Source organism: Balaenoptera borealis (genome assembly GCF_965194805.1).
Source record: "Balaenoptera borealis genome assembly, chromosome: 14".
NCBI classification, from domain to species: Eukaryota; Metazoa; Chordata; class Mammalia; order Artiodactyla; family Balaenopteridae; genus Balaenoptera; species Balaenoptera borealis.
Window position 1 is genome coordinate 73,825,420 of NC_138875.1, and position 288,358 is coordinate 74,113,777.

The 288,358-nt window shown below is 45.9% G+C and overlaps 3 protein-coding genes and 1 long non-coding RNA gene across 18 annotated transcripts in view; 3 read left to right on the top strand and 1 right to left on the bottom strand.

The window, feature by feature from the left end:
- Positions 1-13,392: 13,392 nt before the first annotated feature.
- On the top strand, positions 13,393-28,221 carry LOC309610956. Its single transcript, XR_014234259.1, has 2 exons — positions 13,393-14,854; positions 16,410-28,221. It is a non-coding gene; the product is annotated as an uncharacterized lncRNA (long non-coding RNA).
- A 12,153-nt stretch (positions 28,222-40,374) lies between these two features.
- On the top strand, positions 40,375-216,370 carry SGSM1 (small G protein signaling modulator 1). 7 transcript variants are annotated; one of them, XM_082354436.1, is made up of 31 exons: positions 40,376-40,624; positions 66,209-66,364; positions 83,620-83,679; positions 88,002-88,430; positions 119,937-120,044; positions 125,508-125,680; positions 134,573-134,616; positions 158,661-158,736; positions 161,681-161,843; positions 163,953-164,105; positions 167,365-167,432; positions 167,709-167,854; positions 167,987-168,118; positions 171,133-171,257; positions 175,900-175,967; positions 177,082-177,245; positions 177,433-177,565; positions 182,190-182,354; positions 184,225-184,363; positions 186,823-186,887; positions 188,767-188,912; positions 192,341-192,469; positions 197,431-197,613; positions 198,869-198,937; positions 200,254-200,844; positions 202,422-202,546; positions 204,775-204,857; positions 208,159-208,268; positions 209,585-209,681; positions 210,773-210,940; positions 214,214-216,370. In XM_082354436.1, exons 4-31 carry the CDS (start codon positions 88,402-88,404, stop codon positions 214,300-214,302), a joined length of 3,741 nt encoding a protein of 1,246 aa, XP_082210562.1. In that variant the 5' UTR covers positions 40,376-40,624; positions 66,209-66,364; positions 83,620-83,679; positions 88,002-88,401; the 3' UTR covers positions 214,303-216,370. The 7 variants fall into 7 exon arrangements, with proteins under 7 accessions (XP_082210561.1, XP_082210562.1, XP_082210563.1 ...); XM_082354435.1 differs by lacking the exon at positions 134,573-134,616 and having other exon boundaries at positions 40,375-40,624; positions 125,508-125,684; positions 158,606-158,736; XM_082354438.1 differs by lacking the exon at positions 182,190-182,354 and having other exon boundaries at positions 40,380-40,624.
- Positions 216,371-220,791: 4,421 nt separating this feature from the next.
- LHFPL7 (LHFPL tetraspan subfamily member 7) lies at positions 220,792-234,976 on the bottom strand. Its single transcript, XM_082354558.1, has 3 exons — positions 225,339-234,976; positions 224,416-224,554; positions 220,792-222,340 (listed from the first exon to the last, which is right to left on the bottom strand). The coding sequence occupies exons 1-3, from the start codon at positions 225,537-225,539 to the stop codon at positions 222,078-222,080; spliced, it is 603 nt and encodes a 200-aa protein (XP_082210684.1). The 5' UTR covers positions 225,540-234,976; the 3' UTR covers positions 220,792-222,077.
- Positions 234,977-235,401: 425 nt separating this feature from the next.
- Positions 235,402-288,358, top strand: part of KIAA1671 — a 198,233-nt gene continuing 145,276 nt past the window's right edge. For 5 of the 9 annotated variants that reach the window (XR_014234226.1, XR_014234227.1, XM_082354432.1 and 2 more), the window contains exons 1-2: positions 235,402-235,520; positions 288,343-288,358. The exon at positions 288,343-288,358 is cut by the window's right edge and continues 136 nt beyond it. The gene's annotated coding sequence lies outside the window, so the exon portion shown is untranslated. The remainder of the gene's footprint in view (positions 235,521-288,342) is intronic. The other 4 variants (XM_082354430.1, XM_082354431.1, XM_082354429.1 and 1 more) reach the window with 2 other exon arrangements.

Sequence of the window (288,358 nt, forward strand, 5' to 3'; positions counted from 1 at the left end):
GCATTTTTACTCAACATTTTAAATGAATTGCACTTGCATTAATTAATTACAATTCATTAATATTACTTCACATATATTTGTAAATATGTCATGCTTAATCTGTAAACCACACAATGGTAGGTAAAATTCTCATTTACTCTGACTCATACATTTTTAAGATTAAAACATTCAGCTTTGCTAATTAATATTGACCCTTCACTAATACCTGATGTAAATTCTCAACTTCAGCTAAACTATTTAGAATATGTGGGTCCAGTTTGATGGACACACAACCTATTTTCCAGGGAATCACGTGGTACCAAGGGAAGGTGAGATGGGATTTGGCCGTGCTTAATTCCCATCCTATGAGATAGATTCTTCGTCTTGATTTTATTGTCAGTCAATGACTAGAAAGAAGATATTGCAAATTGCCACCTTGTTTTACTGTGCATTAAAATGTAAGAGTGAAGATGTAGCAAAAATCATGAAGCTGATTTGAAATAGTTTTGAGATTCAAAATATGAGGTCATAATGGCAGTTCATAAATTGTACATATTTTAAATACCCATATTACTGAACACTCAATGAAGTTTGAGAATTTGTTGTTGTTTTTAGACACTTCCCCACATATTTTGACCTTCTTTCTTCATATATAAAAAACATGGACAGGTTTTAGTTCTTGAGTGACAGTTGCAGACATAATTTAACATTTGATTAATGAAGTAATCATAAAAGGCTCCAGCCATCTCACAGCTACCCGCTAGGTGGCGCTATGTCAAAGTCTATGAAAGGATTTGGCTCTTCCCTGTTCTGATCCAGGTTTCCTGCCTCCTAGATTCTACTTTCTGAAATGCTCACCAGAAAGCAAGGACCCATCTGATCCTGTGATGGCTCAGTTTTGTAAAAACCCCTGCCTCTTGACAACTAGCTATCCTAACTACATGGTCCTCACAAGACTATGAAAATTGATAGCAGTTTAAATTCTGCTATGGGCTGAATGGTGTCCCCCCTGCCCGCCCCACCAAATTCATATGTTCGAAGCCCTAACCCCCGGTATCTCAGGATGAAACTGTATTTGGAGAGGAGGCCTTTAAAGAGGGGATTCAGTTCAAATGAGGCCATTAGGTGAGCCCTAATTCAATCTGACTAGTGTCCTTATGGGAAGAGGAGATTAAGAGATACAGAGAGAAACCAAATGTGCACAAGTCCAGAGGAAAGACCATGTGAGGACACAGAAGACAGCCGTCTGCAAGCCAAGGAGGAAGGCTTCCAAAAAAATTTCTTTTTTTAAATTTTCTCAAGTTCTAAAAAGGGTGGCTAGAATTTAGACATTGATAACTAAACCATTACTGAGTACCAACTCTACACCTGGCAATATGTATGCAACTTTGTCACCTGCCCAATATGCTAGTGACTGGCTCCGTGTGACTACTGAGCCCTACCAATGTGGCCACATTTGTAAAAATTCCAACATTTTAGATACATTAAGTTAAAAATATATGATTTACGTTTATTTCACCATTTTTGTTTTCTTTTTTCCAATATATTTTTTATTTATTTTTTGGCTGCATTGGGTCTTTGTTGCTGCGCGTGGGCTTTCTCTAGTTGTGGAGAGCAGGGGCTACTCTTCGTTGCGGTGCGCGGGCTTCTCATTGGGGTGGCTTCTCTTGTTGCAGAGCACGGGGTCTAGGTGCATGGGCTTCAGTAGTTGTGGCACATGGGCTCAGTAGTTGTGGCTCGCGGGCTTTAGAGCGCAGGCTCAGTAGTTGTGGTGCACAGGCTTAGTTGCTCCGCGGCACGTGGGATCTTCCCGGCCCAGGGATCGAACCCATGTCCCCTGCATTGGCAGGCAGATTCTTAACCACTGCACCACCAGGGAAGTCCCTTCAACATGTTTTTTTTTTGTTTGTTTGTTTTTGTTTTGTTTTGTTTTGTTTTTTTTAATATTTTGGGGATTGATTTTACTTTCTTTTTTTTAAAATTTTTACTTATTTTTTATTTATTTATTTATTTTTGGCTGTGTTGGGTCCTCGTTTCTGTGCGAGGGCTTTCTCTAGTTGTGGCATGCAGGGGCCACTCTTCATTGTGGTGCGCGGGCCTCTCACTATCGCGGCCTCTCTTGTTGCGGAGCACAGGCTCCAGACGCGCAGGCAGACACGCAGGCTCAGTAGTTGCGGCTCACGGGCTTAGCTGCTCTGCGGCATGTGGGATCTTCCCAGACCAGGGCTCGAACCCGTGTCCCCTGCATTGGCAGGCAGATTCTCAACCACTGCGCCACCAGGGAAGCCCCCAATATGTTTTTTAAGGAGATTCAAGATGTGTGTAATTTTCTGATCTGGAAGATGGGAGATTGTAGCCCCTCCCCCCAACTCCTTAAACTTCTCAGCCCTGCTCTGGGTTAATGTCTCAGCCAAAGAGGACTTGTAGGGTAGCTGGAGGTGAGTCTGGACATATCTTCCACCTCAGCCTAATGATGGACAACCCACGAATGGAAAAAAAACATTGCAAAGCATATATCTGAAAAGGGGTTAATATCCAGAATAGATAGAGAACTCCCACAACTCAACAACAAACAAACAACCTGACTTTAAAAATGCGTAAAAGACTGGAATAGGCATTTCTCCAATGAAGATACACGAATGGCCGATAAGTGCCTGAAAAAATGCTCCGCATCAGTAATCATGAGGAAGATACAAATCAGAACCACAATGAGATACCATCACACATATATTGGGATATTAAATATTAAAATACAGAAGAGTGTTGGCAAAATTGGGGAGAAATTAGAACCCTTGTGCACTGTTGAAGGGAATGTAAAATGGTGCAGCCATTACAGGAAACAGGATGGCAGTTTCTCAAAAAATTAAAAATAGAATTATCATGTGATCCAGCAATTCCACTTCTGGGTATCTACCCAAAAGAATTCAAGGTAGGGTCTTGAAGAGATATTTGTCCACCCGTGTTCATAACAGCATTATTTTCGATAGCTAAAAGGTAGAAGCAACCCAAGTGTCCACTGACAGAGGAATGGATACGCAAAATGGGTCTATCCGTACAATGAGATATTATTATTCAGCTTTAAAAAGGAAGGAAATCCTGACATATGCTACAATACGGATGAACCTTGAGGACCTTATGCTAAGCGAAAGAAGTCAGTCACAAAAGGACAAGTACTGTATGATTCCACTTACATGAGGTAGATACCTAGTCAGATATCTAGTCAGGTTCAGAGACAAAGTAGAATGGTGCTGTTTAGGATATCCCAGGATACCCCTCCAGGCAGCCACCATGGCTGAACACTTTGAAGAAACAAGCACATGTCCCGTGTGCCTGGACTTCATTGAGAAACCCGTGTACTTGAAATGTCCCTCCTGATGGCCGTCATGGAGCAGTGGACCGCACGTATGCCAGTGGGGCTGGCCGGGTGCCATATGACCACACAGGTAAGCAACACGAGGAGGTTCAGTGCACACGCAGACCAGGGAGAGGTTCTCCTAATAAGGAAGAAGAACGTAGGGCGAAGCGACACAGGGGGGACTGTTCCAGTCCCAGCGCACCAAGCCCGCAATCCCAGAGAGGCTGTGGGTCTTTCCGTGGTGCTTTCCCAACAGTCCCTACAGGTGCGTCTTACTCAGGCTTGGGCATCATCGTTAGTGCGAAAAGCACGCAGAGGGTCCACATGCTTGTGGTCAGCTCATAGATGCTGAGCACGGAAGGCAGAACCTAGGACAGCTGGGTCACCTTCTGCCAGGTCTGGGTCATCACTCCTTAGAAGCCGGCCCAACGCAGATAAGTTTAGTGCATGTGGCAGCATTATGGCCGGGAGCCCTAGAAATCCTGAAATCCTTGAGCTATGCACCCTGGGGACAGTGACAAATAAGAACTCAAGGTGCCTGGTGCCCATCCCCCTTGCCACAACTCTCTAGCGCAGCCATGTTGGAGAGCATTGCTGCTCACCCCCATCTCCCCTCCAGAGTGCACTAGCCCACCTCCGGACTGCTACCTGAGCAAGGATAGCCACCTCTCTCAATGAATACACACATGTGACAAAGAAAAGGAAGACTGGAGGTAAAAATAACATATGGCTATTAAGGGTTATTTTTATTTTTATTTTTAAAAAATATTTATTTATTTATTTGGTTGCACCAGGTCTTAGTTGCGGCAGGCAGGCTCCTTAGTTGCAGCTCGCGGGCTCCTTAGTTGTGACATGTGAACTCTTAGTTGCGACATGCATGTGGGATCTAGTTACCTGACCAGGGATCAAACCCGGGTCCCCCTGCATTGGGAGCGCAGAGTCTTAACCACTGCGCCACCAGGGAAGTCCCATGGGTTATTTTTAAGTGGCAATATGTCAGTGTTCTCATATCTTCTGAATTTGAGTGTCTTCATGGCAGAGGATTCTCAAGAACAGTAGAATGCACTGCCTACAATTAAATGTCTCCCACCAAGAAAAGTCTTTTAAACAAGTGTGAGATCCCATGCCACAGATGGCCGATGTCGTTGCACCATCGTTGCATCGTGGAGACTGAAATGGTCTTGGAAGAGGTGAGGAAGACAGTGGTGATCGAGATGAGCTTCAGAACGGGCAGGAGGGGCGAAGGGGACCAGCCATTGAATCACAGCCTGCAGGTCAGGACCACACGTAGACTGATTCATTCGCATTGCTTTAGGTCACCTTGAGCAACAAAGCCAAACCAAGGGCTCTGTTTCTCATTTCTTTCACGTTCCTCTCCTTTGACTTCCTTCAATTCACCAAGAAGAATGGCCCAGCAGCACCTTGGTCCATACTTGTTAATCAACCATATCCACAACCCCCCACCCCGGGTCCACATCAAGCAAAGCCCCCTGAGTAATTTCTGAGAGGCACCACCAATGTCCCGATGGTCACTGTGGGTTCTCTTAGACCCCCCCGACCCCATGCAGGACCTGTTAGAGGATCTTCCCAGTGACAGAGCAGAGGAAGAGGCCCCGTCTAGAGCCAAGGTAAGCTCGCCTCTCTTTGAGATAAAAACGCTGCTTTCTTGGTTTCTTTCCTTTTCAATAAAATTTGAAAGCTGACCAGGTACATTAGGGATGATATATACCATTTCCATGGTGGGCGGGGAAGGGGAGTATTGAATGAGAGTCTTTTACCGACTGATACCTGATCCAAGAGGGCATTTACAATGACAGCATCAGTCATAAACTACACTGTGGGGGAACTTTCGCTTGGCAGCAATATTCCTCCTTGGATGAAGAACTTTGGCATCACCGACCAAACTGGACTCGAGAGACACATCCTTCAGGAAAGCTTGTGCCTTTCCCAAAGGTGCCCTCTACCCTTGCTTTTGGGACCTTTGACCTGACCACAGCTTCCCATCTGGTTTCCTAAAGTCACCAAGAGAACAGAACGAAGACCTGTGTGAACAGGTCCTCATTGTGTTTTCTTTGCAATTGCAGGTGGTGTCAGGAACAAGGGAAAGTGTGACATAGTCTGGAAGCACTCACTTGCTGAGGAAAAAAAACATGCTGGCTTTCGTGGGCAGAGCTGGCCTCATCCAGGTTCCAGCTGGGATTGGCCAGGAGATGAGTCCACAGGGATGGGTCAGAATACAGGGTCGGGCCAGAGACGTGGAATTCCCCAGGCCTCTTCCGCCTGGGGCCAGGAAGGACAAGTCTCTAGTTTTCACCTGTTTCTGGAAGTTGCCTGACAACCAGACCTTGTCTCCAAATTGTTTGCCAAGTGTTGTCTGGCTCAGAAACACATTTAAACTGAAGAGCCTTCACACTGCGTGGCCAGGGCAGCTGTAGAACATTCTAGTTGCAAAGGAGATGAGACAGGCATGGGCCCCAATGGAGTTCAGGAAAGAGATGGGGGCTGATCCCAGAGTCGAGGTGGTCCTTCCTACTCTTCTCTATGACCAAGAGGCATCAATCTGAGAGTTTCTTCAAAATTGTCTTGGAATTCTTAGGCCCAAATTCTGTGTCCTCCCACTCGTGGGGACAGGAACCTTGGACGTAGGTGACCACTGCAAGGGCACTGCCTGTATCTTCCTCATCAGTTCTCACCCCAGTGCTCAGCCCTGGACAACCCGTCTCAGGCCCCCAAAATGTCTAATGTACATCCCCCCACCCCGGACTGGGATCCAGTTCAGGGGTGGAAAGGGTCCCTCCTCAGCTTGTCCAGGCCTGCTGGGTCCACACCAAGCCAGGGGCCTGCCCAGGCTCTAATCCAGATCAGGAATGAGACGGGTGGGCTCCTGAAGCATCCCTCCCTCACCCCTGACCCTGCTGTTCTGATTACATCTAGCACAGGTGTGCCCGGCCTTGCTCTTCATCTCTGCCGACAGGTGGGCCCCCTGCTGGGAATCCTCTAGAACCTGGGTGTTGACCTTACTGTCTTTGTCCCCAGGGCCTCACTTAAGGCCTGGCACATGTGCCTGAGTCCAGGAAGAACCTACAAATGCGTTGTCAGATAAGACCAGCAAACTATACTTAGAATGAACGAGGCGGAGCGAGGGAGACTATGTCTTCCTCATCTTTGGATTCTATAGCTGTGACATCCAGTGTGGTGTTCCCTTGCCAGATTTGCCTGTTTATAACTAACTAATTAATTAATTATAAATAAAATGAACATTCAGTCCATCCATCACACCAACCACGTTTCAAGTGCCTTATAGAGTTATGTGCTAGCGGCCACTATATTCAACAAGGTAGAGAGGATATTTCCATCCTCACAGGACACTGTCTTGTGCAGCTGACCTGATCTGGGCACAGGTCTGTTGGCTGAACTCATCTAATTCAAAGTGTTTCCATCACAGGTGGAATTTCAGGTTGATAAATTTGCAGGTGAGAGTGGTACTTATCTGGTGGGAATTGGGGTAGTGAGAAGTTGAAGAGGGATCCTCTCATTAGAAGATTTGCAGCTATGATCTTGGGGAAGGGCTCTGGCTCCAGGGAGCCCAGGGAAGGCTGAGAACCCAGAGGAAAGAGCCGGGTGATGCTGAGTGAGCCAGCATGGCCTCCACTGGAGTAGAAGGAAGGAGTGAGCCACTCTCTCTAACAACTTTATTGCTCAAGTTTCTGTTTCTAAAGAATGGCTTGAGGAGAGCATAAATGACTCAAGCAGCGAGGATGAAGACTCTCCAGGTAGGGAACAAGGCTCAGCTGCTTTAGTCGGCTGAGGAAGAAAGGTGTAAAATCAGAAGGAAGAGGAAACGTGGAGGCTTGTTTTGTGTTTTCCGTATTTTTTTTAATTAATTAATTAATTAATTAATTAACTTTTGGCTGCGTTTTATTTTTGGCTGCCATTGGGTCTTCATTGCTGTGTGCGGGCTTTCTCTAGTTTCAGCAAGCGGGGGCTACTCTTTGTTGCGGTGTGCAGGCTTCTCATTGCAGTGGCTTCTCTTGTTGCAGAGCATGGGCTCTGGGTGCGCGGGCTTCAGTAGTTGTGGCTCGCGGGCTCTAGAGCGGAGGCTCAGTCGTTGTGGCGCACGGACTTAGTTGCTCTGCGGCACGTGGGTTCTTCCCTGACCAGGGCTCGAACCCGTGTCCCCTGCATTGGCAGGCTGATTCTTAACCACTGCGTCACCAGGGGAGTCCCATGTTTTCTGTATTTTAACGACCTAATAGGAAGAGGTATTACCTCTGTGGGCTTTGAGGGTGCTGTGTTTGTAATCACCTTTTCTTGCTTTGTTATTTAAGATAATCATTTCCAGGAGACCAGTTCTTGCTGCCTTTGCCACTGCCAAACACCAGAACCTTTGCTTACGTTTGGGTGGCATCTCTTGGGAATAAAGCACGAGTGTTATTGGGTTGGGGTTTGGGGGTTGAGCTGGGATGAGGCCATCTGGTGGGACACGACTCTCTCACGAACACTTGAACCTGGAGACACCGTTCTTCGTGTGTGATCCCGGTGCTGGGTGAGAAGCAGACGCTCTCCCTTTGCACATTCAGGTCTTGTGGCGGCACCTTCATGTCCTGCCCTCAGGTTTACTCCTGGTTTAAGGGCGCTCCCAGGGGTGGGGAGGTTAGAGATGACGTCCTCCCAGCTTCCTGCACGGGCTCCTGGGTCCTCCTGGAGAGGTGATGGGGGAGCACACCCTGGAGCCCATTTCTCGCCTGCGCTCCTCACCCACAACCCAAATCCTGGGACCAGGAATAAGGCCCATGTTCAGCTGCCCCTCGAGCCCCTCCATGGCTGGCAGGAATTCTCGAGGATGCTGTGAAGGGTTGCCGGGCTGGCTCCACACACTTGCCCTCAGAGCTCTGCTGACCTGGTCCTCTGGGATTGACCTGCCCCAGGACAGAGCGTCTGGGAGGCAGGGCCAGGGGGTCGCTTCTCCTCTCAGAACCCACCGCTGCAGCCCGGCAGCGCTGCCCCTGCTCCCCCATACCCCAGCCATGCCCACCCTGTGCCCTTCTCCCCAGTCCTTCCAGGACTCCGGGAGAATCTAGCAGGTACTGTTTACTCATGTGGGCATATATCCTCCTGCTGGAGAACTCTTGTTGCATCACTTGCAGACCAAGAGAATTTGGACAAGTTACTTTACCTTTAATCTTGTGTTCATCCCCTCTAAGGAGCTAGAAAACTTACAGGGTTGTTGTGAGGACTAAGTATCTAGCAAGTAACTAAGGTCATCGCCTCAGGCACAGGACAGATAAATTGTATGTGGAATTGGCTGCCATTCTCTCCCAGGAGGCCCATCGAAACCTTGGGTCCATGACAGGTGCTTCCTGCATTTGGTTGGATTGGTTCATTGATCCACTGATTGATTAGGGAGAGTGGCAGGACACCCACAATTGTTCCTGCAATGTTCCCATATGTTGGAGAACAATATGGTTGGTGGAGGTTGTCAAGGAGAAGGGATTTTAAGCCGACAAGGCAGGGAAGAAGGAAGGAAGAGGAGGGAGCTGGGAGGAGGGCAGTGTTAAGCACAGAAAGCCGTGGAGATGTGACTGGCTGTCGGAGGCACAGGAGGACACAGGCATGGCGTCCTGGTCATAGTTACAGAATTCGAGGGCTGGAAAAGGGGCCCTAGAGATCCTAGACCCTCTCCCTCATTGCAGAGGTGAAGCCATCAAGGCCCTGGGAGAGATGGGGACAGAAGGGGCCCCGAGTCCTGACCTTGACTCTGATTCTCAGCTCTCCTTTCGCATGCCCCCACCCCCAGCATCATTGCTGTCCTTGGGCACTAAAACACTCCTTTGCTGACAGTGAAGACTCTGAACGGGAGGGCAACAATCTGCATGTAACTTACTTACTCTTTCATCTCCTTTACATTTTCTCTCTTTTTCTAATCCATAAGCTCCTCTATGTAGCTCTTCCCCGTCCCCTCCTTCCTTCTTTTTAATGATTCTCATCCAGAAGGACCTGTTCTCATCCAGGCACTTGAGGTCCTGGGATCTTCTATAAAATCTGTACAAACCCTCTGCAGCCGTCCTCCTCCACTTTCTTAGCATTGCCCTGGCTCCAGAGTCCCCGCCCACCACCCTGTCTGTGTCACTGAATCGTGTTGAGCAACCCTGAGTGCCCCCCTCCCTGGGGCAGGAGGCAGGTCAGAGTCAGAAGGACTGGGCCCACCCTGCTGGAGCCACCCCAGCCCCACCTGTGAAGTCTGGCTCTGCCCTGCCCCCTCCCACCACTACCACCAATGGGTGTAGTCCTGCCCTGGGCGCCTCTGACATGTGCCATTGTTTTCTCTCCAGCTGTCAAGAAATTCTCTCCTACTCTATTAGAATGAAGGAAGGAGATAAAGTGGAAGAATAAGAGGAAATGGGAGTATGAAACAAGTAAACTGCGGAGGGGAGGGGAGGCAAATAAGGGCAGGTGGGTTCCATTGCTTCCTAACTTTCTTTCTGGCACTTTGGTAGAACCAGCAAAACTGAGGAGCACACTGGGGTGACCAGTATTGCATGCAAGGGAGACAAGAGGATGGTAAAAACCCATGCAGACAAATGAAGGGTGCCCTGAGAACATCTTTCCTGGAAGCGATAACCCACTCCACATAAACTTTTAAGGTTGCTGGGCCAAAGCCTCCAGTGGCTCCTCCATTTGGAGGAGAGGGCTGTAGGTTACTGTAAGGCCACCTGTGCCTGACTCCAGGCTGCGTTGTTCACATCATACACGTTTGTAAGAGTCTTCCAGGATTTATTTAATATCCTGGTAGTGCGGGACCCAGCTCTGCTCCACCAACCCCCTTAACATCAGCAAGGGGGCATCCCCCACTCAGCGGCTGAATGCTAGATCCGCTAACATTGGATATGATGAGATAGCATGGCGTGACCCTGACCCTTCCCCTCCTTCAGGCCTCCTGGGAAAAGGGTGAGAAGGACAGAGGCACCTGGGACTCCTTCTCCTGCAATCAGGACAGCTCACCTGGGCCAGCTTTGAGCCCTGTCTGCCCGTAGTAGTCTCAGCATCAAGTAGGGGACTCTGCAGGATCCACACCCAGCTGGGAGGGAGCCAACCCCTGGGGGCCCCTCAGCCTCTACAGAGCCCTGCGGAGGGCCTGAGTCACCTCATGGCAACGTTTCTCAGGCTGAGGTTCTGTAGATTGGTCACATGTATGTAAAAACAAAACACACACACAAAAATGGAAGGAAACTCAATGCCATACTCATTTGGGATAGGGTAAGGGGGAAGAATTATAAATTGCTTATGTTTCTTTAATTTCCAAATTTGTAAATAAGTAAAAAAAATTATATATTTGATTATATTTCATTTTTTATTTATTTTTTAAATATTTATTTATTTGGCTGCATCAGGTCTTGGTTGTGGCATGTGGGATCTTTAGTTGCAGCACTCAGGATCTTTAGTTGTGACATGTGGACTCCTAGTTGCGGCATACAAGCTCTTAGTTGGGGCATGTGGGATCTAGTTCCCTGACCAGGGATCGAACCTGGGCCCCCTGCATTGGGAGCACGGAGTCTTAGCCACTGGCCCACCAGGGAAGTCCCTATTTCATTATATTTTATTTTATTTTATTATTGTTATTTTTAAAATAAATTTTATTTATTTATTTATTTACTGGCTGCGTTGGGTCTTCGTTGCTGCGCGCGGGCTTTCTCTAGTTGTGGTGAGCGGGGGCTACTCTTCGTTGCGGTGCGCGGGCTTCTCATTGCGGTGGCTTCTCTTGTTGTGGAGCTCGGGCTCTAGGCGCACAGGCTTCAGTAGTTGTGGCACATGGGCTTGGTAGTTGTGGCTCGCAGGCTCTAGAGCGCAGGCTCAGTACTTGTGGCACATGGGCATAGTTGCTCCGCGGCATGTGGGATCTTCCCAGACCAGGGCTCGAACCCGTGTCCCCTGCATTGGCAGGCAGACTCTTAACCACTGCACCACGAGGGAAGCCCTCATTATATTTTACAAAGCAGTGTTTCCTATAACCTTTTCACATTGGAGTACTTAGACCATAAGCCTTATTTTTTTATTACCACTGAATAATCTATCTCAGAACTGAATGAAGCAAGCAAGGCTTGGTGGGGATGTTAGGAAAAAAATTATTGGGGGTAAAATGTGACTTAACAATTGTTCATTTCCACTGTGCAGGTCTCCTGATGGGTCGGGTTGAGTAGGGCTGGAGGGACGGGGTCACTACTCCCACCTGTGTCATCAGACCTCCCACTCCTCACAGTGCCCAGGTGGGAGGAACCCACACTTTTCACCCTGGAGCCCCAGAGCCTCCCCTTTCCTCTGCATCACTTTCACTGTTCAGGGGACCAGTCACTTGAACGCCGCCCGGCCAAATGCCCAGGTTAAATCGCCCCTGTAGGACATGTCTCTCTGCTACCAGAGCACACTTGGCAAAGTGCAGCAAATAGGCCCCACCCAGTGCCCTGGGGATGTGACCCCTGGGGATGTCAGGGCCCAAAGTCACTTCCAGGGTCTGAGTAGCCCCCTGGGTCCCACACACTGACCCGAGGGAGCCCACCTCCCCACTGACTCCACTCCCTGCCTTTCTGCGGCAGGTTCTGGTCTGACACCTGTGAAGACCGTGACCTGGAGGCCTCAGCCTGAGACTCAGAGGGGATGGAGCTTGTACAGTGTCTGGAAGCTTAAATGAGACACGAGGCCAAGGAAGGAGGGCCAAGGAGGGCCGCCTCTCTACTCCTCCTCTCCTGAGTCAGCTATTTAGTGCCGGTTATCGCCTGTCTGAACTGTACAGATTCAGCATAATTTTAGATATACGTTTTATTTTTAACACTGGAGGCTTTTACATCAAGCAAAATTGATCTCCTACTTGGTTTAATTTTTAAACATTTCTATGTAAAATAACACACAAGTATAGGAAAGCACCCTCAGCAAAGGGAGGGCTCAGTGAATTACAATGGGCGCTCCACTCTGGGAAGCAGTAGTTTTTCCCTCTGTAAAAGCCCAGATGCTTCTGAGAAGCTCCTCTCAGCTTCCTTACTCTGGCCCCAGACCTCCACAGCGGAAATCCCAAAGGGACTGGATTCTCCCAGCCCTCCAGCGCCCTCCACTACTTTCTGAGTGTGCTGCCACACTAATTTTGAGTTATCTGTGTGTAAATCATTGCACTTGGAATATACACGGAGTAACTGATTTCATGCTTATAACCGAATAAGTTAGCACTTATTCTTCTCCCCTTCTACAGGGGCTGCCAGGGTGCTGGGGACGGCCTGTATATTGAACTGAGTGTTAGTAATAGATGTGTTTATATTTACAAGAAACCATAAAGCTCTACGCTTAAGATCTGTGCCCTGTACAATACACCAAGTAAACTTCAATTAGAAAGAGATGCAAAAAAAATTTTCCCACAAAACAAACTTCAGGCCCAGGTGGCTTCCTCTGATTTCTACCAAACATTTAAGACACAAATGATGCCCGTCTGCTACACACTCTTCCAGAGAACAGATACAGAGGGAACACACCCACACTGCTTTCATCGGACCAGGAGAATACTGATGTCATACCAGCAGCAGATAGTACAGGACAGGAGAAATTACAGGCTAAACACTTCTGAATGTTGATGTCAAAATCCAAAAGCAAATATTAGCCGTCTAAATCTAGAGGTTTTTAGAAAGGGAGGAAGCTGGGATTTCATGGCGGTATTTCCGGTGGCTGATGTGGACAGGATCACTGGGTGTTTGGGTGCTGCCTGGGAACGTGGAGAGAAGGGGCAATGCCATCGGGTTAGTGGAATGAACGTCTGGTGGCAGAGATTAGGAGGGCCTGAGTCCTCAGAGACAGTCCTGGGATGGGGTCTCTAGGCTGTGGCTATGGAGGGGTCCCTCCAGGAGGACATGGGCCTCTCTCCTGTGCCGCTGCAGGGTCTACGGATGGATGAGGAGTTTGTAGGGGCTGGATTTTGATGAGGAAGGATGAGCAGGGAAGGTGCGCCCTCAGAGCCAGTGCAGCCACGGCCCCTCCCCAGCCAGGCCGTAGCCCAGGCTACTCTGACAGCTGCTCACATCAATGGTCAGGTGACAGTGGGGCACGCCAGCTTCACCCACTAAACCACCAAGCACGGCCCAGCAGGCCACTGTCCTCACTAATCAGCAGTAACTGTGCATCCAGGGCTGGTTGTTGAAGACCAAGCTAATTTGTTAGAGACGTGCCACGTGGGCAGCTGGCTTGGAGAGACCGGGGCTCTGAGCCACGTGGAGACAAGCCGACCACTGGTCAGACCACCAGGAGGCTCACCCGGTGTGTGACGATGCTGAGAGAGGAGGGACGTAGATGGGACCCCCTGATCCTTCAAGGGACCTTCTTTCAGGGATATTTAACAGCTGTGGGGTCAGGGATCAACATGTAAGGGAGGCAGCTGGGTCAGGCATGGGCCCTCCTGTTGGCTCAGACCCCTCCTGTCCTTGGAGCAACCATGGGGCAGGCAGGAGGATTGGGGGGATAGAGGGAGGGGAGCCCTGGGCTCAGGAGTCCAGGGCACCATCTAGAGGATTCAGGGGTTCAGGGATTTCCGTCCCAGGGAACCAACTACATTCCTGTCCCACATCCATCTGTCATCAGCTTTGCGACTCCGGGAAAGTCACTTAAAATCTCAACATTTTAGTGCCATGTACCATAAAATATGGATCACAGCACCTGCCGTGAGTTCCCTACGGGGCTGATGTGGGGACCACAGGAGATGATAACAGATATTCTTCACAAGCTCTAAAGCATCACACCCATAACCTTCCCCGCTCCCCTGCCCTGTGGCATCCAGGTCCCCTCTCTGGAGGCAGCACTACCACATTTCTTGCTTAATTCTTACAGACATGTAATATTTGAACATTTAGGTAGCACTTATGAAGTACCCATCATTTTTCGTCAGGGTCTACCTGATTTGTTGTATTAAGCTTCATCATGTAATACTAATAAGTGGGCCCTATTAACCTTTCCATTATCACAGAACAAGGAACTGAGGACAGAGGGTCTGCATAACTTTCCCAGGTTCATGTGGCTTCTGGTATGATTTGAATCCAGACCATCAGGCACCAGCCCCCACTCTCTCGCTCACTGTGCTGTGCTCCCTTTCTATATTATCTCACTAAATAAAGTCATGTCCCCGTGCAGTCAGCCCGCTGGCTATTTTAAGTGCACACCACATTGCAACACCCTCTTCCCAAGGCCAGCTTTGATTCACTTGACTCCCCTAGACTCCCCTAGGAGGCTGGTGAACAAAGAGGACAGACGTGTGACCTGGGAATGAATTGACACCTCCGCATGGTCTTCTCCCAGCGACATATCAATAGTTCTCTCAATTTTTGTTGTGTTTTCCAGGATCATGACTCGGGTACCAAGAAGAAAAGGAAGATTATAAAGGAATCAAACACAGGATGCACAGGAATATCATATCAGATGCGATCAAGATAATCTGCTGGCCACCCGCAGCGGTGGTTCAGACACATCAGAATCAGCATCTGGCCAAACAACAGGGTAAGGACACAAATATCACCCCCACTAACCACTCCATTGAAGATACTGTGGAAGTAATACCAGTAAGTAGATTCAGGAGTAATGGCTATAGTTTGTGCAGCAGAGCCTGGATCTGGCTGAGGGAGGGTTGGGCAGGGAAGGTGCCCACTCAGAGCCCGTGCAGCCACTGCCCGCTCTTAGCCAGGCCTTAGTCCAAGCTGCTCAGCTGGTCAGTTTCTAGCCAGTGAGACCCTGGGGGCCTGTAAGCTTCATCTGTTAAGCCACCAGAACACCAGCCCAGTAGACCCTGTTCCCAGCTAATGAATATTAACTGCTCATCATCCAGGTTTGGTCAGTTGAAGATGATGCTGATTCTCTGTGCAACTGTCATGTGGGCAGTTGGTTTGGAATGTCCTGGGTTCTGAGTCAGTTAGGGAGTCAAGAAGACTACTGGTCATTCAGGGTGGTTACCTGACCACCAGGAAGTGTCACTGCAAATCAGCTGCTAGACTCAAGTGCTGAGGGGGAAGGGAGGGGAGATGCACACATATTTGGATACCCCGGTCCATTAGGGGGTCTTCATTTGGGGGAAAGGCATTGTATTTGGGGTCAGGGATTGAAACGTAGAGCCAGGAGTTGGGTCCAGATTTGAGCCATTCTCTTGGGCCAGGCACTTCCTCTGAGTACCAGCTGTCTCCCTGCAGCATCCTTGGGGCAGGAGGATGTGGGAAAGGGAGTGAGGAGAGCTCTTGGTTTGTGTATCCAGGGCATGATCTCATGTCCATGTGTTCAGGAATCTCTATCCCCAGGAAATCAACTCCCTCCCCTGCCTCAGACCCATCACTCATCAGTGTTGTGACTCTGGGCAAGTTATTCAATCCCTCTAAATTTCAGTGCCCTGAACCATAAAATATGGGCCACAGCCCCTACTCTGCCCACCCCACAGTGCATCACAAGAAATAATATTCTTTCCATGAGCTCTAAAACTTCTTACTCATGTCATCAATGTGAAAAAGTAGGCTCTATCCTCCTGTTTGTAGCCTCCTAGGTTCCCTTTCTGGAGACAACCTGCTTATTCTTCCAGGCATTTAATACTTGAATATTTATGTAGGTAGCACTTATGAAGTACCCATCATTTTTCTTCAGGCTTTGTATTTACTAATTTTTAGCCTCAGAACATAATACAAATAAGCAGGTCCTATTAAAGTTTCCATATCACTGGCCAGGGAACTGAGAAACAGAAGGGCTAAGTAACTAACCTTCCCAGGGACAAGTGGCTTTCAAATAGGATTTAATTTCAGGCCATCAGGCACCAGCACCCATACTCTCCCTCACTGTGTTGTGCTGACTTTGTACTTGTCTCATGTAAATAAAGTTATTTTCCCCATGCGATCAGCCTGTTGCGTATTTTAAGGGCACGCTAAAATGCAAGGTCCATCTTCGTAAGCTCTACTTTGATTCAGGGGGCTCCCCGGGCAGCTAGTAATAAGGAGATCTGAAGTTTGACCTGTGAATAAGTTAAGACTTTTGCCAGGAAGATGTCAACCCCTCTCGCTATTGTGAATGTATTTCCTAGGAACTTGCTTCAGGAATATGAAGAAAAAAAGACAAGGATTCAAACCAAGGATACATATGGGGATTGATCCTCAGTGAAGAAAATATACTGGCTGGCCCTCACTGTCATTCAACAGGTCAAGATGAGCATCTGGTCCCAAAGGGTTGAGCCTCAAATATCATCCCATACAAGCCACTCCATTGAAGTCACTGTGGGAATTCCATCATGAAACTCATCAAGAGTAATGACTATAGGGACTTCCCTGGTGGTGCAGCGGTTGAGAATCTGCCTGCCAACGCAGGGGACATGGGTTCGAGCCCTGGTCTGGAAGGATCCCACATGCCGCGGAGCAACTAAGCCCGTGAGCCACAACTACTGAGCCTGCGTGTCTGGAGCCTGTGCTCCACAACAAGAGAGGCCGCGATAGTGAGAGGCCCGCGCACCGCGATGAGGAGTGGCCCCCGCTCGCCGCAACTAGAGAAAGCCCTCGCACAGAAACGAAGACCCAACACAGCCAAAAATAAATAAATAAATATATTAAAAAAAAAAAGAGTAATGACTATAAAAATGTTAAGTCATATTATCTTTTTATTGAGATATAATTCACATTCCATCAATTCACATTTTTTTTGAACTGTGTGATTTGGCGGCTTTTAGTATACTCAGGTTTTGCAATCAACATCTCTAATTCCAGTACATTTTCATCATCCCCAAGAGAAATCTCATACCTAGTATCAGTCATTCTCATTCTCTCCTCCCCTTTCACCCCAGCCCTGGGTCTTTCTGTCTCTATTGATTTTCCTATGCTGGACATTTCATATGAATAGAACCACACAATGTGTGGACTTTTGTGTCTGACTTTTGCAGTAAGCAAAATGTACTCAAGATGCATCCAGGTTGTAGCATGTATCTGTCCTTCACCCTTTTTATGGCTGAATAATATTCATTGTATGGATATAAAACATTTTATTTTTCCATTCATCAGTTGACGAATAGTTGGGTTGTTTCCACTTTTTGGCTATTATGAGTAATGATACGACAATATAACACTCATGTACAAGTTTTTGTGTGAACATATGTTTTTTATTTCTCCTGGACATATACCAGGGAGTGGAGTTCCTGGGCCATATTGTATGTCTGTGTTTAACTTTTTGAGGAACTGCCAAACTATTTTCTTTTTCATATTTGCACCAGCAATGCTTGAAAGTGCCAATTTCCCCACATCATTGCCAACCCTTGTTTTTTAAAAAATTATATGCATACTAGTGGGTGTGAAGTGATATCTCACTGTGGTTTCAGTTTGCATAATTTTGACTAATAATTTTGGCCATGTTTTCATGTGTTTATTGGCAATTTGTGTCTCTTCTTTGGAGCAGTATCTATGCAAATTCTTTTTCTCATTTTTAAAATTTGGTTATTTGACATTTTATTGTTGAGTTGCCAGTGTTCTTTACATATTCTGAATACTAGGCTTTATCAGATATATGATTTGCAAACATTTTCCTTCATTCTGAAGGTTGTATTATGTCTTTCTTTTTTTTTTTTAATCAGTCATCAATTTTATACACATCACTTTATACATGTCAATCCCAATCACCCAATTCAGCACACCACCACCCCCACCCCACCGCAGTTTTCCCCCCTTGGTGTCCATACGTTTGTTCTCTACATCAGTGTCTCAACTTCTGCCCTGCAACCCGGTTCATCTGTACCATTTTTCTAGGTTCCACATACATGCGTTAATATACGATATTTGTTTTTCTCTTTCTGACTTACTTCACTCCGTATGACAGTCTCTAGATCCATCCACGTCTCAACAAATGACTCAATTTCGTTCCTTTTTATGGCTAATATTCCATTGTATATATGTACCACAACTTCTTTATCCATTCGTCTGTTGATGGGCATATAGGTTGCTTCCATGACCTGGCTATTGTAAATAGTGCTGCAATGAACATTCAGGTGCATGTGTCTTTTTGAATTACGGTTTTCTCTGGGTATATGCCCAGTAGTGGGATTGCTGGGTCATATGGTAATTCTATTTTTAGTTTTTTAAGGAACCTCCATATTGTTCTCCATAGTAGCTGTATCAATTTACATTCCCACCAACAGTGCAAGAGGGTTCCCTTTTCTCCACACCCTCTCCAGCATTTGTTGTTTGTAGATTTTCTGATGATGCCCATTCTAACTGGTGTGAGGTGATACCTCATTGTAGTTTTGATTTGCATTTCTCTAACAATTAGTGATGTTGAGCATCTTTTCATGTGCTTCGTGGCCATCTGTATGTCTTCTTTGGAATAATGTCTATTTAGGTCTTCTGCCCATTTTTGGATTGGGGTGTTTGTTTCTTTAATATTGAGCTGAATGAGCTGTTTATATATTTTGGAGATTAATCCTTTGTCCGTTGATTCGTTTGTAAATATTTTCTCCCATTCTGAGGGTTGTCTTTTTGTCTTGTTTATGGTTTCCTTTGCTGTGCAAAAGCTTTGAAGTTTCATTAGGTTCCATTTGTTTATTTTTGTTTTTATTTCCATTACTCTAGGAGGTGGATCAAAAGAGATCTTGCTGTGATTTATGTCAAAGAGTGTTCTTCCTATGTTTTCCTCTAAGAGTTTTATAGTGTCCAGTCTTACATTTAGGTCTCTAATCCATTTTGAGTTTATTTTTGTGTATGGTGTTAGGGAGTATTCTAATTTCATTCTTTTACATGTAGCTGTCCAGTTTTCCCAGCACCACTTATTGAAGAGACTGTCTTTTCTCCATTGTATATCTTTGCCTCCTTTGTCATAGATTAGTTGACCATAGGTGTGTGGGTTTATCTCTGGGCTTTCTATCTTGTTCCATTGATCTATGTTTCTGTTTTTGTGCCAGTACCATATTGTCTTGATTACTGTAGCTTTGTAGTATAGTCTGAAGTCAGGGAGTCTGATTCCTCCAGCTCCGTTTTTTTCCCTGAAGACTGCTTTGGCTATTCGGGGTCTTTTGTGTCTCCATACAAATTTTAAGATGATTTGTTCTAGTTCCGTAAAAAATGCCATTGGTAATTTGATAGGGATTGCATTGAATTTGTAGATTGCTTTTGGTAGTATAGTCATTTTCACAATGTTGATTCTTCCAATCCAAGAACATGGTATATCTCTCCATCTGTTGGTATCATCTTTAATTTCTTTCATCAGTGTCTTATAGTTTTCTGCATACAGGTCTTTTGTCTCCCTAGGTAGGTTTATTCCTAGGTATTTTATTCTTTTTGTTGCAATGGTAAATGGGAGTGTTTCCATAATTACTCTTTCAGAGTTTTCATCATTAGTGTATAGGAATGCAAGAGATTTCTGTGCATTAATTTTGTATCCTGCAACTTTACCAAATTCATTAATTAGCTCTAGCAGTTTTCTGGTGGCAGTTTTAGGATTCTCTATGTATAGTATCATGTCATCTGCAAACAGTGACAGTTTTACTTCTTCTTTTCCAATTTGGATTCCTTTTATTTCTTTTTCTTCTCTGATTGCCGTGGCTAGGACTTCCAAAACTATGTTGAATAATAGTGGTGAGAGTGGACATCCTTGTCTTGTTCCTGATCTTAGAGGAAATGCTTTCAGTTTTTCACTGTTGAGAATGATGTTTGCTGTGGGTTTGTCATATATGGCCTTTATTATGTTGAGGTAGGTTCCCTCTATGCCCACTTTCTGGAGAGTTTTTATCATAAATGGGTGTTGAATTTTGTCAAAAGCTTTTTCTGCATCTATTGAGATGATCATATGGTTTTTATTCTCCAATTTGTTAATATGGTGTATCACATTGATTGATTTGCGTATATTGAAGAATCCTTGCATCCCTGGGATAAATCCCACTTGATCGTGGTGTATGATCCTTTTAATGTGTTGTTGGATTCTGTTTGCTAGTATTTTGTTGAGGATTTTTGCATCTATATTCATCAGTGATATTGATCTGTAATTTTCTTTTTTTGTAGTGTCTTTGTCTGGTTTTGGTATCAGGGTGATGGTGGCCTCATAGAATGAGTTTGGGAGTGTTCCTTCCTCTGCAATTTTTTGGAAGAGTTTGAGAAGGATGGGTGTTAGCTCTTCTCTAAATGTTTGATAGAATTCACCTGTGAAGCCATCTGGTCCTGGACTTTTGTTTGTTGGAAGATTTTTAATCACAGTTTCAATTTCATTACTTGTGATTGGTCTGTTCATATTTTCTGTTTCTTCCTGGTTCAGTCTTGGAAGTTATACCTTTCTAAGAATTTGTCCATTTCTTCCAGGTTGTCCATTTTATTGGCATAGAGTTGCTTGTAGTAGTCTCTTAGAATGCTTTGTATTTCTGTGGTGTCTGTTGTAACTTCTCCTTTTTCATTTCTGATTTTATTGATTTGAGTCCTCTCCCTCTTTTTCTTGATGAGTCTGGCTAATGGCTTATCAATTTTGTTTATCTTCTCAAAGAACCAGCTTTTAGTTTTATTGATATTTGTTATTGTTTTCTTTGTTTGTATTTCATTTATTTCTGCTCTGATCTTTATGATTTCTTTCCTTCTGCTAACTTTGGGTTTTGTTTGTTCTTCTTTCTCTAGTTTCTTTAGGTGTAAGGTAAGATTGTTTACTTGAGATTTTTCTTGTTTCTTTAGGTAGGCTTGTATAGCTATAAACTTCCCTCTTAGAACTGCTTTTGCTGCATCCCATAGGTTTTGGGTCATGGTGTTTTCATTGTCATTTGTCTCTAGGTATTTTTTGATTTCCTCTTTGATTTCTTCAGTGATCTCTTGGTTATTTAGTAATGTATTGTTTAGCCTCCATGTGTTTGTGTTTTTTACGTTTTTTTCCCTGTAATTCATTTCTAATCTCATAGCGTTGTGGTCAGAAAAGATGCTTGATATGATTTCAATTTTCTTAAATTTACTGAGGCTTGATTTGTGACCCAAGATGTGATCTATCCTGGAGAATGTTCCGTGCGCACTTGAGAAGAACATGTAATCTGCTGTTTTAGGATGGAATGTCCTATAAATATCAATTAAATCTATCTGGTCTATTGTGTCATTTAAAGCTTCTGTTTCCTTATTTATTTTCATTTTGGATGCTCTGTCCATTGGTGTAAGTGAGGTGTTAAAGTCTCCCACTATTATTGTGTTACTGTTGATTTCCTCTTTTATAGCTGTTAGCATTTGCCTCATGTATTGAGGTGCTCCTGTGTTGGGTGCATATATATTTATAATTGTTATATCTTCTTCTTGGATTGATCCCTTGATCATTATGTAATGTCCTTCCTTGTCTCTTGTAACATTCTTTATTTTAAAGTCTATTTTATCTGATATGAGTATAGCTACTCCAGCTTTCTTTTGATTTCCATTTGCATGGAATATCTTTTTCCACCCCCTCACTTTGTCTGTATGTGTCCCTAGGTCTAAAGTGGGTCTCTTGTAGACAGCATATATATGGGTCTTGTTTTTGTATCCATTCAGCAAGCCTGTGTCTTTTGGTTGGAGCATTTAATCCATTCACGTTTAAGGTAATTATCAATATGTATGTTCCTATGACCATTTTCTTAATTGTTTTGGGTTTGTTTTTGTAGGTCCTTTTCTTCTCTTGTGTTTCCCACTTAGAGAAGTTCCTTTAGCATTTGTTGTAGAGCTGGTTTGGTGATGCTGAATTCTCTTAGCTTTTGCTTGTCTGTAAAGCTCTTGATTTCTCCATCAAATCTAAATGAGATCCTTGCCAGGTAGAGTAATCTTGGTTGTAGGTTCTTCCCTTTCATCACTTTAAGTATATCATGCCACTCCCTTCTGGCTTGTAGAGTTTCTGCTGAGAAATCAGCTGTTAACCTTATGGGAGTTCCCTTGTATGTTATTTGTCTTTTTTCCCTTGCTGCTTTCAATAATTTTTCTTTGTCTTTAATTTTTGCCACTTTGATTACTCTGTGTCTCGGCGTGTTTCTCCTTGGGTTTATCCTGTATGGGACTCTCTGCGCTTCCTGGACTTGGGTGACTATTTCCCCTCCCATGTTAGGGAAGTTTTCGACTATAATCTCTTCAAATATTTTCTCTGGTCCTTTCTCTCTCTCTTCTCCTTCTGGGACCCCTATAATGCGAATGTTGTTGCATTTAATGTTGTCCCAGAGGTCTCTTAGGCTGTCTTCATTTCTTTTCATTCTTTTTTCTTTAGTCTGTTCTGCAGCAGTGAATTCCACCATTCTGTCTTCCAGGTCACTTATCCGTTCTTCTGCCTCAGTTATTCTGCTATTGACTCCTCCTAGTGTAGTTTTCATTTCAGTTATTGTGTTGGTCATCTCTGTTTGTTTGTTCTTTAATTCTTCTAGGTCTTTGTTAATCATTTCTTGCATCTTCTCAGTCTTTGCCTCCAGTCTTATTCTGAGGTCCTGGATCATCTTCACTATCATTATTCTGAATTTTTTCTGGAAGGTTGCCTATCTCCACTTCATTTAGTTGTTTTTCTGGGTTTTTTTCTTGTTCCTTCATCTGGTATATAGCCCTCTGCCTTTTCATCTTGTCTATCTTTCTGTAAATGTGGTTTTTGTTCCACAGGCTGCAGGATTGTAGTTTTTCTTGCTTCTGCTGTCTGCCCTCTGGTGGTTGAGGCTATCTCTATTATGTCGTGTTCTTTGAAACACAAAGGATTTTAATTTTGATAAAGTACTATTTCTTTTTCCTTTTGTTGCTTGTGCTTTTGCCATCATATTTAAGAGTTCGTTGCCAAATCCAAGACTGTGAAGATTTATCCCTTTTTTTCTTCAGAAATTTGTATAGCTCTTATATTTAAGTCTTTGATCCATTTTAAATTCAAAGTCTATTTTGTCTGATATTGGTATAGACACTCCTGCTCTCTTTTGGTTACTATTTGAGTTTTCTCACTGAGTTTGGAATTCCTTTTTCTATCCTTTCAACCTGTTTGAGTCTTTTGATCTCAAGTGAGTCTCTTGTAGACAGCATATAGTTGGATCATATGTTTTTACCTATTCCGCCAATCTCTGTATTTTGATTGGGGAGTTTAATCCATTTACATTTAAAGTAATTACTGATTAAAAAAAAGACTTATTTCTGCTATTGTGCTATTTGTTTTCCATATGCTCAAAGCTTTTTTGCCCCTCATTTCCTGCATTCCTATCTTTGTGTGTGTTTAGCTGATTTCTTACAGTAAAATATTTAAATTACTTTCTCACTTCCTTTTGGGTATATTCTATAGCTATTTTCTTTGTGTTTACCATGGGGATTACCTTTAACATCCTAAAATTAAAACACTCTAACTTGAATTTATACCAGGTTAATCTCAACAACATCCAGGTTCTTGAAGCTAAAAGAGTGTCCTACTATCTCAATGCAAAAGACCTTCTCCAAGACACATTATAATGAAATTGTCAAAAATCAAGGGATAAAGAATTGTAAAAGCAGTCAGGGGAAAAAAGATTTTAACTTACAAAGGAACCCCCATTACACTATCAGCAGATTTCTCAGCAGAAACCCGACAGGCCAGGAGAGAGTGGAATGACATATTCAACATGTTGAAAGAAAAAAAAAAAAGCCAACCAAAAATACTCTATCCATCAAAGTTATCCTTCAGATATGAAGGAGAAATAAAGATTTTTCTAGGCAGACAAAAGCTGAGGGAGTTCATCACCATTAGACCTGCCTTGAAAGAAATGCTGAAAAGAATTCTTCAAGCCGAAATGAAAAGACAGTAATCAGCAACATGAAAACGTATAAAAGTATACAACACATTGGTAAAGGTAAATATACAATCAGAAAACTCTAAATCTGTAAGAGGAAGGTGTGTTAGCCACTTAATTATAAAGGTCAAAGGAAAAGAGTATTTAAAATAATTATAGCTACTGTAATGTACTAACAAACACACAATATAAAAAGACGTAAATAACGACATCAAAAACAAGAGTGGGGAGTAAAAAGGTAAAGTTTTTGTAGGCAATTGAAGTTAAGACGCTGTCAGCTTAAAATGGACGATTTTAATCTATGAGATGTCTTACGTAAGCTTCATGGTAACCACAAAGCAAAACCTAGAGCAGATGAACCAAAGATAAAGAAAGGGGAAACAGCACACCACCATAGAAAATAACCAATTTACAAAGGTAGGCAGAAACAGAGGGGAAAAGAAACAACAGGAATACAAAACAACCAGAAAACAGTAAGATGGCATTAGTAAGTTCTCAATAATTCTAAATTCAATGGATTGAATTCACCAATCCAAAGGCATATGGATAGATTTTAAAAAAAGATGCAACTGTATGCTGCCTACAGTAGAATCGCTTCAGCTTTAAGGACACATATAGGCTCAAAGTGAAGGGATGGAAAAAGATAGTCAATGCAAGTGGAAAGCAAAAGTGGGAACAGCTGCAATGATATCAGAGAAAATAAACTTTAAATTGACAAGAACAGATACTACACTTGATCTTAGCCAAAAGGCTGAGACGAAATAGACAAAATAAACTTTAAGCTAAAATTACTGTCAAGTATAAATTTTACTAATATAGTAATTCCAAAGGACCAAGGAGCAGGGCAGTGGCTTTATTGAGAACCCAGGATTTCTGAGTGTCCACCGTGCCCAGTTACTTTTAAATCATCACCACAGCCCTATAATTCACAGATTTAGGTGAAGTGACTTGCCCAGGGTCACACAGCTAAGTGAGAGTCTTCTGGGACCAACAGTAACTTTTGTAAAGACATCTCTTGCTATACTTAATCACTGCCACCATCTGACACTCACATTCTTTCTTTTTATACTATTCTGTTTCCTTGGGTCAAAGAATCCGACCCCTGAATTAAGGTTAAATAGGAATTAGTGGCGGATCCAAAGCCAAAATCGCTTCAAGATATTCTTTTAATTCCCCCAAGTAATGTCTTTAGTCACAAAAATATAGAACAATATAGAAAATTACAAATCAAGTGACCTTAGTGTTCACAGGCAAGCACTAATACATTTTAATGTACCATGATCATATTAAAATAGAAATAACTATGAAACATTTTCTTTCACATGCATTTATAAAAACATCTTTTTTTCAGAGTGCACATGGAGAGACATACTTATTCTTCCATTGTCAAACAATCTTAATTTTTATTTCTTGGAAATTACCTCATTATCGAGTTTGATATTTAGCATATTACTGCTTTAGTTATATATTCCAAGCATTCTGTGATAACCAGAAATTGCCTAACATTTTTTATTGTGGTAAGAACACTTGAGATCTCCCCTCTTAAATATTTAAATGCACAAACGATATTGTTAGATGTTGTACAGCAGATCTCTAGAACGTATTCCTTTGCAGAACTGAAATTTTATGGCTGTTTAACAACAACTCCCCATTTTCCCCTCCTGCCAGCTCCTGGCAATCACCATTCTACTCTCTGTATGAGTTTGACATTTTTTTCTTTTTTGGGAGGAAGGGGTCCTTTTTTTCAGCTTTATTGGAGCATAATTGACAAACACAGTTGTGAGTTACTTACAACGTGGTTGAAAAAGCATGTAAAACATTAAACTGGTTAAACTGGTTTTGCCTCCTTAAAGAGACTGCTGAATAATCAAACTGAAACAATACCAGCTTAAACTGGTTTTGCCTCCTTATATAGGTTGACTAATCAAACCTTGAGTTATTTTACAGAGACAGCACTGTGCACGTAGAAGATGGGAACCCATGTCTCCAGCATGACCCAGAATCTTCAGTCTACAGAACTTAAAGAATAGAAATGTTGCCACCAGAGCCCTTTACAAAGCGAGGAGTCCTTCAGTAAGGAAAAGCTGGCTTCCAGGTGCAGGAGTAGCTGTTTCTATGGACTGATTCAACACTAGCCGATCAGCTTCCAAGTTTGAAGTTCCCCTGACTCCTTAAATTTCACCCCAAACCCTAGATCAAGGAGACAGATTTGAGAGCCTTGCCTCCTGTCTCCTTGTCAATTGACCTCACAATAAAGCTCTCTCCTCAAAACCCAGTGCCATAGTATTGGCTTCTTTGCACATCAGGCAGCTAGCCCTTGTTCAGTGACCCGATGATTTGATACATTGTGAAAGGATTTCCCCCATCAAGTTAATGGGGTGGGGGTGAAAACATTTAAGTTCTACTCTCTCAGCAAATATCTGTTATACAATTCAGTGTTATCAACTGGAGTGAGTTTGACTATTTTAGATACTTAATAAAAGTGGAACCACGCAATATTTGTCCTTCTGTTACTGGCTTATTTCACGTAGCATGATCGAGCCATCCCACTCCTGGGTCTATATCCAAAAGAATCGAAATTAGGATCTCAAAAGAGACATCTGCACTCCCATTTTTATGGCAGCATTAGCCACAATAGCCAAGGTATGGAAACAACTTAATGTCCATAAACAGATGAATGGATAAAGAAAATGTGGCATACGCACAATGGAACACTATTCAGCCTGAAAAGAGGAGGCTATCTTGCTATATGCGACAACCTAAATATATTTATTTTTAAAGTAACGGTAGACTTCTGGTTGGGCCAAGACGGAGAAAGCCCCATACAACCTCTCTCACGCAGATTACAAATGAAACTCAAGATAGAGGACAAAAAGCATGCACTTGAAACTCTAAGAAGTGAACACTAACAGGCAGATGGGGCCTGGAAGTCCAAAGTTGAATAACAGCCCGTAATAGGGTGATTATGTTGGTTTTTTTCCTGCCTCTGTCTCCCAGCTTACGCAAGGCGTGCAAAGTCCAGCAGCAGCTGAAAGTTAGAACTGTGGGATCAACCCTTTATTTCTAGGCAGACAAGTGAGAAAGTGGGGGGCTTGCATGTTGAGGAGTGAGGGGGTCATCCCCATTTGATTTTTTCTCCCCAGTTACCACATCTCCCCTGCAACCTCAGTGATGGCAGAGACCTTCACTGAGAAATGACCTGTGTCTCTGGACAAAGGAACAGGTAAAGAGGCTCCTATTGTCTGAAGAGTGTGGGGGAATGTCTGTTATTTTCCTTTCTTTTCTCTTGCTATTTCACCTGAAAGGTCAACCTGGCCATATGGAACTGCATGACAGCATGGAGGCTGAAACACTTTGAGGAACATGTAGGAGGGGTCCCTGAAGCCTGAGAATGTGGGTAGAAGCCCAAAGAGGAGAGAGCTAGAGGAGGAGACTATTTAGGTCTGTGTATGAGCCAACATAAGTCCTGGGATCCCCCTGAGCCTCATGCACAGACAGACCCAATGAGGCAGAGTAGAGGCTTGCAGAAGTGAACTACAGTATAAACTGCCACTCAATTCCCAGATTAACCCCTGAGTGGTACGTGCACCACGTGGACACAAACAGCACAGCAGTGTCCTGAAAACTGCACCAAGACTGGAACAACTCAGAAGACAAGGCACAATACGTGTTTGACCATAGGTTCATGAATTGCTTCATAAAAACAACAGAAAAAGAAAAAGTAACAATCTCTGGAGGATTTTAATAGGAACCAGAGTCTCGAAACATAATAAGCAAACTTCCCAGGATACCAACCAAAATCACACAACAGAGCATACAAAGAACTAGGAAAATGTGACCAATTCTCAAGAGAAAAAGGCAATCAACAGACCCAGCCCTGAAATAACCCACATGAAGGAATTAGCAGACAAAGCATCCATTACAACCATGCTCAATGAGGTAAAGGTAAATCCTCTTGAAATTAATGGAGAGAAGTTCTTCACAGAGAAGTAAAAACTATGAAAAAGAAGCAAATGGAAATTTTAGAACTTAACATGCAATATCCAAAAGCAAACATTCACTGGATGGGCTGAATAACAGAACAGAGAAGACAGAGGAAAGATTCAGAAAAATAATGGATCAATAGAAATGGCACAATCTGAAAAACAAAGAGGAAAAATGACTGAACAAAAATTAAGTCTCAGAGACATGTGAAACAATATTGCAAGTTCTACCTTTTGTGCCGTTGGAGGGTCTGAAGGAAAGGTGCAGAAGAAAATATATGAGGAAAAGAATGGTTGAAAACATCACTGATTTAGAGACACAGATCTAAGCTCAGAAAGCCTCACCCTGACACACAATCTGATAAAAACGCAAAGGTGAAGAATAATCTTGAAAGCAGTCAAGGAAAACGACCTGTTATACATCACAGAATGTCAACTTGAAGGACTGTGATTTCTCATCAGAAAACATAGAGACCAGGAAAGAATGGAATAACATCTTTAAAGCATTAAAGGAAAAGACCAAACCAGGATATTATATCCTTAAAGCAAAGATATCCTTAAAGATTGAAAGCCAAACAAAACCCAAAATGAAGGCTGATGGAGATGAGAGAAAACTAAGAGAATTCATCACCAGACAATTTGCTATAAAAATATTACATGAAAGGAACTTCTTCAGGCTGAAGTAAAATGACACAAGAAAGAAGTAAGCTTGCAACTTCAGAAACAAAAGAAGGGCAACAAAAATGTCAAGTATCTGGAAAAATTATCCTCTTACATTATTTTATATATGTATGACTTTTTTTTTTTTTTTTGGCCGCGCCTGCATGGCTTGCGGGATCTTAGTTCCCCTACCAGGGGTTGAACCTGGGGCCCCAGCAGTGAAAGTGCTGAGTCCTAACCACTGGACTGCCAGGGAATTCCCTGTATGTGTATGAAAAAAGGATACCACAGTCTCAGAGGGTGGGGTTCAAGTCATATAAAGGTGACACATATGACAACTATAACAAAGAGTGGAAGGTAAAAGAATCTATATGGATGTAAGGCTTCTGAATTTTATTTAATTGGTAAAATATTAACTCTAGACTGTGAAACAATATGTATACATAGTGTTATTCCAAGAACAATTAAAAAATGACAAACTCAAGAAAACTGGGTAACCTCAATAGTCCTATATTTAGGAATTGTGGACAAGATAGCTAAAACGTTCACATACGTGTTTTGTGAAAAGTTTTTCTCTTGGTTAATTGCCTAGGAGTGGGTTTTGGGGTCATATGGTAAGTATGGCCCTCTCAGCCAGCCCTGGCCACCACTTCAGGTGTCATCCCAGCAGGATCTGGGTGGTGTGGGCACTTCTGTTCTTAGCGGCTCTCCCCTCCGGTGCCGCCAGGGGAAAGGGCAGGGGGACGCAGAGGCGCTGCTGCCAAAGCTGCCGCCTCTTGTGCGAGCTGCACAGCCAGCAACCTTGCTCCACTTTGCTGGGCAGGGACCCCGTCCAGTACAGTTAGTTCCCCCGACAGCACTGCGGCCCGGCCAGGGGAGAAGGGCCAGCTGTCCTGCCAAGAAGCTCATCACCCTCAAGACAAACACCTCCAACCCTCAGACCCCGGGGGCTTCAGAAGCGCTAGACGGTCCAGGGACGCATCCTCACCTGTGCGCCCCAGGGCCTCACATGTCCTCTGCGCATGCGCCACCCCTCCCTAACCTTTTGCGCCCTGCGATCGCGCGCCCGTTCTTCACTCACAGGTTCCAGAGCTGCGTCCCAGCAACAGGCCAAACAGTGCGCACTTCGCCTTTGGCCGAGTTGGCAGCTGAAGGAGAGCGCTCGGAGCCCAGCTCTCTGTCCAAGGACCGACCTCACCCAAGTTCTCTAGGGGCAGTTACCTAGGCAGGCCCTGCCCCTCACCCCCGCCCAGGGCACTGGGGGACCAGCACCTCCCAGGAGGGCTCGGCCGCCCCCAGCCTGCTCCCCGCGCCCACTGACTTCCCGTGGCCGGCCCGGGTCACCCAGCTGTCCATGGCCCGCTATCCACTCGCAGACCAGCCCACAAGTGTGCAGTGACTCTGCATCTGCGCTTTGCCACAGAGTCTCTGAGACCACATTGCAGCATCCCGCAGACCCTGCGCTCCTTTCTGGGGGTCCTTATCGCCATCTGCAGGCGAGGCCATCGGAAGAAGGTGGTGATGGGTGCTCACACCTCCACGATGTCCCGCAGCTCAGTGTCTCCAGTGGACACAGTCCCTGTCAGTGTGGCGCGGGGGCAGCCAGTGCCGCCCACGACACCCAGGTGTGTTCCGAACAGTAGTCGGTGCACAGAGAAGACGGCATTGAGGGTCCTGGGAGAGAGCGGGAAAGGGATGGCCAAGCAGGAGGAAGTCCCCACAGTCACCGGGAGGAATGACGACCGGAGAAGCGGCCCCGATGGCACCGGGGGCACACGATCTGCATTTAGGCCCCTGGGGGTCTCTTTCTTCGTGCCCAGGCCTGGACCTCTGCAGATACACCTCGACGCCAAGAGCACAGAAGACAGGTACAAGAGGAAACTCCAGACCTCTTTTATGAGCTCCTGCCACCAAAGAAACGCCATCACGAGCTCATATAGCTCCACCCGAGGTTTCCCGCCAGTGCAGAGAAGGAGGGGTCCCGCCATACCGCAAGGGCTGCCCCAGAAGTCCTCAAAGAAAGGGAGCGGGGAGGGCCGTCCATCGCCCTCTGCAGCTCCGGTGGTTTCCCAGAGCAAAAGCCAGCCTGACAAGGATGCAGAGGCAACAAGAGGGCAGAAACAGACCTGGAGGAACTGCTCACCCACATCTGACAGTCCCAGGCCCCGAAAACGCAGGATTCCTCTGCTGCCGCACAGGCGAGGGGAGCCTCTGAGGCTGCCCTCACCCCCTGAGCTGGGTTTCCGGGTCACCGCTGAACACCTAGACGCGGAGAAGGAAGCAGCGCTCCGGCGCATCAACAGTGCGCTGAGGTGAGACCCAGGCCATCGGGGGCCTCGGCGCCACGCAGCCTTCCTGTCCCTTCCCCCTGCCTGCCGCAGGGGCTGCTTCTCCGCCAGCCGTCCCTCCAGACCCCAGCAGGGATCCACCGCTGGAGAGATGCGGTAGGAAGCAGGACTCCCCAGCCCCAGTGGACATCCCGGCATCCGCTGGAGGGGCCTCCTCTGTGCATCCCTTGTCTGGGAGGCAGCACAGCTCACCCGGCCGCCTCTTCTCCCTGCCGCAGCCTCTTCCAGGCACCTCTTCACACTCACGGCCCTCAGCCCCTCTCACTTTGCTGACCCCCGCTTCCCCCCCCAGTATCAGGCAGGGCTGGCCTGTGTGCTAGGCCCCCAGACCCCTCCGCCCCTACTCCCTCCCCCGTGCCAGGCATGGCCGGTGCGATCAGAAGCCTGGCTCCTGACCGGCCCGCTCCTCGGCTGCTGCGGCTTCCCTTCCCTGCTTCAAGTTGAAGCTCATCTCGGGGCCTCCTACGAATGGGGCAGGAGGAGGCCGTTTACAGCCCAAGGCATCCGTGATGCCAGACCTGCCTTCCCTGCAGCTCCCAGCACCTCCCGAATGGAGTCCCACACACCCGTGTGCGTGGGGTCTCCTGTCTTCACCCCACAGAGCCTCCCTCCCGTCACCAACCCTACTGCCCCCCCCCCCAGCCTGCCCATTATGTGTACTGTCAGTTCCAGACCCTCAACCAGCACATCTGCAGGCCTGGCTCCCCAGGCCGCTTCTGACCCTGAGGTCACCCCCATGGACACCCCTCCACCCTCCCAGCCTCTCCTCTTGGGGTCCGCCCCTGGCTCCAATGGGAACCTCTTCTTGTCTTCCCAGGCCCTGCAGACGCCCCCCCAGTGACAGCACATCCTCAGTCACAGTCACCAGCGGCCTGCCTGCACTCAGGTTCTGCGGCCCCGCCCAGACTCTGAGGTTTCCTCTTCAGCCTGGAGCCACTACCCAGCCCATCTCTGGGGCCCCTGATGGGCAGCAGCGGGGAACCACCGCCTGTGGCAGCTCTCCCCACCGTAGAAAACGACAGCTCCAGCCTTAGCCTCTGCTCCGGGACCCCCAGCTTCGGGCAGCCCCACACAAGCATCTTCTGGGAGTTCATCATCCACAAATTCCACCGTGGGCACCCATGCCAGCACCCAGCTGGGTTTTGGGAGTGGAGCGGCTGCCCTAGATCTGAGCTGCATCTTTGCAGCTCTCAGCATCACAGCAGGAACCAGGGGGCCCCCGAGCACCACACACAGCAATGGGGAAAGCGTGGGCCTGAACTCCTGGGGCCCTCCTCACCAGAGCACCCCCATGGTGACCATGGGACCCAGCACTAAGAATAAGCCTGGGTTTGGAGGCACTACTGCCCCCATCTTAAGTCACATCTCTGGGGGCGCACCCAGGCAGGACTCCCCTACTTCCAGCGGAGGGCCCAGCCCATGCCAGCCAAGGCTGCCTTTAGGGGCATGTCGGTTCCGGCCTCTACACCTAGTAGCCCCGCCTCCACGATGGGCCCAGCAAGGTGCAGCCTTCTTGTTAGGGCCCCCTCATCACCTGCCCAGGGGACATAAAACCATTGGGCCATCGACCAAGTCATTCTCCTCCAGGTCGGGATTCATTACCTTGGGGTGTAAAAGGAGAAAGTTGGCCTGAGCCAATAATTTTGGGGAGAAGCCATCAGTGTCCACCTCCTCCCAGGCTGGGCCTTGTGTGGACCCTGTTTCCATGTGAAACGGACATCTTAGCCCTAACCTCTGTAATCCTGGAGCAAACTGGGCACCCAGAGATACAGCATTCCGTTCCCACCCCCGGCCTGCAGTCTTCCCCCCGAAGGTGGGTGGTTTGAGTCTCTTGTCCCATCCCAGCGGTCAGAGTCCTCAGGACAGTAGACAGAGGCCCTAGCCTCGTCTCCTTCAGTCCTGGAACAAGGGGATGCCCCCTGTTGCCTGGAGCTGAGTCCTCCCCTCTCCCTGTTTTCCTTCCAGAACCCTTGTGTTGTGTTCATAATTTATAATAAAGCTTTGTTCTTGTTTTTTTGCATAATCCTCACCTGTCTGTGATCTGTAGATCAAGTGTGGAAAAGCACTGGCTTGTATGAGTGGTGACACGGAAAGCCAGACCTGTTTCCAGTTTCCTGTGGACCCATTCATAGGGTGTGGAGAATAGCACAATGTGATGGCTACAAGGACTGACCCCTGAATATTAAAAGTGTGTTTTGAGTTTAAGTGATGCAGCCCAGGATAAAATGAGCCCAAGGTAGGGATAAATAGGGAGGATCATCCTTGTCTGTTGGAATTGCTACTTCTCACCCACCTCTCTGACTTGGAGGGGGCTAGATCATCCCGAGTGTACAACAGGAGCCCACACTCTACACACTAGTCTTTTCTAATGCAGCAAATCTCTTTTTTATTTTCTACTTTTTTACTTTTAGAGTCCTAGGCAAATCACCTACATACATATCTCCCCTAAAGAGTATGGGCTTGGCATCAAAGCTTCTGGAATGGGGTCAACAAGGAAAGCTTTAATTCTAGGATGTGACATCTCCTGGAGCAATCTGTGACACTCTGCTTTAAAAAAAGCAGAAGGACTCCATGAATACATCTCTTCCCTTTTCCAACAAATAAAGATGAAAGGGAACTATTTGCAGAGGAAAGAAGCAAACATTAATTTTAATTATAAAAGATTAAGACTTCCAGTTTGTGGTCCCATATGTTTGGAGCTTAGAGATCATCGTTCCTGTCATCACAATAAGAGAAAAGCTGAACAAACTGAAAATCAACAGTTCTTAAATCCTTCAGAGAACTGAGATCACATGGCAAGTTACCACCACAAGAACTAGATAAGTGAATACAGAGAATCACACCTTCACAAAGCACAGGACTCTGCTAGAGCCTAGATCTGGGTAACAAAACTTAAACTGCAATTGATGAATTTCTGGAGGCTCATTGTGGACATGCTTAAAAACTCCAGGGGAGGGGGCAGTCTTACGGGGCCTCCACCCTTTCATGGATTATGCCACCAGGAGTCCCACCACGTTCTCAGGGTGAAGATCATAGAAAAGTCCTTCATACTTCTGGCAGGGAGAGAAGAAGAGCAACAGCCCACCGCAGTCTGTTCTCCGTAAGAAAGCCTTCCCTCAAGGGAAACTGTTTTACCAGAGCACCCACCCTAGTTTCTATCAGATCATAACTAGCCTGGAGAAAGGAAGTCCCCAAATCTAGTCCTCTTGAGCTTTCCATGTGGAGGAAAGGAAATACTCAACTCCAGCTCCCTCTAGCATTCTCTTACCTAATGGGAAAAATAATTTGAAAAGCACCTGTAAAGGTTAAATCCCAGGGACACAGGCTGAGATCTAATGACAGAACTGTAGACACTTCCCCTTCCCCTACATTCCCCTTCCACTGCATTAATAGGGCTCCTGTATCAAAATGGGATTTCAACGGAAAGAACTTCAAGTCTCAGATCTTAATGAAGAAGTCTCAAGGAAAACCCAAAGAGAACAGGGAACACAAAATAAACTGAAAAAAAGAAACCCCTGAAAAAAACAAAGGACCCCAGAAGAAACGATAGCTTCTGGCACCTATGACTAGCAACAAATGGTAAACAATTTAATCCCTAGAACATAAAAACTCACATTAAAGACCTATTTACCTCAGTTGTTTTTACCCAGTACATTATGTCTAGCTTTCAACCAAAAATCAGAAGCCATACTCAAAGGCAAAAAAAGAGAAAAAAAGTTTGAAGAGCGAGCATCAGAACCAGACTGGGATATGACAGAGATTTTGGAATTACTAGACTGGGAATTTAAAATAAGTAAAATTAATATGATAAGGGCTCCAATGGAAGAACTGGACAGTATGTAAGAACGGATGGGCAGTGCGAGCAGAGAGAGAGAAATTCTAAGAAAAAATCAAAGGGAATGGTAGAAGTTGAAAACACTGTAACAGAAATGGAGAATGCTTTTTATGAGCTCCTGAGTAGACTGGATATGACTGAGGAAAGAATCAGTGAGCCTGAAGATAGGGCAACAGAAATTTCTCAAACTAAAAAACAAGAGAAAAAAAGACTGAGGAAAATAGAAAAGAATATCAAGGAACTGCGGAACAATTATAACAGGTGTAACATTTGTGTAAAGGGACTACCAAAAGAAGAAAGAGAAAGAAAGAAAGGAGAGAGAGAGAGAGAGAGAGAGAGAGAGAGAGAGGGAGGGAGGGAGGGAGGGAGGAAGGAAGGAAGGAAGAAAGAAGGAAAGAAAGGAAGGAAGAAAGGAAGAAAGAAAGAAATGTTAAAAGAAGTTCTTCAGAGAAGGAAAAGGAAAATAATGGGACTTCCCTGGTGGCACAGTAGTTAAGAATCTGCCTGCCAATGCAGGGGACATGGGTTCAAGCCCTGGTCTGGGAAGATCCCACATGCCATGGAGCAACTAAGCCTGTGCACCACAACTACTGAGCCCGTGCGCCACAACTACTGAAGCAAGCCCGCGTGCCTAGAGCCCATGCTCCGCAACAAGAGAAGCCACGGCATTGAGAAGCCTGCGCACCACAATGAAGAGTAGCCTCCCCTCACCGCAACTAGAGAAAGCCCGCACGCAGCAACGAAGACCCAACACAGCCAAAAATAAATAAATAAATAAATTTTTAAAAATTGCAAGGAGAAAGAGACATGTCCACTATCATATTGGATAGACATAGAAATAGACAAATCTACTATTGTAGCACTAAACACTGCTCTTTCAGTAACGAGTAGATGCAGGAGGCAGAAAATCAGTAAGGATGAACAGAACAGCATCATCAATCCACTAGATCTAATTAACATTAATAAAATACTACGTCCAACAACAACAGAATACAGTCTTCTCAAGCTGATATGAAACATTCACCAGATAGGCCACATTCTGGGTAAAAAAAAACTCACACCTCAAAAAACTTAAAACAATATGAATTATACAAAATATGTTCTCAAACCCAAAAACAAAAAACAAAAAACAAAAAAACACACAACTTTAAAGTAGAAAACAAAAACAGAAAAATACCTGCAAAATGCCCCAATATTTGGAGATTAAATGACACATGGATCAAAAAAAAAAGTCTCCAGAGAAATTTTACATATTTTTCACTAAATGAAAATGAATATAAACATACAACTTATCAAAATTTATGAAATGCAGTAAAAGCAGCACTTAGAGGGACATTTATAGCATTAAATGCATATATTAGAAAAAACAAAGATCTGAAACAATGCTTAGAGGAAGAAGAACAACGTTAAGCCCAAAGCAAAAAAGAAGAAATAATACAAATTACAGCAGAAATTAATGAAATTGAAAAAATGGGAAATCAATAGAGAAATCATTAAAACCAAAACTAGTTCTTTGAAAAGATTTTTAAAAATTGATAAACTAGCTAGGCAAACTTTTAAAAAAAATAGAGAGAAGGCACAAATTACTAATATCAGAAGTGAGAGAGGGACTATTATTACTAATCACATGGACATTAAAAGGATAATCAAGAAATATTTGAACAGGGTACCATATGATATCACTTATATGTGGAATCTAAAATACAACGCAAATGAACATATCTACGAAACAAAAACAGACTCACAAATACAGAGAAAAGACTTACGGTTGACAAGGGGAGGGTGAGGGAGGGAAGGATTGGGAGTTTGGGATTAGAAGGTGCAAACTATTATATATAGGATGGATAAAAAACAAGGTCCTACTGTATAGCACAGGGAACTATATTCAATATCCTGTGATAAACCATAATGGAAAATAATATGAAAAAGACTATACATGTGTATAACTGAGTCACTTTGCTGTACAGCAGAAATTAAACACAACATTGTAAATAAGAAAAAAAAAAAAAAAGAAATATTTGAACAGGGGAATGACATGTCCCTGATGAGTTCTTTAGCATCTATAGCAAATTTTGAAATGAACTAATTCAAATCTTTCCCTAACCCTTTCACATTTAGCTTTTAATTTATATAACCAAAATACTGATGAGGATGTGATTTAATGTCTAAATAATTCCCAGCCAGTAAGACTCCCTTATGCATAAATGACACATCACTAAAATGTAAAACTGTTGTGATTCAAAGGACACCATTAAGAAAGTGAAAAGACAACCCCCAATATAAAGAAAAAATTGCAACTCATATGCCTGATAAAACAAATCTAGAATATTTAAGAACTATTACAACTCAGTTATAAAAGACATATAACCTGATTTTTTAAATGGGAAAATGAGTTGAACAGACATTTCTCCAAAGAAGATAGACAAATGGCCCTTAAGCACATGAAAGGATGTAATACAACATTAGCCATCAGAGAAATACAAATCAATACCACAATGAGATATCATTTCACACCCATAGGATGGCTATAATCAAAAAGACAGATGATAAGTATTGGTGAGGATGTGGAGAAATTGGAACCCTCACATACTGCTGGCAGGAATGTAAAATGGTGCAGTCACTTTGGAAAAAAGTCTTGCAGGTATTCAAACAGTGAAACGGAGATTTACCATATGGCCCAGCAATTTCACTACTGGGTATACACTCAAAAGCAATAAAAGCGTATGTTCACGCAACACCCTGTACATGAATGTTCACAGCAGCATTCCTCATAATAGCCAAAAAGTATAAACAACCCAAACGTCCATCAACTGAGGAATGGATAAGTAAACTGTGCTCTATCTATACAACGGAATATTATTCAGCAATAGAGAATAAATCAAGCACTGATACACACTACAATATGGATGGATCTTGAAAACATTACACTAAGCCAAGAAGCCTGACACAAGAGGTCATACATTGCGTTATTCCATATATATGAAATATTCAAAATAAGTAAATCCACAGAAATAGAGAGTAAATTAGTGTTTGCCTAGGCCTTAGGGGTTAGGAGAAATAGGGATTGTCTGCTAATGAGTAAGGTATTTCTTTGGGGGGAATTATGTAAAGCTTCTAAAATTGATTGTGGTGATATTGCAGCATTCTGTAAGTATTCTAAAAAATGACGTATTTCACACCTTAAAGTGTGACTTGTATTGTAAGTGAACTGTATCTCAATAAAGCTGTTACAATGATTAAAAGACTGCATTATGTATTGCCAACATATAAAGTAAGCCCCCAGAAGAGAGTACAGAATCTTGTTCACTCAGTTTAAAGGACCAAAACGAGGGCAATGAAACCCCAGAGGAATTCTTTTAGTTAATGTTCAATGCACTATGACATACTGAAATACTCATGAGGATTTCCATGTTTTAATGTACCAAAAAAAAAAAAGTCACCTAAAGTTTAATAAAACATATTCAAAAGTGTCAGAAAAGAATTATCATAACTCAGGGAGAGGGTAACACAGGGAAGTTATCAAATTGAAAATAAGTGGAAAAGTTTCGATTACATGAACCTACACCCTGAATATGAAATTGGACCCAAATTCACTACTGCTATCCAAATTATTACTGACGTCAAAATGATGTCAAATTAAAACAGCTCAATTAACATCTCTTTCGAAAGCACCAGTTTTCGAAAAACCAAAATATCAAGAAATAAATGTTTTGCAATCATGAAGAACTGAATCATGCAAATTTGTAGTTTTAAAAACTCAGATTCCATTTCATAGGCATTGGAATGCCTCTCTTCCTCCTGGTTGGAGTGGATTCCAGGAAGTGACAGATGCTTAAGAATAAAACTCAGAAGAATCAAAAGTGTGTTAAAAAGGCTACTGTATTTGTTGACCCTGAATCTAATTCTAAACCATGTATAAAATAACAGACATAAATGCGGATCAGTGCAACCAGCAGGCAAACTAACCAATAATCATGAAAAATTCAACACTGCATGCAGTGATATTTCATGGCCATGTATCTATTAAAATTCATCAGGCTTGGAAAGATGCATGCACCTGGGTGTTCACAGCAGCACTGTTCACAGCTGCCAGGACATGGGGGCAGCCTAAGTGTCTGTCTACAGATGAACGGATAAAGATGACGTGGTATGTACGTGCAGGAATACTGGAATACTACTCAGCCATAAAAAAGAAAGAACCGTTTGCAACAACATGGATGGACTTGGAGGGTATTGCGCTGGATGAAGTAAGTCAGGCAGAGAAAGACAAATATATGATATCACTTAAATATGGAATCTAAAAAATACAACAAACTAGTGAATATAACAAAAAAAGAAACAGAATCACAGATATAGAGAACAAATTGATGGTTACCAGTGGGAAAGGGGGGAGCATCAAGATAGAAGTAGGGGAATAAGAGGTACAAACTATTATGTATAAAATAAGCTACAAGGATACATTGCACAATACAGGAAATATAGGCAATATTCTAGAATAACTATAAATGTAGTATAACCTTTAAAAGTTGTGAATCACTATATTGTACACCTGTAACTTATATAGTATTTATTATACATCAACTGTACTTCAATAAAAAAGTTTTTTAAAAATTTAGAAAAGTAAAATTATCAGGCTTTAATGTAGAACGTTCCACGGGCATTCAAAAACAAAGGCATTTCGCATTTGTCAAAAGGTGTGTACCTGTCCTTTATACCGGTTTTTGTTCAACCCTCAGTTCACAGGACTATCATTCACCACAATACACTCCCCTCAGCGCTTTCCGTTCACCAGGGCCAAGATGCCTGAGGCGTCGTCTGTGAAGCCTCAGCTACTTTATTTTTTTGTCAGGAGATTTTCTTTTTTTAAACATCTTTATTGGAGTATAAGTGCTTTACAATGGCGTGTTAGTTTCTGCTGTATAACAAAGTGAATCAGCTCTACTTATACATACATCCCCATATCCCCTCCCTCTTGCGTCTCCCTCCCACCGTCCCTATCCCACCCCTCTAGGTGGTCACAAAGCCCCGAGCTGATCTCCCTGTGCTATGCGGCTGCTTCCCACTAGCTAGCTATTTTACATTTGGTAGTGTATATATGTCCATGCCACTCTCTCACTTCGTCCCAGCTTACCCTTCCCCCTCCCCATGTCCTCAAGTCCATTCTCTCCGTCTGCGTCTTTATTCCTGTCCTGCCCCTAGGCTCTTCAGAACCTTTTTTTTTTCTTTTTTAGATTCCATATATATGTGTTAGCATACCGTATTTGTTTTTCTCTTTCTGACTTACTTCACTCTGTATGACGGACTCTAGGTGGGCTACTTTAAAGCGGTACCTCTGCCTCCTCCCTGCTGAGGGCCTGGACGAAAAAGCGCGAGCAATGCAGACCACGCCCTGCGCTGAGGCCCCGCCCCTTCAACACCGTGTCCAACCAGGGCCTCCTGACTGGGGCTGGACTGGGGCGTCCCCGCCCCCGCCCCACCCCGCCCCGGCCGCATCCCGGAGAGAAGGCCAATTCCTCCGCCAAGACCCGCGCCATTTTGCGCCGCCTCTTGTCTGTCTGAGGGAGGCAGGTGTGCCAAGGAGGAAGGTTGGGCCCAAATGGAGTCCCAGCAGGCTTTCCCCAGCTAGACTTTGCCCTTTATGACTAACATTAAGCTCTACTTATATGTGCCAGATGCTACGCTGAGTACTTTATTTGCGTAATCACCTGAAATCTCCTCAACAGTCCTGGACCCTGGAAGGTGAGTCAATTAGTCCTTTGGATGCATTAACGAATAATAATATGAAATAAATGAGAGACTAGAAGCCCGTAGAGTAATTTGAGTAGGCAGGACGCCTCACTGAGTGATAGACGTGGACAAAGCTTGGAGAATATTAAAATTAATCCTACTTTAATAATCTTGGAGTCTCACGGCAATGGGGGTGCTTCCTTCTGGAAAACAGGGGGCTGGAAAAGTACCGAATGATCCCGCTGCGAATGAGATGCCTCACTTTTTTGTAATCAAAGTTTTTATTTTGAGATCACTGTCGATTCACACGCAGTTGTGAGAAATAATACAAAGAGATCCCACGGATCTTTGACCCAGTTTCCCCTAATGGTAACATCTTGCAAAACAATAGTACAATGTCACAACCTGGATATTGACATTGGTCCAGTCAGGATACAGAATTGATCCATCACTACAAGGGTCCCTCATATCCCTTTAATTCCCACATCCCCTTCCCTTCTCCATGCAGCCTCTCCTTAACCCCTGGATTCCACTACTTTTTTTTCTCTGTAGTTGCAAGAATGTTGTGTAAATACACCATACAGTCCTTTTGAGATTGGCTTTTTTCACTCACGTAATTCTCTGAAGGTTCATCCAAGATGTTAGGTAAATAAATAGTCTCTTCCTCTTTATGGCTAACTAGTATTTGGTAGTATGGACGTTCTACAGTTAGTTTAGCCTTTCACCCACTGAAGGACATGTGGGTTCTTTCTAGTTTTTAGCTATTATGAATATAGCTGCTATAAACATCCATGTACAAGGTTTCTGTGTAAACATAAGTCTTCATGTCTCTGGGAAAAAAAGAGATGCGCAATTGCTGGGGCATGTTTAGTTTACTGGTTAAAACTGCCCAAATGTTTCCTGGAATGGCTGTACCATTTTACATTCTACCAGCAATCTATGAATGATCCAGATCCTCTCCAACCTCAGCAAAATTTGGTGTTCTCACTATTTTTTATTTTAGCCATTCTGATAGATATATAGTGGTATCTCATTGTGGTTTTCATCCCTGATGGCTAATGAATGTCAAAAATTATTTTTTCTCTGTAAATTCCTCTTTGGTGAAATGACTCTTCGTGTCTTTTACCAATTTTAAAATTGGGGTGTTTGTTTTTTATTGTTGATATTTGAGAGTTATTTTATACACAGACAATGTGTTTGTATGATGCTGAGTCTTTGGAATCTACTGAGACTTTCCTTATGACCTAAAACATTATAAGATTTTTTAATTAGAAACATCTATGCTTTAAAAGAATCTGTACTTGTCAGTTCTTCAGTGTAATGTCTGATATGTCTGGAGTTCTTTACATATTTAGACAATACTGCTTTTTTGGATGTTTGTTGCTAATATTTTCTCTTAATCTACAGTTTATTTCCTCCTCTTAACAAGGTCACAGAGCAAAATATTTTAATTTTGATGAAGTCCAGTTTATCAGTTTTTCCTTTTAAGGTTTTTGCTTTGGGTGTGTCAGTTCTAAGCCTCTGCCTAGCCTCACATCTTAAAGATTTTCTTACAGAAGTTTTTCCAAAAAGTTTTATAGTTTTACATTTATATCTGTGATCCATTTTGGTTACTTTTTGTATATCATGTGACACTTAGGTTGTAGTTTTTTTTTTTTTCTTTTTTTTTGGATGTCCAATTGCTCCAGCATCATTTCTGGAAAAGGAACATCTTTCATCCATTAATTGCTTTTGGCCCTTTGTCAAAACTCAGTTGGGAATATTGCTATGGGTCTATTTCTGAGTTATCTATCATTTTGCATTGATCTATGCACCTGTTCTTCTGTCAATACCACAAAGTTTTGATAACTGTACCTATAAATTAAGTTGTGAAATCAGGTGACTGATTCCTCCCATTTTCTTCTTTAAAAAAAATTTTGTTTTAGCTATTCTAGTTCCTTTGCTTTTCCATATAAATATTGTAATAATCTCATCTATAATGATAAAAATCTTGCTGGTATTTCAATAGGAATTACATTAAACCTGTAAATCGTCCATAGGCAATTGATATGTTTACTAGGTTGACTCTTTCGATTCATGACCATGGTATGCAGCTTCCTTTGTCTACATCTTCTTTGATTTCTTTCACAGTGTTGTGTGGTTTTCAGCATGCAAGTCCTGTGTATGTTTTATTAGAAATACACCTAAGAATTTCTCTTTTTTTCAGCTGTTGTAAATGTTAATTGTATCAATATTTTAAAATTTTGTCCGTGTGTTCATTGCTGATGTTAAAATTAAATACAAAATGGAGACTGGACTTGAAAATTCTCTTGAGTAGACAAAACCTGTTAAGCCACATAAGTGATACTTAGTTTAGCTTATCCTGCTGTGTAACCAAAACTCACCTTGGGTTGTTTCTTGTAAATGCCTCTGAAAATCATAAATGAAACAAACTGTTTTCCAAAATTGGAATAAGATAACCGCTTTTAACTAATCCCCTGTCATTAGGAAAAACCCCAATGCTATAAACAACCTTTGTAAAGAATAAACAGCTTCTGCATTTTCACTGTATAAGCAGTTCTATAGCAATGTAACTCTGAGCTTCATTCCACTGTGGGTCTGAATGCTTCCAGCTCACAGACTGTTCTTATGTGCAGGATAAACTGATCACCTCCTCCTAATTACTATTTTATTGATACAGTGATTTTATTTTTGTTATTTCTGGATTTTTGATAGTAGTTTATTGAAATGTAATTGATTTTAATTAATCTTTATGTAAGTTTATGTCTATCTTGCAAACCGCTGAAGTCACTTATTTATTCTAGAGTTTTGTTGTTCTCTGGGTTGTTGTGGTTTTTTTGTTTGTTTTGTGTTGTTTTTTCTTTTTTGGTAGATTCCTTGGGATTTTTCTCTATAGACAATCAAGTCATCTGCAAATAAAGCACTTTTATTCTTCCTTTCCTTCATCTGAGAATGTTTTCATTTCCCATACATTCCTAAGGGACATTTTCACTAGATCTAGGATTCTAGGTTGACAGTTCTTATTTTTCAGTACTCAAGAAATAGTGTGCCACTTTCTTCTGGCTCGCATGATTTTTGATGAGAAATTCGCCATCACTTAGTTTTTCACTGATAAATAGTGTGTCATTTCTCTTTCACTGCTTTCCAGACTGTTTTCTCTGTCATTGGTTCTCAGAAATCTGACTACGATGTGTCTTGGTGTGCATTTCTTTGGGTTTGTTCAGCTTGAAGTTCACGCAGCTTCTTGAATCTATAGGTTTATGTCTTTTGTCAAATTTGAGAACTTTTCAGCCATTATTTTTTCAAGTACTTATTCACCCCGCCTTCTTTTTCTTCTTCCGGGACTCTGATGATGTGAATATAACATGTCCCTGAGACTATGTTCATTGTTGTTCAGTTGGGGTAATTTCTGGGGGTATAGCTCAGTGGTAGAGCATTTGACTGCAGACGGGGTAATTTCTATTGCTGTGTCTTCAAGGTCATTGATATTTCCCTGTGTCTCCATTATCCTAATCTTAAACCAACCCATTAATTTCTTTTAATTTTTCATTATTGTATTTTTCAGTTCTAAACTTTTAGTTTGGTTCTTCATTGTATCTTCTCTTTCTTTGCCGAGAGTTTCTATTTTTTCATTGATTTCAAGTATATTCTTAATGGCTTATTTGAGGATTTTTACGATGGCTGCTTTAAAATCCTTGTCAGATACTTCAACACCCCTGTCACATCAGTGTGGGCATCTACTGATTGTCTTTGTTCAGTCCGTTTGAAATCTTCCTAGTTCTTGGTGTGATGAGTAATTATCTGTTGAAACCTGGACATTATGAGTATGATGAGACTCTGGATCTTATTTAAATGTTCTGTTTTAGCTGGATTTTCTGACCCTGCTCAAGGGGAAGAGGGTCTTGCCTCATTACTGCCAGTTGAGTGTGGAATCCAGGTCTCCCAGTTGGCCTCCATTAACCCTCGAGGGCTGAGGTTCTCCTTACTGCTGGTCAGGATGGGACAGGAGAGTGGAGTTCCAGCTCCCCACTAGGGCTCCAGTGATACATCGGTGGGAGGGAGGGGTATGAGTGCCTCATTAGTGCTCCCCATGTGACCTCACTGACATCAAGGGTAGGGAGAGTGGCCTCAGTAACACTGAGTGGTGGTAAAAGCCTCCTCTGACATCACCCCAGTGGGGAGAGGGAGGCCACCTCTTTATGTCTGGGTGTTGTTGGAAGTCCAGGCTCTCTCCAAAATCCACTGACACTGAGGAGTGGAGGACTTCCTCATCATCTGGCAGGGATGAAAGTCCTGACTCCATACTCAGCCTTCTCTGGCACCACCATACCCCTGTCCCGCCAGAAGGGGGTTGGAGTGCCTCATTACAGCCTGGAGAGAGTGGAAGTCGAGTTTATTTACTCAGTCTTTGCAGGTATGGGTGGGTGACTTATTCAGACTAATTACCCCTGGTTTCTACTTTGTGCCTGGATCAACTGCCCTTGACCCTGGGATATAGATGAGAAGCAGACCAGTCAACTGGCTTCTTTGAAATGTGGCCAGACATTCTCATTGTCTGAGAACAATGAGGGAGAGGGTCAGAAGGGAGAAACAGGGCTTGCAACCCAGAATAAGTACTGTAAATGATTAATCCCTATTAATGTTGGAACTGAATAACACACTCTGGCACAGCTGCAGAGGATAGCAGCCGTGAACATGAGCTTGGGAATCAGATAGCCCTGGGTGCAAATTCCAGCTCTTCCACTAATTAGCTGTGTGACCCTGGGTAAGTTATTCAACTTCTCTGATCCTCATCTGTAAAATGAGAATTGTTAATGTAACACGTTTTGAGTTCCTACTATGAACAAATAATTGCTATTATTTTTATTGCTACTTAGGACCCCATCACTACACTTTGGGATGGTTTGTTACACGGCACTAGAAAACTGATACAGAAACCTTATCTTCCCATTTTACAGACTGAAGAAAGTGAGGTTTGCTTGAAACCGTGGAGCCACAGTTCAGTCTCTTTCCACTACATCATCAGGGTGAGGCCCCTTCTGACATCCCCAGCCCCATGAAGCAGGGCCAGTTACTGATAAGACAGGGGGTGGGAGACTCCAGTTTCCATTTCCGAAACTCTCATCCACTCACTCGTGACTCTCAGTTTTCACATAAAATGGGGTCACAGCACCTCCTGGGAGGCTCACTGTGAATATCTTTTCAGGTGGGGGATTCTGCTTTCTTCCTATGAGACTTTGGGACTGGCCTTCCCACTTGGGGAATCAGAGGCTGAGACACCTCCCTGTGTCTCCTTGAGGGTGCACTGCAAACAGTGCACCTGGAGGCCTGCAGGCACATGGGGCCCACAGCCAGGACCCTCCTCCTGGAGGCTGGAGGGCTGTAGGAGACTGGGGGGTGGGGGGAGGTGCCAGGCTTGGAGGAGACAACATATACAGTGGGACCAGGTGCTAAGACTCCAGGTCCATGGCTGGAGCTGGAGCAGTCCTGGGGAGAAAGACTGATGGGCCTCTGAACGTTGCCTGGTTGCACAGAGCAGACGTTGGTTGGACAGGTGCCGTGTGGGTGTGGCCCCCTGCAGTTCTAAACGCTGCCCTGCTGCTGCTCCTTGGGGCTGTGCTTGCGCAGGGGAGGCTTCTGCCAACTAGAGGTGGGCATGGGGAGTGGGGTGAGGTTAGGGCTGTCCTCTTCTGGAGCTCTGAGAGCTTCAAAAGAGCCAGAAGCCCAGAAGATGCTGGCATTGTAGCCCTTCACCATTTCAGGGTTGGGGGAGGCAGGCTGAACTCCCCTAAACCAAGAATTCACTGTATGTCCCCGGATCATCCACTGTCTCTTCCTTCATTCAACAAATAGATCTGGGGCTGGGGTTAAGTAAGACCCTTCTTCCCACCACTGTGTGATTTGAGCAAGTGACTTCACCTCTCTGAGCCTCAATTTCCTCATCTGTAAAATGAAGATGACAGTAACACCGCTTTCATAGCTTTTTGAGGATTTAATGAGAATACAAGTAAGGCCCTCAGCAAGGCGGTATTACTGTTGATGCTCTCCTCCACGCCACACCCTCCCCACTCCCTCAGCCCAGGAGACCCCTGCCTGGTCTACCCAGAGGCCCAGCCCTGCTGGTTGTTTGGGGTTGCGCAGGGAGAATGGCTAAGGCCAGAGCTGGAACCAGCAAGGTATAGGCTCAGCGACATTGGACAAGACACTGGCCCTCTTTGGATCTCAGTTTCTCCATCTGTGGAAGACAAGAGCTGTACTGTAAAAAATGAGAGACAGCAGTGCCTGGTGCATTTATGGAGTGCCAACGGTATGCTCCACACTTCACCACCTTCCCCACAATCCTAAGGGGCTGCCAGTGTCATCAACAGCCCCATTGTACAGGAAGGGAGGCTCAGAGAGGTGAGGTGACATGTCCACAGTCACACAGCTAGGAGTAGGGGTGCTGGGCTTGAAGCCTCACTCTCCTGTCTGAGGACCTTGGGCCCCTGGGAAAGCAGGGCTAACTCTGGAGGGACTTCCTCTCCCCCTCCCTCCTCCCTCCTTGCCAGCCTCCACTGGGAGGTGTGCCCTGGAGGAGCAGCTGCCACCCCACCTCCACCAGCCTCAGCCCAGAGGCAGGGGCGGGGCTGGTGCTCTGTCTCCACCTCATGGGAAATGGGATGGAAAAACACAGGAGAGTTGGCCTGGAGGGGAGAGCGCTCAGGAGCTGGCGCTGGCTCTCTGGGGCTGCAGCACAAAGAACTGAAACAAGATTCATTTCCTTCGGGCATCTGAGCACCTACTGTGTGCCTGGCACTGAGTGGGGCCCGAGGGGCGGGTGGGAGAGTAGGAGCCATCCCTGCCCCCAAAGAGCTCATTCTCCATTACACAAGCCGTCCGTTACTCCACTTACTATAGGGGACTCACTGTGTCCTTTCATTCACCACCACCAAGCTATGGGTGCTGTTATCCCCAAGGGTTGTATCTGGAAAATGAAGCCCAGATAAGGAAAGTGATTTGTCCAAGCTAGTTGGTGTTGGAGTTGAGAATTACGATTCTTTTTTTTGAATCACACAATTTATTATTATGTATTGACCTTCTAAAGACAAAACAGTGCTTTTGGTCTCCAACCATATTTAGTTTGCTATTTATTCATGTAGCTTCAATAATCTTTCTCTTTCGCCAGTGTTTGCCTAGTATAACTTCCCAACATTTTAATCAAAAGTATGTATGTGTACTTATATGTAGTCATGTCTTGTATGGTTTATCTAATCTGGATACAGGCTTTTTAACTCTCATGTTAAGCCCATTTAAATTTAGTATAAGTGAATATTTTTATAATCGTATTTATTTCTATTATAATTTTGATATATTTGTATTTATTTCTACTATGTTTTTTGCTATTTGTCCTGATGGTTTGATGCTTCCTTTCTCCTTTTCTTTTTTCTTTTGGATTGACCAACTGTAATTTTTACCATAGTACTATTGTGTATTTAAAGTTACTCTTAAAAGTTTAACATGCAGAATTAGCTTACAATGCAAAGTAATCTTTGTGCCTACCTCACTCTGAACAAAATGAGAACTCTTCAAATCTGATTGCCATCCTTCTCACCCTACATGTTACTTTTGTCTAGTAGTTTGCTTCTTTTTTTTTTTTTAATTTAATTTTATTTATTTATTTATGGCTGGGTCTTCGTTTCTGTGTGAGGGCTTTCTCTAGTTGTGGCAAGTGGGGGCCACTCTTCATCGCGGTGCGCGGGCCTCTCACTATTGCGGCCTCTCCTGTTGCAGAGCACAGGCTCCAGAAGCGCAGGCTCAGTAATTGTGGCTCACGGGCCCAGTTGCTCCGTGGCATGTGGGATCCTCCCAGACCAGGGCTCGAACCCGTGTCCCCTGCATTGGCAGGCAGATTCTCAACCACTGCGCCACCAGGGAAGCCCCCTTTTTTTTTTAACTCCCAGTTTGGAAAATACTATTATTTCATTTGGTGAGTACTTCATTTCTGCTCACCAATCTTCACTAAACATCCCAACATCTCAAACTTTCATTCTGAGATCATTGTCCCTTTAATTACCTCAGTTTGTCTCTGAAAAATCATCTTTACTGTTTCTTTTCACTGTGATTTGAATACAAGTAAAAGTCTATAATTCTACACTGATCTTCTTTTGAATCTTAACATATGAAAGTGTTATTTCAGTTCCTTTTGTTTGTACTTCTGCTGGTTGTTCTTACAGGATAAGAATAGCCCTTTCTGGTCGCTCCATTTGTTTTTCTTGAGATGCACCGCAATATAGCTCTACGTGGATTTTTTATTGATTCACGTGCTAGGGTTTTCATCCTGCTTTCTGAAGGTGAGAATTCACATATTTTTATCAAATCTAGGAAATGCTCGGCCGTGATTACTTCCAGTGTTTTCTTTCTCCCATTCTCTTCATTTTCTCCTTGGAATAAAGTTGGAAGATGATCAGAGCTTCTCATTCTGTGTTTCATATTGTTTTACCTCTTTATTTGAACATTCCATTTCTTTGTATACTGAATTGGGAAAATACGTCAGACCTAATGTCCATTTCTATGTTTCTTTCTTCACCTATCTCTAATCTTCTGCTATAGCTCATTAAATGAGTTTTTAATTTTAATTTCTGTATTTTTCACTTCTAGTAGTTCAGTTGTTTCCTTTAATAATCTGTCTGGACATTTCTGATCGTCTGTGATTCCTTTCCATGTTTTTAGTTCTACATTTAATTTTTAAAATATTTAAAAGATCTTTATGATTCTGACAATTATAGAATCTCAAGCCCTTAGATATCTAGTCAAACAGGAGGATATAGGTGAATTTTCTAGGTAAAGAACTTTGGCCGTGTTTCTGCAAGCCATTGTAATCCCTTTAGATGGTACAGGTTTGTGTCCTAGGGGGTGGGGTGTGTCTGTATGTGAGTTTGTGCGGTGCAGTTTTGTGTGTGTGTGCGTGTGTGTGTCTTTCCCCTATATTCCTTTTACACAGCAAAATTGCAGGTGTCAACGTTCTCGGTAAAATATCCCATTGCCATTGCCTCACGGATATATGTGTTAGGTGCACTGCAATGTCATTCTGACGCTAACCACCAAGAGTTACTATCAGATCCCACAAGTTAAGGACAAAGTCCTCCATATGACTGCCGTTTCTTCAGATACCAGCCACATTTTGTGGGTTCCCAGGCTACCCAAACTTCCAAAAGACTGGCTGTAAATTCAGGGGTTCCCATGACCCCCTCAGGTTTGATAATTCGCTATAAATGACTCAAAAAACTCAAGAAAGTGCTATACTTGTTATTACAGTTTTATTATAAAGGATACACATAGGGCGAGGCCTGGGAGGGTCCTGGAAGCAGAGCTCCCATCCCCTCCCCCTGTGGAGTCAGGCACGTCACCGTCCCAGCACATCTGTCTGTTCCCCAAACAAAAAACTCCACCGCGCTTCGGTGTCCGTAATTTTTATTGGGGTTTCACTCTGCAGGCATAATTGATTTAAACACTGGCCCATTGATTGAAGCCAATCTCTGTCTGCCCTCCCCTCTCCTAGTCTTTGACCATGGTTACCTTATAGCAAAATGATCATACCTGTCTGAGCATCTACATTTGGAATAGCATTTACATAATAGATACAGCAATAGTACTGATGTGAATATAGCTCATGTTTGGAGGAGCAAGTGTAGGGTACAGATAGTAGGTTTTTAACTCAAATGTATTTCCCAATACATTTAACTATCAGTATCAGTATTATAATCTTGCCAACAATGCCAGTGTTAGACCGCATCTCAATATTATAGATGTAACCTGAAAAATGCGTTCCTTTTAGTTATGAATAAATAGTCCAGCCCGTCATCATATTACATGACCAAATGTCTCCTGGGCCAGGGCCACACAGGTTTGCAGGCTTCTGTTTGAGATTGTCAGGTTCCAAAAGAAGGAGTGGTCTCAGCTCTATGTGGCTTCAGCCTTTTAGGCATCTGGCATAATTGAGCTAAGGGCCTTTTTAGAAGAATATTGGATTTCCCTCTCTGCATAACCCATGTATTCATTCCTTTACCTTTGGCTATTATTTCTGCTTCTCTCCATTTGTACAGAATGAATGGGCTATTTCTACCACTGGGCAATATAAGCGCATTCACCATTAACCCCATTTTGGCTTGAGGGAGTGAAAGCAGGACTCACTCAATCAGGCCCTTAGGAAAATTGACATAAACGTGTAAAAGTAGAGTTACAGTTTCTTGCCTAGGACCCATGCCTGCTTCTGATTGTAGTTGCAGCCCAGTCCTGTGACTACTGTTTACATCAGGTAGGGGAAGAAAGTTGAGGTGATGGCTGAGGAAAAGAAAAATATATAATTATACCATCATCTTCCCCCAATGGGGAGAACTGCATAGTCAAAGCAGCATCCTCTCCCACGCCCTCTCCCTCAGATCCACCAAAAAAGCAGAAGGATCTATCTAATGGGGAAATGCCTTTGGCGCCTGTCACAGTGAGTGTGAGCAAACACTTGTGAGGGCACATAAGCAAGTCTGTTAATGCCTCTATCTCCCCCTGTTTTAGACAAATCAATGCTTTAGCTGCCTATTCCAGTTCTCTACCAAACCATTCCTCTGAGGATGAGCATTGTGTTGCTCAGTGCAGGACCTTCTGTTCTGACTCTTTTGTTGTAGTGTGAGCATTGGCATGTACCACCTGATAACATCACTCCAGTCCATAGTCAGTATCTATTCCTGTCAGGACTTAGGTATAGCCCACTGGGGCCCCAGCATTAGTCCAGTGTAATCCACTTGCCAGCTTTCCCCCTGGGGAATCCACTCCACGGCCATCAGCAGTCTGTGTCTCTCTTGTCGACAGACAGAACAGTTCTTCTTGGCATTTTGTGTCTCAGAGGGCACAAGAGGAATGCATGCAGACTCAGTCCATTACTACAGTCCGTGGACCGAGGAGGCCACCTCAGGCAAGCACATTAGTATATCCAAACTCATCGATTCCAGTCATCTTACAAATCTGAAGATTGGTTTTTCTGATGGGCATTGACATATCCTACTTTAATTCAGTCTTCAAATTTCCATAGTGATTTCCATAGGGCCATGCCCCATCTGGGCATCCTTCTGATAGGCCAGTTTTCCATTGCCTTTTGGCCTGACCATATGGCCAAGCTATTGGTCACCACCCATGCGTCCGTAAAAACCCAAACGGCATGCAATATAGGGGCATGGAGCTAGTTTATTTTTACCTTCTTTGATCAGAGTGATGGTCTTCCAAACAGGAAACTATCTCTTCATCTTGGAACTGTCATCTAAAAGCTAAGCCGCTCTTTATTGGTCAGTCAAGAGCTGTTTATAGGGCCCTGTCCCAAGTGGCAGTGGAATCAGTAGCTCCTCATGTGATTCCAAAGTCAGTCCTAGAGAAAATGAGTGTACTTGCCCACGAATACACTGAACAAGTCTTTGCAATCCCCTCACAGCATGCTCCTGTGCAAACCATTTCCATTTTATTATGGAACTCATCTGGGCTTTCCCCTCCCTATTAGAATGTCCCTCTACTGTCACCCAAGATATTATGGGTATTTCAGGTTTCAAGATTATTTTATGTCCTTCAGTTGTAGGGCAGAGTCAGTTAATGTCCGATAGCAAGATAATAATTGCTCCTCATATGGAAATTCTCTAGTCCGTTATCCCAGCAGTGGTCACTGGGAGGGGATCACAGGGTTTTGCCATAAACCCCAGTCTACACTCTACATGGGTCTACTGTAGCGAGAATTTGTCTGTACCAACACTTAAGCTTCTATTTTATACTCTGTAGGTTCTGACATTTTTACTGCTTCCCATTTAGCAATTAGTATTGCTTGAAGGGTGGACTTACGTACCTTCTGTTTTATGCCAGGCAAGGGAAACATTCCTCAGTCAGACCCAATATCCATCCCCATAATATGTTCAGGTAAAACAGACACAGCCACTTCACACAGAGCCTGCATAAACATTCCAGTTTTCATCCAAACTTTCCACCTTAATCTGATTAACTCATGCATTTTTGTTATTTTCTCAGTTTAATTGTAGGCTCTTTGAGGTCCTGTCTCACCCACAGATTTGGGTGCTACACAGTTCATGAAGTTCTTTTGTCAAGGAGCCCAGGAAACTTCCCTTCCTCCCTCCCCAATCATTCCACCCACTCATGTGCATAAGGCTTTGGGTCCCCCAGCAGAGCCTTGAGCCAAGATACACTGGCCCCTTTGTCAGTCTTTATCTAGGTGAGTCTGCTTGACTGTCATCCCAAGTGACTCCCAGTTGGGTTTCTCACTGTAGTCTTTGCCTCCTGACTTTTAAAATTGCTCCAAACTGGGTTAAATAGAGTGGAAAGACATGTTTGAGGACCCACGTCCAATTGGTCCACTCATCCTTTGATGGTGCTCCATTAAGACTTTTGTTTCAATGCCATTAAGGTCAGCTTTATTCATCCCATTCCTCAGAACCATGCAAAGATTTCCATTCTGCTGGAATGAGTCCCTTGACTCTCCCTTCTGCCTTTTGCCACTGTTTAAAGTTAGTCTATTTTTTTTTAAAATTTATTTATTATTTTTGGCTGCGTTGGGTCCCCGTTGCTGCACGCGGGCCTTCTCCAGTTGCGGAGAGGGGGGGCCACTCCCCGTCGCGTGCGCGGGCCTCTCTTGTTGCCGAGCACAGGCTCCAGAGTGCGCGGGCTTCAGTAGATGTGTTGCGCGGGCTCAGTAGTTGTGGCGCACGGGCCCAGCTGCTCCGCGGCATGCGGGATCCTCCCGGGCCAGGGCTCGAACCCGTGTCCCCTGCATCGGCAGGCAGACTCTCAACCACTGTGCCACCAGGGAAGCCCATAAAGTTAGTCTATTTTTTAATTAGCATCTATAAGACCCGTAAGGGGAAACTGAGACAGAAAAATCTCATAAATCATTTTGGGGCGCTGTTTGATTTGGCAGCAGTTAGGTTACATGGCGTGTCCATGCAAAAGAGGCCCTTTAATCACAGCACTTACCATGTCTTGGGTAAGGGGCATACTCTGTGGATTAAAATCCTGATCTCCATAAAGCCAGTGTGGCATGGCTTGTGTGCAAAGCATTTCAGCTGCTTCATCTGAGATGTACTAGTTGGCATTTATAGGGGGAGTCAGACAGTCTTTCTTCTCAGGGGAAACAGACTTCACAGGGCCTTTTATCCAGCCCACAAGGCTGTTGGGAATAACCTTTGGTGTGCCTGAATCATGCACAGCCTTCTGTGATTGTTCCATAGTGAGATGTGGGTCCTGGATCAGAGCAAACACACTCTTCCACTTTGCAGCCTTCAAAGCCAAAGACACAGCCCCCACATTAATCCCTCATGTGCCATTTCAGTACAGGTTTTTCAGGAAGCTGATGATACCAATCCAGAAAATGAGACAACTGCACACTCTACCTCCTGGTTTCAGTAAGTTCTTCGTTTTGCCATCCTCGACTTGGACTACCTTTTTGATGACCAGAGGTCTCAGAGGTCCTCTCTCCTGCCCAAAATCTGAGCTTGTCAACACCAAGATCTGACTCAGAACTTTCTTTCAATTCGGTTTTAGCTATTACAGATAACAGTAAAGAGCAGGCTACATACTGAACTTTTTTCTTGTTATTTTACAATTCTTATGCATCCAGTGAGCCAAAACCCCAGGAGCTGGGTCCATCATCTCTAAACTATATTGTTCACCTTTGAGTAAGGGACTGCAGCACAACTGCTATTCCATACTGTAAATGACCTTGTGGCCACCCAGGAATCAAAAAATCCTCACCCGCCAACCTTTTATCCTTTCTCTTCCCAAACCACATGTCTCAGTGGGTCAGGGTCCTTGTAGTGGATCCCCCATTTCTGACACCAAATGCTCTGTTTCCCCCCCCAATCTGGGCATACGTTAATGTGAGTCTGATGGTCACCACCCAGAGTTAGCATCAGATCCCACAAGGTAGGACAAAGTCCTCCACAAGACTCTCCTTCCATCAGACACCAGATGCAATTTGGGGATCCCTAGCCACCCACACTTCTGATGGACTGGCTGTATATTTAGGGGTTCCCACAACCCCTGGGTTTCAATAATTCCCTGGAAACAATTCATAGAACTAAGGGAAGCACTATCCTTACACTTACAGTTTTATTATAAAGGATACACACAGGTGAGGTCTGAGAGGGTTCTGGATGCAGACCTTCCATGTCCCCTCCCTGTGGAGCCCTAACACATCAGCCTCCCACCACGTGTTCGCCATCCTGGAGGTTCCAATGTGTACGGGTGTCCAGAGTTTTTACTGGTGTTTCATTAGGTAGGCACGATTAATCAAATCATTGGCCTAATGACTGAAGTCAATCTCCAGCCCCCTCCCCTCTCCCTGGAGGTCACTTTGGCTTGAAGTTACAACCATCTAATCCTGCAGTTGGCCTTTCAGTCCCATCCTAAAGCCATCCAGGGATCCAAAATGAGTCACCTCTTTGGCCTAACAAAGGCTATCTTAGCATGCAGCAAATTCCAAGGATTTTTGAAGCTTTGTGCCAGGAGCCAGGGACAGAGACCAGACACCATCTTTATTATACTATAGGATGTATGTCCAAATTTATCAAACTGCAAACCTTCAGTATATACAGTATACTGTATGCTAAGCACACCTCAATAAACTGGGACAAAATACTGTTGCCATCCAGGAAAACATTCACAGGGTTCTAAATGGACAAAACTGTGGCTTCAGAATCACTATTACTGAGACATTAAGTATTCGTTTAATAATAAATCTCCACTCGGAGTTGGCCTTTACGTTCCCCTCATTTTGGTTGATCAAATACAAGAAAAGAATCTGTAACTATTTGAGTTATGAGAAATGGGAGACTTGAGAACGTGGGGATATTCTGCAAAGTTGTACAACCAGCAAATAGGGAACCAGGCCCTGTAGATTTTACCCTTCAGTTCCAAATCCTGTGGACTTTCTCTGGGGCCTCTGCTTCTTGGGACAGACTCTAAACTTCTCCTATGAGTTTGGCATATCAATTATGACTTTAATCCTTGTTCCCAATCCTTGTGTGGGATGCTCGGCAGGGCTGAGATTGCAGTAATCCCAGCCCTTGCTCCTTCAGATACTTTAACATTAAAGGGGTACTTTCTCAAGGGTGCCTCCTTGCTGTCCCTCTCCACATTCCCAAAGCTTCTTCTTTTTTTTTTTTTCAAAGCTTCTTTTTGTTATTACAGGAGGCTTCAGAATTAATCCTCCCCCATCTCAGCTGGGCACTGGGGCAGCATTCCTTCCTTTTGCAGGAGCCCCAGGTGAACCCACATGTCGCACCCAGTTCTGGAGGAATCTGAGAAAGGAGGATCCTCCAGGGATAAATGAAGGACATTCACTCCAACTTTCACGAACTAAGGTCTAGTATTTTGCTTCAGAAAATGTTGGCAAGAATAGGAAATGCCATTCTGATGTGGAAAATCAGTCTCCCATCACTTATGCCAGCCCTGGTTTCTGTGTGCTGGGCACGAAACACTGTACAGAGATCTCCTTCAGGGACCGAGCATCAGGGTAGGCGCTGGGCTCCCTTCCTGGGAGGATGAAGGGGAGGTTGTGCATTGCAAGGTGGGGAACGGGGAACTCAGCAGTGGGACAGGAACATCGCCACTCATGTCCCTGTCACACCTGCCAGAGGAAATAGGGTCTGGGTTTCTTCTGAAGCCTTAGCAAGTAACAAGTCAAGGGAGTTGTTTGAAGTCAATGCAAATATAAAATGAGGCAGAGTCTGACTTGAGGATCCTTTTGTTTCATGGCTTCCATGAAATGCATGGCATTTTAATAGAATTTGATTGTCCTACAGGAGTGTTGAAATTTTTCCCCACAAAATAAAAAGAGGAGACTACTTGATTAAAAAGATCAATTTTTTCCCCCAGAAGCAAGTTTCTCATAACAAGATTGTCCTAGAAATCCTTCATCTCTAGATCACAGATTCCCAGGGGTGCTTGAGGGGACCCTGGCTGTGTGTGACTAAAGGCTACAGTGAGAGATACCAAGAGCAGCTGCGCAGTGGGTTCCATAGGAGACATCATGGCCCAGAACCTTGGGCAGGACCTTGAGAGGAAAAAGATATGGAGGGACACAAGAAAGACACAAGAGTACCCAGGCCATGGGAAGGAAGAGGGGTGATAGATTCCAAAGTCTTCAGATGGGAAAAATCAGTACAGCATCACCACCTGTGTCCAGCCATGGCCATCTCTACCTCTGTGCTCCTTCCATGTGGGGATGAAGGGGGATGAGGTGCAGTGGCTGCAGTGAGAATAACAGGGACATCCAACTTAGTGTCTGCAGAGAGGAGCTTCCTTCCTATTCTGTTGTCTTCTCCATCAACTGCAACATACCCAGCACTTTGCATCATAGCAGTTGGTGGGAGGCAGAGAAGAGGAGTCAGGTCTGACATGGGTCAGCAAGAATGGACTACAGGGTCCGGCCAGAGACAGGAGGCTCTGAGACCTCTTCTCCCTCATGCTGGGACAGGGACCATTTTTTACTTTTCATCAGCTTCCAGAGGTTGCATGACTGCTACTCCTTTTCTAGACAATATTAACCAAGGGTTGTCCGGCCCAGAAAAGCATTTAAACTGAAGAGAGCTCACAGCATGTGGCCAGGCAGCTGTAGAACACTCCAGGTGCAGTGGAGCTGGGGAGGGGCGCAGGCACTAGCACCGGGCAAGCTCAGCAAAGACATGAGGGATGTTCCCAGAGTCGAGGTGGTCCTTGCTACTCTTCTCTATGACTGAGAGGCATCAATCTGAGAGTTTCTTCGAAATCGTCTTGGAATTCTCAGGCCCAAACTCTGTGTCCTCCCACTCGTGGGGACAGGAACCTTGGACGTAGGTGACCAGTGCAAGGGCACTGCCTGTATCTTCCTCATCAATTCTCACCCCAGTGCTCAGCCCTGGACAACCCGTCTCAGGCCCCATAAATGTCTAATGTACATCCCCCCACCCCGGACTGGGATCCAGTTCAGGAGTGGAAAGGGTCCCTCCTCAGCTTGTCCAGGCCTGCTGGGTCCACACCAAGCCAGGGGCCTGCCCAGGCTCTAATCCAGATCAGGAATGAGACGGGTGGGCTCCTGAAGCATCCCTCCCTCACCCCTGACCCTGCTGTTCTGATTACATCTAGCACAGGTGTGCCCGGCCTTGCTCTTCATCTCTGCCGACAGGTGGGCCCCCTGCTGGGAATCCCCTAGAACCTGGGTGTTGACCTTACTGTCTTTGTCCCCAGGGCCTCACTTAAGGCCTGGCACGTGTGCCTGAGTCCAGGAAGAACCTACAAATGCGTTGTCAGATAAGACCAGCAAACTATACTTAGAATGAACGAGGCGGAGCGAGGGAGACTATGTCTTCCTCATCTTTGGATTCTATAGCTGTGACATCCAGTGTGGTGTTCCCTTGCCAGATTTGCCTGTTTATAACTAACTAATTAATTAATTATAAATAAAATGAACATTCAGTCCATCCATCACACCAACCACGTTTCAAGTGCCTTATAGAGTTATGTGCTAGCGGCCACTATATTCAACAAGGTAGAGAGGATATTTCCATCCTCACAGGACACTGTCTTGTGCAGCTGACCTGATCTGGGCACAGGTCTGTTGGCTGAACTCATCTAATTCAAAGTGTTTCCATCACAGGTGGAATTTCAGGTTGATAAATTTGCAGGTGAGAGTGGTACTTATCTGGTGGGAATTGGGGTAGTGAGAAGTTGAAGAGGGATCCTCTCTCTCATTAGAAGATTTGCAGCTATGATCTTGGGGAAGGGCTCTGGCTCCAGGGAGCTCAGGGAAGGCTGAGAACCCAGAGGAAAGAGCCGGGTGATGCTGAGTGAGCCAGCATGGCCTCCACTGGAGTAGAAGGAAGGAGTGAGCCACTCTCTCTAACAACTTTATTGCTCAAGTTTCTGTTTCTAAAGAATGGCTTGAGGAGAGCATAAATGACTCAAGCAGCGAGGATGAAGACTCTCCAGGTAGGGAACAAGGCTCAGCTGCTTTAGTCGGCTGAGGAAGAAAGGTGTAAAATCAGAAGGAAGAGGAAACGTGGAGGCTTGTTTTGTGTTTTCCGTATTTTTTTTAATTAATTAATTAATTAATTAATTAATTTTTGGCTGCGTTTTATTTTTGGCTGCCATTGGGTCTTCATTGCTGTGTGCGGGCTTTCTCTAGTTTCAGCAAGCGGGGGCTACTCTTTGTTGCGGTGCGCAGGCTTCTCATTGCAGTGGCTTCTCTTGTTGCAGAGCATGGGCTCTGGGTGCGCGGGCTTCAGTAGTTGTGGCTCGCGGGCTCTAGAGCGGAGGCTCAGTAGCTGTGGCTCACGGACTTAGTTGCTCCGCGGCATGTGGGATCTTCCCTGACCAGGGCTCGAACCCGTGTCCCCTGCATTGGCAGGCTGATTCTTAACCACTGCGTCACCAGGGGAGTCCCATGTTTTCTGTATTTTAACGACCTAATAGGAAGAGGTATTACCTCTGTGGGCTTTGAGGGTGCTGTGTTTGTAATCACCTTTTCTTGCTTTGTTATTTAAGATAATCATTTCCAGGAGACCAGTTGTTGCTGCCTTTGCCACTGCCAAACACCAGAACCTTTGCTTACGTTTGGGTGGCATCTCTTGGGAATAAAGCACGAGTGTTATTGGGTTGGGGTTTGGGGGTTGAGCTGGGATGAGGCCATCTGATGGGACACGACTCCCTCATGAACACTTGAACCTGGAGACACAGTTCTTCGTGTGTGATCCCGGTGCTGGGTGAGAAGCAGACGCTCTCCCTCTGCACATTCAGGTCTTGTGGCGGCACCCTCATGTCCTGCCCTCAGGTTTACTCCTGGTTTAAGGGCGCTCCCAGGGGTGGGGAGGTTAGAGATGACGTCCTCCCAGCTTCCTGCACGGGTTCCTGGGTCCTCCTGGAGAGGTGAGGGGGGAGCACACCCTGGAGCCCATTTCTCGCCTGCGCTCCTCACCCACAACCCAAATCCTGGGACCAGGAATAAGGCCCATGTTCAGCTGCCCCTCGAGCCCCTCCATGGCTGGCAGGAATTCTCGAGGATGCTGTGAAGGGTTGCCGGGCTGGCTCCACACACTTGCCCTCAGAGCCCTGCTGACCTGGTCCTCTGGGATTGACCTGCCCCAGGACAGAGCGTCTGGGAGGCAGGGCCAGGGGGTCGCTTCTCCTCTCAGAACCCACCGCTGCAGCCCGGCAGCGCTGCCCCTGCTCCCCCATACCCCAGCCATGCCCACCCTGTGCCCTTCTCCCCAGTCCTTCCAGGACTCCGGGAGAATCTAGCAGGTACTGTTTACTCATGTGGGCATATATCCTCCTGCTGGAGAACTCTTGTTGCATCACTTGCAGACCAAGAGAATTTGGACAAGTTACTTTACCTTTAATCTTGTGTTCATCCCCTCTAAGGAGCTAGAAAACTTACAGGGTTGTTGTGAGGACTAAGTATCTAGCAAGTAACTAAGGTCATCGCCTCAGGCACAGGACAGATAAATTGTATGTGGAATTGGCTGCCATTCTCTCCCAGGAGGCCCATCGAAACCCTGGGTCCATGACAGGTGCTTCCTGCATTTGGTTGGATTGGTTCATGGATCCATTGATTGATTAGGGAGAGTGGCAGGACACCCACAATTGTTCCTGCAATGTTCCCATATGTTGGAGAACAATATGGTTGGTGGAGGTTGTCAAGGAGAAGGGACTTTAAGCCGACAAGGCAGGGAAGAAGAAAGGAAGAGGAGGGAGCTGGGAGGAGGGCAGTGTTATGCACAGAAAGCCGTGGAGATGTGACTGGCTGTCGGAGGCACAGGAGGACACAGGCATGGCGTCCTGGTCATAGTTACAGAATTCGAGGGCTGGAAAAGGGGCCCTAGAGATCCTAGACCCTCTCCCTCATTGCAGAGGTGAAGCCATCAAGGCCCTGGGAGAGATGGGGACAGAAGGGGCCCCGAGTCCTGACCTTGACTCTGATTCTCAGCTCTCCTTTCGCATGCCCCCACCCCTAGCATCATTGCTGTCCTTGGGCACTAAAACACTCCTTTGCTGACAGTGAAGACTCTGAACGGGAGGGCAACAATCTGCATGTAACTTACTTACTCTTTCATCTCCTTTACATTTTCTCTCTTTTTCTAATCCATAAGCTCCTCTATGTAGCTCTTCCCCGTCCCCTCCTTCCTTCTTTTTAATGATTCTCATCCAGAAGGACCTGTTCTCATCCAGGCACTTGAGGTCCTGGGATCTTCTATAAAATCTGTACAAACCCTCTGCAGCCGTCCTCCTCCACTTTCTTAGCATTGCCCTGGCTCCAGAGTCCCCGCCCACCACCCTGTCTGTGTCACTGAATCGTGTTGAGCAACCCTGAGTGCCCCCCTCCCTGGGGCAGGAGGCAGGTCAGAGTCAGAAGGACTGGGCCCACCCTGCTGGAGCCACCCCAGCCCCACCTGTGAAGTCTGGCTCTGCCCTGCCCCCTCCCACCACTACCACCAATGGGTGTAGTCCTGCCCTGGGCGCCTCTGACATGTGCCATTGTTTTCTCTCCAGCTGTCAAGAAATTCTCTCCTACTCTATTAGAATGAAGGAAGGAGATAAAGTGGAAGAATAAGAGGAAATGGGAGTATGAAACAAGTAAACTGCGGAGGGGAGGGGAGGCAAATAAGGGCAGGTGGGTTCCACTGCTTCCTAACTTTCTTTCTGGCACTTTGGTAGAACCAGCAAAACTGAGGAGCACACTGGGGTGACCAGTATTGCATGCAAGGGAGACAAGAGGATGGTAAAAACCCATGCAGACAAATGAAGGGTGCCCTGAGAACATCTTTCCTGGAAGCGATAACCCACTCCACATAAACTTTTAAGGTTGCTGGGCCAAAGCCTCCAATGGCTCCTCCATTTGGAGGAGAGGGCTGTAGGTTACTGTAAGGCCACCTGTGCCTGACTCCAGGCTGCGTTGTTCACATCATACACGTTTGTAAGAGTCTTCCAGGATTTATTTAATATCCTGGTAGTGCGGGACCCAGCTCTGCTCCACCAACCCCCTTAACATCAGCAAGGGGGCATCCCCCACTCAGCGGCTGAATGCTAGATCCGCTAACATTGTATATGATGAGATAGCATGGCGTGACCCTGACCCTCCCCCTCCTTCAGGCCTCCTGGGAAAAGGGTGAGAAGGACAGAGGCACCTGGGACTCCTTCTCCTGCAATCAGGACAGCTCACCTGGGCCAGCTTTGAGCCCTATCTGCCCGTAGTAGTCTCAGCATCAAGTAGGGGACTCTGCAGGATCCACACCCAGCTGGGAGGGAGCCAACCCCTGGGGGCCCCTCAGCCTCTACAGAGCCCTGCGGAGGGCCTGAGTCACCTCATGGCAACGTTTCTCAGGCTGAGGTTCTGTAGATTGGTCACATGTATGTAAAAACAAAACACACACACAAAAATGGAAGGAAACTCAATGCCATACTCATTTGGGATAGGGTAAGGGGGAAGAATTATAAATTGCTTATATGTTTCTTTAATTTCCAAATTTGTAAATAAGTAAAAAAAATTATATATTTGATTATATTTCATTTTTTATTTATTTTTTAAATATTTATTTATTTGGCTGCATCAGGTCTTGGTTGTGGCATGTGGGATCTTTAGTTGCAGCACTCAGGATCTTTAGTTGTGACATGCGGACTCCTAGTTGCGGCATACAAGCTCTTAGTTGGGGCATGTGGGATCTAGTTCCCTGACCAGGGATTGAACCTGGGCCCCCTGCATTGGGAGCACGGAGTCTTAGCCACTGGCCCACCAGGGAAGTCCCTATTTCATTATATTTTATTTTATTTTGTTATTATTATTTTTAAAATAAATTTTATTTATTTATTTATTTATTTATATATTGGCTGCGTTGGGTCTTCGTTGCTGCACGCGGGCTTTTTCTAGTTGTGGCGAGCGGGGGCTATTCTTCGTTGCGTTGTGCGGGCTTCTCATTGTGGTGGCTTCTCTTGTTGCGGAGCTCGGGCTCTAGGCGCACAGGCTTCAGTAGTTGTGGCATGTTGGCTTGGTAGTTGTGGCTCGCAGGCTCTAGAGCACAGGCTCAGTAGTTGTGGCACATGGACATAGTTGCTCCGCAGCATGTGGGATCTTCCCAGACCAGGGCTCGAACCCGTGTCCCCTGCATTGGCAGGCAGACTCTTAACCAGTGCACCATGAGGGAAGCCCTCATTATATTTTACATAGCAGTGTTTCCTATAACCTTTTCACATTGGAGTACTTAGGCCATAAGCCTTATTTTTTTATTACCACTGAATAATCTATCTCAGAACTGAATGAAGCAAGCAAGGCTTGGTGGGGATGTTAGGAAAAAAATTATTGGGGGTAAAATGTGACTTAACAATTAATTGTTCATTTCCGCTGTGCGGGTCTCCTGATGGGTCGGGTTGAGCAGGGCTGGAGGGACAGGGTCACTACTCCCACCTGTGTCATCAGACCTCCCACTCCTCACAGTGCCCAGGTGGGAGGGACCCACACTTTTCACCCTGGAGCCCCAGAGCCTTCCCTTTCCTCTGCATCACTTTCACTGTTCAGGGGACCAGTCACTTGAACGCCGCCCGGCCAAATGCCCAGGTTAAATCGACCCTGTAGGACATGTCTCTCTGCTACCAGAGCACATTTGGCAAAGAGCAGCAAACAGGCCCCACCCAGTGCCCTGGGGATGTGACCCCTGGGGATGTCAGGGCCCAAAGTCACTTCCAGGGTCTGAGTAGCCCCCTGGGTCCCACACACCGACCCGAGGGAGCCCACCTCCCCGCTGACTCCAGTCCCTGCCTTTGTGCGGCAGGTTCTGGTCTGACACCTGTGAAGACCGTGACCTGGAGGCCTCAGCCTGAGACTCAGAGGGGATGGAGCTTGTACAGTGTCTGGAAGCTTAAATGAGACACGAGGCCAAGGAAGGAGGGCCAAGGAGGGCCGCCTCTCTGCTCCTCCTCTCCTGAGTCAGCTATTTAGTGCCGGTTATCGCCTGTCTGAACTGTACAGATTCAGCATAATTTTAGATATACGTTTTATTTTTAACACTGGAGGCTTTTACATCAAGCAAAATTGATCTCCTACTTGGTTTAATTTTTAAACATTTCTATGTAAAATAACACACAAGTATAGGAAAGCACCCTCAGCAAAGGGAGGGCTCAGTGAATTACAATGGGCGCTCCACTCTGGGAAGCAGTAGTTTTTCCCTCTGTAAAAGCCCAGATGCTTCTGAGAAGCTCCTCTCAGCTTCCTTACTCTGGCCCCAGACCTCCACAGCGGAAATCCCAAAGGGACTGGATTCTCCCAGCCCTCCAGCGCCCTCCACTACTTTCTGAGTGTGCTGCCACACTAATTTTGAGTTATCTGTGTGTAAATCATTGCACTTGGAATATACACGGAGTAACTGATTTCATGCTTATAACTGAATAAGTTAGCACTTATTCTTCTCCCCTTCTACAGGGGGCTGCCAGGGTGCTGGGGACGGCCTCTATATTGAACTGAGTGTTAGTAACAGATGTGTTTATATTTACAAGAAACCATAAAGCTCTACGCTTAAGATCTGTGCCCTGTACAATACACCAAGTAAACTTCAATTAGAAAGAGATGCAAAAAAAATTTTCCCACAAAACAAACTTCAGGCCCAGGTGGCTTCCTCTGATTTCTACCAAACATTTAAGACACAAATGATGCCCGTCTGCTACACACTCTTCCAGAGAACAGATACAGAGGGAACACACCCACACTGCTTTCATCGGACCAGGAGAATACTGATGTCATACCAGCAGCAGATAGTACAGGACAGGAGAAATTACAGGCTAAACACTTCTGAATGTCGATGTCAAAATCCAAAAGCAAATATTAGCCGTCTAAATCTAGAGGTTTTTAGAAAGGGAGGAAGCTGGGATTTCATGGCGGTATTTCCGGTGGCTGATGTGGACAGGATCACTGGGTGTTTGGGTGCTGCCTGGGAACGTGGAGAGAAGGGGCAATGCCATCGGGTTAGTGGAATGAACGTCTGGTGACAGAGATTAGGAGGGCCTGAGTCATCCTCAGAGACAGTCCTGGGGTGGGGTCTCTAGGCTGTGGCTATGGAGGGGTCCCTCCAGGAGGACATGGGCCTCTCTCCTGTGCCGCTGCAGGGTCTACGGATGGATGAGGAGTTTGTAGGGGCTGGATTTTGATGAGGAAGGATGAGCAGGGAAGGTGCGCCCTCAGAGCCAGTGCAGCCACGGCCCCTCCCCAGCCAGGCCGTAGCCCAGGCTACTCTGACAGCTGCTCACATCAATGGTCAGGCGACAGTGGGGCACGCCAGCTTCACCCACTAAACCACCAAGCACGGCCCAGCAGGCCACTGTCCTCACTAATCAGCAGTAACTGTGCATCCAGGGCTGGTTGTTGAAGACCAAGCTAATTTGTTAGAGACGTGCCACGTGGGCAGCTGGCTTGGAGAGACCGGGGCTCTGAGTCACGTGGAGACAAGCCGACCACTGGTCAGACCACCAGGAGGCTCACCCGGTGTGTGACGATGCTGAGGGAGGAGGGACGTAGATGGGACCCCCTGATCCTTCAAGGGACCTTCTTTCAGGGATATTTAACAGCTGTGGGGTCAGGGATCAACATGTAAGGGAGGCAGCTGGGTCAGGCATGGGCCCTCCTGTTGGCTCAGACCCCTCCTGTCCTTGGAGCAACCATGGGGCAGGCAGGAGGATTGGGGGGATGGAGGGAGGGGAGCCCTGGGCTGAGGAGTCCAGGGCACCATCTAGAGGATTCAGGGGTTCAGGGATTTCCGTCCCAGGAAACCAAATACATTCCTGTCCCACATCCATCTGTCATCAGCTTTGCGACTCCGGGAAAGTCACTTAAAATCTCAACATTTTAGTGCCATGTACCATAAAATATGGATCACAGCACCTGCCGTGAGTTCCCTACGGGGCTGATGTGGGGACCACAGGAGATGATAACAGATATTCTTCACAAGCTCTAAAGCATCACACCCATAACCTTCCCCGCTCCCCTGCCCTGTGGCATCCAGGTCCCCTCTCTGGAGGCAGCACTACCACATTTCTTGCTTATTCTTCCAGACATGTAATATTTGAACATTTAGGTAGCACTTATGAAGTACCCATCATTTTTCGTCAGGGTCTACCTGATTTGTTGTATTAAGCTTCATCATGTAATACTAATAAGTGGGCCCTATTAACATTTCCATTATCACAGAACAAGGAACTGAGGACAGAGGGTCTGCATAACTTTCCCAGGTTCATGTGGCTTCTGGTATGATTTGAATCCAGACCATCAGGCACCAGCCCCCACTCTCTCGCTCACTGTGCTGTGCTCCCTTTCTATATTATCTCACTAAATAAAGTCATGTCCCCGTGCAGTCAGCCCGCTGGCTATTTTAAGTGCACACCACATTGCAACACCCTCTTCCCAAGGCCAGCTTTGATTCACTTGACTCCCCTAGACTCCCCTAGGAGGCTGGTGAACAAAGAGAACAGACGTGTGACCTGGGAATGAATTGACACCTCCGCATGGTCGTCTCCCAGCGACATATCAATAGTTCTCTCAATTTTTGTTGTGTTTTTCAGGATCATGACTCGGGTACCAAGAAGAAAAGGAAGATTATAAAGGAATCAAACACAGGATGCACAGGAATATCATATCAGATGCGATCAAGATAATCTGCTGGCCACCCGCAGCGGTGGTTCAGACACATCAGAATCAGCATCTGGCCAAACAACAGGGTAAGGACACAAATATCACCCCCACTAACCACTCCATTGAAGGTACTGTGGAAGTAATACCAGTAAGTAGATTCAGGAGTAATGGCTATAGTTTGTGCAGCAGAGCCTGGATCTGGCTGAGGGAGGGTTGGGCAGGGAAGGTGCCCACTCAGAGCCCGTGCAGCCACTGCCCGCTCTTAGCCAGGCCTTAGTCCAAGCTGCTCAGCTGGTCAGTTTCTAGCCAGTGAGACCCTGGGGGCCTGTAAGCTTCATCTGTTAAGCCACCAGAACACCAGCCCAGTAGACCCTGTTCCCCGCTAATGAATATTAACTGCTCATCGTCCAGGTTTGGTCAGTTGAAGATGACGCTGATTCTCTGTGCAACTGTCATGTGGGCAGTTGGTTTGGAATGTCCTGGGTTCTGAGTCAGGGAGTCAAGTAGACTACTGGTCATTCAGGGTGGTCACCTGACCACCAGGAAGTCTCACTGCAAATCAGCTGCTAGACTCAAGTGCTGAGGGGGAAGGGAGGGGAGATGCACACATATTTGGATACCCCGGTCCATTAGGGGGTCTTCATTTGGGGGAAAGGCATTGTATTTGGGGTCCGCGATTGAAACGTAGAGCCAGGAGTTGGGAGTTGGGTCCAGATTTGAGCCATTCTCCTGGGCCAGGCACCTCCTCCAGGTACCAGCTGTCTCCCTGCAGCATCCTTGGGGCAGGAGGATGTGGGAAAGGGAATGAGGAGAGCTCTTGATTTGTGTATCCAGCGCATGATCTCATGTCCATGTGTTCAGGAATCTCTACCCCCAGGGAGTCAACTCCCTCCCCTGCCTCAGACCCATCACTCATCAGTGTTGTGACTCTGGGCAAGTTATTCAATCTCTGTAAATTTCAGTGCCCTGAACCATAAAATATGGGCCACAGCCCCTACTCTGTCCACCCCATAGTGCTGATGTGAGAATCCCAAGAAATAACAGATTCTCTCCACTATTGAAAGTTGAGTATGGAAGTTTCTCACTATTATTGTTGAGGAGCGTGTTTCTCTTTTCAGTTCTGTCAGTTTGCTTCATGTACTTTGGAGCTATCTTGTTAAGCGCAAAATGTTTATAACTGTTTCCTCCTTGAGAAGTGGACTCTTTTGTCGCTCTAAAATGTCCTTACTTGTCTCTAGAAAAAATTGTCATAAAGTTTATTTGTCTTATATAATAAAGCCAGTCTAATTCTCTTTTGGTTAATATTTGCTTGGTTTATGTTTTCCCATCTTTTTACTTTAGATCTCTTTGTATCTTGAATTTAAAGTGCAACTCTGTAGATAGCATATAGCTAGATCATAGCTTTTTATCCGTTTTGCCAATGTCTGCCTACTGGAGTGTGTAAACCATGTATGAATACATTTAATTTAATCACTAGTCAGGTAGCATTGAAATCTGTCATTTTGCCATCTGTTTTCTGTATGAGTTATATCTTTTTGTTCTAATATTCCTCTATTGCTGCTTTCTTTTGTGCTGGTTATTTTCTAGTGTACCAATTTAATTCCCATGTTGTTTCTTTTACTATAGATTCTGGGTTATAGTCTTAGTGGTTTCCCTGGGGACAATTAACATCTTAATTTATAGCATTCTAATTTGGATTAATACCAAATTAATTTCAGTGACTTACAGAGACTTTACTCATCTGTGGATCTGTTCCATGTATCCTTCTGTATACTGTTATTGTCATATACATTACATATTTTATATGTTGTGTGTTCAGCAATATAGATTATAATATTCTTGTACTGTCCTTTTTAAGCAGATAGAAGAAAATAGTACATTGTTTATATGTTTATACTATATACATCTTATGTACTTATATTTACACTTTCTTTTCTATTTACATATGTAACAATTTCTTCATGTAGATTTGCGTTACTCTGTTGTCTTTTCATTTCAGCCTAAAGGACTCCATATTTCTTATAGGCCTGGTGATAGCAATGGATTCTCTCAGGTTTTATTTATCTGGGAATGTCTTAATGTCTCCTTCATTACTGAAGGGCATCTCTACTAGAGAATTCTTTTTTTTTTCTTTTACATCTTTATTGGAGAGTAATTGCTTTACAATGGTGTGTTAGTTTCTGCTTTATAACAAAGTGAATCAGTTATACATATACATATGTTCCCATATCTCTTCCCTCTTGCATCTCCCTCCCTCCCACCCTCCCTATCCCCACCCCAGGTGGTCACAAAGCACAGAGCTGATCTCCCTGTGCTATGCGGTTGCTTCCCACTAGCTATCTATTTTACGTTTGGTAGTGTATGTATGTCCATGCCACTCTCTCTCTTTGTCACATCTTACCCTTCCCCCTCCCCATATCCTCAAGTCCATTCTCTAGTAGGTCTGTGTCTTTATTCCCGTCTTGCCACTAGGTTCTTCATGACCTTTTTTTTTTCTTCCTTAGATTCCATATATATGTGTTAGCATACTGTATTTGTTTTTCTCTTTCTGACTTACTTCACTCTGTATGACAGACTCTAACTCCATCCACCTCACTACAAATAACTCCATTTTGTTCCTTTTTATGGCTGAGTAATATTCCATTGTATATATGTGCCACATCTTCTTTATCCATTCATCCAACGATGGACACTTAGGTTGCTTCCATGTCCTGGCTATTGTAAATAGAGCTGCAGTGAACATTTTGGTACATGACTCTTTTTGAATTATGGTTTTCTCAGGGTATATGCCCAGGAGTGGGATTGCTGGGTTGTATGGTAGTTCTATTTTTAGTTTTTTAAGGAACCTCCATACTGTTCTCCATAGTGGCTGTATCAATTTACATTCCCACCAACAGTGCAAGAGGGTTCCCTTTTCTCCACACCCTCTCCAGCATTTATTGTTTCTAGGTTTTTTGATGATGGCCATTCTGACCAGTGTGAGATGATATCTCATTGTAGTTTTGATTTGCATTTCTCTAATGATTAATGATGTTGAGCATTCTTTCATGTGTTTGTTGGCAATCTGTATATCTTCTTTGGAGAAATGTCTATTTAGGTCTTCTGCCCATTTTTGGATTGGGTTGTTTGTTTTTTTGTTATTGAGCTGCATGAGCTGCTTGTAAATTTTGGAGATTAATCCATTGTCAGTTGCTTCATTTGCAAATATTTTCTCCCATTCTGAGGGTTGTCTTTTGGTCTTGTTTATGGTTTCCTTTGCTGTGCAAAAGCTTTTAAGTTTCATTAGGTCCCATTTGTTTATTTTTGTTTTTATTTCCATTTTTCTAGGAGGTGGGTCAAAAAGGATCTTGCTGTGATTTATGTCATAGAGTGTTCTGCCTATGTTTTCCTCTAAGAGTTTGATAGTGTCTGGCCTTACATTTAGGTCTTTAATCCATTTTGAGTTTATTTTTGTGTATGGTGTCAGGGAGTGTTCTAATTTCATACTTTTACATGTACCTGTACAGTTTTCCCAGCACCACTTATTGAAGAGACTATCTTTTCTCCACTGTATATGCTTGCCTCCTTTATCAAAAATAAGGGACCATATGTGCGTGGGTTTATCTCTGGGCTTTCTATCCTGTTCCATTGATCTATGTTTCTGTTTTTGTGCCAGTACCATACTGTCTTGATTACTGTAGCTTTGTAGTATAGTCTGAAGTCAGGGAGCCTGATTCCTCCAGCTCCATTTTTCGTTCTCAGGATTGCTTTGGCTATTCAGGGTCTTTTGTGTTTCCATACAAATTGTGAAATTTTTTGTTCTAGTTCTGTGAAAAATGCCAGTGGTAGTTTGATGGGGATTGCATTGAATCTGTAGATTGCTTTGGGTAGTAGAGTCATTTTCACAATGTTGATTCTTCCAATCCATCAACATATATCTCTCCATCTGTTGGTATCATCTTTAATTTCTTTCATCAGTGTCTTGTAATTTTCTGCATACAGGTCTTTTGTCTCCTTAGGTAGGTTTATTCCTAGATATTTTATTCTTTTTGTTGCAGTGGTAAATGGGAGTGTTTTCTTAATTTCACTTTCAGATTTTTCATCAGTAGTGTATAGGAATGCAAGAGATTTCTGTGCATTAATTTTGTATCCTGCTACTTTACCAAATTCATTGATTAGCTCTAGTAGTTTTCTGGTAGCCTCTTTAGGATTCTCTATGTATAGTATTATGTCATCTGCAAACAGTGGCAGCTTTACTTCTTCTATTCCGATTTGGATTCCTTTTATTTCTTTTTCTTCTCTGATTGCTGTGGCTAACACTTCCAAAACTATGTTGAATAATAGTGATGAGAGTGGGCAACCTTGTCTTTTTCCTGATCTCAGTGGAAATGGTTTCAGTTTTTCACCATTGAGGATGATGTTGGCTGTGGGTTTGTCATATATGGCCTTTATTATGTTGAGGAAAGTTCCCTCTGTGCCTACTGTCTGCAGGGCTTTTATCATAAGTGGATGTTGAATTTTGTCGAAAGCCTTCTCTGCATCTATTGAGATGATCATATGGTTTTTCTCCTTCAGTTTGTTAATATGGTGTATCACGTTGATTGATTTGCATATATTGAAGAATCCTTGCATTCCTGGAATAAACCCCACTTGATCATGGTGTATGATCCTTTTAATGTGCTGTTGGATTCTGTTTGCTAGTATTTTGTTGAGGATTTTTGCATCTATGTTCATCAGTGATATTGGGCTGTAGTTTTCTTTCTTTGTGACATCTTTGTCTGGTTTTGGTATCAGGGTGATGGTGGCCTCGTAGAATGAGTTGGGGAGTGTTCCTCTCTCTGCAATATTTTGGAAGAGTTTGAGAAGGATAGGTGTTAGCTCTTCTCTAAATGTTTGATAGAATTCGCCTGTGAAGCCATCTGGTCCTGGGCTTTTGTTTGTTGGAAGATTTTTTTTTTTTTTTAAACTTTGGGTTTTTATTTATTTATTTATTTATTTATTTATGGCTGTGTTGGGTCTTCGTTTCTGTGCAAGGGCTTTCTCTAGTTGCGGCAAGCGGGGGCCACTCTTCATCGCGGCCTCTCTTGTTGCGGAGCACAGGCTCCAGACGCGCAGGCTCTGTAACTGTGGCTCATGGGCCTAGTTGCTCCGCGGCATGTGGGATCTTCCCAGACCAGGGCTCGAACCTGTGTCCCCTGCATTAGCAGGCAGATTCTCAACCACTGCGCCACCAGGGAAGCCCTGTTGAAAGATTTTTAATCACAGTTTCAATTTCAGTGCTTGTGATTGGTTTGTTCATATTTTCTATTTCTTCCTGGTTCAGTCTCGGCAGGGTGTGCATTTCTAAGAATTTGTCCGTTTCTTCCAGGTTGTCCATTTTATTGGCATAGAGTTCCTTGTAGTAATCTCTCATGATCGTTTGTATTTCTGCAGTGTCCGTTGTTACTTCTCCTTTTTCATTTCTAATTCTATTGATTTGAGTCTTCTCCCTTTTTTTCTTGATGAGTCTGGCTAATGGTTTATCAATTTTGTTTATCTTCTCAAAGAACCAGCTTTTAGTTTTATTGATCTTTGCTATTGTTTCCTTCATTTCTTTTTCATTTATTTCTGATCTGATCTTTATGATTTCTTTCCTTCTGCTAACTTTGGGGTTTTTTTGTTCTTCTTTCTCTAATTGCTTTAGGTATAAGGTTGGGTTGTTTATTTGAGATGTTTCTTGTTTCTTGAGGTAGGCTTGTATTGCTACAAACTTCCCTCTTAGAACTGCTTTTGCTGCATCCCATAGGTTTTGGGTCGTCGTGTCTCCATTGTCATTTGTTTCTAGGTATTTTTTGATTTCCCCTTTGATTTCTTCAGTGATCACTTAATTATTAAGTAGTGTATTGTTTAGCCTCCATGTGTTTGTATTTTTTACAGATCTTTTCCTGTAATTGATACCTAGTCTTACAGCATTGTGGTCGGAAAAGATACTTGATACGATTTCAGTTTTCTTAAATTTACCAAGGCTTGATTTGTGACCTAGGATATGATCTATCCTGGAGAATGTTCCATGAGCACTTGAGAAAAATGTGTATTCTGTTGTTTTTGGGTGGAATGTCCTATAAATATCAATTAAGTCCATCTTGTTTAATGTATCATTTAAAGCTTGTGTTTCCTTATTTATTTTCATTTTGGATGATCTGTCCATTGGTGTAAGTGGGGTGTTAAAGTCCCCTACTATGATTGTGTTACTGTCGATTTCCCCTTTTATGGCTGTTAGTATTTGCCTTATGTATTCAGGTGCTCCTATGTTGGGTGCATAAATATTTACAATTATTATATCTTCTTCTTGGATCGATCCCTTGATCATTATATAGTGTCCTTCTTTGTCTCTTGTAATAGTCTTTATTTTAAAGTCTATTTTGTCTGATATGAGAATTGCTACTCCATCTTTCTTTTGATTTCCATTTGCATGGAATATCTTTTTCCATCCCCTCACTTTCAGTCTGTATGTGTCCCTAGGTCTGAAGTGGGTCTCTTGTAGACAGCATATATACGGGTCTTGTTTTTGTGTCCATTCAGCCAGTCTGTGCCTTTTGGTGGGAGCATTTAATCCATTTACATTTAAGGTAATTATCGATATGTATGTTCCTATTCCCATTTTCTTAAATGTTTTGGGTTTGTTATTGTAGGTGTTTTCCTTCTCTTGTGTTTCTTGCCTAGAGAAGTTCCTTTAGCATTTGTTGTAAAGCTGGTTTGGTGGTGCTGAATTCTCTTGGCTTTTCATGTCTGTAAAGCTTTTAATTTCTCCATCAAATCTGAATGAGATCCTTGCTGGGTAGAGTAATCTTGGTTGTAGGTTTTTCTCCTTCATCACTTTAAGTATGTCTTGCCACTCCCTTCTGGCTTGCAGAGTTTTCTGCTGAAAGATCAGCTGTTAAACTTATGGGGATTCCCTCGTGTGTTATTTGTTGTTTTTCCCTTGCTGCTTTTAATATGTTTTCTTTATATTTAATTTTTGATAGTTTGATTAATATGTGTCTTGGCATGTTTCTCCTTGGATTTATCCTGTATGGGACTCTCTGTGCTTCCAGGACTTGATTAACTATTTCCTTTCCCATGTTAGGGAAGTTTTCAACTATAATCTCTTCAAATATTTTCTCGGTCCCTTTCTTTTTCTCTTCTTCTTCTGGGACCCCTATAATTCGAATGTTGGTGCGTTTAATGTTGTCCCAGAGGTCACTGAGACTGTCCTCAGATCTTTTCATTCTTTTTTTATTCTGCTCTGCAGTAGTTATTTCCACTATTTTATCTTCCAGGTCACTTATCCGTTCTTCTGCCTCAGTTACTCTGCTGTTGATCCCTTCTAGAGTATTTTTAATTTCATTTATTGTGTTTTTCATCATTGCTTGGTTCCTCTTTAGTTCTTCTACGTCCTTGTTAAATGTTTCTTGCATTTTGTCTATTCTATTTCCAAGATTTTGGATCATCTTTACTATCATTATTCTGAATTCTTTTTCAGGTAGACTGCCTATTTCCTCTTCATTTGTTAGGTCTGGTTTGTTTTTACCTTGCTCCTTCATCTGCTGTGTGTTTTTCTGTCTTCTCACTTTGCTTATCTTACTGTGCTTGGGGTCTCATTTTCGCAGGCTGCAGGTTTGTAGTTCCTGTTGTTTTTGGTATCTGTCCCCAGTGGCTAAGGTTGGTTCAGTAGGTTGTATAGGCTTCCTGGTGGAAGGGACTAGTGCCTGTGTTCTGGTGGATGAGGCTGGATCTTGTCTTTCTGGTGGGCAGGTCCACGTCTGGTGGTGTGTTTTGGGGTGTCTGTGGCCTTATTATGATTTTAGGCAGCCTCTCTGCTAATGGATGGGGTTGTGTTCCTGTCTTGCTAGTTGTTTGTCATAGGGTGACCAGCACTGTAGCTTGCTGGTCGTTGAGTGAAGCTGGGTCTTGGTGTTGAGATGGAGATCTCTGGGAGATTTTCGCCGTTTGGTATTACGTGGAGCTGGGAGGTCTCTTGTGGACCAGTGTTCTGAGGTTGGCTCTCCCACCTCAGAGGCACAGTCCTGATGCCTGGCTGGAGCACCAAGAACCTTTCATCCTCACGGCTCAGAATAAAAGGGAGAGAAAATAGAAAGAAAGAGGATAAAATAAAATAAAGTAAGATAAAATAAAATAAAGTTATTAAAATAAAAAATAGTTATTAAGAGAAAAAAAATTTTAAAGTTAAAAAAAAAAAAACGGACGGACAGAACCCTAGGACATATGGTGAAAGCAAAGCTATACAGACAAAATCTCACACAGAAGCATACACATACACACTCACAAAAAGAGGAAAAGGGGAAAAAATAATATATCTTGCTCCCAAAGTCCACCTCCTCAGTTTGGGATGATTCGTTGTCTATTCAGGTATTCAACAGATGCAGGTACATCAGGTTGTTTGTGCAGCTTTAATGCGCTGCTCCTGAGGCTGCTGGGAGAGATTTCCCTTTCTCTTCTTTGTTCGCACAGCTCCCGGGGGTCAGCTTTGGATTTGGCCCCGCCTCTGCACGTAGCTCGCATGAGGGCGTCTGTTCCCGCTCAGACAGGACGGCGTTAAAGGAGCAGCGGATTAAGCGGCTCTCGCTCACTCAGGCGGGGGGGAGGGAGGGGTACGGATGCTGGGCAAGCCTGCGGCGGCAGAGGCCAGCGTGACGTTGCACCAGCCTGAGGCACGCCATGTGTTCTCCCGGGGAAGTTGTCCCTGGATCACGGGACCCTGGCAGTGGCGGGCTGCACAGGCTCCTGGGAGGGGAGGTGTGGAGAGTGACCTGTGCTTGCACACAGGCTTCTTGGTGGCAGCAGCAGCAGCCTTAGCGTCTCATGCCCGTCTCTGGGGTCCGTGCGGATAGCCGCGTCTCGCGCCCGTCTCTGAAGCTCGTTTAGGCGGCTCTTTGAATCCCCTCTCCTCACACACCCCGGAACAATATTCTCTTGCCTCTTGGGCAGGTCCAAACTTTTTCCCAGACTCCCTTCTGGCTAACTGTGGCGCACTAGCCCCCTTCAGGCTGTGTTCACGCCGCCAACCCCAGTCCTCTCCCTGGGATCCGACCTCCGAAGCCCGAGCCTCAGCTCCCAGCCCCGCCCGCGCCGGCAGGTGAGCAGACAAGCCTCTCGGGCTGGTGAGTGCTGGTCGGCACTGATCCTCTGTGTGGGAATCTCTCTGCTTTGCCCTCCGCACCCTGTTGCTGCGTTTTCCTCCGTGGCTCTGAAGCTTCCCCCCTCTGCCACCCACAGTGTCGGCCCGCGAAGGGGCTTCCTAGTGTGTGGAAACCTTTCCTCCTTCACATCTCCCTCCCACTGGTGCAGGTCCCGTCCCTATTCTTTTGTCTCTGTTATTTCTTTTTTCTTTTGCCCTACCCAGGAACATGGGGAGTTTCTTGCCTTTTGGGAGGTCTGACGTCTTCTGCCAGCGTTCAATGGGTGTTCTATAGGAGCAGTTCCACGTGGGGATGTATTTCTGATGTATCTGTGGGGAGGAAGGTGATCTCCGCGTCTTACTCTTCCGCCATCTTCTCCTCTCTAACCTTGTTTCTACTAGAGAATTCTTGGTTGACAGTCAATGGCTTTCAGCACTTCTTTTTTTTTTTTTTGGCCACGCTGCGCGCAGCTTGTGGGATCTCAGTTCCCCAACCAGGGATTGAACCCGCGCCCTCTGCAGTGAAAGCGCGGAGTCCTAACCACTGGACTGCCAGGAAATTCCCTTTTTTAGCACTTTTACTACGTCATCCCACTGCCTTCTGTTCTCCATGATTTTTAATGAAAGTCAGCCCTTAAACTTAGTGGGGAGCTTTTGCCCGTGATTAGTCACTTCTTTCTTGTTGGTTTCATGACTCTCTCTCTTTGTCTTTGACCTTCAACCATTTTATTGTGATGTGAGCTTATTCAACTTGATGTTTATCGAACTTCTTGAATATTGATTGTGTTTTACATCAAATTTGGTGAGATTTTGGCTATTACTTCACATGGCCTCCCTTTCTCTCTCTCATGTCTTTTTGGGACTCTTCTTTATGCATGTGTTGGTATGCTTGATAGTATTACCCAGGTCTCATTAGGCTCTGTTCATTTTTCTTCCCTGTCCCCCCCCCCTTTCTTTAACTTACTGTTCATCAGACTGGAACTCAATTAACCTGTCTTCAAATTCGCTGATTCTGTCTTCCTCCTGCTCACATCTGTTCAGCCCTATTGTGGGTTTGTGTCCCCCCCAGTTATATATTAAATCTCTAATGCCCAGTACCTGTGACAGTATCCTTATTTGGAAATAAGGTCTCAGGTTAAGATATGGTCATACGGGATTACTGTGGGCCCTAACCCAATGGCTGTTGTCCTTATAAGAGCAGGGAAGTTTGGATACACAGACACAGAGGAGAGAAGTCCCCGTGATAATGAAAGCAGAGATTGGAGTGATACAGCTGCAAGATAAGGAAAACCAATGAGTTCCAGAAAATACCAAAAGCTAGAAAGGAACAAGGAAGAATAATTTTCTTGATCTTTCATAGGGAGCATAGCCGGGCCTACAGCTTGACTCCAGACTTCCAGCCTCCAGAAGTGTGAAACAGTAAATTTCTGTTGTTTTAAGACATGTGGTTTGTAGTAATTTGTTACAGCAGCCCTGGGAAACTAATCTAAGCCCCTCCAGTGAAATTTTCAGTTATTACTGTCCTTTTCAACTACAGATATTCCATTTGGTTCTCTTTCATAATTTTATCTTCTTTATTGCCATTCTCTACTTCGAGGAATATAATTTTCATACTATTGTTTAGTTTTTAAAATATGATTTCTTTTAATTCTTTGAACATACTCAAAAAATGTTCCAGGGTTCATAGCAGCACTATTTACAATAGCCAAGACATGGAAGCAACCTATATCCTCATCAACAGATGACTGGATAAAGAAGATGTGGTGTATATATATATAATGGAATAATACTCAGCCATAAAAAAGAATGAAATAATGCCATTTCCAGCAACATGGATGGACCTAGAGATTATCATATTAAGTGAAGTCAGACAGAGAAAGACAAATGTCATATGATATCACTTATATGTGGAATCTAAAAAAATGATACAAGTGAACTTATTTACAAAAATAGACTCGCAGACATAGAAAACAAACTTATGGTTACCAAAGGGGATAGCAGGGGAAGGGAGTAGAGATAAATTAGGAGTTTGGGATTAACATACACACACTACTATGTATAAAGTAGATAAACAGCAAGGACCTACTGTATAGCACAGAGATATTCAATATCTTATAATAACCTATAATAGAAAAGATTCTGAAAAAGAACACACATATATATATATATATATATAAACCGAATCATGTTGCTGTACACCTGAAACTAACACAACATTGTAAATTAACTACACTTCAGTTTTAAAAAATGGTTTAAAAAAATAGCTGATATAAAGTATTTGTCCATTGTCAGGAGTTTCATGAAGATACTGTCTACTAGGGTTTTTTTTTTTAAATAAATTTATTTATTTTTGCTGTGTTGGGTCTTCGTTTCTGTGCGAGGGCTTTCTCTAGTTGCGGCAAGTGGGGGGCCACTCTTCATCGCGGTGCACGGGCCTCTCACTGTCACGGCCTCTCTTGCTGCGGAGCACAGGCTCCAGACGCACAGGCTCAGTAGTTGTGGCTCACGGGCCCAGTTGCTCCGCGGCATGTGGGATCTTCCCAGACCAGGGCTCGAACCTGTGTCCCCTGCATTAGCAGGCAGATTCTCAACCACTGCGCCACCAGGGAAGCCCTACTAGGGTTTTTTTCCCCTTGTGTGTCAGCCTGTTTTGGGGGGGGGCCGAGAACACCCCCAGGCTATGTGATTCTCTCACCGAACTCAGTATATTGTCATACTAGTTGCTATGATTTATTACAATGATAGCACACTAAGCAAAATAAGCTAAGGGGAAAAGTACATGGAGGAGGTCCAGAGGAAACCAGGCACAGGCTGTTAGGAAACCTGCTCCAGTGGAGTCACACAGGCACACTTAACTCCTCCAGCAAAACTTGCGATAGCACATGTGAAATGTTGTCTTCCAGGGAACCTCATTAGAGACTGTGTGCCCAGAGGTTGTTACTGGGGTCTGGTCATTTAGTCATCCTCTGCCTAGCACATACCTAAACTCAAGAATTTCAGCAGGAGAGAGATGTTCAGCATAAAGCACAGTGTTTGCAAAAACAGCTTGGGCACAGTGAGCCACTCTTACTGGAGAATGGTGGGGACTGTCCTGATTCCAAGTTCCCAGACTCTAGCCAAGGGCCAAGCTAGCAAGCAGGACTTTCTAAGGAAAGCAGTCTCAGCCCTACTATGTCAACTCTTTTCTGGACCACGTAGGACCACACTTTTTTTCTTTTCTTTCTTCTTTTTTTTTTGGCGGGGGGGGGGCATAAACTGGACATTTAAAATAATATCACATGGAAACTCTGAGAATCAGATTCTCACCCCTCCCCAGGATTTGTTGTTTTGCTATTTTTTTGTACTTGTTGTGTTTTTGGTTTCTTTTTTGTTTTGGGTTTTTTTTTTCTTTTGTTGTTTTTTTGCTATTGACTTTTCTGAGCGAATTCACTACAGTGTATTCTGTGTCGTGTGTGACCACTGTCGTCCCTGTTTGGTTACTTGGTGGTCATTTGTTGATTGGATAGAGATTTCATTAACAGCCTGGAACCAAGAAGTCACCCAGTCTTTACTGAGGGGCTCTGTGAGCATGGGGATTTTTGTCTTAACACTCAGCCAGGCAGCGGAAATCCCCACCTAAGCCTACACTTCCTGCTTGTGCAGAACGTCAAGGTCAGCCAGAGGTGAGAGCTTAGAACCTTCCCAGGTCTTTCCTGAGCATGTGCACAGCCCTGAGTATGTGAGCCAATTCCTCATAATAAATCTCCTTCTATCTCTTTTTGTTTCTCTAGAGAACTCTGACTAGCTCAGGCTCCACATGACCTCTACAGCCAAATGCTTACTTCTTAGGATGTGTCATCTTTACGACATGGCTGCACCCTTCCTTCCTCTCATCCAGACTCATCTAGAGTCACTTCTCCTGACCCTGTCCCCACCTCCATCTGTCACACTTAGGTCCAGTGCAAATTCTATTATTTTCTTGGATGAACAACCAAAAATTTTTTTTTCTGTTGACATATGCTGTTACCAACACCTAGAGCATTTTCCCCCTCATTTCTCCTTCTAGCTCATTTCCATAAATCCTAAAGATATCACCCTCTGGGGTCAGGTTTCTGTGTCCTAAATGCTTCCCCAAGCCCAAACCCTCACTGGGGATTTAACTCAATATGTGCTCCCACGGCACCCTTCTAATTCTCACACTGTTGTGTTCAGGGACTGGTAGAAAAAGGTGAAGATGGGGCTTTGGAGGCACAATTGAGGAGACTGACATCCAAAAACATAAGCTGTGTGAGAGCATTACTGTTCTAGCGTTAGGGACCCCAGGAAGTGGCCAATATATGCTGTAATGGTGGATAATCCACAGGACTGAAAAATTAGATCATTGCATGGAATTGAAAGATTGTTAGGAAGAAATTGGGTAAGTAAATGTCCCTTTAGCTATTCTTGGCATTAATTGTTTACAGTTCCTTTATGGAAAAAATCGGAGGTTAAATAAACATATTTAACCTAGCTCCTCTTCATTAATAAATACATGTAATACACATCATCAAGTAGATCCCAGTAGGTTTAGAACTGTGCTGCATGTAAATATTTTTGAATGAGTAATTCTAAACATCCTTAACTGGATTTATTGAGTTTTGTTGGCAGTCCCAACTTTAAAAAGCCCCTTTAAGTACCCAGTATTGTCTACTCCATATCTCCTCAGGGATCCATTGCACCCCGATGCTCTGGGCAGTGAGTAGGTAGCCTGAAGCCCAAAGGTCTTTCTCTCACTTCCCTGTGGACCTTGAGCACAATGCAAGCACCAAGCTGCTGTCCCATGCTGATCAGTAATAATTAGCCTCGTCTCCAGGCTGGAGACCAGAGAGAGAGAGGCCAGGCTGCCTTGACCCAGAGCCCACAAATCTCTCTGCGATTCCTGAGAGTCGGTTAACATACTTGTGGGTCAGGAGTTTGAGGACACAGCCTGAGTGTTGCTGCAGCCAAGCTGCTCCCTGGTTGCCCACATTGTTGCTATTTCCAGTACAGGTAATGGTGGCCATCTGTCCTGGGCCCTTAGATGCTGAGGGTGGCTAAGTCAGCCCTGCCTGGGCCATAGACCCTACAGGGAGAGAGGGAACAGTGAGCCAAGTGAATGAGGGTACAGGGCAGAACTGAGGGGTCCCCCACAAATATTCCACCCAGAACAGGTCAGCCCTCACCTATGCAGAGAGGGAGGAGAATGATGAGGAGAGGGGTGCAGGTCATGGGGCAGGTGCTCAAGAGCTGTGCTGCCTGAGACTCCAGTGGGTGCTCCCCTAAGTCTCTCTTATTCTGAGGCACCCATGGGTGGGAGGAGTTCCTACATTCACATGTGTCCCTGTTCCCCAGCACACTCAGCCCTGGGCAATGTCTCTGTGGCAGGTTAATGGCCCCTCCAAAGATGTCTATGTTCTAATCCTTGGATTCTACCCAAATGTTGCCTTATATGGGGAAAGGGAATTAAGGTTGCAGATGGAGCTAGGCTGCCTATCAGCTACCATTAAAATAGGGAGAATATCCTGGATTATCCAAGCGGTCCCAACATCATCACAAGGGCCATTAAAAGTGGAAGTGGGAGGCAGGAGAGTCAGTGTCAGTGGGATATGAGAATGACTCCATTGGCCATTTCAGGCTTTGAAGATGGAAGGGGGGCCGGGAGGCAAGGAATGCAGACAACTTCTGGAAGCTAGAACGAAGGAAACAGACTCCTAGAGCCTCCAGAAAGGAATGCAGCCCTGCTGACACATTTATTTTAGCCCGGTAATGCCCACATCAGACCTCTAACTCAGAGTCAGGAAATTCCTTATTCTTAGATTATATATTGTATTGCTACTTAGGGCAGATTCATTCCTAACCTACTCAGTAACGTGCAACTTAGGTACTATGATACACTGGAGAAAGTTTATCTGTAAGCCTTTGGAACAATAAAGCTTTCTCCTAGAAATATTTGATACCCAGTTTCCTTCATCTAATTTATAAAGGACTAGTAGGCTAATAAAGTCAGATGGTGTTCTGGTCACGATATTTATATTCATCTTACAAAAGCAACAATTTTTTCTAATCAGTAGATTAAGAAGCCTAAGACCATATTTTTAATAACAAGACTGAATTCAGTGATTTTAACATGAATACCTTTATTGAATCACATTTTAAATTTATAATTCTAGACATTATAGTGTTATGAATAAATAATATTTGTATTGCATTTATAGGAAATGTTCAGAAAGTTCTCATTACTTTGAATTTGTTCCAAGTGATTTTTGTAGCTCTCTAGAAATGTACTACCATAAATGTATTATCATAAATCAAATTCTAGGTTCAGAAAAGAATGTGTCATCTTTAATCATGGAGACCATATCCTATATTATATTTATCATTATTAGCAATACAGCTAGGTAGGACGTTACCGGGATTACAGTATATTTAAAAGACTTGTTTTAATTTTATTTCTTTTAAGATGGGTTCAAATTGCAAACCTAAATTGATTAACCTATAATCAAAGCAATTATATTATTTTTAAACATATCCTTTCTGATGTATTTGAAGTCCCCTAACTACCCCACCTCAAAAAAAAAAAAAATACCACTCTAGGAGTATAAGAGAACAAAAGTTTCACATATTGTTTTTTTATTTAATTAATTAAGTTATTTATTTATTTATTTATTTATTTATGGCTGCGTTGGGTCTTTGTTGCTGTGTGCGGGCTTTCTCTAGTTGCGGTGAGCGGGGGTTACTCCTTGTTTTGGTGCACGGGCTTCTCATTGCGGTGGCTTCTCGTTGTGGAGCACGGGCTCTAGGTGTGTGGGCTTCAGTAGTTGCAGTGCGTGGGCTCAGTAGTTGTGGCTCGCGGGCTCCAGAGCGCAGGCTCAGTAGTTGTCGCGCCCGGGCTTAGCTGCTCCGTGGCATGTGGGGTCTTCCCGGACCAGGGCTCGAACCCGTCCGTGTCCCCTGCATTGGCAGGCGGATTCTTAACCACTGCGTCACCAGGGAAGTCCCACATATTGTTTCTTAAGTCTATTTAAAGATAGTTTTAAGTGGAGAGAGAAAAAATAATGTGTCTGCTTTCAGGAAAAACATGATAGCTTCATTTAAACAACTTATTCAAGACTTTCTTCTGATGATGGTACAGCTAACACAATAATGTCACACTTAGAACATGCACAAGAGAATGAATTAAACAGAAATGCTAACAAAGCCCTTAATTTACCTTCTTTGTGGAAAATGTGACAAAATGTTACATTCCTGAGCCACCAACTTTTAAATCGCAAAGCTCTCCTTACTACAGCTCCACCAGAAAAAATTCAGATTCCCATGCAGGTACAAAGAACAAACTATTGCATATATAGGTTGTTTCTTTCATACAAAATATTAAACACAAATAAATTCCCATTTAATTTTGCCACTTTTATGTCTTCACTGTCCTTGAGAAAAAGGATGTTACAAAACTAAAGTAGGTATGATTTTCCAAGTAGAATTTACTTGTTCATAGATATATATATTCTCCATGTGACTAATGCCCAACCTTTTTTTTTAATTAATTAATTTTTGGCTGCTTTGGGTCTTCATTGGTGCGTGCAGGCTTTTCTCTAGTTGTGGCGAGCAGGGGCTGCTCTTCATTGTGGTGCATGGGCTTCTCATTGCGGTGGCTTCTCCTGTTACGGGGCAGGGCCCTAGAGTACGTGGGCTTCAGTAGTTGTGGCATGTGGGCTCAGTAGTTGTGGCTCATGGGCTCTAGAGCACAGGCTCAGTAGTTGTGGCGCATGGGCTTAGTTGCTCCGTGGCATGTGGGATCTTCCTGGACCAGGGCTCGAACCCATGTCCCTTGCATTGGCAGGCGGATTCTTAACCACTGCGCCACCAGGGAAGTCCCCCAACCTTTACAATTAGAGCAGCATTGCTTGGAGTACAGAATATTCAGGCATGTTTAATCATAAAGTCCTTGTAACACATTTGAGAGGTAAATTGTAAAACAAAACTCTCACTGTCAGTTCTCCCGCCTGGAGAAGAGAAGCCTCATGTTAAGTTAGTGGTAGTATTGAAAATAGCATAACACACTTGGAGTCTCGTCCATGTCCAGTCAAGAATGGTTTTAATTCTGATTGTGCATCTAGGAAAAAATTTAAGATGTACAGATGCAGAATGAGAAAATAAGTTTACAAATTGTGGTTTTCAACATCCCATCATGCTTTCTTCTCTATGTTAAAGGTAAAAGAGACGTTTTGACAGAGATTCATGTGGTTCTTGGTGAAGACTCTGGCCCACCAGGTAAGCCAGCTTATGGGCATAATGGCAAGGAGCAGGAACTCGGATAATACCCTTTAGGAGAAAGATCAACCAAAAAGATTTTTTTACTTTTATGTCTGCTTTCCCTAAGTTTAAATTTTTATAGATATCCAAGGTTCAAAAAGTAGATTCAGTTTTGAACAATTTCACAGATCTGAAGGAAAATCAGTATCAAAAAATACTTACCATATTCATGGTACCATAACCATGTTCATATGGAGAACAGTATGGAGGCTCCTTAAAACTAAAAACAGAGCTACCATATGACCCAGCAATCCCACTCCTGGGCGTATATCCAGAAAAGATGAAAGCTCTATTTCAAAAATATACATGCACCCCAATGTTCGTAGCAGCACTATTTACAATAGCCAAGACACAGAAGCAACCTAAATGTCCATCAGCAGATGAATGGACAAAGATGTGGTATGTGTATACAATAGAACAGTACTCATTCATTAAGAATGAAATAATGCCATTTGCAGCAACATGGATGGACCTAGAGATTATCATACTAAGTGAAGTAAATCAGAGACAAATATTATTTGATATCACTTACATGTAGAATCTAAAAAATAGCATACAAATGAACTTATTTTTATTTACAAAGCAGAAACAGACTCACAGACACAGAAAACAAACCTATGGTTACCAAATGAGAAAGTGCAGGGGGGAGGGATAAATTAGGAGTATGGGATTACAGATGCACATTACCAAATTAAAGAAAAAAAAATACTTACTGAAAAATTGTAATACATGTGGCATAGTTTGTAAGTTAGACTTTGTACTGCATCTGGGCTCAAGTAAAGCGTGTCATGGATGACATTATAATGAGTGGGAGTGACAGTGCCAGTGCCTTCTTTCACAGACTGACTCACAATAAAAAAGTCATACCTAGAATTATAGAACATAATTGGTATCAAGCTTATTTTAGAAGAAAAACAATGTAGCAAACCTAGTCTCTGAAGTAACAATTTACAGAAATCCATGATACAGAGTTTCCTTTTTATTTAGAAGCCTGGCTAACTGTTGAGCAATGATTTGCTAAAGCAAATCTACAAAGGACAGTGAAATCATTGACAATTAATAACGCTCATGGGATTTAAGCTCAAAAGCATATGCACTGATGCCTAGAGGCAGCAAACATCAAATTAGCACGTTAGACATGGTCATAGGTAATGTGATTCAGAGATTCAGGGAAAGATGGGAATATCCATCCCTGCAAATCACCAGAATATATTCAAACTCCCTAAATTATATAAGTGGTAAGGTTAACCAATTTATTGTAAATATTGAATGTTTATATCATTTTATGTTACACTTTGTTAATTGTACTTTTCATTTGCTTTGTTTTCTTCAATCCTTTCATGCCTTCTACTAGAAAAATCAGTGTTTCTGTCTTTCTTCAAATTTAATTCATTTCTCCCTATCTGTTGGTATGAATGTCCTGTTTTATTTCTTGCTGTGGCTTTGCATAACTTTCTCATTTGCATAATTCACTTTACAAGTCTAAAGTTAACCAGAAGTTCTAGCCTTCTTCCTAACAACTGAATCATCTTAGAACGATCAATAAATATTTGTCTGTTTTTAAAATTCTCTGAGAAACAAAATGACTGAAGACAGAAAAAATTATCTAACATACCTACCATTTTTAACCTTCTTTAGGTCAATTCTTCCTTTCTCGTGCAAATCATGCAAACCTTAAAAAATTCTGTTACTATTTGAATAAAAAGGAATCTTTAAAATAAAGAAAGAAGGCTTACCATTCCGTCCTAGTCACCTCTAAATCAATAACCGTTCCTGGAGATGGACTGTCAAGTCTTCCCTCATCCTTTTCAATAAAAAATCTGGTGTTTATTCGTTTCTTCACCACGATGAAAGTTAGTCTGACACTTAAAAGATTATGATCAGTGTCACTCTGGTTGCTCTGCCTTATCTCAGAAGCATTCAGAGTGTCGAAAACAGCCCACACGTAGGAGCCATTAAAAGGAGTCTGCAGATGGTAGCTCTCCACACACCCCAATTTTACTGTCTTAGCTCCAAGAGCCTGATTCAGGAAGTAAAGGAGGAGGTTTCTATTCATAGCCATTCAGATCCTAGGGGAAGGGTCCCTTCCTCCCAAGGTCAAGATTACTTGTACTGTCTGTGCTGGGCACCAGGCTTCACTGACAAACAGGTGAGGCCAGAGAAGGGAACTGAGAGGAATCCCCGGTCCTGGGACGAACAGAACTCCAGGATAAAGGAGCTGGATAAGTACAAACCATTGACAGGCTATGTTCATGGACTTTTAGGAATATCTGAGGTTAGCAAGCCCTCCTCCATCAAGGTTTGGAAGGAGATTAGAAAAAGAAAGAATCATGGGGTTCCATATGGGGAAACAACGTGCTACTGCAAGGCTTCAGTTCTGCTTTCTCCCCTGATGTGGGCATGGAACACAAAGGGGGAAGGGTCTGTTTTTTTCTCCCCACCCATCCACTGAAGCTCTCTGTATCCAGCTTTCCAATTCACACATCACAGTTGTTGTAGATATTTCCCCCCTGCCCCTGGAAACTAAAATGTAAAGCTTACAAAATCTGCACTTCATGAGTAATATACCCACCTTTGTCCTCTGTAAGCATTTTCTAAGTAGGACTCCATCTGTTTTAGTTCTTGGTCAATCAGTGCTTGAAGCTGTCCTTCTCCCACTCCATCTCGATACCCAATGATAGAATGTGGCAGAGATGAATTTTGTTCATACCAGAGCTTCAAGGCAGCTGAAAGGAAGTCAGAAACACATATAAATAAACCATAACTTGGAACAAAGTGGCCACTGTTTTTGACAACTTCTATGTTCATTTGTCAACATGGTAGCTTTCAGGACACTGCTTAAGTCCTCAGTCTAGTCCATACTTAACAAGAGTATGAAAATTTTGAGCCAGATAATTGTTTGTGGTGGTCAGGGGCAGGGAGTGTTGCTGTCCCATGCATGGTAAGACATTTAACAGCATCCCTAAACTTCTGTCCACTAGATGCCAATAGCACCTCTATCCCCACTGTGACAACCAAAAGTGTCTTCACTCATTGCCAGATGTCCCAGGTGGGGGGGCAGTATCTCCACCAGTATAGACTCAAGCCCTCCAGCCTCCACCAGGCACTGACTATGCAAGCAGGTTGTCAGCCCATTGACAAGCTCCTGCCCCGATTGCTGGATGATGCATTGAGAGAACCACCTGTATGGAGAAAAATAAGCCATTAGTTTGGAAAACAAGATTAATTCAGAATCAAAATGATGAAATTAATCTATGACCAAAAAAAAATTCACTATCAGTAGTTGAGGATCCAATTAAAGATCCATTCTTCATCCGGCTGCAGAGATCCAAGTATTGGTCTCTTCACATATCTTAGGCATTTTGTAACATTTTGAATGCACACAAAGAGTAAGATAGAATGGAAACATTTGTTAACATTAACTACAAATTATACATGCTTTGAATACATATGACTCATATTGTTTCAGCTCTTGGGGAATTCCACAAAGTGCAAACCCAGTGTTTTTCTGGAGACTCCTACTTCTAGTTCAATGTCGTAAACAATGGTTCATCCATATGAATCTGCTTTGGAGGGAGCAGTTTGCTTCAAAACAGTAATAGCTATTGTGACCACTGCTCAGCGTATCAAGTAAAATCACCTGTTTGTCTCGAGTTTCTATCCCCTTATTGCGTTTTTGTTTACTTCAGAGTATTAGGATGACCTGATAGGGTATGATGTATGTTTGCCTCTTCATCTGAATCTGTACTCCGATGGATGGGATCAGATATTTTGGCTTTACATTTTCACTGCTGCATTCTCAGTATTTACACATAGCAAGTGCTCAAAAATATCTATTGCATGAATGCAAGCTTAACTTTTTACCTATTATCACAACATTTTCTACTAAAAAAGGCAGAGTAAATCCATGTTACTCTATTTAGAGTATGACTGGAAGAAAAAGATCCTTAAAGGATACTGTGGAATTATTCCTAGTGGGCCACAAACAGCATTGAACATAGTGGTGGTTTGTGACTGTCCCACGTACCATAATGCACAAGAGAAGAATATGCAAACCCATCTGCACTATGGGTTTTATTTTCTACTCTACGCACAGAAAATAAAAGGTCCCTGGAGAAAAGGAGAATCATAGGATATAGAAGCACATCTCCTTATTCAGGTACATTATATACAAATGTATGAAGACAAGATCTTATTATACCTACAGGCCACTGGGTATGTTCCCATATGTGTCTTCACCCACGTATATCCTAAGTGCTTCCTCATGTGTCCCTATGCAGAGACTCACTGATCAAATCCTGCGGTTGGCAGAATTCTACTTGTCCTCATCCTTGGAACTTGTGAACATAGTGAGATCTGGGCCCTGTGATGATGTTATATGGCACAGTTGACTTTAAGATAAGGAGAGTCTCCAGATGGATGATATCCGACCTCATGAGCTCCTTTAAAATCAGCGAGTTTTCTTTGGCTGATGACAGAAGAGGAAGATGGAGAGATTCAAAAGAGAACAAGAACACAGTGTGAATTGGCGGGTTGGAAGTTGGAGGGGAGGCAGGGAGCACATCAGAAGGAACGTGGATGAAACTCTAGAAGCTGAGACTAGCTGTAGGTGACAGCCAGCAAGAAAGTGGGGTCCTCTGTCCCACAATCACAAGAAAATCGGCTCTGCCACATCGACGTATGCTGGGAAGAGGATCCCAAGCCTCCAGGTGAGAATGTGGCTTATGTGACACTTAACTCAGCCTTGGGACTTCCCTGGTGGTCCAGTGTTTAAGAATCTGCACTTCCTCCGCATGGGGCATGGGTTCGATCCCTGGTCAGGGAACTAAGATCCCGCATGCTGCGCAGTGCAGCCAAAAAAACAAACAAAATCTCGGCCTTGTAAGGCCCTGAGAGCCACGCAGTGCCCAACATCTGACCCACAGGACTGTCCGTGGTCATGTGAGTGTTGTCTTAAGCTGCCACATTTTGTCGTAGTTGTTAGGCAGCAATAGAGAATGATCAGAGGCTTCCATACAAAATGTTCTGGGAGCCTAACTTTGCCAGAAGATCAGGAGAGCGCATCACTAAGAACAACTTGTCCATGGAGCTTGCCAACAATGTGTGTTAGGTCCGCCTCTCCTATTTGGCCTCCAGATAGCTCCCCACTAAACACTGTCTGCCAAAGCTTACCCACTGCGTCAAGTCTGGATCGATGCTTGCCACAAATCCTGCGACTGACTTCCGTCGACGTACAATACCGTGGAAACAATCGATACCGATGAACATTGCATTCTGCAACTTAAATTTTAAACAAGGTAGCAGATTGAGTTAGAACACAAAGCAAATTTCCAATTAAATAGGACCTTAACAAATTCTACCAAAGCCAGATGAAAGCAAGAGAAGGCAACAAAATCCCCACGTACTTCTATATCCACCTTCCAGAGGGCACCTCCTAGCTTGCAGTTCATCTACAGGGCAATCTTTGTAGTGATGGTCAGCGGCGTCTTGGGTCTCTCTAAGGTCCTTTTCAACACACACTGGCTTGGAATCGGGTAATTGACACACACATGTCTTTTTATGCCATCATAAATTTCTTTATTTTCAGTGGGCAGCAAGAAAAGGACCTTGAAAGAAAGCAAACATGACATTCCCCAAGATGCAAGAACACAGCGATGTGAGAAATGGATGCGTGTCGAGGAAGCTATATAGTTGGAGCACTGACAAAGTAGAGACTATTTATTAAACAGATATCTGAATCCATGAGGGCGAAGGGTCTAGAATCACACTGCATTCAACAAGTGTGAGTATGAGTGTTTGGAAGAGACAGGCTGTGAGACAGGCATTTGGCAATATGCATCGATCCTTGAAACTTGCAAAACCCTTTCATCCTAGTCATTCCATTCCCAGGAATCGTTCCATTTCCAGAAGTCTATCATGAAGTCAACATGGATGGGTTAAAAACATAGACTGAACTATACCGTCCTCAGGACAGTCACCGTTGATGGGATGATCGCTTTGTGTGGGGCACTTGCCAAGCATTTTACTTGATTCAGTTAATTCTCTCACCAATCCACTGAGATAAATACTGTTATCTGCCCCCACCAGCAAACAAGCTTGGGGGTTGTTATGGAAACTGCCTGATTTACAAGCAGCAGAGCAAGTTTCCAAGCCCTCGCCAGGACCTCCAGTAGGACACTGAGCCGTTAGGAAGAGAGGCTACCGCTTGGCTTGTTTCTGACTAATGGGAGAAATCATCAGTATATTCTTTTTAACAGTGATGCTTCTAGAAGTTTTTGGCAGACGTTCTTTATCAGATTAGGGTAATTCTTTTCTCATTGTAGATTAAGTGAGTTTTTCTTTTCACATGAAAAAGTATGAGATTTTATTAAATGCATTACCTGCGTGGACTAAGAAATATTCACCACACTATAATTCACCACACTAACCAGTTTTTAGAAAAATATAAACAACCTATTTCAAACTTACTGGCCCACTCTAGCCCATGGTGTTCTCCTAATATTTCTTTAACCACCAGCTAATCTCTAATAATGAACTCTATTTTTCCTAGTGTTGTTGAGCCTTACTCTTTTTCATTATTCTTGACAGTATCAAATTTTAGTATTTCCAAAGCTTTAGATTTATTTGCAGATTGTTTTCTATTTAGTTTCTCTTTTTACTGTTGATTTCATTCTATTTTACTTTGGTTGACTTGGTTCTTGATGCATTAAAATCCAGACTTCATTCCCAGTGTATTCATCAAGGGCTGTAGGTCTCATTTCTAGTTTGCTGTGTCACCCACGTTTTGATGCCTAGTACTTACTTATATAGTCCCTCGGTTCTAAGAGTTTAATAAATTTCCATTATTCTCTCTAATATCACTGTTACTTAAAAAAATAATGGTTTCTTCAGGTGTACGTGGTTTAATGATTTCTAATTGTAATGTACTGTGGTCAGTGTATGTGGTCGATAGGATCCTGGTCCTTCATTATTTGCCTAGGTTTCTCCAAGCCCAGTGTGATCAGTTGAAGACAAAGACAAAACGAACTTATAGATGCACTTTTAAAGAGCACCTGATCTTTTGGGTCCATATTTTATACACGCACATGCACACGCACACACGCACGCACACATCTCCCTCTCTTTCCCTCCTCCCTTTCTCTCTCTCTCTCTCTCCCATATATATATATATATGTTAGTAGGTTAGTAGGTCAAGCTTTTAGGTACAAGTTTAAAATCTTCTAGATTCTGTTTTTTTAAATCTGCTGATCTGACTTTCCTGAGAGTGGTCAGCGAATATTGTCTCCTAAAATTTCAGCTTCTGGAATAGCATGGACCTGTCTCCTCTTAAGAGCTATTCAAGCTGATGAAGATATAGAAACATGCCTGTTTCAGGCTCAGCCAGCTTAACAAGGCAATAAAGAATGATAGGGTTAAGATAGGAGAGAAGTAGGGACCCAGAGAGGTGATCCCAGCAACTGAGGCTGCGTTCTCTCCTGAGGTATCTGCCCATCCCAGTAAACACGGCTGAGAGGTTGGGAGGCTCTGAAAAGACTAACAACCTCTCCTCAAAGAGGGAGAAGGACAGAAATTAAAGACCAGGTCCTGCCAAGGAAAGGGTACTCGAGTTAAATCTTGAGCCTACCACTCTAAACAGATTAGATTTATAATACTATGCTTTAAAGACATGAAGCTATGAGAATGTTCCAGCTGATGGTGGGTGTGTATCACCTTGGTACAGCCATTAAGGAAATCTGATTAGCAGCATCTAGTGACAAAGGAACATTCTTCTCCCAGGTGCATCCCAACAGAAATGCATACATATGAGCACGAAAGACAAGTACAAAAGTAGTCATGACGGTGCTTAAGTAATAGCAAAACTACAAATATCCCAAATGTTTGACAATAGGATGCATTAAGTTAAAAACAATGGGTTACCATCTAGAGCAAGAGAACAAAAAACTACAGCTACACCCAACAAAGATAAAACCTCAATGCTGAGCCAAAGAAAAACCAACACAAGACTGAAAGCATATGGCTCTTTAGGTAAAGTTCAAGAACAGACAACATTAAGCTACGGTGATAAGAAGGCAGGGAAGTAGTTTCATTTGTAGGATAGTGAGTGTGAAGGGGACAAAGTGAGCATCCAATGAGATTAAAAGATTATGATCCATTAAATAAGAATCCATGAGTGTGTTTACACAAGAATGAAGAGCTCTTCCTTATAATAAAATACCAACTAATAAATATAGAAGGGATATTGGAAACATAGACATCACTATTTGGTGAGACCATGTTAACAACTGTTTCAGACAAGAATCCTCAATGGATGCTAAAATTAATGAGTGAAACTTCAATGAGAAACAGAACATTTGCATAGTCTCGAAGTGTCGTGCCATAATAAATTTAATCAATTACAAAGGGATAAAACACTAACTTTATAATGGTGAAACCTACCAGACCTCAACTTAATCATATGAGCTAAATTACAATGACCAGTTAATACAGCAGAAACTAACACCACGTTGTAAATCAACTAAACTCTAATAATAATAAAAAAATTATTACATGGAGATCTGATGACTTAAACCATGAATAGCAAAAAAAAAATGACCAGTTAAATCAACATCATGGGCTTCCCAATATGATGGATTTAGTAAACCATAGAATACTTCTGTGATATTCTGCAAGAATGCATGACCTGAATCTAGTCATGAGGAAATGGGCAAACCTATATTGAGGATTGTTCTATAAAATTACTGGCCAGTACACTTCTAAAATGTCAAGGCCATCAAACCCAAAGACAGATTGAAGATACTTCCCAGATTAAAAGAAGACGGAAAAAGCCTGATGGTTAGATGCCTCAGGTGACCCTTGATGGACCAGATGAAGAATTTATTTTGCTATAAAAGGGAACGATTGGAAGAATTTGGATTAGGGGTGTAGATCAGATAAATGGCTCAGGAAAAAACATATATACACACATGTAACTACTATGAATAATGACACAGGTATATATATACATATATATATATATATATATATATATATATATAGTGAGAAGGAAAGAATGATTATATGTAGGTAAATATAAAGAGGGAGAGAGAATGATTATAGGAATGTGATAAAATTTACTGGTTGGGAAATCTGGATGATGGTTATAGAGAGATTTGTACTGTCTTTGCAACTCTTCCTATAAGTCTGAAAATATAAAGTGAAAAGAAAAAAGTTTTAAAATATTCAGGAAAATAGATAGTGGAGGTTTTAGATTGGATTGGTGTGTACTCATTCTTAAACAGAAAAGTTGTAAAAGATTCTCTAAAATAACAGGGACTGTGTTCACAGTTGCCATTTTTACTGCCAATATCTGATTTTGAGGAATAGGTTATTAATATTATGTGTAAGATGACTATTTTTATTCTTTTAGCCTTAAATTATTAATGCAGTACTAGATTGCTTTTCCTTCCTGGTTTAAAAAAGTCTGTAGTTTAGTTTAAATATGCTTTTATTTCCTCTATTTCTGCCTTACTCCACCAGCTCACACGTTTATAGGAATTAAATTCTTTATTATTCCCAAACTATGTGAGTACTTATGAACTCTTGGTAGTGTTACCACCAATTCATATTAATATTTGGGAAGTTAATGTTTAATTTGAGATATAACATAAATATGTGACTTGATGTCTTCCCATCACATTCAGTGGATTACCTTACACAGCCTGGTTCTGGCCCCCACCCAGCGCCACACAGCCTTTGAAATTTGTGAGCCACATGGCTTCACCCCTGCTTATATATGAGAATTCCCCTCTGTTCCTGGTCTAGGGAGACTTACTTTTGTGCCAAAAGATGTTTTACACATAATTTCCAGTTCCTATTTTATTGGTCATTCCCAGTTGTTTGGAATGCATAAGATTGTAGGCATGCTCTCCCCACCATTTGAAAAGACACCTTAAAATATTTAAGGGAGTGCCTTGAATAAAAGATACTGTTCCAAAAAGAAAAACTAGGATAAATTAGTAAAAGTGGGGCAAGTTCCCATTCAAGTTTCAGACACTTTCTTAAGAGAAATTCCCACAATTAGAAAGGCAGTCTTTCATTTTCCAGGCAGATGCTAAATGAACAAAGAAAGTCATGTCATGAGTTGGGATGCAAACCACCACCAAGGCCTCTTCAACTCCATTCTAACGTGATGCTTTGCTGAGTCCCACCGGAGGCTTCCTTGACCTAGCTGAGCATTTAAGGCTACAACACCAGAGAAGCATGAAGCATGGCATTCAATCAAAGTAACAGGAAGCAAGACACAGATTTAAGAACAGGATTTCAAAAGTAAGATTTCATTTGAGTATAATAATGGCTCACAGAAGGTATCCTTCAGAGTAGCCTACAGGGTTGCTTGGTAGAAGCTGAAAGGAGAGAAAAGTCTAGGCTCTATGGAAAAGACAATAGGAGGAATATCCTGGTTTCAGGATCAAGAAACAAAGATCCCTTTAAAGAGCATCCTGGGGACTTCCCTGGTGGTCCAGTGGGTAAGACTCCACGCTCCCAATGCAGGGGGCCCAGGTTCGATCCCTGGTTGGGGAACTGGATCCCGCATGCCACAACTAAGAGTCCATATGCTGCGACTAAAAGATCCTGCATGCCGCAACTAAGAAGCCCACATGCCGCAACTAAGACCCAGTGCTGCCAAGATAGATAGATTAGATAGATAGGTAGGTAGATAGGTAGGTAGGTAGATAGATAGATATAAAGAGCATCCTGGATGATGAAGGAAGAATGGGAGATGAGTTTGGGGAAAGAAACCAAGGAAGGAAGAAAGATGTTGCTTTAGTAATTCAGATACAACATAATGACAACAGATGGGAGAAAGGAAAAATTCCATGAGAAATACCAGACGAAAGAACACTTACTGGAAGAGAACAGATCATAGACTTTGCAGGTTACAGCTGGAGAGAGAAATGATGAATGTGTACCTACCATAATCCATATTACTTAATATTTGTATGGTGTTTTTTAATCTGAGACTTAAAAAATAATTCTAAGTCCTCAAGCCTAAAAGAATGAGCATAACATGGTGATATTAAGTAGTAGCTTAAACCCCAAAGTCTGTATTCAGCTACATTGTAGGGGTAAATTTCTATTTTTTGGCTGGTTTAGGAAACCAATGGCAACATCCAAATTCTAAAATACATACAAATGCAACTCACTAAGGACGGGGCACACATCAAATAGACACTTACCATCTGTGTTTTTTGTGAAGCATGTTTTTCTAAGGTGCTTATATAAGAATGGACTGTATCATCTGCTTCAAGCCCAGAAAATAAGTATTTCATCTATATTTCAAAAGTAATGAACAGTGAAACATGTCACATTTTATACAGCCAATGAAGCATGACATAAAACAAGGCAAGATAGACTGCCAAGGTAAGTATTTCATTTGAAGGTTTTTAAGACAAAAACAAGTTCAGTTTTTGGAAACAAGACTGGAAACTAGTTTTTACTATTCCCTCCTCCCCCGTCCACTCACATCAAGTTGCTAATTCTCATGTCTTCAAGATGTGGCCCAATAACCAGAAATTCATAGATCACAAAAGCCTGATTTAATATGTGTGGGCTAGAGCAGACTTTACTTTTTTGCTTACACACTTTCAGAGTTTGGGTAACGTGACGGATTCCTACAATTTAAGAAGTTTTTCCACTTTCAAATTGCCAGCAACCGATTTTGAAATTGTAGATAATTTCTGCTCTACTTACAGTTTTGCATTTCTGACAGTTATGCCCATTTTGGGTGTGAATTTCTGTAGATTCTGCTGAAAGGTAAGGGCTGTTCCATAATTTCCCTTAGTATAGAGTATTAGCCAATGATCCAGTGACATTGCTCTAAGTACAGGTACCTCCCTTGTGTTTCTTGACCAATCTGCCTTATGGTTGTCAAACTGGAGGAGAATTCAAGACATGGTATAAAACCTCATTAAAAAAAAAAAGAAAACCAACATCATCTAAGATCCTTTCCATTGTAAATCTGTGCTATTTCCCATTGAAACATTACCATTTTAAACTTCAGTCATGACAAGATTTTTTAAACTACTTTAAAAATAAGTTTATTATAACTAATGAATATAAAATCTGACATGTTTTCAAACATGTTTGCAAAAAAAAGTAAATCCCTCCCTTGTTCCCCCTCCCCACAAGATACAGAGTAAGAACTTGGACAGAGTTTTACATGAAATCTAAACATGAAATTCTCATTTGTCAGTTGATCCTGAAAAGCTCCAACACATTATATCCTAGGTAAAGGTCCATTAAAATTAAGAAATCAACAAACCACTTGCTTTCTACTGTCATTATGATGCTCATTCAAAATGCTGAAGGGCAAGAACAGGTAACATAAGATTGCATGTGACAGATATTCAAAGTGCATGGATCTATGAAATCACAAACAATTGAGATGAGAATCCTGGGGGTGGAATTAAATGCTGACTTAAAAAGGCAATCCAAGGAAATCTATGTATATTGTAGTCTTTCGCATCTGGTCTAATGTTAGCTATTTTTCCTTAAGATATAGGTTAGTCACACTAGAATACCATGGGTTATTCTGGGTTATTATGATTTTAGGTATTTGACTCTTAAGGATACATTTGGAAGATCATTTTACCATGAGAGAATGTACACAATACTAATAAAGATATACAGAGTTTACTCTATGCCAAGCATGTTACATGCATTCTTATTGAATGATGGCTTGTCCTCTCATATGGAAATGACAGGTAGTCTGAAAACAGCAGTCATAGTTATTGACATGACCGAGTTAGTTCCTCTTTAGGTTGTTACTAATTTGACCCAACTCTGACATGACAATCCTGCAGCTGTCTTACAGTTCTTCTTCCTTGGTGAATTCTTACATCTTGCAAAGTTCTTCCAGAAAAGGATAAAAACTCCATCTCAAGTTCCAAATTCCAGTCTCGAAGCTCCTTTTGTACAGTATTATTTCTTAAAGAAAAAATATTTCCACATGCTCAAACCCAAGAAAATACGCAAAGGCAATTATCCATTTGCAAAACACAAGTCAGTATTCCTCTCATCTAAAGTGCTTTGTGTCAAGATGCTACAGGTAAACTCCATAAAACTCAAACAATCTTGTCTTTGTTCTCACACTTGTGCAGGCACTTAGAATCTATTTCATTCTTACCCCCTCTTGGCCTCCTCTAACACTGCAATGACAGAAAAAAATAGAGTTGCACCTCCCCACTCCCCAAATATCACTTTCTTCCCAATCGTCACTTTTTAATTGAAGAATCTGAGATGCCAAGTGATCCACACAGGTCTCCACTTCACACACACAGAAAAGTAACACTTACTCCGTGCAGCTTGCAGGATCTTAGTTTCCTGACCAGGGATGGAACCCAGGCCCTCAGCAGTGAAAGCATGGAGTCCTAACCACTGGACAGCCAGGGAATGCCAAGCACTTACTCTCTTAAAGCATCCATGAGTGTTAGCAATTTACGCTGCCTTCTACCTGGATCCATCCTCATATAGGTGGACAACTCTCTCATCATTCCGTAGTCTTTACGCAGGTCATCCGTTAAGCCTTTAAAAAAAAATCCGAAAGATAATACACCAATCAAGCAAGAATAGATTTCTATTAGAGAAGACATAACTGTTGTATCCGGAAGAAGAAGAAAATCAGAGAGAACAAGTCTGGGTCATGTGGAGTCTTGTGAAAATCCTGTAAAGTAATATTGGTGACTTTAAAGAAGGGCTGTCTTTTATGAAGATGGTATAAATCCACAGTACCTGTCAGGTGGCATAGCTCAGGAACCAGCATTATAGGTTGACGGAGTGTGTCCTGTCGGCTCTTTTTCCATTTGCTCTTGGTGATCAAAAGTGGCTGACTTAAGGTAGTAACCACTGTACCATACTGCTGCTCAACAGAAAAACGAACACTGGCATGACTATTAGCAAAACCTTAGTAACATCAAATAAATAGGTACAAAAGTGCATTTTCGGATCACAAATGGAGGCCTAGAGGTGTGGTGATATTGTTTCCCCCAGTTTAAGAGAGCCTCCAAAACACTCTTAATATTCTCTTAATTTGATGTCCCAGGGATCACTTACAAACATAGATGGCCAAGGAGAGTAGAACACCCACAAAACATAATGGAATCATTGTGCTACCCTTTTTATTATAGATGTAGATGGGTGAGACTCTTGGATTATGTATTTCTCACCACAGTAGTGCCTTGAAAGTTTCCAAAACATACTGAGAATTTTCAAGAGGATTCCTATACTAATGGGGGACAAAAAAACCTGGCCACTTTTTAGAGTGGCAATTCCAGATCTATTCCCAACATTCCTCCTGCTTTATTTCCCCTAAACCCTTAGTCTCTGCTTCCAGTAGGGAAAGGCATCTTCTAAGGCATCACATACAGAAGTTCCTATCCCTAAGGCAGCAAATTCTTGTACAACAGTGACTTTACTCCCCAACACAAAGTGGAGATTCTTTGTAGTACAATCTTCCTAAGCTGCTTATTAGCAAGGTCCTCATCAATAAGTTAACCACATGAATTCTGGTATCATCTGTCATTTAAGCATCTGAGAGCTTCAAAAGGAGTTCTAACTTTGGGCAAGAAGACTTCAAATCCAGGTTTCATGGCTCTTTTCAAGCTGGGCGGCTACTATTAATTCTCATGCTATTGTTGCAGATTATATATGTTTTTCCTTCAAGCACTCTGTAGTTATTTGAAGGCAGCTAAGGTTCACCCCCTATTTCCTTGTCCTAGAACCTTCTTTAAGGAGGGCACTTTTGCAGGTATATACATGCATGTAGAATCATGGCATCATTTTAAGCTTCATCCACAACTCCTATCACCCAGTTTATCAAAGCCTTTGGACTTGCTCTTCCTCCTATAGAGAACTTTGGAAATCACACTTCCATTTCTTATAGCTTTTGTAAAAAATAAACAAACCTCAATTAAATAGAGTCAGGAGACCAGAGAGGGAGCTCTCACACCCTGCAACGATAGCAGAGCCCAACAGGAAGAAGAAAGACTTCTCTTCTTCCCTGGCAAGACCTTGGCCAATGAAAAGCCATGGACTCTTTGTTTACTAAAGCCTTTCCAACTTCCTTTTCTCTTCTATAAAAGGGTTCTCCTTTCCTCGTCAAGTGGGACTTGCACATGGCTCGCCAGGGTTGCAGACCCCAAATTGCAATTCTCCACTGATCCCAAATCAACCCATCTTTGCTGAAGAAAAAACCTGCAGTCTATTTGTTTTAGGTCCAAAAAACAAATCAGTTCTGTTGTCCCTATTTCCATTATTTGAAAGCTAGGATTGCGCTTACTTTCTAATGCCTCATCTATGAATTCAGCAATTTTTCCCAGATCTCATTACAACCCTACGACCAAGTTGTCATCTCTTATGAGACTCAATTCCTACCAGGGCATCCTGAGACTACCATAGTCATTCAAATATTTCAGCGCATCCATTTCACTCAAGTAAATCTGCTGGAACCATTTTCTTATGTTTACATGTAAGACTCTATCAACACATGCCAAGAAGGTAGTTTGCCTTAATGTGACACATTCTCTCAAATTATTACTAATCCCACTACTCTGTGATGCTAACATGCATGAATTATCTGTTACAACCTATGTGTATGAGCTACTATGTGCCAGTCATGGTGTAAAGTGTAAGAGATATGTATTGCAAAGAGCAGAATTATAGCTCTCCTAGTCCTATGAAACTCGTAGTCTATTGGGGAGGGGAGAGATTAATAAAAATCACCCAAATATATAATTACAAATTGGGATAAGTGTTATGAAGTACAAGTACATAACAGAACAGCGTGACCTCACAGAGGCCTGATGTTGCAGGTCAGTGTATGCACGGGAGGGAGGGGTACTGTTGGGATATCCAGAATGGCTCTTTTTAAAAAAATTTTATGAAGTATAGTTGATTTACAATATTATGTTAATTTGTGCTATATAGCAAAGTGACTCAGTTATATATATGTATATTCTCTTTCATATTCTTTTCCATTATGGTTTATCACAGGATATTGAATATAGTTCCCTGTGCTATGCAGTAGGACCTTGTTGTTGATCCATCCTATATATAATAGTTTTCACCTGCTAATCCCAAACTCCCAATCTTTCCCTCCCCCACTCCCTCCCACTTGGAAACCACAAGTCTATTCTCTGTATCTGTGAGTCTGTTTGTTTCATAGATATGTTCATTTGTGTCATATTTTAGATTGCACATGTAAGTAATACCATATGTCCATCGACAGATGAATGGATAAAGAAGATGTGTATACACACACACACACACACACAATCGAATATTACTCAGCCATAAAAAAGAATGAAATAATGCCATTAGCAGCAACATGGATGGACCCAGAACGGCTCTTCTTAGTCAAAGATCTTTGAGATAAAATTTGTAGGATGAACAGGCAAACATCAGCCTAGGTGGAGGAATCAGCACACATAAATTGAGAAGGAGAGAGGTGCTTAACTCTCTCACAGCCTCACCTCCCTTACTTCCCCAGCTTGCATTCCATAGCCTGTCACAATCACATCCTCACAAATGCCATTCATTCCTTCACTATGCCTTGATCATGCTACGTTGGCAAGTCTCGAACCCTGGTAAAACCCAGCTGTCTGTTCTGCCCATGCAACCAATAATCAAACCCTGCTGACTGGTTCTAGAGTTAGTCTGCCACAATCTAAAAGGGGTGTTCTGTTCAGATTCCCTAGTTATGCTTCCTACCCATTGAAAAAACCAACATTTCACACTTTCTCATCTCTTCTCAAACCTCCTATACATCTCCCTCATCGTTGCCCATCAACTAACTCAGCCAATTATCTTGCTTCATACTTCACTGAGAAGTGAATGTCTGAAGATTCAGACAGGAATACACTTACATTCTGCCCAGTGTTTGCCTTCTCTCTACACATATGTATGTTCTTCTTGCCCTCCGATTACTATGGAGGATGTGTCCTGCTCCAGAAAAGGGTCCGTAATCTCTACCACAGCTATGGATTCTAACCTCTTCTTTCCTTCAGGGATTTTGTTCCTATCATTACCCCTCATTTATCTTGCCTTCTGTACTAACAATTTCTCCTTCTCTATTGGACAATTTATACCAGGATAAACACATACTGTAGTATTCTCTAACTTAAAAAAATCCTTCGTCTACATAACATTTCTCTTCCCTTCTACAGCAAACGTTGCTAAATCTTTCCTTCAGTACCTTCCACCTGGACTTCAATTCCCACCATTACACAATTTGCTCTTGGCAGTGAACTCCATGCTATCAAACTCAATATACTCTTCACTGTGTATTTTTCCCCCAGCTCTATTGAGGTATAATTTATATACAAAAATCTGCCCATAATGTGTACAGTTTGGTGAATTTGGGCATATGTATACACTCTCATTTAACCTCATCTTAACATTTTACAGAGACGCATATCCTTCTTTCCTGAAATACTTCATCCTCTTGGTCATCTATATATTCTGCCTAGGTGACTGCATATCAAAATCCAAGGACTAGGTAAGAGCTAATAATTCACAAAATGAAAACTCCAGGCTTTACACCCTGGGACTCCAGACTCATCGGCATGCCCAAAGAGCATACTTTATTTACACCCTTTGGCAGAGAGATGATGAACTCACCACATCTGTACACGAAGGAAAAGAGTGTCCACTTAGTTAGGTTCAGGCTGTAGGACTGAATTTTAACAAAGAAATATGAGTGAAAGTAGTGCATCAGCCTATCACTTTCAGTCTAAGGGACCTAAGAGCCAGTATGCTGCTTCTACCTCTTTTCTTCTAACATGACAACCTTGGAGTCCTCTTGTTGAGATGGTAGAGCCACAAAATGGTAACGGATGAGATCACTGAGTCTCCCTGACTCTCATTAGACTTTATTCAAGCCAGAAATAAACCTTTAAAATTAACTTACTGATATTTCAGTTTGCAATTCCATCTGTGCCTATCTCATCCCAGAACAATCCCCTCACTTATTACAACCAAGCCTTCACTATGTCCTCTCCATTTTCACCTACTTCTCCCACCCTGCTCCAGGCCACCATCATCTTTTAAGTCAACTGATTTAATAACCTCCTCACTGATTTCCCTGCCTCCCATTTTTACCCCCATACAGCCCATTCTCTGTATATTAGACAGAAATCTTACAAATATCTACATAATATGACTTGACAATAAAATCCAATTTACTTCTCTAGAGAACACTCCAGCCTAGTTTGGGCTCTGGGTACACCATGCCCACCCTGAAAATAGTGCCTTTGTACTACCTCTTCTCCCTCATCCGCACCTAGCTTGCTCCTTGCTGCCATTTACATATCAGACTTCGCAGAGAAGCTTTCCATGACCTTGCAGACTAATAGCCACCAGACATTCTCCATAATACCACCCAATTTTAATTATCTCCATATCCCTTATAACTATTAGAATAGTTTTCGTCTTGTTTGTCATCTCTCTGTCTGCCATGAGAATGCAAGTGCCTTGAGAGCTGAGAACTAAATTGTCTTACTAATGTATACCCAAGATATACAGTAGGCACTCACTAAATGCTTTTGGGATTGAATGAACAAGCAATAAGTGTGAAACACAAATGAGGATAATGTCATAATAACCCTCCCTTGAAGGGTTGTCAGAGGGCTATGTACCTGCAATTGTTCCAAGTAGCTATGTTTTGAGTCCCAACATAATACAAGCTTTTTAAAGAAAATCATCCATTTGTAAGTTCTTTCCATTTGCCACAAATATCTGCCATTCCTTTAATTACCTTTCTCTCATCTGCTAAAGCTAGAAAACCAACCTCACCAACTGGCCTGAGTTTATTTGTGAGCACTCAAATTAAAAATAGAGGAGGGACTTCCCTGGTGGCACAGTGGTTAAGAATCCGCCTGCCAATGCAGGGGACACAGGTTCGAGCCCTGGTCCAGGAAGATCCCACATGCTGCGGAGCAACTAAGCCACTGCAATGAGAAGCCCGCGCACCGCAATGAGAGTAGCCCCTACTCGCTGAAACTAGAGAAGGCCCGTGCACAGCAACGGAGACCCAACACAGCCAAAAATAAATAAATAAATAAATAGAGGAATTATGAGATTTAGCACGTAACAGACATCACCTCAGATTGTAATTGGTCATTTTTTTCTTCTTTTTGAACCAAGTTCTGTAGGGCTGAAACTCCTACATAAAGTTCTCATTTCTGAAGTCTTACCATGTTTTATTTTCTACCTAACAATCCATCTGCATGTTTAAAACAACCATAGCCACTTCTAAGCCTGACAGGGAGGGCCATCTTGGAGGCATTCTAATTATGTGACATTACCCTATACACAAAACACTCAAATACATGGATAATAGATATAAGCCAAGCTATAATACCCCAAAAGGAGAATATATACAAATACATATATATGTGTCTAAATAAGACTTGAGAAATATACTTAACTGTATAATATGAAAATTTTTAAGACAAATATGTTTGAAGAAATAAAATTTCATACCTCCCTGTAATAGTCTACAAAGGAGGTTTCACTGCCATCCGGCCTTGTAGATGTAGAGCTGGGAGACTTCTCCCAAGTAATATCATCCACCCTGTAGGTTCTGTTGTTATACCTGTGGAATAATCGTAATATATGGTATTATTCCTGACGTTATTGCATGGAACCATGTAAGAAAGAAGTGGTTTAAAATCCTACAAGTAATTGCAGAATATATAGCTTTGTTAAGATTAATTCACATAACATGCAATTCACCCATTTAAGTGTGCAGTCCAGTGGTTTTTAGTGTACTTACTGAGTTGTGCAACCATCACGCGATTTTAGAATATTTTCATCACCCAAAGAAGAAACACCTGAACCGTGAGCAGTCACTCCTTGTTTCCACCCAATTCCCCCAGTCCTTAAACCACCACTAGTTTACTTACTGTCCCTATGCATTTGCCTACTCATCACATTTCGTATAAATTGAGTCATATAATATGTGATCTTCCCCGACTGGCTTCTTTCACTTAGCATAATATTTTCAGGGCTCATTCATGCTGTAGCATGTATTGCTATTTCATTCCATTTTATTGACAAATAATATATCATTGTATAGATATACCACATTTGTGTTTATCCATTTACCAGTTGATGAACATTTGGGTTGTTTATGCTCAAGCTATTATGAATAGTGATGTTGTGGACATTCATATACCAATTTTGGTGGATATGTTTTTATTTCTCTTGGGTATATAACCTGGAGTGGAATTGCTGGGTCGTATGGTAATGCTATATTTAGCACATTGAGGAAATGCCAGACTGTTTCCCAAAGAGGCCATACTTATACCAGCAGTGTATAATGGTTGGTTTCAATTTTTCCACATCCTTGCCAACACTTGTTAACATTTTCCTTTTTAAATTTTAGCAATCCTAGTAGATAGGAAGTGGCATTTCATTGTGGCTTTAATTTGCATTTCCCTGATGGCTAATGATGTTGAGCATCTTCTCATGTGATTATTGGCCATTTGTATATTTTATTTGGAGAAATGTCTATTCAGATCCTTTGCCCATTTTTTAAAGTTGAGTTTCTTTTATTGAGTTGTAAATATTCCTTATGTATGTAGATACAAATTATTTACTACATGTGATTTGCAAATATTTCCCCCTGTTCTGCCAGTTGTCTTTTCACTTTCTTGACAGTATACCTTAAAGAACAAACATTTTATTTGGTTAAGTCCAATTTATTTGTTTCTTTGGGCATTACTTGTGCTTTTGGTGTCTTATCTAATAAGGTTTTTGCCTAACTCAAAGTCAAGATTTACTCTTAAGTTTTCTTCTAAGAATTTTATATTTTTACCTCTTTTAGTTAGGTCTATTTTGAGTTAATTTTTTCGTAAATTTGAGTTAATTTTGTGTATCCTGTGATGAAGGGGCAGGTGAATATCCAGCTATCCCAGCAATACTTGTTGAAAAGACTATTCTTTCCCTGATTGAATTGTCTCCATACCCTTGTTAAAGTCAACTGACTATAAAAGTGAGGGTTACTTCATGGATTCCCTATTCTATTTCACTGACTTTTAGGTCTATACTTATACCAGCGTCACACTGTCTCAGTTACTGTAGCTTCATAATAAGGTTTGAAATTAGGAAGTGCGAGTCTTCCAACTTTGCTCTTCTTAAAGATTGGATTTAAGGTTACTTAGCCAAAACATCCTCTTATCAATTTAAGATTTCTGGTGTAGAGGGAGATTAAAAATAAAAACTTCCTTCAAATGGAAATTTGCTAGTAGATTGTAATTAAGCACTAATTTTTAAAAATAGCTAGACAAAGAGAAAGGAAAAGAGAAATTTGGAAGATGCATACTCTCTTGAGTGCAAGTGAGCGTTCAGAGCCAACAACTGAATTAGCAGTAGGACTCACAAGAACCGCAGAGTTTACAATTGACATATGTTCCTCTCCCATGCTGTATAACCAGATGAGAAAAATTATCCAGTGATTCTTGCCATTTTCATGCTATTTCTACTTCTGAATGTCTACATTTAATCATTCAAAAACCCTAGGAACATCTCTAATGAAAAAAAGTCAAAGTGATTGGATAGGTTTCCAAAAAGCAGACTTACTTTGTAAGAACAGATGACCCAACTAATTTTTTAAGAATTTTCTCTTTTGCATCTTCTTCTCTGGCTTTTTCACGAGTGTGTGATATTAAATCATAAGCAGTTTCCATTCGGAGCAGTTTATGGCTCACATCAGCACAGAGCGTAAGACCAGTTTCATATGGAAGAATGGAAGTAACATAGCCAGGCCAGATTTCCAATCTGCAAATAAGTTAGATGTGGGTGTCAAGATCCCAGCTCTGGACGTAAAGCCAGGTATTAGGGAACCTAAACTCACTGTCTAAAACTGATACTTTTAGAGTCAGTTTTAATCTCTTATTTTTAATAATCACTGGTCTTTTGAAGGACCTTCAAACAGAGATTTTTACCAGATGCGCTAGTTATAAGTAATACATCTTTGTTAAACCATTTTTATTATCATCTATGGGCTTAAACTATTATATATACTCATATGTGAGGATATATATGATATATACATATGTAAATTATATACACGTATACCAAGGAGTAATACATACACATAGACACAAGTGTTATGATTGACAATATTTTCAGAGAAATTACCCAAGTTTGAGATGATTATTTTGATTTTCTAACGTTTATACAACAACTGACAATCTTAAAGTTTATGCTTATCATGCTAGGATTTTTAGAGTAAATTTAAAATTTTAAGTTTCCATTTTAAATTGTAACTTCAATTGTAACTTAGTTGTTCAGTCATTGGATAGTATGTAAAAGATCACTTGTAAATCATACACCACTTCAAATGAGCAACTGTCTCAAAAGCTTCTATGATTATGTCTGCAGAATGTGAAACTTTCCACTTCATACAACACTTCATACATACCTATTCTTGTAGAACTCAGTCTTCTTACTTTTATTGTAATAGTTGCAACCAACTTGGTTCAAATCCATCTTCTCCAACATTCTAGAAATTGGAAGAATAGGTTTTGTTGAAAGTGCAGTGAATATTACTAAGCATTTGTTAACACACATAAGGATGCATTAGAGGGGAAAAAAATCTGTCAGTGATTTTGTTTATACTAACAACACAAAACATCTGATAATGACTGTTAATAACAAGTAAGTTACATTATTGAGGTGCATAATGAGGTTCATTTAACCTCAAATTTTCTCTTTCATAATATAAAACAGTATAACATGGAAAGGACATCAGTATGTCCTTCATTCCTAGAAATGAACTGAAATATCTTTTGCAGGCTACGTGTTCCAAGTTTTAATTTTGACTATTTGTTCATTACAGTGAATCTAGAACAGAAAACAAGTATATTTGCTCTAGAAAGAAATAAGCATGGATGTACAAAGTTGATGTCTGCTACTTCTTCTAGACAGGTTGCAGCCATGGGAAGTAGGGGTGGGCAGGGAGTAGAATATGGAGGAAATCCATGGAATTTGCACATGCCTAGCTGAGGCTCCAGTGTCATTTCATCTCAAAAGATTCTTCACCCTCTCAGTACGTGGGACTTGTCAAGAATACAAAATGCTAGAAGCAAATGGCTGTGTTCAGCATCACTGACACACAGTAAAACACAACTGAATCTCAAGCAAACAATGTTACTAACATACCTTCTAAAGAGAATGTTGTAATAGCATAGGCAATCTGGCGAGGTGGTCTGTAGTTCTCTGGAGAGCTCAAAGGTTATCTTCACAGGCTGGTTCTTCAACTTGCTGACCACTTCCTTTTTCTGAGATAAAGAAAAAAGGTCGCGTAGTTCTTCCAAGGAAACTAAGCTCCATTGTGTGACAAATCCATTGCGTGCTGTCCAACACAGCACAGTGGAAGGAGCAATCCTTCCCAGAAAAAGGCACATGCAGGTGGAAAATGTGATTTACAAGACAAAAGTAAAGAGTCAGAATTAAATATTTAAGTCAAAACTTTTTTTTACTTAAGCAAGCTCCTATAAATTATTTGGTTCCTTGATGTAGAAGTTTATAGGATAAAATAGGAAGTCCTTCTCCCAATGTTTTTTTCTGCTAAAGTTTTAGAGGGAACAAGAAATTTAAAAACTTACTCAAAACTTCTTTATCAGCATTTGAGACATATTGTACCATTAAAAAGGGTAAAAGATATATTTTTTACCTTTGTATTAAATTCAGTTTAAGCAGTGAAATGAGACACTAGAGAATATCAATGATAATCAAACATGGCATGTGGGTTTGTTACAGGTCCTATGGGCAAGGGATGTTCAGGATATCTCCACAAACTGTTGCACAGGAATAGTGGGAGTTTGGCTCTAATAGAGTGAAAAATGGGAGAGAAAGAGCAATGTCAGGAAAATGTAGAATATTACTTAACCGTTTCCCTAGTGAGTGAAGTAATAATAAAGAGCTTCCATCACATATACGACGATGTCCCAATAACTTTTCAAGTTCAGAGAGTAAAGCTTCACGTTTTCTTCCACCCTCTATGTCTGGCGTATAGATGACATTGTACTTGTATAAATTCCTGTGAGAACAAGACTTCAGCTGGACATGGTTTGAAAATAGCATTACTGGGCTACCTAGCATGCCTGAAAAATGGAGCCACGTGTTAATCCTGAAACAGAGTGGCTGATCAGACCCCAAACAATTTGGACACCACAATATTAAGAACCAAAGTTAGATCCAACCAGGAGATTGACAACAAACAACATAAGCAATTATATACACCTGGCATCCAGAATCCCTAACATCAATTTAGGTGAATCCTTATGCAAGCCCACATTTAGGAAGTTCAAGGATCAAGGTATTTAACGATAATAAAAATAACAAAAGAAAACCTTTGCCAAAAGCAGGGGATTGGGGGAGGGGAGCCACTGTATGTAATAATGTTTAGTTTTCTGAGTTTTTTAAAAATCTCAGCACAACCGAAGAACTGGGTCATTCTATCTTAAGTGGCTATAAAAGGAAGAGAGGAAAATGAAGAGTACATCCAGGACTCTTAAGTCTTTGTTTATGCAAAAGTGAATGTTATTACAAAAATGTGAGAAGGTGAGAGGGTACCTCCACTTAAGGTGATGGTATAAAGCATCATAGATAGTTAAACAACTCTATAACATTGTATTGTTAACAACCAGCATACCTTTTGTTGACTCTCTAACATGGCCTAATTTCTGCCGAGTATTCACCACGAAGTCTCGATAATCCCTGCCAACATCCCTCCTCTCCCTCAGTGAGGATTCCTGCAATCCAGATGCCAGTTGAAGTTCCTCTACATGTAAACAAGCATGAAACTTGTTAATTTACACAAAAAGGGAAATGTAAATAGAAAGGACAATATTACACCCCAGCTATTAAGAGTTAAGATTGTTTGAGGTAGAAAAGATATCAAAGGATCCAACATTATTTTAGCAATGGGTCATCAGAAAAGAAGAGTCTTGGAAGCTTTTCCCAACAAGTCCCCAGTCCACATCAGTGTTTGCCTTAGCACCTCATTCCTCCCTGCTCTAATATTTGTCTTGTTTCATCTGGTTTTGGTTCAGAATACAAGATTCTTCAACTGGAATATTGTTCAACATTAAAAAACGAAATCTATGGGCTTCCCTGGTGGCGAAGTGGTTAAGAATCTGCCTGCCAATGCAGGGGACACAGGTTCAAGCCCTGGTCCGGGAAGATCCCACATGCTGCGGAGCAACTAAGCCCGTGCACCACAACTACTGAGCCTGCGCTCTAGAGCCCACGAGCCACAATTACTGAGCCCACGTGCCACAACTACTGAAGCCCGCCTGCCTGGAGCCTGTGCTCTGCAACAAGAGAAGCCACCACAATGAGAAGCCCATGCACCGCAACGAAGAGTAGCCCCTGCTCGCCACAACTAGAGAAAGCCTGTGTGCGGCAATGAAGACCCAACGCAGCCAAAAATAAATAAATAAAAATAAATTAAAAAAAAAAGAAATCTTGCAATATGTAACAACATGAATGAACCTTGAGGACAGTCACAAAACGACAAATACTGCATAATTCCACTTATATATTGAAAATAGTCACACTCAGAAGCGGAGAGTAGAATGGTGGTTTTCAGGGAGTGGGACAGGGGAAATAGAGATTTGCTATTCAACAGGTGTAAAATTAGAGTTATGCAAGATAAGTTAGTTCTAGAGATCTGTAGTACAACATTGTGCCTATAGTTAATACTGTGCTGTACATTTAAAAATACAATAAGAGGGGCTTACCTGGTGGCGCAGTGGTTGAGAATCTGCCTGCTAATGCAGAGGACAGGGGTTCGGGCCCTGGTCTGGGAAGATCCCACATGCTGCGGAGCGACTGGGCCCATGAGCCACAATTGCTGAGCCTGCGTGTCTGGAGCCTGTGCTCCGCAACAAGAGAGGCCGCGATAGTGAGAGGCCCGCGCACCACGATGAAGAGTGGCCCCCCACTTGCCGCAACTGGAGAAAGCCCTCGCACAGAAATGAAGACCCAACATAGCCATAAAAAAAAAAAATACAATAAGCGGGTAGAACTCTATTGTTCTTACCACAATAAAAATTTTAAAAATGTTTTAAAAAGGTGGTTGGAGAATCAGATCTAAGGTTTCACTGCATTACCCAAATCCTTGGCAAATGACAACATCTGAGCCTGTGGGCTTACCTGTATAATGATAACCATTCACCTGTGAGGATAATATAATGTAGGTAAACATCTGAGGAACTGCTCAACCTTTCAGTATAGCGATTCACGAACCCAAGAAAAATCATGTTCCCTGAACTCCTAGTTAACTTATAGTTGTCATACCAATGCATTTTCTAAATCTGAAAAGCAATTACATTGAATTAGCTAATGAATAATGACCTCTATTTCTTTTTCCATAAGCCTTAAAATATAAGCGGAATAAAGCATTGATAGCCAGATAATTCACTGCAGGAGATAGTTGAGAGCTGTACATTCTTCCCATCCTGCCAAACATCACGGGAACACCGAGGCTGTCTAGAATTTTATCGCTGTTGCGTACTGTCACATATTAAACATCCTCTGCCCCTCACCAAATCTTTCTTCTTCCCTCTTTTTACCTGAAGGCTGAGGTGTTCCGTCTGCTCCTGTTGGTGGTCCAGCACCAGCCACGTGGCTATCATCCCACAGCTGCTTGAGTCTAGGCTGGATTTGATGAGGTTGCTGAGCCTGCAAGTTTTTGGAGATAAAAATAAAGAGTAATGTTATCCATATGTTCGACCGTCACCCAAAAATTATCATATGCCTGCCATGTGCCATGATGCCATGTATCGGAGCATAAAGCAAAGGAACTTCCTTGAAAATCTCATATTCCAGTGACAGAAAATAAATTGATGACTAACTTATATGGCATGAATATGATAATTGCTAGGGAAATGAAAAAAGTAGAACAAAGCCAAGTATGGAAAATTGGGAGTTATTGGGAAGGTGGGGTATGAAAGGGGCTGGTTGCATTAATTCATGGGGGACAAAGCAGAGCCTCAGTGCGAAGTTGACGCTGAAACAGACTCGGAGGCAGTGAATTAACAAGGTTACACAAGCCTCAGGTGGAGGAAAGAGCAAGCTCCTAAGGAAGAAAGGTTGAAGGGAGAGCAAGATGAACAAGGGAGGGAGAAGCAGGAGGACTCGGAGAGGTAGTGGGAGGGAGGCCATCTTAAGGAAATCTGTGACTCTGAGAAAATGGGAACTCTTACAGGCTGTGGGTTGAACGTGAGTCCAAGTTACTGGTTCTGTGCTGGGAACAGACTGAGGATGAGACCAGGGCAGAAGCAAGAAGACCAGTTAGGTGGCCATTTGTGGGGTCCAGCCAGGGATGCTGGTGGTTTGGCCCAGAGGGTAGTAATAGAGGGGATGAGAAATGATCAGAGACTGGATATTTTTTGAAAGTCAGGGACAACAGTATTTCCTGGTTGTTTATGTGAAGGGTTTGAGGTCAAGAGAGGGTGAATCCAAAGACTTTGGCCTAAACAACTGGAAGAAAGTCATCAGATGAAGTAGTTAGGAATTGTCTGGGAGGGCAAATCAGGAGCATGAGACATGCATGGGGATGTTTGTTTAGTGCAGGAGAGGGAACTTGTCCACATACCAGGTCGCACTTAAAGCCGTGATACTGATAAGATGACCAAGGGTGTGAGTGCCTGTACCAAGGAGAAGAGGCCCAAGGACTAGGTCCTGCGCATATGGACAGGACAGGAGGAGAACCCAGCCAAGGGAAGCTATAGCAGTGGCCAGTGAGGTTGGCGGAAAACCAAGGGTGTGCGGTGACCTGACCACCACATGGAAGGAGTTAATCAAGGAGAAAAGAGGGCTCAGCTATTCCAAGTAAAAGTGATAGGCAAGACCAAGGAGGACCTAGGACGGACCTGGGGATTTGACAAAGTGGAGGGTACTGGGGAAGCCTGATAAGAGCCATTTCAGTGGAGCAATGGGGAGAGCACCTGATGGGAGTGAAGGGACGAGGGCGATAAGGATTGGAGTTCAGAGTAGAGACAAGACTTCTTTGATGAGAAGCAAAGAGAAAGGAAGTAACTGTGAGGAAAGCAGATGCAGGAGAGGATTCTTGTTGGATGGGAGTCAACTCAGCTGGTTGTAGGCAGATGGGGATGATCTAGGACTCGGGAGATAGAAAGGAGAATTGCAGGAGAGATGCCAGGGGATAGAGAATTGGCTAAGGGGCCCAGGAGATTTTTCCTTTAGGTAGGAGCAGAGCCAGTGCCCTAGGGTCTCAGGTGAGGGGCCAAGGCCAGGATGTGGGGATTTGGTGAAGACAACATTGAAGTTCTGCTTTGATGCTTTATTTGTCTCAGTGACATAGGAGTTGATGTTAAAGGCTGAAAATTAAGACGGAGGAGGAGCAGGAGGAAGGGTTGAGGCTTGAGCAGGTGGGGGAGGAGAAGAAACAGGACCTGATGGGGTCATGTGACTGCCGGCCAGCACCGGGACCCATCAGAGGTCAAAGCAAGACCCCCTAAAGCATGCAAAGTAGATGTGGGATAAGAGAGACAGAAATGCATAGAGACAGCAGGGATAGCAAGTATTAAACAAGACTAAAAAAATCTATCCAACTCAGTCTGTTCAAACACTTGCCTGAAATTGTCCATTTTGAAATCACTCCCCAAAGAGGAGTCACTGGCTGAGACCAAGAGATGTAGATGACTTTCCATCCACTGGAGGTTGGAAGAAAGTCTGTTTGCATCTATGAAGATGCACATGAAAGGGAAGCGGTTTGTTTTAAACAGCAAAGACAAAGAATGACAGAAACCTGGAGGCAATTAACAGAAAGACTGATACAACAAATATCATTTACAAAAACAACCTCCAATAGTTAGCTTACATATCACTGCAAATCCACTTGTAGGGATCTGTGCCAGGGAGACAACTAGGCATGAGCCCAGGTTTGAGTCCAAAGACAGTCACAGCAGCTACAACTGAGTTATATTGGCCACAGCAGGGATTTAGTTCAAGTATTAAGTGCTAAGGACATAAGTTTCTGGAGTTCCAAGTGCACATCATTTGGTAAAGTCACTCAGCAGCAGGTTAATCCGCGGATGGCTGATGGGCGGGATCAGGCGGACCCAAGGGCAGGCAGAGCCACTCCCCCTCCCACCTTCCCATCCCACTGACACTCAGAGCATCTCAATTCGCCAGGTGCAGCTTAGAGTTGCCCACACCGGCAGCCGTAGAATCTGACTTTTCTTACGAGATGCATTAGTTCTCTCTCAGCAGGAGAGAACTCTAAACCTGAACTGTACTGACCCAGCAACGCATCTTTAGGAACATTAGGAAGCTCACTGCTGTGCCACATCTCACTGTGTCAACGAAGCTACGTGGTGGGTCGGTTCTGGGTACTTCAGGCATTCGGGAACCCCTAGCCACCTCAGGCTTAGCAGGCTCCACGGATGCTGGATTGCGCACTCTGCCTCGGGCTCGAACCCTGGCCCTGCCGGTCATTGCTGTCCTGAAGGCGATGACCCTGAAGGGGAGAGGCCCTTAAAAAACATGGTTTTGTTAAACATCTCTGTGTAGTTGCCTGGGAACTTTTTTTTTAACTATGACTTCAAATAAAGCATCAGGTTACTAGCGACACACGTTTTCCAATCACACCAACAAGAGGGACTGCCCCTAAATTGTCAGAGCAGTGTCCTGTAGTAAAAGACAGGGGACCTGGGAAGATACTCATGGGAATTTAAGAAAATTGTTGATTATGTTTCTTTTCCACACACAGATTCACGAGACATTATGGTCAAAGTGCTTGCTAGTACGAGTCAGGTGTGTACTGGATTCTTCTTACCTACTAGGCATCCCCATATCCCCATAGCACAGTGAGGAGCCCGGGTGTCCCCTAGACTTTCTCTAACACACACACACACACACACACACACACACACACACACACACACACACACACACCCCTACCTCTGAACTGCTACTCCACCCACCTATCTCCAGTCTTGGTCCTCCGGACTCAGCCCACACAGCTCACCTACCTTCCTTCCTCTTCTGGAATTAGGAAGATCTGTGCATGATGCACCTACAGTTTTGTGCCTTCGGGTCCCTCTCCTCCAGCCCCACAGCGTCTGAGCGCCGATTTCTGCAGGGTTAGAGGTGCAAAGCTCCTTTCTAAAAGGGTTAGCCCTTCCCAGGACACAACCCTGTGCCCCCAAAGCAGTCACCAAGCAGGGGTGGGATTGGAGGGAGGACTAGCCTGGCTGCTTTGTGGGATGTGCCTCACCCGGAGCAGGGCAGGTGCCGGGTGCAAGCCCACCTCAATTTCATTTTCAACCCTGCTGCCCAGCCTCTTCCGGCACCGCCTCCATCCTGGCCCAAATGCGGCCAACTGTAAGCTGCACCAACTCTAAACTGCACCTGGCGAATTAAGAGATGCTCTGAGTGTCAGTGGGATGGGAAGGTGGGAGGGGGAGTGGCTCTGCCTGCCCTTGGGTCCGCCTGATCCCGCCCATCAGCCATCCGCGGATTAACCTGCTGCTGAGTGACTTTACCAAATGATGTGCACTTGGAACTCCAGAAACTTATGTCCTTAGCACTTAATACTTGAACTAAATCCCTGCTGTGGCCAATATAACTCAGTTGTAGCTGCTGTGACTGTCTTTGGACTCAAACCTGGGCTCATGCCTAGTTGTCTCCCTGGCACAGATCCCTACAAGTGGATTTGCAGTGATATGTAAGCTAACTATTGGAGGTTGTTTTTGTAAATGATATTTGTTGTATCAGTCTTTCTGTTAATTGCCTCCAGGTTTCTGTCATTCTTTGGCTTTGCTGTTTAAAAATTTTCTTAAATCACTAATTCTTTTAATATTTTTACAGTTGCATTGTTTTGCATTTATATCCTTGATGCACACTGAATACCAATTTTAATTATGAAAAAGATAGTCATCTGACATTTGGATAATCCTCACCTTACTCACTGCTTTGAAATTCCATTGTTATCCTACAGAAACCTGTGTGCACGCCCAGCTCTAAATATTAACTCAGTTCTACACTGTCCAGGGTGCTCCAGTAACAATATTTTGTTTGCTCTATCTTGAAATGATTAAAGACTAAAAAAGCCTGAATGTGCTAAGTGCTCAGAAATTCCTGGCTGTTCCTTTAAATGTATTTTTTCAAATGAACTTTAGAATCGTTGCATTGAGTTCTAGACTATAACAAATTCTGTTGTCCTGTTAATTTGAGGTTGTATTGAACTTAGACGTTGATTTAGTTCCCCCAAGTTGCAGAGTCCTCACTAAGATTTCCCTGGAATATCCTTGTGTTCCTAAGTGATTTCAAGGAAGATGCCTGTGAGTGTTCAGGGTACTGCCATAGAAACCCGCCCTGGGTGCCTTCTGGGTAGTGAGCATGCCTATTGTGTGTTCTGGTTTAAGATTCCGGCTTGTCTGGTGGAGGGTAACTCAGGAGAGAGGGTGCAGGGAAAAGAGAAGATGATGAGAGGAGAAAACTCTGGAATGTTGGATTGGATGAGACGTTTCCAGACATCATTTGTGGACACAGTCCAGTATTCAGGTGTAGCAGGTTTTTAGTAAATATTTCCTGAACCTGCATTAAGTCACATCTGGAATGTGTCTTTCCCTGAGTACCCACCTCTTCATGGTATTTGGGACTCATAACTAATGGCCACACCTGTAACGGAGCAGGACCCTTTGGGGGCCTTCCTGGGACAGACCTGCCCCCCATATCCTCTGCTTTAGCTCTTAAGTACCTAGATAATAGTATCTGGTGCACATTTCCTGAGTTGTTTTTCAGATGCTAAACCCACCCCACCAAGTGGAAGAAATTAACTACTTGGTGACCATGAGCTCTTAGCCTCCAGACCTACTGGAGCCTGAGGATGAATGATGTTAACCCTTGTGACACTGCCCTGTTACTGTTAGCTAATTAAGTTCTCTGGACCCTGCTTGGGCCCCAGCCTGGCCAAAGTTCTCTGCCTCATTGGGGGAGGGTTCTTTTTCCATTTGTGTTAGAGTAGGCTGTTGACTGGGAAAAAAATGCACAACCTAAAAGTTGAGAATTATGTTTTATTTGGTGGACTGAGGACTTCAAGCCCTGGAGGCAGCCTCTCAGCTAGCTCTGGGGGACTGCTCCGAAGAGACAAGGGAGGAGCCAGGATATACAGGAGTTTTTGCAACAAAAACCAGGCAGTCGGAACATCAAAAGATTACTGTTAATTAAAGGAAACCAGACCTCTCAAGTTAATGAATTTAGCTCTTTTCTATATATAGGAATATGCAAGAGTCCGGGCTCATTGTAATCATTCCTTTGATATGAAACTTAGCTATCTAGAGCTGGTATCCTGTTCTTTCCCATCCTGAGCCCCCTGCCGGTGCACCTTTGGGGTGGCTGCAGTGGCTGAGGGCGTGGCAACAGGCAACCCGTTTGTTTCCATCCTGAGTTCCCTCAGGGCTCACTGGGGTGGGAGTGGGGGTGGGGTGGGGGGCAGCTGTAATGGCTTATGGCGGCACCATTTTCATCACAAGGTGGATAAGGAAACTGAAGCTGAGACTGACACAGCACAAACTTTATTCCTTGGCCAAAGAATGGGGAAGCGGGAACTAAGTTCACAGATCAACTTCTCGCCCACCTGGGGAGAGTGATTCAATTTGAAAGAGTAAAGACAAAGGGAGGAGGAGTGAAGCTAATGACAGGGAGGCATATGCATTATTCTACCAGGGAAGGGGCAGGGCTTTTTCCGAGGGAGTGGGGTGCCACCCCCTTTTCATCCTCCTTTTGGTCCTTAACCTCTGGCCCTGGCCGCTGGTAGGTGTGTGTCATTTAATATGCTAATGTAGTAAAACCAGCATATAATGAGGCTCAGAGGCTGCTGGAGGTCAGATTCCAGGCATCTTGGTCCCAGCTGGTTCCATCTGTTTTTTTTGTTTGTTTGTTTGTTTGCAGCTTTCTTTCTTATCTCTGGACCTTTAACTTAAAGATTTATGTTAACTCCTGCTAAAGGTAAGGGGGTTGGAGGTTTGTGAACAAACACCTGGGTCAGCTCTGGCAACATTACCTCACCATCAACCAATCAGAGAATTGTGCACGAGCTGACCACACACCCTGGGACGCCTCTCCCTCACCTTGCATTTAAAACTGTGTTGCTGAAACTTGTGGGGAGTTCGGGTGTTTTGAGCACTAGCTGCCCTGGACTCCTTGCTTGGTGCCCTGAAATAAATGCTGCACTTCCCTTCACAACCTGGTGTCAGTAGATTGGCTTTACTGCATGCTGGTGAGCAGACCTAAGTTATATAATTATGCAAGTGGTTTTTTCTGCTTAACCATTTTTCAAAGCCAGTAACAGAGCTCCTTCATGCTTTTGAATAGCTGCATAATATTCAATGTACTATTATTTGCTTACCTATGCCCCGGGTGATGGAAATTTGGGTTGCTCACATTTTTTTCCACTAGAAATCTTTCTACAATGAAAATTCTCATGCATATATTTTTTCCTATGTGTACCACGTTCTGAAAATAAATTATGTGTAGGCATGTATGTTCATCTAAACCTAGAAAAGATGTTAAACCATATACACCTGAAACTTTCAACAAGAGATATCTCTAGGAGAGGCACCAGTGGGGACCATTAGTGTTATGGACATAACCTAGCTGTGCAATTATAAAAAAAAATCCGAGGATGATACATTTTTAGCAGGACTGGAAAGTACACGGTCCATGTTAGAGCAAGAATTCAAGGAGCCTGAAGAAAAGAGTTTTTGCAAAGAAATTGGATTTAGCATAAGAAATGCTATGATTAAGAACTTATGACTAAAAAAAAAGTTATGACTGAGAACCATAAACAAAATGAAAAGACAACCTATGGAATGGGAGAAAATATTTGCAAGAGCTTTATTTCCAAAATGTACAAACAACTCATACAACTCAACAACAAAAAAACAACCCAATTGAAAAATGGGCAGAAGACCTAAATAGACATTTCTCCAAAGAAGACATACAGATAGCCAATAGGCACATGAAAAGGTGCTCACTTTGTTATAAAGCAGAAACTAGCACACCATTGTAAAGCAATTATACTCTAATAAAGGTGTTTAAAAAAAAATGAAAAGATGCTTAACGTCACTAATTATTAGAGAAATGCAAATCAAAACTACAATACGATGAGGTACCACCTCATACCAGTCAGAATGGCCATCATTAAAAAATCTACAAATAACAAATGCTGAAGAGGGTGTAGAGAAAAGGGAACCCACCTACACTGTTGGTTGGAATGTATTAATAAGTTGGTGCAGCCACTATGGAAAACAGTATGGAGGTTCCTCAGAAAACTAAAAATAGAATTACCATATGATCCAGCAGTCCTGCTCCTAGGCATATATCTGGACAAAACTATAATTCAAAAAGATAAATGTACCCCTGTGTTCATAGCAGCACTATTCACAATAGCCAAGACATGGAAACAACCTAAATGTCCATTGGCAGATGAATGGATAAAGAAGATGTGGCACATATATACAATGGAATACTACTCAGCCATAAAAAAGAATGAAATAATGCCATTTGCAGCAATATGGATGCAACTAGAATTATCATACTAAGTGAAGTAAGTCAGAAAGTGAAGGACAAATACCATATTATATCACTTATATGTGTAATCTAAAATGCAGCACAAATGAACCTATCTATGAAACAGAAACAGACTCACAGACGGAGAACAAACTTGTGGTTGCCAAGGGGAAGGGCGGTGAGGGAAGGATGGACAGAGTTTGGGGTTAGTAGTTGCAAAATATTACATGTAGAATGGATAAACAACAAGGTCCTGCTGTATAGCATAGGGAACTATATTCAATATCCTGTGATAAACCATAATGGAAAAGAATATAAAAAAGAATGTATATATGTATAACTGAATCACTCTGCTGCACAGCAGAAATTAACATTGTAAATCAGCTATACTTCAATAAAAAATAAATTTAAAAAAAGCTATGACTGAAAATCTTGGAAATAAGGCGAACACATATGCTTGTTATGTCAGTAACAACCAAGGAAGCCAATTACAAGTTCTAGTAAAATAAGTCTGTGCAAGAAAGTCATGGGCCAAATAGGAGGCCAATTAAAATGAGGCATGACTTTGAGCCTGTGATGGGTTATAAATTTAGAAAACCATTTGATACTTGGATGGAACAATTTCCTTAGAATGACCCAGGACTGGTATTTCATTGTGTCCAATGGAATATTATTCTATTGTGTGTGTGTGTGTGTGTGTGTGTGTGTGTGTGTGTGTGTGTGTGTATAACATTTTCTTTATCCATGCGTCTGATGATGGAGATAATATAAGTTGCTTCTATGGATTAGCTGTAGTGATTGATGCTGCTATGAACATGGGTGTACAAATATCTCTTTGAGATCTTGCTTTCAATTAATTTGGGTATACACCCAGAAGTGAAGTTGCTGAGTCATGTGGTAATTCTATTTTAAATTTTTTAGTAACCACCACACTGTTTTCCATAGTGGCTGCAGCATTTTACATTCCCACCAACAGTGCACAAAGTTTCCAATTTCTCCACATCCTCACCAACACTTGTCTTTTGTTTCTTTGATAGTAACCATTCTGATGGATGTGAGGTGGCACCTCCTTGTAGTTTTGATTTGCATTTCACTAATGATTAGTAATGTTGAGCATCTTTTCACATGCTTGTTGACCATTTGTATACACTTTTGAAAACATGTTTATTCAACTCCTTTGCCCATTTTTGAATGGTGACATTAGTTTTTTGTTATTGGATTATAAGAGTTCCTTATATATCCTGAGTAGTAACCTCTTATGAATGATTTGCAAATATTGTCTCCCATCCCTTGGGTTACCTTTTTCAGTCTGTTGATTGTGTCCTTTGATGCACATAAGTTTTTAATTTTGATGTAGTCATTTATCTATTTTTATTTTGTTGCCTGTGCTTTTGGTGTCACGTCCAAGAAATCATTGCCAAACCCAATGTCATGTAGCTTTTGCCCTGTATTCTTCTTTGAGTTTTTTTTTTTTTTTTTCTTCTTTGAGTTTTATAGGTTTAGCTCTTAACGTTTAGATATTTGATCAGTTTTGAATTAACTTTTGTATATGGCATAAAGTGAGAATCCAACTTTATTTATAATTCCATGAATATTTGTGGCTTTTCTCCTTATTTCTCCCTCAGCCTTGGCCATTACACAAGGTTCCCACTCACTGCCCGTGTGGATGCCTCCTCCGAAGCAGCTTGTCTGTACCTGGGACGAAGAGCCACTAGGTGGCGCTGTTGTCACTCGTGAGTATCGGCGACGATAAATCTACACTAGCCTCTGTAGCAAGGGCTTTAATTTACATAGGTTAAATCATTTAATCCTCACAATGACCCGGAGAAGGAGACAGGCACAGAGAGGCAAAGTTGCTTACCCAAAGTCACACAGCTAGGAAGCATCAGAGACAAGATTCAAATCCATAAGCCAGGGGCAGAAGGTTTCTACAGTGAAATTGTCAGTGTACAAACAACAGCTGTCCCTGCCCGGGAAAGGCCTTGTTTTTTTTTAGGTCTGAAATTAGGTCCTTCCTATCCTTTAGGTGTTAAGATGGTTTTTCTTTTCATTTTTTAATTTATTTATTATTTTTGGCTGCGTTGGGTCTTCGTTGCTGCCCGCGGGCTTTCTATAGTTGCGGAGAGCGGGGGGCTACTCTTCGTTGCGGTGTGGGGGCTTCTCATCACGGTGGCTTCTCTTGTTGTGGAGCACGGGCTCTAGGCGTGCGGGCTTCAGTAGTCGTGGCACACGGGCTCAGTAGTTGTGGTTCGCGGGCTCTAGAGCTCAGGCTCAGTAGTTGTGGCACACGGGCTTAGTTGCTCCGCGGCATGTGGGATCTTCCCAGACCAGGGCTCGAACCCGTGTCCCCTGCATTGGCAGGTGAATTCTTAACCACTGCGCCACCAGGGAAGTCCCGGTTTTTCTTTTATGAAATGATGGAGACAGTGGATGTGTGGTGGTTTTTTGCGTCCTTAATAACCAGAATTAAAAATTTCCAGGAATTCCCTGGTGCTCCAGTGGTTAGGACTCCGCGCTTTCACTGCTGAGGGCACAGGTTCAATCCCTCGTCTGGGAACTAAGATTTTGCAAGCCACGTAGCACAGCCAGAAAAAAAAATTTTTCCTATCCAATACATATTCCCCTGCAATTTTCAGGCCCCAAATATGCAAGATCAGGGACCATTTCCCTTAATGAACAAGCTATGGTGTTCAGTTAGGAAATTCAAGTGTGTACAACAATTCTGTTGGTCACCCAGTCCAAGTGGAATACAATCAGTAATGTGGCACATATATTTATAAATGCACCAAACAATGAGAAATATAACAAAAAATTTTTTGTATCATACCCAAAGCAATAATTTATGAAGAGGAAGAGATAAATTTCAAACAGAATCAATGATTAGGCTCTTGGATTATTTGATAATCAAGTTAAGAAGAGGAGTAAACCCTAACATATTGAAGGTCTATACAAATTTCTGACCAGTTTCACAAGAAATCAGGATAACAGAAAACTATAGGTTTTCATTATAGGTTATTAGCATTTTTTATGTATATTTATTTTTTACCTTTTAAAAAAAATTATATTTCATTTACAGTGTTGGGTTAGTTTCAGGTGTACAGCAAAGTGATTCAGTTATACATACATATATATGTTTTTTTCAGATTGTTTTCCATCTATGTGGAAAGAAAAACAGGCCTTTTTGAATCAGGAGTTTGTGACAAACCACAGCAAGGCATTCATGTGGCATTAAGACATTTAAAAAAATTCATCCTGTAGGTGGATAGTTGTGGCCTCCTCAATATCACTGTGGGATTCCTCTTCTAAATGACAGTAAAACCACTTTTGTACACCACCACCCATATGTGCAAGTGTAAGGCCATCTTCCTAGGAATAATTGCTCAATTTGAGTTTAATTTCCTTACCATTTGTTTTCCTGATTTCACAGGGTTACCCCTTTAAGCCTCCAAAAATCACATTAACTGGATCCTTTTTTTTTTTTAAACATCTTTATTGGAGTAGAATTGCTTTACAATGGTGTGTTAGTTTCTGCTTTATAACAAAGTGAATCAGCTATACATATACATATATCCCCATATCTCCTCCCTCTTGCGCCTCCCTCCCACCTTCCCTATCCCACCCTCTAGGTGGTCACAAAGCACTGAGCTGATCTCCCTGTGCTATGTGGCTGCTTCCCACTAGCTATCTGTTTTACATTTGGTAGTGTATATATGTCCATGCCACTCTCTCACTTCATCCCAGCTTACCCTTCCCCTGCCCCATGTCCTCAAGTCTATTCTCTATGTTCCAAAATATAGTAGAGGGAGGAACACTCCCAAACTCATTCTACGAGGCCACCATCACCCTGATACCAAAACCAGACAAAGATGTCACAAAGAAAGAAAACTAAAGGCCAATATCACTGATGAGCATAGATGCAAAAATCCTCAACAAATACTAGCAAACAGAATCCAACAGCACATTAAAAGGATCATACATCATGATCAAGTGGGGTTTATCCTAGGAATGCAAGGATTCTTCAATATACGCAAATCAATCAATGTGATAAACCATATTAACAAATTGAAGGAGAAAAACCATATGATTATCTCTATTGAGATAATATTGATTACCTATTGAGATGCAGAAAAAGCTTTTGACAAAATTCAACACCCATTTATAATAAAAAAAACCCTCCAGAAAGTAGGCACAGAGTGAACTTACCTTGACATAATAAAGGCCATATATGACAAACCCACAGCCAACATCGTTCTCAATGGTGAAAAACTGAAACCATTTCCTCTAAGATCAGGACGAGACAAGGCTGCTCCTAACAAAGGCTCTGATGCTAATCCTAACTAAGGCCTGACACTACTGCTAACTCAGGCCATGGCACTAATCCTATCTCAGGCCCTGACACTGTCCCTAACTAAGGACCTGACACTACTCCTAACATAGGCCCTGACACGATAACTAACAAAGGCTCTGATGCTACTCCTAACTAAGGCCCTGACACTGTCCGTAAGTAAGGCCTTGACACTACTACTAACTCAGGACCTGATACTGTCCCTGTCTAAGGCCCTGACAGTACACCTAACTCTGGCCATGACACTGACCCTAACTAAAGCCTTGACACTGCTCCTAACTCAGGCCCTGACACTGTCCCTAACTAAGGCCCTGACACTACTCCTAACTCAGCCCCTGACACGATTCCTAACATAGGCTCTGACGCTAGTCGTAACTAAGGCCCTGACACTGTCCCTAACTAAGGCCTTGACACTACTGCTAACTAAGGCCCTGACACTACTCCTAACTCAGGCCCTGCTAGTCCTAACAGGGCTTTGAGAAGGATAGGTGTTAGCTCTTCTCTAAATGTTTGATAGAATTCACCTGTGAAGCCATTTGGTCCTGGGCTTTTGTTTGTTGGAGATTTTTAATCACAGTCTCAATTTCAGTGCTTGTGATTAGTCTGTTTATATTTTCTATTTCGTCCTGGTTCAGTCTCAGAAGGTTGTGCTTTTCTAAGAATTTGTCCATTTCTTCCAGGTTGTCCATCTTATTGGCATACAGTTGCTTGTAGTAATCTCTCATGATCCTTTGTATTTCTGCAGTGTCCGAGGTTACTTCTCCTTTTTCATTTCTAATTCTATTGATTTGAGTCTTCTCCCTTTTTTTCTTGATGAGTCTGGCTAATGGTTTATCAATTTTGTTTATCTTCTCAAAGAACCAGCTTTTAGTTTTATTGATCTTTGCTATTGTTTCCTTCATTTCCTTTTCATTTATTTCTGATCTGATCTTTATGATTTCTTTCCGTCTGCTAACTTTGGGGGTTTTTTTGTTCTTCTTTCTCTAATTGCTTTAGGTGTAAGGTTAGGTTGTTTATTTGAGATGTTTTTTGTTTCTTGAGGTAGGATTGTATTGCTACAAACTTCCCTCTTAGAACTGCTTTTGCTGCATCCCGTAGGTTTTGGGTCATCGTGTTTTCATTGTCATTTGTTTCTAGGTATTTTTTGATATCCTCTTTGATTTCTTCAGTTATCTCTTGGTTATTAAGTAGTGTATTATTTAGCTTCCATGTGTTTGTATTTTTTACAGATTTTTTCCTGTTATTGATATCTAGTCTCATAGCGTTGTGGTCGGAAAAGATACTTGATATGATTTCAATTTTCTTAAATTTACCAAGGCTTGATTTGTGACCCAAGATATGATCTATCCTGGAGAATGTTCCATGAGCACTTGAGAAGAAAGTGTATTCTGTTGTTTTTGGATGGAATGTCCTGTAAATGTCAATTAAGTCCATCTTGTTTAATGTATCATTTAAAGCTTGTGTTTCCTTATGTATTTTCATTTTGGATGATCTGTCCATTGGTGAAAGTGGGATGTTAAAAGTCCCCTACTATGATTGTGTTGCTGTCGATTTCCCCTTTTATGGCTGTTAGCATTTGCCTTATGTATTGAGGTGCTCCTGTGTTGTAACTTGATCTTTTAAGGCCCACGTAGCTTCCCCAGATTGTCTTTTGAGCTTCAAAATTAAGTTGTTGAGAGAACTCTTCCAACCCAGGAATTCTTAAGAACTCCCTATTTCCTATGGGATAATGGGCGGGGGGCTCACCTAAAAATAAGCCATGAAGGAGGTGCACCCAAGTGTCACTGCTGTGGTTCCCTGGTGAGCAGATTATTGTTCATGTGATGGTTCTTCTTTTGTTTTTTGTTTGTTTGTTTGTTTGTTGGTTTTTTTTTGCAGATCTGCCCCAGATATGAGCTGCCCCTTTGCAGCACTCAGCATTACAGCAGAAGTGAATGGGTCCCTGAGAACTACAAGCTGTTATGGGGGAAGCGTGGCCTGAACACCTGGGGCACCCCTCACCAAAACACCTCCATAGTGACCACAGGACCCGGCACTAAGAATAACCCTGTGTTTGCAGGCACGATTGCCCCTGCCTTAAGTCAGAACCTGGAGGTGCTCCAAGGCAGAGCCCTCTTGTTGCAAGTAGGGAGCCCGGTGACACCAAAGGCAAAGCTATGCTGAGATGTAGGCTCTGGCCTTTGCTACCGGTGGTCCTGCTTCTGCCGAGGGCACAGTGAGGAGCAGCCTTGTCATTAGGGTCCCCTCATCACCTGCCCAGGCTCTTTTGGACACAGAACTGTCAGGCCATCACCCAGCTCACTTTCCTCTGGTTCAGGATCCACACTTCCGGAGTCTAGGAAGCAAAAGCCGACCTGAAAGAACAGTTTGCTTGAGAAGCAGCCAGAGCTTGGGTTCCTGTATCCTGGACCTTGCTTCTGCTCTGTCTTCGTTTCTTTTATAATTTTTAAAAATTAATTAATTAATTAATTTATTTTTGGCTGCGTTGGGTCTTTGTTGCTGTGCACAGGCTTTCTCTAGTTGTGGAGTGCGGGGGCTACTCTTTGTTGCGGTGCGCAGGCTTCTCATTGCAATGCTTTCTCTTGTTGTGGAGCACGGGCTCTAGGTGCTCGGGCTTCAGTAGCTGTGTCATGCAGTCTTCAGTAGTTGTGATTCGCGGGCTGTAGAGCACAGGCTCTGTAGTTTTGGCGCACGGGCTTAGTTGCTCCGCAGCATGTGGGATCTTCCCGGACGAGGGCTCGAACCCGTGTCTCCTGCATTGGCAGGCAGATTCTTAACCACTGCACCACCAGGGAAGCCCTCTGTCTTCGTTTCTAACACAAATTTATCTCTCATTTGTGCATTCCTCCAGGAAACTGGAAACCCAAGACCTTGAAGGGAGTGTGAAGAGAAGGGGGCAGAATGAGGGCAAGCAGAAGATACCTCGTGCCCAGATCTTGGTTTCTAATGCCACACTCCAAAAGAAGAAACTAAGGCTTCCTGGAGAAGTAGCTGATTCACAAGGAGGCAAGATTCACAAAACAGGCCGGTACTTGCAATTCCTACTGAGACCCTACCCCATCATCTTTATTATTATCATTATTATTTTCTATTTTGTGAAAAGGTAACATATGTTCATAATAATTTTTTAAAAAGCACACTGCTGGAGGGACTTCCCTGGTGGTCCAGTGATTAAGACTCCATGCTCTCAATGCAGGGGGCACAGGCACGGGTTCAATCCCTGGTTGGGGAACTAAGATCCCACATGCCACGTGGTGCGGCCAAAAAAAACCCAAAACGTACTGCTGGAAAGAGCACACAATTCAAAGTAAGTCTCCTTCCCATACATTAGTAAAGGGAGAAAGACCCATCGGCAAAGAGAACGGAGCCACACACAGCAAGAGAAAATCAATAACCTTCACACAGCCAGAGATGCTATTCGGCTTGTCCTTTTTTTCTGTCAAATCCGCCCCGCATATCTTCCATCAATTTAAGTGACTCAGAGTGAGTGTCTTTCCTGTCCCAAGAGCCTTGACTGAGATCTGCTTTAGCAGCTCGATGACATAATTTTATCACTTTGGTAAATTAGCGATCATATGTACTTACATGGCATGTATACCAAGAGTCTCCATAAACACGATGTCATTTGATTCTTATCTTCACAGGTGCACTGGGAGATAGATAGACAAGTAGAATTAACACCTCTCCCATTTTATAGATGAGAAAAATGACGCTTAGAGGATAAGGAATGATGTTCAGAAGGCAATGCCTGTGGCACAGGAACCAGGACATCCTGGAGCCCTCAGAGACCATCTGGAACACTTTTCTCTCCCACCTTCTCTAGGCCTCACTCATAGGCACACTCCTGAGCCACATAGTCTTCGTTCTGCTTCAGTAGCAATGTTCACACCAAATAACTTCAGCCCTCTGGCTACAGCTGATTGGAGCAGATAGGGCCACCTGACCCAGGATAGAGTCAGTTCATTGGCTAGGCTAAACCAATCAGATTTTGAAGTTTGGAGACTGGAGACGGATTTTTTTATAAATTTATTTATTTATTTTTGGCTGTGTTGGGTCTTTGTTGCTGAGTGTGGGCTTTCTCTAGTTGCGGCGAGCTGGGGCTACTCTTCGTGGCGGTGTGTGGGCTTCTCATTGCAGTGGCTTCTCTTGTTGCGGAGCACAGGCTCTAGGCATGTGAGCTTCAGTAGTTGTGGCACGTGGGCTCAGTAGTTGTGGCTCGTGGGCTCAGTAGTTGTGGCACGAGGGCTCAGTAGTTGTGGCTCTTGGGCTCTAGAGCACAGGCTCAGAAGTTGTGGCGCATGGGCTTAGTTGCTCCGCGGCATGTGGGATCTTCTTAGACCAGGGCTTGAACCGATGTCCCCTGCATTGGCAGGTGGATTCTTAACCACTACGCCACCAGGGAAGTCCCTAGAGACTATTATTTCTTGAGCATTTTCTGTATGCCAGGAATATAGCAGTTGGCATCCATTTCATTCTTACAACAAGCTTATATTGATCGTTATTGCCCCCATCTTATAAATGAGGAAACTGAAGTTCAGGAAGGTTAAGGGACATGATCAAGGTCACACAGCTGGCAAGTAGCTGAGTTGAAATTCAGTCTTGTGTATGTCTGACCAGAGACTGTGGTCTTAACCAGTATGTGGTGCTGCCTCCCTGAGTGGACCCCAGAGCTTTCTCAGCCACCCCACTTTCGATACCCCAGTATTCAACTTACTGACCAACATGTAATTCCCCAAATGTATCATACTGGCTGTCACCTCTGAACCCTGCATGTGTTATTCCTTCTGCTTTTCATGCCCTGGATCTGTCACCTCCTAACAGCCAGACCTTGGGCTTTGTTACTCCATCTCATTGACCTCAGTTTCCTTGTGCGTAGAATGGGAAACAATGATTGTAACCTTTACCTCGTAAGGACAATATGAGGATCAAGTGATGACTGTGAAACCACTTTATAAACTTTGGCAATACTCCCCCAAACTGTCTACAGATTAGTACAATCCTTAGGGAAAATCCCAACACCATTTTTGCAGAAATGAAAAAACTGATCCAAAAATTCATATGGAATATCAAGAGTCCCCAAATAGTCAAAACAATCTTTAAAAAGAACAAAATTGGTAGATTCACACTTCCTTACAGTTATCAAAACTGAGGTGCTGGAACAAGGATAGTTATACAGATCAGCTGAATAAAATTGGGGGCCCAGAAAGGATACCATACACCTATGATCAACTGGTTTTCAAGAGGCTGCCAAGACCATTCAATGGAGAAACAATAGTTTCTTTTTTTTTTTAATTGGAGTATAGTTGATTTACAATGTTGTGTTACTTTCTGCTGTACAGCACAGTGAATCAGTTATACATATACATATATCCACTCTTTTTTAGATTCTTTTCCCATATAGGTCATTACATAGTATTGAGTACAGTTCCCTGTGCTATACAGTAGGTCCTTATTACTTATCTATTTTATATATAGTAGTGTGTATACGTCAAGCCCAATCTCCCAATTTATCCCTCCCCCCACACTCCCCACTGCTAACCATAAGATTGTTTTCTACATTTGTAACTCTATTTCTGTTTTGTAAATAAGTTCATTTGTACCATTTTTTTAAATTCCACATATAAGTGATATCATACGATATTTGTCTTCTTTGTCTGACTTACTTCACTCAGTATGACAATCTCTAGGTCCATCCATGTTGCTGCAAATGGCATTATTTCGTTTGTTTTTATGGCTGAGTAATATTCCATTGTGTATATGTACCACATCTTCTTTATCCATTCCTCTCTTGATGGACATTTAGGTTGCTTCCATGTCCTGGCTATTGTAAATAGTGCTGCAGTGAACACTGGGGTGCATATATCTTTTTGAACTATGGTTTTCTCTGGATATATGTCCAGGAGTGGGATTGCTGGATCATATGGTAGCTTTATTTTTAGTAACAATAGTTTCTTGAAAAAAGGGTACTGGGACAACTGGATATCCACATGCAAATGAAGTTGGACCCTTACCTCACACCATATATAAAACTTAACTCAAAATGGATTGGAGACTTAAATATAAGAGCTGTACCTATAAAACTCTTAGAAGAAAACATAGGGGCAAATAGGCATAACCTTGGTTTTGGATATGGTTTCTTAGATATGGCATCAAAATCACAAGCAACAGGGACTTCCCTGGTGGTCCAGTGGTTAAGACTCCATGCTTCCAATGCTGGGGGCACAGGTTCGATCCTTGGTTGGGGAACTAAAATCCCACATGCCCTGTGGAGTGGACAAAAAAAAATTTTTTTTAATCACAAGCAACAAAAGAAAAAATACATAAATTGGACTTTATAAAAATTTAAAACTTTTTTTGCACTATCTCAATAGGCTGCTATCAAGAAAGAGAAAAGATAGCCCACAGAACGGAAGAAAATATTTGCAAGCCATATATGTAATAAGAGTCTAGTATCCAGAATACATAAAGAATTCATACAGCTCACAAACAAAAAGACAATTCAATTTAAAATGAGCAAAAGACTAGAATAAAACTTCTCCAAAGAAGTTATACAAATGGCTCACAAGCATATGAAAAGATGTTCAACACCATTAGTCATTAGGGAAATGCAAATCAAAATCACAATCAGATACCACTTCACACCCACTAGGATGACTATAATTTTTAAAAATGAAAATAAGTTTTGGCAAGGATGTGAAAAAATTGAAATCCTTGTACGTTGCTGGTAGGAATACAAAATGGTACAGTCACTATGGAAAAGAATATGGAGATTCCTCAAAACGTTAAGCATAGAATGACCATGTGACCCATGTCTTAGTCAGTTTGGACTGTTATAACAAAATACCATAGACTAGGTGGCTTATAAACAACAGAAATTTATTTCTCACAGTTCTGAAGACCAGAAAGTCCAAGATCGAGGCACTGACAAATTCAGTGTCTGGTGAGAGCCCACTTCCTAATTCATAGATGGCTATCTTCTTGCTGTGTCTTCACGTGGTGGAAGGGGCCAAAGAGCTCTCTGGGGTCTCTTATAAGGGCACTAATCTCATTCATGAGGGTTCCATCCCCCTGACCTAATCACCTTCAAAAGGTCCTACCTCCAAATACTGTCACACTGGGGATTAGGTGTCAACATATAAATTTGAGGGGAACATCAACACTCAGTCTACAGCACCCAGCAATTACACTCCAAGTTAAATAAAAATATTTGTCCACATAAAATCTTGTACACCGAAGTATACAGCACTATCCATAGCAGCATTATTCACAACAGCCAAAAGGTGGAAACAATCCAAATGTCCATCCACTAATGAATGGAGAAACAAAATGTGGTATGTCCATAAAATGGAAATTCTTAAGCCATAAAAAGGAATGAAGTACTGATACATGCTACAACATAGATGAATCTCAAAAATATGGTATGTCAAAGAAGTTGGACACAAGGCTACCTACTGGGTCATTTAACTTACATGAAATCTCCAGAACAGGCAAACTGATAGGTACAAAAAGCAGATTAGTGGTTGCCAAAGGTTGGGGGAAGCGGGAAATGTGGAGTGACTGCTTAATGGGTACAGGGTTTCCTTTTGAGATGAAGAAGTGTTCTGGAACTAGAGAGTGGTGATGGCTTCATCACACTGTGAATGTACTAAATGCCACTGAATTGTCCACTTTAAAATGGTTAGAATGGTGAATGTTATGTGACTGTTACCACAGTAAATTAAAAAGGCTTGCTGATGGATAGAATGTGGGATGAGAAGGTAAGAAGGAAATCAAGACTCTCCTGGGTTTTTTTAGGGAGTTACGGACTGGAGGAGCCTTAAGTACTCACTGTGTTACAGTCTCCACCACATCCATTCTCTTCTTTGTCTAGGCATGCTCATTCCCACTCCAGGGGCTTTGCACCTGCTCTTCCATGTGCCTGGAATGATCTAGGTGTATATTTATTGACATAGAGAGATGTTCATTTTTAAATGAAAAAGCAGGTCACTTTTTTTTACAAATGTTCATGGAAACAGATGAACACATTACATAGAATAATTTTATCAGCAAGGTGTTTTCAACTGCAAGTAAGAGAAAACTCTAGGTCAATGACTTCACAATAGGGTCATGCCGTTGTGCCAGTAATCAGTGTATTGCTTTTCAACTCCAAATTCTTTCTTCCATAGTGAATGGAAGTGTTCAGGGGTCTTTGGCCATAAGCCACAGAAGCTGACTTTGGCTAACTTAAGCAGAAGGCAATAAATTGGAAGAAAAACGGGCATTCCCCGAGTCCAAGTGAGGCTCCTCCATAATAATCAAGACTGCATTAAGATTGTCTTTTCGGGTTCGAGCCCTGGTCTGGGAAGATCCCACATGCCGCGGAGCAACTGGGCCCGTGAGCCACAACTACTGAGCCTGCACGTCTGGAGCCTGTGCTCCGCAACAAGAGAGGCCGCGATAGTGAGAGGCCCGCGCACCGCGATGAAGAGTGGCCCCCGCTTGCCACAACTAGAGAAAGCCCTCGCACAGAAACGAAGACCCAACACAGCCATAAAAAATAAATAAATAAATTTATTTATTTAAAAAAAAAAAATTCTTTTATACTGAGCACGATGCTGAGTTTTCTCAGTAGAGGGCGCTAAAGAGACACTGCAGGAGAAACAGGCCTTTCTCACTGGTTCCCGCAGCTGCACCAATGGTCAGCAGCACAGGTATGAGGCGAAGCCTGGGTAGCCGTGAGTCAGATGGTGGAATTCTCAGACCCTGAGGAGGGCTTTGGGATCTTTGCAAGCTGATCTTAGGTGATGGCGCCCCTAGTGGTGAGCGGTCTAACTTCAGTGGAGAGAGCCAAGCTCCTGGTTCAGAAACCTGAGCAAATCCAGGTCCCATAGATGCCCATCTTCCTGTTGCTATTAAAGCAAGCTTCATCAAGTCCTTCTTTTTGGATGAAAAGCTCCAGGTTTTCAAGGAGGGACCATCACAGGTCACCTATCCATGCCTAGTGCTTGGCAGAAGGAAAAACATGGGTTTTGAGAAATGGCTCCCCACAGTGGGGCCTGGGCATCCTACTTTTCTAAAGTACCCCAATTATCCTAGGGGCACAGTCAAGGATAGAACCCCTGGATCAATCTCTTGAGCCCTGAGGTCAGAATTCTGACTGCTGTTCACTTGGCGTGTTACCTTTTTTTTTTTCTTTTGCCAAGAGGCAACTGTTTCTCATACTCTGGGCACCTGCACTGGAGATAGTGGGGTGGGGGGAGTGTGATTGAGACTCCCCTCCCGCAGAAGGAGCAGGCTGTGTGACCCAGGCCAGACCAATCAGATGCTCCCTCTCTGGAACAGGGCCTTAAATAGATGGAGCTCCTCTCACCTGAGTGGTGGTGCTCTAAAACATACAGTCTTTGTCAGACGACTATTCCCAAGAGTCTCTTTCTGGCCTTCCAGAGCTGCCTTGGTTTCATCCCATTTCTGAGTCTTCCAGCCTCCCTTGGACTCTGGGAATGCCCATTATCCTTCCAGTCTATTCCCTTTTGCTAAGTTAGCCAAAGTCAGCACCTGTGGCTTATGGTCAAAGGCCCCTGACACTGACAAATGGAAAAGAGGGGACTCTGGATCCATGGCTGCAGGGAGAGGGCACACTCTGAGCTGTCCTCAGTCCTTCTGAAAGGAAAACTGAATAGTGGGGGGCCCTCTGGGGCGGGATGCAAATCCTAAAGTGGACTTCAAGGCCTTACAGGACCTTGGCCCACCATTGTGCTCCTTGTTTGTGCCACTCCAGCCCCACTGGCCTCTCAGCTTGTCATCACACTCAGTGGGCGCACTCCTACCTCAGGGTCTTTGCACTTGCTGTTGTTCCCTTTGCCTGGAATGCTCTTCCTCCAGAAATCCCCACAGCCTACTCCTTTGCCTTTGCTCAAATGACACCTCTTCAGTGGGGCCTCTCTCAGCTACCCCACTTCAAAATACAAAACCCACCCGTCTGGGCCCTCCCTCTCTGCTTTGCCTACTTAACTTTTCTCCAGAAGCTTCCATCATACTATATCATCTGCTTATTTATTTTGTTGTCTATTCCCTAAGCCCCACAAAGTGAGGCATTTTGTCTGTCTTGCTCACTTCAGTATCCCCAGGACAGTAACCTGGCACATAGTAGGCGCTCAATAAATATAGATCTGAGATGCATCCTGGGTGGATGCAGTCAGGAACTTGGTGGGAAAAACCTTGGTCCCAAAGAGCTCATTGCCTGCCCAGCCCTGGAGATCCTGGCTGACAGGTGCCCCTATTGGGGTCCTGCCAGAACCCCACTCTCCCAATGACCTGCATGTGGGGGAGGGAGCCCCTCAAGGCCTGGCATCTCCTGGATGGAGAACCAGTGTGCCTTGGAAGATTCTTAATAATACCACATACCTCAAAGATATAGCGGGTTCAGTTCCAGATCATCACAAAAAAAGCATGAATAGCGAAATAAAGCAAGTCACACAAATGTTTCAGTTTCCCAATGCTTATAAAAGTTATGTTTACACTGTACTGCAGTCCATTAAGTGTGCAATAGCATTATGTCTAAAAAAAATGGACATACCTTAATTTCAAAATACTTTATTGCTAAAAAATGCTGTCATCCAAGCCTTCGTTGAGGAGTCAATCTTTTTGCAGGTGGAGGGTTTGAAATATTGTGAGAATTACCAAAATGTGACAGAGACACAAAGCCAATGAATGCTATCGGGAAAATAGCACCGATACACTTGCTAAATTCAGGGTTGCCACAAACTGTCCATTTGTAAAAAAACAAAACAAAACCCACAATATCTGCAGAGTGCAATAAAGGGTATAAGACACAAGCAATACTTAAGCTGAAAATAGACTGAAATCTATAAGTTGATTGGGAAAATGTGAACACTGACGGGATATTTGTTGTTATTAAGAATTTAGTGTTAATTTTTTAGGTCTGATAACGAGATTGGGTTTTGTTGTAAACAAAAAGAGTTCTTATATTTCAGAGATACATACTGAAATATTTATAGATGAAATGATAATGGTGTCGGGGGTAGGACACAAATGAGGTATAAAAAAGAAAAGATTGGCTGTATATTAATAACTGGGGATGGGTAAATCTGGTTTATTATGCTATTCTCTCTACTTTTATATATGTTTGAAAATGTCCATGGTAAAGTTTTTAAAATGAAAAAAAAAAAGCAAAGCAGAATAAAACGAGGTATGCCTGTAATAATAATAATAATAATAATAATAATAATAATAATAATAATAACAACAACAGTAATAGTAGCAGCACAGCTATCTTTTATGGTTGCTGGCCTTTTTTTCCTAGGTGTGTGTTAAGCGCTTTACATTCAGTACTTCATTTAAGTCTCATATTATTCCCATGAGGTGATCATATTATACCCACTTTAAAGATGAGAAAACCGAAGCTAGTAGAGTATCGATAGTAGCCCCATCGTCTCCCGCCACTTCCGAGCCTGGCACACAGCAGACACTGAATAAATGATGCTGTCCTTCCCGGCCCCATAGAAGGCGGGTGGGCATGGAGCGGGGCGGGGGGGGGGCGGTCCCTCTGGAGGGAGGTCCGGGCGCGGGATGCGCGGGATGCGCGGGGGTGAGCGTGTGTGTCGGGCCGCGCGGAGCCTCAGCGAGGGCCTGGGCGGCCCAGCGTGGCTCTCCGGAGGGTGGGGCAGCCGCGGCCGGGCCTGACGTCTGGCGCCTTGACCGTCGCTCGGCGCTCGCCCCGCCCCGCCGCGGCCGCAGCAGCCGGGAGAAGCCCCTAGGAGCCACCGCCGCCGGCCGCACTCGGATCGCAGCGCGCGCAGCCATGGCTTCGGGGCTGGCGGGTAAGGGGACGCGGGGCGCCGGGGCGGCGGGAGGGCAGCCCCGAGCCGCGGCCCCCAGCCCTCGGCTGACCGGCAGTTCCCCCGTGTCACCCCACAGAGGCGGAGACCCGGCAGAGGTTGCTGCGCACCGTCAAGAAGGAGGTAAGTGCCGGGCGGGGGCGGGGGCGCCACCCCCAGGGCAGGGAGCCACCGCAGCCACCCCGAAAGCGTCTGCAAAGGAGCGGTGGCCTCCTGGGGTGTGGAGCTACCCTGCGTGGGTGCTGACCCCACGGGGCTAGAAGCGGGTGAGCTTGGGGGTGGGATTATTGGTGGGGGGCCCTGGGTGTTTTTGTGCTGTGTGCAGGGGCGACTGCTGCGTGAGGGCCCTCCAGGTGGCGGCACACCTGGATGTGTCTGAGTAGGAGCCCCTCTTGTGGAAGAGCAGGGTGGTGGGTCTCGCCAAGGTGAGAAAAGCACCTGGCGGGGGGTTGACAGGGCATGTTGTCGGGGACGGGCCGGATGGGGCTGCAGCAGGAGCACCAGACTTTGGGAAAGGGGAGAAAGTCGCTACGGGGAAATAAAGCCCCCCACCTACCCCCTCCCCGAAATTCTCAGTCCTTGGAGCCACCCCCAGGAGCCCTCCCTGAGAGTCCCAGGTCAGTGGGTTACTCCATTTGAGGCATGTGCGCATGCTCCCCTGGCAGGCAGGGCCCCCTGACCCCCACCCCACCCCACCCTCGAACGAGGGTGAGAATTAGTCAGGGTTCAGCTGCCCCTCTGCCCCTTCACTCTCCCTGGGGTTAGACGGGAGCCCAGTCTAGCCTTTAGAGTTAATAGTTCATGACTTCTCGGAGAGCGGGAGAATCTATAGTGATGGGTGCCTGGGGAAGCATTTAGATACCTGGACTGCGTGTGTTTTTTTGTGTGTGTATGTGCATGCACATGTCTGTGTGGGTGAGGACATGTATCTGTGAGTATGTGTATCTGAGAACATGTGTGCATCTGCCTGGAAATATCTAAGTGTATTTCTATGTGTACATGCATCCGTGTGTCTGTGTGTTTATCTGTTTTTGTGATTATGATGTGTATCTGTGTGATGCGGAAATCTCTGTGAATGAGTGAGGTTGTGACTGTGTGTGTGCATGGGACATGGGATGCATGAGTCTGTGTGTGAATGAGTGAGGCTGTGACCGTGTGTGTGTGTGTGTGTGCATCGCTCTCCTCATGTCACCCCGCATCCCTCCACGTGGGACCCCATTGCTGCTGAGCCTGCCTCACATCTGCATCCTGAGTGCTCAGCCCTAGACCAGGAATGGCCGCAGACCTTGGGGGCTGACCTGATCCTGTGCCTCTGTGTATGTTGAGGGTGCCAGTATCTGGTCACAGTGCTGTCCACCAGGAAGCCCCTCCCCGCACGGTGGCAGATACCACCAAGGGCAGCCTGGAGGCTGGAACCTGTTGCTGCCCCTCCCCATTTGGGGAGCGTGGGCGTGTGTCTGTGCGTATGTCTCTGTGTGTGGCATGTCCCATTGTTGCTAAAAGAATCAGCTCCAGGCTGACTGCACATTCTAGCGTTTCTGAATAAGGAGACATACAGGCTACATGGAATCCCTCAGAAAGGCCCAGAACTTTTCAGCTCAGGCCTCTTAGAGACCCCTGTGGGGACCTGAAGAAAGCTCTGTCTAGACCCTCTTTCCATCAGAACCTACATATTCTGATTGTTTTGGGGGAAAGTGTGTATAGACCTCCCCCACAAAACCCTTCAGGTTAAAAACCTGCAATTTTTTTTTCATTGTTTAATTAAACCTAGGTGTAATATGTGCTCCCCAGATCTTTTCACCTGGAGTGGCTGTGTTTTTAAGGAAATGCTTGACTGGTTCAACGAGGGGTTGGGGGAGGGGACCTACAGGCAGAAGAGCTTGTGAACATCTTGGAGGGAGTGCTTCCCGGCTCTGGGCAGGTCTCCAGCTGGGGCCCTGAACCCAGCTCTGCTACCAGCTCCCTCGATGCCCTAGACGAGTTCCTTCCCCTCTAGGGACTCAGTGTCCATATCTGGAGGAGGAAGCGTTGGTTCAGTGTCCCTGGAGGTCCCATCCATGTCAGTCTAGTTTGGGTTATTGGCCAGGCTGTGGGGGACTTCCCCCCTGGCGGCCAGCGGTCTGGGGCTGCATTCTCTCTCCTGGGAGCAGCTGAGTTTGGGGCTTGGGATGAGCTTTCTGCCTGGCTCGAGGTCGAGGCCATCTCCTGGTCAGAGGGACTTCTTGGCATCCTGCTTGATGCCTGGGTGGGGGCCGGGGGGGGGCGGGGTGCAGAGGCAGAACCTTGCACGTTTCGGCAAAGGACCTCGGGTGCCCATTGACCCCGATCTGCAATCAGAAGGCAAGACTTTTAGTTGCAAGTTGATGGCTGTTTCTAAATTTTGCATTTCGTGGGGGCACATCGTTTTAGTAATTAGGGCTTCCACTTACTGGGGTCTACTCTGTGCCATATCCTGTGTGCACAGTAATTTTATGAAGTGAGTGAGGTTGTTCCCATTTTCAGACAAGGAAACTGAGGCTCAGAGAAGAGGAGTGAATTCCTCAAGAACACACAGCCCAGAAGGGACTTATCCCCCAGGCCTGTCTGGTGTCAGAGCCAGGCTCTTACCCCCTAAATCACAAACATGCCCATCCACATCTACACAGTGCTACAATCTCAGCATGTGTGGGTGGTATAATTTCCATTGTACAGATGAGAAAACTGGCCCAGAGAGAGTAAGCGATGTTTCAAGGGCACAGAACCAGTGAAGGGGGACAGTCTTCTGTCTGTGAGCCCCCTGTTCAGCATGGGTGCCCCCAAGGGCATGGTGACAAATCCATGCCCCCCAAAGCAGATCCCCTCTCTCCTTTCCTTCCTCTGCCTACCTCTTTGGAGAGCATCTCCAATGGAATGGTGAAAGGGAGCTCTTTGCTTAGAAAACTGGGAATTGATTGAGGTCTTCCTTCTCTCCACCCTCTGGGTTCAGAACCACATCCCTGCCTGTCACAGCCTCGCCCAGGGGCCCCTCCCATCCTTCTTTCTGGAAGGGGCGGCTTAACAGTCAGTTTCTGTAGATAAGCCAGGCAGGTCTGCAAACTTTGTCTGAGCCACTGAAGCTACAAAGGCTAGTAGAGCCTGTGGGGCTGGAAGTTCCATCTAGTGCTGACTCAGCTGGTCTCTGTGGATCCCACAGTGAACAAGATTGGCCCTGCCCTCTGGGGGCTGACATTCCAGTACGCTGGACAGACCCTGACAGACATCCGAATGTAATGAAAAGGATGATTGCAGGCTGTGCACTGAGGTCTGAAGTAGAAGCACTTGGCATCACAAGAACATATAACTGCATGCAGGTGGCTCAGGAGGGCTTCCCGGAGGAAGTGATGTTTACGAAGATGTGTGAAGGATAAGTAGGCTTTTTAGGTGAAGGTATGAGGTAGCAAGAGACAGAGGAAAATCATTCCTGGCAGAGGGAACTGCACATGCAAAGACTTTGTGGCTGGAGGGAGCACTACAGACAAGGAATGGAAGGATTAGGAAGTGGCTGGAGTGCAGAGAGAAAGGCGAGTGGCGCCACATGCAGAGGGGCAGAGCATGTGGTCCAATCCTAAAAGCAAGAGGAAAGGAGTGGGGAGGACATGAGGAATATGGAAAGAAGAGGGTGGAGCCGAAACTCATTGCTTATCAATTGTACAACTTGGACAAGCATCTGTCTTTACCTTCACACGTATCTGGGTTTCAGTTTATTCATAATGGGGGTGAAAATTACTCACCTATCAGGATAAACCATGTGAAAACACCCACCATGTTAGTCTGAGCTTCTCCAGGACAGGAATCTTTTTTTTTTCTGTCTCCCCAGCGCCACCCAGGGAAGGCTGGGGACAGCGTGGCCTCAGCATAATTTCCACCAGTTAAATCCAACCAGCTCTGTCCTAGCTCCTTCCTGGCTCCATTAGCTGTCCCCTCCTTTTCCCTCCCCGCCTCCACCCCTTAATTTTGTTTTGGTTCCCAGAGCCTCAGGGACTGGCTTCCCGTTGCCATGACGACTGCCACTAAAGGAGCCAGCCACGTGACACGAGTTGATAACGGAAGCAGAGTGACTAACTGCCTTGTTTTCCTGCCTCCGGGCTGGGCCTGGGAGGCCTCTTAATTGGAGGGGAGAAGGCAGGGGCTTGTGGCCCGGAGGAGAGACCCTGGGAAAGAGGCAGGGGGATGAGGTGGATGCTAGAGAGGAAGCTGCGTGTAGCTCTGCACACTGGAACTGGTGTGAGGGCTGTCCTGGGGAGCCATCATCACAGTGGCTGAGCTGGGCTTGTCTGGGGACTCAGCCTCCCAGCTCCTGAGTCGGGGATCATGAGAGGGGAGGTGGGTGGGACGTGTTGAGAAGGTTGGAGGAAATCAAGAGGGAAACAACTGATGTTAGTACTAGGACCCTGTGGTGGTGTCAGTCTAACCCGGTGGCTCTTAGTGAAGGAGGGGGCACAATTTTACCACCCAGGTAGGATTGCCAGGTAACATACAGGTCACACAGTTAAATTCGAATTTCAGATAAGCAACAAGCAATTTTTTAGGATGAGTATATATTGCTAAATCTGGCAACCCTACCCCAGGGGACATTTGGCAACATCTGGAGACGTTTTTGGTTGTCATAGCTGGGGGTGCTACTGGCATCTAGTGGGAAGAGGCCAGGGATGCTGCTCAACATCCCACAAAGCCCGGGACAGCCCCCAGCACAAGGAAGTAGCCAGCTCAGAACAGCACTACTTTGCTGATTGGTCCCCACATGCCACCTCCTTTACTCTGAAAGACAACCCTAAGAGGGAGAATAACCATCTCCTTCACTTTATAGAGGAGGACCTGGAGGCACAGAGACGGTAAGCAGCTCGCTTTAAGGTTGCACAGCCAGCCCGTGGAGAAGCCAGGATTCAGATCCCACATTGTCAGGATCTGAAGGGTGGCCTCGTGGCCCCTGATTCACGGAGGGCAGAGGTAGGGAGCTACAAGCTACAGCAGAGTCCCCGGAAGCAGGCTTCGGGGTCAGATGTGTGTGGGGGAAGGAGATGAGTCAGGAAAGGTCCATTAGGCCAGCTTGCGCAGGGCTGTGGATGCCAGGCGGCAGCCTTTGCTCCATCAGATAGTGGGGAGCTCTAGAAGATTTAGGAACAGGGGAGGTCTTGCTTGGAGTTGTACTGCAGGAAGTTTCATTTGGCAGCAGGGGCCAGGACAGACCCTTTCTGCCAGCTCTTAGAAGAAAACTTCCTCTCTTCTTTCCTTCTTTCCACAAATATTTATTGAGCATCTACTAGGTGCCAGGCACTGTTGTAGGAACTGCAGATTGAGAAGTGAACAAAGCAACATCCCTGCTCACGTGCTCTCGTGAAGCTTACAGTCTAGTTGGGGGACAGATAGATAACACAATAAATATGGTGACGGGAGCTATGAGGAAAATAAAGCAGGGAAGGTGGTGGAGAGTGGTGAGAAGGGCGCTCCAGAGGGGGCACTCTGGGATGGCCCTTCTGACAGGGTGACATTGTCTGCTTGGCGGACATCTGCGGGAAGGGTGTTACTGACAGAGGGAACAGCATATACAAAGCCCTTGAGTGGTGAACAGTGAATAGCGAGGAGGCTGGCGAGGCTGGAGCAAAGGGAAAAAGAATGAAGGAGGAGGAGATGAGGTCAGAGAAGGAACAGGAGGCCCATCGTGCAGGGCCTGTGGCCCTCGGAAGCTTTGGCTTTTACTCTGAGTGAGATGGGAGCCGTGGGGGGATTTTGAGCATGTGGGGAGTGTGAGTTCACCTACGTGTGGCTGCAGGCGGGCAATACGTGGAGGGGACAAATGAGGATACAAAGTCATCAGGCAAGAGAGGAAACTTCTATCTAGTCCTTTCCGAGCTTTCCATTCTTGGGCTGGAAATCACAGCCCCACGCTCCTCTGCTGGGCCAAGCGGAGGTTCCAAAAACGCTTGCTGATCGAATGAACAAAAGCAGGAATACTGGGTGGGATATTTTGGGGCTCTCTGATGCTTGCAGGGTTGACTCAAATCAGTTGGTGTGTGTCGTGTTTTCGAGCTTAAAACGGCAGAAGTTGTCATGAATAATGCAGCTATATCCGCACATAGTCTGGTTTGATGCTTTTTTTGTATCTCTGGCAATGCGGCTTCCGGGAGCTTTGGATAGTGGTGGGCTTGGGTTCGATGTGATGGGGGTGGCAGGAGGGACTCTGGCTTTCCTGCTTAGCTATGTCTCCCGTGAAGTCTGGCTGGGTCCCGCCTGCAGTAACCTCCTGAGGGGCTCTGCGAGAGGGTGGTAGCTTTTGCTGCTGGTTGGCAGGTGGGAAAGTGCATTTCTGTCACCCAGTTGGGCCCACAGTTGTTGGCTGCAGACCCCAGGATGGGAGGTGAGGACACCTGAGTCCTTGTCCCAACTCTGCCCCTAACAACCTGTGGCCTCCTAGCGGGTCCCTTCTCCCTGTCTCGTCCTCCTGCTTTCTAAGTGGGCAAGGTCGGACGGCTCAGGGATTCTAAGGACATCGAGCCATCTAATTTGACCGGCATCTCTTTCCAAGAGCCGGGTCTCTCCTGTGTTTTCTCTACTCTGAATTTGCCAAGTCTGTATTTAAGATTTATTATACTCAGTAGCTGATAAGACTTTTGGGGAGCCTTCACTCAAGGAAAACAAGGGCTCGACTAAAGCCATTCTAATGGGATCAAGTTTTTTTAAACAGCATTTACTGAGCATTTTATATGAATGACTTCATTTAAGTATCTCAGTGCCCTGTGAAGTGGATAAAATGTTCTCCCTAACAGAGAAGGATATTGAGGCACAGAGATGGCAAGTAACACCCCTGCGGTCGTGGAGACTGTAAGTGGTACAGCTTGGGGGTCTGGCTCCAGAACCCTGCTCTGCACTCTGGAGCCAAAACCAATGTGGTTATAAGCTATGCTGAGAGTGTGGAGTTAGGGATAAGGCCAAGCTTTGGAACCAGACAGCCTTGAGTTCAGGTTGCAGCCCTGGCATTTAGGAGCTGTGAGAATCTCTCTGGCTTGAGTTTCTTTGTGTATCAGATGGCCAGGGCATCATCTACCACTCGTTTATGCTGTAACACGGGGGTTCGACAGTATTTGTGGAGGGACCAGGCACAGTGCTTGGCTCACCCAGTTAAGAGTGAGATGGAACTCGTTTGCAGAAGGACATTTTGCTGCCCTTTCTGGTCATGTTGAACTTGCAGATGCCCTCAGCATGGGATCTTGCTCTCCTTGGGTAAGCCTCGGGCTGGGCTGTGCCAGGGCCACAGGAGCAGTGCTGTAGCCTAGGAAGGGGATCCAGCGGGACTGAGCCCTTGAGTAGGAGTCTGCAAGGCTGAGTCTTGACTGATGGCATTGCCATCCTTGGGTGGGCAGCTGGAGGTTCCCTCTGTGTCTGACTGCTCATCGGCCCCTGCGGAGGTAATCCCTCAGCCTCAGGAGGTCAGAAACCCTCGTGAGCCTGCTGGCCCTGCCGCTTAGCTGCTGTGAGCCCCCGGGTGAGGCAGCTGGGAGGGCTGAACTCCAGTGGGGGGCAGCGTATTTTTCTTTCTTTTAGTAGTACAAGAAGATAGGAGATGAATAGTTTTTTTGTGCTTTTTCTTTACAAAATCTTGAAGGAACTCAGATTCTGGGCATTTGTAAAGGACAGTAACAGGTTCTATTGCAGTAGACCCCATACAAAAATCGGATAACTGAAGCCCCAAGAGATCAAGGGACTTGGCGATACTTGGGGCATTGAATGGATGCTCCTCTAATTATTGTTATTTAGTGAATTATGTTGAAATAGAAAGTTAGAATTAGAGCAGCTATCATTTCTTTTTTTTTGTTCTTTTTTTTTTTTAAGAAATAAAGACAGTTTTACTACTGCCATTTATTAAACGCTACTCTAAGTGCTTTACTCTGTCTCATTTAATCCACAAAGCAATCTTCCTATAGAGTAGGTACAGATAGCGACTCCTGTTTACTGAAGAGGAGATTGAAGCTCAGAGAGGTTAAGAAACCAGACCAAGTAAGGTCACACAGCTGCAAAGCAGCAGAGCAGGGTATTTTAGCCAGCCCCATCCAATTCAAGTTGGATAATAACTTGCTAAAAAAACCAGTTAAAACAATAAATAAATATATAAATATAAAGCAGAAAGGGAAAGAGAGGCTAAGAAATGGATCTATTGGTTCAAGGGTTTGGGAAGTTTGTAGTGATCCAGTTTTATGTACAGCTGTATCCAGGGGTTCCAGTGATGTTATCCGGACCATCTCTCTCCATCTCTCTGTGCTGCTTTTGTCTGTGTTAAGCTTTATGCTTTCTCTCTATGGGGAGGTAGAGTGTTGCCCAGCCGCTCTCAGGAAACAATATGCCAGTTTGACATCAAGACAAACAGAGCTTCTCCTTCCCCATGGTTCTAGCAGAAGTCTTAGGATTAGATCTCATCCGACCAGCCTGGGTCATGTTCTCCTTTTGCGCCAATGGCTGTGGGATGGATTGCTCTGATTGGTCAAGCCTGGAGGGGTGAAGTGTAGAGTCAGCCCTGTGAGAGTAAAGGAGGGGACCCAGAGGAGAGTCAAGGTGAAATGACCAGACAGGGAGATGGTAACTAGGCCAACAAACTACAGACATCCGCCTTCACAGCCTGAGGGTCCTGCATTTGGAGCTCAGCCCCTAACAGTAGAAGTGGCCACTCTGATGGTCTGTGCCTGGCTGTGATCCCAAATGCTGCCTGGGGACCTGCTGTGCGCAGGTATCTGCTGGATCAGAGATTTTTACTCTGGGGTGTGCAAAACCCTGAAATTGTACAAACACTTTGTACTTGCTGTATGGAGAGGGTATCCTCCATTATCCTCAGGACCTGTAAAGGATCCACAACCCAAATACCCTAATACAGTTGGTGTCCTTTAATATGGTTTTAAATAAACCTTTCATAGAGTTAAAAAAAAAACAAAACACCCTGAAAGATGCTGGGATACAAAGATGAATACAGTACAATTTCCCGACCTCCATGTGCTCAGAAATGAAATGGTGTCTCCTACTCTCTAACCCATTGAGTCCTCTAATAATAATATCAATCTCTAATAATAATCATAATGAGCATTTATTGGGCACCTACTATATTCCAGACCTTCACTGTCCAATGTGGGCTACTAGTCACGTGTGCCTATTTACATTTAAATCAAGTAAAATTACATTTAAAATACTGTTCCTCAACGGCACTAGGCATGTTTCAAGTGCTCAATAGCCCCACGTGGCTAGTGATAACATATTGGACAATACAGGGATAGAGCGTGTCCAGAAAGTTCTATCATGTTCTAGACGTTGTGCTAAGTGCTTTATATCCATTAACATATTTGATCTTAAAAAAATCCTTAATAAATAGGACCTACCCCTACCTCAGAGGTAGGGGTAGGTCCTATTTATTATCCCATTTTACAGATGAGTAAACTGAAGCACAGAGCAAGTGAAGTGACTTGCCCAAGGTCGGAGAGCCCATAAGAACCAGGATTCTAACCCAGCCCTTAAATACACTATCTCACTGCTTTTCCTCTTAAGGTTGGCTGGAGGTGGTTAGTCCATTTTCTGGTCCATCCTGAGTGTGAACCATCTGGGAATTCCATTTCTTTCTTTCCTGCAGCCACCCAGACCCCCAAATTTTGGGCAGGCTTCCAGAGAATCTCGGCACCCTCTGGAGTCCGTGTGCGCCTTCCTCATCCTTGAGGCCCGTGGGTCTGCGGAAACGGGGCATGTTGCCAGGGGAGCCGCCACACGCAGTAGGCAGAGCACCCGGGAGAAAGCTGGCGGGTGTCCATGGTGTAGGCTGAGAATGTGAAACACGTGGGCCCTTTTCCCTGGGGCTGGGGGGTGGCCGGGGGGTGGTCTTCAAGGCTTCTCCATGTCCATCAGTGACTGGGTGTGGGAGTGTTGGCCAGAGGGACCTTTTGGCCAAGATGTCCCCAGGTGAATGCTCTTAGAATCAGGCACTGGGGAAGACTCCTTGTCGAGGGGTCTGGGGCACCTGTGCAGGGTGGCGATGACAGACCTGTTGGTGGGAACCCCATTCTCAGCCCCCGAACACCTCTCCTTCCAGGCCCGGCTGGCTGGCCGGTCTTTCTACTCTTCGGAAGCAATGCCTGGTGCCTATTTATAGCACGTCAGTAAACTATTAACTGGGGCCGGACCGGCAGCAGCCCGGGAGAGGCATTTGCTTCTCCTGCAAGCCCCATAGCCACCTTTAGGGGGGTTAAGAGTGAGGAACCGGAGGGAGGGCTTTTCTAACCCTCTGAAGATCCACATGCCACCACTTCATCATTTATTTATTTAGCTGCTCATTCCTGTCACAGGGACGGGACTGCAGAAGGACACCCCTGTGGCTTTGCCTTCCGTACCTGCGTGGATGTGGTGGGCAGGATGGAAGGATGTGGGCGGGAGGGTGGGGCAGATCAGTCCTGGAACTGCAGGCGAGAGAGAGTCCCGAAAAGGAAGCTTCGATCCATTCCCGGTGGTTGCTGAGGTCCTAGTGCCAGACACCTTCAGACCCCTGCTCTGCGAGGCCCCAGAGCCCCCTGCAGACCACACAGGCTGAAGGCGTGGAGGAGTCTCTTTGGAAGGAGACTCTTAGCCTGTTTGCCCAAAAGCTGGGACCCCTGCCGACATCCTCCATGAGTGGCAGAGTAAGGTAAAGACATTTTTTTGGAAAACAGACTTTATTTTTTAGAGCAGTTTAGGTTCACAGTAAAAATTAAATGAAAAGTACAGAGATTTCCCTTACACTCCCCGCCCCACACATGCACAGCCTTCCCCACTATGGACCCCCCACCAGAATGGGACATTTGTTACAATGGAGGAACCTACGTTGACACATTATCACCCCAAGTTCATAGCTACACTAGGGTTCAGTCTTGGTGATGTGCATGCTATGGGTCTGGAGAAATGCATAAGGACGTGTATCCACCATTATAGCATCACACAGAACAGTTTCACTGCCCTAAAATCCTCTGTGTTCTACCTGTTCATCCTTCTCTCCCCCCAATCCCTGGCAACCACTGATCTTTCTACTGCTTCCATAGTTTTGCTTTTTCCAGAATGTCATACAGTTGGAGTCATACAGTATGCTACCTTTTCAGAGTGGCTTCTTTCATTTAGTAATAAGCATTTCAGCTTGGACATTCTTTTCGTGACTATGATTTTCCTTCAGGAACCGACATGTGGCAGAGAGAGGAAGCTAGGAGGTGCCTGGCGAGCTGGGAGAGATGGGTGATGAAAGATGATGGCTGGGGCAGAGGTGGAGCTGGCAGGTGCTGCTGGACCCTGGCTGTGACTGTGACGTTGGGCTGCACTGGGCTGAGGGAGCCGGTGCGTTGGCCACCTGGCTGCTAGCGTCCCCACCGTGACTTGGGACTCCGGAGCAGGAGACCTTGATTCAGATCCCAGCCTCTTCACAGGCCAGATGATCTTTGTCCCTCCCAGGTCTGCTGCTTCGTTGGAAAAATGAGAATAGTAGCAATGACACCTATATTATTGTGAATCTTTGGGCTCACATATGTAAAGCTCCTACCCAGCTTGTGGGAAGCATCCGTAGGTGTCTGTTGAATGAATGAATGAACCTACTGTGTGCCAGGCTCGGTGCAGAGCAGGTAGTCATGGGTTTGAATCCCTGCCCTGCCATTTGAAAACCTTGTGCTCTTGGAAAGTCATTTAATCTCACTGAAACTCAGTTTCCTCGTTCGTAAAATGAGGAGGCTAATTGTATCCATTTCTCCAAATTACCACAAGGACTGGATGAGATAAACCCCCTAAACACAGTGCCAGTCACACAGTGAGCACTTTATAAATAAATGCCAGTTGTTCTTACGTAAAACAAATGCATAAAGCACCTACTATGTGGCTGCTATTGTGTTTAATGCTTTATATTGAGTTGTCTGAGGTGTTTATATATATTTTGGATATCAACCCCTTATCGGTCATATCATTTGCATATATTTTCTCCCATTCCGTAGGTTGTCTTTTTGTTTTGTTGATGGTTTCTCTTGCTGTGCAAAAGCTTTTAAGTTTAATTAGGTCTCATTTGTTTATTTTTGCTTTTATTTCTTTTGCCTTCAGAGACAGATCCAAGAGATATTGCTACAAAATGTATCATCTTATGCCTGTGAGGCAATACTAACATCTAATACAAATACTAATATAACACTAATATGAATAGCACCCATTTTATGGTTGGGAATGCTGAGGCTCAGAGAAGGGACATGATTTGCCCGAGATCATGCGTGCATGAGCTGGGATATGAATCCTGGAAGTTTGATTCCAGAGTCCAGTGCTCATGGCTGTGCAGTGGGTGTTACTCTAGGAGCTGGGAAAGGGAGGGGGCATCACATCAACTCGAGGGGGTCTCAGGAGGGAGTAAGAAGGTCACGTTATCTGGTTCTGGAGCACTGGGTGGTTTTTCCAGAGCTGGAGGTGGAGGTAAGAGTGGGTGGGGATGTCAGGTGCAGGGGACTGCAGAAGCGAATGTCAGGTGGTGGGAGTCACGTGGGTCACACAGAAGGAATGCAGGTGTGACTGGGAAGGGACAGGATTTGGCAGGAAAGGCAGGTGGAGCCACACCATGGGAATAGTTACAGCTTGCCAGGCGGTCCCATCCAGCCCCCACATCTGTGTCTGTGCTTCGGAGCTTACCAAAATATTCCTTTCCACCCCCCCCCCCCACCCCACCCATCAGCCTCAGCCCTGTTCCAGCCCCTCCCAACTCTCACCTCCTGCGTGCCTCGCCCATATCAAATTAAAAAATACAGAGCCGCCAGCTATTTCCATGTAGTGCTTTTCCCTGCCACACTGTCCGTACATCTGTTCCTTCCTTTGAGCTCCAGGGCACCTCTGTGGGGGCAGTAGCAGGAGGAAGTTTTTTCCCTGTGCTTTAGAGTTGGTGAATCCGAAGCCCAGAGAGTTCATTTCTACTTGTACTTCAGATCTTGAGCATCATCTCCTGCAGGAAGCCCTCCCTGACCTCCCCACCCACCCAGCTTCCTTGTTATTTGTTCTCATAGAACCAGGTTCTTTCACTGCAGAGAACTGGTCTCACTTCGTCATTATCTACCTGTTGGTGTGATTTCGTTAATGTCTTTCCACCTTGCTGGACTGTGACCTCCATGAGGACAGGGACTCCATCTGCTTGCCACCTAATGCCGCACACATAGGAGGCGCTCTGTGTAGGTTGACTCACTGAGCAGTCAGTTTTGACAGTTTTGGTTCATGTGATACGTTATGGGAAGGCAGGTGTTAGCAGAACGTGGAAGAGGCACGCTTATCCCCGCTTGGGGTATGGAAAGTCCAGGAAGGCTCCCAGGAGGAGGGGACACCTGGGCTGAAGCCTGAGTTGCAGTTAGCTAGCTGGAGCATGCATGGAGGGGCATCTGGCAGAAGGCACCACGTGGGCAAAGGCATGGAGGTGAGCCCACTGCATTGCCTTTGGGGACCTGCGTCCTGAGGCAGGGCTGGAAATACTGGCCTCTTAAGGTATCTGCATCTTGTTCTCAGCATCCGGGGTGCCTGCAGAGTGGCCCAGCCTATCTACCTCTCACCCCCCACACCCCAGTCATTGTCGAGGGGGCCTTTGAGCCACCCCCCCTTTTCTCCCCACTTTCCCTACATGCTGAGAGTTTTGTTTTGTTTTTTATTTATTTTTGGCTGCGTTGGGTCTTCGTTGCTGCACGCGGGCTTTCTCTAGTTGCGGCGAGCGGGGGCTACTCTTTGTTGTGGTGCACGTGCTTCTCATTGTGGTGGCTTCTCTTGTTGCGGACCACGGGTTCTAGGCGTGCGGGCTTCAGTCGTTGTGGTGCGTGGGCTCAGTAGTTGTGGCTCACGGGCTCTAGAGCACAGCCTCAGTAGTTGTGGTGCCCTGGCTTAGTTGCTCCGCGGCCTGTGGGATCTTCCCAGACCAGGACTCGAACATTGGCAGGTGGATTCTCAACCACTGCGCCACCAGGGAAGTCCCTGAGAGTTATTTTTAAAACCACTTCGAAGGCCCTCCAGGCATCCTAATCTAACTCCACCGTGAGTTTCTTGCAGACGTAAGAGTCAGGCTGCCTAGGGGCCTCCATCTCAGAAGCTGTTGCTGCCTAAGCAGTACTCACCCACCTGCACCACCTGGCCCCTGCCACCTGAGACGCCCGGCTGGCGTGCGGATGCTCTAAGGCCTCTGCCGAGCAGGTGGCAGCTCTGGTGATGTTTATTTAGGCCTCCTATGTGCCACAGGCACTGTGCTGGGTGCTTTAAACCAGGGGTCCCCGTGGCCCAAATGTAGCCTGTTTGTGTGCTGCCCTTGAGCCAAGAGTGCTTTTTACATTACAAAGGGTTGTAAAAGCAAAAAAGACTTCTGTGATGTAGACTGTAGGTGGCCTAAAAAAGAGGTTTGCCAGATTTAACAAATGAAAATTCAGAAAGCCCAATTAAATTTGACTTTCAGGGAAACAGTAATGTTTTAGCAAAAGTATTTACCATTCACTATTTGCAACATACTTATACTAAATATATATATATATATCTTATTTATCTGAAATTTAGATTTTACTGGGCATCCTGTATTTTATATGGCACTGCTATCCTAAAGCCTGAAGTATTTGCTGTCTGACTTATTACAGAAGAAGTTTGCTGACCCCAGCCTTATACACATGGAAGAAGTTTGCTGACCCCAGCCTTACACACATAGCAAACAAGATCAGGCGTCAAAGGGGCTTAGGACACTGCCTGGAACCCAGCCCCATAAGCATCGGCTACTGGTATTCGTGTTATTGATATAATCAGAGTCATCACCAAATATATATTGAACTGCTTGTCCTAGGGGCTCAAGGTTTACTTGGGAGAGACGGACACTGAATGAATAAATCCACAGACGTGTAGTGACGATCAGGCTGTGATAAGTTCTAGGGTGCCATGCAAGAGACTCTGTTTTAGACAGGGCGGTTCTGAGCACTGTGCCTGTTTTGTCTATGGAATCCTCCCATAGCAGCCCTGTGAGGTGGTGCAAACATCATCCCCATTTCACAGATGAGGAAACCGAGGCCCGAGGTTCCCCAGCTAACAGCAGAGCTGGAGTTAGTCCTGGGCCTGGTGGCTCCCAAGCCCATGTTCTTAGTCACATCACTAAAATGCCTTCTTTTATATGGTGCCAGCTGTGTGCTGGGTCTCGTTTGAGGTCCCCTGCCTGTATTTTCCGTAATCCTTATGACAGCCCTGCATACTGGGCCATGTGATTCCCATCCGGGGCTTAGAGGAGTAAACACAGTGTGGAGAGGCAGGGAGGAGGAGCAAGTTGATTTGGAACCTGGCAGTGTTCCAGGTGGGCAACTTGAGGGTAGCTGGGTGTGGGCAGGTGGCAGGTGTGAGGAGGAGAGACACAGGGCAGACCGGGGAGCCACCAGGAGCCCCCCTTCCGGCTTTGCAGATTGGCCCGGATTTCCCTGTCTCCCTCCTGAGATTAATCCTCCTTTTATGCTGTTTAAATATTTGCAGGTAGAAGGAGGGAGGGATGGGGGAGGGCGGGGCATATTTCTGAATGGTTGCAGGGTGGGGCTGGCGGTGGGGTGGGGTAGGTGCTCTGAGGCCTGATGTGGAGGCACGGCTGGGCCACAGCCAGAGGAAGTTGGGGTTGGTGAATAGAGCTGAAACGGCGCCTTAGCAACTGGCCATTCACCTCACTAACTAACCCTCATGAAAATCCACTGTGGGCCACGCAGTGAACCTGACCATCACTATCATCTCAAGAGTCATTACTGTTTGTAGCATCCTTACTATGTGCCAGGTACAGTCTCCACAGTCTCATTCAAGCCTCACATTATGCCTGTGAGGTAGGGGTGCTAAGACCATCCACCCCATCTTACAGATGGGGAAGCTTGTCTAGCATCATGTGGGCAGTGAGTGGCCAAGGATTGGACCCCAGGTCAGTGACTCCACCTCCTAGGCTCTTAGCCTCTCTCAACTGCCTCCTCACATCCTGTCCTTAGAGCTGAGAAGCTGGTTCCAAAAAGAGTGAGCTCCCCATCGTTGGAGAAACGCAAGCAGTTGTTGGAGGACTCCTTAGAATGGAGCTGGAGAGGGATCGCAGTTTCCCGACCACTGTGACCTTTGAGGTCCCCCTGCCTCTGAAGGGTCCCCACAGTGCGCTGTCGTTGGCGGAGTCACATCCAGGTGACCCAGGTCTTCTGACTCCCAGTTCAGTGCCTCTTTCCATCCCCAAGTTGGGAGACACTGGAGAATCCCTCCTCACAGGTTTCTCAGCACCTTGGGATTTCAGAGGGCCTGACCCAAGATTGGGCAGGGCTGGAGGCAGGGCTCCGGGTCAGGCCGTCAGACAGACCTGGGTTCAAGTCCTGGCTGTGTGACCTACAGACAAGTTGTATAAACTCTCTGTGCCTCACTTTATCCATCTTTAAAATGGGGATAATAATTCTCTCGTGAGGATTAAATCAGACATTCTAAACAGATCACCTGGCACTTTGTAGATGCTCTTAGTATACATTCTCCTTTAATAACAAAAGCAGAATGACAAAACAAAAGGAGAATAACAGAAGCATTTTGTTCACAGTGGCCTCCGCTTCTGCAGTGAGAGACGAAGTATTTATTAGAACAAAGGCCCTGAGTCTGAATCCTGCTGCCTCTGCGTGACCTGGGTCAGGTTAGCTAATCTTTGTGCGTCAGTTTCCCCATCTATAAAATGGGAAGAACTCGGGAAATGACCTCATTAAGGTTGTGCTTACAAATAGTCCCCGGAACACAGCGAGTGCCCAGAAAAGTGAGGGTAAGCTTTAGCGTCATAAACCTCCTACTGTGTGCTAGCCCGGCCTGCCCTTTCACCAGTCACATCACATTTAATTCTCAGCACTGCCCCAGGGGATGATAGGTTCCACTTTACAGATGAGGAAACTGAGGTGCCAGCAGGGGCACGACTTGACCGAGCTCACACTGGACGTGAGTGGCCGGGCTGGGATGAGAATGCAGGTCTGTGTGGCTCCAGAGTGGCACCAACCATAGTCACTGCCTCTGTGCCGCCCAAATGGGGCGGGATTCCTGGTCCAAAGCTTAGAAAATCACACAGGCCGCAAGGAGCCAGGATGGCACCCTGCCACTGCCACTGTCTCCAAACTACCCCACGGTCCCTCAAATCTGTCTGCCTCCAATGTGGACCAAGTTCAAGACCATGTCTGGGGATCTGAGAGGGGGAAGGTGGTTAAGCTAATTTCAGAAGTCTTCCGCAGCTGCCAGACCCTCTTCCCCCGCCCACAGTGCTGATCTGTCCCCGGGGATGGGTCCCCCCCTCGCGGGAGTGGGCAGCAGCCTCTTTCTTCCTGCGGCGAGACCATGCCCTCTTCTGCAAGACTCTCAGTGACCTTCTGGGGAAGGCTCCCACAGCATTGCCTTTTAATTTCCTCTCCTGGCCTCCGGCTGTCAGCCTGTTACGAACTTCTGGGGAGATATTCTAGCCCACAGCTGGGAGCCAGCGGAGGTGGGAGGGGCCCTCACTCGCCAGAACCCCTCGTTCAGGCTGAGAACACCGTGGGTGCTGCATTCTCCCCTCCACCACCCACCCCCAGATCCACCCCCAGGAGAAGAGGCCCAGAGCCAGGCAGCCACGGGCCCCTCCCTGCAGCCGGCTTCCCAGCTGTGTGACCTCAACAGCAAGGCTACCCTTTGAGTTTCAGGCTCCACAGCTGTAAGCAGACGGCCTTCCCTGCTCTGCAGATTTTGGAGTTGAGACAACGCGTGTGTGCAGTCAGGGTGCCGACAGGAAGCAAGTGCTTCCCCCAAACTGAGTACATTAAGGTGAATTTAATAAAGGGCTGTTGACTAAGGCAAGGGAAGGATGCTGTGAGACCCCGTGATATTAACATTGGGGAACCAGGAACCGCTACTGCCCCCAGTCTGATCAGGGTGGGAGGGAGAGGTTCCCAGAAGGGGCAGGCTGTGTGGGGAGGGTCCCCAGAGACAGCTGTGACTGCTACGTCTCTTTCTTAAGGATTTTGGGGGAGCTCCTTGTTTTATATCCTCCCCACCCTTCCCCACTCTCCCCCCCCCCTCTCCTTTTCCATCCCCTTAGATCCTTGAGTACAGTCTGAGCGTGCTTGAGATCACCTGGAGGGCTTGATCACCACCCCAGAGTTTCTTATTCAGTAGGTCCAGGGTGAGGCTGAGCATTTGTATCTCTAACCAGTTCCCAGCTGGTGCCAGTGCTGGTGCTTCTGGGCCCCGCCCCGAGGAGCTCTGCTGGTCCCCATCGCACTTACCTCCCAACTCCGTTAGCTTGTGGCTCTTTGGACTAAGGGCCCCTTCAGGGCAGGACTGTCTGACTCCACCCCTGCAGCTCTCTCCACCTTGAACTCAGTATCCGAGGGCTGGTTCTCTTGCCGCCTGCCCAGATGAATTCACCTGCGTTTGTATCAACTTGCAACTTGTCCCTGTAGATTGCTGTCCAGACATGTTGATCCGAGGTCAGTGCTGAGATAGAGATCAGGATGCCGGAGGTCTATGAGGGCACGCTCTCAGGGTCAACACCAGGGGAGGTGAGGCAGAGAAGCAGGAGTGGGTGGAGGGAGAAGTTGGGCCACAATGGGGCCTCCGTGGAAGCCTCAGCCCTGTGGAGAGCTGGGACGGCCCTTTAGAGCTGTCCCATGTTAGGGCAAGGATGCCGGATCTTCACACCCCACATGCATCATTCACTGGATGGGCCACCCCGGGCGGGACTGCGACCTTGGGGGAGGCCCTCTCTGCAGCTGAGGTGACCCTATTTCCTAAGGGATAGCAGGTCTCCCAGCAGCTGGCAGCCTCCGGTCCTCATGGGATCTGAGTGGTACATTGTGTCATCTGCCACATCATCAGAACCTTCTCATGGCCCCCACCGCCATCCTCTCCCCACCCCTGAGTCCCATGGCCCCTGTACCCCACACTCTTCCTTCCTTTCCAGCCCCAAACCAGAAAGCCCTCTTGCTATCACTCAAACACACAGAGCCCCCAGTAGAGACACCTGCCCATGGTTTTTCACCAGGTGACCTCTGAATCTTAATTTTGCTTGGCCAGGCCATCCTGCAACACAGAGAAGTCAAAGCCTCCAGGCCCCATCCTCTTTGTACTACATCAGTGTTATCTGCCACATGCGATGGTTAGGGATGCCCCAGGCCTTCCAGAGAGAGGGAGAGAGGAAGACGGCAGATGTATTAGTCTGCTCGGGCTGCCATAACAAGGTACCACTTGGTGACTTAAACAACAGAAATTTATTTTCTCACAGTTTTAGAGGCTGGAAGTCCAAGATCAAGGTGTCGGCAGGATTGGTTCCTTCTGAGGGCCGGGCGGGAAGGGTCTGTTCTGGGTCTCTCTCCTCGGCTGTTGATGGCTGTCTTCTCCCTGTATCTTCACATGGTCTTCCCTCTGTACCTGTCCACGTTCAAATTTCCTCTTATAAAGACCCCAGATGATATCAGATGAAGGCTCACTCGAATGTCCTGATTTTAACTTAATCACTCTGTAAAGATCTCATCTCCAAATACTGTCACATTCTGAGGTCCTAAGGGATAGGATTTCAACATGAATTTGGTGGGGGGCCAGGGAGGGACACAGCTGAGCCCGTAACATTAGGGGAGGTGACAGTTTACAGGATTGGAAAGCAGGTGACAAGGAAAAGGAATGGAAAGAGGTTAAGGCATCCTGGGCAGGTCTTTGAGGCCAGAGGGGTGTTGCCAGCCTAAGGGCCCCTACTAGTTGCTAGCAGAGCCGGAAGCTAAAGCTGAAGGGTTTTTCACACATCCTGAGGAAGCTCACAGCCTCCTTTTGTGGAGGGAGCCGATGGGGCCTGGTGGTCTCTGCGCTAACCGTGGGGAAAGGGGCAGGCTGGCAGCAGGGCCTCTGCATCAGAGCCACTCCAGAGGGTGACAGGCAGATGGCCGCCTCCAAGGAACAGGAGGACATTAGCAGGAGGGCTGCGACCTGCTTAAGAGAGGGCTGGCCCTCTGGAAGGAGCTGAGGCCTGCCCTGAAGTGGAGTGGTCACGCTTCAGCACTCCTCCCACCCCCCAGAGCTGTCCTGCTGCTGCAGGGAACACCAGCCCGGCAGAGCCAAATGTTCCTGTGCTGGGTCAGTAAAGGGAACAGCAAGTGTGAAGGCGTGAGGTGGGACCGTGCCCTCTGAGCTGGGCAAACAGCAAGGAGATATGGGGTATGTGGAGTGAGTGACAGGACCAGTGGGGGAGGAGGCTGGGAGGACAGTGATGGACCCAGGTCATGTGGAGCCTTGTGGGCCATCGTGAGCACTTGGGTTGTCACTCCAGGTGAGATGGGAGCCATGGGAGAGCTCTGAGCACCGGAGGGATGGTGGTCGGACTTACCCTGTTTTTTCTAACTAGAAAATATTTATTTATACTACATTAACACATACATGCTTCTTAAAATTGTGGTAAAATACAGAGAACAGAAAATTCACATGCGTCACCATTTTTAAGTTCAGTAGTGTTAAGTATGTTTACATTATTGTGTAGCCAGTGTCTAGAACTCTTTTTATCTTGCAAAACTGAAATTCTGTACCCATTAAGCACTAACTCCCCATTTTCCCCTCGCCCCCACCCCAACTTCTGGCAGCCCCATTCTACTTTCTCTATGCATTTGACTATTTTAGGTGCCTCATATAAGTGGAATCCTACAGTATCTGCCTCTTCGTGTCTGGCTTATTTCACTTAACATGATGTGCTCAAAGGTTCATCCATGTTGTAGCATGTGTCAGAATTTCCTTCCTTTTTAACTCTAAATAATACTCCATTGTATGTATACACTACATTTTGTTTATCTATCATCCATCGATGAACCCTTGGGTTGTTTTCACCTTTTGGCTATTGTGAATTAATTACACTGCTATGAACATGGGCATACAAACCTCTCTCTCTGTATATAATATCTAAATATAAGATCATGTCATCTGGGAAAAGAGATAACTTTCCTTCTTCCTTTCCAGTGTGCGTCCCTCTTTTGTTTCTTTTCTTGCCTAATATATCTGGCTGACTTCCAGTGCTATGTTAAAAAGAAGAGGTAAAAGCAGGCATCTTTATTTTGTTCCTGAACTTATAGGAAAAGCTTTTTCAGGCTTTCACCATTGAGTATGATGGTAGCTGTGGGCTTTTCATATACAGGCTTGACTCGGAGATAATGTAGGTTTGGTTCCAGACCACCACAATAAAGCGAATATCACAGTAAAATGAATCACATGAATTTTTTTGTTTCCCAGTGGATATAAGTGTTACGTTTACACTATACTATAGTCTATTAAGTGTCTATTAGGTTATTCAATCTGTTGGTATCCAGTTTTCATAGTATTCTCTTATAATCCTTTTTATTTCTGTGGCGTCCCTTGTAATGTCCCCTCTTTCAATTCTGATTTCAATTATTTGAGTCTTCTCTCCTTTTTTCTTTTTTTTAAAAAAATATTTATTTATTTATTTACTTACTTATTTATTTTTGGCTGCGCTGGGTCTTCGTTGCTGCACGTGGGCTTTCTCTAGTTGCGGAGAGCGGGGGCTACTCTTCGTTGCAGTGCGCGGGCTTCTCATTGCGGTGGCTTCTCTTGTTGTAGAGCACGGGCTCTAGGCGCACGGGCTTCAGTAGTTGTGGCTCGTGGGCTCTAGAGCACAGGCTCAGTAGTTGTGGTGCACGGGCTTAGTTGCTCCACGGCATGTGGGATCTTCCCCGACCAGGGATCAAACCTGTGTCCCCTGCATTGGCAGGCAGATTCTTATCCACTACGCCACCGGGGAAGCCCTCTCCTTTTTTCTTAGTCAGTCCAGCTTAAAGTTTGTCAATTTTGCTGATTGTTTGAACCAACTCTTGCTTTTGTTAATTTTTTCTGTTCTCTATTTTGTTTATTTCTAATCTTGATTTCCCTCTGCTAGCTTTGGGTTTAGTTTATTCTCCTTTTATAGTTCATTAAGGTGTAAAGTTAGATTGCTGATTTGGGATCTTTATTCTCTAACGTAAGTATTTCCAACTGTAAATTTCCCTCTTATCACTGCTTCCCTTTCATCCCATAAATTTTTGCATGTTGTGTTTTCATTTTCTTTCGTCTCAAGATGTTTGTTGATTTTTCTTGTGATTCCTTCGACTCATTGTTTAAGCGTGTGTTTAAATTTTCATTTATTTCTGGATTTCCCAGTTTTCCTTCTGCTGTTGATTTCTAGCTTCATTCCATTGTGATCGGAAGAGATACTTTCTTTGATTTCAGTCTTTTTTAATTTATTAAGACTTGTTTTGTGTCCTAACACACTAACCTGAAGACTATTGCATGTACACTTGAGAAAAGTGTGTATTCTGCTCTTGTTGTTTGGATAGTTCATGTGTCTGTTAGGTCCAGTTGGTCTATAATGTCGTCCAAGTCCTCTGTTTCCTTATCGACCTTCTGTCTGGTTGTTCTGTTGACTTACCTTTTAACAAGATCCTTCTGGACACGTTAAGACAGCCTCTAGGATGTAGATGCAGGGAGACCAGTGGGAGGTTACAGTGTCAATCCAGGAGAGATGTGACTTGGACCAGGATCACTTGCACCTGGGCAGTGCTGGTGGAGGGGAGGAAAAATGGTTGGACTCTGAGTCTATTTCGATGGTGGAGCCAAAAGAGTCAGTAAAATGATTCTGTAGAAATTGGAGCTGGGTAAAGGAATTTGCCTAAGCTCCTACAGCTAGTAAGTGGCTGAGCCAGGATTTGAACCCAAGTCTGTTTGGCTCCCAGTTCTTGGCTCTTGATTACTCACTGTGCTTTTGAAAGTACTCCCGATCCAGCTGCCTGGACACCCACCCCCATGCCTCCCTGACAGTCCACTGTCACCACTATTTGGCCTGAACTCACTCCCTCTGCCTCTTTTCCCAAATAATGTCCAAGTCTGGGTGCTGGGAGCAGAGAAAAGAGGGAGGCAGGTACCTGAGGCTGAGGAAGGCAGAGAGGGGGACAAATGCTCTGAGACCATGCGGGCTTAACGGCATGTTGTAGAAGGAGCTCAACCCCTGGAGTCGGATAAACCTGGGTCCAAGCCCCGAATCCACTCCTCACCAGCTGTGTGACTCTGGGCAGGTTACTCCACCTCTCTGTGCCTTTGTTTGCTCCAGGGATCATTATGCTGCTGGTCCGTTTACCCATGATTATAGTGACAAGAAAGCATGTTTTTCAACTAGAATATTCTACCAAAGCAGAAGTCAATCATGATCTTTCAAGCCATTCATTCCTCAAACAGAACTTTATTGAGCACCTACTGTGTGCTGGGACCACAGTTGTTAAGCAGGGAGACATGGAGTGCTTGCCCTCATGGGGTCCACAGCTTGGCAGGCGGGACAGGTGCTGACAAAATCACAAATCTGATGGATGTTACAAAAGCAGCCACTGTGGGCCCCCAAGCAAGGAAATTTAATCTTAACAGGTGATGTTTCAGGCAGGAACAGAATAACGGTAAACGAGGCCAGGTGTGAGGTTCTCGGCAGGGCAATGACCTGCATGCAGCTAACGTTTATCGCAGGCACACTGCGCACCAGGCTCTGTACTCAGCACGTGGGGTGCATTACCGTGTGCAGTCCTCCCATTGCCCCTTGTGGGTGCTGTTCCTACAAGCCCTTTCTTTACCCAGTGAGAAAACTAAGGTTCGGAGAGGCGACATGATCTGCCTGAGGAAATACAGCTAGTAGCTAGAGGGGTCAGGATATGGCAGCTGGAGACAAAATGAGAAACATTTTTATAAGTTGGAATTCCAGCTCTGCTGCTTCCTAGCCGTATGGCCTTGGGTGGGCTAGTTCATCTTCCTGAACCTCAGTTTCCCCATTTGTAAGTGGGACCAGTTCCACAGGCTCAGTTAGATAGTTTTCAGACTTTTAAATGCTGCTGGCAAAACCAGGCTTAGAGCTTGCTGGGCTTAGTGGCCGGGAGCTGTTCACGGTGCGGGTGCTGACTTGGTTATGTCGGGGGAAGTGCTGTGTCAGCTCTCAGTGTGAAGTGTGGGACTATCAGAGGCCACAGGCCCTAGCCCTACAGAAAACACAGCGGGGAGGATGTGGAAGGAAAGCAGTTACTAAAACATCCCAAGCAGCCTGAGAACACCATGGGGGGTGATGTAACCTTCTGAGGTGTCTGCACCCCGAGTGGGTTTGGGTCTCCCCCTCCGGTGCCTCTGCCTTCCAGGTGAAGCAGATTATGGAGGAAGCCGTCACACGCAAGTTTGTCCACGAAGACAGCAGCCACATCGTCTCTTTCTGTGGTGAGTTAGTGGCCCGTGGCCTTGAAAAGTGGCTTTTTTTTCCCTCTGTGGGCTGCCTCGGGGATGTGGCGTCTTTCTTTGAGCAAAGTTCTCATGTCATTCTTTTGCTTTTTAACTGCAAAGCTATTTTTGGATTCTAAAGGGACTCCATTAGGGAATTTGGAAGTAGAGAAAAGATTTGGAAGTAGAGAAGAAATTAAGAATGACATCTGCACCCCGGGAAAAGGTAATCATGGTTGACACAGAAGGATGCCTTCCCTCCCGTGGGTTCCGTTCGCACTGACCCTACCCCAAGTGACCAGGGGTCTTGCATCTAAGGGATGGGCTCTGCATCCTTTTCTCACCCAGGTAAAGAGACAGGATGAATGAGGACTTAAAAAAAAATAATAAGGAATCAAGAGCCATAGACACATCCTGAGGGATCTCTTCCAGCTGGCTCAGCAAAGGAGGCAGGCTCAGAGCGTGACTGAGACTTCTCTCCTTGAACCTGCGAGGCCCACAGGGTTCCAGAAATAACCTCCCTGCCAGGTTCTTACTGTACTCTCACAATGGCTAGAGACAGGTGTCTTACCGTGTCCCTAAAGTCAGGATTCAGTGCATAAGCAGTGTGTACGTATATGTGGGAGTGTTTCTTTCTCCCTGAAAACCTTTTTATTTCGTGATTGGAGTCTCATAACGAAGGATAAGCTGTAATGCCCCTCTCACGGTTTTGGCCCTATGGAGGGACCCGTCAGCTTCCATCCAGATGGCCGGGGACACCACCCGTGGGCCTGCAGCTGGCCGAGCACATGCCATGACCTGGGTAACCACTGACGTCAGCTCAGCCCCTTGCAGCCCACCTCTGTTCAAATCCCACCTCTGCCACTTCTTGGTTGTGTGACCTTGGGCAAGATCTTATTTTTTTAGGTGATAATGCATTTATTTAAATCAATAAATATATATACACATATATATATTTTTTGACTGTGCCTCCTGGCTTGTGGAATCTTAGTTCCCTGAGCAGAGATCAAACCTGGACCCATGGCAGTGAAAGCGCTGAGTCTTAACCACCGGACTACCAGGGAAGTCCCAGAAATATGTTTTATGTATATATTGGGTTGGCCAAAAAGTTCATTCGGGTTTTTCTGTAAGATGTTACGTTATGTATAAAAATACACATTTATGCACGCACATATATATACACACACATACATATATATGGGAATATATATCTCTCTATATAAATATAGATATATATCTCTGGCTTTCTTCTCCTGGACATTTTTATTTGCAAAAGACATGATATGCATGTCTATTTTGGGACTCACTAGCATACCTACCAATTAAAGACTTAGAAGACTAGAGAGTGATAAAAATCATAATAATTCTCTAACTCTGATCAGAGTTTGGGGGTGAGAGAAATCTGCTGGCTCTAAATGAGACCTGAAGGATGTCCCTGAGGTTTCTTTTGTCCATTGTTCCTTATGAGCCATTGTCAGAAAGAATGGAAAAATGTCTACCAAGCCGGAATGGATCATGAACTTACTCAGTACAAAGAAATGAAAGTTCTGGGTATGTAAGCAAAAATGAAGATATTTTAGAGATCATCGCCCAGAATATTTTAAATCCATGAGCAGATTAGGCAACATGTGAACAATCCTTCAGAGCCAAGTCATTGCTAACAACAACAACAAAAACAACACAGGCAATTAAACCGAAACATCTCAGTATTTCTCCTTGCACATGGCATGACCTTGGTCAGGCTCTTGAGTGCTGGTGTCCTCTTCTGAAATGACAGTAACTAGAACACTTGCTTCATGAGTTTTGCCGCGGGGATCAGGGAAGGTAAACCTTAACACTGGTCTGACACCCAGTAGGTGCCCAAGAAGGGGTGGCTCTTATTATAAATTCACATTTTCCCATAAACATTGATTATGTTCCAGTGCATACCAGAGAGCTCCCAGTCTGCTGTGTAAGACGGAAAGTAAGAAGATAAATAAAGGCTGCTGAGAGTATCAGATATAAGATAGGGGCCATCAGAATGGCCTGCACAGGGTCTGTTTCTTAGAAGGGAACACTGAGGACCAGAGGGGGAAAGTTATTTGCCTGAGGTCACACAGCAAGTTAGTGATAGAACCCAGGCTACACCCTAGGTGTCTTATTTGAGGAGGGCTGGACGGGGCCTCCAGGGGAAACACAGAAATGGGAAGATTATGACTGAATCCTCTCTTCAAAGGCCCTTTGTGGAGGCACAAGTGTTGTGAGCACACCTTGGGTTCAGATGTGTGTTTGAATCCCAGCTCCATCACTTATTTGCTGGGTGGCCCTGGGCAGTTCAGTTTACCTCTGGGAGCCTCAGTTTCCACATCTGAAAAATGGATGGTTTTCCTTTCTGCCTGGCTGTGGATCAAATGAGATCCATAATGTTAGCTGTTACTGGAGTCACAGTAGTAATGACAACAATGTGATTCTCTAACTAGAATAAAGCTCAGCAGTCACATGGTCCATTACTCATTGACAGGAGTAATAGCTAACATTCGTAAAGCACACACTATGTGCCAGGCTCTGTGCAAAGTGCTTTCCGTGCATTTTTCCCACCTCATCCTAACAGCAACCTCATGAGGTTAATGTTCATACCATCCCCGTTTTACAGATGAGGAAACTGAGGCACAGGGAGGGGAAGTAATTGCCCCCTGTCACACAGCTGGTTATTGACCAGGAGAGAATGTGAACAGAGATGATCTGACCTTGGGCAGCAAACGTGGGTTCACCACTAAGCCCCCTTGCTCCCTTTTGAGGGGCTGGATGGTGGAGAGGCATACGTGCTTTTTGCTATGATGCTGTCACGAAATTTGTGATTCTGGGGTCCCCGGATCTTCAAGGTACCTGTGTGTGTCTGAAGCTCAGAGCCAGGCTGGGCACTGGGGAGCATGGGCAGGGCCTGCTGATCATTGTGTCCCCGCAGCGGCTGTGGAGGCCTGCGTCCTGCATGGCCTGCGGAGGCGGGCGGCTGGCTTCCTGCGCAGCAACAAGATCGCAGCTCTCTTCATGAAAGTGGGCAAGAGCTTCCCGCCAGCAGAGGAGCTGAGCCGCAAGGTGCAGGACCTGGAGCAGCTGATCGAGAGCGCGTAAGTGCTGAGAACGGGGTACAGGCTAGGGTACCCCCAGAGGCCAGCCCCTGCTCCTCTCCGGGCTCTGTGAGAGCCTGCACCTCCTCGCACCCTCTCCACTCTCCATTCTGCTCCTCAAACCCACCAGATTCTTTCACACCCCAGGTCCTTTGCACACACTGTACCCTCCACCCAGTTCACACCCCTCATCTTCCATGGCTGGTTCCTTGTCATCCTCAGGCCTTCCCCTAACTAATGGTAAATTCCAACCCTCACCCCATTTCTCTTTTATATCCCTCTGTTTATTGTCTTCCCAGTTGTTATCACCACCTGTAATTTATTCATTCCTTCGTTTACTGTTTACTTGATTGTTGTCTGTCTCCCCCACTTGACTCTGAACTCCTTGAGGGCAGGCAGCTGCACCTGTGCTATCCCCCATTAGGTCCCCAGTGTCTGAGACAGTGCTCAGCACCTGGGAAATGCCCAAGAAACAACTGTAAAATGAATAAGTGCCTACTCTGAGCCAAGCCTGTGCCAAATGCAGGAAGATCAAAGTTTAACATAACCAACATGGTCTCTGTCTGCGTGGACAGATGCTCACAGTGAAGCAGCCATTGAAGGGGATGTTGTCTTAGTGGCTGATTGTGTGTACTGGGGGGAGGCTCATGGCCCGAGAGTGTGTACATGAGGGCCTTCCACCCGAGCCACCCCCAGGGTCCCGACTGCACAGCCAAACCCCCTAGCTGGAGCCTGGTCAGGGATGGCAAATAGGTTTCAAACCCATTTGGTCCTAGTGGCTGCACACAGAGTTGTGTTGTGAAAGATTCTGGAGCTGTGAGTGGGCTTCATGGGAAAGAGGGCAAGGATTGATTAGCCATGCCTGTTACGGGCAAGAGAAGGGAGAGAGAGGCATGCATGTCATGTGTTTGCCCTCTCTGCCGTGAGTGGTTACTCCACTTCACTGGATGAGAAATGGCCCTCTCCTTGCCCTTTAGGCCCTGCCAGCCCCTGGCTGCTGGCCAGAACTGCATGATGGGTAAGGCTATGGATTTGGCATTGCCAACTCCCATTTGGAATCTGACTCCTCAGCCACCTGGTCTTTAGTCTTTCCAATCCATCTGCTAAATTCCCAGGTGTTTGCTGATAACTTCTTAAAGGGATGGATTTCCATGGACCTTCCATAACACTGGGAGCAACTTTCTAATGGAGGAATGAGAGATGTCCATTCCAGGTGCCCATTCATTCATTTGTGCAATCATTCATTCATGGACATATTTACTGAGCCCTTTGTGTGTGCCAGGCACTGTGCTGGGCCCTGGAGATACAGGCGTGAAAAAGGGCCAAGGCTTGCCACTTGGTAGACTCTCAATATTTTATTTTAAAAGCAGTCGAGTTGCATTGTCCATACCCTCGAGGTCACAGTGTGGAGGGGAAGACAGAGAAGTGAGCGGGAAGTTAAGCTGCAGAGGTTGAGGGAACACAGAGGAGGGGCCCCTCCCCAGCTTCAGCTGGTGCAAGAGGGCTTCCTGTAGGAGGGGGTGCCCTCGCTGAGACCCCAAGAGTGAGAAGGAGTCAGCCAGGGAATAGGGTGGGCGGGGGAAGCCGGGAAGAAGCAGCAGCTCATGGAAAGTCCTCAGATGAGAGCTTCGCAGCCTCAGGGATCCACAGATATCTCTGTCTGGCTGGATCATGGGGTCAGAGGCAGAGAGTGGTAAGGAGGTGTCTGGAGAGGCAAACGGGCAAGGTCATGGAGTGCCCTGCTAGTCATGTTAAAAAGCTTCCTTCTCCAGGGCAATGGGGAGCCACCAAAAGATCTATAATCCAAGACTGTTCTTGGCCAGCACTCCTTTCCAGCCAAGAGAGAGAGAGACAGAAATTTCAGTGTGAGAATTTGGCTCACCCATCAACAGTGTATGAAAGTGTCAGTTTTACCACATCTTCACACTCACTCGGTGTTATTTTTTCAACTCTTTTCCCATTCTCCAGGAACAGTATGGGCTCTTGTTGTTGTTCTAATTGACATTCCTTGATTTCTTAGAGAAGTTGGACACTTTCCCATTTTCATATTGATCCTGTTGGATTTCCTCTTTTGTGACTATCTATTATCTTCCTTTACTGGTCTTGAAGGCGAAACCAGATCCAGGGACTCCAGGAGAATGTGCGAAAGCTGCCAAAACTGCCCAACCTGTCCCCACTCGCCATCAAGCACCTGTGGATCCGTACAGCCTTGTTTGAGAAGGTCCTGGACAAAATTGTTCATTACCTTGTGGAAAACAGCAGGTGAGCGGAAGACACCTGGGTGCGCTCTGCCTCCACCTGCTGGCCTTCTTAGGAATTGCACCCTCGCACAAAGCTGCTTATTACCCTTTGCCCCCTTAATATACACTTGATGTGAAAGTGATTAAATAAGGGCCTTCTGGATGTTTGACTCTGAACTAGCCTAGCTTAGAACCTTGGGAAGATTTGGGTGCTTAATAGCAATGCAGGGTCTTCAGAATTGGGGTGGGGTATAAGGATCTTCCAATCTTAGAGATGTTCCTTTTCCCATGAATGAAGCCCACAGTCTATTCACTCTGTGGCCCTAGGGGACTCACTTAGCTTCTCTGTGCCTCTGTTGTCTCTTCTGGTGAATGGGACGGGATGGGAATTGCTGCCACTCTGGAGAAGAGGTGAAAAAAGGAGTTAGTGAGTACACAGCATTTTGGAAATGCATAGTGATATTTTTTACATTTTCTCTCCTAGCTCAGATTGACATGGTATAAAGGTTTTACAGTGTAAGTCCTCTTGGCAAACATTCATCCATGCATCCATTCATTCACCCAATATATATTTACTGAGCATCTACTATGTGCCAGGCACTAACCTAGATGTTGGGGATACATTGGTCTTGCCTGTCATGTTAAAGAACTTGGATATTATGAAAAGAGCAGTGGGGAGCTACTGAAGGATCTATGATCTGAGACTCCTCGTGGCCAGCACCCCTTTCCAGCAAGAGAGACAGGGAGGATGGAAGAAAGAAAGAAATATATCTGAGAATCTTTCCATCTTTCAGTATGTGAAAATGCCTGTTTAACCACATCCTCACACAGAGTGGGTATCATTGTTTTCATCTTTTATTCTTTGCCTGTTTGCTAGGAAAATATGTATGAAAGTACAAACCAAAGTCCTTCCCCTCATGAAGCTTGCATTGTAGCAGGGAAAACAGGCAAATAGTAATTGTGATCATTTGTGGTGAGTGTACCAGGACAGGTGGGTGGTGTTTAATTTCCTCTGGGTGGTCAGGGCAAGTATCCCAGAAGATGGGATACTGTGAAACAGGGTGGGGAAGAGTGTTCCCAGCAAAGGGAACAACAGGTGCAAAGGCCCGGAGGCAGGAGAGGAACTGAAAGAAATCCAGGCTCTGGAGCTCCAGTTCACCTCTTCACCTTCTAGTAAATTATAACACATCTCTGCCCCCTGTCTTGTTATGGGTCCAGGGTCTCTGTAGTTAATTGCCTTTGGCATATGACCTTGTGTTTTCCCACTGAAAAAGTTGGTCATATTTATTTAGTAATTTATTTGAGCAGCAATACCAACCTACTATTTCTTCATTAACACTGTATTTTGAATTTTAGGTTCACACAGAATTGAAACAGTAGTACAGAGGGTTCTTGCCTACCCTCAGTGTTAACATCCTACATAACTGTAGTACAAGTCTTAAAACCAAGAAATTGCCATTGACACAATACTGTTAAACCAACAGTATTGGTACATTCTTTTTTTTTTTTTTTTTTGCTATATAATTCTATGAAATTTTAACACATGCATAGTTTCATAAAACCAACACCACACTCAGGCTATAGAACTGTTCCAAAGAAACCCATCACCTGGAAGAAACTCTTTGGGGCTACCCTATATAGTCACATCTTGCTCCCAACCTACCTACTATTTTAAGACATTATTTCCAGGTTATGATCACATAACTGTGCTGATTTTTGGAATAGAATACGAGTGGTGGACTGGAAAGTGTCTCAAAGTAGTAGCTTCAGATCTGACACCAAAATGTATAAACTTGATGTTGAGCATGTCCAGGATGTGTCATTCTGCCTCAGCCAATTTTATGGTTGATTGAAGATTTCTTTGGGGTAAAATTACAATGATTTTGCCACATTTAGTGAGAACTTCCCGGTGCTGGGACTTAATACATGCAGTTGGACATTGACTCCTCCCAGCAACCCCAAGTGGGTGAGTTCTGTCATTCTTCCCATTTTACAGCTGAGGGCACAGAACGAAGCTTAGAGAAGGTAGTCACCTGCCCAGAGACACACAGCGAGGGAGGGAGTGGCCGAGCGGGGCTCCCACTCAGTCCGACTCCAGATGCTGTGTTCTTCACCCCCTGTCGTAGGACAGGAAGAAGAGCTAAGCTTGCTGGGTGTAGCCTGCATCCACCTGCTGTGTGGCCTCCAGCAAGTCACTTACCTTCTCTGGGCCTGAGATCCCTCAGGAGGTCAGAACAAGGTCCTTTCCAATTCTGAAGTTCTGTTAGTTTCTAGATTGTATGAGTTTGCAAAGAATTAGAAACCAGTACACAGCAACTCAAAAAACAAAACACTCAGCACGAATGTATTGACAACATTGCATGTTATTTTGGAGAGTCAGAGGCCGGGGGCATTTTTGAGCGTGTCAGGCCAGCATCATCTGCTTTAGTTTTCCATACAGGAAGGCCTATTAGTACAGCTTTTGAGGACACACCACAGCTAAAAAGCATATGTTTGCCTCAATAACATTGGAAGGGCAGACATCATCTGAGCCTCTAAGTGACTTCGTGTTTGAAATGGAAGATGCAAGAGAAGCAGACAGAACCAGCCAGGCCTCGGCAGCCTTCTAATGATTTTTTCTGTTACTCTCATTATTTTTTTTTAAACCAATGTTAGTTTTGCGTATTTTACTCATTTAGTTTTTTGTTTTTGTTTTTAAATTTTTATTTATTTATTTATTTATGGCTGTGTTGGGTCTTCGTTTCTGTGCGAGGGCTTTCTCTAGTTGCGGCAAGCGGGGGCCACTCTTCATCGCGGTGCATGGGCCTCTCATTATCGCGGCCTCTCTTGTTGCGGAGCACAGGCTCCAGACGCGCAGGCTCAGTAATTGTGGCTCACGGGCCCAGCTGCTCCGCGGCTTGTGGGATCTTCCCAGACCAGGGCTCGAACCCGTGTCCCCTGCATTGGCAGGCAGGCTCCCAACCACTGCGCCACCAGGGAAGCCCCTGTTACTCTCATTATTAATAATAATGTATTATTAATAAGCCATGTATTAAGCAGTTATAGCCAAGCACTGTGTTAAGTGCCTTACATCTGTTGTCTCTCTCAAACATCCTTTGGCAGGCTTATGAGACATATTATTATTATCCCCATTTTACAGATAGGACAGCTGAGGCTCACAGAGGTACTGGGTGACCAGAGAGGCATTGAACCCAGTCTGCTCTTAACCATCAGGCTGTAGTTGATTGTGTGCCCTCCGCTGCTCACCATCCAACCCTGCATGTCCTTTCCTCTCTTGCTAGTAAGTATTACGAGAAGGAAGCTCTCCTGATGGACCCCGTGGATGGCCCCATCCTTGCATCTTTGTTGGGTAAGTGGTCCAGTGCTCTGAGCTTCTTCTGGATCTCTGGTCTCAGCTCCAGGGGGCACCTCCTAAGGGCCTCTCTCGCCTCCCACCAGCCTCTCCCTTCAAAACTGCTCCCTGCCTCTTGCTTTCAGGGTCTTGTGCTGGTTTCTCTTTAGCAGGACCCTGGGTCATGCCAGCTGCCTGGAGGGGAGAGATGGTGAAATAAGTGGTCCGTCTGGTGGTAGAAGGGAGGGAGGACTTTCCAGGGAGATGGGTTCCTAGCCCCTGTCTGCTCCGCAGTGGGGCCCTGCGCCCTGGAGTACACCAAGATGAAGACTTCTGATCACTTCTGGACGGACCCCTCAGCCGACGAGCTTGTCCAGAGGCACCGCATCCACAGCTTGCACCTGCGACAGGACTCGCCCACCAAGCGTCCGGCCCTCTGCGTGAGTGGGGTGGACGGTGGGGCGCTGGGAGGGAGTCTGGCTGAGTTCTGGACTTGGTATGGAGGTGGGGAGTGGACCGGGGCCTTGGTGGTCACTCCAGACCTCATCTGCCACCTCCCCGCACATTGCCAGATCCAGAAAAGGCATTCGAGTAGCAGCATGGATGACCGGCCGTCCCTCTCCGCCCGTGACTATGTAGAGTCCCTGCACCAGAACTCCCGGGCCACCCTGCTCTATGGAAAGAACAACGTTCTGGTTCAGCCGGTGAGAGTTCGTCTTGGGCCCGTTCTTCCACTGGGGGTCTGGCTCCAGGTTATAGAGGAGGAGTTCCCTCTGGCTCCTGGTTGCTCATCCATCTATCGATCCATCCACCCATTCACCCATCTATTCATCCATCTGTCAAAATCTCCACCCACCCAGCCAGTCTACTCTCTTCCAGTCTCTATATTCACCCATCCCTCTATCTATGCATCCATCACCATTTCTTTATCCATCTGCCTGTATTTATATCCACCCAACCACCTGTTCATTCATCCATCCATCTACCCATCATTACATCCATCCATTCATCTACCCATCATTACCTCCATCCATCCACCCATAATTATATTCATCTATTCATCCATCCATCTACTCATCATTAATCCATCTCTTCATTTGTCCATTTGTTTTCCAGTTCATCTATCCATCCATCTGTCCACCCAGCTGTCTATCATTCTCTGTTGTAATCACTCACTCATTTAGTTCACTCATTTGTACTGAACCCACTATACACTAGATGCTTAGGATATCAAGATGAAAGTCTTCACAGCTAATAGTTATGGAGCGCTTCCTATGTGTCAGGCTCTGTGCTAAGTGTTTTTAACTGTATTAACTCATTTAAACCTCACAACAACCATCTGAAGCAAGTTGTATTATCACAGATGATAACACTGAGGCCCATACACAGGGGAGTAAGGGGCAGAGTTATGATCTGAATTCAGAGTCTGTACCACTTATCAGTCGCCCTCTATGCCCCAGCACTGAGTGCAGCCCCAGGGGTGGGTGGCGAGTAAGACACATGAAGGCCCCACCCCCATGTGATATCTCCTTTGCTGTCCCCTCCCTGGACCATCGAGATCAGCGTTGTGTTTGGGCTCAGCCGGGAGGAGGAAGAGAGAGAGCTGTTGGCCACTCCAGCCCTGCGCTCACAGTTGCCACCACTGGGTGCCCCAGGTCACTTCTCCTTCTGAGCCTCAGTATTTGCATCTCAGTGGGCACGAGACCCTATTTCCTCAGTTGTAAGAAGCCATGAATTTAAGATGCACGATTTTTTCTTTTTTGGCCATGCTGCGCAGCATGTAGGATATTAATTCCCTGACCAGGGATCAAACCCGCGCCCCCTGCAGTGGAAGTGCAGCGTCTTAACCACTGGACAGCCAGGGAAGTCCCAAGGTGCCTGATTTATTAACACAACCGTCAGGAAATTTAAAATGCTATTAAATTATACGCAGTGTTTTCTCACTAGGAAATTTTATTTTATACTTTTTGAAGGAGATATTTGAGACTTATTTATAGTTTTTTTTAATCATACATTATTCTTATAAGTATACACAAGGGGAAATATAATTGAAATACATTAGTTAAGATAGTTCCAAAACATCGTCACATTCCAGGATTCCGATCTTCTGTATCACTTTTTGAGTCACAGTCATCACTGCCCTTATTTTTCTATCTAATATAATTTTTTGTTCCATCAAGAGACAGGGTCAACAAATTACAGGGTGTGGGCCAAATGCAGCCCTCCACCTGCTGTTTTGTTGTGTTTTTTTTTTACCATTTATGTTCTTCCTGATACTTTATTACTTTTTTTTTTTTTTTACAATTTTTATTGAACTTTAGTTGATTTACAATGTTGTGTTTGCTTCAGGTGTACAGCAAAGTGGTTCAGTTATACATACATACATATATATTATTATATATATCCACCTGTTTTTGTAAATAAAGTTTTATTGGAACACAGCCATGCCCATTAGTTTATATATTGTATATGGCTGCTTTCACGCTATCATGGCAGAGTTGAGTGGTTGCAGCAGAACCTGTATTGTTCACAAAACCAAAATTATTCCCTATCTGACCCTTTACAGAAAAAGCTTGCCCACCTCTGATCAAGAGCACAGGAGGTACAGCCTTTCCTGCAAGCGTGTGCACTTGGTTGTTGTGCAAGAAAGTCTGGAAGTGTGGTCACCCCTGCAGGGTGAATGATGTGTCTGCTTCACCAGTATCACACTCCACTCCACTGCTCTGTGCCCAGCCTTCCTGCATACATAATCACTTTTCCAATCAGATCACAGTCTAATCTTTTCGAAGACATTTTAAAAAAACACCTGTACTCCACATGTGGAGTAACAATGATAGCACAAAGCGTCATTGAAGGGACAACAATATAAACAGCCGAGACCGAGTTTGCACCAGATCGGGCAAGGACAACTATGTCACGGTTTAAGATGCCGCTGATTATAAGAGGCATCCCCGTTTCAGGTGCACTAAAATGTGAAAAACAATTGTGTATCTTAGAATCGATGAAATACGGCAAGGATGCTTCCTCCCAGGGTTGCTGGCATGTGTGGTCGAGATATTTATGGAGTGGAGCCATGCTCAGTCCGCCCTCGGTGCTCAGTAAATGTTAGTTGTCTGTCTCCACATGTTGTGGGGGTGAATTTGGGGGGAGGAGGGCTGCTTCTTATGTGTGAGGCTTGGAGACAGCCCCCTCCGCCAAACCCCACTTGGGATAGAGCAGAGCAGGTGAGAAGCCCTGCAGACATATTGGGAAGGCAGAGGATGGAGCTCCTGGGCGGGGAGTATGGAGAGGGTATTTGGGGAGGGGCTTCTGGGTAATATCTGGAACAGAACTCAGCTGCCGTCTCTTTCTCCCTTAAGACTGGACACAGTGATGGCAGATACACGCCTTCTGTTTTGGAAAGGGTGTTATTGAAAGGACAGAGCCCCCTTCCTGGTTCTAAAGATCCCCCCCGACCCCACATGTCCCTCCTGAGCCACATGAAAGGGTTGGGTGGGCGGCTTTCACAGCTGGACTCTATAGAACCAAACCCATCGTGGTGGTTGGCTTAGCACGGCCACCTGGAGGGAGGTTCAGGGTCTTCCAAATGGACATGGCCATGGAGGGAATGAGCCAACCTCTTGGTTCTGGTTGTGTGTCCTTGAGTCACATGGGCCAGGGCCCATGTCCACTGTGATGCCAGCACTGTGGTCAGGCCTGAGTCCTGCTGTCTCTGCAGAGGGATGACATGGAGGCTGTGCCGGGGTATCTGTCCCTGCACCAGACAGCTGACGTCATGACCTTGAAGTGGACGCCCAACCAGCTGATGAACGGGTCTGTGGGGGACCTGGACTACGAGAAGAGGTAGGGTGCTGGGAGCCTCCCCTCCCCTCGGCGCAGGGATGTTTGTGCCCCGTCCCTTGTGCCCCGCCTCTGCCCCTGCTCCGTCTGGTTGTTACGGCCACTTGGTCCAGGCTCCCTGCATCTGTGGCCTTGTGGGTAACTCAGGAGCATCTGGGAACTGACTGGAAGAATCTTAGGATATAGGTATTAGGCAGCGCCCTGAGCAAACACCACCCGGAGAGAGAAATCGTAACAAAGATCTCGTAAGCCCGCAAATGGCAAATACTCTCCGGTCTCCTGCCACCTTACCCATCACTCAATGCAAAAGGAAGGCCAGAGGTGTTGTTTGTGAGCATCTGGTCCAGGTCTGTATCTCCTGTAATACCCTGCGAGTTATAAGACCCAGCAAAGGCCTTGGAGTCACACTTCAAAGAGACCCGGGGACCAGGGATTCCCTGCCTGCGATCCCCTGTGTTCCAGCGCAATTAGGGAAAGTTTAGGGAAAACACAGGGAGGCCGCCGTGCAGAGGTGCCGCCAGCCCGGTGATTTCAGCTGGGGGAGTCCTGGCTGCTGCTGGGGGAGGAATGATGGGTTTTGCTGCTCTGAGTCCACATTGGGCTCTATTATTATTGTACATGTTCTTGATTTCTTCAAAACTTTTGATTATGAGGAATTTCTAACATAAAAATAGAACTCAAGTACCCACGATGCAGCCCTAACAGCCATCCCGTCATCCCCTCTGCCTTTCATATTGTCCTGCAGTGGCAAACAGACATCATGAAATTATAGGATTTCATCTATAAATATATATACGTATTTGTAAGTATAAATGTATATATTTATATATATAAAATAAGGACTCTTTTCAAGGGCCGTAACCAGAGCACTGTCATTGTATTCTGTGTAGTGTTAAGCCTCGGTGCGATTAACGCCAGGCTTTGGTGTGATTAATATCATTCTCTAAGCTGATCACTTCCTGGGCAAGGGTTACCATCTGTCCTCAGAGACTGTCATTGGGAGGTGCCGTCAGTCCTCAGCTGGGCCACGTAATTCAGCTCCAGCCAGACTCCTGAGTTTCTGATGGCGAAACCTTCTGGGAGGAGCCATGTGGGAGCCGAGGAAATGCTCTTGCCCTTGAACCTTTTATCAGCTTATTCACCTGAAACCTCTATATATCAGGCCTTCCCTGACCTCCCAGCTGAGTTCAGGTCCCACGGAGCCCTGAATCTCCTTCTTAGCATTTACAAAATCATAATAAATCTGTACCTACTTGTGTTCCGACTGTCTCACCCTTTAGATATCAGATAATTGTGAAGCAAAGCAGGGAAGTCAGGGGACCTGGATTCATTCATCAAATGTTAACTGAGTACCTACCGTGTGCTAGACACTGTGCTTGGTCCAAGAGAGATAACAGATGCGTAAAAGGAGAGGAAAATCGATCTTTTCAGAACTTACACTGTATTTACATTGTACTGGAGGAGACAACGAATAAGCAATGGATAAATGGATGTGATGGGACCAAGTCCTTGCTCGGTCCTCACCTCACTGGATGACCTGGGGTACATCACTTCCCCTTTCTGGGCCTCGGCTTCCCTCTCCTATCAAATGAGGGGGTTGGACAGGATGAGCTCTCCAAAACATGAAGGGTTCCCCAAGGGTCTGCAGGGGTTCCTAAACATTGACGTGTCTTCCACCAAACATCAAAGCTTTCAACAACACAAGGACCCTGTTTGTTGGTTGGACCTAAGCCCAGGATTGTGTGGGCTGGAAACTTTTGATGTTAATGTTTTGGGAAAGGCATTGGGCCAAATGGTTGCCAAGCATCTTCCCTCCAGCTCAAATCATCGGGGACTCTGTTTCTGCCTGTTTCTGCTGCTGCTTTTCCTCTGCGGGCAGGCACATCATAAGTGCTTCAATATTTAGTTCCAGCTGAATCTGCACTTCGAAGGTCACTGCTAATGGGGTTGGGAACTTTCCCAGCCCTGGGCTCTGAACCCCCATCTATCCTTGTTATCCTTGCCTGGAACTGAGGCTCACTGGAATAAAAACAGCCAGGGGTCAGAAATGTGCGTGTTAGCACGGGAAAGGGGGGAACCCAGGGGCTGCAGCATCCCTCTGGGGATCAAGGGACAATGACGATAAGGAGGAGGAGGTTCAGGATCTCTTTCCTCTTTTCCCAGCCAGACTTCCCTCTTACACAACCAGGATCATAACGCCCCAGCTGGGTTTCCTGATGTTCAAGGGGAAATACCACCAGAAAGGTGGATATTTGGTCTCTGGAGTCAGCCCAGACTTGGCTCAAATCTCAGCCCTGCCATGTGGAACAGCTGGAACCCTCATACACTGCTGATGGTCCAACCGCTTTCCAAACAAGTTTGGAAGTTTCTTATAACATACCCTTGCTATATGACCCAGCAATTCTACTCTAGAAGCCGTTAGAACACATAAAACGAAAACAGAAACTCAACTCTTGTTCCTTCCCAGTTGAGTGATCTTGGATAATCAACTTCACCTCCCTGAGCCTCAGTTTGTTCATCTGTAAAATGGCGATGTGGTAATGGAACCTCTGAAGAGACATACAGGGAAGAGTCAATAAGAAAATGCATATAAAGCCCTTAGCAGGAAGCCTGGCAGCTGGAAAGGCATCCCGGTCATGGGGTTTGTTGGTGTTAATTTAGATGGATCCAAAGGACCTGTGGCCACAGAGATCCTCCTTGCTGGTGTCTGGTGGTAATTGGAGAGTTGCCTTGTCTCCTGGGCATTCCAGGATCCAGCATTTACCATTCATTATGAACATTCTCTAAGCATTTTGCAGAAGTGAACAAAAAACCCAGTCCCTCTCCAGGAGTTCAGCACCCCTTGGAGAGACAGAGGAGAAAACAGGCAATTGGAACCCTGTGTGATGGGCCTGGTGTGGGAGTCCTGGGAAGGACCTCCTGACTGAGACTCACCTTGTGAGGGGCTCGGCAGAGGCTGCTACTCGGAAAAACGCTTGTGTACTTGACCATCGTCCAAGGACATTCACTCCATGGATCCTGACAAGACTGATTCTGGTATAGACCAGTGCAGGAAGGACCCTCGGAGAGCTTATATTCCAACTTCCTTGCTTCACACCAGAGGAAACTGAGGCCCAGAGACGGGGAAAGACTGGCTCAATGTAGGTGGCAGAAGTGGGATTTGAACCCTGCCTGACCTTGACACCTAAGTTAGTTTGTGTCCTCCAAGAAGCAGACACCAAGACAGGATTAGATGTGCAGAAGAGATTTAATAGGGGAAGAACCTGCAAAGGATAAAAGTGAGGAGCAGGAGGAGGCAGGCAGACCGAGAAGCTGGTCTTATCACTGGGAAGGGATGGGGAAAGGAAGGAAGACTGGTCAAGAAGAATCTCGGACACAGTGCAGTTCCAAGAACATTTGGCCAGATCAGTAGGGAATCCCTGGGCTAAAGTTGACCATTGGAGGAGTCTCCGAGCCCACAAGAATAGACCTACACTGTCACCCCCACGTGCTCAGTCCTGCCTAAAAGCAGCCCAAGCGAAGCATGACCTTAGCACAGATGTGGTGGTGGATCCACAGGGGTGGCCTCTGAAGCTGTTGGTCAGCTCTGCTCCCCACAGCAAGATCTGAAGGAAACTTGAACAGTGCACTCCTGTGGCCACCACTGTCCATTGTGTTCTGAGGGGAAGGGCAATCTGTTTGAAGACAGCAGTAGGCATTGAGCTGGAAATGGAAAACCTTAAGTAAATCATCACAGGGACCGTCCACCAAGTGCCTTTTCATGCATCACCACTGTGTTAAGCCCTTCAAATATGTGATTCCATTTAATCCTCACAGCAACACGATGCAGTAGATATTATTATCAGCCCCGTTTCATAGAGGAGGAAAATGAGGTACATGGAAGCCTTCAGGTCACCCTGCTGAGACCTGTGCAGTTAAGGCTGTTGAGTGGCTGTTCTAACCACATGGACACATGGTGGCCTGGAGTTGGTCAAGACTCTTATCTTAGATGCTGGTGACAGAAAACCAAACTCAGACTGCCTTAATCATTGGCTCACATGAACTGAAAAATCCAGGGGCAGTGCCTTCAGGCATGGCTGGATCCAGGGATTCAGATGAGGACCTGAACTCTTTCCATCTCTTGGCTCTACTTTCCCAACTGTTGACTCCATTCACAGGCAGGCTTTTTCTTGCCATGGCTCTCTACACCTCCAGAGTTCTATCATCCTTACCACTACTCTCCTAGCAGAAAGGAGCACCTCTTTCCCAGAGATTTCTAACATAAATCCAATAATTGAGTCTCATTGGTTCTGCTTGCATCATGGGGCAATCTGTGAACCAATCACAGTGGCTGGAACAGTGTCATATACTCAGTGGCCAAGCCAGGGTCAGGTGCCCATTCCTGGAGTCCTCGAGGTGGGGGAGGGTAGGAGAGGTCAGCCTTAGCCACATGGACTGGGGTTAAAGAAATGTGTGTGTAGGGGGGATTCCTTGGAAAATTGGGATACTGGAACCAGAAAAAGGGAAGATAGAGTCTGGGAAGACGGGGACATGGATGTTGGGGATAGGTGGTCCTGGTGAGGAGGGTGGAGGTGCCCATGGGTTCGGCTTCCCCACGGCGAGTTGGGCAGACATCCTGCAAGCCTGACCCTCCCTCCCCTTCCAGCGTCTACTGGGACTATGCCATGACCATCCGCCTGGAGGAGATTGTCTACCTGCATTGCCACCAGCAAGGTAGGGACTGAGGGCGAGCATGGGGCTGGGGTGTTCCTCCTGGATCCCCTGCCTGCCCCACCCACTTATTACGTGTGCAACCTCAGACAAGTGACTTCACCTCTCTGAGCCTCAGTTTCCCCTCTGTAAAATGGAAACCATAACAGCGTCTATTCATGGGGTTGCTGTGAGGATCAAATGGCATTTGTTAAGGGCTCAGCATTAAACCCATGTATCAGGCCCTGTTCTCACTATTCACATGCTTGTTATCTAATCGTTGCAACAACCCAGTGGTAGGGGCTCCATCATTCCCATTTCAGAGGTGAGGAAGCAGCATGGCACATTGATATACTTCCTAGGCTCCCCAGTCTGGTCTCAAACCCAGGCTTTTGTCCCTCCAAAGTCAGTGTTCTGAAAATCAAAGATTTATAACTAGAGTTCTCCTTTATAGCTCAAGGAAGGTATATTCTGAACAAGCAGAGGGCCATCCTGCTTTATTAAGAAAGGAATCTGTACCTCACCAAGACACAAAACACAGTGATTTAAATTATTTAATGAGACAGACGTGGGTTCAGATCCAGGTCCTGCCACTCACCAGCTGTGTGACCTTGGGCAAGTTACATAACCTCTCTGAGCCTCAAGTTTTATCATATGCAAAATAGGCAGTAATAGATATGCCTCATAGTGCTCTTTTGAGTATTACAATAAGACAATGCCTTTAACGTGCTATGCATGTATACAGTAAATGCTTAATACATGCTAGCAAGAGTCAATTACTGCCCTGAAAATGGGTCTGTCTGAAAGCCTCCATACAAAAATAGGTCAGGTCAATTTGTAGAGTGTGTTTGAGGGGCATAGGGTGTTTGGGGGTATCTTTTTCCTTTGGTGGGTGAATGCAGGGAAGCCAACCACCTTCTTCTTGACCTTGTCCTGTAGTTCCCCAGTTGATGACCTTGGTGGGTGGGATGAGGGGGACTCGGAGGAGGTGACCACTGCCCCTGCCCTTCTGCCCAGGCCTTTCCCAGAGCCTTAGAGCAGGACCGCTGGGTCTGGCTGGGCATGCCTGGGAGGGGCCCATCACCACGTCTCATAGTGACTTCCTGCTGGGTCTCCTCTGGCCGGGTCGCGGTGGCAGTGGACAGCGGTGGGACAGTGGTGTTGGTCAGCCAGGACGGGATCCAGAGGCCGCCATTCCGCTTCCCCAAGGGAGGTCACCTCCTGCAGTTCCTCTCGTGCCTGGAGAATGGGCTGCTTCCTCACGGGCAGCTGGACCCGCCACTCTGGTCTCAGCGGGGGAAGGTGAGTGATCGTGGGAGCCCCAGGGAGGCTGGGGTAGTGTCAGCCATGGGGAGTGGCTGGCTGTTCTTGCCCACGGGCCCTTACGTGGCTGTGTGGGCTCTTGCACGCCCCGCAGAGACCCTCGGGCTGTGCAGGTTGTGGAGACAGGTGAGTCCCAGGGACCATGCGCTGGGATGTGTTCTTTCAGGGCAAAGTATTTCCCAAACTGCGCAAGCGAAGCCCTCAGGGTTCGTCCGAGTCCACGTCTTCAGACAAGGAAGATGAGGAGGCCACAGATTATGTGTTCAGGATCATCTACCCTGGCATGCAGTCCGAATTCGGTAAGCTGCCCTGGCCCTGGGCCCAGGGATCCACCTGTTAGCTGGTCCTGAAATTGACTTCAGCCATGTGGAACTAGAGGACAAAAGATGTGGATTCTGGGGCCAGCAGGGGGACCAGGAATCAGGAAGTTGAGATCTTGGCAGCCTTGCTTTCCCCCAAATGAAAACAAATAAGCACTCTCTACTTAGCTAATAAAGATGTCCATGGGCACAAGGTGGCATGGGGTAGCAGCAGTGATATGGGCTCTGGAATCCTGGTTGAACTTGGGCAAGTCACTTCACCCCTCTGTGCCTTGGTTTCCTCATCTGTAAAATGGGGATGTTCATAGCACCTATTTCATGGGACTCTTGCGAGGATCAAATGAGATAAAGCACTTGGCACAGAAAGAACACTCACATGCTATTATGTTGTTATTATTATTTTACTTCAATATATTGTTGTAAGGATTCAATGAGATAATAAGCTGGTCAATGTAATGCCCATAGAATGAGGCCTCGCATACAGTAGGCCCTCAATAAATGGTTGTCAAGACAGCAGAGGGGAGGAATTTCCTGGTGGTCCAGTGGTTAGGACTCTGCATTTTCACTGCTGAGGGCGTGGGTTCAATCCCTAGTCGGGGAACTAAGATAAAGCAAGCCGCGCAACGCGGCCATAAATAAAAACAAACAAACAAATAAATAAATAAAAGCCAGCAGAGGGGAAGGGAAGCCCTGGGCACTGGCACACAAGATTATAACATATGTGCTACAGTTTGCATGGTGACTGCCATGAAATAGATGCTTAGTGAATGGAAACTGTTGCTATGAAGATCATCATTACCAGAGGGCTGTGGTGACGATTAAATGAATTAATATTTGAAAAGTTCTCAGAAGGAGGCCTGGCATTTGTTCAGCACTGTGTGGATGTCTGTTAAATCAATAATAAGTTACAGGCTCTTTCTATAAACCTTATTTTAAATATTTAACCCTCTGCAGCCCTGTTCCCATTTGATGGATAATGGCTCTGAGATTCCCTTTGCTTAAGTGACCACGCTGGGCAGTGAGAGGCTCTTTTGAAAGCAGACACCCTCCCTGGCGAGGTTGGACTAATCGTGCCAGGCTGCTTAATGCTCCAGTTCACAGCCACTGCTGTCAGAGCTGGGATGTGGTCAGGCTTGGTGGTAAGGTCTTATGTTGCTTGGGTTAGCCTGTGTTTTCACATGTATTCAGTTAGGAGCAAAGCCTCATGTTCCCATGTCTTTAAGAGCCATGGAGTGTCCTGAAGTGTATTGCCACATCCGTTGCCACCCAGTATCAGGGTCTGAAGCCCTCCTAGCCTCTCTGCAGGACCACGGCTCACATGGCGCACGCCCTCCCCCCCGACCCCGAGAGCTGATTTATCAGAGGGGCCAGTGCCCTGTGGCTGCCTTCCCAGGCAGCTCTCTCCACAGGGCCTCATCCAACAAACAATTTGTAGTCTCTTGCTGGGAGCCAGGCTGGGTGCTGAATGTCTTACTTATTTGGGGAATATCCACGTTAGCCTGTCGTGGCCCTGCATGTGCCAGGGAAACAGATGCTAGCTGCACCCACCCACACCCTCTGTGCAGGCAGCTCCACTGCCAGCTGCCAGCCTTAGTGTCTCTTTGCCTAAGGGTTTCTCCAGCCACCAGGGTTCCTTCTGCCCTGGTGGGTGGGTGGGGTGGATTACAATCAGTGCCTCCCTGGAGCAGCCCTCAGCCAATGCCCGGTAGGATCTGGTGTATAAATGCCCCAGCTCCCTCACCCCTCAGGTGAGAACACTCTGAAATGTGTGTTCTGCACATGTCCTAGAGGTCCCCCATGAGATCAAGGGCCAGCTGCCCATGATGGTAACTGATGCGGTGACCAGCTCGTTACCCTCTTCGCCCTTCCCCTCCTGTGTCCTTTCACTTCTCCCCTACCTGTGCTTCTTGGGAACATCTCCCAACTTGCACTTGAATCCTTATCTGCCCTCAAGGAAACCCCAACCAAGACAGTGTATTTAGAACAGGGCTTCTCGATCTTAGCACCACTGACATTTCGGGTGGAATAATCCTTTGTGGTTGGGGGCTGTCCTATGCACTGTAGGATGTTGAGCAGCATCCCTGGTCTCCACTCACTAGGTGCCAAGTAGTAAATATGCCCCCACCACCAGCACCACATTGTGACAACCAGAAATGTCTCCAGACGCTGCCAAGTGTCCTCTGGGGGCCAAATTGCCCCCGGATGAGAACTGCTGGTTTAGAGAAAAGAACACATTACTACTTTCAAGTCTGCCACAGCAATGTGGCCAAGTGACTGGCCCTCTCCAGGCCTCATTTCCTCATCTGTAGAACTGGGATAACAGTCGTCCCCACCTGGGATCATATTCCTAGAAGTCAGCTCAATGATACATCACACACCTAATATGACAGATGCCCTGTGAGCAATGGTGGGTCTCATGTACTAAGTGCCACTGTGTGCCGAGCCCACTTCTGTGCTCTCTCCATGTCTTAATTCACTTAATGCTCACCACAGCCCTCCCGGGCAGGTACCATTGTCATCACCATCGCCCCTTGTTCAAAGGAGGAAACTGAGGCACAGAAAGATTAAAAAACTGGTACAGGGTTGCCCAGCTAATCCTTGGCATGGCTGGCATTTGAACCCACGTGGTCTGGCTCCAGAGCTTGTGCGTCTTACATCCACTCCATGCAGATTGTTTTGATGGGAGGGTGGGGGAGGGCATTGTGGTTTCACTCCCTTCATCCTCAAGGTCAGGTTCAGCCCACATGGAAATGGTGACGCCCATCCTTGGTTGATTTTCTCAGGACCCTGAGCCTCGCAGAGTTTACAAAACAATCATGTTATGATTTTCATCTGTAAGACCTGTAAAGTCCTTTCTGAAGAAGTGCCTAAATCTGAAATGAGCAAACCCCTTCTTGTGGGCCAAATTCAGCCCACTGCTTGTTTTTGTAAATAAAGTTTTATTGGAACACGGCCACACCCATCCATTTACGTATGGTCTGTGGCTCCTTGAAAAGCCACAGCTGCAGAGTTGAATAGTTGGGGCAGAGACTACATGGCCCACAAAGCCAAAAATATTTACTGTCTGGCCTTTTGCAGAAAAAGTATACAGATGCCTGCCTTAAATAATAAGAGAGAAGAGTTTCCCCCTGTGGGAGGGAAGATGTGGCCACAGATGGTTCTAAACTCCCTTTCCGTGTCTTCTCACCCCTGTCTCCACCACCTGGTTCTGTGCCTGCTTCTTGTGCACAGAGGAGGCAAAGACAAGTTCTCAAGCATTTAGGTGGGTTCACAGTCAGAGAAGGGCATTTCCAGACCCCTCTGTCACCAAGACGGTCTCTGTACTGTCTGGTATGGGAGGCGTGAGCCGCATATGGTCCTGAGCACTTGAAATGGGGCTAGTCCAAATTGTAAGTGTACAATGCACACTGGATTTTGAAGATTTTGTACCAAGAAAAAAAATGTAAAATATCTCATTAATAATTTTATATTGATTCTGTGTGAAAATGATAACATTTGGTGGGACTTCCCTGGCGGTCCAGTGGTTAAGACTCTGCACTTCCACTGCAGGGGCTGCGGGTTCAACCCCTGGTCAACCCTGGTCGGGGAACTAAGATCCCACGTGCCACGCCGTGCGACCAAAAAAAACAAAAAAAGATAACATTTGGAGTTTATTGGGTTTAACAGCACATATTGTTGATTGATTTCATCTGTTTCTTCTTACCCTTTTAGTGTGGCTACTAGGAAATTTTAAATTATGCTTGTACCTCGCATTGGATTTGTATTGGACAGCACCTGCCCAGTGCAGGGTTTCTCAGCCTTGGCACTGTTGACATTTTGGGCTGAATAATTGTTTGTGGGTGGAGGAGGGAGGAGTCTTATATAGGATGTTGAGCAGTATCCCCTACCCACTAGATGCTAGTAACATCCAGCTAACTCCCAAGTCATGACAAAATGTCTCCAGACATCTCCAAGTATCCCTTGGGAGGCCAACATCACCCCAGTTGAGAACCGCTGGTCTAGGGCAAGGATGGTTTGGAGAGACAACAGCCAGTAGGAAAACAGCTGAGAGAGTATGAATAGGATCTCGGGGTCTGATCCTCTAGGTTGGAATCCCGGCTCCACCACTTATTAGCTGAGTAGTCTTGGGCATGCTGCTTGAACTCTCTGTGCCTCAGTCTTCTAATCTGTAAAAGGGGATAATGATAGGACTTGAGCTCGGGAAGTGACAGCTCTTCTTAGTGGGAAGAGAAGGGGGGACTTTAGTCAAAAAGACCAGCTGGGCCAGTGACTAGCTGGTGAGGCTTTGAGTAAGTTGTGTCACCATTCTGAGCCTCAGTTTTCTCTTCTGCAAAATAGGAAAAAAAAAAATGCATCCCTTACAGGGTCGTTAGGGATAAGGCAATCCCCTGCATATAGTAGGGGATGTACACCCAGCACATAGTAGGCACTTTATAGGTAACAGCATTCTTTCTTCCTCCGATCAAACACAATCCATGGGAACTAAGTGGAGCAGGACAGGGGAGGGTTTCAAGCCCCAGGGAATTGGTTCTTCTCGCCTTTTCAGTGTTCCGGCAACTGCAGACCTTCCATCTCACCAGGGCTTTTTATTTTGTCTCTTAAGTTGCTTCCAGTGCCATGGGCGGCACTTCCCCTGTCTCCGTGGGCCCTGCCTGGATGGTGGTTCCTGCGGGACTGTCCGCGTTAGTGGTGGCCAGGGGCAGTCGGTGGGCGCAAACCAAATGGGACACCACCCTCCCCACATCAAGCCAGAAGCCGCAGCCCCCCAGTAATGTCTGGGCTCCCCCCACCCCTGGGGCTGGGTGCCAGCCACCTCTGCCATGTTGTCATTTGAGTCTTGGTCCCGGGGGAGGTGGAGGCAGGAGATATATTGATGCCCTCACACTGTCCTACCTCCGTGCTGCAGGACGCGGCTTGGAGTGTTGCGGGTTCTGTAGCAGAGGGATCCATTGATGATGTCTGCAGGGTGTGAGAGGCTGGGGGTGGAGGCACGCTTGCCACATCTCTGTGAAACTGAGCAGTGCTTCCCTGAGATTGGCTGAGAACTGGGACTTTTTCTAGAACATTTTACAGGGGCTTACTGGTCTTTCTTGGCCAGCTCATTGGTGAGTCTATGGGGAGGAGTAGGGCAACAAGCCACTTTTGGTGGCCTCAAGAACCTCATTCTGTAGGCAGCTTTCTATTCTGTCAGTGCCTGGGGGCAGACGCTGTCAGCTACGGATCTGTGGTGACTCGGGGGGCCGGATCCACAGCTCCCCCTCCCCTTAGAGCCCAAGGGAAGAGGCCAGGTATTACCAGTCATCCTGGAGGAGGCATGGCTCATGGGGCAAATGAGTACCCCTCTTAATTTCCTAGAGCAGAGTTTGGCAGACTATGGCCCACAAGCCAAATCCAGTCTCATTCTGTATAGCTCATGAACTAAGAATGGTGTTTACATTTTTAAATAATCGAAAAAAAATCAAAAGAAGAATAATATTTTGTGACATGTGAAAATGATATGAAATTCACATTATAGTGTCCACAAATGAAGTTTCATTAGAACATACCCATGTTCATTTGTTTGCCTTTCGTTTTTGGCTGCTTTTGCATTACAACAGCAGAGTCAAGTGGTTATGATAGTGGCTTGCAAACCCTAAAATATTTTCTACCTGGCCCTTTACAGAAAATATTTACCAAGCCCTGTCCTAGAGAAAACAACTTTTTTGCACCAAGAGGCCAGGAAATGAACTGTAGAAATTCTAATGCCTGGGTCACCGGTGTGTTTGTTCTGCAGCATTGCAGATGCTGCGTTTTCCATGGAGCTGGGAAAGAAAACAGTAAGGGAAACTATAAGTGCTATATCCTTGGGAGCAATTGATCAGGAACCACCAGTGTCCAAGAGTTAGGAGATCATTTGTGCCCTCTTGGTTCTCCAATGTGGCTGCTACCTCAAAACTGTTTCTGAAACACAGACTCGATGGCTGTATCTCCAGGAGACTTTAATTCAGTAGGTCAGGGGTGGGATACAGGCATATGGCTTTTTAACGTGCCCCCTCACATGATTCTGGGGGGTTGCCAACCTATCTGAGGCTCTGTTGGTAGAGCAGCTACAGGCCCAGGGCCATGGACAGTGCGGGCACCCTCATCAGTGGGGACTCCACTGGGTCCCCTTGCTGTTGGGTGCCCTGCCTCACCTGTTGAGTCAGGCTTCCTTACATCTCATCACCAGGAGCTCCCCTTGAGACCTACCTCTGGGGACTCGAGGCCATCAGCCTTCCCCAGAAGTCCCCAGCAGGCTCCCCTTCCTTCCTGCCAGCCTGCTATGAGGACAGCTGAATGACAACATGGTGAGGCTTGGCCTCCTGCTCGGGGATTGGGCATGTTTCCTTGCCTCTGATCTCTTTCTGTCTGTTCTCCTGTCTCTTCAGCTTTCATCGGCTCTGCCCATCTGCTGGGGGCCCGAAATCTTGGTGGTGGCTTTCATTGGCTCGGATGGGCTCAAGGACCTGGTTTGGGGTCGCTGTTTCCTGCTGTGACATTCAGGGTCTTTCCCTATCCCTGTGCTGGTCTGGGGGTGAGCTGCTTGCTTTGGGGTGAGGTTTCTGTGACCCACATAGGCTTAACCATGGCTCTTCCTCTGCCCCTTCTACCCACCACAGTCCCCCAGGACCTGATGGATGTCTCCGTGAGCAACCTGCCATCGCTATGGCAACCCAGCCCACGGAAATCTTCCTGCTCATCCTGTTCACAGAGTGGCTCGGCTGATGGTGGCTCAACCAATGGCTGCAACCATGAGAGGTATGAGGGGCTTGGACTGTGGATGGAGGGAACGGAAGGATTTACCAAAGATTTGCGGATGCCCATTTCTTGCCTTGCCTTGAATTCAGAGGAGTGAACATAGGCTATAGAATCATCCATGTCTGGGTTAAATCCTAGCCTTGTGAAGTCCTAGCTGTTGGAGCTTCCTTACATATATCGATCAGGATAAACAAGATTATGATGCTGTAACAAACAACCCTAAAATCTCAGTGGCTTTACAATAAAGGATTGTCCATCGTGCGTATTCATGCTGTGTGTCTATCCTGGGTCAGCTGGGGGCTCTGCTTTCTCCACATTAAAGGGCCTGGCAGATGGAGCCACCACCATCTTGAATATTGCGAATCACGGTGACTGAGGGAAATGGAGCTCTGGATGGGGTTTAACCAGTGGTTAAATGCTCCAGCCCGAGTGCAGCACTTACCATTTTCACTCACACCTCATTGGCCCCACCAACAAGGGACCAGGAAGTGCGTCCTACCATGCTCCTGGAAGACAGAAGCTAGAAATATTACTTAATGACAACCAAACATGCCTCAGTTTGCTCTTCCACCAAGTGGGGATACTAATGCTTATGTTATGTAGCTGTTGTAAGGACAAATCACATAACGGTTTAAAGTGGCCAGCATGTGTACCTGGCACATGGTGATGTTCAATAAATGACACTTTTTAATTTATTGCATAAAGTTAAATCCCCAGATCATCTCTCTCCTTGCCCACAGGGCTTTGTCTCCTTGGAAGTAGTCAGCCCATTCCTGAGACTGGTCATGTTTCCCATTGACCCCACCTGGCCTGGCCTGGGAGAATGGAACTCTTTTCCTTGCTGGGCCTCTGTCCCAGTGGGTGGTCCAGTCTTCAGTCATGGGCGTGTAAATGGGGGCCAGCATCAGATAAAGCCATGTACTTCCTGGTTTTCAGGGTGTGGTCTCTGGGCCAGCAGCACCATCACCTGAGCAGATTCTCTGTCCTTCATCCCAGACCTACGGAAGCTGAATCTGCATTTAACAAGGTCCCAAGATCATGTGTGTACTTTTAAGCTTGAGAAGCACTGAAATGACCAGAGATTCTCACATTTTCATAGGCATCAGAATCACTTTGGAGATCACATACTGCTTCCTGGACCACTTACTGGAGATCCTGACTGAGTAGGTCTGTGCAGGACCTAGGAATCCACATGCTGGAGAAACCCCAAGTGATTCTGTGGCTAATGGTCCATGGACAATTGACAAATGCTGTTCTAACCTAGTACCTCTCATAGTATCTGCTCCCATATCTGTAATGATAGGGAACTCACCACCTTGTAGACAGCCAAGGCCACTGTGGGGCAGCTGTCAGTGTGATGCTGTCCTTATGTAACCCGAGGAAGCCAAGCCTCACCAGCCTGAGGGCACAAAGAGGGTGACTTTAATGTTTAATGCCTCCATGTGCATAACTGGAGGACTTCAGCCATGCTTCCTTCCCAGTCTCGCTGGGTTTTTAATGGGTGTAATATTCCTCCACTCTGTTTTGTCCAAGAATGCACAACACTACCTTCAGCAGTCCTGTTTTCTCCATCAATTCTGAGGCCTTCTTTCAGCCAAAACAGTCCCCCCACAAATTCCCATGCAAGGAGAAGCTCTGAGGCATTACCTTTGCAGTCAGCCAGAGTCTGAATCGCAGTCTGGCTCCACTTTGGTTCAGCTGGGTCACTTTAGAAGTCAGACACATGGCTGTATATGTATGGCTGATTCATTTTGTTGTGCAGTGGAGGCTAACACAACATTGAAAAGCAACCACACTCCAATCAAAAAATAAAAAGATGTCAAAACACTTTCTGCTGGTGAAAGAAACCCACTTCAAACTGGTGCAAATGAAAATCTGTTGATAGAACTGAGACATCCAGAGGTATGGTGGCTTCAGGCATGGCTGGATCGAGATGCTCCATAGAGGGATGTCTGTTTCCTTGGCTCTTGGCTCTGCTTGTGTCTGTGATGGTTTCATTCTCAGGCTGGCCCTTCCTGTGCAGTAGGAAAAATGGATCCCAGCAGCTGCTGCCCTACATCCCACTGGCTTAGGAACTCAAGCAGAGAAAAGAGTGTCTGTTTTCTAGTAGTTCCAACAAAAGTTCCAGGGCTGATTTTCATTGGCCCAGGTTGGATCATGTGACCCACCCCACCCCACCCCGACCCAATAACTGTAACTCCAAGCTGAGTCATGTACTGGGTAGAATCAGCTCTACCCAAACCATAGGGACAGAGTTGGGGAGGAGGTAACTCCCAAGCTGATAGCAGAAGAAGGGGCAGTGATGCTATGTAGATAGAAACAATAATACCCCCAGTCTACTTGACTGGCTGGTTTTAATCTGCTCCCTAGAGATAACGAGTTATGCTCCTCTCCAGCAAACCTGGGCTATGTGTGGATCTGTACTAAGTGTCTTCCTTTTCCTTCCTTCCTTCCTACAGGGCTCCCTTGAAGCTTCTCTGTGACAATATGAAGTACCAGATTCTTTCCAGAGCCTTCTATGGATGTGCGTATTGGCCTTATTTGCCATTGTGGTCTCCAGGGAGCATTTATTCAGTGCCTACTGCATGCCAGCAATATCAGGGGAAGGAGCCTGACTCCTATTTCCTAGGTGTCTAGTTTTGGTGAAGTTACATTAACCTTTTTTAGCCTCAATTTCCTCATTTACAGATTGGGCATAAAATTTCTCCCTTGGTCCTAAGGGAAGGCAGTGAACATTTGCTGGAAGGGGTTTGGTTTAATCACCATTGCATCTTCAGTGCCCACCTTAGAGGGTTTGCTTTCAGGATTGAATGGAAAGCATGTATAAAGCCCCTAGCACCTGGCATTGCGTGCAGTCGGTGCTCAGTAAATGTCAGTCCCCTTCTCCTATAGGCAGAAGCAGAAGAGTAAGATGGCCTGATCCCGTCCCAAAAACTTAAAAACTAAATTCATAATACAGGTGCTCTGATTATTTCCAATTAACAGATGAGGAAACTGAGGCACAGAGAGGCAAAGTGACTTGCCCAAGGTCACACAGCTAATAAGCGACAGAGCTGGGACTCAAACCCAGGCCTGCCTGGTGGCAAAGCCTCTGTTTTTTCCACTCTGCTATTTTGATTCTTAGCAGGTTTTATTTCCCCTGCCTCACAGCCTAGATGGGGAAGATAAAATGTGTATATTTTCAGGGATTCTAGGAAAGTGTTAGTACATCCTGCTTGGGCCTGCAAAAAAACAGTGCAGGTCGTATCGGTCTGGAGAAACAGGAAAAGCATGAGCTCCCCAAGATCAAGGTCTTTGCCTGTTCTGTTACTACCCATCCCTAGTGCCTAACGCAGGGCCTGGCGTGGAGAAGGCATTGGGTGAGTATTTATGGAACCACAATGGAAGAGCTTCCTGGTAGAAGGGTTGGGGGTCGAGATGGGTCTTGATGTCATCACATGGTGTGGCTCCTCCCTGATGGTGGTTGAGAGCCCAGGTTCTGGAGCCAGACAGTCTGCATTCAAATCCCAACTCAACACCTAGCAACGTGACCTGGGCAAGTGATGCACGCAGACTGTGCCTCAGTTTCCCCACCTATAAGATGGGCGTAGTAAGAGTACCTGCTTCATAGGGTTGTAGTGAGAATCAACTAAGTTACGTAAGCTCTGGGAACAGCTCCCTGGAACAGAGTGTGCTATATAAGTGTTAGCTATCGTATCATCCTCATCGTAATCATCATGATTACCCCTGTTGTTGGTAGGGGTGAGTCCTCAGGCTCCAGATGGTCCAGGGTCCTCTCTGGGACTCGAGGATGAGTTGGGGGTCAGTAGCCAGAAGGAACGGGCTTGGTCAAAGCGCACATAGGCCAGCACCGGCTGAGTGCTTCCTGTGGACCCGGCACCCAGGGTGGAGCAGATGAAGGGGGGCAAGTTGGTGGGAATTGCTCGAAGGGCCAGGGCCATCTTTGAAAGCAAACCAGTGCCCTCAGCATCTCCCCAGCTACTGACTGGCCAGGGCCTTCTTTGTCCAGCTGCAGTTTGAACGAGTCATCCCCCTCTCTCCCATTCTCTTTCTCTTGGTGTGGATTGGAGGCACCCCAGGGCACAGCGAGCCCGTGGAGTCACTGGCCTCTTCCTGCCTCCAGCCTGTGAACTAAATGCCTTGGTTTCCAGTGGAGGAGGTGCTGAGGCTGAGAAAGGTGACATGACTTCCCCAGGGTCACAGGGCTGTTAAGCAGTTAAGCCAGCAAGTGACTTTGCCCCTCCGAGCCTCACCTTCCTTATCTGGAAAAGGGGGATGATGACAATTTGCTGGTCACGAGGGTTCAATCAGATTGCGAGTAGGACAGTACTTTGGAGCCTCCGTGAGACAAGGCAGGGGGTGTTGGATGGTGGACAATGACACTTTTCCTCCCTCCCCGGCAGGGCTCGCCTACTGCAGACACCTGTCCACTGTGAGGACCCACCTGTCAGCCCTGGTCAATCACATGATCGTGTCCCCGGACTTGCCCTGCGATGCTGGACACGGGCTGACGGCCGAGATCTGGGAGCAGTACCTGCAGGACAGCACAGTAAGGGTTGGCCGGGCTCGGCCTGCCGTGCGGCAGAGACTGTGGGGGGACAGAGACTATGGGGGGACCTCCTATCATCTGAGGAATAGACCCACCTGCGTGGGGACTCAGGTGTTGTGACATCCTTGGGCTCTCCATACACAAACTGAAGGTCCCCTCCTCGAGAGTTCCAACACCCATAGCCCGCTTCTGCCCATTGGGGTGAGGATCAGGGAGGGTGGAAAATACATATGTTTGCCTGGAAGGAGTAAAGAATGAGTCAGTCAGTAAGCATTTATTAAGCATCAGCTGTATGCTCAGTCCTGTATGATATGCTGTGACTTCCCGGCCAGAGGAATTTACAGTCCAGTTGGCTACTTAGAATGATGAGAGTAGCTAAGTTAGAGGGAGGCAGCTGGACCAAGGAAACCCACCACTGCATGAAACCCTTTTCTCTCATCTTTGTCTTAGGGCTCGAGAATTCTACCCTTAGCTATTTCGCCTGGAGATAGATTTCTAAGATTTTCTTATTAGAATACAAATATTCCTGGAAGGGAAATGTTTATGTGTGAAAAAAGTTTCATGGAGAAATAATTTGGGAAACAAGCTTAAACAGCTTTCTGTACCCTGCAGGACTTGTCAGAGCCTTGGCTATGCTGATATACTTGTCACGCTCAGGAAATTGGGGGAGTGTGGGAGAGCATATGGAACGTTCCTTCCAATGTATGTGGCCGCAGGGACCTTTGTTGGAAAAGTACCACCTATGGTGGAAGGCAGAATCCACTCTAAGAAATACTGGTTTGCTGCCAAGTGCAGGCTCTCAGAGGAGATACCCATTTCCTCCACGCTGGGTGAATGTGGTGGCTCCGTCAGCTGCATCCCTCCTCCCTGGGGAGGGCCAAGCTGGTGAGCACCTGGCTCAGCCTGGCTTCCCCACGTTGGGGGAGGGTGCTATTCTGTGTATTAATCTGAGGATGCCAGGGGACTCAGTGGGAAAAACAAACTGATTCCCAAACCTGGACAAGCAGAAGGGTGGTTTTCTTTTTTTGCCGGAAATAGTTGTTTTTCTAAATTACAGGAGGAATGCCTTCTTACTGTAACAATTCAAAGAATGAAGAACACAGGTGTACAGAATTTTTTAAAAGTTTTTAAATATCATCTCTCTGCTGCACCCCCCTAGTTCTGATCCCCTGAATTAATAAATAGTATCAGTTTGGTGTAGACCCTGCTATACATTTCCCATACTTATACATCCACAGATATGTCTATATAGATATAGCTGAAACATTTTTTTAATGAGGTAACATTATATTTGTATTTTAAGTGACCAACTTGCTTTTATATCAAAGACATCTTTCAGATCTCTAAGTAAAATATTACATGTTAGAACCTTAGCACCTTATATATGGGTGGACCATAATTTAGTCAAATCTTCCTCTAATGATGGACATCTGGGCTGTTCCTTTTTCTTTTTTTTAATTATTTCAAACAATGCTGCAGTCAACATCTTTATAAGCATATACCTTTCTGTACTAGTTCTCTTATTTCGAGGGTAGAGTCCTAGAAATGTAACTGTTTGATGTCCATTTTAAATTTAATTAGATATGCCAGCTTACCTTTCTTGAAAGGTTATAGTGTTCATAATCCCTGGCAGTCTGTGAGAGTGAGTGCACATTTCCTGAGGAATTCGAAAGATTTATAGACTTCTGGGCTCCACTCCAGCTTTACTGATTGAGCACCTCTGAGAGTGGAGCCCAAGAATTTATATTTTGAAAGTTCCCCTTCCCCAGGGAATTCCCTGGCAGTCCAGTGATTCGGACTCCGTGCTTTCATTGCCAAAGGCCCGGGTTCGATGCCTGGTCAGGGAACTAAGATCCCATGGGCTGCGTGTTGCGGCCAAAAAAAAAAAAAGAAAAGAAAAGAAAGTTCCCCAAATGCTCCGCGCGATCTCCCCAGTTTGGGAGGCAGTATCCTAAGGACAAATTGGCTGAAACAATAAATAGTCAAAAATGAATATTTTTCATCTAACACTCCTGCAACCCTTTCACAATCTGCTTGGTTGCATCATTGTGTCAGGGTGGACTGGGCTGCAGTAACACATAGTCCCCGCTGTTTTAGTTGCTTGACACCACAGAGGTGTATTTATTGCTCACTTAACAGTCCTGGGTGGGCATTCCTGGTGAGTGGGCATCTCTCCTCCCTCTAGAGGGTCCGGGGTCTTTCAGTCTTGTGGCCCCACCATCCTCTGGGGCCTTGTGGTCATCTGCTTCCAGCCAGCAGAGGGGAAATGGAAAGTGTGAAGGGAGTACACCTGCTTCTTCAAAGCCCTGGCTTGAAAATGGATTACATCACTTCCTCTTACATCCTTTTGGCCAGAAACCAGTCACATGGCCACACCTACCTGCAAGGGAGGCTGGGAAATGGAGTCCAGCTATGGACTCTGGGAGAAGAGAACACAGATTTTCGATGAAGCGTTCACAGCCTCAGCCCCAAATAGCTCCCTAATTTTTATACAGCGTTGACAAGGCTGTCAATACAATATGAATAAAAATTCCTAACAGGAACAAAATGGCTGGTTTTGCCACTGTGGTTGGGTACATTTAAGACTAGTGTTAAGAAGTGAAACATGCTTTTAATTTTAGAATGTGAAGTAAAGAGGTGGGAGGAAACAGGACCCTAGTGCCCTTCAGGGTAGCCTTCCGGCAGTCATTGGCACTTTACACACACACACACACACACACAGACACACAGATAGGACACTCTGGTCCCCCAGCGCGACTGCTTGACAAATTGTATCTGCAAAGCCTTTGCCTGAAAATGAATTTTAGAAAAGAAAGAGGACAAATCTATTCCACAGTACAGCAAACAGTTGCTAAAGTCATTCTTGTGTGCACAAAAGCTATTAGTGTACGAAGAATCAGCTGGAAATGGTTCCTTTTCAGTTTAATTCGCTTTAAAACAATTTTCTTAGTGCTGAGTCAAGATTAATAACTCCAAGATAATATTCCCCAATAAGCACAGTACACAAAATTGACTAAAAATTAAGTAGAAATGTTAATTCATTATATTCTGACCTTTGGGTTTTGCTTTTGTTTTTTACAAAAATGGGTTCACCCTTGACCTATTCTGCATCTTATTTTTTACACTCAACAACATACACTGAACGTCCTTTTATGTAGGTTCTCATAAATGCGCCTGCTGCCCTGTTACTCTCTGTGTGGTATTCCCACATAGGGATGCAGCATTCCCCCATTGGTGGGCAGTTATGGGGGTTCCTGGGCTTTTGCTTTATTGTATGATGCCGCGATGGATATCTGGGCCCATGTGGCTTTGCTTGTTCACAACATGATCACTGAGGGCTAGGTCTGAGAAGCGGGACTGCTTGGTCACAGAGTCCATCCCCCGGTTTCCTGTTGACCAAATCCTTTGTTTCCCCCCACCTACCACAGAGTTACGAGGAGCAGGAGCTGCTGCGTCTCATCTACTACGGGGGCATCCAGCCAGAGATCCGCAAAGCCGTGTGGCCCTTCCTCCTGGGCCACTACCAGTTTGGGATGACAGAAACAGAAAGGAAGGAGGTTGGTTACCCCTGATGGGCAGTGGGGTCTTTGGCAGCAAGAAGAGCCAGGTACTGTGGGGCTGGGAGAGCTCTGGTCCCAGGGTGGACCAAGGTGGGGCAGGGAGATGTTGGGGAGTCAGGAAGCTTGGGGGCAGCGCAGTCCAATAGAAACACAACACATGCCACAGATGTCATTTTTCTGAATACCTTTTCATTTTGAGGTAATGATAGATTCACATACACTTGTAAGAAATAATGCAGAGATATCTCATCCTTTATCCAACTTCCCCCAGTGGTAACTTCTTGCAAAACTATAATATCACAGCCAGGGTATTGACATTGACATAGATATACTGGCAATGTATGAATCTTTATTTTTACATTAAAGTCCATATTTTATTGCATTTCTTTTTTGTTTACAATAAATATGTATATTTTTTAATTGAGATATAGTTTATTTGCAATATTATATTAGTTTCAGGTGTTCAACATAGTGATTCAAAATTTTTATAGATTATACTCCATTTATAGTTATTATAAAATATTGGCCATATTCCCTGTGCTGTATAATATATCCTTATACATATGTGTGTGTGTATATATATATATATATATATATATATATATATATATATATATATATATATCTCAATCTTAATCAGACTTCCCATTTTACTTGTACTCGTGTGTGTGTCTGTTTAGTTCTCTACAATTTTATCACGTGTGGGTTTGTGTATCACCACCACAATCAACATACTGAACATTTCCAGTGCTACGAGGGTCCTCATGTCCTTTTACAGCCAAACCTCCCTCCCTCCCACTCACTCCCATCCCTAACCCCTGGCAACCACTGATCTGTTCTCTATTTCTATAACTTTGTCATTTCAAGAATGTTGTAGAAATGGAATCGTACAGTGTATAACCTTTGGGGATTGACTTTTTCCACTCAGTGTAAATCTGTAGCGATTCATCTAAGTTGCTGCGCGTATCTATTCTTGATTCCTTTATACGGCTGAGTAGTGTTCCACAGTATGGATGCACCACAGTTTAACTCCAACTGTTGATGGATAAGCAGGTTGTTTCCGGTTTTTTGGTGATTACAAATAAAGCTGCAGTGAACCTTCATATACAGATTTCCATGTGAGCATAGGGTGGAATAAATGCTCGAATGCAGTTGCTGGGCCTGATGGTAGTTCACACTTTGTTTTGTTTTATAAGAAACTGCCAAACTTCTGCAGTGGCTGTACCATTTTATCTTCCCGCTAGCACTGTAGGAGTGATCCACACCTGCATCCTCACCAGGGTTTAGTGTTATCACTATTTTTTATGTTAGCCACTCAAACTACTGTGTACATGGTATTTCATTGTGGTTTTAATTTGCATTTCCCAATTGACTAGTGATATTGAACATCTTTTCACGTGCTCACTTGCCATCTGTGAATCTTCAGTGAAATGTCAGATCATGGCTTCTGTTCATTTTCTTGTTGAATTGTTTCATTTTTTTATGGTTGAGTTTGGGAGTTCTTTTTATGCTCTAGATATTAATTCTTTGTCATATATGTCATTTGCAAATATTTTCTCCCAGTCTGTACCTTGTCTTTTTGTCTTCTTAACAGGGTCTTTTGCGAACAAATTTTTAGATTTTTGAGGAGGTTCAGTGTATCAATTTTCCCTCTGATGGATTGTGCTTCTGGTGTCAAGTCTAATAATTTTTTGCTTAGCCCCAAATCCTGAAGGTTTTTTCTCCTATTTTTTCCTAAAATGTCCATGATCCATTTTGAGTTCATTTTTGGATATGGTGTGTCATTTAAGTCAAGAGTTTTTGTTCGTTTGTTTGGTTTGGTTTGGTTTTTGCCTCTGGATGTCCAATTGCTTCAGCACCATTTGTTGAAAAGGCTGTCCTTCCTCCATTGAACTGCTTCTGCATCTTTGTGAAAAATCATTTGGGCATACATTTGCAACAACATGGGTGAACTTGGAGGGTATTATGCTTAGTGAAATGTCAGGCAGAGAAAGACTAATACTGTATGTTACCACTTATACTTGGAATCTAAAAAATAAAGCAAACTAGTGAATGTAACAAAAAAGAAAGAGACTCACAGATATAGGGAACAAACTAGTTTTTATCAGTGGGAAGAGGGAAGAGGGGAGGGGCAAGATAGAGGTGGGGATTAAGAGGTACAAACTACTATGTATAAAATAAATAAGCTACAAGGATATATTGTACAGCACAGGGAATATAGCCAATATTTTATAATAACTATAAATGGAGTATAACCTTTAAAAATTGTGAATCACTGTGTTGTACACCTGAAACTTATGTAATATTGTGAATCAACTATACCTCAATATAAAAAAAAGTGAAGGAGAAAAAAATCAGTGGGGCTTATTAGAGTGGTGTCTATTTCTGTGTTCTCTATTCTGTGCCTTTGATCTAATGCCACACTATAATTAGTAATCTTCAGGTAATACCATACTGTCTTCATTACTGTAGCACATATGGAATTTTAAATGTCTTAGTAGTTACATTTTAAAAAGTAAAAAGAAACAGATACAATTAATATTTTTAAAGTTTTAATTTTAACATAATTTTAAGTTCACGCCAAGTTGCAAAAGTTGTGATGCAGAGGTCCTAGGTACCCATCACCCCACTTCCCGCGATGGAAGCATCTTATAGAACTATTATGTATAGTGTATTATCAAAACCAGCATACTAATGAAATTCCCTGGCAGTCCAGTGGTAAGGACTCGGCACTCTCACTGCTGGGGCCCTGGGTTCGATCCCTGGTCAGGGAACCAAGATCCCAAAGGCCTCGCAGCTAAAAAAAACCCAAAAAACAAAAAAACAGCGCATTAACGTTGGTACAGTACAACCTAGGATTTCATTAGTTTTTGCATCCGCTCCTCTGTGTGTGTGTGTGTGTGTGTGTGTGTGTGTGTGTGTGGTTCTATGTCATTTTATCAGGGTGAAATTAATTTTAATAACATATTTTATTTAACCCAGTATATCCAGTATATTACCATTTCAGCATCTAATCAATATAAAAATTATTAGTGAGATATTTTACATTCTTTTATTCATACTGAGCTTTCAAAACCCACTGATATTTTACACTCCATGTCTGTGTACCATCTGTGCTATGATTTACTAAGTATTTGTCTTTGAATTGATTCACTTAAAAATTTATATAACTTACTTAAAAAGGCATTTTATATCCCTACCGTCAATGGAAAACCAATATGGCTTGCCAAAAGAGAAGGAAACTTCAAAAATAAATAGAATGTGACAAAATGATATAATTCAGTTCTACCTAGATGTCACAGGCTGCCTGAGGCCTCTCTCTCTTTGTTATGAAGGGAGATTATAAAGTATTAAGGATGGATTAAAGACACAGTAGTGCCAGACTGGCCTTCCTCGTCATCAGAAAAGTTGAATATGGAGACTTTCTCACACTGTGGTTCCATATGCTGAGGCTGTGCTGTGAACTGTCTAAACTGATCTCAGGACCAGCATGAGGATTCCGGTGTGGCAGGCCCCGTGCTCGGGACTGGGAACCCAGAGGTGCATTAGATAAGGTCTTTGCCAGTTTAGGGGGGTTCATGCAAAATCAGATGGAGGCAAACGCAGGGGCTTTAAGAGCATGGAGGAGGCACCTCCACCGGGCAGAAGCCTACCTGAATTCTTTGAAAAGGTTGCTTTCCAGGCGAGGAGACTGAGGAAGGGCTTCTAGGAAGAGAGATGCCTGCATGATGCGATGTGTGTGTGTCTGTGTGCATTTGTGTGGGGAGAGGCGGAAGGGCGTGCAGACGTGGGTAGCTGGGAAGTGAAGGACGAGGGGGTGGGGGCAGCAGTGAGAGGCAGGGCTGGAGAGGAAACACGAGGAAGACTGCCGAGTGGGAGATGGGCAGGAGGGGCCACCTGGGACAAGCAGGCACCAGGAAGGAAGGTCATCTGGGTGAGGGGTCCTGGAAGCCTAGCCTAGGATGGCAGTGGGAACAGGGAGATGGGCTTGGATGAGTCTTCGGGAGGTCAGTGGGAGGGAGCTGCCCATGACAGGCTTGGGCAGGGTGGACCCGGAGCCTCTCTCTGGAAGCCCTGACTAGCTAAAGGATGCCCGCCCCCCCCCCCAACCCTGGCCCGGGGCAGGCTCCCTGCCCTCCCTCTTCTCCTTCCTGCCCCCTCACACCCTTTCATCAGCTTGTCTGCCCCACTTGTGCCCAGAGGTCTGGCAGATTCAGAACCTCAGTTACCTGGGCTGTGCAACACAGAAATGAAGTAAGCTCCGATCTTCTCTGCTGAAATCCCACAAGGGAAACACTAGAAACCTGTGGCCCTTCTCTAAAGCCATTGCTGTAAGTAAGGGAAAGGGTCACTTTTATTCATCTTTGTGTTCTCAGCATCTACCCCCATGCTGGGCACCTGGGAGGCCCTTGGTAAATGCGTTGAGTGACTGGAGGAATGGACAAAGGAGGCATCTTGCTCATCTTGTGTTTCGTATGCCTAGGTTGGTGCCTAGCACATAGTAGGTACTTACCAACTTAGATGAACAAGTGAATGAATGAAAGAATGAATGAAGTAGGAAAGAGGAAAAGAAGGTAATAAAGAAGGAAAGAAACAGTCTGCTCACTTTAGTATCCCCGAGGCTTAGTATACTGCCTGGCACAGAGTAGGTTGTCAACAAATATTTGAATAAGTGTATGAATGAATGAATGAATGAATAAAAGAAGGAAAATAGGAAGGAAGGAGGGAAAAATGGAAAGAAAGGAGTTGCCTTGCTCACTTTTGTGTATCCCCAGGGCCTAGCCAGTGCCTGGCACATAGTAGGTGTTCAGTTAATGTCTGATGGATGTTAACTCCATGAATGTTGGATGGGTGTTTCTAGGGCTCAGGGTCCCAGGTCAGAGCTACCATCTTCTGGGTTGGGTTGGTTGTCCCCTGGGATCCCAGCATTCCAGGTGACCGTGCATCTGCCCTGGCAGGTGGACGAGCAGATGCATGCCTGCTACGCGCAGACCATGTCCGAGTGGCTGGGCTGTGAGGCGATTGTGCGGCAGAGGGAGCGGGAATCCCACGCGGCCGCCCTGGCCAAATGCTCTTCGGGGGCCAGCCTGGACAGCCACCTGCACCGGATGATGCACCGGGACTCCACCATCAGCAATGAGGTGATGGGTGGCTCCCCTCAGGGAGCCGGGGGCGGGGCTCTGCTCCATCAGGCTGTTGTAGGAAGGGTGAGGCCTGGGTGTTTGGGGCCTTGGGACAGAGTCTCACCCCTGGCTTTTGGGTGGAAGGTGACTTTGGAGTCAGACAGACCTGACTTCAAACTCCAGCCCCTTCATTTCTTAGCTCTGGGGCTCAGACAAGCGCCTTTACTTCTGGGCCTCAGTTTCCTCATCTATGAAGTGGGAATGATCATTTGTACAGGGGAGATTTGTGTGCAACTCAAACAAGCTAGTATAAATAAAGTGCCCAGCACAGTGTTAGACTTTCATTTGTTCAGCAAATGCTGTTGAGTACCTACTATGTGCCAGGTACTGTCAGGAATGTCCTGGAATGTCAAGAATGCTCCAGTGACCAGGTCAGACATATCTGTCCTGATAGAATCTCCAGTTTAGCATCCCAAAGCAGGGGATGAAAAGAAAGTCAGTTCCCTTCACCAGTGATAAATCCGTCATCAATTGCCACACTAATACTGTGTAACAAACAACCCCCAAAAGCCAGTGATGAGTCCAAGAGTAAACATATATTTTTTACTCATGAGTCTGTGGGTCAGCCGGGCAGTTCTGCTCAGCTAAAAGGTTTGTTGATCTTCGCTGGGCTCTCACATATCTGGGGTGACTCGGCCCTGCTCCTCACGTCTCATCCTCCAGCAGGCTAGCCTGGCCATGTTCTCACAGTGAAAGCAGATCTTAAAGAGAGAAAGCAGAAATGCACAAGCATTTTTTATGTGTTTGCCCTGTCGAGTTTGCTAACACCCCACTGGCCAAAGCAGGTCACTTGGCCAAGCTTAGCAGGGTAGACAGAAACTAGAAGTTATAGGGCAAAAAGCATGTATACAGGGAAGGAGTAGAAAACAGACATGCATACAACCAGTCCTTTGAGTTGAACTAAAATACTAGTTGGAAGTCTCAAGAGCAGAGCAGTTAAAGGTGGGGTTCTCTGGTTGTGGGTGGGAGGTGGAGGTCCAGTGGCTGGTGTGGCCTCCAAGGAGGCTCCAGGGAGCAGGGAGTGAGCCGCCGCCCCACTTTTATTCGATAGATAGAAAGCTGAGGCCCTGAGAAGGGACTTGCCTGAGTCAGGAGTAGAGATAAGACCACACTTAGTGACTTCCAGCCCAGCAGCCCCTCCTGAGCTCAATGTGGGGACCCTGAGCCTGGATGCAGCCTCACCCACACTCCGTCCTGCCCCTTTTTCTCTCAGTCCTCCCAGAGCTGCAGTTCGGGCCGCCAGAACATCCGCCTGCAGAGCGACTCCAGCAGCAGCACACAGGTGACCTCCCGGAGGCCCCGCCCCCCATCCCCCTCCCTCCAACCTGGAATAACCAGACTGGAGGTCCCTCATATACAGGTCACTCATGGTTGATCTGTTTTAGCTTTTTATGCTAGCATTAAAAATTGAAGTTTTACCTACACGAGTAATACATGAATCTCTTTTGCCTGTTAAAAAAATTAAAATATTACAGAGAAAACTAAATTTGGCTTTGACCATCCCTAAGCCCCACATGCCCTCCCTAGAAATAACATTGCTATCTTCAATTTGCTGTGTATCCTTCCAGACCCTTCTGTATGCCTTTACATACACAGAAATATATAGACAGTATGTAATATATTGCGATGTTTAGTAATCTTTTAAAATTTCTAAATAAATACCATCAGATGTATTGTTCAACAGCCTTTGATTTCGTTCAGTGCAAAGAAATGTTAACACATTCTCACTCAATATTAAAGAAAAAAACAAAGTGAAAAAAAAGGGCATAGTATGTCACCTTTTGCATAAACAGAGGAACTATTAATATATGTATGTATTTGCATCTATTTTTTTTCTAAAACGATGGAAGGATAAACCAGAAACTGATCAAATGGTTACTTAAGTGGGGTGAGGGGTGCAGGGAAAGAAGCTACATTTCCCTGAATGTACTTTGTTTTCTAGTTTTGACTTTGGAGTTAGGTAAGTTAACTCCAAAAGCAATTTAATCGAAAAGAAATCTTTTTAAAACCAGAAGCACATGAAATTAACAGTAAATCAAGTTGGTGACATAACCACACAGAAGAAATATTTCAAGTGATCTGGGGACATGATCTTATACAGTCTGCCTTGATGGGATATGGCCTAAAGACACAAAGAACCACAAATAAATCTTAGATATGTATCCTGGAGACTTTTCCATAATATTTCATATACATCTAACTAATTTTGAAAAATGATCCATAATAGTCCACCACATGGATGCTTTTTTAGCCTGTTCCTTATGTGGTTAACTAATTTTTTTACTTTAAAAAATTACGTGCACGTAATTTTGTATGATAAAAGCTATTCTTCCTCAGAGTCAACTGCAATGCTTCCTTGTTTCTTTGTGCATTATTCTATGCCTATGCGTGCGTATGGGGCAATTTTTTATTTTCTGCACATGGGAGCATATATTACACCTTGTTCTGCCTCAGTCTTTTTACTGACTGTGTAGTGTTCCCCTGCAGGCATGTTCCGTATTTGAACCAGTCCCCTGTGGATGGATATTCAGGTTGCTGCTGGAAGCAGCACCACAACAGACATCCTAGTCCATCTGTCTTTGTGCACCTGGTCTGCAGGTCTTTGAGTCTGTGGACGAGGTGGAGCAGGTCGAGGCAGAATGCAGGTTGGAGGAGAAGCAGCCCAAGATCCCCAACGGGAACCTGGTGAATGGCACCTGTTCCCCAGACTCCGGCCACCCTTCCTCCCACAACTTCTCCTCGGGCCTCTCGGAGCACTCAGAACCCAGCCTGAGCACGGAGGACAGCGTCATGGACGCCCAGCGCCCTGCCCCACTGGTGATTCGACCCAGGGACAGCCGTGTGGATGACGGGCAGAGCAGCGAGGCCACCGCTTCCCAGGATGCGGTCCCCCGTGAGGAGCTGGCTGTGCAGGACAGCCTGGAGAGCGACCTCCTGGCCAACGGGAGCATGGACGAGTTCGTGTCCATCACTGGCAGTATGGATGTAGCTCTGCCCAAAAGGGGGGGCCCTGCGGTGGAGGGCTGGAGAGGCATCGAGGTGGGGAAGCAGAGCCAGGTGGACAGTGAAGACAACCTCTCAGAGGAGCCCGAGATGGAGAGTCTCTTCCCCGTGCTCGCTTCTCTGGCCGTGACCACTTCTGCCAACAGCGAGGCATCCCCCGTGTCTTCTAGTGGCGTCACCTACTCTGTAAGTCACCAGGATTCTCCTCCGCTCAATTTTCTGCAGCCTCAGGAGGGTGGGAGTGTCCCACAAACCTCAGTTATCCAGAACGACCTCTGATTCATTGCCTTTTCCCATCACGGAGGGTTTACTGTAGAAACCCATTTGGGAGAGAAGATAATATAATACTTAAAGAACACAGGCTTTGCAGACAAACAGTGCTCGGTTCAGATCTCAGCTTAGGTACATCACTTTATCTTTCTGAGCCTCAGTTTCCCTATCTATCTAGTACCTTCCTCCCTGAGTTGTTTTCAGAATTAGTGAGTCAAGTCCTCTGTGCTCAGCCCATAGCGATCAATAGCAACCTTGATGGTGACCATCCTGATTTACACTCAGGTCCAATAGCTTTTAAATATTTTACTTTCTTGCCAAAAAGCCCAAAGCAAAGGACATCAACTGAAAGGGAGGTTTTCTGGGCCAGGTGTTGTATATCCATTTTCTTTTAAAGGACTTTTTATTTCTATCACAAAGAGTCAAACAGTCAGACAAGGCTGGATCCAAAAACTGGAAGTTGTCTGCCCCACCTCTGCCCATTAGGCTCTCCCCAGAGGCAGTAGTATTTACTTATTCTGCCCAAATTATCTGGTGTTTACCCTCATGTCTGTAAATAATACACTTGTATTGCTACTTACTGATCTTTTTTTGTTTTTCTTCAGTTTTTGACATCTATTGACTCCCCAGTGTGGAGGAAGAGGATTCAGTCTTCTTCCTTCCCACTCCCCCCCGCCCCCTCACCACACGAGTGAAACCGGCCCAATCCCCATCCATTCACTATGGTTATAATAATTTTAGTTAAATGACTGTTCGATGGTTATATTATTATAACAATTTAATGCATAATCCATGTAGTAACCTGTATATGTTTTTTCTTTCCTGCAAAAAATTTTGTTTTTCCTAGAGTATTTTCATTTCTTTGTTTGCTTTTTATTAGTTTGCTACATATATATTGTAGCATATATATACATATATATATATATTGATCTTACTTTTTTCATCTATAAAATGGGGATAGTAATTCTATACATCTCATAGGATTGTGTTGTTTTATTTTTTTTGGTTTGTTTTTTAAAATATATTTATTTATTTGGCTGCACCGGGTCTTAGTTGCGGCATGTGGGATTTTCATTGCCGTTTGCGGGATCTTCGTTGTGGTGTGCAGAATCTTTAGTTGCAGCCTGCGGGCTCTCTTAGTTGCAGCATGTGGGATCTAGTTCCCTGACCAGGGATCAAAAACGGACCACCTGCATTGGGAGTGCAGAGTCTTAACCGCTGGCCCACCAGGGAAGTCCCAGGATTGTGTTGTTTTATAAAGGAAAAAAATAAAGAGAATTTTCATCATACAAAGTGAAAGAGGCTTTCTCAGGAAACAATAGCAACAACAAAAAAGTCGAACATCTGACTGGTCCATCTATTATTAGGTAGAGGAAGTTTTTTTCAGTGATGACAGGAGAGGGCTAGGAGGAGGAAAGAGAATGTCTGGAAGACAGCCTCTGTGAGGAGTTGGGGTGTAATTGTTCTTTTCCTCCCCTCCTGGGGGCCCGCAGCCAGAGCTGCTGGATCTGTACACGGTGAACCTGCATCGCATCGAGAAGGACGTGCAGAGGTGTGACCGCAACTACTGGTACTTCACACCCGCCAACCTGGAGAAGCTACGGAACATCATGTGCAGGTGGCTGGGGTGGGTGGGGGGATGGATCAGTCGGGGATCGGGAGGGGATGGCACAGGTGTGGGCTACGGGGAGCCCATTTAGAATCGCACTCTCTGCAGCTGGCACCATGCCCACCTTGAATCTCATTCCAGCCCATCCTGACAATTATATAACAATTATAGTAATGATAACAATAGAGAACATTTATTAAGCACCTACTGTATACCAGGCACTATCCTGAGCCCTTTACTAACATCATTTCACTTGGTCCTCACAACAAGCCTATAAGGTAAGTGTTATCCCCTTTCATAGGTGAGGAAATGGAGGCTCAGAGGGGTACTGCATTGCTCAGGGTCCCTCCAGGTGGGCAGTGGCTGAACGGGAACTCACCCATTTCTCTCGGACTCTAGAATCTCTGCTTTATTTCTTTAAGCCAGGATTTGGGGCTACTTGTTACTTTTCATTAAATAGTAAATATTTTATTTCTTAATATATGAAAGTAATCCATGCTCATTAAAAACCTGAATCAACCAAAGAAATCAGAAGTTCATAAAGTATAAAGAGAAACTTCTCTTTTTATATCCAGTCATTAATGCCACTCACCTAGAAGAAGAAACTACTGCTAACAGTTTAGTGAATATCCTCCCAAGCCATATATATGAGATATCTATATATACACATATATAATAGATAGTATATTATATAACATACAATGTTATACTATATAACATATATAATTATGCTTCATATGTAGTATATAATTATATAAATATATAGTATAATATGAATATACACATGTTAATATATTGATATTTATTTAGATAGTAATATTTAATGTAATATAATGCTATATAACTATATAAATATATAGCATGTAATTATGCTATATAATATATAGTTATACTATGTAATATATAGTATAATATAATATGAATGCACACGTTTTAATTTTTAAAAGATGTTTATCTGCGTTGGGTTATACTGTAAACTATTTTTCTACAACTTGCTTTTTACACTCGACAGTGCATCCTGGACTTCTTTACATGCTACTCTAACTCAGGAGTTTGCAAACTACTACTACAGCCCATGGGCCAAATCCAGCCTACCACTTGCTTTTGTAAATAAAATTTTTTTTAGAATTCATCTATGCCCATTTAGTTGCGTATTATCTGTGATTGCTTCTGCAGAGTTATGTGGTTGAGAAAGAGAACATATGGCCTACACAGCTGAAAATACTTCTTATCTGGACCGCTCAGAAAAGGATTGCCAAACCCTGCTCAAACCGTTCTTATTAATAAACACCACCTCTTAACTATTCTGTCTTATGGTCTCCCAAGCAATTACTGCCACTCAAAATTTAGTTGATGAGATACAAACATAATTAACTTTAATATAGCATGCTACCTTAAAATTGAAAAGTGCTGGGGGACAAGGAAGGATAGACTGACTTTTACCTAGTTATGGCACCAGGAGAAATCACAGAAGGCCTCACAGTGGTGTGACCTTCGAGATGAATTTTGGCAAAAAGAGAAGACACTGAAGAAATAAATCATTTAGCACTGAAGTTAAGAGCACATACTCTGGCCACCTGGGTTCAAATCCTGTCTCTACCATTTATTGTTAGGTGTATGACCTGGTGCGTGTCACTTGGTTCTCTGTGCCTCATTCCCCTTATCTGTGAAATGGGACAATAATAGTAACTTTTTCATATGATTATTTTGAGAATTAAATAATACAGTACATGTATAGTGGACAGAGCATACGGTAAATGCTCAGTAAATATTAGTTACTATTATTAAGGGACAGATGGGAATTCCAGACAGAGGAAAGTGCTGGGACAAAAGCACAGGGGCATGAATGTATGCTTTATTTGTACAAAGGTAAATACCTCAGTGCAGCTGGAGGGGAAGAAGCACTGGGAAGTGATGTGTGAGACTGTAAAGAGGGATTGGGAGGAAACTATGAACTCCTTGCACCCCCAGTTAAGGAGTTTGGACACTGTCCTGTCATGCAGTGGGGTTTTTGAGCATGCAGTGGTCTCCTTGAGCTGAGCTTTAAGAAGGACATCCTGGTGACTGAGCATAGGATGTTTGAAGAGAGTGAGACTGGGGATGGGGATGCAGGCAGGAGGTTGAGGGAGTGGTCCAGGTGAGAGATGGGGACCAAACCAGGATGGAGGTAAAGGAGGAGTGGGTTGGAGAGGCATATTGTGGGGGCCATCACTGGGCATCTTGTATCTCTCTTGTAGCTACATCTGGCAGCACATTGATATCGGCTATGTCCAGGGTATGTGTGACCTCCTGGCTCCACTGTTGGTCATTCTGGATGACGGTGAGTGTATCCTCCCTGCCCCAGAACTGGGGATGCAGTTTCCTTCCCACTACATAGAAGAGAGGTTAACCTGACTCTGTGTCTCCATGGAATGGGTCAGTACAGGTGCTCAGAAGACCTGTCCAGTGAACACATCAAGGTCCTAGTGAAATAAAAAGTTCTCTTATTCCATGTTGACCAACACTTATTTCCAGGTGTCCAACACCCATCCAAGCTTTTGCTAGCCACTGGTTGTATAAACATGAGTGAGAACAAAGGAAAACTCAGACCCAGAAGCTTCACTAGTGAATTCTACCAAACACTTAACAAAGAATGAATACCAATGCTTCATAAACTCTTCTAAAACAGAGAAGAGGAGGGAACACTTCTCAACTCATCCTGTAAGGCAGGTCCTTATATGAGGACCCACTGGTACCCTGATACCAGACAAAGACATCACAAAAAAAGAAAACTGCAGGCCAATATCCTTTATGAAATCAAAGGCAAAAATCCTCAACAAAACACTAGCAAACTGAATCCATCAAGATATAAAAAGGATTATATTTCAAGACCAAATGGGATTTATCCCAGGAATGCAAGGCTGGTTCAATGTATGAAAATCAATCAGTGTGATTCACTACATTCATAGAGTAAAGGACAAAAATCACATGATCATCTCAGTTGACAAAGAGATGCCATCTGACAAAATTCAGCAACCTTTCATGATAAAAAATTCAGCAAACTTGGAATAAAAGAGAACTTCCTCAACGTGATAAAAGGCATCTGTGAAAAACCCACAACTAACATCATACTCAATGGTGAAATACTGAACACTTCTCACCTAAGATCAAGAGTAAGACAAAGATGTCCACTTTTGCCGCAAAAGGCCCTAGCCTGGACAATTAGGGAAGAAAAAGAAAAAGAAGGCATCCAGATTGGAAAGGAAGTAAAACCATGTATATTTGCAGATGACGTGATCTTGCCTGTAGAAAATCCTAAGGAATCCAAAACACATTAGAACTAATAAACAAGTTCAGCAAGGTTGCAGGATATAGGACCTATATAAAAGTCAATTGTATTTCCATGCAATTGCAATGAATAATCTAAAAATGAAATTAGGAAAGCAATTCCATTTTCAATAACATCTAAAAGAATAAAATGCTTATGAATAAATTTAACAGAAAAAGTGCAAGATTTATACACCAAAAACTATAAAACATTGCTGAAAACAGTGAACCAGAAACACAAAAACTTAGTTATTTTTCTTCCAGTGAGCATGTAATTCTTAATTGATTTGAGGTTGCAAATAGACAAACAGATAAAAAAAAAAAAGAACAACAAAGAAAAAAAGACTACAAAATTGGATTCTCTGTCATGTCTCACCCAACAGAGAATAGGCTTTCATTATACACCCAACAGAGATCACCAAATAGACCATAAGAGCAAATCCCCAGTCATTGCTGCCACCAATTCAGATTAACTTATTGAAGGTGTACAAGCCAGAAATAAAAACAAATACATAATATCAGTAGAAAAAGAAAAAAAACTAGAGGGTCAGAAAAAGTTCTGTTGCCACCGAGGATGTACAGGTAAATTGATTTAATTTGTCTCCATTGGATTAATCCCCTCAAACATCTCAGTGGATGACCTTCAGAACTGATGAAATATAATTTTCAAAAAGTTAACGTCTCTCTCATACAAATAAAATCAACACATGACAAAGATTTTATTCAACTTATTAATGAGGAAACCAGTAAGATATGAAAACTGCCTCCAAGAGCATATGAGAAGCTGGGCATTTTAGCAACATTAAAATAAGATTGCTGCCAGAAGGAACGAATCTGTAGAGACAGACAATAGACTAGTGGTTAACAGGGACTGCAGGGAGAGGGAAATAGGTGATGACCTCTGATATAGAGAGTGTGTCTTTTGGGGGTGATGAAAATATTCTGAAATTAGAGATTTTGGTTCACAGATGTGAATATACTAAAACCAGTGAATTATACATTTAAAAGAGTGAATTTTATGGTACGTAAACCTCAGTAAGGCTGTTTTAAAATGGGAAGAATAACTCCCAACTCTTCAGAGCTGAGCACAGTGACTTGCTTCCAGAAAGTTCAGTGTAGAAGTGGGTGGGAGGTGAGAGAGAAACTATGCAGTGGGGAAACCTGAAAACACTGCCTCTATCAGGTGGCCAAGGTCATCAACCATCCTCAATCACATTGATACAGTATACCCTTGATATGATGTGATTAAAATGGCACATTACCTACATCTTTCTCCCAATAACCCATAATTCCAGTCTTATCATGAGAAAAACATCAGATAAATTCCAATAGGGAGGCATCCCGTAGAATACCTGACAAGTGTTCTTCATAACTATCAAGGTCATCAAAAACAAGGAAGGCCTGAGGCACTGCCATAGCCAAGAGGAGCCTAAGGAGAGATGACAGTTGTTTGTAATATAGTCCTTGGATGAGTTCTTGGCACAGAAAAAGGACATAAGATAAAAAACTATGGACTTGAGTCAATTATGTATCCTCAGTGGGTCATTAATTGTAACAAACGTACCATACTAATGGGAGATGTTAGTAATAGGGGGAATGAGGTGTGGGGTATATGGAAACTCTCTGTACACTCTTCCCAATTTTTCTGTAAATGTAAACTGTTCTGAAAAATAAAGTCTTTTAAAAAATAAATGAGATCCTACTGTGCCTCTGGAAACCTTCTCATAACTTTCCCCAGTTACTAGGTGTTAAGAGAGAAAAAAGGTACTATTTTCAAATAAATTTTTTAAACACTGGGTTGAACAATATAAAAGAATTTTTAAATTACGTGACTTCTCAGAGCCTTTTCATTCTTAATATAGGTAGTGGCTCTCTAAGCAGCATTTCCCAATGTTATTTGACCCTTTCTTTGCATAACGCCTGCAAACACCCTTCCAATATTGACAATTGCTCTTTTAATACAGTGGTTCCCAGACACGAGAATTTCATGAACCCTGTAGAATTTTTTTTTCAAAAAGTTTGGGACCAAACATTGTAACTTTTTATTACAGCAAATAGGGATCTTTAAAACAGAGCATTTTGCTGTCACCATTGTTTCCTAAAATAAAACATTTCAGTACCTCTAAAGGTGGGAAGTATGTAATTAATTGGAGAGCATTCCTTGAAATGGTATGCATTTGTACTCCATTGTCCTTATGCTTCTCATTTGGCTGTGGACTTTGTGAACCAGCTCGGGGCCTCGGACCATCACTTTGGGACCTCGGGTTCCTTGGGCAGTGACGCAGTTGACTGTTCCTCCTGTGCTCTTTCCGCAGAGGCCCTTGCCTTCAGCTGCTTCACCGAGCTCATGAAGAGGATGAACCAGAACTTCCCCCACGGAGGCGCCATGGACACACACTTTGCTAACATGAGGTCGCTAATCCAGGTAGGACCTTGTGCTTTTCAATAATATAACTTATTCCAGCTCAGCCCAATGGACCGCAAGGCAACTTAATAGCCACGCCTTGTTTAACTTGACTCAGTCCCTCAGTCCTACTTAACTCAGCCCCGTTGAGTTAAACTAAAAAACTCAATTCAACTCAACCTTCACTCAACAGCTCAGCTCCACTAGATTCATTCTCACTGAGCATTTATTTGGTTCAGGCACTGTGGCCACACTGATGAACAAGACATGGCCCTCGCTCTTAACAGGATGTTTGATCGTATTGGTCCTTTTCTGCAAAGAAATATTTGAGTATATTTCTCTCTCTCTCGCTTTCTCTCTCTCTCATACACACACACACACACACACACACACACACACACACACACACACCCCTTTATTGAGATCAATTCATATACCATAAAATTCACCCTTTTAAAATGTTCAATTCAATGATTTTTAGAATATTCACAGGTGTGAAATCATCATCACTATCTAATTTCAGAACGCTTTCATCACCCCAAAAAGAATCCCCATACCCATTAACGTCAATCCCTCTCCCCAGCTCCTGGCAACCACTAATCTACTTTCTGTCTCTATAGATTTACCTATTCTGGACATTTCATATAAATGGAGTCACACAATATGTGGCCTCTTGTGTCTGACTTCTTTCACTTAGCATCATGTTTTCAAGGTCCATCCATGTTATAGCATATATCTGTACATCATTCCTTTTTATTGCCGAATATTCCATTGCATGGATAGACCACATTTTGTTTATCCATTCATCCACTGATAAACACTTGAGTGGTTTCCACTTTTTTGCTATTATGAATAATGCTGTTGTGTACATTCATGTACAAGTTTTTATATGGACATAGGTTTTCATTTCTCTTGGGGATATACCTAGGTGTGGAATTACAGCTGCACCAGTTTGCATTCCCACCAGCAACATATAAGGGTTCCAATATCTCTTCATCCTCACCAACACTTTGTTGTCTGTCATTTTTATTATAGCCGTCCTAGTGCATGTGAAGTGGTATCTCATTATGGTTTTGATTTGCATTTTCCTAATTGCTAATGATGGTAAGCATCTCTCGTGCTTATTGGCTATTTGCACATCTTCTTTAGAGAAATGACGGGGTTAGGTTGAGCTAGGTTGATTTCCACCTCAAATCCTTTGCCCATTTTTAAACTCCACCTGGTTGTTAAGGGCTGTATGGTATCTGCTGTGGGGATGTAGCATCATTTATTCAGCTGTCCCCTCTAGTCTAGCCTTTGCCCAGGAGGCTGATGCCTATCTTTCCTTTCTCTGACAGATCCTGGACTCAGAGCTCTTCGAGTTGATGCATCAGAATGGGGACTACACTCACTTCTACTTCTGCTACCGCTGGTTCCTGCTGGATTTCAAGCGAGGTACAGACTTCAAACTGGAAACTTGTTCTCAGACTCTTTGTAGCAGAATCTCAGGGGAAAAGGTACCACGGAGGTGAGGCTGGGAGGTGTAACAAAGCCAGTGGAAGAGAGTAATGCCCATTTGTTGAGTTCTATCAGTTCACCCAACTTATCTTGCAGAGACACTATGCAGTAGGTGTTGTCATAATCCCCATTTTACAGATGAGGAGGCTAAGACTGAGAAGAACTAAATTCAGAGCTAGGAATAATAAAGCCTAGGATCTGAGCCCCACTCTGTCTACCTAAGCCCACTTCCCTTCCATTCTATTAAGCTGCTTATCAGAGGCCAAGAACTCTGAAGCCCATAGAGCATCTTTCACACGTGAATTAGAAATGATGTCTGACACGGTGCATTGCTGTCATGCCAATTTGGGGTGATGCTAATAATATCTAACCTGTATGGAGGTGTTTATTAAGGTCCAGACACTGTGCTGAGCCATTTCTACGTATTATTTCTTCAGTCCTTTATTACTGTTAGTATCACCCCACTTACAGATGAGGAAAGAGAAGGGCTCATGGAGGGGAAGTAACTAGCCCAAGGTCACCTTACTAGTAAGTGATGGGGCCAGGATTCAGACTGAGTTTATTGGACGTAGGAAGCCTTACTTTTCATCGTTGCTCTATTCTATCTCTTTACCAGACCCAGAGGCAGCAGCCAGCTCTGCGTGGGTGCAGGGGGAAAAGGAGATACCCTCATCGGTGCTAAAAGAGATGGCGGGTGCAGGGAGAGAGGGGGACACTGACCAAGGGGCAGGGCAAGGACAGGTCAATGTAAATCAAATCTGCACGTGCCCGGTTCCTCCACTTACAGGATGTCAGAGTTGGAAATTTACAACCCACCTGGTTTGCATAGCCTATTCTACAGAGGGGAAAACTGAGGCTTCTGTCAAATGACAGTGTCCAGGTCTCCTGTCTCCTGGCCTGAGCTCTGTCCACTGCTCCAGGGCAGCAGCGCGGACCATGGCTGGCCTGGGATCTTTCCGGAGGGAGGGCAGCACCGTGAGCTCAGTGACTGACCCTCCCCCTGCGCGTGTGTGTTGGTGTCCCGGCAGAACTCATCTATGATGACGTCTTCTCTGTTTGGGAGACCATCTGGGCAGCCAAACACGTGTCGTCCGCCCACTATGTCCTGTTCATCGCGCTGGCGCTGGTGGAGGTCTACCGTGACATCATCTTGGAGAACAACATGGATTTCACAGACATCATCAAATTTTTTAATGGTATCCACATGACCAGGGTCTTATCTGAGGGGTGCAGGCTTCTGGAGGGCCCCTTCCTGGGGGCTGGAGAGGGATGGAGGGTCACTGAGACTGATGCACCATGAAGGGGATGGAGGAGGGTTCTCCCCACTTCTTGCGGCTATTTCCAAATGGATGAGTTAACATCTTGTAGTGCTGAGTGATCCCTGTGTGTATTTCTCAGGGATCTGGCAGAAGGGGCCTAGGTGTTGAAATCAGGCTCAGGGAGCATCCCTGGCTCTGCCGTTAACCAGCTGTGCCATGGACATGTCGCTTCCCCTCTCTCTAAACATCTGCTTCCTCATCTGGGAAATGGAGTAACAGTGTCTGCTTCAGAGGGTTGACATGTGTAGGGAAAGCAGATACAGGAAAGCAGTTGAAGTGGCATGAAAAAGGCACAGTCTTTGAAATCAAACAGAGATGGATTCTGATCCCGGCCTTGCCACCTGGGAGCTGTGTGACTTGGGCAAGTGACTTTATGTCTCTGGGCTTCAGAGTCCTTGGGGATAAAATGGTACTAACACCTCCCTCATGGAGATGTCAGGAGGATTAAATCAGACCACAAGGATATAAAGCCCATCAATCAGGTGGTACTTGGCTCATAGCTGTTGCTATGAATAGAAGCTGTTGCTACTATCAATATTACACTATTAAAACATTTTCTTAAACTAAAGAAGTTTTTGGAAAAAGCAAAAGAAGAAAAAAGCCACCTGTGATGACCTTACACTGGAAACATTATTAGTTTTCTTTAAAGAAGCTTTTTTATTTTGGAATAATTTTAGATTTAGAGAAAAGTTGCAAAGATAGTACAGAGAGTTCCCAATACCCTTCACCCAGCTGCCCCTGATGTTAATATGTTACCTGATCCTCGTACATTTGTAGAACAAAGCAATTAACATTGATATATTATTATCAACTAAACTACAGACTGACTTGATTTCACTTGGTTTTTTAACTAATGTCCTTTTTCTGCTCCAGGATCCAATCCAGGAAACCACGCTGTACTTAGTGGGTTCATTTTTTTAAAAATGTTTTTTCCATCTAGTCTTTCCCAAAATAATGTATATTTTTATGTTGTTACCATTTCAGAATCCAGTTGTATCTAGAGTTTTTTCCACTTAATGTTTTAAAAACCATCTTCCATATAATCATTTTTTTTTAAATTTTATTTATTTATTTATTTATTTTTGGCTGTGTTGGGTCTTCGTTTCTGTGCGAGGGCTTTCCCTAGTTGCGGTGAGCGGGGGCCACTCTTCATCGCGGTGCGCGGGCCTCTCACTATCGCGGCCTCTCTTGTTGCGGAGCACAGGCTCCAGACGCGCAGGCTCAGTAGTTGTGGCTCACGGGCCTAGTTGCTCCGCGGCATGTGGGAACTTCCCGGACCAGAGTTCGAACCCGTGTCCCCTGCATTGGCAGGCAGACTCTCAGCCACTGTGCCACCAGGGAAGCCCCCATATAATCATTTTTTAAGACAGCAGAATATACCTCAAGTGACTGTTCATAACTTACTGAACCATCCCTTCTGATTGGCCATCTAGGTTGTTTTCGGTTTGAGGGTGTGATTTGAGAACCCAAAGCAATTCCTGTCTTAGCATGGAGGTTCTCAAACTTTCTCAGTTCATGGTACCCCTAATGTCTCTGTAAAGTTTTTGTGGCACCCGGACCAAAAGTTCCATTCAGTAACTAGTTAGGTCCAAACCACCTAATAAGTATATCTATCCTAACAACTTAGTAGCCATTTGAAAAAATAATACATATAAGTCAAAAGAAAATAGTATTTTTATTTTATATTTAAATAAGTACAGTTACTGGGACTTCCCTGGCGGTCCAGTGGTTAAGACTCCACACTCCCGATGCAAGGGACATGGGTTCAATCCCTGGTCGGGGAACTAAGATCCCACACGGCACATGGCGTGACCAAAATAAATAAATAAATAAAAGTAAATAAATAAATAAGTACAGTTACTAACGGGTGTGTTCACCTGTTGGGCTTTGCACAACTTCTCAAACCTTGGAATCATTTTGAACCCCACCACCTTCATTTCTTATTCCACAGTGATTTTCACATGATACCTGCTTTTATCACAGCAACTGCTTCCTGAAAACCTAGTTTTTGCAAAGCTATAAAGCCGTTGATAGGAATGTCATGAAATTTGCAAACTCACTTGCATTAGCAGTTTATGTGGTGTTCAGCAGATGTGGAAGATAGCGGTTTTTCCCTCAAAGTTTCCATGTGTTCACTGTGGCACCCTGGGATTCCTCAGCACCCAGTTTGGGAACCATGGTCTTAGTGTTTTTGTTTGTTTTTCTTTTTTTCTTCTACCAAATGATTTCTTTCTTTCTTGGGTTTTTGGTGGGTTTTTTTTGAGGTTCTTTTTTTTTTTAATGTTACTTATCCCTATTTTTATTTTTTTTTATTTCAATTTTTATTTATTTATTTATTTACTTGCCTGCATCGGATCTTAGTTGAGGAACACAGGATCTTCGTTGCGGCATGCGGGATCTTTCGTTGCGGAGTGCGGGCTTCTCTCTAGCTGTGGCATGTGGGTTGTCTCTCTCTAGTTGTGGTACGTGGGCTCCAGAGTGCGTGGGCTCTGTAGTTTGCGGCACGTGGGCTCAGTAGTTGTGGCACGTGGGCTTAGTTGCCCCGTGGCATGTGGGATCTTAGTTCCCTGACCAGGATTCGAACCCACGTCCCCTGCACTGGAAGACGGGGACTACCACTGGACCACCAGGGAAATCCCCAAATGATTTCTTTATGATAAATGTCTAAGTTTAGGATTATTCTGCTTTGAAGAGCTGATCATTTTGTGTCACTCTCGACAAAGTGATTATTGGTGCTTTCTCCCCTCCCCTCCCCCTCTCCTTCTGTTGCTTCCTTCCTTCTCTACTTTTAAGCATCTACCATGTGCCTGGCATTGCTTTCTTAAAAGGTGTCCAGTCATTATGTTTGTAGGAGGGTGGTGGGAGGACCTAATATTTTTTTAAACACACACACTGAGAGCCAGCTTCATCTCGTTTGATCTCACAGTAACCTTGAAGTAGGTACCGTTATGGTTCCCATTTTACAGATGAGGAAACCGAGGTCTGGAGATGCAGGCCTTCCCCAAAGTCTCTGCTTCCAGAACTGCTCTGGGGGTGATGCCAGATGATGATGATGATGGGGATGCCCCAGAGACCTCTCCGGGCACTGAAAGTGCATCCCGAGGATGGACACACAAGGAGGCTCATGAGATTTTACTTCCGCTCTTTCAGAAATGGCTGAGCGACACAACACCAAACAGGTCCTCAAGCTGGCCCGGGACCTCGTGTACAAGGTGCAGACCCTGATTGAGAACAAGTGAGGACCATGTCACCCAGGCAGCGTCAGCCGAGCCTCCGCCCACCTGCCTGTCCTGCCTGCTTCTCCTCCTGGCTGCCCAGGGAGCAAGGTCCTGGCATCTGTTCCCGAGCATGGACCTCTGTGCAAAGAGAAAGTACCCCAACTTTGGCCACCAGGCAGGTGGGATCGAGGGGTTGCCCCTTCAGTTCAGCCTTATGTTTCCTGTTTGACCAAAGATTGCCCAAGTCTGGGATTTCTCCCTTGTGGGAGTTGGGAGTTGTTGGTGTGCGGAGGGAACATCTTCGTTCATGGTCCCCAGAATGGTCTCCTCCCTCTTCTCTCCCATCCCTCCAACTGTCTTGTCGGATGAGACTTGGGGAGGGAACTTTTTGGAAACTGGTATAGGAGAGGTCTGTGGGGCTACCTCTGTACTCTGAAAGGGGCCTTTGGAGATGTTCCAGAACATGGCTGGAAGGTTGGCCTGGAGCAGAGCACTGTTGACATTTAATGCTTTTTGGAGGGATGCTGCCCTGTGCACTCTTGGAATCTGAGCAGCCTCCCTGGCCTCTACCTACTACCTGCCAGTAGCACCCTCCTCCCCAACCCCTAGTGACATCCCGGAGCACCTCCAGACGTTGCCAAATAGCCCCATTTGAGAACCACTGGCTTGGAGGAGGGGCTACAAGTGTATCTCCTCTCCACTTTCTTTGTACCTGAGCCGCCTATATCCTGAGACTTTCTTCCATTTAGAAAAGGCACATGGGGTCCTTTGCACATCTCTCTTGGGGTCCTGGATTTCAACCATTGTGTATTTCTCATTGTTTCTCCTCCACCTGGCCCAGGAGAGACTTTTTTCTTCTTTTAAAGAAGGACGTCTGCCTGTGAGAAATGTCTGTAAGCATGAGATAGGCCTCTTCCGGGTCCTGCTCAGGGGCCCCCGGGCAGGGCCGAGTCCGCATCCCCTTCCTCTCTTCCCAGGGAGGACCTCGCCTCTCCTTCCATACGTCGGGTCTGATGTTCCAGAAGCTTGGAAGATGTGTGTTGGTGCAAGCCACTTGTTTAGGGAGTCTGGCTTTTCTCTAAGTGCCCTTGCTCACTCAGGACAAAGGAGGGAAATGAGGACAGAGGTTGGCCCAGGTAGGGTATGTCGGGTGTTTTCCTTGGGAAAGAAACATCAGCTGGTGAACTGGTGCCAGGGTCACAGACCAGACTGGAAATGGTCCCCTCCATGTCTTCACACAGAGGGTCACCAATCCCCAAACAGGCCCTAAGCGAGCTAGTTTACCCTGCCTACCTGTCCTCCCAGGAGAGTGGTCCTGCCAGCCCTTCTCTTCCGAGAGTGTACCAGAGTCGGGAGAAACAGTGAGAGTTGGGAAGGGATGCTCTTCCCAAGAATGGCAGGTAGGATTTTGGAGAGGGTAGGAGACTCGTCAAGCACTTTGAAGCATTCACAGAGGCAGTGCATTAGTCCTTCCGTCCTGAGCAAACCAGGATGGGGAGCAATCCCTGCCTGGAGTGCTTGTGAAGGCGCTTCCCTTGGACCCAGCACTTTAGGTTGCACTGAACTTCCGCCTGAGTAGGGCCTCCTGGGCAGGATGGATGAGACTAGATGGCCCTCGCTTCCGAAGAACGCTCCGTGAGAAATGCATCTCCTCGCCCTAGTCCCCCACCTTCCCAAGATGGGAGAAAATGTATGAAAGTCCCCTCCAGATGAAAGTTTATTTTGCCATTCAACTGTTCACTACAGAGGATGTTATTTTAGCAAGACCCAGGTCCTAGACCTTCCAATTCTTATTTGTTTTTTGACAGACTAGTCTGAAAGTACAGCACAAGATCTCTTCTCTGCCTTCTCTCGTGGTGTTCCAGAGAGAGTCGTGGTTGTGATTTGGAATAACTCCTATTTATTTGGCTTACTGTGTTTATTCGGATCTCTGTACGTTGTGTGTGTCCGTGTGTCCCTGAATCGTATGCGTGCGAGTTGTTTTATCTATGGAGTGCCCTCCTTTTCTCAGTGTTGCCAACATATCTTGTTACAGTTTACTACAGAGTTGTATCTATAGAGAGAGAAAATATATATAAACAGAAACGTGAACCTGGGTTATTTTTTGTTTCTGTGTTTGGGGATTTTCTTTTTAATTTGAAAGAAAGAAATGCTTGCTTCTGAAGACTGTGTCCTAATACCCCACCCTCCACCCCACCTCAGTGATCCAGACACAGAGAGGGACATATTCTTATGATAGACTCCCTGGTCTTTCCCCTGAAAGTTCAAGGCTGGTGAATCTCATCTCATCCTTTGTATCAGTTAGCTGTTACCACAAGTAATGCTGTGTAACAAACCACCCCAAATCTTAGTGGCTTCAAACAGCCATTTATTTAGCTTGTGATGATTCTGTAGGTCAGCAATATGAGCTGGGTTCAGCTGGGCGGTTCTTCTGGTCTCAGCTCGACTTCTTTGTGTGTCTCTGGTCAGCTGATGGCCAGCCAGGCTACTCTGCTTTTGACAATTGGCCGGCTGTTGTCTAGGATAGTGGGAGAAACTGGGCCATGTATCTCCCATCCTCCATTAGGCTAGCTCAGGCTTGTTTACATGGCCATGATGGCAGTTTCTAAGAGAGCAAACAGAAGTGTGCAATGCCTCTTGAGACCTAGGATTGGAATTGGCATAAAGTTATTTCTACTATATTCTTTTGGTCAAAGAAGTCATATGGCTGAGCTCAGATTGAAAGGATGGAGAAATAGATTCCACCAGTTGATGGGAGGTTTTGAGAAGTGACAATGAAAAGGGCTGTAAGTACAGGCAGGGAAATAATTGAGTATTTTTGCAAACAGTCTACCATGTAGTATCCCAAGGTCCATGCACAGGAGGGGTTCCAAGATGGTCAGCCATTGGACTCAAGAGTATACCTCTAAGTTGATGCCTCACTGTATCCCCACTGCTGAGCTAGCTCCTCTCTCACCCCCAGTGTTCCCATAGACCATCAACTTATCTCCTCAATATCTATGATTCCCACTCACGGCTGCCATTCTGAACCACAGTCTTTGGGCAATGGAGACCTCACATGGATCTCCACCCCCAGCAGCCTCTAACCATGCGCCAAGGGAAACTTCTGGTTTTCCGCTGCAGAAGCAAAGCTTGATTTAATCTAATGAGCACCCATCAAAACTTCAGGTTTTCTATAGAAAAAGTTAGTTTCCAAATCAGCAGCAAAGTAAAGGAGTTTCAGGTGGCATTGGTGGCCTGGCTAAGCCCAAGTCACTACTTTCTTGGAAGATTGCCAGCAGAGGTAAGTCTGAAGCCACACAGCAGCAGGCAGGTGGGAACTTGTCTTTTGCTGGCCCACATGGGGCTCTCTTAGTGGGAAGGTCTGCTTCTTCCTGGGAGAAGCTTCTGAGAGCAAAGACTGGTCCTGATGTTCTGACCATCCTTTGAAGCCACTGGTCTCATTTCCCCAACTCCAGCCATAGCTTGGTACACGTGGCCCTCCCCCTGGAGGACCCCACTATTCTTGCAGCTGCCTGGCACCACCAGACCTGGGTACCACCAGCATACCTGTTATGTCTGTACAAATGTGCAGTTACATGCATTATTGACTTATGGTAAAGGACGATATATTTTGTGGGAAAAAAATCCTAAGAGAATGTTTTGCTTTTGTAAAGGTTTTCCTAAACACATGCATTTGCACCTTGCATAGATGTGAGAAGATGAGTCTTGGGCCACTAGGCACGTTTTCGTGACTCAAAGCAGGGATGGAGAAGGGGTCTTTGTTGCCGTGTGTATGGCACACACAGTTGTCACTGTGGACTCCTCCTCCCCCCCTTTTCTTCTTCTTCCTCCATCTCCTCCTCCATCTTTTCCTCCATTTCTTTACCTTCTCCTTCCCCTATCCCTCCGATTCCTCTCCTCTCCTCCTTCTGCCTCCTTTCCTTGTAGCCATGAGCATGTGGATACTGTCTGTCACCATGTCTTCTGCCTGAATGTTGCTGTTCGCATTCAGAACAACACTGCTGGGTTTAGACCCTCTGGCTGCTCTGTCATCTCTCTTCTAAATCGCGTTCCATTTTCTTTTCACCTCGAGCGTTCCATTTGGCTTGTGGGAGAGGCCATGGGGCAACTGAGAAGCACTTATGCAAAGAGTTTGGGAGGCCCCAACCATCCCATTTCAGAACAGCTGCAACCATTTATGCCATCCTGTTTCATCTTCCTTCTTATCCCTCCCTCCTTCTCTCCCAGGCCTGAGGTCCCAGCAGCCCTGTGGGGAAAGGAGGTGAGGGTACAGTCAAGGGCAGTGGGAGGAAGTGGTTTAGATTTCTTTCCTTTTCAACAGATACTCAAGTTTGAGAGACATTAGATCCATCAATCAATGAGTCTTCTCCCCAAGTTTTATGACAGCATCAAACTCAAGTCACCTGCAGTCCACCTTTATGATTTGGACCATATCTGTGTACCATCTGTACTATTATATCTTTACTAGTTTTCTTTTTTCTTTTTACTTTTCGGCCACACCGCGTTGCACGTGGGATCTCAGTTCCCCGATCAGGGAGCGAACCTGCACTCCCTGCAGTGGAAGCGTGGAATCTTAACAACTGGACCACCAGGGAAAGTCCCTTTACTAGTTTTCTTTAAATCAACTCATTTTTTAAAACTTCAAACTTATGGCAAGCCAGGATCATTTGCATAAACAGAAGATGGTTGTAAAAATAAATATTATTATTTTGCCAAAATACTATTTCCCACCAAAGGCTTTCTGAAGCTTGCTCTCTTGCCATTAAGAAGAGATGTACTAAGGGTTTGAGAGGTTAAAGACATGCTAGCACCAAACGAGCCTTTCTTCTTGGAGGACTTCAAGGAGGATTGAAGTGGGAGTGACTTTCTCACCGCACCAACTAAAATCATGTCCTATATCTTTGTCCACATGCTTGGGGAGGGATGACTTAGGATCCCAACTCTGCCACTTCCTGGCTGTGTGGCTTTGGGCAAGTGACTTTACCTCTCTGAGCCTTGGTTTTCATTTCTGTGAACTGGGGGTAATAATGCCTCCCTTGGGTCTGGATTCAGTCCCGGCCCTCCTCTTTCCACTGGGACCCTCTGCCCCTAGCATCACTGGGGATGATTTCCTGGTTGGGACCTCATTTTCCCTGAGTTCCCATCATCTGTCTTGCTCAGGTTCTCAGGTGAATCTTTGACACAGCTCCTGGAGGAGAACTGGGGAAGGGATGAGCTCTGAGCCCTCTGGGGCTATGACAGAGCAACTGGAGTTAGGTGTGGTGAGGCCATCAGTTCTTGGCAGGAGCAAAACCCACTCTGACTCTGTAGTTTGCATCGGGTTCTGCTGAGTCAGGGAAGGGCTCTTGGGTCTCTGTGCTGCTGGCCTTTAAGCTGCTGGACACATTGAGAGCTTGAGCCCAGGACAGGTATAGACTCTAGAAGGAGCACAGTTTGATCCTTTTTGGAGTGCCAGCTTGCCAATCCATTGCTAAGTCAACCTAGTAGAATTCAAATGACCTACAGAATGATGCCGTTCCCTGGGGACTTTCCATTACATCAGGGTGTTGGGCAGGAATCCTCCAGTATCTTCCTGGCTTGCTTTATTCAGTCTTGTGGGCCCAGTGATTTCCAGCCTCGGCAGGTAAAGGGCTCCTGCAAACAAAGAATACCTCTTATTATGATGAGCAGAAAATCAGACAGACAGATCCCTCTGTCTCTTGTCAAATAAAACAGCGTCTGTGTAAATGCTTCTGCTTCATAGGCTGCAGATTTGCTCCCTTTGGCATTGCTGAAATTGTTGAAAGAGAAAATTAAGGAACGTGGGAGCTGCTGTAAAGTTATTACATAGAGGAGGCGGCTCATCCCTAGCGCAGGTGGGTTACCTGAAGCTGAGTTTGGGCTTCTTCTTGGTGGCATCTACTTGCTGCTTTTTGCACTGGGATGCTGCCTGGGCCTCCTGGAATCTTCCCACAGAAGCCTGACTCACATCAAAGTGCTTCTGATGACACTTGAAACATACCACTGGTCTTTGAGTCCATTTGGATACCATGTGGTGGCTTCCTAGGTTTTCTATTACTTTATTCCCTTATTCTCTTACTTTTTAAAGTAATTATTGTCCTTATTGTTTTTTCTGAAAGATGAATGCAAGCTGCATTCTCTGTGGTCTGTGTGTTTTCAAAATAATAGAATCGCTGTAATAATATAATATTGTTGTTTACAGATGTTCTTAGTTGAACATTTAAAACCAAAAGAGTTTGGTGAGCTGGGTCGGGGCAGAGATAACAAATTCAGGTGTTATTTTGCCTCCATCACAGAGTCTGACAGACCTGGATTCAAATCCCAGCTCTGCCACTGATCGGCTGTGTGACTTTGGGCAAGTGACTTTGTCTCTCTGAGCTTCAGTTTTCACTTTTGTGAAATGCAGATAATAAAGCTTCCCTTAAAGAGAGGTTTGGTATCAAATATTTTTGCTTGCCTGGCATCCTTGCCCCATTCTAGGACCAGCAACTTCTCCCATCTTCTGGAGAAATGTATCTCCTACGTTATAACTATAGTTATAGTCTAGTGAGATTGCTGACATGCCCCTCCCCCCAAGGTGGGCACATGACCCAGTTCCGGCCAATCAGATTCCTTCCCTGGGAAGAGAGCGGTTCACTCTTTCTTCTGGGGCAGTCTAGCTAGAGGGGTACCAGCCTGGAGCTGCCTGTGACTATGTCTCTTGCAGGTAGGGGAGCAGGCATGGCTGCATCCAACTACTCAAGTGAAGTCTTTAGAGCTCCCTCTTTGTCAATCTTGTGGTTCCACTGTTGTCCATGTTGGCTTATACAGGTCCCATGCCCATCTCTGAACCAATCATTCTGACTGGGCTTGACTGGCCATAAGGACTCATTTGTCCACCCTAAAGCCTGGGGTGGTCAGAGAGTTGCTGAGGGTCATTCCTCAAGGGAAGATTAGGGCGCTTTTCCCAAAGAAGGGTGATGGGTCTTGATAAGCAAAGGCAACAGACTGAATCCATCCCTGGCAGAGAGAGCAACGTGTACAAAGGGGTGGAGCTGTGAAGAGACCTACTGTGGGCTCAGAATTCAGTGTGGCTGGAGGGAGAGGTGCAGGGTTGGGTGAATGACAAGAAAGAAGCTGAAGAGAGAGGTTCAGACTGGATCGTGAGGGGCCTCATGTGCCCCAAATAACAGTGAAGTTTCCACATCAGTGGGATTATCCATGGAGGGGTGAGATAGGTCCTTACTGCCTGACACCCACCCACCCCCAATCCCCACGTCAGCACTGGACCACCTCTCATCTATAAGGGGCACTCACTAGATGTTTGATGAGAAAATGAAAAATTTTCAAATTCTCCAAGAAGAGGAGTTATAAAAAGGGAAGGATATTTTTATTTTATTCTCTCATAGAGAGAGAATATGCACATACTTATTAAAAGATGTAGTATTGGAGTGGTGAGCACAGATTCAGAATTGCCCCAGGCACTTTTCATGAATAGATTTATCATCACCACAGTCCTGTGAGATAGGGATTATAATTATAGCTAAAGTTTATTGAATACTAGTGCCTAACATCGTGCTAAGGGCTTTATTTATATACAGCATCTTAAGTTAGTTATCATAACAACCCTATGAGGTAGGCATTATTTCACACACACACCCATTTTACAGAAGTATACACCGAGGCCCAGAGAAGTGAAGTGTCTTGTCTGAGGTCACACAGCAAGGAAGCAGCAGAGGTGGGATTTGAACCTGGGTGCGTGGTGATTTCATACAACTGTTGCATGGGCTCTTTTTGCTTCTCCTGAGATATTTTTATTTGCTCATTTCTGGCACGAGGATGATGCTGTCAGTGTCACTGGAGAAGAGGATGGTCCTCCGCTGGACCTCGGTCACATGGAGCCACCTGAACATGGGCAGGAGGCTGGCCAGGACTGCGTGGAAGATGGCAGTCACATAGCCCCAGCCCAGCCGGCACTGACCACTGTGGTACACAGAGGAGGCTAAGCAGGCTTCCTTGGCAAATGGGGAGGCCAAGCTGATCGGGAAAACCAGCAGGCCCACAATGGTGGTGATGGCTAGAAACAGCAGCAAGGAAAACCAGTGTGTCAGTCAAGGGGCTCTGGGCTGCCTTTCCATCCCAGGACTCACTCATCCACCCTCCTATCCACCCACCCATCCATCCATCCATTCACTTATTTATTGGCTCATCTATCCTTTTATCCACCGATCACTCAGCTTAGCCTTCCACCCATCTGTCCATCTACTCACCCATCCTCTCATTCTCTCCATTCCTCCCCCTACCTATCCATTCACTCATCCATCCATCCATCCAACCAACCACCCACTTAGCCACCTGCCTTCCACCAATCCATCCATCCATCCATCCATCCATCCATCCATCCATCCATCTATCCATATTCCAATCTATCCATATTCCAATCTACCCATTTTCCCCATCCTTCCATCCATCTATCCATTCATCCATTCTTCCAGTAATATGTCTATTGATGCATCCATCAGCTCATCCACCTACTTACCCACCCTACTCCATCCATTCACCAACCCATCCATCCATCCATGCACTCATTCATCAAAACTGTTACGCACTCTGTCAGAGGTACTAATGATACTAAGAAAATGAACCAGACACCTCCGCACCTAGAAGGCACTCCCCGTGCAGGAGAGTCACGTGACCTGCAGCCACCCTTCAGCCACTCTCGTCCACTTGAAGTTCCCTGCACGTGCCTTGCTCTCGTCTTTATGCCTTTGCCCGTGATGCTCCCATTACCTGAAACACCCTTCTACATTTGGTTAACTCCCACTCATCCTTCCAGGTTCATCTCAGTGATGCCTCCTCAAGGAAGCCTTCCTTAACACCTTCCACACACTGGGTCAGGTACCTCTTGGAGTTTTTCCTTGCATCCTGTGCTCATCCTCTTGTGCCAAATATCCACTGAGTTATAACTGCCTAATACACCCCACCCCCAGTAGACACTGGAGGACAAGGACTGTATCTCCATCCATTGATTCAACAAATATTTAATGAGTAACTATTATGTGCAAAGTACCGTGTTAGATGCTGGTGATATCAAGGTAGACAAATCCTTGCCCTCATGGAGCCGATGTTCTAGTGGAGAGAGATGCACAGTAATCAAGCAGGCAGATAAGATATTACCAAGCAGGCAGGTAAGTGCTATGAAAAATGGAAAGCAAGGTAAGAGGAAGGAGACTCTAAGGAGAGGGAAGCTCCCTTACCTTGAGGTCATGGAAGACCCCCACTGAGGCAGTGATATTTGAGCAAAGCCCTTAATGAAGTGGGAGGAGCAAGATGTGAAGATCTGAGAAGAGAGAATTCCAGGCAGAGGGAACAAGCTTGGTTTTTATGAGCAACAGAAAGCAAGCCAGTTTGGCCGGAGCATGCTGAGCCTGGCGGAGCAGGTAAGAGATGAGGTCAGTGAGCGAATGAGGGCTTCATCAGTGGAGCCTCATCGGTAACAGGAAGTCATTGGCGCGGATAAGCCAGTCCGGGTGGCATGGTCTGATTTCAGCTCTAACAGGACCCACTTGGCCAGAGTGTGGCAAACAGACTCTAGGGGGCAAGGGTGGCAGCAGGGAGATGTGTGAGGTGGTCACCTCTAAACCAGGTGAGAGATGGTGGAGAATTAATTGGATGAAGGTTCAGTCAAGACCTGAGCTGGATCATCCCAAGCCGATGTGTGAATTAGAGAAAAGCAGATGCAGCCGGGCAGACGCAGCCCTGCAGTTTCACAGCTTAGGAATTAGAGCATGGTTAGATTTCAGCAGCTCTCAGCCCTCAGCTGGATGCCCTTGTGCAGTGCACAACCTGCCCAACTGTATATGATGGTCCTGGTAAAAATGATGCAAAGTGGATGGATGGGAGAGAAACAAAGGAGGACAGACTATTAAGACTGGGTTTGGATAAGGGCAAGAGAGGGTGATGCTAAGGATACCATTCCCTACCTCCAATTTCTGGCTTGTTAAAGGACCTGGAATAGTCTACAATCCTAGGGTTTATCTCTGAGATTCAACTAGGAGGCAAGACTCTGCTTACAGGCTCATTCATCCATCCATGCATGCATTCATTCATTCCACAAACATGTCTGGAACACATATGTGATAGAAGATTTACCTGCTGTTGCCTGCAGCCCTGGCATTGGGCCACTGCCCCTCCTTGGGCACAGCCCTTTGGGGGCTAAGGCCCAGGACAGGAAGAGAATTGCATTGAAGGCCAATAGGAGCCAGCCTCCAAGGAGCGTCACAGCTGAGACCTGCCAGGAAGAGAAAGGAGGGAGGGTGTTGTCTGGGGTGGAGGCAGTCTCTGCTCTCTCTGCTTAACTGATCAGCTACTGAGTCCTCAAAATCCCACAAGGTCTGTGCTATTATTATCCCTGTTTTACATATAAACAGAGATATAAGGAATTGGAGTCATTTCCCTCAGAGCACACAGCTAATTAAGAGGTAGAGTCAGAATTAAGATCTAGATCTACAACCACCATACCCTCCCTTAATTGAGTACCTGCTATACAGCAGAGTCACCAAGAGAGGCACCTTTGTAATCATCGGTTTTGAAGGCTGTGAATCTTCCTTAGAGGTGCTGAACTGGGAGTCCCAACCCATTGTGCCCATTGTTGAATTTGGCAATTTGCAGTGACTTTCAACACCTTAGCTGTGGTTTTCAAACCTAGCAGCGCTTAGATAGAGGATGACCAGGTAGGTGTGTACAGGTTGTGCACTGCACAACTCTAGGAGATGCTTTTGGGAGTCATCACAGAAATGCATATTGACTACAGTACTTTTCCAGCAGATGGCAGTATAGTGTCCTGAAGGAGGGGCACCCTTTTCCTAATTTGTACAAAGGCACTGCACGCTGGCAGCTGCCTTCAGGATCATCCTGGGTGTTTGCTAACAGGCGGATAGCCAGACCCCACCCCGCACCTCCGAGTCAGTGGTTAGAAGGAAGGTGGGCAGAAATTGGCTTTTTTTTTTTTTCTCTGATGGGTTTAAGAGTGCCCCACCGCCAGGTCCCAGTGAATCCATGAGACCACGCCTCACCTTCCAGGCAAAGTCAGGAATATCATCCAGGGACCTGAAGGTCCCACAGCTCTGGTTCCAGCTGTTACCCTGAGGCCAGGAGCAGTAGGTGAGGACACCAAAGGAGAAGGTGGTGGTCTGGAACCAGGCAGGAGAGATGAGGCTGAGGGCTGAGTTGCAGGTTAGGGAAAGCCCCAGAGCTGCCCACACGCTGCCCACCATCAGGGAATGTCAGTGACCTAGAGATCAAGGGACAAGATTAGTGGAAGGAGAGAAACAGGGGCTGGCAAAGGTGTCCCCCCTCCCCCGCCAGCCAGGGATCTGGTCCTGTCTTCAGATCACAGGTCATTAGTCTCCCTTTGCCCTGGGATGCACTTGGAGGTGTTAATAACTGGGGTGAGGGTGGGTCTTTTCCCTAACAAGTTCTGGAAGTCAAAATTCCAAATTTTAGAATGAATGTTAGTGCTTAAACAGACCTTGGAGCACAACCAGTCCTCATGGGAAATGATCATCACTGGTCCATGCAAGCCCCCTCTCATGTTTCATTAATTCATTCATTTATTCCTTCATTCATTCGCTCTGCCCATCAAGGCTTGCACTTTCCAAAAGGTCTGCTTCTACCCAGAGGGAGCACCTTTTCCGAAATCCCACACAGATGCTGTGTTTCTAGCAACCACCCTGCCCATCAGCTATCTCCTCCCAATCCCTGACCATTATTTAATGTGTATCTTTTTGTATGGAGGTATTTTTGCAAAATCAATATTGTTCAGTATATGTGTATTTTTCATGTATGTAAATGGCATTGTTTTATATATTGCTGTTCCACATGGTGCCACATATGACCCTTGAGGGCTAGTCAGGTAGCACCTGAACCCAGCCTTAAATGCCAAGAGTTATTTAGTTTTCAATTCTCCTTCAATCCTTCTCTTTGCACCAAGGAGAAAATTTCTGTTGGAGCTAAAGGGTCTTAAACATCTCCCAGGCATCTGTCAATCTCCTCTTTTTAAAAGACAGGGAGCCTTGAGCAAGCAATGGAGTCTAGTGAGATTTTGGGGATGTAGTTGAATTTTCCTTGTATTTGTTGTGGTGTTTTTGTTCTATTTTTTGGCATGATACTGGTTATCCATTTTAAATTAAAATCTATTTTAAGGAGAAAGAGAGTTGATTTCAAGTCCGGTCTTACCAAAATAATAATAGAGGTTGGATGAGGAGGCTGAGGCAGGATGGTGGTTTGCTAATAGCCAACATTGTCACTGATGGTCAGAAGTGAGGCCCAGAAGGGCTGAGGCAGCCTAAGGGCGCCCAGGGTCAAAAGCAGCTGAGCCAGCCAAGGGCACCTACACAGACTTTCCAGGACTTCAACCTTGGGTTTCACTTTGGGACTCTAAGCCCAGCCAGCACTTTAAACGTGGCCAGAATCCTGGGCTTGGCGGCCAGCCAGTCCTTCTACCACTTCCCAGCTGTGTGACCTGGAGCAAGTTACCCCATTGCTCTGGGCCTCAGTTTCTCCATCTGTAAAAGCAGATTCTAAATCCCAGGGGGCATGTAGTGTTGGGTTCAATCACTGAGCAGGATGATGTGGTAGAAAGAAGCACACAAACCATGTTTCCCCCATATGACCTTGGGGAGGTCACCTCGTCTCTCTGGAAATGGGGGTAGGGGTGTTGCGAAGGTTCTAGGGGGTCAGATGCAAGTGTGTTGCAGGGAGAGGGGCTGAGCTAAGCCTGGGAAGGTAGGTCAGGGTAAGGTGGCACAGACATTTTATTCCCAGGATTAGAAAAACCTCATGGCAGCTAGCCAGCAAATGAGACACGGCCCCTTGAGGAAGGGAGGATGGATTTTTGTCCTACGCCAAAATCAGCCTCAACTTTGGGGTTGGCAGGATCCCGAGGGGTGTAATTCCAGCCAGGAAGCTGGGGAGCCCAGAGCTGACTGAGGCCCGTGATTTTCCCTCTCTCTGGCTGCCCCAGTGCCTCTCCGGGCGTTTCTGACCTTGAAAGAAGTTTTGTTCTCCAGATAATGTGCTCAGTGTCACCTGGGAAAATCACACCAACCGTCCAGGTGCCCAGAAACTTAAATGAGGCATTATAACCCGAAATCACATCCGGCCAGGCTTCAATTACCTGGAATCCACCTAAGGGAAACTTGAAAGGGATTGAATATTTTCTCCTCCAGCTCAGTGCTTAGCTGTTAACGGTAGTTGACAATTCCTGAGCACTCATCAAGCCCCATTCTAAACTCTTTCAGTGCCTCATTCAATTTAAGCCTGTGGGCCCTCTATGATAGGGTGGGTATTACTGTTATCTGAGTTCCCATTTTACAGATGACAAAACGAAGCCTCAGGAAATGAGTGGTGGACTAGGGACTCAAACGCAGGGAATCAGGCTCCTGACTCTGGGACCTAAACCCAAAGTGATATTAAGGAATTAGTTTAAAAGTCAAATACCCCAGCGTTTTTTAGGAGCTACCCAGGATTAGAATTTGGTCAACCCTCCCACCTGCTCCAGCCAGTGAGCATAGATGGCCAGGGTAGCCATAGTCAGCCATGGCAGGAGGGGAACTGGGATTTGGGTATTTAGAGGTGGCTGCCAGAGCCTTGGTATGTCCCCACAGCCAAGTGCCTTCCTCATCCTGGTGTCCATGTCCTCCTCTGTGAACTGGAAGGAATTGGTCATTCATTCATTCAACTTTTATGTTCCCAGCCCTATGTGACCTTCACAGATACAGTGGTGAACAGAACATAGTGCCTGCCCTCAAGGAGCTTAGGGTTTCGTGGGCAAGGCAGACAAACAGGATGGAAGAATATGGTCCATCATCCATCCATCCAGTCAACAAATATTTATTGAGCATCTACTATGTTCCAAGAACTGTTCTAGGTGCTGGGGATTTAGTAGTGAGGAAAACAGACAAAACCACTGTCCTCATGGAGCTTGCACTCTAGTGGGAGAGAGAGACAATAAGGAAATAATATATAAGATGCTTGATGTAAATAAGTGCCACAGAGGAAAATGAAGCTGGGAAGGGAGATGGTGAGTGACTGGGGGATGGTCAGGAAAGCCCCATGAGAAGGTGACCTTTGAGTAAGAGCTGAGGGAGGAAGCCATGTGGATTTATGGGGGAGGAAAGTCCAGGTAGAGGGAGGTGCAGGTGCAAAGGCCCTGTGGTAAGCGTGTACTTGGCGTGTTGGCAGAAGCAAAGAGGACCCGGTAACTGGAAGGAATGAGGAAAGGGGGAGAGTGGTGGGCCTTGTAGGCAATGACGGATCTTTGGCTTTTACTTTCTGAGTGAGATGTGGAGTCTGTGGGTGGTCTCGAGCAGAGATGTGACATCACCTGTCCCAGTGTTTTAAAAAGATCACTCTGGCTTCTGCATGGAGGAGAGGCAGAAGGAAGGGCGAGGGAGAAGCAACCAGAGGCAACTTCAGTCGGTCAGGTGAGAGACATCAGTGGATCCGAGAGAGAGGAGAGAGGGTGGGTGGGGGCAGATTCTGGATCTTTGTTGAAGGAAAAAGGCAGGTCCGGCCAACCAACTTTGCTTATGGATTGGACTTGGAGTGTGAGGGACCAAGAGGAGGCAAGGATGCCTCCAGGGCTTTTGACCTTGGCACCTGGAATGGAGGAGCTGCCCTTACTTGAGATAGGGAAGCTGCAGGAGGGACCGGTTTGTTAGGAGAGGTGGAGATATCTGGGTGTGGTGTAGCCTAAATGAAGTCTGAGATGTGTATTTTGCCAACCCATCGATCAACAGATGCAAACAGACACAGCATCACACCAAGAGAAAGCCCAGGGCGACGTTGGGGCAGGCTCAGAGGAGGGGCACCTGATCCAGCCTGGGTGCCAGGTGACATCCAGGCTGAGATCTGAAGATGGGCAAGTCGGGTTTAGGGGAGGACTTTGACCCGCATCCCTTGTCTCATTCTCCTAGCTGCACAGCCAGGTCAGCCTGACTTCTGGTGCTTTTCCAGCTCCATTACAAGTTGGCTGTGTGAGCTGGTCAAATTATGTTGTAATGTAATGGCTCCAAGCCTCTGTTTCCCCATTGCAGTGGACTGAGTGTTCGTGTGCCCCCCAAAATCACATGTTGAAATTCTAATCCCAGTGGTGATGGTATTGAGAGATGGGCATTTGGGAAGTGATGAGGTCATGAGGGTGGACTTATGAATGGCATTCGTGCCCTTATAAAGAGACCCCAGGGAGCACCCTTGCCCCTTCTGCCATGGGAAGACATAGCAAGAAGACAGCCATCTATATACCAGGAAGTGTGCTCTCACTAGACACCAAATCTACCTGATCTTGGAATTCCTAGCCTCCAGAACTGAGAGAAATAAATTTCTGTTGGTTATAAGCCACTTAGTGGCACTAAGTGTGTGGCACTTTGTTATAGCAGCCTGAGTAGACTAGAACACCCACCTGCAGAAGGATGGCCATGTCCTAGACCAGTGGGACTTAACCTTTTGGAGGTGATGAATTCCTTTGAAAATAGGATTTGAAAGCATGGATGCATCCTTCATGCAGACTTACTTGTACACACACACCCACACCCACACCCACACCCACACAGTATTGTAATTTCAGGGGCTCATGGACCCTTAAAGCCCATTATGGCTCCTGGACAATACTTTCCTCTCTCCCCATCCTGACCTCACATCCTTCTTCCCTCCAGACTCACCACACTTCAGGTCAAGACCCTCCAACGTGGCCACTTCTTCTCAGGCTCCAGCTTTGACCGTACGTCTGCGACCTCATAACAGGTGTCCTTCCGTTTGAAGGAAACATTCAGGCTGCTGAACAAAGTCCAAGTGTGTGATAAGCTGGCCTGAGGGGTGTGTGTGTGTGTGTGTGTGTGTGTGTGTGTGTGTGTGTGTATTTTCCTTCCCAGTTCCTTAAATCGACAGGCTTTCACTGGGCTGCTGGGTGGGCTGGGCAAAGAGGGAAAAGCCAGCCCCAAATCAGGATATGGTGAGGGTATGGGGGTTCCTGGGTAGGAGAAGACATGAATAGGGATTAACCGATCTACGATTAAACACCAGGTGTTGAAGTTCTTGCCACTGTGCTCTCTACCTTTCTGCCTTGGTAATTCTAGTTGAGGGATATTTCTCTGGGATCTGGATATCTACCCTGCAGGCTGTGAACTTGCGGAGAGTAGGCACTGGATCTGAAAAATCTTTGTCCCCCATATTCAGCATAAAACTTGGCACAGAATAGGCGCTTGTCTTGTCTTTGCGGTAAGTGATGGAAGTACAACTCCAACTGGCTCAATTAGAAACGAGAAATGCATTGGCTTACATAACTGAAAATTCTGTGGGACAGCTTCAGGCACAGCTGGCTCCAGGTGAACAAGCAATGGACCTCTCTTTCTCTCTCCATCTCTCAGCTCCATTTTCCGCTGAGTTAGGTTCGCTCTCAGGCAGATTCTCTCTCTCTCACAGTGTTGACTTCTGGTGCCTCCAGGCTTAGCAACCCCAGAGAAAAGAAAGCTCCTCTTTGCACATAGTTGCCGCAATTGCTGTGATTAACGCTCACTGGACAAGCTTGGGTCCCATCATTGTGGCCAGGGAAATGGGATGCTCTGATTGGCCAGACCTAGGACCTGGGCTCAAGGATTAGGGATTGAGGGCTGGAGAATGGGGATTAGAGTAAGCATGTCATGAGGCTCACCACACTAGAACTACATGGACTAAAGTTGGGGGATGGGGTGGTTTCTAGGAGGAAAACCAAGGTGCTGTTAGCAGAGGATGGGCCGTGGATGCTGGGAAAGTGAGAACAAGAGGCGTCACTCTGATGCTATAAATGCTGACACGACAAATAAGACACATCAGTTGGTGCTGTCAGAAGCAGGAAGTTTCAGTGATGCCTGAGACCGAGGCTCAAGTCCCAGCTCTGCCACCCACACTCAGTGTGGCCTTGGTCAGGGCATCTCTGCTTTACTGGGCCTCAGTCTTTCCACTGTAAAATGAGAGCCTCTGGAATACACCAGGGTTTTGAAGAGATGATTGCCAGGGTTTTTTCCCACTCATTTGGTCACGTATTCTTTTTTTTTCTTTCAATCAGTATTTGTGGAAGGGCTTTGGAGTTAGTCTGAACTGGATCTGAATCCCAGTGTGATATCTCTCAGGCTTGATCGATGCACCTTCTCAGGTGTGCTTAGCTGTGTCCTTCCCGGCCACCCAGTGGCACTGGATGCCATCAGCCTCTGCTCACCTGCCCCTGCAGGCGGCCTGGGTCAGTTGCTGCAGCCACTTGGCCAGCTCAGCCTGCGGTGATGAGGCCTGAGTCGTGGCTTGGTCTTCCAACGACCCCAGCTGTGGTCCAGTCCGACCTGACTGGATCCTTGGCTGGGGGTTGGGAATAGGGTTCTGCTGCCTCCTCTTCTAGACTCAGGTGAAGCTCTGGGTGTAGAACTGGCTTCCCTCATGGCTGCCTGGAGGTGTAGGTAACACAGCCCAGACATGAGGAGCAGTTGGGCCCAATGGTCACTAATGGCAGACAGGAAAGGGGACGGGCCAGCAGATGAAGTTCTTGCCCTTCATCCCTGCATGTTTCACGTGGCTTCTCCAGAGATGCCCTGAGTGGTGGAACTCCCGGCCCTATTTTCTTGGAAAGCTGTGGCCAACTTAGTAAGACACATCTTATATTTGCTCTCCCTCCTTCTCAGTCTCACAGTCCCTTTTCCTTAACTCTTGTAAAGCTGGGATTTCATCCCTAATAAGGCATTAGCTTATAAATCTTGCCTCAGGCTCTGTTTTCTAGGGAACCCAGGCTGTGATCCTAGCTGTGTGACCTTGAATGATTTACTTAAACTCTCTGAGCTTCAGATCACTTACCTGTGAAAAGGAGATAATATAGCATCTCTTATAGGATTGTTGTGGCGTTTAATGAGACAGCTCAATAAATTACAGCTTTCATTAGTATCACTACTGTGAATGAGGCATTGGATTGTATCATGTGAAAACATTTATTCAACGTTGAACTCCATGAATATTTATTGGGGGTCAGCTCTGATTCAGGTATTATGTTAGTCTCTGCTCCCAAGGAGCTCACAGTCTAGAAAGTGAGACAGAGAAGTAATTTACAGTGTCATCAGTGTCTAGTTGGGGCTAGAAGACTCAGAAGCTTCGGCATGGGGGCCAGGGATGGTAGTCAGGGATGGCTTCTTGGAGGAGTTGACTTTAAAACTAGGATCTGAAGGACACATTGTTGTTACAGATGATGGAGGGCAAAGTGTTCCAGACAGAGGCCATGGCATGGGCAAAGGCCTGGTGTTGAGAGGAAACATTTCAAAGAACGTACTGGCTCTCCCCCTCAAGGAGCAGGTAAATTACAGGAGAAACAAAATGAATAAATATACATCAATGAAAATGTGTGAATATGCTCTTTGCCAAGGAGTGTGTGAGTTCTAGAGCTGTCCTGTTCAATACAGTAGCTGTAGCCACGTGTGGTTATTTAAGTTAATTAAAATGAAATAAAATAAAAAATTCAGCTCCTTGGACACACTGGCCGAATTTCAAGTGCTCAGTAGTCATCTGCGGCTGATGTTGGACAGTGCAGATATAGAACATCTCTGTCATTGCAGAAAGTTCTACTGGACAGAGCTGCCAGAGAGTCTGAGAACAGAGCTGCCGGATCAGGACAAACTTTCTGGAGGAGGGGGCAAACAATGGCAGAGAAGGGGTTCTGGGAGAGTCCCTGGGCGGCACTGTCCTCTCTCCTCAGGAAGAGAAAAGCCAGGGCTGGGAGTGGTGAGTGGGGTGTTGGCTCTGAAAACAGTGTACAACCTGACACCTCTTTGGTCAGGGTGTAATCTCTGGGTGTGTGCTGGCTGGCAGCCTCTCACCTGGGAGGGAAGACACAGGAATGCAGACAGAATCAGCTAAGGTGGGGCTGAGCCAGGAAGTCCCGCCCCTTCTGGGGCCAGGAGGACTCTGGGAGTTGTAGTTTGGCACGTCTGGGATTTCCCCTCAAAGCTTGATGTGGGTAGAAGAACTGACACTGGGCATGGGATGGGCATTTCTTGGGGTGTAGAGTTGGGGGTGAGCTGGCTAGGGCTGGGGACACATCTGAGTTTGGGGTTTCTGTGATAGGTGGCAGAAAAAGGACTGTGTTCTCCCTTCCCCTGCTTAAGTTCTGGGATAGAGAGGAGAGGCCAAGATGGAGGACTAAGCTGGATGGGGAGCTGAGAGACATCCAGTTAAACAGAATCCTCAGCCCACACGTTCTGGTTCATTGAGATTTGCCTGGGAGAGACAGGAAGTTCTGATAAGGTTAGGGAGGAGAGACAGCAGAGGGTATCCTATCAGCTGTTGGTCATTCATGCATTTAACCCAATATTTATTAAGCGCAGTATTTATTGAGCACTTACTATGTACCAAGCCCTGCTCTAGGCACTAAGAATAAGGAGTGAACTAAAGAGATAAAAGCCCCTGCCTCCAGAAGTTCTAGAGAGGGCAGCAGACGATAAACAGTGATTTGCCTTTGCTCATACAATATACATGTAATGCAAAAGTCCTGCTTAAAGGTTGATTTTGAGGCATTTTAACTTTCAATCCAACCATTCTCTGTCCCCCACCACGAAGACTCCGCCCTGGGAGTGGTAGACGTATTTAAAAGCCACTCAGTTGGGTCCTACTGATGGCTGTTCTCAAGACATCCAGATACAGATTATTCTAAGATGTAAGACGGTGGGACTTCCCTGGTGGCACAGTGGTTAAGAGTCCGCCTGCCAATGCGAGGGACACGGGTTCGATCCCTGGTCCGGGAAGATCTCACATACCGCAGAGCAACTAAGCCTGTGTGCCACAACTACTGAGCCTGTGCTCTAGAGCCCACAAGCCACAACTACTGAAGCCTGTGCACCTAGAGCCCGTGCTCCGCAACAAGAGAAGCTACCACAATGAGATGCCCGCGTGCAGCAACGAAGACCCAACGCAGCCATGGGCGTCATGGGGCCACTGCCTCACCACTTCTGGGTTCCATCACTGTGGGCAAGTCTCAGGCTGCTGCTTGATAAAATGGTGATACTTACTCCAAAACTGCAGATTAAAAGAAACAAGAGATATGATGTATCTCCTGTAACAGTGGTGCCTTCTTACACACACACACAAACTGAGAGAAAGACAGGTAAGAGAGATCCCTGCCAATTCTCCTGAAGCCATACAGCGTGATGTTCTTTTGCCTCTCTTTGACTTTATTGAGGTCTAACTGACGTACAATAAATTCATGTATGATTTTAGGTCCTTCAGTTATTAACTCTCCGTACATTTCCTTCCTAAGGAAGGAAGCACGAGTCACAAAATACAATTCAATTTATTCGTGCAAATATTGTTTACAATGTCTGTAAGCTCCACGAGAGCCTGTATATTGCCAGATGCTTCACCACTGGGTCCCTGACATCCAGCATACTGCAGGTGCTTAATAAAGACCTATGGAATGAAATGAGTAAAGGAGAGCAAAACAGGCATTTTCCCATTCAGGAGCAGCTTCCTTCGATTCTCTCAACTTGTCCAAAAAGTCTCTATATGCCTCACACCTCAACCCCCACCTCAACACAATGGCAGCAGGCGTGGCATACAGTAGGCGCCCCAGCGGAGTGAACAACCTCCTGCCAGGCCCCTGGTCCTGCGGTCCCGGGTGCAATTCCCCTGATTGCCGCGAGGCGGCGCGAGCGCTTCGCGCAGACACCCCCCACCCCCCACCCCCCCAAGCCGGCGCCCGCAGCCCAAGAGATTCAATGGGCGAGGCTCTACCGTGCGCCTCCTGAGTTACCGGGCTGCATTAGACTCTCGGGGGCGCAGACCCGGCGGCCGGTCGGTGTCCATTGCGGGGGATCCCAGCCAGAGCCGGGGACTGACCCCGGGAATGCGGGCGGGGATCATGAACAACGTTCTGAGTCCGGCGCGGCGGGGTCGGGGCTCGAGGGCCGGGACCGCTTCCGGGAGGAGTGTCGGGGCAAACTCGCGACCTCTGACCTGTCTGACCGTCCCCCGGTCCTGGCGCCGGCCGAGAGCACGGGTCCGCTGGCAGCGCTCCGCCCCGGGGCCCTCCGCGCAGGCGCCGCCGGCCACAGTTCCCATGGCGACGGGGGCGCTTCCCCGCCCGAGGCCCCGCCCCCAGCAGGCTAGGCTGCGCTGGGCCGCGGGCAGCGCGGGCAGGTGCCACGGGCTGCGGGCAGGTGGAGGCGCGGCGGGCCGGCGGCGGCGGCTCTAGGGTAGGTTGAGCGGCGGCCGCGGTAGATGGGGGCAGGCCATCCTCCCCCTGTCCCCGGCCTGCGAGGGGGCTGGGGAGGCGGCGGCCGGCGATGGCCGCCAAGTTTCTGCTCGGCTGAGGCCCCGGGAGAAAAGTTGGCAAAGTTGGCCGGGGAAGAGGTGGGGACCCGGTGGATCTCCCGGGGCTTTGGGTCTGCGGGGAGGGGGCATCTCGATTTGGGAGCCGGGAGGTCTGTCTCTCGAGACTTGGGAGTGGATCCTGCGGGAAGATCCCTCACTGGGCAGCCAATGGATCCCACGCCACCCAGTTGAAGACTTGGGAGTCGATCCCAGGAGTGGATTGGGCGCTGGTGGCCTGGGGTCCCATTCGCTCCCCAGCCTGGGGGTGACTGTGGACGGTGATTGGAAACTGGGAGCTAGTTGATCCCTCTCCTCTGACCCCCACTGGTCCGAGCCTTGGGAGTGATTCCGAGAGGAGATCTGGTGGCCGGGAGCTGGGGTATCGCTGGAGATCCGTACCCAGCCTGGAACTGCTAAGATCCGGACGTCCGTGCAGGTTGGAGGCCCAGGAGGTGGACACGGGGAAGCGGGGGTGCTGATCGAGGCGGAGCCCGGGGCGAAGGGATCCTGCGGGCACCTGGGGCGGTGGAGAGAACAGCGCGTGGGGCCCCACGGGCTCCGGGGCTCCGGACGCGCCCTCCACGCAGGGCCTGCGCACCCCTCCGCGCGCCTTCTCAGGGCAGAGGCGCCCTGATGGGATTAAGGCTCAATCCCCCTGCTCCCGGTAGGCTCGGGTGGCCCCCACCCCGCTGGCGGCGCTGCCTAGGGCTACAGGCGGGACCCAGGGGAAGGGAAGCGGCCCGTTGACCCCCGAGCCGGGCCCGACCTTTCCACACCCTCCTAGCACACACTCGGCACGGAGCCGCGGCGCCGCGCCCTGAAACCCTGCTTCTCCGCTGGTCGGTAGCCGGTCGGTAGTGGGGCTGCCGTGTGACCTCCGCGCGCCGCCTAGGTGGCCAGGGCTTCCTGCCCGCGGGACTGAACTTTCTCCAAACAGAAGCTGCCATTACCTTTTGGAAAGGAAAGGGCTATACCTGTTGCACAAAGAAAGTGCTTTTTCTTTGCAGCTTCTTTGTGACCTTGGACAAAACACTTAACCTCTCTGAGCCCAGGTCTTCCTTTCGGGCAAAATGGAGTGGGGGTGGGGGTCACAGTCCTCCCTCGTCTGGGTGACTGGCAGGATTAATAGGTATAAAAGGTATGAAACAGGTACAGGCTCTGTAAATATTAGTGGGCCCTCGTTCTGTGGTCTCTCCTTTCCCTTGTCTCATCCCCGGCCGCTTCCCCTCGGGTATCTGAAGGAAGGCTCCAGAAACCCAACTTGCTGTCTTTTTAAACTGCAGGATTAGGCAGATATTTAACTTAGTCTTTCTTCCAAAGGGGTTTAATTGCCCCTCTGATCCCCCTTGCAGAGAGAAGCTCTAGGGTTTGGCTAATCAGTAACCAGGGCATTTGGACAAGACTTCTCCCTTGGCCCAGCTTTCCCTTTGCTAATCCATCGAAGCTCCTGGACAAACATGCATTCACCCCCAGACACCGGTGTCTCATCCTTGGGACAGTTCCAGAGGGAGTTGTGCATCCACTAGCCACGGTCCTGGTGGTTTTATGGGGAATCCTTTTTAAAGGATTTGCATGCTTGACAAGGGGGCAATTATCCTAGAGAAGTACAGGGTTTCATTCAGTACAGTGTCTGGACATGTGAGAAGCTCATTCGGTCAACCAGTGTGTGTATTGAGCACCTACTATGTGGCAGACACTAGAAATGGTGGACCCAGGGCAATATAGGGTCTGTCCTCCTGGCTTGCGATCTAGCTGTGAGCAATCAGCTTGCCCTGCAGTCCAGTGAGGCAGCTGTACTGATTCTTGATGTTGGGGGTATAACCCTCACCCCAGATTCTGAGTCTGGAGGTGCCCCACTCCCCCTTGGAGGTCCTGGGGGCTGGCTTTTATTCAGAGCTGACCTTGGCAGGAGAATGGAACAGCCCACTATCTGGCCATGAGCCTTTCTCCCCTCTCAGCATCACCAGAATACATCTCTGACCATCTCAGAAAAAGAGCCTCAGAGGAATGTTTTAAATGTGCATTCATTAATTAATTCATTCAACAAATCTTTCAAGACACCATGTCAAAGAGGAGGCACACCCTTAAGGGGTAAATTCTTTGTGAAAAGAGGCAGTTGTCCAGAAGGAGAGAGCTGTGATAATGGGAAGAGGGGCTGATGACTTCTGACCTGGAGTGGGGGATGGTGGGCAGGGGGTTTGTTTCTTGGAGATCGTGCCCATGGGGAGAGGATGGCGTTATACGCTGGAAAGAGGGAACAGAAAGGCCTGGGCACCTGGACAGAGGAGGGAGCATAGGGTGTTGGCTGGAGATCCTGACAGGGGCCAGGTCAACCATTCCCAGGGGTTTGGACTTTATACCGGGGCAGTGGGGCACTGTGGGAGTTTCTCTGGGGGAGAGGGATGGAGTCAGATGTGTGTTTTGGGAAGCTTGCCCATCTCTTGAGGAGGCTGGATGGGAGATGGTGTGCCAGGAGGCTGGAGACTGCTCGAAAAATCCAGGTGAGAGGTGATGACGGAACTGCACTTAGAGACAGTGGTCAGTGTTGTGTTTCAAGAGCCATGCAGTTGAAGACCCCTTCCTGGAGGCATGGCAGTCAATCTGGAGAAGGAAATCCCCAGTGAAGGTGGCCTGAATATTTTAAGTGTCAGTATTTCATTCAATTCAGCAAACCTTCCTGAGCATCTGTTGTCACCTGCCCTGGGAGGGTCATAAACATCTGAGGGGACTTTACCTTGGAACCCTCACCACCTTCCTGTGTGAGGGGGTGGGGCTCATCATTCCCATTTTACAGATTCAGGATTCAGTGTTGTGTCAGTGAGGCCTTTGTCAGCCGCCAGTGGCAGAGCAGGGATTTGAACTTGCTTCCAGTTTGCAAATCGCGGATGTTTGGAGTTAGGGAAGTTGAGTAGAGAAGCCACAAATGTTGGTGAGGTTGGGTCAGGGTGCAGCAGGGGTAAACCCAGGGAGGCTTCCAGGAGGAGGCAGGGATAGAAAGGAGGGAGTCAGCCAGGGAGACTTGGGGGCAAACCCTGGCGCTGCCCCTTCCTGGCTGTGGTCTGAGGCCATGGTATTTGGTTTGAGACTCAGTGTCCTCATCTGTAAAATGGGCTTATGATAGAATACTCCCCTCCCTCAAAGGGCTGTTATACAAGTTGAGAGAAGCAGTGCATGGACATTACCAGGCGTAGTGTCTGCACTGGTCTGTGCCCACTAAGTAGTGGGTATGATTATTATAATAGATGTCATCACGGCGTGTCATTTTATATATATATATATATATACTATATATATGTATATATACACACACTATATATATATATATACACTATATATATATATACACATACTATATATATATGTGTGTGTGTGTGTGTGTATATATATATATATATATATATATATATATATATATATATATATATATATACACACACACACACACACAATAGTGTTTCAGGCAGGTGGTGCCTGCCTCTCCCAACCTGGTCTGTTTGGTGGTGGGGGGGGGGTGGGGGGGATGTTGGATGACCATGGGTGACACTTGAGCTGAGTCTTAAAGGAGGAGAGGGCAAGGATGAGGACATTGCCGGCAGCAGGAGCAGCACAGGCAAAGCCAGGGCCATTAGGAGAACTGCGTGCTCATTAGTATACCCAGAGTACAGGGTGTGTTGAAGGAATAAAAGACCATTAGCAACAAAAATTCTCTTTACACCCCCTGCCACTCCCTAAATACCCAAACAGGAAGGCTTTGGCAGGTTTGGGATTGAGAGGAGGGCAGGGGGAAATCTCTGTCCAGGAGTTTCACATTTCTTCCCCCACTCACCCATCCAGATTATAGGAGTGTGACCCCAGACAAGCCATTCCCCTCCTGGGACCTCAGTTTCTTCCTCTGTAAAATGGGAGGATTGGAGAGAATGTAGAGAAAGCACATAACACGTCAGAACAACTGCTTTTCACTGAACCCTTTACATGTGCTGGGTTCTGGGCGAAGCTCTTTTGTTCTTTTTTTATTCTTCACAACAAGCACAGGCGATGCCTGCTTTGGGGACCCTTGATTCTGCAGTTTATAAAACTGAGGCTTTGCGGGGTCCTTCTGCCCAAGACCACTACTGAAACTCCTGTCATTTACAAAGAAGCTAACAAACTTTGAATTGAGAGATACACACACATGCACACACAAATTTTTTTTCCCTTCAATGTGATGGATATTTTATTGAGCATCTTCTATGGGCAATTCAAAAGAGCCTCTGCCCTTAGGAATTCACTCCACAGAAATCTGGTCAATTGGATAGGAGGAAGGGAGGGGGAAGGCAAAGTGAGACAGATATGGAAATGATTATGGATTGACTTCTGGGAAGCAGTTATCACTGCCACATTTGCTAATTGCTCAGCTGAATGACCTTTGAAATGTTGTATAGCCTTGTCTCCACTGAGAATATAAAATACATCCCCAAAGGCTGATCTTTGGATATTTACATCACTGAGTCAGAAGAGATACACATGCACACACACACACACACACACACACACACACTCACACACACACAGTATAATAATAACATATATATATTATTGTGAAAATAACATGTAACACACCAAACACTTCAAAGACGGCAAAATGATTTTATGTTAAGTGAAAAGTAAAATCCCACCCAAGACCCCCGATCCCACTCCTCAGATATAATGCAGTCAGCAGTTTCCCTCGACCCTCCAGAAACTTTCCACATACATATGCTCTGTTTACTTCTTTCCAAGCCCTTATCACACTCTGCTATCTTAAGTTGTTGTTGTTGTTGTTTTGTCCACTCTGGAACCAGATGGAAAGAGTTGCATCTTGGTTCTGCCACTTATTGGCTGTGTGACCTTGGGCAGGTGACTTAACCTCACTGAGCCGCAGTTTCCTCATCGGTAAATGGAGATAATAACAGGTCTTACCTCTGAGGGTTGCTGTGAGGAGGAAATGAAAAGGGACTGGCACATGGTCAGTGCTCGGTGTGTGTTGATTGTTATTATTATTCTTGTGCCTTGTGGTGGTTGTAGTGGAGGTGGTATTGCTTCCTCCCCCTCTAGATAATGCTCCAAGAAGGCAGAAACCCTATTTGTCTTCACTGCTGTTTCCTTAGGAAACAGTTGTGGAATAAAGAAATGAATCAGTATATGTGGACATACGCTTTGAACAACAACAATCGTAAGACAAAGAATTTCAAGCAGAAATTAAAAATAGATGTGGACCCATTTTAGACTGTGTTGACTTACTGCACTCTTTTAGAAAACTGAACAATACTTCAGTGCATGAAGGTGCTATTAGTTATTGAGCACATGCCCTGTCTAGACAAGCTAGACAATACTAGGGCATTGAGTGGTTTGTTTTCTTGCTATGACACACAGTGTCACGGTGACATCCCTGCTCGTGTGTCTTTGCATACTTGTTGAAGTCGATGGGAGGACACATTCCAAGATGGGGAACAGTTGGGATAAAGGGTGTTTAGAATGTTGATCTCACCTGCTCAGTTTCCCTCCAGAGTGGCTATACCTTTCCTACTCCCTCCAAGGCTGGAAACACGTAGTCCTTTGTGTCAGTCAGGTTTCTCCATGATAATACTGTGTAACAAACGTCTCCCAAATCGCAGTGAATTTTTTTTTTGTCTGCGTTGGGTCTTTGTTGCTGTGCACGGACTTTCTCTAGTTGCGGCGAGCGGGGGCTACTCTTCGTTGTGGTGCGTGGGCTTCTCGTCGTGGTGGCTTCTCGTTGTGGAGCACGGGCTCTAGGCGTGTGGGCTTCAGTAATCGTGGCACATGGGCTCAGTAGTTGTGGCTCACGGGCTCTAAAGCGCAGGCTCAGTAGTTGTGGCGCACGGGCTTAGTTGCTCCACGGTATGTGGGATCTTCCCGGACCAGGGCTCAAACCCGTGTCCCCTGTATTGGCAGGTGGATTCTTAACCACTGCGCCACCAGGGAAGTCCCTGCAGTGATTTTTAACAGCAAACATTTGTTTCATACTTGGGGGTCATCAGATGGCTTGGCTGACCTTGGCTGGGCTTGGCAGGGAGGCTGGATTCCAGGCTTTGGGTTGGGTTCCCGTCTGCCCTGTGTGTCTTCATCTTGGTCCCCAGGCTGACAGGCAGCAGCCAGCCAGGACACGCTCTTCTGTGGTGGACAACAGATGCTCAGGAGCTCACTGGGAACCTGCAGAGCCTCTGAAAGCCTCCCCTTGGAACTAGGAAGGTGTCATTTGTGCCCTCATTCTCTTGGCCAAAGCAAGTCACATGGCCAAACTCAAATCAATGAGATGGAAGTATGATCCTCTCATGGAGGCTGAGAGGGAGCTAGTATATATCTTCTGAGCAGGAATACAGCCTGCCACATGGGGCAAGGAGGTCCTTGCCAAGGTGGAGGGTCCGCCCAAGAGGTGGCGGTGAGCATCGTGGCTCATGATTTGTGGGGGACACATCAGAGCAGGGGTCTGAGTAAGGAGACCTGGTTTGAGTTTATAGCCCAGAACAGGCAGTTCACCTCTCTGAGCCTCAGTTTCCTCATCTGGAAAATGGGAATAATGCGTCTTCTCTGGCAGAGCTGCTGTGAAGCTTGAAACAGTATTAAATAAGGAGGTGCTTTCTGTGACATGAGGTGCGAAGGTGAGGGATAATCGTCTTGATGATGGTTTTTGCTCTGGACTTTGTTCCTCAAGCTCTGGTACCTGTAGCCAGTGGACTGGGAGATCACAGTGAGACCAAGGGGAGGCTGTGGTGATCAATCTGGCTTCAAATCCCAGCTCTGCCCCTTATGGTCCTCGTGACCCTCAACCAGTCTCATCACCTCTCGGAACCTCAGTTTTCCTGTTTGTAAAATGGACACAGGGTGCTTGTGACCATTAGCAAGAAGGACTGTGAAACACTTGGCATGAAGTAGATGACAAATAAATGGTCCTGTGACTGCGGAGCTGGGGTGGGGGTGGGGGTTCCTGATTGGGGTGGAGTGAGGAATTCTGCAAAACTGGATATCGGTTCTGCAGAATTGGCTATAGAGTTAGATATTCCCAACATCCCTTGGGAATAATGCAGAGAATCTGGATCCAGAGTGCCTGTGTTCAGACCCCAGCTCCACTACTTTCCAGCTGTGTGACCTTAGGCAAGACAGTTAGTCTCTCTGTGCCTCAGTTTCCTCCTCTGTAAAATGGGAGTGACAATGGTGCCTGCCTCCTGAGGTGGATGAGCATTAAATGAGTTAATACATAGTGCCCTATAATGAGTGTACATGTGTCATTTTTATAAATTAATTAATTTATTTATTTTTGGCTGCGTGGGTCTTCATTGCTGTGCACGGGCTTTCTCTAGTGGCAGCGAGCAGGGGCTACTCTTTGTTGCAGCATGTGGGCTTCTCATTGCAGTGGCTTCTCTTGTTGCGGAGCACGGGCTCTAGGCACGCGGGCTTCAGTAGTTGTGGCATGCGGGCTCAGTAGTTGTGGCTCGTGGGCTCTAGAGCGCAGGCTCAGTAGTTGTGGCACACAGGCTTAGTTGCTCTGCAGTATGTGGGATCTTCCTGGACCAGGGCTTGAACCCGTGTCCCCTGCATTGGCAGGTGAATTCTTAACCACTGTGCCACCAGGGAAGTCCCTACATGTGTCATTTTTACAATAATACTATTGTCATTATTACTAGTATCATTATTGTCTATGAAGGTCTGGTGAAGTTGCTTCTGGTCCTTGGAGCACCAGGGCCCTGGGGAAAGGAGTGACTTAGGACCCCTGCTTCCCAGCAAGTGTTTTTCCCCTTCTGCTGTAGCTGGAGGGCTGTCAGTTAATGAATCACTGTTTACATGACTTTCTGTCCCCAAGGCGAGCCTTGACTATCCACTCAGCCCCATTCCGGCCAGGGAGGGGTCTTGGATGCTCTGCGTTTAAGGAATGTTCACACCGCCCCATTGTGGAAGCAATCAGCAGGTTTCAGGGAGCCCATGGTTATGAGTATCGGCTGGAGGCCACCTGAGCTAGCTGCAGGGTTAGAAGTCACACTTACTCCTTCATTTCGTGAAAATTTATCCTGTATCTATCACTTGGCAAACCCCGTGCTGGCCATGGGGAAAATGGGATCTGCTTGATGTCAGGGCTGGATTTTTGGAGAAAAGTCGGGTGGCGCCGGCATGGGATACCTGTGTGACCCTGTGTAGGTTGCTTCACCTCTCTGAGCATTTCCCCGTCGGTGAAGTGAGTCTCAGATGGGCCAAGGTGTCAGTGAAGGTGAGAGAGGACAGCCTTTGACCTGTGTGTACCTGATGGTCTCTGCCCTGGCTCCTGTGCCTTCAGAAGTTTGGGGAGATGACTGAGTCTGCTGTTGCTCCATCTGCTGAGACCTGGCTTTTGAGAACACTAAATGTTATTTAGAGTGAAATAAAATAATAAGTAGGGAGTTTTCATTCTGTCCCAGGCACTGTGCGCGTCATTGTTTTATTTGATTCTTATGTCCCCATTTTACAGATGAGAAAACTGAGGCTCAGAGAGGGAGTCCCATGCCCAGGGCCTCTACTAGGAAGGGGGAATGCTGATCCTTGCAGCCTGACTCAGCCCCTGTGCCCTGAATCCCTCCTTTGCTGCCTCCCTGGCAGTAAAGCAGGCCAAGCTAGACAATCCTAGTGTTCCATCCCATCTGTACTGTCATTGCTGTGTGACTCTGGGCAAGTGACTTTGCCTCTCTGAACCTCAGTCCTCATCTGCAGAAAGAAGATGCTAGGATTTTCCCTGTGGGGTGGTTGTGGGGTTAGGTGAGGTAACCGTGCACATAGTAGGCACTTTAAAAATGGGAGCCCTGCACCATAAAAAGATCAGTTTAGTATTCTTAAAAACTGTCTGTAAGTTATGCCAAGGAATGACTTTATGAATCACTATATAAATCTTCCTTGTTTGTAGTAGCAGAAGTAGTCATAGTAGCAGTAATTCAAAATAATAATTAGCTTTGATGGACTGCTTCTTATACTCTAGTTCCTTGTGCATTACTATATCCAATCTTTTCTCGGTGCTAGTGTTGTTCCCATTTTACAGATGAGGAAACTGAGTCCCGGTGTGGTGAACCTCCTTGCCCAGAGCTACCAGCTAGTGGCAGCCCTCTTGTGTGTGAATCTCCTTGGTGGAGACACAGCTGCACTTTCAAAGGCTCCAGGTCAGGGCTGTGGCTCTGTGTTGACGTTTCTTTTTGTTTTGCTTCCTCAGTGAAGAAAGCCCTTTCTGGGTGCCATCCTGTTTACCTGAGGCGTGGTGAGGCACCGCTGTGGGAAGGAAGCCCAGGGTGTGCGGGGCCCACCGGCAGTGGGAGGCCAGAGGGCACACTGGGTACACCAAGGTCACTCTGTGATTTCCTGCCACCCCGCCTGCCCAGACATGGAGCCTGGGCCTTAGTGGGCACAGTGCCTGCCAAGCCCTGCCCAGTGCCCTGGGCTGGGCTGGGGAGTGACTCGTTGGGGAACTCCCAGGGCCCTTTGGCCTGGGAAGCTGCCCAAGTTTGTCTCTCCCTTTCATTTTAGGCCCCAGCCCTGGAAAGCTCATGTCTTTGTTTCTAGAATGGATTACCTGCCTGCCAGGGACTTGCTTGGCATGAGAAGGGGTCCGAGGCCATGGGAGAGAATGCAGAATATATTAGAATGAGTTCTGGGCCACTAGTCAGGACCCCTGAGTACCCACTTCTCTGCTGTGTGTCCTTGGGTAAGCCCCTTCCCCTCTGTGGGCCTTTTTCACAGGGGGAGGGGCAACTGGATGAGTAGATCCCAGAGCCTCTTATTCCTGCTGCGCTTCTGGGAAGAATCAAAACCAGACCTTTGAAAGGTAGGGCCCAGGAAAAAACCAAAAAGAACAACAACAAAATCCCACCATTTGTTGAAGACCTACTGTGTACCAACTGCCTTGTTAGGGAGGTATTACATCTACGTCTTCTGTCAGTCCTCAGAATGACTTGGACAGGTGGTATTACTAACCCGTTTTACAGATGAGAAAACTGAGCCTCAGAGACCTGAAGCCTTCCTCAAGGTCTCTTAGCTTGAGGCAAGAAGTGGCAGAGGCTGGATCTGAACTCAGGTCTGCCACCTGGAAAACTGCCAACCCCTATGGTAATAACTCAACGCAGTGGGTCCTCCCACCTCCCCATGACCATGCTGAAAATACCATCTCTCCCCTCAGAACTTCCCGGGCAGTGTATCCCTGTCCTCTTTTGGGATAGTTGGTCATTTTCATCTTTGTTATTAATTAAGCACCTATTGTGTACCAGGGCCTGGGCTGGGCCCTGGGTCTCAGAGCTGCCTGGGATATAGCTCCTGCCCTCCCAGAGGGTACAGATGAGGGGTTACAGGGCAGCGTGCCCAGGGCTGTGATGGCGGGTGTGGGGCCCATGGGGGCACCGGGGTGGGGACGCTGTTCCCCTGGCCCCGCCTCCTGGCAGCCTTGAAGCAAAACCATTTCTCTTGACATGCTCAGACTTGGATGAGATGGGAAGCTGTGGCAACCAGCATTCCAGCTCCTTCTTGGAGAGGTGAGGTGTGCCGGGTTACTGTCGGATTTAACTACAGGGAGGAGATGATAAGACGTCCAAGTGTCGCCTTTATCCAGATGCCTTCATCACAGCCCCTCTGCCCTCCTCCTTTTCCTTCATTAAAGGGGGGGATGGGGTGGAGGGGGGCAGCAAAAAGCTCTGGAGGAATTTTTGGAATGCCCAGAATGCTGGCTGACCCAGCAGAGCAAGTGTGAGCCATTTGCCCTGGCTTTAGTGGGCTCGGCTGGGCGACCGCAGGGGCTTTCTGGGTGTCGCCCAGTTCCTGTGCCAAGGCCCAGGTCACCCCCGGGAAGGTGGCTCTTCTGTGGACCGTGGCAGCGGCCCACCATGATGACACTGCTCGGTTGGGAGCCATGCAGCCCTGGGGTCACCTCATGCCTCTGTTTTGTCCCCAGCCATGGGCGTGGCTTCTTCTCTCTGCATGGGTGTCCATGCCATGGAGCGCGGGCGCTGATGCCCATCTTTCAGCCCGGCCGGGAGCTCCCGGCGAGGTCACGTAGGTGAATGTTGGGGTGAATGGCCAGTTGATGTTCGTGCTGGTCTACTGGGGTGGGTGGTGATGTTAAGTAAAGCCCCCACTGTGCGCATGCATCCTTCTGCAGTGCCACAGGGTTTCTATAACCTTTACTATTTACACCTGGCCAGCCCTTCTGCCTTAAGGTGGTGGCAGGAGATAACTGTTCAGTGCTCTAACGGTTGATTCTCAGTTCATTTTCCAAATTAATAATTTTTATTCTCTTTTTATCCTTAGTACAATATGTTTACATCATGCTACAGTACATGTTCATTGTCAAACATTTACAAATACAGATAAACAAAAAGGAGGAGGTAAAACTCATACAATCCCACAATCGAAAGATAACCAGGGCTCATGTTTTGCAGTGTGAGTTTTAGACTTGTGCACAGTACATGTGATGGAGAGATGTCAGCACTGCATTCTGCGGTTTAGAGTGTGGGCTTTATTCTCAGGTGGCTTGAATCCAAATCCTGACTCTGGAATGTCCTAGCTGTGTGACCTTGGGTAGGTCACTTTCCCTGAGCCTCAGTTTCTCCTCCGTGAAATAAGGTGGCTGTGAGGATTAAATGAGTCAATGTCTGTGAAGTGCTTAGAGAGATGGCTGGGATACAGCAAATGCTTCATGTTTACGAGCTACCGTTTTACACGTATGCATATTTTTTCTTGTTTTGAGTGCTGCGCCCCTTTCTAGCAGTGCTGTAATCTACAACTGGCGGGTTTGGACATTAGGCTGGGGGTACACCCTGACCACCTCATGGCAGGGCCAGGGCCAGCAGTGGGGGCTGCTGAGAACGGGGGTCGGGCCAGCTGGTTTGGCTGACACAAAGCACTCCGGGCACGCTCACAAGCTGGTCCTGATCTTTATCGCTCAGGGATGCTTCCTGTCCCCACTGAGTCCTGGGCGTTTGTCCAAATTAAAGCCGCTGGCTGGTCCCAGCAGCTGGAGGTGGCCCCTGTAAATGAGCTCACCGAGAACCTTTCTTCTTCCTCCCTTGGCGGCCGCAGTGGCTTCAGAAGGATGGGCTCAGCCACAGCTGGGAAGAGGGACAGGGTCGGCTGGCCACCTCTAAGCAGGTCTGAAAGTAGGAAGTCACCTGGCACCAATGGGGACCCTCAGAGAGAGGGAAGGGGTTTGGGGAGCCATCGGGCAGGACAGTTAATGGAGCCTGGCTTTCAGAAGTGAATTTGGGGTTGGCGACATCCATGGGGGGCAAGCAGTGGCGTGCTTTACCAGCTCAGTGACCACGGGAGAGTTAAACAACCTCATCCGCCCTCAGTCTTCTTCTCTGTAAAATGGGGCTAATAGTAGGTCTCACCTTATAGGGTTGTTGTACTATGATATGTAAAGGTCCTAGCACAACTGGACCCATAGTCAGCACCTCCTCCTCCTCCTCCTCGTCATCATTTGTACATTTAAAACGGCACGGACTGAGCCAGACACTATGCTAGGTGCTCGCTATGCATTATTTCCTAGTCATGAATTGCCGTTGCTGTTATTAACACTGTTGTCCTGCTGTCTGATTCCACACTGCTTGGGAGTATGTTTAACCACAGCTTCACACCTTTGAGCATGTGATGAAACACTCAGCACACAGTCAGTGATCGATAAAAGGCAACCACAGCGGTTATTATTATTAGGTTTGCTGGTACTACACACAGCTGTTGGACAAGAGGCAGCTCCCTCACCAACCCAACGTCTGTAATTTGGAGCGCCTGCCCCGTGAGTGTTCTTCTGGGGCTGACCTTGAAATCCAGGTTTGGGACTTCCCTGGCGGTCCGGTGGTTAAGATTCCGCGCTTCCAACGCAGGGGACGTGGGTTCAATCCCTGGTTGGGGGACCAGGATCCCGCATGCCGCATGGCACAGCCAAAAAAAAAAGAAAACCAGGTTTTCCTTGTCCATTTCAGTGCCATGCCCCTGCCCCCATCGGCAGTCCTCCTGGCTGTTTATCCACTTCAGCTGCTCTGAAGGATGGTCGCCGCATCCTGGGGGTACCCCCGGGATCCTCCAGAGTGAATATTGAAGCCACGACACGGTACATCCCAAACGTCTCTCCCAAATTTGGGCGTGATTAATCTGGCTGTTGTCGTGGAGGATGGTATAAAATTTGCCCCCGGAAACTGTATTTTTAGGGGGTGGGTCTTGGAGGCAGGGTGTTGGGAGGATGACTGCTCTTGCGGGCCGCTGGCTCGGGCTCTGGCTGCAGTCTTCATCTTCTGCTGGCTTGGAGTGCGGGTGGGGGGTGTCCCTCTAACTGTGCTTCCAGAGGCCGACCGATGCTGGGAAATCTTCAGTTCCAGCGTGTGTCTACTGTGAGGGGGCGGGGTAGGCGGCTGGAACAGGCCGGGACCCCAGCTGGGTTTCCCTTCTATCTGAAATCTAAGATCATACTAGAGAAAGATGCTAAGTACTAAATATAATTCTTTGGGTAGTTCTTAGTACCGAAACAAGACAGAATCATTATAGAACACAAGCAAAAAATTAAAATACAAGATAAAAATCAACCAAAATGTTACCACCCAGGCAGATATCACAGTGATAACAAAGAAAATAATAAGTTAATGTCTATTGAGCACTTGCTAAATGCTTTACATGCTTTATCTCACTTCACCTACTCAGAAAAAGGTATTTCTGAGAGATTTTAATTCGGGACCCTGTGCTCATGAATGCGTGGTCAGAACCACCCAAAAGATCTGGTCCCCCATTGATCCTTCCGTCGACCCCCTAGGATGTGCCAGACACGTGCTAACTCACTTCATTCTCACGGTGACTCAGAGAGGCAGGAACTCTTCTTGTTCCCATTTTCCAGATGAGGAAACTGAGGTCCAGAGAGGTGAAGTCCCTAGCCCATGGTCACTCAGGAGGTGGGATGTGAACCCATGTAGTGCCTCTGTTTTGAGGATTTAATGCATCAACTCTGTGTTTCCCAAACTCCAGTCATTCCTGTATCACCTTGAAAATTTTTCATATTTATGTACCACCTGGGACTGTTCCTCAGTTAACGTTTTTCTTGAACTTGACTCACTTTTTAAAGTAACAGCTTTATTGAAATACAATTCACTTACCATATGATTCATTCATTTAAAGCGTACAATTCAAATTACAGTTAAAAATAGAACTACCATATGATCCAGCAATTCCAGTTCTGGGTATTTATCCAAAGAAAATGAAAACACTATCTTGAAAAGACATCTGCACCCCCGTGTTCATTGTAGCATTATTCGTAATTGCCAAGATATGAAAGCAACCTAAGTGTCCATCGATGAATGAATGGATAAAGAAGGTGTGGCATATATATACAATGGAATATTATTCAGCCATAAAAAGGAGTGAAATCTTGCCATTTGTGGCAACATGGGTGGACCTCAAGAGGATTAAGCTAAGTGAAATAAGTCAGATAGAGGAAGACAAATACTAGATGATCTCATTTATATGTGTAATCTAAAAAAAAACCAAACAAACCCAAAACAAAAACGAGACCTCCAGTACATAGATACAAAGAACAGATGGGTGGTTGCCAAGGGGGGGCGGTGGCCCTGGGGGTTGAAATGGGTGATCAAAAGGTACAAACTTGCAGTTATGCAATAAGTCCTGGGGATGTGATGTACAGCATGATGACTCTAATAATATTGTATTGCATATTTGGAAGCTGCTAAGAGAGTAGATCTTAAAAGTTTCATCACAAGAAAAAAACTTTTTGTAATTATGTGTGGTGATGGATGTTAACTAGACTTATTGTGGTGATCATTTTGCAACATATACACTTGAAACTAATATAATGTGTGTCAATTATACCTGAATAAAAATTTTTTTAATAAAAAGAATTAAGAAAGTATATAGTTCAGTGGTTTTTAGTATATTCACAATTTTAGGACATTTTTATGACCACAAAAAGAAATTTTGTATTCATTAGCAGTCATTCCCCACTTCCTTCCAATTCCCCCAGCCCCTGGTAACCATTAATCTACTTTCTGTCTCTCGGATTTGCCTATTTTGGACATTTCATATAAATGGAATCATACTGTATGTAGTTTTTATTCTGGCTTCTTTCACTCAGCATAATGTTTTCAGGGTTCAGCCGTGTTGTCAAGTGTATCAGGACTCCATTCCTTTTTATGGCCGAATAATACTCCATTGTATGGCTCGATGACATTTTGACTCATTTTTAAAAAACTTAAAAATATTAAAAAAGATGTTCAACATGCTGGTTATATTTGATCTAAAGCATGGGGAAATACATCACTTAAAACCTTTTTTTTAAACTATAACTGGAGATTTATTATATTCTAATACAGATCATTTATAAATGCAATTTCTTTATTCAAAAGTTCCCTCTCTTTTTATCTGTGTACAATTTGCAAAACTATTCTGAAAGCGGAATATATGTGCACGAGTCTGCAAAGACTGCAAATTCAGAATATGGTAAATGCTTTACAAGTTACTTTCAAAAAACTATCTGCTGTATAACTGATTCACTTTGTTATAAAGCAGAAACTGACACACCATTGTAAAGCAATTATACTCTAATAAAGATGTTAAAAAAAAAAACAACAAAACTATCTGCCACAACTGGGCCTTTACAGTGCCTTTTTCTCTTTTCTTTTCTTTTTTTTTTTTTTTTTGATAAAAATATTTCAATGCCAGCCTTCCTTCCGCTGCGTTATCACTGTGGTACATACACACTCCATGCCCTGATGTACTTGGGACCGTACATTGTAAACTCTTAACAGGCCACCCACAAAGTGAGCTGTTTTATCGTGTCGTGTCATTGTTATATTTGGGGGAGGGGGGTGTGATGAGATATTTTCCATTTTGTCCCATGAATGAGAAAAACACAGTCTTCTGCTAGAACAGAGGAGAGATTTAAATTTCAGCGTTGATTGCTCCCATGCTGTACGCTGCCCCCATCCACATATTGGGTTGAACGTATGAAAGTGCCATTTTTGTAGCCCAACAATGGTGGAATATTGTAATTTCATGTGGTACAACCTGAGGATGACCCCACCAGGTCAGCAATATTGGTCCCTGTTTGCAGATGAGAAAACTGAGCCTCAAGAGGGAGGTGACTCAGCAAACACAGCCAGGACGGGCAGAACTGGGAGCCAAAGTCCCTACTCATTTCATGGCCTCCCTTGGCTCTTGCAATGACACTGCTGACTCACCGGTGGTGGATGGGAGCTTTGGCTTATTTTTTCAGCAGCAGGGACGGGTTTCCCTGCACCATCCACGCTCCCCTCCGTTCCACGTGGGCTGGCCACGTGCCTACTGCATGCCCTGCAGGAGGCCGCTGGCTGGGAACCGAACAAGTCTACCCATCTCTGGTCTCCAAGGCCCCTGACAACCTGGTCCTTCCTCTCCCCATCCTGAGCCAGCGACTCGGGGCTCTTGGCCCCGCTGCAGCCGGGAACGCTGAGCCCTGCGCATCCCTCCCTGGAGGATTGGTCCATATTTGGCAACTCCCTGTCTACAGAGCAGGATGGCAGAATCCCCAGGGGCAGGCATTGGATCCGGGCCCTAACCAGGCTGTCTGGATTTTTGTGCCTTTCCTTTGGAAGCCTTCCTTTCTAGGGGAGGGAACAAAAGGCCTCGAGTGTGTGTTTCTCTCAAGGTCACAGAGCCAGCTGGGAGCTGCTGCGCAGGGACAAGGTGTCAGGATTCCTGCCACCTAATTCCTGCTTCTTCCCCCCGACACCCTCCCGGCCCCCTTGAGCCCCCCTGCTGTTGGAGGCACCCGTCCTTGCTGCCCCCCCACAGCAGGTGTGAGCTGGCTGGGGGTGCCACACAGCCCTCGAGGTGTCTGCGTGGAGCTCCAGCACCCACTGGCCACCCGCCAGGTGACTTGGGGAGCCCACCGGGCCGGTCACGGCTGGAAGATAGTCCAGCACCCAGCACCCCAGCAGGTGGAGGAATGGGTTTGGCCCTTTCCTCCCCCATCCCCCGCATGCTGGGGCCCACCCCTGGCTCAGCCCATGGGCCACCTGCCCCTGGCTGCGCCTGAGTGTGCCGGGCTTTGCAGGAGAAATGCTGCCTCGGTCCTCCCCGCCCCAGGAGGACAAAGCCTTCCAGGGACCCTGCCAGTGGGGAGGGGAAGGGGGAGACAGAGGCGGGGTAACTGGACCAGCAGAGTCACAGCCCAGTGTGGATGACCACGGTTCCACAAAGAGATAGACCCCAGTTCCAGTCTTGCCTCTGGACAAGTCACATCACCTGCCTCTACTTCCGTTTCCTCATCTGCCAGATGGGTGTGATAGGCCTGCTTCAAAGGACTGATAAGGGTTGGGCCTCAGTAAATGGCCATGTAATGGGGGAGGGGGTAGATGGAGCTGAGCAGGCAGGCTCTTGTGTCCAGGAAGCCTGGGCTCAAGTCTTTGGCTTCACCACTTGCTGCCTGTGTGACTCCAGGCAAGTTGAGTCCCCAGGCTCAGTTTCCCTGTCTGTACAATGGGAATGACAGGAGAACCAATTTGAATGTGCTGTTATGAGGATTGATTGAGATGCTGCCTGTGAAGTTCTTATTAGCTGGGCATGTCTTTGGAAGCTGTTATTATTATTATTAATATAATAATAATGTTTCCACAGTATCAGCATCGGATGCATCTGAGTGTGTTTATTGGATGACCTTGCAACCTTGGGGCTGTGTTTCTTTGAAAAGGGGGAAACCAAAGGGTGATGGAGGCAGGGGGATGGATGATGTGAACCCTCAGGGGCCCTTCCTGTCCAGAGATTCTGGATAAAATGTTTGTCCAAGGCCAGGGACTCTGTGTTCTGCTGTCTGGGCCCTTGACAAACGGGGTCATTGGCCTTGGTGAGGCGAATGGGTGGATGGTAGGCAGGATCCACCCCCAACTTCCTGCTGGGGTGTCAGTCAGAAACAGAAAGGCCTGAGTGTGTCCGAGTCCCTCTAACCCTGTGGTCACTTGGGGGCACCCACCTTCCCCCCCTTCCCTCCCCCGGGGTTCTGGTGGGGCCCAGGGGTCTGATGTGCTCACAGGTTGTTCTATGGACTGGTTTCTCACCCTTAGATTCGCAGCGGGGTGGGGTGGGAGAGCTGGGGCTGCTGAAGCCCAGAGAGGGCAGGGTCTTTGACCTGTGTCACCCAGCAAGCCGAGGGCAGAGGGCTCTTGACTCTGGGCTCCGGGCAGGGACATTTTATTGCTGCATTGGCCTCTGTCCTCACTGAGTTTAATTTCTCCACTTTCTCACCTGCAGTACATAGTCTTTATTCCTTACTCATAAGTGGCACCTGGTATTAACCAAACCACGAGGCCAAAAATACACTTCCCTGGACCTACACATTTTTCATGTGGGTGTCCTCCAAAAGCTCAGAGGGGGGATGGTAATAACAGCCACCACCATCATATAGCTGTTAATACACTGAACACATGCTGTGAACCAGGCACGCTGCTCTGCACTTCATAACGATTAATTCATTTCATCCTCCCAGTGGCCCCATGAGGCAGGGATTGTTATTTTTATACTCATTTTACAGATGTGGTAACTAAGGTACAGAAAGGCAAAATAACTTGCCCAAGGCCACCATGGTAGAACTGGGATTTGAACCCCGGCAGCAAAATCTGGCACCAGATTTTAAAAATAAAAATTATATTAAAATTGTGGTGAAGTACACATAATGTAAATTTAGCATCTTAACCATTTTTAGGTGTACCGTTCAGCGGCATTAAATATGCTACCGTCATCACCATCCATCTCCAGAATTCTTTTCATTTTGCAAAACTGAAACTCTGCACCCATTAAACACTAGCTCCCCATTCCCAGCTTCCCGCATCCCCTGATAACTGTTACTCCACTTTCTGTCTCTGTGAATTTGACTAGTCTAGATACCTTATGTAAGTGGGCTCATGCAATATTTGTCCTTTTGTGTCTGGCTTATTTCACTGAGCATAATGTCCTCAAGGTTCACCCATGTTGTAGCCTGTGTCAGAATTTCCTTCCTTTTTAAGGCTGAATAATATTCCATTGTACATAAACACCACACTTTGTTTATCCATTCCTCAGTCGTGTACCTGGACACTTGGGTTACTTCCACATTTTAGCTATTGTGAAGAATGCTGCTATTAACATGGGTGTACAAATATCTCTTTGAGATCCTCCTTTCAATTATTTTAGGTAGTTACCCAGAACTAGGATTGATGGATGGTATGATAATTCTATTTTTAATTATTTGCGGAACCACCACACTGTTTTCCACAGCAGCTGCACCATTTTACATTCCCACCAGCAACGTACAACCGCATCCCACCAACACCTGTTATTTTCTGTTTGTTTTTTTTTAAACACCAGCCATCCTAATAGGTGTGGCTGGCACCTGATTTTTGTGGGAGATTCTTAGAAGCTGTATTTGTGAGGCCTCAGTTCCTGTTAGAATGCCTGCTGCATCATGGGATGCGTTTTCTGGAAATATTTCGGCCTCTCCCACCCGACTGGGAACTTTCTTAGGATGAGCCCCAGGGCCGCCACAGGGGTGCTGGCCTGGGTTAGGTGCTGAGGAAATGCTAAAGAACTCGATTCTCACTGACCCAGGGCACACCCTGCCATGTGTCTTTTTTAAGGAGAAACGCTTAAGGCCCGGATCTTATTCTTCCAGGATGTTCTCTGGGCACCGTAGTCCCAGCTTCTGGGTCACTGGGGAGGAAGCAGCGGCTGAATACCTGGCACTTGGCTGTTCAGAAGAAATACCCTCCCACCCCCGGCAGCTTTAAGAAAATACAGGTGCTGGGACCACCATTTGGAGGCTCATACTCCGTGGGTCTGGGGTGGGGCCCGAGCATCTGTTTTAAAAAAGAAATCTACCCAGGTGATTCTTACGGGCATCTGGCCCAAGAGGCACGCCCATATAACATGTCACTCGACTCTGGCTAAAGCTGCGGAATTTATCACAAAAATACCCGAGGGACGTGTGTGTCTGCGTCTTCGCTAGAGTGAGTGAGTTAATGAATGAATGAGTGCTGAGTTCCCCAAGTTCTGTCATCCCCACACCATCTTCATAATTTTTGCCCCGTCTCTACAGGCATACCTCGGAAATATTGCGAGTTCGGTTCCAGACCACCACAAGAAAGCCAATACGATAAAAAAGCGAGTCACGTGAATTTTTGGATTCCCAATGCACACAAAAGTTACGTTTACACTATACTGTAGTCTGTTAAGGGTGCAATAGCATGATGTCTAAAAAGACAATGTACATACCTTAATTAAAAAATACTTTATTGCTCAGAAATGCTGATCATCATCTGAGCCTTCAGCTAATCGTAACCTTTTTGCTGGTGGAGGGTTTGAAATATCGCGAGAGTTACCAAAATGTGACAGAGAGTCAGGAAGTGAGCAAAGGCTGTTGGGAAATGGCACCTATAGACTTGCGCAACGCAGGGTAGCCACAGACCTTCAATTTGTGAAAAACGTAGTATCTTCGAAGGGCCAAAAAATGAGGTATGCCTGTATACTTTCTATGTTATTAGTCACCTAATACTTTAGAGCCACCCCACCTGGGTGTGCTTAAAAAATCTATGTAAAAATTGGAAAAGCCAGTATCTCTGGCCATAAACAGAAGTTTACTTTCAAGGTTCAAAGGCAATCAAACCGTGTCAGCAGATTTCAACTAAACTCAGTCTCCCTCGGTATCTGCGGGGGGTTGGTCCTAAGAGCCACCCGGGTACCCAGATCCGCGGATGCTTAAGTCCAGTCTAGGACAGGCGGCCTTCCGTATCCGTGGCTTCCTCATCCTCGGATGCAACCAACTGCGGGTGGTAAACACAGTACACGGTGCGCGGTCTGTTGAATCAGTGGCTGCGGAAACCGCGGATGCAGAAAGTGCGTAGGCGGAGGCCAGACTGTAAACGCTGCAACCCCCAAGGGTTTTGAGCCAGAGGCCTTGCTCTCTTTAGTAAAAAGTGTAATTACCTAGTGTTACATAAGTGTTAAGGACAGGCTAGCACCCAGTGGAGATGTTCTCCTGCCTGGAACTACTTTTCCTTCATGAGTCAGTGCTATTTATTGTCCAGACCTTGGACTATGTGGCCTCCCATGCTTCATAGCTGCAGAGTCAGGCAATGAGGGCATGAGGGAGGAGCCGGGGTGATAGGGAGAGTGGATTCCCGTGGGCGAGGCCCGTGGGCGAGGCCCACCGTCTTGAACGGCCATCGCCCCGAACTGCCCTGTGGGCGTGGGATTAACCCAGAGCCCAGGGCATCCCTTGCCCCACGGCTGTCCCAGGACTGAAGAGGCTTTTATCTACAGGTTCATTGAGTTGAGACGGGTCCCTGCCAAGGAGGTCAGGTCCTGGGTCGGGCACAGAGCCCAGAGGGCACGGACCTCGTAGCTGGGAGTCAGGAGGGAGAAGAGGCCTGTCCTGCAGGGCTGGAGTCCCTGTGGGGTGGACGTAGGCATCCCGGCTCCTCGGATCACCGGTGTGGAGGCCAGCGGTCTGCCTCTTCCTGGAGTGTGACCTTGGGTGAGTCCCTTGACCTCTCTGAGCTTCCCTTGGTCTCTCTGAGCTTCCCTTGGTGCATCTGTCAAATTAATTCATTTGGAAACTACTGTTGGATGCCTGCGGGGGCCAGGCTCTGAGCTGGTTGCCGCAGGAAACCCGGCAGCTGAGACCCCTTCTCCCTGGGAGTTTATGGGCTGGCGGGGAGGCGGACATGGCAGGGAGGGGAAGAGGAGCAGGAGGCTTTGAAGATAGTCTGGGGGAGGTGCTTTAGCTGAGGGGTCGGCTCACATTTTTCTGAGGCTGGTGTAACAAGTAACCACAATCTGTTGTTACTTAGAACAACAGAAATGTATTCTCTTACAGTCTGGAGGCTAGAAGTCCAAAATCAAGGTGTCAGCAAGGCCACACTCCCTCAAAGGCTCTAAGGGGAACCCTTTCTTTCTTCTTACAGTTTCTGGTGGCTTCCGGCAGTCCTTAGTGTTTCTTGGCTTGTGTCTGTATATCTGCATTTTCTTTTCTTATGAGGACACCAGTCATTGGATCAGGGCCCACCCTAATGCAATATGACTTCATTGAGACATCATTATGTCTGCAAAGACCAAATAAAGTCACGTTCCAAGATTCCAGATGGACATGAATTTTAGGAGGGCACTATTCAACCCACTATGCTGAGGAAGGGCCATTAAAGCTGAGACCAAACATGTGTGTGTGGTCAGGGAGGGTGGGGAGTTGGGGGGAGGGGGTCATTCAGGCAGAGGGAACAGCATGTGCGAAGGCTTTCCGGTGGGAGGGCAGCTGAGGCGAGTGTGACGGGGGCAGGGTAAACAAGGGGAGCTGTCGGGGCTGAGGGCAGAGAGACTGGGGGGCTGCAGCACGGAGCCCCGGAAAAGGGATGGATTTCATCTTAAGCGCCTCTGACGAGTTTAAACAGGGGCATAACGTGATTGGATTCACTTTTCGGAAAACGGTCATCTTTTTTTTTCTAATTGAAGTACAGTTGACTTACAATGTTGTGTTAATTTCTGTCGTGCAGCAGAGTGACTCAGTTATACATATACGTACATTCTTTTTTATATTCTTTTCCATTCATGGTTTATCACAGGATATTGAATATAGTTCCCTATTTTGTTTTTTTTTAAAACAAGGTCATTCTAACTATAGACGGGGAAGGGGCATGGCAGTGACCAACAGTATACATGCTTTAAGGTTTACCCCAGCACATTTGCTTCCCACGAGTGCTTTAATCTTCAGAGCCCTGGCAGGGAGGTAGGGCAGTGCTAATATCCCTTGAGGAAACGAAGGCCCAGAGAGGGTAAGCAGTTTTCCTAGGATCACACAGCTAGGACGAAGAGCACTCAGGACACTCACCAATGTCTTCTGTCTTGTGAATGCTCAGGCACCTGGAGGTGAAGGTCCTTGGACCTTGAAGGCCCATTTTCAGAGACAGCTGGGATTCCGGGGCAGGGGAAATGCATTGATTTTACACCTGTTGCTGCCTGTGCTGTGTCATTTGCTCAGCCCATGGAAGGTTTAGCTATGCGATGGGGATAAGGTGGCTTTGGCAACTTAGTGTGGAGTTAATTCCCTTATATCTGTGAGCTGCTAGGATCCTCCCCTTCAGAGCAGAGTTCCAGAAGAGAAAAAGCAGGCCAAGGGCAATAAACACTGCCCTGTTCACCAAAGAGCATTCTGGAGGGTTGTGATAAAATCTTGGGCCGAGGCCCAAAGGAAATGGCAGGATAGTTAAGACTGTCCCAGAACCTTTGAGCTGATGTTTCTGTGACATTTGGGGTGTCTATTCACATGGAAAAGAACTCTCTTCTTCTTGAGAAGTAAAAATTCGTATCTATTCAGATGAAACATTCCAAAGTGTGAACATGTTCATTTAACCCGTCCTGGGATTGAAAACATAAATTAAGTGCCATCTCCCAGGTATTGAGGGCGCTAATATCCTCCTATGAAACAGGCGTATTTGCTGGATCTGAAATTCCCAGTGTGGTGCAAGGTCATTATTTCCTGTTCGGGTCTCTTGTTTCTTCAGTTCTCTCTTTGTCTCGGTGCTGGGGTCGGGGAGGGAGACAGAGGGATTGCTCTGGAATGCCCCCCTTCTGATGAGGATTTTTCTCCAACTGTGTTTGGAGAGAGCTGTGGGCTGCTCCCTGGGGAGAAAGCTGAGCCAGACACCGCTGACTCCCTCCCCAAGCCTCGCTGCTGGGATGGACTCCTTACCCAGCAAGGTTGAGAGATGCTGTGTGTGTGTGTGTGTACGTGTTTTATGTGTGTGTGTGGCGGAGAGGAGTTAAACTTGGTTCGGGATCTGAGGGCTGGTTTCCTTCCTCTCCTGGTGAAAGGCCCTGTCGAATGAATCACATCCTCTCTTTAGTGTTCTGGGCCCACAGAATGTCAAGGCCAGCCTGGTGTTGTCAGAGGGACGCCCACCCAGGGGATGTCAGACTCTGGTTTGGGACTCCGTGGAGGGACTTTGGGCCACCCCAAGGGATGATGCCTATAGCTTCCCTTTGAGGCATGTATATTTCATTCATTCATCCATCCATCCATGTGTCCATCCCTCCATCTGTCCTTCCACCCATCCACTCATTGCAAATCTGGGTGACGCTCAACCCCTTGCTGGAGACAGGTCCTTGGGTTAATCATCCACCCTTTGTTATTCCAACACCTGCCTCGGCCTGGCCCTATGCAGCCCCCAGGGACTCACCTATGGAAGAGACAGAGAAGCTCCCGCACCCTGGTCTGCCAGCTTCTCCTATAAAGGACCAGATAGTAACTATTTTCAGCTCTTCAGACCATAAGACCCCCATCACAACTGCTGACCGCCAGAGACAATATGTAGGCAAGTGCATGCCGCTGTGCTCCAATCAGATTTTATTCAGGGACACCGAAACGTGGTTTTCCTATAATTTTCATGTGTCACGAAATATTATTTTTTTGATTTTTTTCCCCAACGGTTTAAAAATGTGAAAACCATCCTTAGCTCACAGGCCCTACAAAAACAGATTTGGCCCATGGGTTTCTAGACAGAATCAAAGTGAGTAAACCAACAGAAAGATCATTTTGGTCGGTGAGAAGGGTGGTACAGAGGATACAGCAGTGAGACGGGGGCGCTCCTGTCTGGTGTTCAGGGAAAGCCCCTTTGAAGAAATGACATTTAAGTGGAGAACTGAGTGGAGGGAGAGACAGCCCCTCTTCCAGGCAGTGGGAAGAGCGGGAGCAAAGGTCTGAGGTGTAGGGAGGAGATGGCGGAGGGGAGGGTGGCACAAGGACAAGGAACAGAAAAGTGTGCATGGCCCAAGCCAAAGGGTGAAGGGGAGAGATGGGTAGTGGGGTCCCAGAGATGAGAGCTCAGCCATTTTAGATTTTGATGAGGACGTTGCACCTTAGGTGTTTCCCCGAGGGATGGGAGAGCTGGGGTATTTATACTCCAGCTCCTGGGGCGTCAACTCCTGGCTACTTCCGGCCGTCTTGCACCCAGGCCCCCAGAGCAGGGGAAAGCCCTTAGGCAGAGACTGCAGGGCTTTTGAAAATTGTGGGAGTGTTCAGGGTTGCAGATAGGATACTGACAGCATCCGCTGCACTGGGATTTAGTGCCTTTTTCAAGACCTAGCTCAGGTGTCTCCCCTGTAGGAAGTCTTCTCCACTCCCCCCCACCCCCGACCCCTGGCAGCCCCTGGTCCTCCTTCCTCTGATCCCCCTCAGCCCCCAGGTCAACCCCCATCCTAGTGCTTCAGGGCTTGATGCTGTGATTCCTCCTTGGTCTGGGTTGGGGCCACACCTTGTTCCCAGATACAGGGTTTGGAAATACCTGGTGATGATGAGTTCAGGGCAGTAAGGCGGGACCCCTGCCCTGGAGCGTTCACAGCCCTGGGGGGAGGCAGACAAGTGACAGGTGGCCGAGGGCCGGGGAGGCTGTGTCTGAAAAGTGGCTGTTTTTTGAGCTCCTCCTGCTCCCAGACCCTGTGCTTCTCACCCCTGGACGATCCCTGGCGTCCCTCTGGGAGTTCCATAAAAATAGCCATGCCCAGGCTCCACCTGCGGAAATTCTAACTTGGCCCAGGACTGCATCTGGCTATAAGTCTTGATCCAGTCCTTTGGGCTTGGAGTGCCAAACGCCTCTGTATTTGTTTCTTGTGGCTGCTCTAACAAATTATTACAAACCTTAAAGGCTTAAAACAACAGACGTTTATTCTCTTCTGGTTCTGGAATCAGTTTCACTGAGCAGGAACTGAGGTGTCGGCTCCCTCCAGGGGCTGTTGGGGAGAATCCTTGCCTTTTCCAGCTTCTATAGGCTGCCGCATTCCGAGTTCCCTTCCTGAATCTCCAGAGCCACAGCTGAGCATCGATCGTCAAGTGTTTCTCTGCTGAGACTGTCACGTGGCCTTTTCTCTTCACTAGGCAAATTCTCCCTCTGCCTCCCTTTTATAAGGACACATGTGATTGCATTTAGGGCCCACCCGGGTAATCTAGGCTAATCCTCCCATCTCAAGATCCTGAACGAAAGTACATCTGCAAAGACCCTTTTTCTATGTACAGTAACAGGGATCCTGCTTCCAGGGCTTAGGACCTGGATATTTTTTGGAGCCATTAATTCAGCATCGTGCTCTTGGTCCTGAGAACGCACCTCCTGAGCCCCCAGCCCGGGCAGGCGCCTCCCCTGACAACTAATCTTACGGACTCCTGCAAGGTTGGGCTCCTTATTTCTGCTTTCCAAGTGGGGAACCCGAGGCTTGCGGGGGGGAGAGTGATTTTCTGAAACCAAGCTTGCATTTGAGTCTGACCTCGCATCCTTTGCGCCCTGAATCGTGTTAGCCTTCATTCCTCGTGCTCCAGGGAGGGGGCAGCGACCGAAGTGCTGTAGCTAGAGGGGGTCCTGCTGAGCTCGCTCTTCGGGTCGCAGGATTCTAGAGACTACCGCCTTGGGGCTGGGAGCCTACTTGTTATGTTTAGGGTGTCTCTGTTCTGACCCCCCTCAGTGGGAAGAATTCCCATTTCTTCTTCACGTGATCCTTTGGGGAGAAAGTCACTATTGATGTTAGTTCTTTAAAAGTGGGCTTTGGGGTGATTTAACTCACCTGAGGATCGCAGTGGGCGTCAGCCCCAAAGACAGGGGAGGAAAGGGAACCGCTCTGTCCCAGTTGCTGCCCTGGGACCCTCCTTGCCCATTCGGGCTCTGCATCACTATCCCCATTTCACAGGTGAGGAAACCGAGGCTTGGGCAGGGGGATTGCCGTGTCCAAGGTCATGCAACCAGTAAGTGGTGGAGCTAGGATTTGAACCCAGGTCTCCCTGACTCTGCCCTTTGCGCTACTGGTGAATCACCAGGCCCGGCACGCTCCCTGCTTCTGAGTGGTGGGAGGGTTTTTTGCTTTTTTTAAAAAAATTTATTGAAGTATAGCTGGTTTACAGTGTTGTGCTAATTTCTGTTGTACAGCAAAGTGATTCCATTATACATATATACTTTTTCATATTCTTTTCAATTATGGTTTATCATAGGATATTGAATCTAGTTCCCTGTGCTATACAGTAGAACCTTGTTGTTTCTCCATCCTATATGTAATAGTTTACACCTGCTAATCCCAAACTCCCAATCCTTCCCTCCCCCACACTTGGCAACCACAAGTCTGTTTTCTGTGTCTGTGAGTCTGTTTCGTAGATATGTTCATTCGTGTCATATTTTAGATGCCACATATAAGTGATGTCCTATGATATTTGTCTTTCTCTGTCTGACTTACTTCGCTTAGTATGATAATCCCTAGGTCCATCCATGTTACTGCAAATGGCATTATTTCGTTCTTTATTATGGCTGAGTAGTATTCCATCGTATATATATACCACATCTTCTTTATCCATTCATCTGTTGATGGACATTTAGGTTGTTTCCACGTCTTGGCTATTGTAAATAGCACTGCTGTGAACGTTGGGGTGTATGTATCTTTTTGAATTATAGTTTTGTCTGGGTATATGCCCAGGAGTGGGATTGCTAGATCATATGGCAACTCTATTTTTAGTTTTTTGAGGACCCTCCATACTGTTTTCCATAGTGGCTGCACCAGTTTACATTCATGGTGGGAGTTCTGAATTGAACTTTTTCGGTCCCTTCTGGTTTCCCTGCTTCATGTCGGGAGGGGGTTCACGCTCTTCCTCTCACCCTCACATTCAGTCCTTCAGCCGGTCCCGTCATCTGTTTTTAAAGCCACAATGTCTCTTCTCTCCGTCCCACTGTCACTGAACCTGCCCAGGCCGCCCTCCTCTCACACCTGGGAGGCAGCAGGGGGCCTCCACTCTTGTCCTCGGCAGTTTATTCTCCTCTGGGCGCCCGGAGTGAGCTTCCAGACGGTTCACAGCCCTGCTAAAGCCCACGTCGGAGTGGATTCCCACTCCTTCCCACAGAGGCTCTGCCTGACCCCCCAATCCATCCTGCCCCTCCAGACGACCTCATCCTCCCCCTTCCCCCCTGCCTGCCTCTGGCCTTCCTTTTGGAGGCTCTTTCCTGAGCTGTTTGCGTGGCAGGCCCCTCCCCTTCCCTTGGGTCTCAGCTCAGATGCCAGTCACCTCCTCAGAGCCCTCCCCATCCCCCCAGGGTAGAGTTGCTCCTCGCCACCCGGACTCTCATCACATAACCCTGCTTTATTGCCTTCGCAGCCCTGGTTGGCTCCTAAACGATTTCATCCTTTCCTTTTGTCTACTGAAAGCTGTACCGTCTAGAGCAGAGCCCTTGACACTTTGCTTTGAGGCTGCATCCCCCATGCACATAGTCGGTGCTGAATTAATGGATATTTGTTGAGTGAACGGCCCTGGTGAGGAGTTCCAGGTTCCAGTGTGGACCTTGCCCGGGCTTCCTGGATGTCCTTGGGCAACTTTCTTCCCCCTCGGGCTCTCCTCGCCGGTGTAACCAAGAAGCTTGGGCTGCGTAGTCTCGAAGATGGAAGACTCTGGCCTTCCAGGCCCCAGGAATTCAGGGCTGGTCAGGGCTCTGGGGGGATGGACTGGCCCGAGGGAAGATGTGGGAGGAAGGCAGACCCTGAGCCACAGGAAAGGGAGAGTCCCTGGGTGGGGAAGAAACTATTTGGGACGAGTTCACGAGGTTTAACCAGAGCTCACGAGCCCCCCTCTCCACGGCCCCCCAAGAAAACACTGGCTGTTGTCTTAGCTGCTGTGTTGGTGCCGGGAGGGTGTGCGGGGCGAGTGCCCCCCCCCCCCCCCCCCGCCGGGACCTCTGCCCAGCAGGCTTTGTTTGAGATTTGAACAGAAAAGAAGGCTATCCTCTTTAAAACGCAGCTCCAGAAACCTCTCTGGGCTTTGGGGATCTGGGCAGAAGATGGCAGGGAGCTTTTTTCTCACTCTTTGTTAAACATTAAAAATTTTTTTCTGATGGAACATTATACGTGCCAAACACCAGGAAGAAAAAATATCCTCCGGAAGTAAGCCCACCACCATTGGATAATCACCGTGAACTTTTGGCATGGGGAGTTTTGTATTTTTGAGGGTGCCATGATTACAATTTTTTTTTCAAAACCCCAGATGTATACAGCTTTGAAGCTTCCTTTTTTTCCACTTAAATCATGCTATTAACTAGTTTCTCCCATTACCCATCTTGGTAAACTTCATTTTGGACAAGTGCATAAAATTTCCAAAGAATACCATAGTCTGTTTAATCAAACCCCAGTCATTGGACATTTAGATTGTTTCACATTCCTTGGTCCATCTCTCCAGCCTCGAGTACCTGGTGTTCTCTGGCCCTGGAAAACCCTGTGCTTTTGGTTCCCTGAAAGGGTCTCCTGCCTCAGGACCTTTGCACCGGCTGTTCTGCTGCCTCTCCCTCTGTTGTACCTTCCTGGTGTGCCCCCTTTACTTTCCTCACAGTTTGTATGGAAACCTTTCTTGGGTTTCTCTTTGAGTTCTGCTCGCCTCCCCTCACCCCTGACTGTGAGCTGCCTGAGAGCAGGGATGTTGCTGACTCTGGAGGGGTTATGGGGATTGTTAGTTTCATGCCCCCTAGATGTTTATTCTTGAGTTGTAAAAATGGGGCCTTGGCTTCCTTTGTGTCTTAACTAGTTGAGTGGCTGGCAGGGTTGGGGGGGGGTGAATAAGTTTTATGATGGGGGTAGGGGATACATTTTTATTTTATTTTATTTTATTTTTTGGCTGCTCTGCTTGGCATGCAGGACCTTAGTTCCCCAACCAGGGACCGAACCTGCACCCCCTGCAGTGGAAGCGGGGAGTCTTAACCACTGGACCGCCAGGGAGGTCCTAATACATTTTTATTTTAGCCCCCAAAGCATGAGGCAAAGATGAAAATGACCCCCACAGATGCATGACACCCCATCTAGTTCCTCCACTGACATACTCCACGTATGTGGACCCACATGGCAATGGCGGTTACCATGGATATCCACAGGTGTCATTGTCACCATGATAAATAGTAAGAGCTGCTCTTTCTTGAACACTTAGTTTAATTAATTAGTTTAATTCAGTTACTTCTCACAGCCAGCCCCCGAGAGAGGCTCTCATCATCCCCATATTACAGATGAGGAAACTGAGGCTTGGAGAGGTGTTGTAATTTGCCCAGGATCACACAGACTAGAAGTGGCTGAGGCAGTATACAAACCCAGGTGGGGTGGTTCCAGAGTCTGAGCTTCTAACAACAGCCCTGGCCCACCACACACACACACACACACACACACACACACACACACACACACACACACACACACGTGCCAGACGTGAGCACACGCCAGCAGCTGCCCTGGGTGCTGGTATTGGCTTTGGGCTACAGAACCACTGCCTCCAGCCTGGCCCCAATGTGAACAGGTCACCTCTGGGTGTCAACAGGATGACCCAGCAGGCGCTGGCTCATGCCCTGGCCTTGCCCGTCCTTGAGGGGTGGAGTCATGGTGGCCCCATGGTGACCTGGACTTGCAGGTGGGCAGCTTCAAGGATGCTGGCCTTGGACTCCTGCCGTAGCCTGAGCGGCTGATCTTCCGGCCACACCTGTGGGAAGGGCCTGGGGCTTGATGGGTGTGCCAGACCCTCTTGCCCAGCAGGGGAACTGAGGCTCAGGACGCACAGCCAAAGTCACAAGCCCCAACCAAAGGCCTCCCCTTGACCGCTCAGCCCCTCTGTCCTGCTGAGGGCCTGGCCCAGGCAATGCCTGTCACTCAGGCCAGCTTTGGGGACCCACCCTTCCGTACTTTTAAGATTGTCCCCTGTCTTCATTCCTGCCAATCCAGGAGAGGGATTCAGCCTTTTGGGCTCTGAAGTTTGACAAGATGAGTGACCTTGGACTAGGCTTTTAATTTCCTTAAGCTTTAGTTTCCTCCTTTCTTAAGTGGGAAAAATAATGAAACCTGTAGTCATGGGGTAATGGGAGGAATCAAGGAGATAATCTCTATCCAGAGTTTATTTTGGAGCTGGGGACATGCACAGCAGGCGTGGGGTGAATGCTTGTTCTGTGCTTGGGCTTGTTATTTCCACCAGCATGGGGAGGTCCGGGACCTGGGCTTGCCCTGTCCATGCTTGTCCCCTCGCGTCCCCTCCTTCCTCGGCGTGGCCACACCGTATCAGCGTTTGCAGACATGGGTCTGGGGACCCCTCCCCCTCCTCTACAGAGCAGGACGTGACTCATGCCTGTGCTGGCGGACACCGCCCTTGGCATAACTGACCACACCCGCAACTGATCTCCTGAGAGGTTGTCTCTGGGGTTTAGGGATGTTGCCAGCGGGTGGGGGTAGGGACCAGGGCTTGGACCCTGCCAGAACTGAGACTGACCCCTGAAGAGCTGGATTCTTTAAGGATGCCCATGCCCGGGTCTCTGCCAGGAAACCAGAGTCTTAACTTGCCATGTCGTGGCTGTAGGCTCTGGGCTTTTAGTGGAGGACATGGTCTCAGATGGAGAGAACACACCTACTATGTGCTTGTAAAATCCTGTCTGTAATTACCGACTTGTGTGAACATTACATGTGTCCCCTGCCACCCCCAAGCTGGCCCTGTCTTGTTCACAGGTGCATCCTGGCTCCTGGTACGGTGCCTGGCACATAGTAGGAGACCAGTAAAAAGGGAGTCAATAAATAAGCAGTGCCAAGCACTTTTACGTCCTTAGCAAACCTCTCAGCTACTTTTGGAACTGGATAGGATCATAAACCCATTCAACAGGCGAGGAGACTGAGGCTAAGGAAGATAAGGAGCCCAAGTGCACAAAGACAGGATTTGAGTTCGATTCTGCATGCTGTGAGCTGCTACCTGAAGCTCTCTTCTGACTCAGATGCGCACTTGCCAGGTGCCGATCTCAAAGCAGCTCTCTCTGCCTCTCCCTCTACCTGCCTTGAAGCCAGCAGTTCTCACCTGGAGGATGCTGACATGTGAGACGCCCTCCCCCGGGAGTGGGGGACTCAGCGAGGCTCCTGGCAGCCAGGCGGTAACTCCACCCTCTCCCACTCAGGAAAGCAGATCAGGATGCAAGGGAGGCAGGGAGAGGAAGGTGTTTCTGGGAGAACCCCAAGTGCACTCTCATAGGTGGCCTCAGATCTGCTCATTGTCCCTTGTCCAGATTCAGCCCTTGCCACTTTTTGCCACTTCAGCCCAGCCAGGTTAGCAGAAATTGCCTTTCCCTCAATGCCCTGAGCTCTTTTCCAACTCTAGACCTCATGGTCTTCCCTTGGCTGGCTCCCTCTGATCCTTTAGGTTATGCAGCTGAAATGTCACCTCCTCCAAGAAGTCTTCCTTGATCACCCAATCCATGGGGCTCAACCACGATTCATTTCACAGACCTCATTCCCTTCACCTCCCTTGTCACATGCTGCCATCTTTGTCCTGGCATGTTGGCTTATCCATTCCCTGTCTTTCCCACTTCCCAACTCTAAACTCTGTGTAAACAGGGACCTCGAGTTTTGAGTTCATCAGTATCTCCCCATCCCCGAACATGGGGCCTGGCACATAGTGGGTCAATAAATCTTTTGAATGATTGGTAAAAGAGCAACTTGAAAACATTTGGCCAGTGCATACGTTGGCACCTCCCACCATCTTGGTCATCGGTGGGTTGTGGACCATTTCACAATGGGGTATGCCTCACCATCACATCACGAGACCCTAGGGGAGAATGGGTGTTCTGAGCAAGTCCATCTCTTGTGAGTCAGTGATTTTGGGAAAAGACGGGTATCTTAGGTTGGGCTCCCCCAGAAGCAGAGCCTGAGTCAGGGGTGCCAGGGCAAGTGATTTATTTGGGTGGTGGGACACCATTAGGCTTTGCTAACAATCAGGATACCTCTGGGGGCAGCTGGGGCATGAAGTATGCTGGGAACCTCAGGGAGACTATGAAACACACCTCTAAATTGTCCCACCGGCAGCAGAAAGTTGTCTACCAGTGCCAAGGAGGTTTGGGCGGGGCTCTGACAGCATCTGCTACAGCAGGCAGGCTCTTACTCGGTGGCTGGCATGCACGGCCTGGCAAGCTCTGGCGGAGACCTGCCGGCTCCAGCAGACAGAGGGGGATGGTGGCTCTGGTGAACCCGAGCATGAGCCCAGAGGCTGTGACCAGGGAGAGGTTGGTTACTTGTTCCTGTTTCTGCCCGAGATCTGGGGCTATTTGCACATAGTTGCCACTTTGGGCGTAAAAGGATCTCCGAGCCCAGGGAGGTCATTTTCTTGGGTTCATCTTCTGAGGAGGAGTTTTATCATAAGCAGAATTCCTGCATACTGAGCGCCTGCTGTATACACTTCCCAAGCCTCTTTGGTTCCTTGTGTGGTTGGAGATGCCGGACGAAGTCTGTCTGTCCCTCCCCCCAGCTCTCCACATCTTTCCTGCGCTTGTACAGAAGGCAACAGGTCTAGCCCCGCAGGGCCCCTCCTCGTCCCAGTCTCTCTAAATGGTTAATAATAGTACTATTGATGAGGACAATGATGTGTGTGGCGCCCACAGGCGTTGTCCGAAGCACTTTGCATGTGTGATCTCCTTTAATCCTCACAAAAGCACATGAAGTACCTACCCATGATTCCATTTTATACTTGAGGAAGCCAAGGCTCAAAGAGGTGGAGTTACTTGCCCAAGGTCACACAGCTGGTGAGGTCAAGACAGGACTGGACGCCCAGCTGGTTGACTCTGGAAGTCCACGCTCTGCTCCGTCCTACAGAGGGACACGAACAGGGCGAGGAGGATGGGGGGCTCCTGGCTGCCAATCCTGCATGTGTTCCCCCAAGCATGTCGTCCTCTGTGCTCTTAGTAACTGCTGATTACCCTGGGCAAAATTAAGGTCTGGAAGAACTGAGTGCAGGTGTTTTTTAATCCAAATTTAGGAGATTGTAGTGTTTTCTGTCACCAGATCAGGTAGATTGCCTTTAGGGGAGGGGCTTGAAATGACTCATCAGGGAACAGACCCCGTCTGCCCAGGTGGCTCTTCTCAGAGCCCGTGGTTGGGAGGGGTGGCTCGGGGGAGGGCCCTCTCTGCGCTCGGAGGGATGTTTCTTAGCTTCATTGCTGGTGGCTGAAAGCAAGGTTTTGATGGGGGGTCCTTCTGTATCTCTTTTAGAGATAAAAGTGAAAGGACTCGGGAGCAGAGGGTAGACCCTCCCCCAACACACATGCATGCATGCGCACGTGCAGACAGACACACACACACACACACACACACACACACACACACACACACACACTGTGGACATTGCCTCCCCTTACAGCTGGGCTCCTGGTCCATCCTCAGTCTGTCATTGTCATTCACTTTAGACTTACCAGTGGGAGGCAATGAGTCTTCCCGGAGTCCAGGCCGGTGGAGACCCTGGAGTCTGTCTTAGGTAGGGTTTGGTTCCCGAGAACCAAGCTTGAGATGGAAAGCATTGATTGGATGGGGGAGGGGTGCTCTCAGGAGTGGGGGAGTGAGGGAAAGAGGAGCGGGCAGGGGAAGGGATGTGGTCTCACCCAAGTTTAGCTTCAGCCTGAACCCCTGGGGGGCTCTGGAGCCACAGAATGAATCCTGCCTTGATGCAAGGGTAAGTGGCCTTTTGTATCCCATATATGTTAGTCACTGGCTATGGATGCCCTGGTTGGTAGGGGGTTTGCAGGGAGGGTTGGAGGTCTTGGCCTGTTGGAGGACAGCTCTCCTGGAAAAGTATGTATCTGTGAACAGACAACCCTCATAGCAGCTGTGGGGAGGGTGCAGCACCAGGGAAGGGGATCTGGTGGAAGGAGAAGGCAACAGTGTCTTCTGGTGGTTCTAGGCTACATTTGTCCCTAATTGGCTGTGTGACCTTAGGCAAGTCACTTACCCTCTCTGGGCCCAGATTTCACCTTCTATACCTGGAGAGAGTTGCGTAGAATCATCTTGGCCCCATCCCATTTTTAACCTCCATCAAACGACTCATTTTCTCCTTCAAACATTCATTTGTTTCAGCAAATGTTTATTGTGTACCTGCTATGTGCCAGATGACTTGCTAGGCTCTGATGATGAGAGAGGGGAGGGAACAGGACAGAGAGGGTCTCAGCCTTCAGGGGGTAAGACAATCAATTCAACAGACTTAAAACAGTAGGATCAGTGTCACAAAGAAGCAGAGAGCTGTGGGGATGAAAGCCTCCCTGGGGTGGGGGCAGAGGTCTGGGAAGGCTTCCTGGAGGAGAAGCATTTCATCAGAGAGCTGTTGCTGCATGAACGCACATGGTTACTGACATCACTCGGGAGAAACAGAAATGACCGGCATTTCCTTGCAGGTCTCTTTCCCATCTGAGGGTGGAATTCTTACAGATCCTGACTCCCTCCAGGTCAAAGCAAACTGAGATCTCCAGGCTGGGTGGAGCTGGGGGAAAGGGAGGGGGCACTTGGTAGGAGATGAGGTGCTGGGGTGGGTGGGAGGCACATCAGGCAGGGCTATGGTGAGGGGCATGGCTTCATTTCATAAGCACCTGGAGGCCACTGGAAGTTTGAGGGCTTGTTTTCTCAGGCATAACTTACAGTAAAGTACACGAATCTTATGTGTAAACTGGACACACGTTTGCATATGAACACAGCACGTAACCACCACTCATATCAAGATATAGAACATTTCTAGTCCCCTAGAAAGCTTCATTATACCCATCCTAGTCAATACTCCCCAAATTGACCTGCCTTCTATCACCATTGACTAGTTTTGCCTATTTCCTGGACTTCAGGTTAGTGCAGTTTTACTGTACGAGTGCTTTTGGGTCCTGCTTGTTTGCTCATCGTAATGTCTGTGAATTTATCCACGTGTTTGCATGTTGCAATAGTTTGGTTTTTTTCATTGCTGTATTATATCCCATCATATGAATATGCTGCATTTTATCCAGGCTACCGTGGATGGACACTTAGGTGGTTTCTAGGTTTTGGCTATGACCAATGAAGCTGCTGTGGACATTCGTGTACACGTCTCTTGTGGACCTGAGCACTCATTTCTTTCGGGTAAATACTCAGGAGAGGATTTTCTGGGTCGTAAGTTAGATGCAGGTCAGCTTGAGTAGGTTCTGCCCAACAGTTTTCTAAAGTGTGCCAGTGTAAAAACGGTTCCACTTCCCCCCGGTCAACACGTCAGTCTCTGTTGTTTTGGCCATTGTGGTAGATGTCGGGTAGTATCTCATTGTGATTTTAATTTGTGTTTTCCGGATGACCAGTGAAGTTGAGCATCTTTTCATGTGCTTATTGCTCATTTGGAGATTTGTGTGTGTGTGTGTGTGCAGTGCCCATTCAAGTCTCTTGTCCTTAAAAAAAAAAGCAAACAATAAGCCAGATTGTCTTTTTCGTATTGGTTTAGAGTTCTTTATGTATTCTGGATAGAGTCCTTTGTGAAGTATATATGTCTGTGTGTATACACATGTACACATGTATAAATATGATATATTTTAAATTATATTTATAAACATAATATAGATGAAATACTATATATCATACCATTTGTGTACATAATATTTTATCCCAGTCCATGTCTTCCCTTTTCATTCTCTCCATGGTGTCTTCTTTTTATTTATTTATTTATTTATTTGTTTTTGGTTGCATTGGGTCTTCATTGCTGCGCACCAGCTTTCTCCAGTTGCCGCCTGCAGGGGCTACTCTTCCTTGAGGTGCGCAGGCTTCTCACTGCAGTGGCTTCTCTTGTTGCAGAGCACGGGCTCTAGGCGCGCGGGCTTCAGTAGTTGTGGCACGAGGGCTCAGTAGTTGTGGTTTGCGGGCTCGAGAGCGCAGGCTCAGTAGTTGTAGCGCATGGGCTTAGTTGCTCCACGGCATGTGGGATCTTCCCAGACCAGGGCTTGAACCCGTGTCCCCTGCATTGGCAGATGGATTCTTAACCACTGCGCCACCAGGGAAGTCCACGTACCTAGCATTTTTAAAACGTTTCTTTTTTTTCTATCATGAGCACATTTATTTGATCAGAAGTCAGCACAGCAAAGGAGTCCAGACGGTGGGCTTCGTGGTCTTGGTGCCTCTGAGCCTCAGTTTCCTCATCTATAAAATGGGAGTAAAATACTACTACCTGCCTCAGAGGTAGCCGGGAGAAGTGAGGCTTTGCCTATAAAGTGTTTTACCTGGAAACTGGCTACACATTCAATAAATAGAAACTGTTTTTGTTGTGATTAGTATTGTATAAAATTAAGAAATTATAAATAAGCAAAAAAAAAAATAGATTAAAATCCCCTGTAGTCTCATCTCCCTCCCACTTAGAGTCACCCTCTCTGAACATTTCTTATATATTCTTCTAACACTTTCTGTAAGCATCCTTGTTTTCATATTTATATACCCATCCATGTGCATCTATATAAAACAAGAAATGGGATCTTCATGGTCCATATCTTACCTAAATGTTTTACAGTTTAACTTTTACTTATTTATTTGGCCAGGTAATACATTCCCGAGGCTCAAAATGCAAAGTTACCAGAGTGCAGACAGTGAGAAATCTCCCTCCCATTTCTGGCCCTCAATTCACCCATTTCCCTGCCTGCCACTGCCAGGGAATGAATTTAAAATTTATTTTTAATTGTATTCCCCCTTGCACCCCGAAACTCTTTGTAACTGCCTCTATTGGGCAAGGAGCCCCTTATATCCTTGTAAGTGGCAAAGGTTACCCTAGAAATTGAACCATGTTAGCCTCGTGTGTTGATGGTGTAATTCTGGCCCTGTAGATAGAGGTTTTCTTAGCGCTGTATGCCAGTTGATAAAGATGATGGATTTGGGGGTCAAAAGGACACTGGCTGATCTCTCAAACACGTGACACTCCTCAGTTTAAACCACAAGTGCTCTGTGCCCGTAATGAGTGGCTGGAACCTCTGTTAACCAGAACCTTTCATTAACCAAGGCCTCTCCTCTGCCTCCCTCGCCTCTCACCCTGCGTTTAAGGCAGAGAGAGAAAGAGGTCAAAATAAACAGTTCTCGGTGATGCTAAAGGTCATGACTCCGGACAGTGGGTGAATAATTCATGGTTCAGTTAAATAAGGTTGGGCCTGGGGTTGAGGCAGCCAGCCCTGTGGCCCAGGCCTCCTCTGTGTTAAGAAGGCTGAGGATGAAATTAGAAGATCCAGGGACTGAGTGCCAGCTTGTCCCTTCCCACCCCTGTGACTCTGAGCCTCAGTTTCACATCTGTGTATTGGGAATGTATAGCGCAGTCCAGTAGAACTTTCTGCACTGCCCAGTAAGGCACCCAGCCTCCCGTGCCTACTGAGCCCTTCAAATGGGGCTGGTGTGACCAAGGCACTGAATTTAAAATTGTATTTAATTTTAATCAGTTGACATTTAAATTTTAGTAGCTACATGGAAAAGTGCAGTGCCAGGACCTACCTTGTAGGATTTGATACTGTCAAGGTCCAAACAAGCAGGAATGGGGGGGTTAAGAATTTTGGTGGCTCTGGGGGGGCTAACCCAAAGGACTTCACAAAGGCTTGAGCTTTGGGGTTATTTAGGTAGCCATTCAGCTCCGTGCCGCCTCCTCCAGACAGTCCTCCCTTTCCTTTCTCCCCAGCCAACTTAAGCTCTGTATGAGTTTCCTATTGCTGCTGTAACAAATTACCACAGTTTACTGGCTTCAACAATGCAAGTTTATTACCTTATAGTTCTGGAGGTCAGAAGTCTAATGAAGGTCGGCTGGGGTGTGTCCCTTCCAGAGGCTCTAGGGGAGCATCCATTTCCCTGCCTTTTCCAGCTTCCAGAGGCTGCTGCATCCCTTGGCTTGTGGCCCCGCATGGCTCTAATCCCTGTTTCCTTCATCACATTTTCGCTCTCTGACTCTGACCCACTTGCCTCTTTTCCATAAGGAACCTTGTGATGACATCGGGTCCACGCAGCTAATCCAGGATAATTTTCCTATCTCAAGAGACTTCCCTTGGTCACATCTGCAAAGATAACAGAGTCACAAGTTTTGGGGATCAGGACGTGGACATCGTTGGGGGGCATTATTCTGTCTACTCTAAGCTCTTCCTCCCGAGGGCCTCAGTCTCACCTCCCTGCTGTGGTCACTGTCTGTGGCCATGTCTGCAGCCGTGTCTGCCTCCCAGCTAGACTGTGCTTTGAGCACAAGGACGTTCTGTCCCAAAACTTGCCTGAATACCCAGTCTGAGCTGGACAGGTCCCGTGAAGGATAAAATGGCAAAGCGCATACACTGTGGAGTCAAACAGCCTGAATGGAATCCCAGATCTGCTAACTTACTAAGCAGTTGACCTCAGCCAATCACTTTGTCTTTTGAAACCTCAGTTTACCTATCTGTAGAATGGGGATAATAATAGCATCAGCCCCAGAAGATCACTGAAGAGATTAACAGGGCCCAGTACAGGGGTAGAGGTGGAGGTGGGGGGGGGGAGTTTGGCATGGGGAGGGGAGGGGATGCCAGCACTTAACCCAGCAACTGTTGGCTGCTTCGAGGATGAACTGGGTGGGATTGAACTGGGTGGGATTGGGAGGGAGGCTGCCTGAGTTCAAATCCCAGCTCTACCCCGTGGGCAAATTGCTAAACCTCCCTTGGCATCATTGTCCTCATCCATCAAGTGGGCCTAATCATGCGACCCACCCCAGAAGGTGGATTAAGTGGGGAAATTCATTTAATGTGCCATCTGGCACAAAATGAGTGCCCAATTAGTGTTAGTGATCTGATGATGGTAATTATTAACACCAAGCTTTCCCAGGGCCCAGCACTTAATAGGTTGGAGGACAAAGCAATTGAATAAACTTGGGGTTGTTCATTGGGTTCTCTTTTTGGCAGCCAGGCCAGGTATATTTCTTCAGCTCCACTGAGGCCTGGGTTCTGTGCCAGGAGGGCCTGTCTGTCGTGCCCCGAGGCTGGCAGCGCCAGGCCCTGACAGGTTTACAGGGGTGCTGGGAAGCTGGTCCCAGAGGACGAGGAGGAAGAGTCAGTTGGTTGCCTGAAGGGTATCGGAGGCACAGTTACCCTCCTGGGAAAACCAGGAGAGGACATGTCGGCCATCACTGCAGGTTCATTGCCATGGGCGTAGCCCTGATGAGAACGGCTGGTGGGGTGGGGTGGGTGCAGCAGCCGGGGATGGACCTGGGACTGTTTACATCCCTGGGACGCCAGTTCGGTCTTGACCGTCTTTTCAGGCTTTTCTTGCACCTGGTTTTGGGAGGGATGCTCTTTGGTGCCTACATTCTTCGGTGCTTCCCCCTGATTTTAATCAAGGCTTGTGTAGATGACAGGCTGGTATTGGATCGGAGGCCAGCCTTGAGAAAAGTATCTGCTTACCCAGTCGCTGAATCACTATCTCTCCCAAATTCCTTCATCAGAGAGCTATTCCTTTAAATCTAGCTAAAAAACTCCCGCCAACCCACACATTCCTCCATCAGGCTTGATGTTCTGTTTATTTGCCCGTTTATTTATCATGCATTTGCAGAAACCTACTATGTATGTGCCAAGTATACTGATGGTGTTTTACATGCACCATCTCCTTTAATCCTCGGAATCCTTGAGGTAGGTATCGTTGAACTTAATTTACCCATGAAGAAACTGAGCTTTCAGGGGTGAAGTGGCTTGTCAAAAGCACTACTACATTCACTGTGTTTACTTACAAGACATTTGTCCACTTACCCAATTTGTACCCAAACTCCCTGTGTCCGTTAAGAATGCTTTTGCCTTCATGTAACAGAAACCTTAACAATGGCTTAAATAGTACATTGTTATTTTTCACATAACAATAACAACAACAAAAATCCAGAGGAGAACGGTTCAGTTAGTTTAGTAACTCAGCTATGTCATCAAGGTCTTTTCCATGTCACTATCCTTAAAGTATCACTTGTGATCCCATGGTCCCAAAATGGTTGCCTTTGTTCCAGGCATCACATCTTTGTTCCAGGCAGGATGATGGGGAGGGAGCACCACAAGATGCATCTGCCTGTTTTTGACTCCAATGCCATGATCTTTCCACTTTACTGGTGAATTCCAGTCACATGGGCTTTAAAAAAAAAAAAAAAAAATTGATTTATTTTTGGCTGTGTTGGGTCTTTGTTGCTGCGTGGGGGCTTTCTTTAGTTGTGGCGAGCGGGGGCTACTCTTCATTGCGGTGCGTGGGCTTCTCATTGCGGTTGCTTCTCTTGTTGCGGAGCACGGGCTCTAGGCGTGTGGACTTCAGTAGTTGTGGCTCACGGGCTTAGTTGCTCCATGGCATGTGGGATCTTCCTGGACCAGGGCTTGAACCCGTGTCCCCTGCCTTGGCAGGCGATTCTTAACCACTGTGCTACCAGGGAAAGCCCCTGTCACATGGGCTTTTGCCATTTCTACATAACCCCTGTATCATCATTTTATTTTTAAACTTTCACTTTTCCGAAAGTTAAATAAAATTTTAAAGGAACCGTTACAAACATCTCTACTGTAAATAGCAAACCAGTGTCACTTGTCTTAAATTGAAAACAACAGTAAAATTAAATACAATGAAAACAAAATTATATTTTAAAATCTGCTGCTGCAGCTGATGGTCTGAGCTTGGAGCTGTGTCTTCTTTCTTAAACCTGGGAGATTAGCAGATAGTGTAGGTGTTAAAGTCATGGTGGCACCAAGCAGAGATGGACTCAGGAACTTCATGAGAAGGCACCCATGAGAATCAGAAAGGAAACAGTTTGCACAGAATGTCATTCACAGAAGCTTCATGCTGTGCCTGGATGTCAAAGCATCCTAAGTGTTACCAAAGACCATCTTGTGTCCCGCATGGGCTGCCTCCCACTGCTGGGGAACCCAGCACTCTCCTATTCTGCCTTCCCCGTGTCAAGCACTGGGTAGGTTCTGGGAAGGGGAACCCAGAGCCAGAGCCGGAGGGGTCTGTGTCCTGGGTGGGCTCAGGAGGGATCTGTAAATCTTGCCGGGGGGAGACTGTCAGGCTTATCTCTGATACAAGGCATGATGATCAGGTAAATAGCCAAAGAGGGTTGGAAGACACTTTGGCTTAGGAAGTCAGCACAGGCTTCCTGGAAGAGGTGTCCCTTAGTCTGCTGTAAAAGCATGAGTGGGATTTGGGCAAATGGAAACTGTGCTGTGGGTAAAGGGCTCTCCACGGAGAAGAAATAAGTGAAAAAGATACTCAGGTCGTGAGGTACCTTTGGGAATCTGGGAGTGGTGGCAGGACCTGTAGTACAGATCAGGTTGGTTAGTTTTGGCCTGTGGGTGGGTTGGTGGGGGGGGGGGGTCTTGAATACCTTGTCCAAGGCAATGGACAGTGGGAGACATTTATTTTGGAGCTGGGGAACACATGATCAGACCTTCCCAGGGTTTGAGTTTGAACATAAGGCAGCTCTTGGGCCAAAATAAGCTAATTCCTCCAGAAACCTATCTGTGCTCGGAGGGAATTATTTATTTATTTTTCTGAAATGCAATATGCACCTCTCAGGCTCCCTAAAGAGAGAGCATGTTATACTCAGATTTATCTGAGTCCAGCATTGATCTGTGTGTCGTGTTGAACTGAGCTCTGATGTTGAATTTCCTCTGCCGTGAACGTCATTTCTGGGGCGGGGCTTCCTTCCTGCCCACCCTTGCAACGCCAGGCTGGACACAGCCTCTGGGCTGGGCCCAGACTCACCTCTCCCTGTGAGCCGTTCTAATTGCCTTTGCAAATCTTACAGTCAAGTGCGTGATGGTCCGGCCATAAATGAGACCCAGTAAAGCTGCCAGTGATGGCACAGTCAGCCCTGGGGCCCTGGTTTATTTCTCATCTTTATTGGGTCTGCCCCAGGGCAGAGGTTAAGAACCCTGTCCTCCTAAGCTTTGACTCAAGTCAGCATGGGATGTGTTTCCCTTAGGTGTGAAGCTCCATTCTGCATATATCCAAAGCTCTGAAAAAAGTGTGCACCCTTGGAACCAGCCAGCCCACTTCTAGGCAACATTTACCTTGGCAAGTCATTGCACGTGGGTGTTCACTGCAGCGTTGGTTTTAATAGTCAGAGATTGGAAACAACCTAAGGATACAATAGTGGAGGACGGATTCGATGTAATGATGAGATATCCATGTAATGGGATACTGCAAAGCATGAGAAACAGCTGCAGAGGTTGTGTAGCTATTGATGTGAAAGGTATTTATGACGTATTTTGAAATTAAACAAAACAAAGCAAGTTCCTAAACAGCACGCATGACCTGATTCCATTTTATTTATTTATTTATTTATTTATTTATTTATTTATTTATTTATTTTTGGCTGTGTTGGGTCTTCGTTTCTGTGCGAGGGCTTTCTCTAGTTGCGGCAAGCGGGGGCCACTCTTCATCGCGGTGCGCGGGCCTCTCACTGTTGCGGCCTCTCCTGTTGCGGAGCACAGGCTCCAGACGCGCAGGCTCAGTAATTGTGGCTCATGGGCCCAGCCGCTCCGCGGCATGTGGGATCCTCCCAGACCAGGGCTCGAACCCGTGTCCCCTACATTGGGAGGCAGATTCTCAACCACTGCGCCACCAGGGAAGCCCTCCATTTTAGTTTTGACAAAAAGTTCCCACTTATTTTGGAAATGGCCAGATGGATGGACATCAGAATGCTAGTAATGGCTGTTGGCTCTGGGTGGTGGGATATAGGATTATTAAAAACATTTTGCTCATTTATATTTTTGAATTTTTCTGCAGTTACTATGTGGAGAACCTGAAGAGACCTCGTGAAGAGGTAGGACTCTGCCAGAATAGCGTGAGAGCTTTGGATAATTTAAAGGGGGGATGTCATATCCTTGGGGGAGTCCAGTCTCTCAGGGGACTGAGTTCTCTACAATCTAGAGCAGGGGTCACAAACTCTTTCTGTAAAGGGCCAGAGAGTAAATATTTTAGGCTTTCTGGGCCATACGGCCTCTGTGGCAACCACTCCGGTCTGTCTTCACACCTTGGAAGACGCTATCAATAACATGTAAATTAATGGGTGTGTCTGTCTTCCAATAAAACTTTATTTACAAGAACAGGCAGTGGGCCAGATGTGGCCTACAGACTGTAGTTTGCCCATCCTTGATCCGGAGAAAAACAAACAAACCCAAAAAAGCTGCTTGATTAATGGTTTTGGTGAGTGCTGTAGCCAGTCCAGAAATAGCACAAATAGTAGGAAGGAACAGGCCAATGAAAGTTGAAAAGGCGGATGTTTAAATAAAGGCATAAAGGCAACTTGTAACATTCTTTCTCCAAATCAGCAGTTGCACCTGGACAAGGCGTATGGGGGTGAGGCAGTTTGGATTATGCTTTGGAGTGTCTAAAATGCCAATTAGCTCACCAGAGGCTCTGAAAAGTCCTGTGGGAAGGACAATAGTTTACACACTGTTGAGCTCGCATTTCCCAAACTCTTTCTATTGATATAAACCACAGGACCCTTCGTGTGGGTGTGAATGTGTACCACCCACATCTTGTGGTATGGGGCCAGTTGGGGAAAAGCCCCCTCAAACTGTTCCTCTGTATTCCAGAGTCTGAAAGGTCAGATGCCCCGAATTCTAATTCATTACAACTTGAAATTGACACAGAAGTCAAGGCTGTACTAATTAAGGCAGTTCTTACAGAATCACACACATTGAGTAGGAAACTTAGCTCTCACTACTTCTGTCAACACTGAACGAGAATTTTATTGAGTCCCCTAACAATCCTTTATTGAGCACCAGTTGTTCAGAAGGAATCGTGGGGGACCAGGGGATGTAGAACGTGGATCTCAGAATCTCAGAGAGCTGGGCTCCACGGGGGATGAGCCAGGGGCAGAGAAAAGTTACATAATGCAAACCTGGTAAGTCCTGGGGTTGAGCCAAGCCACAGTCACAGAATCTGGCAGGGACCTGTCCAAGCTCTCATTGCAAGTTTGTGGAGGAACTGAGACCAAAACTAGGGTGAGAGACATATTGGGTGATTCCATTTCTTTGAAATATCCAGAAATGGCAGCTCCTTATAGACAGAAAGCAGAGTAGTGGTTGCCAGAGGCTGGGGGAGGGGAGAAGGGGGAGTGGCTGCTTCTTGGGTATGGGATTTCCTTTGGGGTGATGAAAATGTTTTGGAACTAGATAGTGGCGACGGTTGCACAATACCTTGAATTTACAAAATGACACTGCTTTCACGCTTTGAAATGGTTGAAATTATGAATTTCATGTTATGTGGTTTCTACCACAGTTTAAAAAAAAAAAAGTAGGATGATGGAATAATTTATTGTCCAAACCCGGGCACTTTTGAGAATGAAAGGGTTCTGTCCCAGGTACACCAGGATCTGTGATCACCTTGACTAAAATCACCCAGTTCTGACTCTCGGACCAGTGTTTTGTACCTTCCAGTGTGACTCTGACTCAACAAAAGTGCATGGTTTTTCGAAAGTTGTGCCACTCAGACTTTTCACCAAGATAGCCCCACGTTGCCCCAAGGAGAATAAGTGAACAGGCTCACGCTATATGACTGTGTTTCTCCTGTACCTTTGGGCCTTTTCACATGCTGTTCCCTCTCCTGGCTCCAACCTCCTCCTCTGCTTGGCTTTCTCCTACCAGTCTCAGTTGAGATGTCACCTCTTCCAGGAAGGCATCCCTGACTACTCCTCCTTTGGGCTTTTACAGCCTCATTTTCTGCCCCTATTAGAGCACCCCCCGATTGTAATCAGGAATGGAGTCTCCTTTGCTTCCCATTGCGTTCCTGGTGGGGATGGGGGCAGAGCCCAGTGTGTACCATGAGGGCTTTTTTTTTTTTTTTCATGAGGGCTTCTAATGGAGATTTGCCTAAAGGACATGGGTCCCCATGAGCTGAGTCACATGGTAATTAGAGCTTAAGCATTAGGTTTCCTTTATATTTGTCTTTAGTTTCTTGGTTTTTTTTTATTGTGGTAAAATATACATAGCATAAAATTTATCATCTTAACTGTTTTTAAGTGTGTAGTTCAGCAGCGTTAAGTACATTCACATTATTACTCAACCATCACCACCATCCATCTCCAGAATTATTTTTATCATTTCATACTAAAACTCTGTACTCATTAAACAATAAAGCCCCATTCCCTCCACCTTCCACCCCCTGGCAACCAACATTCTACTTTCTGTCTCTATGAATTTGACTACTCTAGGTGCCCCATATAAGCGGAATCATCCAGTATTTGTCCTTTTGCGAATGTCTTATTGCACTTAGCATAATGTCCTCCAGGTTCATGCACGTTGTATGTGTCAGAATTTTCTTCCTTTGTAAGGCTGAATAATATTCCATTGTATGGATAGACCACATTTTGTTTATCCATCGATAGACGTTTGAGTGGTGTCCACCTTTTGACTATTGTGAATAATTTTGCTTTGAACACTGAAATTCAAATAAATTTAAATTTTATTAGGATTTTTTTCTCCATTAAGGAAGCTACATGCAAAATATACAACATACAAAATATATATACAACATACAGAATATCTTTAAATAACACAACTCCCAGACAGGGACAGGGTGATCTTTGGGGGAGGGGCATTCTGTCTTTGCTTCACTATGTTCTATTTTAAATTAAAAAAATTTTTTTTTCTCCTCTGGATGGAATTCTGAGATGGCAGTGGATGGGGGATGTAGTGGTGCTGGGAGGATGGGAGAAAAGCAGAAAGCAGTACAAATACGAGACTTCAAGAAGATTCTCAGAGCGACTGGGAGGTAAAGACACAGAGAGGGTTTGGTGGAGGTGTGCAAGTATCTGTTCGATACCCTCAGCTCTTTTGGACATACACCTAGGGGTGGTCATATGGTAATTCATTCTTTCTTTCTTTGGTTGTGCCGGGTCTTAGTTGCAGCAGGTGGGCTCCTTAGTTGCAGCTCACGGGCTCCTTAGTTGTGGCATGTGAACTCTTAGTTGCAGCATGCATGTGGGATCTAGTTCCTGGACCAGGGATCGAATCCAGGCCCCCTGCACTGGGAGTGCGGAGTCTTAACCACTGCACCACCAGGGAAGTCCCCGTATGATAATTCTATGTTTAGTTTTTGAGGATCTGCCATACTGTTTTCCTGGGCAGTGCACAAGGGTTCCAAATTTTCCACATCCTCACCAACACTTGTTGTTTCTGTTTTTTTTTTTGATGATAGACACCATAATGGGTGTGAAGTGTCCTTTACATTTGAACATCATAAAAAAGCACTTGTTCTAGTTAAGCCCATGTGGACTTTGGAAGGAATCCTACGGAGGGGAGGGTGGATTGGCATACCTCCTGCTGCCCACGGCAGATCCATTCACTCCTCCAGCGTCAGTTTCCTCACCTGTAACATGGGCTTCATAATAGGACCTGCTTCTTTTTTTTTTTTGGCCACGCTGCGCAGCATGAGATATCTTAGTTCCCCAACCAGGGATTGAACCCTCATGTCCTGCAGTGGAAGCGCAGTCTTAACCACTGGACTGCCTGGGAAGTCCCAGGACCTGCTTCTTTGTATTGTTAAGGGGACGAAATGAGTCATCTTTGTAAGGCACTTAGCACAGTTCCTGGCACACGCTTAGTGCTGAATAAATAATAGTTATCTTTATCCTCAGCTTCTTTCTAAAAAAATTTATTTATTTATTTATTTGGTTGTGTTGGGTCTTAGGTGCGGCAGGCAGGCTCCTTAGTTGCAGCTTGCAGGCTCCTTAGTTGTGGCATGCATGTGGGATCTAGTTCCCGGACCAGGGATCGAAACTGGGCCCCCTGCATTGGGAGCACGGAGTCTTAACCACTGCACCACCAGGGAAGTCCCTATCCTCAGCTTTTGAAAACTCTGAAAGTGGGCAGGAAGGGAGCCTTGGTACCTCTACATTTTGAATTGATGGGGAGAACACAGCTCAGAGGGAGACTTCCGGTATTGAGGCCTAAAAAGAAATCTGCACAAACAACATTAATGGAAATAAAAAGGAATCGCAAAGTGAAAAGGAATTTAAAAATATAACAATTCCACCCTTGTCCCTGACACTTTTTCTTTTCACCTGTCCCTTTCCCCTTCCAGACCTTGACCATTTGTGTAAACAATCTTTGCCATTGTCACAGCCTTGAATACAGAAAATTACCCACCTGCCACCCTCTCTCCAACAGCATTCTCACGAGCTCTTCTCACTTTCCTGCACAGGTCCCCCAGTCCTCACTTTCAAGAGATGCAGAACAGCCCCTTACATGTGGCTGAGAGGCTTTCGCCTTTTGTGGAGAATGTGGATTATTTCTAGGTTTTTGCCATGATAGCCATGGCAGCCATCCTTTTTTAAAATAAATTTATTTATTTATTTTTATTTTTGGCTGCGCTGGGTCTTTGTTGCTGCGCGCAGGCTTTCTCTAGTTGCGGCGTGTGGGGGCTACTCTTCGTTGCGGCGTGTGGGCTTCTCATTGCAGTGGCTTCTCTTGTTGAGGAGCACGGGCTCTAGGCACGTGGGCTTCAGTAGTTGTGGCTCGTGGGCTCAGTAGTTGTGGCTCGTGGGCTCAGTAGTTGTGGCGCACGGGCTTAGTGCTCTGCAGCATGTGGGATCCTCCTGGACCTGGGCTCGAACCCGTGTCCCCTGCATTGGCAGGCAGATTCTTAACCACTGTGCCACCAGGGAAGTCCTGCAACCATCTTTTCTGATCACAAACTCAGGCCGTGTGGTGTGAAGGGATTTTTGTGCCACTTGTGGGCAGACTGGGAACTGGAGATCTGGTCTACCCACTGACGTTGCAACTTTTGTGACATTTCAAATGGCTTCTGAGTCCTGGGTTTTTTCAAATAAGAGTTATCACCCGAAGTTCAGGGTGCGTTATTGCTGCACTTGGATGGGGAACACTGCAGGGGGCATCTTCGTGTGGATGGTTTTCTCTTCCTTTAGATTCCTTCCATAGGACACGTTTTTAGACGTGGGATTACTGAGTCAAAAATAAATGAATGTTTTTGGGGTGAGGTATATGGGGGGAAACACTTGATTCATAGTGAGAAGATTTCAACTGTAACATTACCCCTCACTAGCTTGAGATCTGACTCATTTTCCTCATCTGTAGAATGGTGGTAATAAACTGAAAAGCACAAGATTGTTGAGAATATTACATGGGAGAAGGCAGAAGGTGCAGAGTCACTTAGTGTGGTCCCTGAGTCTTGATGGGGTCTCCAAAATTATTAGTGGAAAGTGAATATTGCCAAATTGCTTTTGTAACTTACATTGTCCCTGGGAGCAGATGAGCGTGTCAGTTTTCCCACACCCACGCCTGCATTGGATACTATTATTTTCTTCTCTCAGGGATGCTCTCCCTTGAGGTATTTTTTGCAGACTGACTTTATGTCCGGTGCAGCATCAGACCCTGGGGGTACAGCTGTGAACCAGACCCAGGACCCTCCTGTCCTGGAGCTCCCACTCTAGAGGCAGTCACCACATATGGGATCAGCGCTGGGCTAGGGAGAGGCTCTGGAAGTTAGATACCAGAGCAGAGAAGAGGCACCTGAACCCACCCTGGGGCATCAGGGAAGGCTTCCTGGAGGAGGTGGCTGCTTGGAGCTGAGATTAGCCAGGCAGTAGGAAATGGCAGTGTAGAGGTGGGAAGGTGAGGAAAAGCATGATGTGTCTTGTGACCTGTCTGGGGTTCATGTGCTGCAGTAAGTATGTGAGTGAGTGTGAGAGACAGACAGACGGATGGAGGGGGAGGTGTCAATCATGAGACTGAAGCTGGAGAGATGAAGAGGATCCAGATCCTGCCAGGCCCTAGGGAAGGAGTTTGATCTTCATTCAGAGGGCAGTGGGGAGGTGTGGGGAGTGACATGGTGGCCCCTGAGTATCAGAGAAACACTCTGGCTGCTGCTAGAACAGATTGGAGAAGACGCCAGCAGAGAAAGTTACTTACCTAACAACATTCTATGCCTCTTGCTTATTTATTTCGTTTATTGTCTTTTCCTATCTTCATGATTGTCAGCTCCGTGGGAACAGGGGTTTCTATATGTTTTGTTCACTGCTGTGTCCCCAGAGCCTGGTACATGGTAGGTGCTCAGTAACTGTGTATTGGAATGAATGAATGAATGAATGAATGAGCTGGGGCCACAGCCATGGGGACGGAGAGGAGAGGATGCATGCACTCCATCGACATTAGACGTTGGTCCCCCCCCATCTGGGGCCTGTGGATGGACAACGCACATGCGTTTACCACAGCCCTGCTTTCCTGGGGAGACCTGGGCATGCACTTGGCCCTTCACACGGGGCACCACACAGGGTGGATTTGCAGATTCGGGAGCCCAGGTCACATTCCAGAAGATGCTGGAAGGTGTCAGGACTGGCTCACGGCCCTCGCCAGATTGTGGCATTCCCAGGAAGCGGCACCCAGAGATGGCTGAGTGAATGACTGTGAGCTCCCAGATCGGATTTAGGGGTGTCATTATGAAAGATTGGCAACAGCTGTTCGAATGAATCAATGCCTCTGAATCTGAGAGAGAAGCTACCGAATGGTTGGGTTGTGAGTGGAAGGGCTTCTCCTGCCTTGTTCCTGTGAGGTTCTCTCGGATTCCCCGGGAGCCTGTGCGCCCCACGGCTGCACCCCCTGCACCCGGCACAGAGCCTGGCTTGTAGCAGGAAGGTCGGAGGGATGGGAGGAACGAATGCTCGTGAACGACGCCTGTCTAATTTCAGCGATGATCGGTCTCGGTGACTCAACCCTCAGGAACATGGTTTTCTCTGCATGAAATCGCAGGAAATGGGAATTTCAGACCTTGCAGATCAATTCAGGGAGATCGAGCCTGTGGACCTGGCGGGTTCAGCAACCGCAGAGGCACACCCACCACTACCCCCACTGCTGCCCCGCATCCTCCGTGTCCTGGTCCACTGCAGCCTCCTGACCTCCCAGATCAGCCTGGCTCCCCGTCTGTCCCCCCCCCATGCCGACCTCCACGGTTATTTGTAGATAAAACCAGACACAGCTCATACCTGGCGTCCCTGCTTTCTCCAGGGAGCTCTTGTTTACCTGCCTCTGGCCATCGTGCTAATATATTTAAAAAGAGCGAGCGAGGCCACCCCAGGAATAAACAGCATCTGTCCTCTGTGTGAGTGGGCTTCTGAAATGTTTTGGAAGAGACTACCATCTCTTAAATTAAGCATAACATATGTGATGCATTTAAAGCAAGATTTTAAAGCGAACATTTCAGTCGGTTTCCTTGTATTTTACAACAGGTTAAAGGAAAACCTGAGAATCATGGGTTTCTAGGTTTGGGAAAGAGTTCAAAATATTATTTAGCCGTCCACTATGGTGGTTTAAAAACTCTTTTTTTTCCCCCCCTTTGTTCATTGATTGATTGATTCATTCATTGATTCGTTCATGCAACCATATTTATAGACCAGGCATCTGCCTGGCATTTTAAATGGAAACTTGAGAGGGAGCCCAATATAGAAAGGAGATTACAGATAACAGAGACACCGTTCTGGTTAAGAGGGGTGCGGACCAAGAACCTTTCTCTTGTTTTCCCTTTTTCCTTCCCTGCAATCTGGCTACTGAGATGGGTTCAGAGATCCCAAAGTGGGGGCAACATTTGTGAGCCGTCAGCCCTGATTCAGCAACAGTGCTCTTGGTGGTTCTTCCCAGGAAAAGCTGTATAGAGAAGCATTCGTTCATTCCACCTTTGGGCAGATGAGCCGGTGTGACAGCCTGGGGTTAATGTGGTCACAGCAGGTGTCTGACGGTGGCCTGTCCCAGGCAGTGCAGCAGGTGAAACTGGTGGGGCCTCTTGGCGGGGTCAGCAGGTTGAGCTCCCAGCTGAGCTCTTCGCAGCTCCTTGGTTCTGTCATTCAGTAGCAATTGACCTATGGCCACACCAGAACTTGCCAGAGCCAGAGGAACTAGTTCACCTTGACTGCTTAGTGTCATGAAACTCAGGACTCTGGCACTTATTTAGACCCAGACTGCTTAGTGTCATGAAACTCAGGACTCCGGCACTTATTTAGAATCTTAGAAGGGTGGGGAGCAGGGCCAGGAGAATAGTTCTTCATTCATTTATTTATTCACTCAATAATTATGTGTTCAGTGCTATTATCTGCCAGGCCACTGTGCTAGCTCTTGGGGATTCAGGGTGACTCCTGGGGGCTTCCCATTGATGTGAAATGAAGGATCATGAACTATTAAATGTAGCTGTGTAGCTATGAGGAGTCTGGCCGAGTGTCTGTGGGTCTCTCTGGACATGTAAGAGGGAGATTATACTAGGTTGGAGGGGAGCAGCTGTGTCTGGACTGCAATCTTAGGGGATGGCCTGCGTCTGTGTGTAGTGACACGGGTGTCTCAGAGAACAGGCACAGCACGTGCAAAGGCCCTGAGGAGGCGTGTGAGGACCTCCAAGAGATGCAATGTCCAAGTACTGCTGAGCAGGAGAACCAGGGGAAATAGCTCCCAAATTAGCCAGCTCTTTGAGTCTTCAGGAGTTACCTCCTCTAAACCGAGGGAGTCTTCCGGGACCACCACTCCCAATTTTAGGCAGTTAATCCTCCTTTTCCTGTGCTCCCATGTCCCCCTTTATAAACTATGATGTTTATTGCCCAGTGTTGTAATCGCTTGTGTGTGTGTATGTGTGTGTGTGTTTCTCACACAAGACTCTGAGTTCCCTGAATGCAGGGGATATTTCTTATTCATCCTTGTGAACGTGGTAGGTGCTCAATAAACATGTATCAGAGGAACAGGGGAGATTTTTATTGAGCACCTACGGTTTGTACTCGGCACCCTTGATGCCCACGTGTATAGATAAGGCGACAATACTGAAAAGCTGCTAGGAGCATGAGTTTTGCAAGCTGGCAGAGATGCCAGCAGCTGCAGTTGGAGCTCGAAAGCCTTTGCGCCGTCTGTGCACATATTGCCAGAACCCCGGAACTGAGGCTCTCGCCCTGTGTCTCCCCAGACCCGCTCGAAACTCA

What these genes read in the sequence shown, in the direction of transcription:
- LHFPL7 (XM_082354558.1), bottom strand. Translation starts at nt 225,539, where the DNA reads ATGGTGGGCAGCGTGTGGGCAGCTCTGGGGCTTTCCCTAACCTGCAAC. An exon ending in TTCCTGACTTTGCCTGGAAG is followed by an intron (nt 224,555 to 225,338) that starts GTGAGGCGTGGT and finishes TCTTCCTGGCAG; the next exon opens with GTCTCAGCTGTGACGCTCCT. An exon ending in AGGGCTGCAGGCAACAGCAG is followed by an intron (nt 222,341 to 224,415) that starts GTAAATCTTCTA and finishes TGCTGTTTCTAG; the next exon opens with CCATCACCACCATTGTGGGC.
- SGSM1 (XM_082354435.1), top strand. Translation starts at nt 88,402, where the DNA reads ATGCTGGGAAGAGGATCCCAAGCCTCCAG. An exon ending in AGAGGATCCCAAGCCTCCAG is followed by an intron (nt 88,431 to 119,936) that starts GTGAGAATGTGG and finishes TTTCTCCCTCAG; the next exon opens with CCTTGGCCATTACACAAGGT. An exon ending in CTAGTGGCGTCACCTACTCT is followed by an intron (nt 200,845 to 202,421) that starts GTAAGTCACCAG and finishes GGGGGCCCGCAG; the next exon opens with CCAGAGCTGCTGGATCTGTA.